This window comes from Fundulus heteroclitus, chromosome 20 (assembly GCF_011125445.2).
Source record: "Fundulus heteroclitus isolate FHET01 chromosome 20, MU-UCD_Fhet_4.1, whole genome shotgun sequence".
Classification (NCBI taxonomy): domain Eukaryota; kingdom Metazoa; phylum Chordata; class Actinopteri; order Cyprinodontiformes; family Fundulidae; genus Fundulus; species Fundulus heteroclitus.
The window spans coordinates 32,778,122-33,063,694 of record NC_046380.1 but is presented as its reverse complement, the minus strand read 5'-3'; the positions used below and the strand labels follow the sequence as shown (position 1 = coordinate 33,063,694).

At 41.6% G+C, this 285,573-nt stretch overlaps 14 protein-coding genes and 2 long non-coding RNA genes across 26 annotated transcripts; 6 read left to right on the top strand and 10 right to left on the bottom strand.

The window, feature by feature from the left end:
* Window positions 1-8,901: 8,901 nt before the first annotated feature.
* LOC118567229 (solute carrier family 2, facilitated glucose transporter member 9-like) lies at window positions 8,902-24,986 on the bottom strand. 3 transcript variants are annotated; one of them, XM_036151864.1, is made up of 12 exons: window positions 24,921-24,986; window positions 16,421-16,516; window positions 16,184-16,344; window positions 15,113-15,237; window positions 14,862-14,991; window positions 14,615-14,763; window positions 14,344-14,531; window positions 12,272-12,382; window positions 11,140-11,241; window positions 10,658-10,730; window positions 9,307-9,434; window positions 8,902-9,212 (listed from the first exon to the last, which is right to left on the bottom strand). In XM_036151864.1, exons 3-12 carry the CDS (start codon window positions 16,270-16,272, stop codon window positions 9,027-9,029), a joined length of 1,281 nt encoding a protein of 426 aa, XP_036007757.1. In that variant the 5' UTR covers window positions 16,273-16,344; window positions 16,421-16,516; window positions 24,921-24,986; the 3' UTR covers window positions 8,902-9,026. The 3 variants fall into 3 exon arrangements, with proteins under 3 accessions (XP_036007757.1, XP_036007755.1, XP_036007756.1); XM_036151862.1 differs by lacking the exon at window positions 24,921-24,986 and adding an exon at window positions 20,319-20,399; XM_036151863.1 differs by lacking the exons at window positions 11,140-11,241; window positions 24,921-24,986 and adding an exon at window positions 20,319-20,399.
* A 1,333-nt stretch (window positions 24,987-26,319) lies between these two features.
* LOC105926022 (solute carrier family 2, facilitated glucose transporter member 9) lies at window positions 26,320-44,008 on the bottom strand. The gene is made up of 12 exons (XM_012862173.3): window positions 43,958-44,008; window positions 39,753-39,848; window positions 39,511-39,671; window positions 37,474-37,598; window positions 37,223-37,352; window positions 36,975-37,123; window positions 36,704-36,891; window positions 35,919-36,029; window positions 31,554-31,655; window positions 28,552-28,624; window positions 27,349-27,476; window positions 26,320-27,249 (listed from the first exon to the last, which is right to left on the bottom strand). The coding sequence occupies exons 1-12, from the start codon at window positions 43,979-43,981 to the stop codon at window positions 27,064-27,066; spliced, it is 1,473 nt and encodes a 490-aa protein (XP_012717627.3). The 5' UTR covers window positions 43,982-44,008; the 3' UTR covers window positions 26,320-27,063.
* Window positions 44,009-50,068: 6,060 nt separating this feature from the next.
* Window positions 50,069-66,188, bottom strand: slc2a9l1 (solute carrier family 2 member 9, like 1). Its single transcript, XM_036151867.1, has 12 exons — window positions 66,138-66,188; window positions 63,485-63,580; window positions 63,243-63,403; window positions 62,422-62,546; window positions 62,169-62,298; window positions 61,922-62,070; window positions 61,651-61,838; window positions 60,699-60,809; window positions 56,297-56,398; window positions 55,794-55,866; window positions 50,784-50,911; window positions 50,069-50,689 (listed from the first exon to the last, which is right to left on the bottom strand). The coding sequence occupies exons 1-12, from the start codon at window positions 66,159-66,161 to the stop codon at window positions 50,504-50,506; spliced, it is 1,473 nt and encodes a 490-aa protein (XP_036007760.1). The 5' UTR covers window positions 66,162-66,188; the 3' UTR covers window positions 50,069-50,503.
* Window positions 66,189-71,870: 5,682 nt separating this feature from the next.
* psmd6 (proteasome 26S subunit, non-ATPase 6) lies at window positions 71,871-77,721 on the top strand. The gene is made up of 8 exons (XM_012862181.3): window positions 71,871-72,134; window positions 72,572-72,777; window positions 74,502-74,647; window positions 74,727-74,946; window positions 75,027-75,135; window positions 75,239-75,407; window positions 77,352-77,429; window positions 77,526-77,721. Exons 1-8 carry the CDS (start codon window positions 71,990-71,992, stop codon window positions 77,620-77,622), a joined length of 1,170 nt encoding a protein of 389 aa, XP_012717635.1. The 5' UTR covers window positions 71,871-71,989; the 3' UTR covers window positions 77,623-77,721.
* A 46-nt stretch (window positions 77,722-77,767) lies between these two features.
* LOC105926015 (ataxin-7) lies at window positions 77,768-126,296 on the bottom strand. 3 transcript variants are annotated; one of them, XM_012862158.3, is made up of 13 exons: window positions 126,120-126,296; window positions 120,239-120,338; window positions 111,518-111,736; window positions 111,230-111,298; window positions 100,130-100,234; window positions 95,717-95,987; window positions 94,206-94,540; window positions 93,837-93,919; window positions 90,055-90,335; window positions 89,777-89,966; window positions 89,557-89,678; window positions 84,565-85,735; window positions 77,768-81,897 (listed from the first exon to the last, which is right to left on the bottom strand). In XM_012862158.3, exons 3-13 carry the CDS (start codon window positions 111,726-111,728, stop codon window positions 81,880-81,882), a joined length of 2,856 nt encoding a protein of 951 aa, XP_012717612.2. In that variant the 5' UTR covers window positions 111,729-111,736; window positions 120,239-120,338; window positions 126,120-126,296; the 3' UTR covers window positions 77,768-81,879. The 3 variants fall into 3 exon arrangements, with proteins under 3 accessions (XP_012717612.2, XP_021171919.2, XP_021171920.2); XM_021316244.2 differs by lacking the exon at window positions 120,239-120,338; XM_021316245.2 differs by lacking the exons at window positions 120,239-120,338; window positions 126,120-126,296 and adding an exon at window positions 111,825-112,043.
* A 5,031-nt stretch (window positions 126,297-131,327) lies between these two features.
* Window positions 131,328-133,639, top strand: thoc7 (THO complex 7). The gene is made up of 8 exons (XM_012862161.3): window positions 131,328-131,437; window positions 131,704-131,824; window positions 132,270-132,397; window positions 132,499-132,585; window positions 133,030-133,087; window positions 133,169-133,235; window positions 133,314-133,383; window positions 133,475-133,639. Exons 1-8 carry the CDS (start codon window positions 131,419-131,421, stop codon window positions 133,534-133,536), a joined length of 612 nt encoding a protein of 203 aa, XP_012717615.1. The 5' UTR covers window positions 131,328-131,418; the 3' UTR covers window positions 133,537-133,639.
* Window positions 133,640-133,976: 337 nt separating this feature from the next.
* Window positions 133,977-171,748, bottom strand: LOC105926017 (interferon-induced GTP-binding protein Mx). Of its 3 annotated transcripts, XM_036151855.1 has the most exons (13): window positions 171,690-171,748; window positions 150,939-151,098; window positions 148,059-148,196; window positions 147,801-147,955; window positions 144,277-144,415; window positions 143,998-144,196; window positions 143,821-143,899; window positions 143,612-143,734; window positions 143,381-143,522; window positions 143,144-143,302; window positions 136,454-136,530; window positions 136,078-136,341; window positions 133,977-134,509 (listed from the first exon to the last, which is right to left on the bottom strand). In XM_036151855.1, exons 1-13 carry the CDS (start codon window positions 171,714-171,716, stop codon window positions 134,285-134,287), a joined length of 1,887 nt encoding a protein of 628 aa, XP_036007748.1. In that variant the 5' UTR covers window positions 171,717-171,748; the 3' UTR covers window positions 133,977-134,284. The 3 variants fall into 3 exon arrangements, with proteins under 3 accessions (XP_036007748.1, XP_012717614.2, XP_021171878.2); XM_012862160.3 differs by lacking the exon at window positions 171,690-171,748 and having other exon boundaries at window positions 150,939-151,226; XM_021316203.2 differs by lacking the exons at window positions 133,977-134,509; window positions 171,690-171,748 and adding an exon at window positions 134,859-135,260 and having other exon boundaries at window positions 150,939-151,226.
* LOC105926032 (interferon-induced GTP-binding protein Mx) lies at window positions 152,914-171,727 on the bottom strand. Its single transcript, XM_012862187.3, has 12 exons — window positions 171,530-171,727; window positions 167,370-167,510; window positions 167,119-167,273; window positions 166,766-166,904; window positions 166,484-166,682; window positions 166,315-166,393; window positions 166,104-166,226; window positions 165,873-166,014; window positions 165,567-165,725; window positions 157,541-157,617; window positions 154,681-154,887; window positions 152,914-153,521 (listed from the first exon to the last, which is right to left on the bottom strand). The coding sequence occupies exons 1-12, from the start codon at window positions 171,714-171,716 to the stop codon at window positions 153,261-153,263; spliced, it is 1,869 nt and encodes a 622-aa protein (XP_012717641.2). The 5' UTR covers window positions 171,717-171,727; the 3' UTR covers window positions 152,914-153,260.
* Window positions 171,749-173,398: 1,650 nt separating the features above from the next.
* Window positions 173,399-192,830, bottom strand: LOC105926034 (synaptoporin). The gene is made up of 6 exons (XM_012862188.3): window positions 192,678-192,830; window positions 192,489-192,554; window positions 177,276-177,400; window positions 176,883-177,081; window positions 176,563-176,754; window positions 173,399-174,838 (listed from the first exon to the last, which is right to left on the bottom strand). Exons 1-6 carry the CDS (start codon window positions 192,693-192,695, stop codon window positions 174,623-174,625), a joined length of 816 nt encoding a protein of 271 aa, XP_012717642.1. The 5' UTR covers window positions 192,696-192,830; the 3' UTR covers window positions 173,399-174,622.
* A 15,697-nt stretch (window positions 192,831-208,527) lies between these two features.
* Window positions 208,528-209,692, bottom strand: LOC118567230. The gene is made up of 4 exons (XR_004933550.1): window positions 209,340-209,692; window positions 209,118-209,168; window positions 209,003-209,029; window positions 208,528-208,589 (listed from the first exon to the last, which is right to left on the bottom strand). It is a non-coding gene; the product is annotated as an uncharacterized LOC118567230 (long non-coding RNA).
* Window positions 209,693-220,730: 11,038 nt separating this feature from the next.
* Window positions 220,731-226,646, bottom strand: zbtb49 (zinc finger and BTB domain containing 49). Of its 5 annotated transcripts, none has more exons than XM_012862227.3 (8): window positions 226,591-226,646; window positions 226,046-226,221; window positions 223,603-224,732; window positions 223,458-223,504; window positions 223,298-223,371; window positions 222,417-222,499; window positions 222,126-222,287; window positions 220,731-221,676 (listed from the first exon to the last, which is right to left on the bottom strand). In XM_012862227.3, the coding sequence occupies exons 2-8, from the start codon at window positions 226,195-226,197 to the stop codon at window positions 220,955-220,957; spliced, it is 2,370 nt and encodes a 789-aa protein (XP_012717681.2). In that variant the 5' UTR covers window positions 226,198-226,221; window positions 226,591-226,646; the 3' UTR covers window positions 220,731-220,954. The 5 variants fall into 5 exon arrangements, with proteins under 5 accessions (XP_012717681.2, XP_021171926.2, XP_036007742.1 ...); XM_021316251.2 differs by having other exon boundaries at window positions 226,046-226,216; XM_036151849.1 differs by having other exon boundaries at window positions 226,046-226,207; window positions 226,591-226,620.
* Window positions 226,647-227,863: 1,217 nt separating this feature from the next.
* Window positions 227,864-232,826, top strand: lyar (Ly1 antibody reactive homolog (mouse)). Its single transcript, XM_012862231.3, has 8 exons — window positions 227,864-228,330; window positions 229,437-229,551; window positions 229,639-229,746; window positions 229,931-230,011; window positions 231,657-231,948; window positions 232,081-232,140; window positions 232,373-232,458; window positions 232,566-232,826. Exons 1-8 carry the CDS (start codon window positions 228,209-228,211, stop codon window positions 232,701-232,703), a joined length of 1,002 nt encoding a protein of 333 aa, XP_012717685.2. The 5' UTR covers window positions 227,864-228,208; the 3' UTR covers window positions 232,704-232,826.
* Window positions 232,827-234,789: 1,963 nt separating this feature from the next.
* Window positions 234,790-250,889, top strand: tmem128 (transmembrane protein 128). Its single transcript, XM_012862127.3, has 5 exons — window positions 234,790-234,962; window positions 238,842-238,974; window positions 245,315-245,476; window positions 246,950-247,059; window positions 250,813-250,889. Exons 1-4 carry the CDS (start codon window positions 234,860-234,862, stop codon window positions 247,047-247,049), a joined length of 498 nt encoding a protein of 165 aa, XP_012717581.2. The 5' UTR covers window positions 234,790-234,859; the 3' UTR covers window positions 247,050-247,059; window positions 250,813-250,889.
* A 2,996-nt stretch (window positions 250,890-253,885) lies between these two features.
* otop1 (otopetrin 1) lies at window positions 253,886-265,470 on the top strand. The gene is made up of 6 exons (XM_012862128.3): window positions 253,886-254,471; window positions 255,792-255,928; window positions 256,281-256,339; window positions 256,567-256,697; window positions 260,980-261,881; window positions 264,229-265,470. Exons 1-6 carry the CDS (start codon window positions 254,117-254,119, stop codon window positions 264,397-264,399), a joined length of 1,755 nt encoding a protein of 584 aa, XP_012717582.1. The 5' UTR covers window positions 253,886-254,116; the 3' UTR covers window positions 264,400-265,470.
* A 4,011-nt stretch (window positions 265,471-269,481) lies between these two features.
* Window positions 269,482-274,981, bottom strand: LOC118567232. Its single transcript, XR_004933552.1, has 3 exons — window positions 274,718-274,981; window positions 272,325-272,327; window positions 269,482-269,494 (listed from the first exon to the last, which is right to left on the bottom strand). It is a non-coding gene; the product is annotated as an uncharacterized LOC118567232 (long non-coding RNA).
* drd5a (dopamine receptor D5a) lies at window positions 270,164-271,970 on the top strand. The gene has a single exon (XM_012862133.3). It carries the CDS (start codon window positions 270,492-270,494, stop codon window positions 271,869-271,871), a length of 1,380 nt encoding a protein of 459 aa, XP_012717587.1. The 5' UTR covers window positions 270,164-270,491; the 3' UTR covers window positions 271,872-271,970.
* Window positions 274,982-285,573: the final 10,592 nt, after the last annotated feature.

Genomic DNA, 285,573 nt, shown 5'->3' with positions numbered 1-285,573 from the left:
CGGTCTAATGCTTTTTTTTTTTTTAGACTTAGACAGACCTTGTCATTGAGCTGCACATTTACGGTGTATATTTGAGTTTCATTGCAAGGCACTGAGTAATACCCGAAGACAGAAGAAAAATGTTATATATGCCTTTTAATGCTTTAAATCTAATGCTTAAGCTGCCTCACACACAGGCAGTAAAGAGCTAGTCAAATGAAGCAGACAAGGAAAATAACTTGCCTATAGAATCCTAGATTAGCTGTGAATGTCCTTGTTAAGAGAAAAAAACATTTGAGGTAAAACCCAGATTTACTGGATCAACAAAATAAAACTCAAGGGCTATAATTTACTTCTGCATCGTTTAGACACAAAGACTATTATTATTATTCCAAAATTATTATTCTAAATTAGCATTAGTGCAAAAGAGATTAGTTGAGAGATAGAATCTGTAAAGCTCACAGGGTTGCAGTTGACAAAAAAATCCGTCTAGACCACCCGCAGGTATTGAAAGTTGACTTCAGTCGGGGACATTCCTGATCACAATGTAAATGTTAAAGTTATCCCTGTCTTTGTTATATGAAGACACATTTGAAGTTATTTTAAAGTGTTATGTACTTGCCTTTTAAACATTAACTTTTTCCTAATCAAGATTCTATTTTAGTCACAGTGTGATAGATTATTTTTCACCGCAGGACTCTGGTATACAGTATGCAATGCTGGGGTCCTAATTGCAATGTTGTAAAAAAGCAAAGTTGATGATAAATGTATAAGTAGCGCTTTCTGTGACTTGTGTGTTGTTCAAGAAAAATCTTAAAACAGAACTTGAAGTTGAAAAGATATGCAAACAGAATTTGAGGCACATATTAGATGAGCCTGGTTAATCCTCTTCTGTTACCTCAACTGGCCTGATCTTGCAAGTTGCTAATGTAGTCCTCCCAGAGTAATATCTCATTTAGGTTGTGTGCATCTGTTTTAAAAACAATGTGCTCAAAGGAATTGTTCAGGGTTATTGGAAGGAGGATCTGTTAATATTCTAGCAACAGTCCTTGTCTTCATTTAGCATAATCCAGATTATCTGGAGCTGAGGCTAAAGCTAACGGCTAGTCTGAGAGGGACCAAGATCAAAGGTCTCTTCTACCATTTTGAAACAACTCCAGTCTGAAAACTGCCAAATCATTTTATGTCTACAGTACTTCTTGAACCTAAACCATTTTGATTTTTTGACCAGGGCAATTATTCACACAGCAGCTGCTAACTATTTACACGGGGAAACAGAGGTAGGAGGCGATGTGCCGCTGATGGCCTTCCCGTGTGAAACACACACTGCGAACCAAACATTCCCAGTCACATTTATCACCTAATAGAAAAGCAGAGCAGTATAAATATCAAAATAAACCAATAAATAAAAAAAATTGTGTTCATCACAACCACTGTGATGTTTTTCTTTTACACTTTTAAACCAATTTACTTTTAGGTCAGGTTACATGTTAGGTTCTCAGTATATGTTTTCTACAGAAATATAAAAACTGACACGCTTCTATGTAAATGAACCACCAATGCAAGATGTGAAAAATAAATGCTTCAATGGGTCATAAAGCGGTGTTGTCATAAACTGCTATGGAGTTTTCAGATCTTTTAAAATGGATGAAGCCCACTTTCCTGTTGGCCACTCTGTGACTAGCAACTTCAGCTTTATGGGTGGAGTTAAAGCTTTTAATGAAGAGTTCAGAATAGGAACTGATTAAGAGGAAGGCGTCTGTATCACAAATGTACTTCCTTTGTGCTGGGTCATTTTTAAACATGGTTCCTAAACTGAAAATCTAAGGCATTAAAATGATGTCTAAGAAACAGAACGCCATCTTTTCATTCATTTATTTTCCACAGCTGCACAGAGGTTGGAGCGGATCCCAGTTACCACCAGGAGAAAGCTTATGGCACCCCAATGGCCAGATCGCCAGTCCTCCAGGCGACCCATATGTCTGAGGGTTAACTATTGGCGTATATTAGCTGACAGGTTGTCTTGCAAAGTGTTAAGCTGTGTCATACTGTAAATTGGATTGATTCTGACGTCCATGTGGTGAAGGGATTACTGCTGCTGGCTCCCATAATCCACCTAGATCTGCCTACCGTATTTGGAGCAAGGTGTGCAAATGATGCTCAGTTGTTTAAAGGCGCTGACTTCAGAGCGTTTACCTTACCTCAAGTTTTCATATTGACTCAGAAACATTTGGAGAACCCCTAGATGTGGAAAATGAAAACGTTAGGTACAAAATATCTAAAGGTTTAAACGCGTGAACCCCATCATGTTGGGCCGCTGATGGCTTGGTCTGTAAATCCAGACAGTTCCTACTTTATAATCACTCCTTAAATTTGGAGTGCAGAGAAGACAAAGTTGTCTTCTAAACACATGCTTCCTTTACATGATCATCACTAACCCCCATTAGTTTCTTTATTAGTCTCTCAGCAAAGTGTGTGTTTGTGTGTGGAGAGTCTCCATGTGTTTAATTAAAAGCAAATGGAGGCACCACAGTGAGGGCGGTGGGGGCCCAGATTGCTGCCATATGCTTCTCAGACTGTGCCACATCCAAGGTGGAAGACGAGGCTCAGATATTCTGAGAGGTGTGTCTGGATGCTTCCAGTTGGCACAGTCAGGACAGCCGGTGAATTACAGCCCCGAAGGTTCTGGTAGCATCTCTGCACAAAGTCAGGTGATGCTTTCAGACAGTCCAGAGGAGGAAGGGTTCTTCTCTCAGAAAATGTAAATGCAGCATTTACTCTAATGTATGTGTTCTAATAGTAAAGCAACTTTCTCATAGTGTAAACTACATTTTTATGGTTCTTGTTTACATTACAAAGAACTTTCTAAACTAATAAGAAATGTAATTTGCTACTTAGTATATTACAAAGACAAGTCAAGGAATTCTCTGCTTGTTTTTAATGACACTTTGTTTTGGCCTTTTCGGCTGTTGTTTTTGACCCTTCAACAAGCTTCTCAACAAGAGTTTGTTGCAAATTTAGGCCCGTTCCATTGGACAGAACTGCTGATACAAAGTCAGGTGTGTAGGCCGCCTTGCTCACACACACATTTTCAGCTCTGCCAAGTCCAGAATATGGGACTGAGATCTGGGCTTTGTGATGGGCCCTCCGAGACATTGACAGAGTTGTTTTTGATATTTGTCTGTATTATTAGGATTGTTGTCTTTTTTGAAGATCCATTTGAGCTTTCTTGCTGATGTATTGGGATGTTGCTTTAATTTGCTCAAATAATGTTCTGATCTCATGATGTCACCTGTCAGTCAGTAGGTCCCAATCAGGGACGGCCTTTTAGAGATTACGTTGTGGAAAGACGACCAACACGATATGGACCTACTCATCAAAATCTCAAACATCCCTCTGTCAACAAGTGTTTTTTGCTTCCAACTCATCAGTATAAGAAGCAGAGATATTACTTGCTGCAGTGTAAATATGAATGTAAAGGTAGTGATGCAAAGCCGCCTTAATTTTTTTTCTAAACAAACGGATGCAAATTATACGTAAATAGCTGGATTAAGTTATTTCTAAAAGAAGAATTTTAAATTGGGAGTTAGCACAAATGCACTCAAGCAATTCGTCTTTCAATAGCAGCAACTCACTGACTGGCCTCGCTGAATAAGGAGGCATATGACCAGGCCGAATGAGGCCTCGCTGCACTGTCTCCACCCACAGGACCATCATGTGTGTTCAATTACTGTAGCAAGAATGCACAAACACAGCAATCATCAAGCCAGAAATCACATTTACAAGGGCATATGTAGCAGTTTTTTTTAAATGTTTGCAACTTCAATGAGATATTTGTTCCCCTCTGCCAGGGCGCGCTGATCCCCACTTTCTGACATCGTATCTTAACATGCCACGTTTAATGGCTCTGTGAGCCCCCAAGTCAGTGTAAAAAAAGGGTCATGAGGGCAGAGAGATTCCCCTCTGTTTCACCTCACTGTTTAAACCCAGCGTCCTGTGAGATGGGCTCACTGCTCTCCTGAGGTGGACGTGTTAATATCCTGTGACAGCAACTCCTTTGTCCATCTGTCGCTCTTCTTTTCTTCATGCAGCTCTAAACTGGCCAAGAAAATAGTGAAAAGGGCATGAAGTTTCAAACAGTATAAATAGGATTTATGAAAAGTTGAGGCCTTAATTGGAGCTCCCCGGAAGTCTCCTTTGGAGCTCTGATTCAGCTTGTATGTTTCAAATTGTTAAATATTTACCATGTTCACCCAGTCTGACAGTTGGCTTGGGGAAGTGTTGCCAGGTTTGGGTTGATCCACAGATCGAACAGCCCAAGGGGCCCCTTGCCATGAAGGAGAGCTGCATGCTGGGCATCTTAACACCACACTGCCAGAAGGATCCATCTGGTTTAAGATGTCAGCCCCCACCACATCTCCTTACGCTTGGACTTTCTCAGTAAGCTCTGGTCTCAGGAGGGGCTCCATCTGTGCGGCACCTGTAGGCAATCATGACAGCTAATGAAGCCTAATGCAAGGCAGCATTTGTTGTAGAGATTCCATGAAGTGCGTTAATTAGCTTAAAGTTGTGCCTTTTTTCCCCCGATTTTCTTCAGGGGCCAGGCTCTTTAGCGGAGATGATGGATTGACTGATTAGTCCTCTAGCTAATCATCATTATGTCAAAGTGTTAGTTCAGATGAGGCACTCTGGGACGAGGCGTCTGCGAGTTTGACTTGGACAAATGCCTTTTACAAGAGTCTCTAATTATTATTATTGATGTGCACTGTATAGCAAAGTGTGCACATTTACAGTGCATTGCAAAAGTAGTCATGTTTCTGACGCTTTTTCCCATTTTTGTCACATGACAACCCCATGGGAAATGTGAATGCATCACCTGCATTCACAATGCATCCATTTTTACCATCAACTCTAACCAACTTCTGTCCTTGCTGAAGAAAAGCCTCCCCGTAGCATCACGCTGCCACTTCCATGTTTAATTGTGAGGTGGGTTTGTTCAAAGTGATATGCAGTATTAGTTTCCTGCAAAAAAAAAAAAAGAAAAACAGTTTTGAATGTCGGTCAAACAGATTAATTTCACTTTGTTCCAGATGCTTGCTGTGTTATCTCTTCATGGCGTGTGCCAAGCTTTGAACTGAGCTTCTCAATGCTTCCTTTCAACAATGGCAACCGTCAGTCTGTCTACTACAAAAAAATCCCAACATTGAAATCTCTGTCAAAAATAAATTGGTGCTAAAACGCTGTGACTGACTCAAAAGGACAACATAAGTTTACATAAGATAAACCTAATCAAATAAAATCTAGTGGTAATAAAAAAATATCAACCAATCAATAAAGGAGATGCAATTAGGAAAGATGCTTTTAAGATCCAGGGAAATAAAGTAAAAAGTGCAAACCATTAGACTTAATACTAATGTACATTTATATTCATGACTTTAAAAAGTATTCATACCTCTTGAACTCTACACGCACATTTTGTCCTGTTACAGCTACAACCTTCAATTACTGGGATTTGATGCCAGGAACCAGCACAAAGTAACAAACAGAAAATGTTACATGGTATTCAGATGTAAAAATCTCAGTATGGTGTACATTTGTGTTTAGCTGCCCTTCAGAGCTTTTTTAAATCACCTTTTCCTGTGGTCTCTCTGCCACCTTTGCACATCTTTGACAGACATTTTTTCCCCACTTCTTCTGGGTGACTGGGTGGAGTGTGTCTGTGAACTGAAACTTTCAAATGTTGCCACAGATTCCTGATTTTCTCATTTTCAAGCAAGACCTGTTCCAACATTAGATAAAATCATAAAAGATACATATGGAACAACAAAACAAGGGCATTTTATAATGGTGGCAAAATGTTTAAGATAACAAATAATCACAAAGCCATGGTTAATGATTAAGGACAAAAGCAGGAACCTACTACTATTTTCTCAGTATCTTTGTCCCACACATTAAATTCACACAGAGTATCAGTATCTTTTAAAGATGGATCCAGGTTGATGGTGCAGGGTAAGAGAAGACTGTCTTCCCTATTTTTCTACGGACTGAGGGAACACAGAAAGTAATGATATCCTGGGATTGGAGGTTATAACTTGTGTGTTTGGGTGACTTTAAAGAAGATCGATATGAGGGCAATAAGCCAAGAAATAATAATACTGAACTTGTACAATAAACATGACATTCTGCATAAGGAAAGAGACAGCCATTTAACTTAAGAACACAGTGCAATAATGAGTATAATGTTTATATCCAGTTATAAACCTTAGCGCTCTGCAATAAGCAGAATCTAAAAAAAGAAGAGAAAACAAAGGCCTCCATATATAAAATGTCCCCATAGTCTAAAAGAGACAGGCATGTTGCAGTCTTTGCATTTCTAGAAAAACGTGACCTGTTCCTATAGAAATAACCTGATGTTAGTCTCAGTTTAAACAAAAAAAGCTTCTTGACATGAACTTTAAAAGTTAGATTTCTATCATTCACGATGCCCAAATATTAAACTGGAATAGAGGAACCTTCTGAGGATAATTACAGAGTAGAAAAGATGGCACTTTCCCTCTGTAGGGAAACAGCATGAGCTTAGTTTGGTCTGTGTACAGTACCAGTCTGAGCAGTCAGAAATGTACCTGGATGTGATCAAATGCAGACCGCAGATGCTCAAAAGCCTTTTCAACAATGAGAGCGCAACAGTAAATAGTCATACATGTCTTATAGACGGACAGATGCATGTGTGTCTTGATCTATATTATTTTTATAAATAGTGGACAGTGTGGGTCCTAGAATTGACCCTTGAGGTACACCACCAATAACACCCAAAAGGTCAGAAGAGGATCCAATAACATTAGCACACTGCTTTCTGTTAGACAGAAAATCACTAAACCAGCTGGGAGCCCAGGCTGATATGACGCAGTTTTCAGGTTCCATAAAAGCTAGATTTTTGTTAGAGCGCTGACTACCAGTTGTCCTGTCAACAGATACTCTGAGCTGGGCTGTGAATCTCTGCAGCTCCTCCACCGTTACCACGGCCTTAGTGGCGGCTTCTGTGATTAATGCGCTCCTCGCCCCAGCCTGTTGGTAAGGTGGACAGCCGTGTGTTTTTGATCAAACAGTTCAAAGCTTGAAATATTGTTTTATAACCAAACCCAGTAAGAACCTCTCCCTTTGTCCCTGACCTGTGTTTTGTGTTCCTTGGTCTCCAGGATGCTATTTGTTCACTACTATAAATTCAGGCCACAATTGTCAGATTTTCATTTGTTAAAAAAAAAAAAAAAGTTGAAAAACATATATTGCTTTTCTTTCACTTGACAATTCGTGTTAGTCTTTCACATAAATCTGTGTAAAATACACAGAAATTGTGTCCTTTGAAAACCATTGAACTGATGTGTTCATCTGATTGACTTTTTGTAAAGTGCCTTTTAAAATGACATGTGCTGTGAATTGCCCGATAAAAAAATAAACTGAACTGAATTTGTTGTAGTCACAAAAAAATTGAAGTATGAATACGTTTTTATTTCAATTATGATCGCACATCATGCGCACAAAGAGCCACTCGAGCTTACTGCAACCATCCTTCTGAGTGAAGCCAGTTACTTGTTTCAGACAGACCTGCTGAATTCCCCTGACATCTGCTCCTCATTCTCTTCCACTTAGATCATCTTCAGACGCAGCAAGCAATGCAGTCAGGAGTTCTTTTTGTGCAGCATTTGCACAAAAAGTGACATTGTGTCATTTGGTTATCAAATTCACATGCTTACACAGAGCTGTGTGTGTGTGTGTGTGTGTGTGTGTGTGTGTGTGTGTGTGTGTGTGTGTGTGTGTGTGTGTGTGTGTGTGTGTAAGCCAATGTATTGGACACCTCATGTATTAAACAGAATAATTTAATCTCCTCCACGTCTAACTGGGTTCGCAAATTTGGCTTTACTTTTCACTGGAAGTACTTTTCACTGCTTTTTTAACTCCGCTGCGTCATATGTATAAAAAAAAGTCCTGAATTAAAGAGGCATTTGAACTTGCATTTATTACCTAATCCTCTGTCACAAACTGTTTTGCTAGCATACTTTTTCTTAGCAATGGTTTAAGAGTTTCAACATAAAATCAGAAAATCCCCTTTGCTGGAAATGGTCTTGAGATCCAGTGCTGTGCAAGTTGGGATAACCTGATGGGTCTCAGTAGAAAGGTAACACCGCCATCTACCTGTAAAAGACTACACTGCCCTTTTTAAACCTGTCAGATAAAACGCTAGGGAAATAAAACTACGGAAAATCTGCATGATTTTCCATCAACTTCACAGTTCTCCAATACTTTGTTTCACATAAACTCCCAATTAAGTACAGGGAAATTTGCAGTTGTCACATGACAAAATGTCACTGCATAACATGCATTGCTGACAGTTCTCCTCCTGGTCTGGTGCTGACTGACTGCTGAAAAAAGGCTACAGTCATGAAATTGCACCATGAGCCTTACATGCCGAGAACATGCTAACAAAAGACAATATGACCACTACCACGACTTGACCTTGGACATCTCAGCTTCATCACCAAGCTGTGAGAGACACAAAACAGTGTTACATTGGAGTGAGTCATTCTGGGACAGGTTTCACTCCGTTCAGGTGTCTGGTCAACACACAGCAGAGTCCAAAGGCAACAGTGGATGATTTATTTCTGGAAAAAGAGGAGGCGGGAGAGTCCTGACCGCTGTCCAAGTGTGGGTCCCCCTTTGTGTGAGACAACTCAGCCTAGCTGCACTGATCTGGAGATCACTGATTAAAATATAATTTATTAGAACACTTGGATAATTTAGAAAAAGAAATGTTGATTCCCAAGAATTGAGTTGCAGCCTACTATCCATGCAAATGCAATGGTGTGTGGAGTTAAATATTGTTTTTTTATTTGGTTTTTGCTCATTTTCAGATGTGGAAAAGTGGGATATGGTAAAACCCCTTTATACAAATGACTTCCTAAATGTATTCTGATGTAATCCTTCTAGAGGAAAAAAGCTTGGCAGTAGGTGAATTTTTTTGTAATTTAAAGGGTCTCTCATGATGTCCTGGCTTACAGCTTGGTCTCCACTTTGTCTTCCTCCAAGAAGGATTTCCCACAGACCGTAATGGCTTTAAACTCCTTTGAAATGTCCATTAAAGTCTTCCCTTTGGTTTCAGGAAGAAGGAAGAAGGTATAAAGGCTACCCAACAGGCACACACCAGCAAACAGCATGAAGCAGTACGAACTAAGGGCATCCTGAGGGAGAAAAGGAGACAGCAAAGCATCTTGGTTAAACTCATGTTGAGCATATGACATATATGTTGGTCATTTTTGGATGAACTGTACACACAATGATGAACGGGAGGAGTAGGCCCAGCACTGCGAAAATGAACCAACGGTGCAGTCCCATGAGAACAAAAGCTGCAAGACGATCCGACTGAATGAAGAGCTCACTGCTGAGTGTAGCTGTAGCTGCCCCTGGAAGAGGAGAGGAATCACAATTAGTGAACTCTGAAAGTTTACACTTAATTTAGTCAGATTACAACAACAAATGTCAGTATATCCTATTAGGATTTCATGTAATAAACCAGCCCAAACTGGTAAGGAAAATGATGCAAGGTTTTAGTTATTTTTAAGAAAGCATCGTGAAGAACAAGGCAAATTTCAGACAGATCAGGGAGAAAGTTGTTATAAAAAATGCCTCCAGCTTTGAACATCTCACAAACCATGAAGAAAATCTGTGGGACAACTGACCCCCTACCAAGACATGGCCGTCCACCTAAACTAACAGAGCGGGCAAGGAGAGCATTAATCAGAGAAGTGGCCAAAAGACCCGTTGTAATTCTAGAGGAGCTGCAGAGGTCCACAGCTCAGGTGGAAGAGTCTGGAAATAATATTCATAGACTTTTTATACCTGGCCTTTAGGACTTAAATATAGAACAAGGTGATCTAGTAAGCGGAAACCAATACTTAACTTTTTGGTTAACGTGTATTTGTTTTGCAGAAAAGAATGAGCATGATGTTCTGTCTCTGGGTGTGCAGAGCTGGCAGAGGCATTCCTCAGAAAACTAAGAAGATTTTACAGAGCACTGAGTCACAGGGGTTTAATACAAGTGTCCACCACATTTTAACATTTTTATTTGTTTAAATGTTTGACAACTATGCATTATTTCCCTTCCAGTTAATTATAGACAAACGTGTTTTGTTCTATCACATAAAGCCGAACTAAACATGCACATTGAAACTTGTAGCTGTCAAGTGACAATTTGTAAAGGTGTATAAATACTTTTCAAGGCACTGAATGGCATATAAAGGCAAAGGCAAATTTATTTGTACAGCACATTTCAGTACAGAGACAATGCAAAGTGCTTTACATGATTCAAATACAGGGGGGAAAAACCAGAATAAAAGCAAATAGGAATAAAATGTCAAAACAAAATAGAACATGGAAAAATAGAAACAGTTAAACATTAAAAACAGTTGGACTACAAAGTTGAACTAATGATGTTCCAGTAAAACAGTTTAACTAGAACAGTTGAAGGCAATCCTAAACAAATGTGTTTTTAATCTTGATTTAAAGGAACTCAGGCTTTCAGCACTTTTACAGTTTTCTGGAAGTTTGTTCCAGATAAGTGGAGCATAGGAATATAGATTTTTATCAAATAAACTAAAAGCTTAATGTACAGCTGTAAAGTTCATACCTGGTCCTCCACAAAAGGAGACGATGAAGAGGAAGATAAGAGTAGCAGTAAGATAGGGAACCCAGCTTAAATCCTGGAGAGATGACAATTATTCACTTTTGACAACAGTTAGACTTAAAAACGAAACTCTAAGAAAAGAAAAACAGTGCCTTGGTGTTTTCTGTGTTTGCTTTGGTGACCTTCACCCATTGATTTTACTGACTGTTGGATGCTCTGGCAGTCAGCAGATTCATGGTAGTTAAATGACGCAACCATCTGGTTCCCCTTCAAGACACGCCTCCTTACAAATCATTATTTTATGTCTTACCTGTGTACCGAATTATGTCCAGTTGGACTTTCCTTCAGGTTGCCAAATGTGGTGCACAAAGCAAGTGTAGAAAACATTAAAGTGTAGGAAATGTTAAAGAATTTCTTGTATCAATCAGCTGTTTGAGCTCTTTCTGTGTTATGTTATCCTTTTCATTCATTCTCGGCATGTTTACCTTTAGGTTGAGCGTGATTGTTACCACAATCCAGATAGCAGACATGATTGTATACCCTCCCCAGAACAACGGCCTCCTCCCCGTTTGCTCGATCAGAAGATTCTGTTGGAAAATAATTTTAAAAAATATGGATGAAAAATAGAGGAGTGGCCGGTTTTAGGTGTCGTAAAACGTGATACTGTGAGCTGTAATCTGGAGGAGTTCAACATTAAAGGGAGCCTATTGTGCCAAATTCACTTTTTGCATGTTTTTGTACTTTCATTTGGGATGGAGAAATAAAGGAAGTATCAAGACAGAAAACAGGAAACAGCAGAAAGACTGGAAGATCAAATAACTTGAAAGAGAAGAAAAAACAGAAGGAAAGAAAGCAGAAGGAGAACGGGACACAAGGAAAGACTGATAGAAGGAAAGAATGAGGGCCATAAGGAAGGACAGAAGGAATCAAGGTAGGACACACAAAAAGAAATACGGAATGACAGGAAGTAAGGAAGGAAGGAAGGAAGGAAGGAAGGAAGGAAGGAAGGAAGGAAGGAAGGAAGGAAGGAAGGAAGGAAGGAAGGAAGGAAGGAAGGAAGGAAGGAAGAACTCAAGAAAGGAAATAAGGATGGACGAAAAGGAAAGGACCCAAAAGCAAGGAATGAGGATACAAGGAAAGAGCAACTAAGGAAGAGAAGGACACAAGGACATGGGGCAGGAAGAGGGTATATTCTATGTAAATCAGGCGGGACCATTGAAAGGAAGGACGAGAGGGAAAAATGACACAAGAACAGAGGAAAGGAAGGAAGTGAACACCATGAACAAATGATGGCACAAAAGAAACAGGGAATAAAATCTGGAAATACAAATGTGTTTCCCTACCTTATTTTTCTTTTTACCCCACCTCATACCTTTAACATACTGAAATCAAATTTTATACTTCCTCAGACTGAGTAGGAACCTTGTGTCTGACAAAGAGGGGCAGCAGCTGCTCCAACCCATAATTGTGTTATAATCCTGCATTTCCACAATGTTTGCATTGCTTGTTGTAGACACACACATTGATACAGCACTGGACATCAGTGTATTGCTTTGTCTGAACCATCAAAGGGAAACAGAGTCATCTTAACAAGGGTTGAATGAGGGATTTGCTCACACAGGAGATGGAGGTGAGGATTTCAGATATTCCAAGACCAAGGGTGACGTAGCGGATCTTGTCTTTTGGAACACCAGCCTTCAGGAAGATGTCAAAGGAGAAGGTGCTGATCTGGGAAGGAGGAAGATACCCCAAGATATAAGAACCTCAATTAAGCTCCTTTTGTAATAATTATCTTAACATTATTCTGTATAGTCTCTTGCAAAAGAATTCATGACCCTTTCATTTTTCACATTCTGCTGTGTTACAACTACAAACGTCAGCATCATTTATGGGAATTTCAAGTTGTGTTTAAACCAAAATGTTTGATTTCCAGGCCATCTCACCAGATAATATTCTTTAACACGTCTTGCTGTGTCTCAGACATGTCCTGTTGCAATCTGACCCCTTGTGGTTTTTCTTGTTTGTTTGTTTTTTTTCTTGCCCCTCTTGTCTGTCTTGAAAACCAGACGGGTTCTGGTTCCGGGGGGTGTGCCGCTTTTGGTGTGGGCCGGCGCGCGCCCGGGTGTCCGCCCCTGCACGGGGGCCTCGGGTGCGCTGTGGGGCCTCGGGGCCTGTTGAGCTGGTAGGGGGGCATGGTCATTAACATCTCAGGGCAGATGCTCTTCTCCTTCATTGGATAGGCACTCTGCTAGTGGGGGGAGGGGGAAGGAGGGGGAGTAGGGACCTACCCAGCCTGGATGTCTACTGTCGAATGTATGGTGAGTTGTTTGAACGTTAGTGTTGGGGAGGGATTAAATCTACGGGTGGGGGGGGGGACCCTCTGGTCAGTGTTGGATGCGAGTGTTTTGTGGGAATGTGTGTACAGCGTCTTTTTTTTTTTTTTTTGAGTGGGGCACAAGGGAGGGATGGTGTGAATGAGTTTTATTTTTTTTTCCAGGTATGGGTGTGGTCCGCTCCCTCTCCCAAGAACATCTCAAGTCTCCGCTAGGTGCGGAGCCCTTCCCCCCACGTCCTGCCCTCCTCCGCTTCGTTGGCAGGCGCCTTGGCCCTCTGGCGCATTGGTTGGCTTCGGGTTTGGGGCGGGACCACCTCCTCTTGAGGGCGTCGGCATTGCGGTGGCTGGGGGATTTCCTCGGGGTCGTCTCTACTCTTTCCCTGGGGGGGGGGGGGGGATTGCAGATATCCTGTGTTGGCCCCTCCTGGGCGCCCTGCTTTAGGGACCCCTTTGTCCGGGGTTATGGGTCCCCTGACTCCTGCCTCTGTGCTCGGGGAAGGCGGGCCTTTGGTTCTCCACAACCACTATCAAGCTATTTCCTTCTGGATAATTTTCACCTAAACTAGTGCACTCTCACATCTCCCACAGGTGCTGGGTCCCAGGTATTAAATGTTCACTTATATACAGTAATCTTATTATTTATTTATTTATTTATTTATGTTCTTTCACTTTCTTTTTTCAAGTATCACATTACACATGTCAGCTTAAATAATAATACATATGATTTAGCAATGGCATCTAGGTGTTATTCGATTGTATCTGTTGCTTTATGTCTGTTGGTTGTGCTGTTCTTTTTGTATCCCTCTTTCCAGGTGATGGAGCAGACGGAGAAGGTTTTATCATTCTCTCCCTTTTATCTCTTCTTTCTTTCACCTCTACTCTTTTTTTTCTTTTATTTCTCTTTCACTTCTTGTTCTTCCTTTACTCTCCCATTGTAATGTCCATATAATTTGAAATTCTCCTTGCAGGAATCACAATAAAGCTATTTACAAGCATAAATCAAGTAGAGCACTATGGCGAAAGCTGTTCGCTCCACTTGTAAAAGCAAAATCTGTCGAGCTCTATCTGGCATTGAGACATCAATTCCTATTGCCACATTGCTAGATAGGACATTGGGGGGGGGGGGGGAAGAAAAGAAAACCAGATTTGTGCTAAAAATTGTCCTTTAAACAGATTCTTCAACCTGAGTTGTGAGTCTCTGCAGCTCCCCCAGAGTTACCATGGACCACTTGGCAGCTTCTCTGATAAGGCCTAATTTAAACCTCCCAGTCAGCTGGGAAACGCCCAAGAGGTATGAATACTTTTGCAAGATAAAGTATTTATTTTGAAAATATGCAATGAACATTATCCTCACAGCAGACATGCCTGACATCCTGTTGCAAAAGTAAATGATGAATATGGTGATGAGTTGCCATCGCACAGTCTGGTCCTTCAGCAGCTGCAGGGGGCTCTTTGGTGGAGATGCTTCAAGAGCCGTTTGCTCAATCAGCATCTCCTCCACTTCCTGCTTATAGTCACCTTTACCCCACAACCTCTGGAGGGCTAGAGCGAAGACAAGCAAAGAAGAACGTCAAAAGAGAAAAGGAATAAATCAGTACTGCTTGGCTGGGTCAGAAAAGGCATACCTCTTTTGCATGCTTTGTCGTCTCCTTTCTCTAAGAATAAATATCTGGGAGCCTCGGGAAGAAAAGGCAGCACCAGAACCTGGGCCACTGAGAAACACACAGGGACACATAGAAGGACATGCCATAGGTCCCGACGGCCAAGAATCTCGCTGAAAAACAAAAGGTTTGGTTGCAGCTCAGCCTCGGTCCTTGCTGATCGTTGTCTTACTAGATAAAAAGACTATGGAGATTGACAGTTGATGCATACCTTAATCCAAAAAACTGCCCACATAGTTTACCAAATGAAGTAAAAGTGGCTGAAGTCAGAGTCAGTCTGCCTCTTATCTTCCTGGGTGAAATCTCCCCCAGATACATCAAATGGAGGCTCATTCCTAAACCTGTAACACACTAAAGATTACACCACTATGCAAACAACTTTCTCATCACATGGGTGTCAAATTATTCAGAATAATCGACAGTAAGGTAGGAGAAATAAAAAAACAAAACTTCAAAGCTCACCTGATGAGTATCCATACAGCATCCTCGCCACAATAATCATTTCAAAGGATTTAGCCTCCTTGCTTGTCAGCATCATCACTGCTCCAGTTACAGAGATCATGCTGTTGCAGATTATTGCTCGTTTTCTGGAGAAGGGACACATATTACTTCAGGTCCCTTTAAGCTACATTACATGATGGAGAAGCTCATTAATCAGCTAGATTTGCAGGGGTAGCAGTAGTAGGTGCTTCCTTCAGGCAATAGAAGAGGCCGACAAGATGTAATTAAATGTTGTTGTTTTTTTAAGAATCCTTGTTCCTTTTGTGTTTAGAAATGCTCAACGAGAATGGGACAGTTACTTAAACTTGTTCTAAACAGCTTTAGTGTTTGCAGGTCTCCCCCTATTTTTATTTTTTATTCTTAAATTGCTTATCATATTTTTTATAGATATATTTGAATGACTTTTACATCCTGTGTTGAACTGTTATACTGTTAATATTTCATTGTTAAATTCCATGATTTTAACTGTATCTACTTTTAGTGCAGATTTTCTTGCCCAAAACAGATTTCCCCTGTGGAGAATTGAATTGTATTGAATTCAGTTTTCTATTATCGTTTTCCCTTCTCTGTCTTTGCAACAACAACCTGATAATGTTGGCTCGTTTCCATGGACATAAGAGACATGACAAAAGGGTCTAAATGTGGATGTGGAGCCATTTTATGAATTTTTTTTAACTTTCAGAACAGAAGTATAACGTGAGATAGTAAGGTTCCTGTTCTGTCGCACAGCTAAGTCTGCATTAGACAAGTTTAATGTGATATCAATGTGTGCACACAACATGCTTCAGAATTTAGGTCTTTTTCCCTCTCAAAGTGTTGGAAAGAGATTATCTGTTTCTTAAGAGAAATTAATGATTGTTTGAGATTAAAAACACTTGTTTGCTGCATGGTGACCACTGTGGAATCTCAAATAGGAACTTATATATATTTATATGTTTGACCTCATACAGATCTATGAGGTCAAAGGTCCCAAGATTCACATATGCCTAACCTATAAGTCATGTGACTGTGACCTATAAGCCACATACACACCTTCCCAGTTTTCGTGAGAAAAACTTCACACTGACAGCACCAAAGAGTCCCCCGATGGCGTACATAGAGACGATAAGAGACCAGATCATGGTGACTTTCTGTGGAGATGGAGGCTCATTGTACCTGTCGTTCCAGCTGCTGTTGATGAAGGACTGAATGTACTGCAGGCAGAGATTAATAAACATTGACAAAACATATAAACCTAAAATAAGGAGAAACTGAGGTTGTTTTTCTCACCGGTGAAGGAGAACTGAGCCCAGTTTTATGGTAACCAGCCTGAAAGCTTCCTCCAAAGCCCAAAATGGTGATGAGGAGCAAAGCATTGCCTTTGGTCTGGAGCGCAGAGCGAAAAACATAAATGTGACTTAAACAGACACATTAAAATGTTTTTTTTTATTTTATTTTATTTATTTTTTTGCAAAATGAACAAAAATACCATCTAGTATTTTTCATTTGGTCATTTTAATATTTGCTCTGTTCTACTGCAGTTCTGTGAGGTTCAGTCAAAGCCATGTAAAGATAATTTTGCATAAATAGCGAACACAGGGAAGAATGTCTAAAGTAAAACACCCATGTGATTGGCATTTCATCATTTTTACAAAGTAATCTTGATCGTATTTTGTTCAAATGGAGAAAAGTCAGAATATTTTTGAAGTCATGAATAAACATGAAGTAGCATTGTTGGTTAATAGAAAGGTAGGAAGGACATGATTGCACCAAAGTCTGTCTTAAACAACATAACCATCTTGTAAATGATGTATATCACAAAGACAACACAAGCCCAAAACCAGACAGCTAAGTTAAATTTGAATAATTTAATGTGCATATATCATCCTTTCTTAGAGCCAGAAAACCTATAAAATCTAGCATGCATCCTTTTTTTGTGTTGAAAGCAGAAAGTGATTTTAAAACACCCACCATATTTTTCACACTATAAAATCCTTAATTTTTCTCAAAAACGAATAGCGTGTCTTATAGTCCAGTGCACGTTATATAGGATTACTGACTGATTTTATGTGGTGCAATGTGCTCAAAAATCTGTTAATATCTGTAGGTACCACTATGGTAAGCAATGAAGCCGCTCTGCTCAATAGATATTCGGAGCATTACGGTACACTGTGTCACTCACTGAGCTATATTATACACTGGAGTGCTGATCACCCGCTGTTAGAACGAGTCGCTTTGAAGCTACCAGCCGCCATATGGGTACTCCCTATTTTCCCCCAGTAACTAGGGAATATGTGCGCTACAGCATCGAATAACGAGGATTTTCTCATGTTCAGGGGGGGCTTAAAACTTTCAAAATGTCAAATGCCATATAGTTTTATGTTATGTTCTAAAACTATCAAGTACTGAGAAAGTCATGTGCTGAAATATTTTGCATTTTATTTATTTAAATATATGTATATAACATTTATTAATATATAAATAACAACATACAAAAACATATATTTACATATATATATATATATATACACAGATATCCATATATACATATTTATACATACATATATATATATATATATTTAATATGAGTAACATGTCAAATATTTCAGCACATAATTTCCTAGTAGTCGATAGTGTTAGTACATCCACTGACTGTAGAATTACCTATGAAACGTTTTCACACAACCAGTAAACTGCTTGTTATTACAAGCAAATTCTGTGGGGTTCTGTGAGAGTAGGGAGTAGCAAGATGGCGGCCAGTGACAGTTTTTCGGCAAAATCAGCACTCCAGTGTATTATATAGCTCAGTGGTGTCACTACCTGATTGGACCCCTAAGCTGTCTACAAGACTGCCTGACTGTAATGTCGAAACTAGAAATGCATTCATGTAAAACCCGCCATATACTCAGGCGTACTTCACTCAGCAGAGCGCATATAGATACGTGCAGAGCTCAGTTTCTACGACCGCATACATTGTGTTACACAATGAACTTCTCGGCCGCAAGAAGTCTTTACATCAAACTGTTTTGTTTGTGACACTGAGCTTGATACACTGAGCTGCTCCAAGCAGGCGGTCGCAATGATGCATGGCATCACAGTACCTCTCTGTTATCACTGACAGGTGTGCAGTGGGAGCCTGACGGAAAGAAACGGCTCTAGGTGCTCAGCTAGGTAATCACACATTTTACCATCCGTTACGCCGCTTCATCCCACTGGCAGAAAGTGTGGGAACTGTAGGAATTTGCCACAATAGTACACTCGACTATGAAGGATAAAACGTGCGGAGAGTCAGCGCAGCTCCCAGTATGTGCACAGTACGCCCAAGTATGTGGGAGCCTTTATGCAGCCCACACCCAGAATACACACTATGGCAACAATAAACCTAGTAAATTAATTCAATATAAAAGTTACGTTTATTTTGGTCTTATGTTAGACCAGGACAGTGTAGTCCAACTACGCTGCCCTCCCGGCAGAGACGGATAGAGAGCTGTGTACGCAGAGAGGCGGAGTGATATTGCAAATTTGGGAAAAGTATTTAGTGCGCCTTATAATCCAGTGCACCTTATGGTCCCAAAAAATGTGGTATTTGGAAAAAAAGAGCCTGGAAAACAGGATAGTGCTTCTAAATATGGAGGATAATAGATCCAACATAATGAATAATTTTATTCTCAATGGCTCTGGAGAGAAAACTAATAATTTTCTAAGGGAAGTAGCAATTTTGCTACTGCACTAAGATCATCTATGTAGAAAACATGGGAAAGTTTCATGCAAGTAGCAGGTGAAGCAGAGCTCCTTTTACCCAGAAAAGGTCTCTATGTTAAAAACACTTTTTGCCCCAGGAATGTAATACTGCAATTGAAGTAAAGAAGGTAATAAAACTGAGGTAAGAAGACACAACACAATTCATGCCACAGCCAGGGGAGATTGCTTGAGCAGGCAGTCAACAGCCAGACCACCACTAAGAAGACTCTATCCACTAAGGTGTTTTTTGTGAGAATAATGTTTACCTGGCAGGAAAATGACTTATTTTGCTGGCAATTAACTGTAGCTTCATCATTTTCTTCTCTCAGTGTTTGAGCCACATTAGGGAGAGAATGTTTGACTCCAGATGTAATCTGAATATTGCCTTCTAACTAAACATATGTTGCATTACCATTCATGACTTTTTAGGGCCAAAAGACATATCGAAAGATAAATAACAATGGATGAACCTCCAGAGTTCAAGTGACCAACTATGTCCAAATAATGTTTAATAGCTAAATAGCCATAGTACAGCTAAAGTCACATGAGTAAAACATGAAATGATTATGTGGAGAAAAGTGAGATAACAATAAATGAAAGGGTCCTTAACATAAATTATTCTGGTGATGCAGTTGTTTGGAGGAACATGATGATTCCTACTGGAACCAGACTACCAATGCAGGTCAGAGCTAAGTCAGTAATTGAGTTTACCTGAACGTTGCCAGAATTTTAATTTCTTTTTAATTTCTATTTGTCATTGGTGGCTTTCCCCGCACTATGGTGAACTACAGGCAGGGCGTATGGCAAAGTGCTCCTATATCACTCTGGATGTGCCAATTTTGGTGCCGACACAGACAACAGCTCTCCTGTAAATGTTTGTATAAATCTTCACCCTATGAGCTCACATTTTTACATATTTCTCCAGTTCAGAAATGGAAATAAATTTTCGTATTGTGAGATGCAAACCTGAACATAGCTGAGAATGGAAAGTTAGGGAAATTGTTATATAACCTTTAAAAAATAACTCTACCTGTAAAAATTCAAATAAGATAAGAAAATACATTTATTGTTCCACAATGAATAAATGCATGACTTTGGCAAAAACACATAGACAGAGTTATACACCATATTGATTTTCATTGATCCATTAATTGTAATCATGCTAAACTAGAGGAAGTTTGAAAAATAACTGACAAAAAGGCAATCCAACATTGACTCAGCTAAAACTAAATAATTGAGTAGCAAAAAATAAGTTGTCTGTGTATTATAACATGTTAAGTTGGTCTTGTAAATTTACCCAAGTAATAAAAGCTTTTTTGAATTAAATGCTGAATAAAACATATGTATGTAAAAGTTGTCATCAGTGTAACAGATCCTTTGGGCAGTTTGAATAACAAAAACTAATTGTGACATGTGATTAATGTGTTAAAATTCTGTTAAGACCTACCAGCTGCTGAAAGAAACTTTCCATTCTCCCTGTGCTGACTTGAACGTTGCAGTACACAAATCCAAATTCCATGGACTGCTTTAGAACCTTGAGGCTGGTTATCATTAACTTCTCTGAGTAAAAATTAAGTAACACATCATTCCCCTTGGCGATTCACGGTGACATGGATTTTTACAAATCCGGTTTGAAATAAAGGACAAAATGACAACACTCACAGAGAGAAAGCAGCCTGAAATGGGCAAAGTTCCAGATACAATGGATATAGCTGTTTCATTGTTGAGATTTAAGAACGTACACAAAAACACAATCCCGTTTGATTTAACATTGGTTACCAATTACACATATAATACCACAAATTATGACACATTAGATATACTTGAAACCAGATATTTATATACATTGTATAAAAGACATGAAGAGTTTTTTTTCTGTTTGAGATGAAGTCACTATGGCCTCACGCCACTCGGACATAGGAGGCTTGGAGACATGATGGCTGTGTATGAGAACCACTGTTTGCTGATTGCAAGGCCAAATGCTGCATAGCTACTGTGCGGGATGTTGATTGTCTAGGATAGACTGTCTTTATTTTGTCTCATGCCAAGGCCACTATCGAGTATTAGGGAGAGCCGAAAGCGAGACAGGGCAGAGACAGGGCAGACTGCAGCGGGATCGTGGGTGCGATTACTTTCCATCTATGTGATCTCTGCTCTGTTTGTCAATAATAGTGCTGGAACTTCATCACATCGCCGTCTCCTTATTCAGTAACTCTGGGAGGTCAGTTATTATTGTTTAGAATTCCAACCACACATCAAACCAAAAATGTCTCAGTTTTTGATCAATTAGGATTCCCAGGATTATGTCAGAATACCAGAATAATGAGCAGGAAAATGCTTTACAATTTGATTAGTATCCAAGTCAGTTAGAAAGATCCATGTGTGAGATGTTGCCACAATATTTCCCCATAACTGTCATGATTTGGGTTTGGTTATGGTTTATGTTTGTTATTTGATTAATTACTTCACTCTCCTGCCTTAAGTTCAGTTTCTGTTTTAGGTTCTGTCTTAGTTTTTGAATAAGTTGGGTTTTATTGTGGTTTGATTTTGTTTTTATGTTATAAGTTTATCCGGCCTGCTCCGACCATTTCTGTCACCAGTCTTAATTCAGTTCACCTGCCAGCATTCTTCCACCCTGTCACTCCCCTCTTCCAGTCACCATCGTATCAGCTTCAGATTACTCCCAAGCACTTCCCTGTTCCTGATTAGCTCCACCCATGTCAGTAATTAGTTTCACTCCATTCACCTGATCACTCCCTTACTTATACCTGCCTCTGCCCCTCTGCAATCTGCCACATCATTGTTTTTTGGTGCCAAGTGGTGAGTCTAGTCCAGCTTTCTTTGCCTGTTTATCTGACCCTGTTTGCCTCTGGATTTCTAAGTTAGCCTGTCCCCTGTTTTTGTAAATAGTTTTGTCTGTGACTGCTTTTTGTTATTTTTGGGGTATTGGATGCAGTCTTCCTGTTCTTGGCTTGATGCCCTTTTTGGTTTTTGGATTTTGTTAATAAATATTCTTTTACCTAACCTCTGCTAGTCTGGCTGAATATTGGATCCATTTGTCCCTGTTCATGGCAATACTGTCCGTTCCTTATTGAGCCGTCTATTTTGAGAAGTGCACCAGTCCCTCCTGCAGAATAACTCCCCCATATCATGATGCTGCCACCCCAGTACCTCACTGCTGGAGTGATTTTCTTAGTCTTCTCCCTTTTTCCTACAAATGTAACAATGCATGGTCATTACAGCCAAACATTTTCTTTTATTTCTTCTTTTTCTTTCAGCTTTTCCCTTTCAGGGTCTCCATCTAACCCAACTGCCTGCTGCATCATCTGTCACACCACTGAGGCTCTGCTGACCAACAGTGCCCCAGTTTCCATTGGTACCCTGTCGGTCACAAGCACCTGTGGCAGCCATTGTTAACCATTCCCACACTCTGTTTTTTAGCCATGTGCACTCCAACTTTGATATTTTCCGGCAAACTTTGTGTCGCTTGAAGTAAAATTTTGGAGAAACCATAGCGGGTATCAACATACCATCTTTACTTTTGAAGAGGGGACAGATTTATCTACAAACTGAAAGTTGAACTTTGTTTCTAGGTGAACGTATGATGACACAGAGAAGTCTCAAAAATAGTGGATTTTGATTTCTTCCTCCATTGACTTCATTCCAATGGAATTTGTGGGTGTGGGTTTTTGCTAATTACATAACCTTGGTAACTCGAAATGCCAATAAAAGTAATAGCACACATCTTGGGATCGAGATACATGTTTTGATACTTAAATTGTGGGACTGCACCCTACAGTTTGGGCCAAATTATTGTCCACGGATTAATAATAAAAAGACCAGTTTAGAGGTGGAGAGTAGAGGCTCCCACATACTCGTGTGTGTACTGCGCGTATACCGTGAGCCACATGGACGTTTTACCCTTCATAGGCACCCGCACCTATTGCCAACACTGACAAAATCCTACATTTCTCATACTTTCTGCAAGCGGGACAAAGCAGGGAAGGGATTGTAACATGTTTGATTAGCTATTTGAGCATCTAGGGCTGATTATTATCCAGCAGGCACCCACGAGGGACTCCGCACGGACTGAATATGCACAGACTTCACACGCATGTCCACGCAAGTATATGGGAGCCTTAATAGGTGCCTCCATGCATTTGCAATGGCATTTTATGCTCCTTGTATTGCTATGGCAGGCCCCAATGATATTCTATGTTGATTTAGTTTCGCTCCACTCTTGTCTTGCGTGGCGCTCCAGTGAAAATGAGACCCATAGCGTTTATAGCTGGGCAACAGCAAAGAGTGAACTGTATCTACAAACAAAAAGTGGGTCTCCTGTTTAGTTATTTGCCTGTTTACCGTGAGAAGGGGTAGGCTTATGACAGCTGTCTCTCTCATAAAGCAAAGGCTTAATAATGGATCTGATTTAGATCTGGTCATCTGAGAAAATGCCGTGAAACGTGCAGGCTGCTTTGTGACGGTTTCAGATGTGGCCCCGGATAATGAGAGCCTGTGTAGGGAGAAGGGAGGTGTACCATATTTTTCAGACCATAAGGCACACCGGATTATAAAATTAATGTGTCTATGTGTATATTTGTCCATATATAAGACACACCAGATTTTGAGGCGCATTACATATTCTTCCCAAGTGTGTAATATCACACTTGCCATACAGGATAAGCTTCTGAAATTAGAACTTCAGTCTAATTTAGGCATTGTGTAGCATAAATACACACGTTGTACATGCATATTATGCTTCTAGTGTACATTCATTGATTGATTAAAATGGAACACTAACCTAAGTGTAGGACGTGCATATATGCTGCTTTGCTGCCCTTACGCACCACAAATCATCCGGTGTGTTTCCTCCTTAACACCGCTCTCTCCTGAGAGGGAGAGCTATCTGTCTCTGTCAGGAGGACAGAGTGGTTGGACTACACTGCCCTGTTTCTAACATAAGTCCAAAATGAACTTAACTTTTATATTGAATTAACTTACTTGGTTTATTGTTGCTAGCGCGTACTCTGAGCGAGGGCTGCCTTACATGAATGCACTTCTAGTTTCAACATTACAATCTGGCAGTCTTATAGACAGCTTAGGGGTCCAATCAAGTAGTAAAACAGTGTACTGTAATGCTCCGGATGTCCATTGAGTGGAGTGGCTTCATGGCTAATCAAAGCATTGTGTTATGTTTTGAGTTTCTGTCTTAGTTTAAGTTTCTGTTTTGGGTTCTTTCTTATTTCTCTTAGTTTATGTTCTGTTTCAGTCTTAGGTTCTATTCTGTCTGGATCTCGGCACTGATGCCTGGTCTGATTACCCATGCCACACACCTGCTTAGCTCTGCCCATTCCTTATCACCTTGGATCTGTTCCACCTGCTCCCACCATTCAGCCTTCAGACCAGACATCAGTGCCAGATCATTTACGAGCCATTGGTGAGTTTTGTTCCAGCGTTCTCTTTATTGATTGACCTATCGATACAAACCCGATTGCCTCTGGATTCTGAGCCAGCCTGACCCCTGTTTTTTCCAGCCTGTTTCTGACTGATAACCTGTGTACCAGACCCAGCCTGTTCTTTGGATTATCTGAGCTTGCCTGATCCCTTCCTGTGTAACCTGCCTGTCTGTATACCATTCTGGAGTGTTATATGACCACCAAGCTTGCCTGTCTGTTAACCGAACCTTGACCTGTTTCCTGACTCTGAGCCTGGATTCCTTCTCTAATTATACTTTCTTCTTCTCTGGCTGAATACTGGGTCCATCTGTCCCTGTTCATGACACACTGTACCACATAAAATTGGCCCATAAGCACAACGGTAATCTTATACAAGGCACACCGGATTATAAGGCCCACCATCAATTTTTTAGAAAATTTAAGGATTTGAAGTGTGTCTTATAGTTCAAAAATACCATAAGTATTTAATTCAGATATTTACTAATGAATTAGAAAATAATCAAATATCTGATCTTCAGCAGTAATTCGAAACATAATGTGAAACTGAGAGCAGAAGAGAGCAGACCAAGAGACCAACAGACAGAGCACCTGACCTGGATGTAGAAGATGCGGCTGGCCGGGCCATTTCTGGAGGTACAAGAGGAAGAGGATTGATGTCCTTTTAAGGGCTAAGTTTACTAAATTTTCCACAAAAAAACTGTCTTACAAGTTTATCAGAAGAAGAGGAATGCCTCAGAAGTAAAAAAAATAAAAAATAAATAAGACCAGGGTGTATTTGGTAGTTTTTTTAGGCGATACCCCTGACGACCGGGAGAGCAGGTAAGATGGTCTTACTCGTGCAGTTTTCAAAAAGGAACTTACTTACAGTCTTACTGGATCTCAGCAGAAAGGTAACAGCGCCATCTACCTCTGTTCCCATGCATAGAGATGTATGTGGCATAGGGCTGGGCGATATAGAAAAAAAGCTTATCGATCAAAAAAGAAAAGGCATATTGATCGATATCGATAATTATTGAAAATATTTAAAACCATATTTTATGTGCAGCTCTGCCTGGACATTTTATGATATTGCTAAATGATTTGATTTAAAGAACACAAACACAGAATTCCAATTAAATCTTTATTCAACCAACTTTTTTTAACCATAACAGATTTTTTTTTAACAAAAATAACTTAACTTTATATAGCGGATCAAGAGTGGCAGGTTATTGTTTGAAGCCAGCTTTTTCAGCTGCAGAGAACAGCAGACATATCCATCACTATGAAGCACGTTACTGCATGCGTTATGTCCTTATGCCGCTTGGACGCTTTGTCATTTTATCACAAAGAAGGGAGCCCAGTTTAGCTGCTGTACCTGCTTTGTTTTGGAAGAAGTTACAGAACGCGACGACGACGAGGCGCAGCTCGCGGGGCCGCGCAGCTCGCGCTGCTGCGGGTGTGAGCGGCTGAGCGGCTTACGTGATGAATACTGGTGGGTTGCGTTACCAGACTCTGCTTTTACCGGTTCCTTGCAAGTTTTACAAATCACTGTTGTTTATTTCTATCGGGCTGGCGAACTAGTAAAACCCCGTTTTGGGACCGTTTCCTCCGCCGCTACTTGCTGCTACATATTCACATGCTCTGTGTTGTGCTTTGAGAGGGCGGCGCTTAGTGACGGCGTGCCGACTGTAGCAAGGAAGTAAAACTGTCTATCGAACTTTTTATCGACCCGTTTTTTTTCCTATCACGCCCCACGTCTATCGATCGATAGATATTGTTATCCACGCTATCTATCTTCTGATTAAGAACAGGGCTGCCCGCACTGACGCGGCTAAGGGATTACGTCACACGCGTGCGCAGTGCCCTAGTGCCTGTCAATTTAATGGTCCAATGAAGGTAATTTAAAAAACAGGACATTTCCTCACTTTCTAAAAAGAACCCGGGACGCCCGGGACAGGACGTGAAATACGGACATGTCCCGGGAAATACGGACGTTTGGTCACCCTAATGTAGGGAGCATGGCAAAGATGTGGAAGAAAGTTGTCTGGTTACATGAGACCAAAATTTGATGTTTTGGCCTGAAGTTAAAACACTAGAGTGGTAAGAAACTAACACAGCAAAACACCCTGAATTAACTATTTCCTCAACGGGACACAATCTTTTCCACCAACGCGGTTCAGGGCACCAAACCGCTGTTGTGTGTCTCCACTGAACAAAAGAGGTTCCACTGTGCGTCCTGTGGTGCCCAAGTTGAACCACAGGTAGCTGATTTTTTCTTTTTTTTTTTCTTTCTTTTTTTTGTAGGGAACCATGACAGTTTCCCTTAATTTCACTTTGTGCAGGTGTCTGGTCGACACACTACAGAGTCCAAAGGCAACAGTGGAGGATTTATTTCTGGGAGACGAGGAGGCTCTCAGTGCTATCCCAATTAAGCTTAGCTGCACTGAGATTGTTGATTATAATGTAATTTATTAATATTATTTGCATTAAACACATCTCTATCATTATGTTGATTTAAATGAATTGAGTCACATTCCAAAAATTCATGACAATGATCTGTGGAGCTAAACAGTTGTTGTTCTTTGGTGGGAGTTTTTGCTCAGTTCCAAATGTGTAAAACTGGGAAATTGTAAAATCCCCCTCATACAAACGAATCCCTAAATTTAAATCCTACTTTGATCCTTTCAGGGGGCAAAATGCTTGGCTAAAGGGGAATTTCCCTCTCATCTGTTTTTGCATATCTCATGAAGTCCTGGCTTACAGCTTAGTCTCCACTTTGTCTTCTTCCAAGAAGGATTTCCCACAGACCGTAATGGCTTTAAACTCCTTTGAAATGTCCATGAAAGTCTTCCCATTGGTTTCAGGAAGAAGGAGGAAGGTATAAAGGCTACCCAGAAGGCACACACCAGCAAACAGCATGAAGCAGTACGAACTAAGAGCATCCTGAGGGAGAAAAGGAGACAGCAAAGCATCTTGGTTAAACTCATGTTGAGCATATGACATATTGTATATGTTGGTGGTTTTTGGATGAACTGTACACACAATGATGAACGGGAAGAGTAGGCCCAGCACTGCGAAAATGAACCAACGGTGCAGTCCCATGAGAACAAAAGCTGCAAGACGATCCGACTGAATGAAGAGCTCACTGCTGAGTGTAGCTGTAGCTGCCCCTGGAAGAGGAGAGGAATCACAATTAGTGAACTCTGAAAGTTTACACTTAATTTAGTCACATTACAACAATTGTCAGTATATCCTTCTTAGATATTATTGGACAAACTGAACTGTTAAAAACTAAAGGGTGGATTGAGCACCCTGGCCCTGTCGGGCCCCAGCTGGGGGGTGCCCCATACCCCCGGGCCCCAGGCCTCTTGACACCGGGTCTCTGGGCCCATTACAGGATCTGCTCTGGCGTAGCTGGCTGTTGGCTGAGCCCACAGGCTGCTGGGGAATTTCCTGGGGCTCTCCTCTGCTGTTATCTGTGCTGGTCCTTCTTGGACTCTTGTGCTCTGGGGACCCTTTCAGACATCTGGGGTTCTAGTCTTCCCAGTAGTCTGCCTCGGTGCTCTGGGGTGGTTGTCTTTGGCTCTTCACAACACTTTTATGGGGCGTTTTCATTATGAACACACCTTATATACACAAGTGCACTCTCACAAACATCTATAGGTGCTTGGATCCAGGTGCTTACAGATACACTTCTGTACAGATAAACCTTATAATTAGCTTTGGATGTCACTAAGTACATCTTGTATTAAACAATGCTGTGTATTTTTAGGTGACTTTATCAAAGGCGTTGGTTGTTTGTACAGTGATATTTTTTCATGTGGTTTCGATGATCTTTTTATATCTCTTTCTGCAGGTGTAGAGCAGAGTCTGAGGATGTTATCTTGTTCTCTCTTTTTTTCTTTTCTCCCTTTTAACATTTTGCCTAATTTTTTCTCTTCCTTTCTTTCTCTTTTACCTTTCCATTTCTGTGTCCATTGAACTTGAAATACTCCAAAAACGGTATCATGAGGGGCGCCATACAGAAAGCAGTAATGCTCCACTTGTGAAAGTAAATCTGCTGGGCTCTTTAAAGCATTAAGAAAGCAATTCTTAATGGTAGACAAGACACATAACACAGCCAGACAAGGACACGAAAAAAAAATAAATAAATAAAGGTGTATAAATACTTATCAAGGTACTGAATGACATACAGGTTTTCCTCAAATAAACTAAAAGCTTAATGTACAGCTGTAAAGTTCATACCTGGTCCTCCACAAAAGGAGACGATGAAGAAGAAGATAAGAGCAGTAGTAACATTGGGAACCCAGCTTAAATCCTGGAGAGATGACAATTATTATCAGACTTGTGACAACAATTACACTTAAAATACTTTAAGAAACCTCTAAGGTTTCCCCTCTTTTTGGAATCTTTAGAGGGGGTACAGGAGAGTGCCCCTCCTGGGGACTCCCTCGTTCTTCTGGGGGACTTCAACGCTCACGTGGGCAATGACAGTGAGACCTGGAGGGGTGTGATTGGGAGGAATGGCACATCTGATCTGAACTCGAGTGGTGTTCTGTTGTTGGACTTCTGTGCTCGTCATGGATTGTCCATAACAAACACCATGTTCAAGTATAAGGATGCCCATATGTGCTCTTGGCACCAGGACACCCAAGGCTGTAGTTCAATGATCGACTTTGTTGTTGTTTCATCTGACCTGCGGCCGCGTGTCTTGGACACTCGGGTGACCAGAGGGGCGGAGCTCTCCACTGACCCCTACCTGGTGGTGAGCTGGCTCCGATGGCGGGGGAGGAAGCCGGTCAGACCTGGCAGGCCCAAACGTACTGTGAGGGTTTGCTGGGAATGTCTGGCAGAGTCCCCTGTGATACGGAGCTTTAACTTCAGAGAGCTCTGAACACGTTCCGAGGGATGTGGGAGACATTGAGTCTGAGTGGACCATGTTCCATGCCTCTATAGTTGAGGCGGCTAATCGGAGCTGTGGCCGCAAGGTTGTCGGTGCATGTCGCAGCAGCAACCCTCGAACACACTGGTGGACACCAGCGGTGAGGGAAGCTGTCAAGCTGAAGAAGGAGTCCAATCGGGCTTTATTGGTCTGTGGGACTCTGGAAGCAGCTGATATGTACAGGCAGTCGAAGCGGCGGGCGGCTTGGCTGGTCGCTGAGGCAAAAACTCGGGCGTGGGAAGAGTTCGGAGAGGCCATGAAGTAAGACTTCCGTACAGCTTCAAAGCGATTTTGGTTCACTATCCGGTGTCTCAGGAGGGGGAACCAGTGCAGTACCAACACTGTTTATAGTGGCTGTGGTGTGCTGCTGACCTCGACTAGGGACGTTGTGTGTCGGTGGGCGGAATACTTCGAAGACCTCCTTAATCCCACCAACACGTCTTCCATTGAGGAAGCAGAGCCTGGGGACTCTGGGTCGGGTTTCCCCATCTCTGGTGCTGAGGTCACGAGGTGGGTAAAAAGCTCCTCGGTGGCAAGGCCCCGGGGGTGGATGAGAATCGCCCTGAGTACCTTAAGGCTCTGGATGTTGTGGGGCTGTGTTGGTCAACGCGACTCTGCAACATACAGAGGAATCACACTCTTAAGCCCCCCTGGTAAGCTCTATTCCGGATCTATTCCATCGGATAGTCGAATCTCGGATTCAGGAAGAGCAGTGTGGTTTTCGTCCTGGCCGTGGAACACTGGATCAGCTCTACATCCTCAGCAGGATCCTGGAGGGGGCATGGGAGTTTGCCCAACCAGTCTACATGTGTTTTGTGGATCTGGAGAAGGCTTTCGACCATGTCACTCATGGGATCCTGTGAGGGGTACTACGGGAGTATGGAGTACCTGGTCCTTTAATAAGGGCTGCTAGGTCTCTGTATGACCGGTGTCAGAGTCTGGTCTGCATTGCCGGCAGTAAGTCGGACTCGTTTCGGGTGAGAGTTGGATTCCACCAAGGTTGCCCTTTGTCACCGATTCTGTTCATAACTTTTATGGGCAGAATTTCTAGGCACAGCCATGGTGTTGAGGAGATCCATTTTGGTGACGTTAGGATCGCGTCTCTGCTATTCGCAGATGACGTGGTTCTATTGGCTTCATCAGGGCACGATCTACAGCTCTCGCTGGAGCGGTTCGCAGCCGAGTGTGAAGCGGTCAGGATGAGGATCCGTGCTTCCAAATCTGAGACAATGGTCTTGAGCCGGAATATGCAGGATATGCTGCCCCTAGTGGAGGAGCGGAGGAGTTTAAGTATCTTGGGGTCTTGTTCACGAATGAGGGGAAGATGGAGCGGGAGATCAATAGGCGGATTGGGGCGGCATCTGCTGTGAAGCGGCCGCTGTACCGGTCCGTTGTGGTGAAGAAAAAGCTGAGCCAAAAGGCGAAGCTTTCAATTTACCGGTCGATCTACGTTCCTACACTCATCTATGGTCATGAGCTTTGGGTCATGACCCAAAGAACGAGATCCCGGATACAAGCGGCGAAATTAGGTTTCTCTGTAGTGTGTCTGGGCTCTCCCTTAGAGATAGGGTGAGGAGTCATCCGGGGAGGACTCCACGTCGAGAGGAGCCAGTTGAAGTGGCTCGGGCATCTGGTTAGGATGCCTGCTGGACGCCTCCCTGGTGAGGTGTTCTGGGCACATCCCACCGGGAGGAGACCCAGAGAGAGACCCAGGACACGCTGGAGGGACTATGTTTCTCGGCTGGCCTGGGAATGCCTTGGGATTCCCCCGGAGGAGCTGGCCCAAGTGGCTAGGGAGAGGGACGTCTGGCCCTCCCTACTGAAGCTGCTACCCCCGCATCCCGACCCCGAATAAGCGGAAGAAGATGGATGGATGGATGGATGGATGGATGGATGGATGGATACTTTACGAAAGAGAAAACAAAGTGGTATTTTATGTGTTTACTTTGTTTGGTGACCTTCACCCTCTGTTTTTACTGACTGTTGGATGCTCTTGCAGCTGACCAATTTGCAGTATTTTATTCAGTTTGACGCAACCACTTGTGCCATCTGGTTCCCATTCAAGACACACCTCCTTACAAATCATTTTACGTGCTCCTCTATGTCTTGTGTGTGTACTGAATTATGTCCACTTGGACTTCCATTCAAGCTGCCAAACGTGGTGCACAAAGCGAGTGTAGAAAGCATTAAAGCATAGGAAATTATGCATATTTTTTGTAGAAATCAACTGGTTTATTTGAACAGAACCTTGAGCGATTACTCTAATAGTTTTGTTATCCTTTTCATTAATTCTTGCCATGTTTACCTTTAGGTTGAGCATGATTGTTACCACAATCCAGATGGCAGACATTACAGCATACCCTCCCCAGAACAATGGCCTCCTCCCTGTTTGCTCGATTAGAAGACTCTGTTGAAAAAGAATTTAAAGAAAATATGGGTGACAAAAGGAAGAGTGGCCAGTTGTAGGTGTTATAAAATGTGTTACTGTGAGCTATAATCAGGAGGAGTTCAACATTAAAGGGAGCCTATTATGCAGAATTCACATTTTGCTCGTTTTTGTATTTCCATTTGGGTCTCTATTCCTTCTTGAAACTTCTCTAAATATAAAAAAACATCCCTTCATTTTAGGCAATACAAAAAACTGCCGATTTTGACATCAGAGTTGGTGGGTACTGCCCCTGACCTGGCAACCACAGCTAAGCCCAGCCCCGCACCAAAGGCAAAAAACTTTGACTGAATTTCTGTCCCTACTGCTTGTTGCAAAGCTGCAGAGGACGCTAAGTACTCAAATGAGCAATAAGTGAAATTTCACCATGTTGGACTGCTGAGCATTGTCTGTTGACCAAAACAAGGTGTATGACAGGCCAAGACGCTCTCAACCTCACCTGCTGCAACCTGGCCCCCCGTTTCCACTTCCCTTGTCACCCATCAAATCCTATGCACATATTTGCAAAGGACGATCCGCTGGACGTGCTCTCTGCCATTTTGCTCCTATGCTACACTGCTCTGACAGTGGCAAATATGGGAAGGGAGGGGCTAATCCCTGAGTGGCAACTATTTACATGGAAGTACATGCACATGCAGCCAGCCTGGCTTTGTAAATAAGAGAAATATAACCTTGCCTGCAAGATGAATTATTGTGGTGGTATTTGTATATTCAGGTAAGAAAAAATAAGGAAAAAATTGAGGTAGACAACAAGGACAGATGGCTGGAAGGAAAGACCCTTTGCAAAGTTAAAGCAGCATATGTTTCATCATTAGTTGAGGAGAATAAAAATAATCATAGATTTCTCTTCAGTACAGTTGCCAAACTTACCCAGAGTCACAGCTCCATTGATCCATCCATTCCCTTAGCTCTTAGAAGTAATGACTTTATAGGATTCTTCATAAATAAAATTCGATTCCATTCAAAATAGAATAATTGGCACCCTCCCAAACATGATTACCTCGTCCTCAGTGAGTGAGGCAGTGTTGGAGGAATCTTTAGAACCTGATCGGTGTTTGAACTGTTTAGCAGCAGTAGAGCTTTCAAAACTATCTAAAATTTTAGCTTCATCTAAACCTTCTACCTGTATGTTAGACCCAATCCCAACCAAGTTGTTTAAGGAGGTATTCCCTTTGATCAGTGGCCCTATTTTAGACATGATTAATCTATCCTTAGTAAATGGATATGTACCACAGGCTTTTAAAGTAGCTGTTATTAAACCTTTACTTAAGAAACCTTCTGTTGATCAAGATGACCTAATAAATTACAGACCTATGTCTAATCTTCTTTTCCTATCTAAAATTATTGAGAAAGTAGTTGCTAATCAACTATGTGAACATTTACAAAGTAATGACCTGTTTGAAGTGTTTCAGTCAGGCTTCAGAGCTCATCATAGCACTGAAACAGTTCTGATGAAGGTCACTAATGATATTTTCATGGCCTCAAATAATGGACTTGTGTCTGTACTTGTCCTGTTAGATCTCATTGCTGCTTTTGATCCAGTTGATCACAATATTCTCCTAGAAAGACTTGAACATACTGTAGGGATTAAGGGGAACAGCATTAGGCTTGTTTAAATCTTATCCGTCTGACAGATTCCAGTTTGTTCATGTTAACAATAAATGTTCTTCAAACTCTCTGGTCACTTGTGGAGTACCTCAGGGTTCAGTCCTTGGGCCAGTTCTCTTAACTATATATATATGCTTCCGATTGGCAAAATGATCAAGCAGCATTTCCACTGTTATGCTGAGGACACTCGGCTATATTTAACCAATTTAGCGACCGATCGCTACAGCAACCCCTAGCGCCCGGAGGTAGAATCACATTGATAAGATCGGCCATTCATAAGGTTTAAATGATTTCACTGAGCAAATCAGTCTTTAGAATTTTATTTACTCAAAATAATGTTCTGGTTAACTTGGGATTTGCATTGTGAATATGTTGAAACACATGTCAAATGTTGTTCTGAATTAGTCAAGCTAATTTAACCTCAATTCACATTTTTTAAATTGAACTTTGGTTCTCTAACTTAAAAAAAAATTATTTCATCAAATAATGTTTTGTTTAACTCGGGATTTGCATTGTGAGTGGATTGAAACACATGCCAAATGTTTTTCTAAATTAGGTACACTGCAAAAACAGAACTAAAAATAAGTAAAATTTTCTTGAAATTAGTGTATTTGCCCCTGATTTGAGCAGGTAAATAAGATTATCTGCCAATGGAGAGAGTATTTTTACCCCTAAAATAAGATAATTAGATGTACTGCACTTGAAATAAGTTGATGTATATGAGTTGTTCCTATTTTAAGTGCAAAAATCTTATTCCATTGACAAATGATCTTATTTACCTGCTCAAATAAAGTACAAATACACTACTTTCAAGAAAAAATTACTTATTTTTAATTCTGTTTTTGCAGTGTAAGCTGATTTAGCTCCATTCCATGCTTTTTGGAATCAGATCTGCAGTGAACAGGATTCACTGAATTATTCTGATTATGATCAACCACTTTTGTTTTGTCTTTCGTTTACCTTTGGATGTAAATAGTTCCTTATCTTAGTTTCCTTTTTATCTTCATTTTAGTTAAGTTTCACTAGCCTAGTAGAGAGGATTTGTTAATCGAAATATAGTGGTAATTCAGATAAACAGCATTACATAATGATGTTCTCTGGATGTTCATTTTATTTCTGTTATCAAATTCTTGAACTGGAAAAGAAGTTGTCACTCCTTTATTCTATGTGCGTGCAGAGTTTGCTGTTAAAAGATCGCTAGTGCATGAATTCATCCATTTCAACCATTGTCTTGATATCAGTTTAAGAGTTGCTTATCACCAGACAATACTTAACAGACAGAGAGTTATTTATGATACATTAAATAACTTTAAACAGTGTATAATTGCACAACAAGTGGATGCTGCCTGTCAAGACTTGATGCAATCAACTGGGTTCCCAGATAGGACTTTTTTTTTTGACCAATCTGTATAATCTGACCCAATCTGTATAATCTGATTGAATTTGACTTTGGAAAGTGCCTTGTGGTGTCCCCTGAAGTTCATTTATGGGGAAGTACCACATAATTATAACCCCAATTTGAACTGTGGTAAAGTTAGTTTCAGGTTGGATATTGGATAGTTGTGCTCCACGGCTTCGACGGTGCCTCCTGTTCAAACCAATAGAGGGAGGCTGATCTGGGCCTGCTGCTCTCTTTCTGCTTGCTTGCCGTCAAAGCCGCGGACAGAGACTATCCAATTTAAAACTAACTTTACCGCAGTCCATTACGATACTGGGTTATGTTCATATGTTCAACGCATTTTACAGAAGCCGTTTCCTGAATGTGGGTGAATTCAAGTTGGGGTTTTCAAACAAACTGATTTTGAAAAATCTCCTCTACCAATGCTGGAGGTGGCGACTGCAATGCTGTCATTAGCCGTAATTTTATTTAATTTCTAAATGCTGTCTTTTCTGGTAAATGTAAGAGCTCTGCTGCCGTGGACTTCGGTCCCACTGTGTGGATGATGAATCACACCACCAGGTTAAAACCTTTGCTGTACCATTACTGTACTCAACCGTTTCACTGAGGAGGGAAATCTGGCCTGCCAAAACAACCCCCTACGAAAAGGTGACTTTTTTTTTTTTAATGAAATTCTTTGGAGAATTTACATAGGCAGCTGTATCAACTACATGAAATAGTTTACAGTGATGCCACCACCCCTTTAAATGTGGACATAAATTATGAAATGCCCAAGTCCCTTTTTGAATAACTGCGCATGCACAGGACCGTCTATTGAAAGCAAGGATGTGGGGAGTGAACAGAGAAATAGAGGAAAGAAGTAAGGAAATAAAGGAGGGAACAACAGAGAAAAATGAGGGCAGACATTATAGTTTAAAATCTGGAAATGCAAATGTGTTTCCCTCCTCTCATTTTCTTTTTTTCCATTCCAAACCTATACATTTCTGTAATCAAATTCCATACTTCTTCCAGACAGAGTAGGAACGTTGTGTCTGACACAGAGGGCCAGAAGCTGCTCCAACCCATAATTGTGTTATAATCCTGCATTTCTACAATGTTTGCATTGCTTGTTGTAAGCACACACTGAAAGAGCACTGGACATCGGTGTATTGCTTTGTCTGAACCACCGAAGGGGAACAGAGTCATCTTAACAGGGGTTGAATGAGGGATTTGCTCACACAGGAGATGGAGGTGAGGATTTCAGATATTCCAAGACCAAGGGTGACGTAGCGGATCTTGTCTTTTGGAACACCAGCCTTCAGGAAGATGTCAAAGGAGAAGGTGCTGATCTGGGAAGGAGGAAGATACCCCAAGATATAAGGACGCCTCAATTAAGTTCCTTTTGTAATAATTATTTTAAGGTTATTGTGTACAGTATCTTGCAAAATAATTCATGACCCTTTAATTTTTCACATTCTGCCGTGTTACAACCACAAACGTCAGCATAATTTATTGGCATTTCAAGTGACAGACAAGCATAAAGTTGTTCATAATTGGGAAGGTAAAGAAAAATTATACAAGGTTTTTAAAGTTTTTTGAAAATAATCTGAGGTGTGTACCCCCCTGAGTCAGTAGTTTTTATAACCACCTTACCCTGTTATAGCTGCCAGATGTAGATTATCTTTCAGGTCCGCCCTGCTCTGAGCTTTCATATCCTTCCTGAAGGAAAGCAAAGCATGATGTTGCCACCACAGCGTTCCACCGTGGGGATGATTTGTTCAGGGTCAATTTTCTGCCACATATAGTGTTTTGTGTTTAAACTAAAATGTTTCATTTACAGGCCATCTCACCGGATAATATTCTTTAACATGTGTTGCTGTGTCCCCGACATGTCCTGTTGCAGTCTGACCCCTCATGACCCTAATTCATACCTCCCAGTCAGCTGGGAAACGCCCAAGAGCTATGAATATTTTTGCAAGATACTGTATTTATTTTGAGAATATGCAGTGAATATTATCCTCACAGCAGACATGCCTGACATCTGGTTGCAAAAGTAAATGATGAATATGGTGATGAGTTGCCATCGCACAGTCTGGTCCTTCAGCAGCTGCAGGGGACTCTTTGGTGGAGATGCTTCAAGAGCCGTTTGCTCAATCAGCATCTCCTCCACTTCCTGCTTATAGTCACCTTTACCCCACAACCTCTGGAGGGCTAGAGCGAAGACAAGCAAAGAAGAACGTCAAAAGAGAAAAGGAATAAATCAGTCCTGCTTGGCTGGGTCAGAAAAGGCATACCTCTTTTGCATGCTTTGTCGTCTCCTTTCTCTAAGAATAAATATCTGGGAGCCTCGGGAAGAAAAGGCAGCACCAGAACCTGGGCCACTGAGAAACACACAGGGACACAGAGAAGGATATGCCATAGGTCCCGACGGCCAAGAATCTCGCTGAAAAACAAAAGGTTTGGGTTGCAGCTCAGCCTCGGTCCTTGCTGATCGTTGTCTTACTAGATAAAAAGACTATGGAGATTGACAGTAGATGCATACCTTAATCCAAAAAACTGTCCACAAAGTTTACCAAGGGAAGCAAAAGTGGCTGAAGTCAGAGTCAGTCTGCCTCTTATCTTCCTGGGTGAAATCTCCCCCAGATACATCGAATGGAGGCTCTGTCCTAAACCTGCAACACACTAAAGATTACACCACTATGCAAACAACTCTCTCATCACATGGGTGTCAAATTATTCAGAATAATCCACAGTTAGGTAAGATAAATAAAAAAACAAAACTTCAAAGCTCACCGGATGAGTATCCATACAGCATCCTCGCCACAATAATCATTTCAAAGGATTTAGCCTCCTTGCTTGTCAGCATCATCACTGCTCCAGTTACAGAGATCATGCTGTTGCAGATTATTGCTCGTTTTCTGGAGAAGGGACACATATTACTTCAGGTCCCTTTGAGCTACATTACACGATGGAGAAGCTCATTAATCAGCTAGATTTGCACAATGCAAAGGTTCATTAGAGCATGGTGAACCAAATGCCTAATTTATGGTGTCTTCCTTGGTGTTACTCACAATGCAAAATGTTTGTTGGCATGTCTTTATCTATAGACAGGAAGTCATTTTCAGGACACAATACTGTGCTGTTACATATTTCTTCCTTTTTGCTTTTTTATTACATGGTTGAATGTTTCACATGATGAAACAATTTCTTATGTCTAATTTGCAGTGATGATAATATTATAAATTACATAAATTGAACCACAGTACTAATTTAGGTGCTTCCATCTTCGTTCAACAGGTAGCTGCTGTCGTTATTGTAGATGTTTTCAAATATAGTGGAAGCAGTGACTCCACCCCCTAACCAATCAGAAACCGACAGCCTTCTGAGATGGCGTCTTCGGGCCAACTCGCTGCACTTGGAACAATGTCAAAGTAGGTACAAAGAACCGAGACGCTTCAAGTTGGTACTAATGGAAAAGGGTGGGACATTACACAGAACCTGTCTGACAACTTGAAGCAGGATAAAATATCTCAAGCAACATATCACCAATCTAAAGAAATTCAAGAACTGATGAGAAAAAGTGATTGACATGAGTTTTGAAGGGATCATAATACAATTTCTAAGGCTTCAGAGCAAATACATTTTCACAGCAGTAGATCTCAGCTGTCAGCTAGAGCTATAGCTATGGATGGGCCAGCTGTAGTAATAACTGTGTTGTTACGCAACATTTTGCTCAAGGTATATAAATCTTTTACTCTCTAACTTTCAGTAAGCCTTTTCTGTCAGGCTGGGAGAGAAGATATTATGCACGCCTTTGCTGTCGTTTGTTTATCTAGTGGGGTAGGAGCTGCTTCCTTCAGGCAATAGATGCAGGCTGGCAAAATGTAAATAAAATAGTTTTTAAAAATCCTTTTTCCTCTCTTCTAAATGCTTGACGAGAATGGGACAGTTATTTAAACTTGTTCTGAACAGCTTTAGTGTTTGCAGGTCTCCCCCTATTTTTATGTTTAAATCTTAAATTGCTTATCATAATTTGTATAGATATATTTTTAATGACTTTTACATCCTGTGCTGAACTGTTATACTGTTAATATTTCATTGTTAAATTCCATGATATTAACTGTATCTAATTTTAGTGCAGATTCTCTTGCCCAAAACAGATTTCCCTTGTGGGGACGATAAGAGTATATTGAATTGAATTACACTGAAATCAGTTTTCTGTTATAGTTTTCTCTTCTCTGTCTTCGCAACAACAACCTGATAATGTTGGCTCGTTTCCATGGACATAAGAGACATGACAGAAAGGTCTAAATTGGTATGTGGGGCCATTTTAGGATTTTTTTTTTTTACTTTCAGAACAGAAGTATAACGTGAGATAGTAAGGTTCCTGTTCTGTCGCACAACTAAGTCTGCATTAGACAAGTTTAATGTGATATTGATGTGTGCACACAACATGCTTCAGAATTTAGGTCATTTTCCCTCTCAAAGTGTTGGAAAGAGATTGTCTATTTCCTAAGAGAAATTAATGATTGTTTGAGATTAAAAACACCTGTTTGCTGCATGGTGAGCACTGTGGAATCTCAAATAGGAACATGTGTATATCTATCTATCTATCTGTCTGTCTGTCTGTCTGTCTATCTATCTATCTATCTGTCTATCTGTCTATCTATCTATCTATCTATCTATCTGTCTGTCTGTCTGTCTGTCTGTCTGTCTGTCTGTCTGTCTGTCTGTCTGTCTGTCTGTCTGTCTGTCTGTCTGTCTCCCTGTCTCTCTCTCTCTCTCTCTCCCAAGATTCACACATGCCTAACATATAAGCCACATACACACCTTCCCAGTCGTCTTGAGAAAAACTTGACACTGACAGCACCAAAGAGTCCCCCGATGGCGTACATGGAGACGATAAGAGACCAGATCATGGTGACTTTCTGTGGAGCTGGAGGCTCATTGTACCTGTCGTTCCAGCTGCTGTTGATGAAGCACTGAATGTACTGCAGGCAGAGATTAATAAACATTGACAAAACAAAACAAATAAACCTAAAATACGGAGAAACTGAGGTTGTTTTTCTCACCGGTGAAGGAGAACTGAGCCCAGTTATATGGTAACCAGCCTGAAAGCTTCCTCCAAAACCCAAAATGGTGATCAGGAACAGAGCATTGCCTTTGGTCTGGAGCGCAGAAAAACATAAACATAAATGTGACTTAAACCGACACATTAAAAATAACAAGAATACCATCTAGTGTTTTACATTTGGTCATTTTAATATTTGCTCTGTTCTACTGCAGTTCTGTGAGGTTCAGTCAAAGCCATGTAAAGGTAATCTTGCATATATAGCGAAAACAGGGAAGAATGCCTAAAGTAAAACACCCATGTGATTGGCATTTCATGATTTTTACAAAGTAATCTTGATCGTATTTTGTTCAAATGGAGAAAAGTCAGAATATTTTTGAAGTCATGGATAAACATGAAGTAGCATTGTTGGTTAATAGAAAGGTAGCAAGGACATGATTGCACCAAAGTCTGTCTTAAACACCATAACCGCCTTGTAAATGATGTATATCACAAAGACAACACAAGCCCAAAACCAGACAGCTGAGTTAAATATTAATAATTTAATGTGCATATATCATCCTTTCTTAGAGCCAGAAAACCTATAAAATCAAACATGCATCCTTGTTTGTGTTAAAAGCAGAAAGAATTTTTAAAACACCCACCATATTTTTCTGCCTGACTGTAATGTCGAAACTAGAAGTGCATTCATGTAAAAGCCTCTATATACTTGGGCAACTTCACTCAGCAGAGCGCATACAGATACGTGCAGAGCTCAGTTTCTACGACCGCATACACTGTGTTACACACTATGAACTTCTCGGCCGCAAGAAGTCTTTACATCAAACTGTTTTATATGTGACACTGAGCTTGATACACTGAGCTGCTCCTAGCAGGTGGTCGCAATGTTGCATGGCATCACAGTACCTCTCTGTTCTCACTGACAGGCGTGCGGTGGGAGCCTGACTCTTGTTTTTTTTTTCCCTGCAGAGCTAATTTGCAGAGGTTCTCGTTTGAGGGTTCCAGGCTGGTGATTTGTCCCCCTGGTGTGGGTCCAAGACGCCACCTCCAAGGGAGGAGCGCTCTGTCGCAGCCGTCCCGCCGTCGCAAATGCCGGCGAGCAGTTGGTCTGGCTGACGCCTTGGCTCCTGTCCCTGAGGGGATACCGCCAGCGGTCGACGAGGGGGTCCAGGAGGACCTGCCTCCGTCCAAGTCCCACGAGGGGGTCCAGGAAGACCTGCCTCCGTCCAAGTCCCACGAGGAGGTCCAGGAGGACCTGCCTCCGTCCAAGTACCACGAAGGGGTCCAGGAGTACCTGCCTCCGTCCAAGTCCCACGAAGGGGTCCAGGAGGACCCGCCCTCAATCTCAGCTCCATTGCCTCCTGTGCCGGCTCCCCGCAGCTTTAAAGCAGAGCCTCCAGTGCTGGCTCCCCGCAGCTTTAAAGCAGAGCCTCCAGTGCCGGCTCCCCGCAGCTTAAAGACTCAGCCTCCAGTGCCTGCTCCCCGCAGCTTAAAGACTCAGCCTCCAGTGCCAGCTCCCCGCAGCTTTAAAGCACTGTCTCCAGTGCCAGCTCCTCGCAGCTTTAAAGCACTGTCACCAGTGCCAGCTCCTCACAGCTTTAAAGCACTGTCTCCAGTGTCCTGTAGCCAGGCCCCATCCACAGCCTGTAGCCCGGCGCCGCCCGTAACCTGTAGCCTGGCGCCTTCCACAGCCTGTAGTCCGGCGCCTTCCCCAGCCAGTTGTCCTGCGCCTTTTTTAGCCTGTAGTCCGGCACCTCCACTAGCCTGTAGTCCGGTGCCTCCACTAGCCTGTAGTCCGGCACCTCCACTAGCCTGTAGTCCGGTGCCTCCACTAGCCTGTAGTCCGGCGCCTCCTCTTGCTTTCTCCCTCTCCAGGCATCGGGTTCCGAGGATCCTGCTCTGCCGCCAGCCTCATGTCGTCCTGCTCCGCCGCCGGTCTCCTGTCATCTTACTCTGCCGGAGCCGTCATCCGGGACGACCGCCGGACATCCTGACCCGTCGGGGCCGTTCCCCGGGACGACCGCTGGACATCCTGACCCGTCGGGGTCGTCCTCCGGGACATCCGCCGGATCACATGTCACGCCATGGCCGTCCTCCGGGACGCCCGCCAGACTTTTCTTCCGAGAGACTGTTGTTGGTTTTGGTTCACCCTGTCGGGTTGTTTTTGTTTTTGATGGGACAGTTGTGGACTTTTTACACCTGCTCGCCCAGTTCTGGGTTGTTTTGTTTTTTAATTACTCTGTACCTCCGTCCGGTAACCCCCTCCACCCACCCGGTCTAGTCTGTTTTGTTTTTCAGATCAAGGGACGTCTGGAATCCGTCCTTGAGGGAGGGGCTCTGTAATGTTCTGTTCTGGTTTATGTTATTATTTTAGTTAAAGTTAGTTTTCATGCCTTGGATTAGTTTGTATGTTACTTTAGTTCAGTATTTTGTCTAGTTCAGTTCTGTCCTGTTTCCTGCCACTTGTCCTGTCAGTGTTTCAGCCACTTCTTCTCCTTCTGATTAGTTCCACCTGTTGTGTTTAATTAGCTCTCCCTCTCTCCTTTGTTCTCCTGCCTATTTATACCTGCCTCAGTTCTCTGCTCCCTGCCAGAACGTCACATCTCTTGTCCCCATGCCACGTATGTTTTGCTTCCCCGTTCACCTGTCCTTTGGTAAGAGCTCTCCAGCATTCTGTTTTTTGCCTGTCAATCTGTTTTTCTGATTCAAGTCTGATCATCTGTTTTTTGAGTTTGCCAGTTTCCTGTTTTTGTTTTGGATCTGCTTGGATGACAGCTCGGAACCCGGCACTGGATAGTTTTTGTATACTTGCCTGATTCACCCTCACCATCTCCTTCAATAAATCCTGTTCATCTTACTTTTTGTGTCTGGCTGAATACTGGGTCCTTATTCATTGTCATTACAATGACACAGCCAGGGGAGATTGCTTGAGCAGACAGTCAACAGCCAGACCACTAAGACGACTCTGCGTGTTTTTTGTTAGCATAATGTTTATCTGGAAAGAAAATGACTTATTTTACTGGCAATTAACTGTAGCAGCATCATTTTCTTCTCTCCGTGTTAAGCCACATTAGGGAGAGAATGTTTGACTCCAAATGTAATCTGAATACTAAACATTTTTTGTATTACCATTCATGACTTTTTAGGGCCAAAAGACATATTGAAAGAGAAATAACAATGGATGGCCCTCCAGAGTTCAAATGTTGTAGCCAACCATGCCAACTATGTCCAACAGCTACATAACCATAGTACAGCTAAAGTCACATGAGTAAAATATGAAATGATTATGTGGGGAAAAGTGAGACTTACACAATAAAGTAAAGGCTCCTTAACATAAATTATACTGGTGATACAGTTGTTTGGAGGAACATGATGATTCCCACTGGAACCAGACTACCAATGCAGGTCAGAACTAAGTCAGAAATTGAGTTTACCTGAACGCTAGAAATTTTTATTTCTTTTTAATTTCTATTTGTCATAGGTGGCTTTTCCCCCCACTGTGGTGAACTACAGGCAGGGCGTATGGCAAAGTGCCCCCATATCACTCTGGATGTGCCAGTTTTGGTGCCGACACAGACAACAGCTCTCCTAAAAATGGTTGTATAAATCTTCACCCTATGAGCTCACATTCGTACATATTTCTCCAGTTCAGACATGGAAATAAATATAAGTATTGTGAGCTTCAAACCTGAACATAGCTGAAAATGGAAAGTTAGGAAAATTATTATATAACCTGTAAAATTTCAAATAAGACAAGAAAATACCTTTATTGTCCCACAATGAAAAAATGTGGGCATGACTTTGGCAAAAACACAGACAGAGTTATACACCATACACTAGCTGTACGTATAACAACAAATGTGAAACCATAATGATTTTCATTGATTCATCAATTGTAATCATGTTAAACTACAGGAAGTCTAAAAAAATAACAGAGAAAAAGACAATCCAACATTGACTCAGCTAAAACTAAAACACTGACCAGATAAAACAATGAGTAGCAAAAAATAAGTTGTCTGTGTATTATAACATGTTAAGTTGATCTTGTAAATTTGTCCAAGTAACATAAGCTTTTTTGAATTAAATGCTGAAAAAAACATATGTATATAAAAGTTGTCATCAGTGTAACAGATCCTTTGAGCAGTTTGAATAACAAAAACTAATTGTGACATGTCATAAATGTGTTAAAATTCTGTTAAGACCTACCAGCTGCTGAAAGAAACTTTCCATTCTCCCTGTGCTCACTTGAACGTTGCAGTACACAAATCCAAATTCCATGGACTGCTTTAGAACCTTGAGGCTGGTTATCATTAACTTCTTTGAGTAAAAATTAAGTAACACATCATCACCCTGCCGATTCACGGTGACATGGATTTTGAAATAAAGGACAAAATGGCAACCCTCACAGAGCGAAAGCAGTCTGAAATGTGCAAAGTTTCAGATGCAATGGATATAGCAGTTTCATTGTTGAGATTTAAGAACTTACACAAAGACAATCCTGTTTGATTTAACCTTGGTTATAAATTATATATTACCACAAATTATGACACATTAGATACACTTGAAACCAGATATGCATTGTATAAAAAGACATATGAAGAGTTTGACATGACATCAGACCAAAATTTTCCTGTTTTTGATCAATTAGGATTCCCAGGATTATGTCAGAATACCAGAATAATGAGTAGGAAAATGCTTTACAGTTTGATTAGTGTCCAAGTCAGTTTCAGAGATCCATGTGTGAGATGTTACCACAATATTTCCCCATAATGTCCTTTCCTTATTGAGCCGTCTATTTTAAGAAGTGCACCAGTCCCTCCTGCAGAATAACTCCCCCATATCATGATGCTGCCACCTCAGTACCTCACTGCTGGAGTGATTTTCTTAGTCTTCTCCCTTTATCCTACAAATGTAGCAATGTATGGTCATTAAAGCCAAACATTTTCTTTTTTTCTTCTTTTTCCAGTTTCCATTGGTACCCCGTCGGTCACAAGAACCTGTGGCAGCCATTGTTAACCATTCCCACACTCTGTTTTACAGCCATGTGCACTCCAACTTTGATATTTTCCGGCAAACTTTGTGTCGCTTGAAGTAAAATTTTGAAGAAACCATAGCAGGTATCAACATACCATCTTTACTTTTGAAGAGGGGACAGATTTATCTACAAACTGAAAATTGAACTTTGTTTCTAGGTGAACGTATGACTGCACAGAGAAGTCTCAAAAAAAGTGGATTTTGATTTCTTCCTCCCTTGACTTCCTCCCTTGACTTCATTCCAATGGAATTTGTGGGTGTGGGTTTTTGCTAATTACATAACCTTGGTAACTTGAAATGCCAATAAAAGTAATAGCACACATCTTGAGATCGAGATAAATGTTTTGATACTTAAATTGTGGGGCTGCACCCTACAGTTTGGGCCAAATTAATGTCCACGGATTAATAATAAAAAGACCAGTTTAGAGGTGGAGAGTAGAGGCTCCCACATACTCATGTGTACTGCGCGTATACCGTGAGCCATGCGGACGTTTGACTCTTCGGAGGCACCCGCACCTGTTGCCAACACTTGTGACAAATTCCTACATTTCTCATACTTTCTGCAAGCGGGACGAAGCGGGGAAGGGATTGTAAAATGTTTGATTAGCTATTTGAGCATCTAGAGCTGATTCTTTTCCAGCAGGCACCCAGCGGGGACTCTGCACGGACTGAGTATGCACAGACTTCACACGGATGTCCACGCAAGTATATGGGAGCCTTAATAGGTGCCTCCATGCATTTGCAAAGGCATTTTATGCTCCTTGTATTGCAGGCCCCATTGATATTCTATGTTGATTTTGTTTCGCTCCACTCTTGTCTTGCGTGGCGCTCCAGTGGAAATGAGACCCATAGCGTTTATAGCTGGGCAACAGCAAAGAGTGAACTGTATCTACAAGCAAAAAGTGGGTCTCCTGTTTAGTTATTTGCCTGTTTACCTGCCCTGTTTCCAATATAAGGCCAATGAACTTAACTTGATTTAACTTCCTTGGTTTATTGTTGCTAGCGCGTACTCCGAGCGAGGGCTGTCTTACATGAATGCACTTCTAGTTTCAACATTACAGTCTTGCAGTCTTATAGACAACTTAGGGGTCCAATCAAGTAGTGACACAGTGTACTGTAATGCTCTGAATGTCCATTGAGCGGAGTGGCTTTGTGGCTAACCGAAGTGTACTTACATATTTTAACAGATTTGTGAATGCATTGTACCACATGAAATCGGCCCATAAGCACAACGGTAATCTTATACAAGGCGCACCGGATTATAAAGTGCACCATACATTTTTTAGAAAATTTAAGGATTTGAAGTGCGTCTTATAGTCCAAAAATACTGTATTTAATTCAGATGTTTACTAATGAATTAAAAAATAATCAAATATCTGATCTTCAGCAGTAATTCGAAACGTAGTGTGAAACTGATAAACACTATTTATACAGATTGATGATTGATAATAAAATGGAGTGAGATGGAAAGTGTCGAGGGGAGTCCCTGAGACGCTTCGGGGACTGATCACCCACGCAACAGAGGTAAAGACAGTGGGAGATCAGAGAAAGATGGCGGGGAGAGAGGGCACACGCGGGGCAGATGCGGCGGCTGGACTTGCCTCTCTATGGAGCTCAGACAGAAGCAGCGGGAGAGAGCAGAGCAAGAGACCAACAGACAGAGCACCCGACCCGGATGTAGAAGCAGCGGCTCGCCGGGCCTTTTCTGGAGGTACAAGAGGAAGATGATTAATGTCCTTTTAAGGGCTAAGTTTACTAAATTTTCCACAAAAAAACTGTCTTACAAGTTTATGAGAAGAAGAGGAATACCTCAGAAGTAAAAAATAAATAAATAAAAAAAGACCAGGGTGTAATTGGTAGTTTTTTAGGCAATGCCCCTGACGACTGGGAGAGCAGGTAAGATGCAAAAAAGCATCTTGACTTAAGGAGGCATTTTAACTTGCATTTCTTTCCTAATCCTCCATCACAAACTGTTTTTACTAACATAATTTTTCTCAGCAATGGTTTAGATTTCCAACATAAAGTCAGAAACTCCCCTTTGATGGTACTGGTCTTGAGTTCCAGCGCTCTGCTCTTATCTGTGTTGCTCCTGAAGTTGGGATAACCTGATGGATCTCAGCAGAAAGGTAACAGCGCCATCTACCTGGAAATGGCTGTTCTGTATTTTTCTAAACATGTCAGGTAAAACACTGGATTAATAATTAATGTAAAAAAAAAAACTAAAAACAAAGGCTAATCTAAATAAGTCTGAATCCATATCATGAACTCACATTTACTATATTTTATCACAAAACTTCCTCCAAGATACCATACCCCTCATCCAAATGGTTAAAGTTTTTTTATGACTGGTTTTGTGAATTAGTTGTTTTATAAGATAAAGACTTATAAGAGGGAAAAGCAAGAAACTGGAAAATGCTTCAGATGATGATGATGATGATGATGATGATGATAGAACTTTATTGATCTCAGAAAGTGCACAAAGGAGGAAAAGGTGCATGAAATATATACAGTGCATCCAGATATATACAGTGGATGGGAAAAAAATAAAGAACAAGAGATTTAAGGTGACTTATATACAGTAAGGTATCTTATGTACAATCAAGTGGTGGCAGGTAAAAAACAGTGCGGTTTCTGGTTTGTTAAATATATAAAATAAGTGAGATAACTGAGATGGGTGAAAGCTATTACAGGATTATTGCACAGGGTATCAAACAGTTATTGCAGTGTTATTACACCAGGTAAAGGGCCTTTCAGATAGGAAGCGATTTGCGCTGCGCTGGCCGCGGGGTTCAGCGCATTTGCGCTGCGCTGCGCTGCGCCGGCTGGGTTGCCGGGTCTAGTCATTTGTTTGTTGTTCCAGCTTTTGGTCAGCAGCAAATATGTAAGAAGCAAGCGATAGCACTAGCCATGCTAGTTCGAAGAAAAAGAGCAGCAAGGAAGAAGAGGCTGTGGGTGCACGAAACCTTCAGGTCCAGAGAGCAGCTTGGGGAGTTCCGGCTTGTGAAAGAGCTCCGTTTTCACAGCGACCGGTTCCAGGTCTACTTGGGGCTGTATATTTAAAAAATATATATATATATATATATATATGATGTGTGCTACTAAAAAGCAGCAGAGGCATGTGTGTGTGTGTGAAATGTGTTTCCATGCTACTGCTTTCCTCCCGATGTCCCTGTACAGTCGCAAACTTGTGTCATATAGTTCGGGGAATTCAGACACACACAGTATAAGCTTTTCCTCCATTTTGCTTCCTGGTCTTTCCAGCCGATGGCCCGGTTTCTATTGGCCACGCGTGCATTCGTCACGGCGCGCCGCGCTGCGCTGTGCTTGCGCTTTGCTCGACGCAGCGATAAACCGCCCTGGCGCGACGCAAGCCATTGAAAAGAATGGGTTTCACAGCGCAGCAATGCGGTCGTCGCAGCCTGTCTGAAAGGCCCATTATAGTGCAGTAGCATTTTAAAGTCTGATGGCAGCAGGGCTGAATGACCTGTGGTAGAGCTCCTTTTTAAAGACAGGATGCCTAAGTCTGTCACTATAGAAACTGCTCAGCTCCTCTACAGTCTGGTGCAGGGGTGAAAGGGGCTGTCCATGATGGATGTGAGCTTGGACAACACCCTCCTCTCGGCCACTTCCTCCACCGAGTCCAAAGCGCAGTCCAGGACAGAAGTGGCCTTCCTCACCAGCTTATTCAGTCTCTTTCTGTCCCGCTCTGCGCTGCCAGGGGCCCAGCAGACGACAGCGTAGAGGAGGGCTGAGGCCACCACAGAGTCATAGAAGGTCTTAAGCAGGGGCCGGCTTACTCCAAAGGACCTCAGCCTCCTCAGGAGGTGGAGGTGGCTCTGGCCCTTCTTGTACGGGGCGTCTTGTGTTATGAGTCCAGTCCAGTTTATTATTGACGTGAACACCCAGGTATTTGAAACTCTCTACAGTTTCCATGTCCTGCCCCTGGATGATCATGGAGGAGTGAGGTGGGGGTCTTCTCCTGAAGTCAATCACCATCTCCTTGGTCTTACTGGGGTTTAAGCACAGGTGGTTCTTCTCACACCAGTCCACAAAGTTCATGATGACCGACCGGTATTCCAGCTCGTTCCCCTCGGACACACAGCCCACAATGGCTGAGTCATCAGAGAAGTTCTGAAGGTGGCAGCTGTCCATGTTGTAGGTCCAAGGTGTAGAGGGTGAAGAGAAACGGAGACAGGACGGTGCCCTGGGGAGCCCTGGTGCTGCAGACTGCCACCTCTGACTGACAGCTGTGCAGCCGCACGTACTGAGGACGGTCAGTGAGGTAGTCGATGGTCCAGTCAGCCAGATGTTTGTCCACTCCAGCGTCCTCCAGCTTCCCCATCAGTAGCGCCGATCTGATGGTGTTGAAAGCGCTGGAGAAGTCAAAGAACATGGCTCTCACAGCGCTCCCAGTGGTCTCCAGGTGGGTGAGCTCCACTGCATCCACTGGAGCAACCGATAAAGTACAAATGGACAAAGACCACTCAAGAATTTATATTCAATTTACTGTGAACTAGAGAGCGCCTTGCTTAAATCTTTAGATTCACTTTATGAACGTGATTTAAGATCGTAAATTGAATTCATCAAGGCAATTAAATATTGTAGAGACAAAATTCTTTAATAATTTATTTACATTAAAATACAAAAGCTGCGACATGCATTTGTATTCAGCCCCGATTGTCACTGATACCCTAAAATAAAATACAAGTCACCAATGTAATCTTATCAACTCAGATGTTCTGTGACGAACTCACGGGTTTGCTGGAGAACGTCAGTGAAAGAATAGCACCATTACAACCCAGGACAACAGCTGGCATGACAGGAATGTAGCTGTGGAGAAGTTGGAATTAGGGTTAAGCTCTCTGAGAAAGTTTAAGCATCTCAAAAGCACTCTTTAATCCACTACCAAAAAATGGAAAAAAAATATGCTATGACAGCATATTTTGACACAGAAATTGGCTCCTTGATTGGCAAAAGGAGGGTAAAGAAAGTTGATTATATTCCATGTAGGGAACATGGCAAAGATGTGGAAGTAAGTTGTCTGTTTACATGAGACCAAAACTTGATATTTTGGTCTGAAGTTAAAACACTAGAGTGGTAAGAAACTAACACGGCAAAACACCCTGAATGAACCATTTCCTCAACGGGACTTAACCTTTTCCACCAACGCGGTTCAGAGCACCAAACCTCTGTCGTGTGTTTTTACCGAACAAAAGAGGTTCAACTGCGCGACCTGTGATTCAACTCAGGCACCACAGAATAGCTGGGGATTTTTTTGTTTTGTTTTTTAAGTGAACCATGATAGTTTTCCATAATTTCACTTTGTGCAGGTTTCTGGTCGACACACTGCAGAGTCCAAATGCAACAGTGGAGGATTTATTTCTGGGAGAGGAGGAGGCTCTCAGTGCTGTCCCAATTAAGCTTAGCTGCACTGAGATCGTTGATTATAATGTAATTTATATATTTTTTTTAGCATTAAACACATCTTTATCACAGTGTTGACCCAGCTTGAGTTACATTCAACAATCCATGAAGAATGATGTGTTGTTTTTTTGATTGTTTTTTTACTCAGTTCCAGATGTGCAAAGTGGGAAAAATCCCCGTCATAGAACGAATCCCTAAATTTACATCCTAATTCGATCCTTTCAGGGGGCAAAATGCTTAGCTTCAGGTGAATTTTCCTCTGATCTCTTTTTGCATCTCTCATGATGTCCTGGCTTACAACTTGGTCTCCACTTTGTCTTCCTCCAAGAAGGATTTCCCATAGACCTTAATGGCTTTAAACTCCTTTGAAATGTCCATGAAAGTCTTCCCTTTGGTTTCAGGAAGAAGGAAGAAGGTATAAAGGCTACCCAGCAGGCACACACCAGCAAACAGTATGAAGCAGTATGAATTAAGAGCATCCTGAGGAAGAAAAGGAGACAGCAAAGCATCTTGGTTAAACTCATGTTGAGCATATGACATATATGTTGGTCGTTTTTGGATGAACTGTACACACAATGATGAACGGGAAGAGTAGGCCCAGCACTGCGAAAATGAACCAACGGTGCAGTCCCATGAGAACAAAAGCTGCAAGACGATCCGACTGAATGAAGAGCTCGCTGCTGAGTGTAGCTGTAGCTGCCCCTGGAAGAGGAGAGGAATCACAATTAGTGAACTCTGAAAGTTTAAACTTAATTTAGTCAGATTACAACAACAAATGTCAGTATATCATATTAGGATTTCATGTAATAAACCAACACAAATTAGTAAATAATTGTCAAGAGAAAGGAAAATGACGCAAGGTTTTAGTTATTTTTAAGAAAGCATCATGAAGATCAAGGCAAATTTCAGACAGATCAGGGAGAAAGTTGTTAGTTTATAAAACAATGTCTCTAGCTTTGAACATCTCACAAACCATCGATCAATCAATCATCTGAAAGCTAAAAAAAATCTGTTGGACAACTGAACCCCTACCAAGACATGGCCGTCCACCTAAACTGACAGAGCGGGCAAGGAGAGCATTAATCAGAGAAGTGGCCAAAAGACCCGTTGTAATTCTAGAGGAGCTGCAGAGGTCCACAGCTCAGGTGGAAGAGTCTTAATAAACTATTAATATACTTTTCACAATGGTCTTTAGGACCCCCATAAAGAAAAAAGGTGCTCTAGTCAGCAGAAGCAACACTTAACTTTTTGGGTAACCTGTTGCAAAACACTAACAATGCACATCACCATTATCACTAACATAAACACACCATCCACAAAGTGAAACATGGTGTAGTCGATGTCATGCAGTGGGGAGGCTTTCTTTAAGCCTTGTGGGAAAGATGAATGGAGTTTCTAAATCTGAAGGAGGCTCTAAGGTAAGACTTGAAAATCAATGTCCACTGATACTCTGCATCCAATCTAACTGATGTTGAACAGTTTTGCTAGAAATAATAGGCATGATTTTCAGTCTCTGGGTGTGCAAAGCTGGTAGAGGCATACCTCAGAAAATATTCTACAAAGCACTGAGTCACAGGGGATTAAGTACCCACTGCATTTTAACGTTTTATTTGTTGACATTTTTGACAAAAATGCATTATTTTCTTTCCAGTTCATAGTTATGCACATCTGGGTTTAGGTTTAGGGGTTGGGGCTGTCACGAGCTGAATTGTGAAAAGCTAAAGGGAGGATTGAGCTCCCCTGGCTCTGTCGGGGCCCTGCAGGGGGGTGCCCTGGGCCCCGGGTCTCTGGGCTCATTGAAGGATCTGCTCTGGCATAGCTGGCTGTTAGCTGAGCCCACAGGCTTGTTGCTGCAGCCCCCAGGGGCTTCGGCACTGTGGCTCCTGGGGAATTTTCTTGGGGATCTACTCTGCTCTTATCTGTGTTGGTCCTTCTTGGACTCCTGTGCCCTTGGGGCCCTTTTGGACATCTGGGGTTCTGGTCTCCCTGGTGGTCTGCCTCGGCGGGTCTTTGGCTCTTCACAACCATTATTAGGCATTTTTCTTATGGACAAACCTTACATATACAAGTGCACTCTCACAAACACTAAGTCCATCTTCCCCTCCCCTGGGATGCCACCGTATTGTGGTGGAGTCTGAGTGGACCATGTTCTGTGCCTCTATTGTCGAGGCGGCTAGTCAGAGCTGTGGCCGCAAGGTTGTCGGTGCATGTTGCGGTGGCAACCCTCGGACATGCTGGTGGACACCAGTGGTGAGTGTTTTGCAATTATACACTGTTTAAAGTTATTTAATGTTTAATAAACAACTTTCTGTCTGTTAGGTATTGTCCGGTGGATAACAGCTCTGGAGCTGATATCAGGACAATAGTTGAAACGGATGATTCGAGCACTGGTGTTCTTTTAACAGCAAACTCTGCACACACATAGAATAAAGAGTGACAACTTCTCTTCAAATTCAAGAATTTATTAACAGAGATAAAATTAACATCCAGAGAACATCACTATATAATGCTGTTTATCTGAATTAACACTATATTTCAATCAACAAACTCACTAGGCTAGTGAAACTTAACTAAAACTACTAAGCAAAATAAAGATAAAAAGGAAGCTAAGCTAAGGAACTATGTACATGCAAAAGAAACAAAAGATAAAATAAAAGTGGTGACCATCATCAGAATAATTCAGTGAATCCTGGTTCTGAGTTCTGAGTTAAAGAACCAAAGTTCAACTTAAAGAACATGGAATGGAGTTAAATTAGCTTAACTAATTTAGAACAACATTTGGCACGTGTTTCAACCCATTCACAATGCTAATCCTGAGATAAACAAAACATAATTTGACAAAATAACATATTACAGAAATCATTAACTTTAGGGACGCTTGATTTTATTAACTAATTTATAGCCCGGGAGGGTAGGGGTCACTGTAGCGATCGGTAGCTAAAATCGGCTAATCCTAAAGTTAAACAAAATGCCTTTAAATTGAGATTAATATTCCATATTAATGCAGTAATAATGCTCATAGCACTATTGAACGATGGCAAAGCGAAACGAACAAGCCTTATGCTTGTGCCTATCCGGGAAGCCGGAAATTCCCGAAGCTTATAGCAGTTACGCTAGCGGACATTGGGCGCCCCAACGGAGAACCTGCTCCGTTGGGGCCGTCCTCCGCGAAGCCTGCATCAGACTCTGCTCCGCCGGGATTGTCCTCCGCGACGCCCACATCGGACTCTGCTTCGCCGGGGCCGTCCTCCGGGACACCCATCGGATTACGTGACTCGCAGGGGCCGTCCTTCGGGATGTCCACAGGAGAACCTGTCTCGTCAGAGACGCCCGCTGGAGAACCTGCTCCATCGGGGCCATCCTCCGCGACGCCTGCATCGGACTCTGCTCCGCCGGGGTTGTCCTCCGCGACTCCCGCCACAGTTTCTGCCATGCTGGGGTCACCCGCCAGATGCTTCTCCAGGTTGGCTACCCAAACTGTTTTGTTTTTTGTTGGGTATGGACTCTAGCCCTCCGCCATGAGCCTCCCTCCGTCCGCCCTGTTTGGGTTGTTTTGTGTTTGGACTCTTGCCTTCCGTCCGGTGCCCCCTTCCACCCACCCGGGTTGGGGGATTATTGTTTTGGTTTGGGCATCTGGTATCCGCCCTGAAGGGGGGGTTATGTCACGATCCCTAAGCAGTTGTGATTATTTATGTTTGAGTTTTTTATCTTTGGGATCGTGCATTTGTTCTGTTATTGTGTTTACATTCATTGATCGTTTCTCACGTCTCTTCTTAAGTTGCCTTCCAGCTGTTCTGTTACCTTTGATTATCCCACACCTGTGTCCTGTTTAGTTCAATTATCTCCTTTGTATTTAAGTTCCGGGTTTCTGTTCAGTCTTTGCTGGATCGTTAGTCTATTTTTCATCTTTGTCTGTGTTCATTCCTGGTTAGTTAGTTTTCTCTTTGGTATTTTGTCCCAGTCTGAAGCCTGCCCTTTGTATCCTCCTTGATGTGCTTTCTGGATTAAATACCTCTTACCTGCTTACCGATGTCTCCTCACCGCTTCTTCTGCACCGTGGGTCCTCAACAAAAACCTCAATTCATGACATGTATGACCATGCTGGCAGTAAGTCGGACTTGTTTCCGGCGAGAGTTGGACAAGGTTGCCCTTTGTCGCCGATTCTGTTCATAACTTTTATAGCCAGAATGTCTAGGCCCAGACAAGGTGTTGAGGGGATCCGTTTGGGTGGCCTTAGGATCGCGTCTCTGCTTTTTAAAGATAACTTCATCAGGTCATGATCTACAGCTCTCATTGTAGCGGTTTGCAGCCGGGTGTGAAGTGGCCAGGATGAGGATCAGTGCCTCCAGGGTCTTGAGCCAGGGTCTTGAGCCTGAAAAGGGTAGAGTGCCTTCTCCGGGTTGGGGAGGATATGCTACCCCTAGTGGAGTAAGTATCTTGGGGTCTTGTTCACGAATGGGGGAAAGGTGGAGCAGGAGATCGACAGGCGGATTGGTGCTGCGTCTGCAGAGAAGTGGGTGATGTACCGGTCTGTTGTAGTGAAGAGAAAGCTGAGTCAAAAGGCAAAGCTCTCGATTTACCGGTCAATCTCCGTTCCTACCCTCATCTATGGTCAAGAGCTTTGGGTCGTGACCGAATGAATAAAATCCAGGATACAAATGGCCAAAATGAGTTTTCTCCATAGTGTGTCTGGGCTCTCCTTTAGAGATAGGGTGAGGAGCTCAGTCATCCAGGGAGGACTCAGAGTAGAGCCGCTGCTCCTCCACGTCGAGAGGAGCCAGTTGAGGAGGCTCTGGCATCTGGTTAGGATGCTTCCTGGATGCCTCCCTGGTGAGGTGTTCCGGGCACATCCCACCAGGAGAAGACCCAGGGGAAAACCCAGGACATGCTGGAGGGACTATGTTTCTCGGCTGGCCTGGGAACGCCTTGGGATTCCCCCGGAGGAGCTAGCCCAAGTGGCTGGGGAAAGAGAAGTCTGGGCCTCCTTACTGAAGCTGCTACCCCCGTGACCCGACCGGAAGAAGATGAATGGATGGATGGATGGATGGATGGATGGATGGATGGATGGATGGATGGATGGATGGATGGATGGATGGATGGATGGATGGATGGATGGATGGATGGATGGATGGATGGATGGATGGATGGATGGATGGATGGATGGATAGATGGATGGATGAGTACGTCTTGTACTTTATCAAAGGCGTTGGTATTTTGTGCCGATAATATTATTTCGTTGGTTTTGCTGATCTTTTTATATCCCTTTCTGCAGGTGTAGAAGCAGACTTCGAGAATGTTGTCTTGTTCTCTCTTTTTTTTCCTCCCTTTTAACATTTTGCCTAATATTTTCTCTTTGTTTCTTTCTCTTTTTACCTTTTGGTTTTTGTGTTCATTGAACTTGAAATAATCCCAAAAGAGTTTTTGAGGCGCACCATACAGAAAGCAGTAATGCTCCACTTGTGAAAGTAAATCTGTTGGGCTCTCTTTAGCATTAAGAAAGCAATTCTTAGTGACAGACAAGACATTACATACAGATTTTCCTCAAATGAACTAAAAGCTTAATGTACAGCTGTAAAGCTCATACCTGGTCCTCCACCAAAGGAGAAGATGAAGAAGAAGATAAGAGAAGCAGTAACATAGGGAACCCAGCTTAAATCCTGGAAAGAATATTATCACACTTGTGACAACAAATACACTTAAAATACTTTAAAAAGACATGGTATTTTATGTATTTACTTTGTTTGGTGACCTTCATCCACTGTTTTTACTGACTGTTGGATGTTCTCGCTGCTGACCAATTTATGGCATTTTAGTGATGCAACTTGTGCTATCAGGTTCCCCTTCAAGACACACCTCCTTACAAATCATTTTACATGCTCCTCTATGTCTTGTGTTTATACTAAATTATGTCCACTTGGACTTCCCTTCAAGCTGCCAAACGTGGTGCACAAAGCGAGTGTAGAAAGCATTAAAGCGTAGGAAATTATGCATATTTTTTGTATAAATCAGCTGCTTTAGTTGAACTGAACCTTGAGTGATTTCTCTAATAGTTTTGTTATCTTTTTCATTAATTCTTGCCATGTTTACCTTTAGGTTGAGCATGATTGTTACCACAATCCAGATGGCAGACATTACAGCATACCCTCCCCAGAACAACGGCCTCCTCCCTGTTTGCTCGATTAGAAGACTCTGTTGAAAAATAATTTAAAGAAAATATGGGTGACAAAAGGGGCAGTGGCCAGTTGTAGGTGCCATAAAATGTGGTATTATGAGATATAATCTGGAGTTCAGCATTAAAGGGGGCCTATTATGCAGAATTCACGTTTTTGCTCATTTATGTACTTTCATTTGGGTCTCTATTCCTTCTCGAAACTTCTCTAAAAAACATCCATCCATTTTAGGCAATACATAAATATTTTATTGGTGCCTGGAAATAAGTCATCAAAAAACTGCCGATTTTGACATCAGAGTTGGTGGGTACTGCCCCTGACCTGGCAACCACAGCTAAGCCCCATACCAAAGCCAAAAAACTTTGACTGAATTTCTGTCCCTACTGTTTGTTGCAAAGCTGCAGAGGACGATAAGTACTCAAATGAGCAATAAATGAAATTTCACCACATTGGACTGTTGAGCAATGTCTGTTGACCAAAACAAGGTGTGACAGGCCAAGACGCTCTCTACCTCTTCCCCTGCTGCAACCTGCTGCTCCTTTGCGCATATTTGCAAAGAACAAACATACAGCAGAATTGCATCAATATTTCAGAGGAACATATCTAAGTAACGCATAACTTTATATTACTGTATTGAGAAGTTTCGATCCGCTAGACGTGCTATCTGGGGGAGTGTTGGCCGAGTGGTTAGAGCAGTGTGCTTGCACTCAGAGTAGGATGAAAGTACCCGGTTTGATCCCAGTGCCTGCACTCTGGGTCCCTGAGCAAAACCCTTAACCCCTGATTGCTCCCCGGGCGCTGCACATGGCAGCCCACTGCTCCCCAAGGGTGATGGGTCAAAAGCAAAGAACATATTTTGTTGTAATGTATGTTTCAATGACAATAAAGATGATATTACTATTACATTTTGCTCTTATGCTACACTGCTCTGACAGTAGCATTTTATGGAAAGGGGCTAATCCCTGAGTGGCAACTATTCACATGGACGTACATGCATATGCAGCCAGCCTGGCTTTGTAAGCAAGAGAGATGTAAGCTCGCCGTGGAATCCCCGCCCCCGAGCGTGGGCCCCACAAAGTCGTACACCTCCAAGTTTTTCTGTCTTGGCGCAGACCACTAGCCTCGTGAGACTATCCTGATCTCGCAAGCTTTCAAGGTTTCACTCGCAGATCAGTCTGGCTACTTTCCGTTAAAGAAAATTTGGAGCAGTTCACCAAACGAACGTCCAATCAGCGTTGGCTTTGAGGCGGGTTGAGGTGTGACGCAACGAGAAGCGCGACAGTTCAGTCTAAAGAACATGACGGCTTCAGCCGATGAAACTAGTGTTAGCGTGGCTATCGAGCAAGTTTTATCGGAATTACAGAGTATTTCTTCACTGAAAGAAGAGCAAAACACTGCTCTGAAAGCTTTTCTCAGAGGAGAAGATGTTTTTGCTCTTCTCCCGACGGGTTTCGGCAAGAGCTTGTGGTTGTGTTTTCGTCGTCGCTGTTAGTACGTCATATGCTTCGTTGATCTGATTGGTTTATTTGGCCCGTCTATCACCAACATAGGCCAATCAGCTAACCAGTATTTTCGCCCCTTCCCAAAATTATTTCAACGGAAGGTTTCCAGATGGATATGCGGAGCAAATCCATCTGGCGGAGTCAGGTTAGCAGACCACATGCACAAGCCTCATTCAAAATGGGGGTTTTAAAAGTAGCCCTCGTACAGAATTTTCAAGCAGCAGAGCTTTGTTTAATGCTATGTTGTTACTCAAAACAGCATACACAAATTACTGGCATACTTTTTAGGGTGAGTTTATTAGCCAAGTTTATAGGTACAAACAATGATTTTGACTTCTGTTTTCATAATTTGCTGTGTAAATCAAGTCTAAAACAACAGCCCACACTATGTAGAGTCATCTGCATTTATTTAGTAAAACTGAGTGTTTTTTTAAGCCTTTTATTAAAAGAGATCCCTATGGGCTTTACAGACAAGCTATATTCCCCATGTTCAAGTCTTCATGTCTTTCTGTATGCAGCTGTAAAGATCTGGCTTGGAGGTGAATCCGGAGTTCAGCCAAAACACTGCTATGTTGTTTACTGGTTTATTGATGGGAGGATGAGGAGTGGTAAAACAGACAGGCAAACAGAACAAAATCCAAACGGTAGGTAAGGCAAACATCCAGGCAACACTTGACAGGGGGCAGGCGGACAGAACTGGACAAAACCGACAGAATAGGGTAAATTAAACAGAACCAAGGTGCTAGGAACTCTTACCAGGAACCAGAATACAAACAGGGAAGCGGAGGAATTGAGTGCGAGCAAGGCATGAGAGACGAACCGACAAGTAGCTGAGGAGGGGGTGAGGCTTAAATACACGGACAAACAGGTGAACGGAGTGAAAAGTAATTAACCAAAGGTGGAAGCAATTATGGAACTAACAGGAGCTGGGGAATAAACCAAAATCCAAGAAAAAGAAAAACAAATCACAGAACAAAAATCAGAACTAATACAGAAAACAGATAACGAAATAAGCCTGTTGGCAATAATCAACAGGCTAAACAGAACTCCAGAACCTAAAATATAAATAAACCAAAAGACAGGAAAAAGCTAACTTAACCAAATCATAAACAGGAACCAAGACAGAATATTACAGCAGCGGGTAAACATACGTCTTCTTCCACGTCTCTAGCCCTCTGTTTATTTCTGTTTACCTGCCATATGCACACTAACGATTCTTCATGATTGTTTACAATACCATGTGCTGCCATTTTAGAAATGTGACGTCAACCTTTTCATCTCTTTTTACAGCATTTCCACTGGGTATGTTGAGTACTGCACCCTCTTTTTTTTTGGGTGAATACTGCAACTACGGCCCTGCGACAGACTGGCGACCTGTCCAGGGTGTACCCCGCCTCTTGCCCAGTGAACGCTGGAGATAGGCACCAGCACCCCCCGCGACCCCATGAGGGATAATAGCGGTTCGGAAAATGGATGGATGGATGGACTGCAACTACGTTCATGTCAAGTAATGTCTATGGGCTCGTGCCCAGTCCGCACAGACCGGCATGGCAACCCAACACAGGGGTCATGACAACAAATTTAATTTTTCTGTGGTTTTAGGGGTATAATAGGGATCTGTTTTACACTGATGAGGCTGTGTGAATATCAAGAGCGGGTACCAAAGGACCTGGTCATGGGCGGTCAGCTTCGTTTCTTTGCTCAAATTTTTTTTCTTTTTATGTAGATTATCTTTCTGCATAATTTATATTCTCCAACTAGAGTACCCCCCCCCCCACCCCACCCCACCATCATTGATGATTCCCCCTCTACTTCTCCCCTCCTCCCACCTGCCAATACACTGGCGAGCTAGTTTAATGGCGGGAGTGGCACTAGTGTGCCTGACGTGAGCAGGTGAAGCAAAGGCACACCACACGGCGAGCGATGAAGGGCGTGAACGATGAGGAGCACAAAGAAGTGAGTGAGTAAGACGTTCTGGCAGAGATGGGTAGGCAGAGGCAGGTATAAGTAGGCTGGTGAACAGGTGAGCTGAGTAACTAATTAGTGGGAGCAGGTGCAGATAATCTAGAGTGGGGTGGTAGCTGGAGGCAGACTAAGCTGGAACGATAACTGCTGGTGGCTGAAATGGTGAGTAAATGAACAGAAAAAGTCCTCAGGAGTGTAAAGTTAAACTAAGCAGAACCATAACTATGACAGAGGGTGCTCGAAGGATGAGAGAATGAGAGTCGCTGAAGTTCATTCATGGGGAAGTAGCACACAGTTATAACCTCAATTTGAACAGTGGTGAAGTTAGTTTCAGATTGGATATTGGATAGTAATAGTAGTAATATCATCTTTATTGTCATTGAAACATACATTACAACGAAATTTGTTCTCTGCTTTTAACCCATCACCCTTGGGGAGCAGTGGGCTGCCATGCGGCACCCGGGAAGCAACCTGGGGTTAAGGGTCTTGCTCCGGGACCCAGAGTGCAGGCGCTGGGGATCGAACCGGGTACTTGCATCCTTCTCTGAGTGCAAGCACGCTGCTTTAACCACTAGGCCAGCACTTTCTTTTTTCCATTCCAGACCTTTAAAATTTCTGTAATCAAATTCCTTACTTCCCCCTAGACTAAGTAGGAACCTTGTGTCTGACACAGAGGGCCAGAAGCTGCTCCGAACCATAATTGTGTTATAATCCTGCATTTCTACAATGTTTGCATTGCTTGTTGTAGACACACACATTGATACAGCACTGGACATCAGTGTATTGCTTTGTCTGAACCACCAAAGGGCAACAGAGTCATCTTAACAAGGGTTGAATGAGGGATTTGCTCACACAGGAGATGGAGGTGAGGATTTCAGATATTCCAAGACCAAGGGTGACGTAGCGGATCTTGTCTTTTGGAACACCAGCCTTCAGGAAGATGTCAAAGGAGAAGGTGCTGATCTGGGAAGGAGGAATATACCCCAAGATATAAGGACGCCTCAATTTAGTTCCTTTTGTAATAATTATCTTAAAATTATTCTGTACAGTATCTTGCAAAAGAATTCATGACCCTTTAGTAATTGGGACGTTAAATCATTTAATTAAGAAAATTAAACGATGTTTTCAAGTTTTTTGAAAATTATCTGTGGCGAGCATTTGTGCTCTGCCCCCCTGAGTCAGTAGTTTTTATAACCACCTTACCCTGTTATAGCTGCCAAATGTTGGTTTTCTTTCATCTCACCAGATAACGTTCTTTAACATTCCAAAAAAGTTTAAAGATAAAACAACTGGACTTTTTTCAAAGTTTGAAGACGTTTCGCTTCCCATCCAGAAAGCTTTCTCAATTCAAATGTCTGGAGTAGTGTGGAGTTCCAAGCTTTATATTATGCCCAACAAAGGCCTTGTTATGGCTTAGATAACATGCAAATTGAACCGAAACAGGTCCACCCCTTAGTAATAGGGAGTTGTTAGTTCTTTAACATGTGTTGCTGTGTCCCCGACATGTCCTGTTGCAATCTGATTCTTCATAGTTTTTCTTGTTTTTTATTTTTCTTGCCCCTCTTGTCTTTCTTGAAAACCAGATTTGTGGTGTGCAAGACTAAAAATTGTCCTGTAAACAGATTCTTCAACCTGAGTTGTGAGTCTCTGCAGCTCCCCCAGAGTTACCATGGATCTCTTGGCAGCTTCTGTGATAAGGCCTAATTTAAACCTCCCAGTTAGCTGGGAAACGCCCAAGAGCTATGAATACTTTTGCAAGATACTGTATTTATTTTTGAGAATATGCAGTGAATATTATCCTCACAGCAGACATGCCTGACATCTGGTTGCAAAAGTAAATGATGAATATGGTGATGAGTTGCCATCGCACAGTCTGGTCCTTAAGCAGCTGCAGGGGGCTCTTTGGTGGAGATGCTTCAAGAGCCGTTTGCTCAATCAGCATCTCCTCCACTTCCTGCTTATAGTCACCTTTACCCCACAACCTCTGGAGGGCTAGAGCGAAGACAAGCAAAGAAGAACGTCAAAAGAGAAAAGGAATAAATCAGTACTGCTTGGCTGGGTCAGAAAAGGCATACCTCTTTTGCATGCTTTGTCGTCTCCTTTCTCTAAGAATAAATATCTGGGAGCCTCGGGAAGAAAAGGCAGCACCAGAACCTGGGCCACTGAGAAACACACAGGGACACAGAGAAGGATATGCCATAGGTCCCGACGGCCAAGAATCTCGCTGAAAAACAAAAGGTTTGGTTGCAGCTCAGCCTCGGTCCTTGCTGATCGTTGTCTTACTAGATAAAAAGACTATGGAGATTGACAGTTGATGCATACCTTAATCCCAAAAATTGTCCACATAGGTTACCAAGGGAAGCAAAAGTGGCTGAAGTCAGAGTCAGTCTGCCTCTTATCTTCCTGGGTGAAATCTCCCCTAGATACATCGAATGGAGGCTCAGTCCTAAACCTGCAACACAAACTAAAGATTACACCACTATGCAAAACATATTCTCATCACATGGGTGTCAAATTATTCAGAATAATCCACAGTAAGGTAGGAGAAATAAAAAAACAAAACTTCAAAGCTCACCTGATGAGTATCCATACAGCATCCTCGCCACTATAATCATTTCAAAGGATTTAACCTCCTTGCTTGTCAGCATCATCACTGCTCCAGTTACAGAGATCATGCTGTTGCAGATTATTGCTCGCTTTCTGGAGAAGGGACACATATTACTTCAGGTCCCTTTAAGCTACATTACATGATGGAGAAGCTCATTAATCAGCTAGATTTGCACAATGCAAAGGTTCATTAGAGCATGGTGAACCAAATGCCTAATGTATGGTGTCTTTCTTGGTGTTACTCACAATGCAAAATGTTTGTTGGCATGTCTTTATGTTGTTGTTTTTTTTTTTTTTTTTCAATTTGATTTCACCAAACATTTAAGTGATCGCCGATCACGATCATTCAAGATTTTTTTCGGCCACACTTTTTTACTCGAAGACGATTGGTCCCCACTGACCTTCCAGTTTTTTATAATATGTTGTACAGTTTTTAACCCAATTTTGATAGTTTCCGCAATCTTCTTAGATGTTTTCTCTACTCGATGCATGCCAATGATTTGACCCTTCTGAAAAAGACATCTTTTCAGCGACCACGGGATGTGTTGTTCGACATGATTGTTTAAGAAATGAGAAGTAACTCATTGCACCATTTGGGGTTAAATAACTTTATGCCAGCTGAGACATAATCACCCAGGCAGTAATGACCCGATGGGGGGCTCGTACCTAATTACTTGGTTAATCAAGGTGGCAACGTTTTTTTTGGCTAGGCAGTGTGTATTTCCACAGATTCATGAGGTCAACGGTCCCCATTGTCACAGATGTTTACCCTATGAGCCACATACACACCTTCCCAGTTTTCGTGAGAAAAACTTGACACTGACAGCACCAAAGAGTCCCCCAACGGCAAACATGGAGACGATAAGAGACCAGATCATGGTGACTTTCTGTGGAGATGGAGGCTCATTGTACCTGTCGTTCCAGCTGCTGTTGATGAAGGACTGAATGTACTGCAGGCAGAGATTAATAAACATTGACAAAACAAAACAAATAAAGCTAAAATACGGAGAAACTGAGGTTGTTTTTCTCACCTGTGAAGGAGAACTGAGCCCAGTTATATGGTAACCAGCCTGAAAGCTTCCTCCAAAGCCCAAAATGGTGATCAGGAGCAAAGCATTGCCTTTGGTCTGGAGCGCAGAGTGAAAAACATGAATAAGACTTTTGTTTTTGTAAAACAAACAAAAAAATAACAACTAGTGTTTTCATATGATCATTTCAATATTTGTTGTGTTCTCCAGTAATTCTGTAAGGTCCGGTCGAAGCCATTTAAAAGCAATTTTGCAAAAACAACGAAGGATGCTTAAAGTAAAACACCCGTGTGTTGTTTTTGAAGTTTAGTCTTAACTGTGTTTTGTTTAGGTAGAGAAAAAACTGTGTTAAACTGTGACATCATCCAAGGAAGACCAATCACCCGCTACTACCATCTAATGTAGAACAGATTACTGGATCAATGTGTGCTTCTGTGCTTTTTTGTCTCTCTTGTTGTGTCTCTGTTCTGTCTTCTGTAACCCCCAGTCGGTCGAGGCAGATGACCGTTCATACTGAGCCCGGTTCTGCTGGAGGTTTTTCCTTCTCGCTAATGGGGAGTTTTTCTTTCCACTGTCGCTTCATGCTTGCTCAGTATGAGGGATTGCTGCAAAGCCATGGACAATGCAGACGACTCTCCCTGTGGCTCTACGCTTCTCCAGGAGTGAATGCTGCTTGTCGGGACTTTGAAGCAATCAACTGGTTTCCTTATATAGGAAATTTTTGACCAATCTGTATAATCTGACTGATTTTGACTTTGTAAAGTGCCTCGAGATGACATGTTTCATGAATTGGCACTATATAAATAAAATTGAATTGAATTGAATTGAAAAGTCTGAAGATCTTTAAAGTCCTGAATAAACATGAAGTAGCATTGTTGGTAAATAGAAAGCTGGCAAGGACCCGATTGCTCCAAAGGCTAACTCAAACAACCTAACTGCCTTGTAAATTATATATATGCAAAGACAACACAAACCCTAAATCAGACAAATTAGTTAAATTTGAATGACGCAAAGTGCATCATTTCTCACAGCCAGAAAACCTATCAAATCTGATCTGTATTCCTGTTGGTGTTAAAAGCAGAATGTTTTGTTTAAAACACTCATCAGAAATAGAGCCTGTAAAACAGGAGGTACTTTTAATCTGGAGGATAATAGATGCAATATTAGGAATCATGTCATTCTCTATTACTCTGGGGAGAAAACTGATATATTTCTAAAGGACATAGCATTTTCACTACAAAGATCATCTATGCAGGAAACACAGGTAAGTCCCATGGAAGTAGCAGGTGAAGCAGAGTCCGTCCTACCTATAAAATAGTCTCTCTGTTAAAAACACTTTTGCCCCAGGATTATAAATATAACAACTGATGTAAAAAAGAAAGTAACAACCCAAAACTGGGGTAAGATGACACTACATAATTCATGCCACAGCCAGGGGAGATTGCTTGAACAGACAGTCAACAGCCAGACCACTAAGGAGACGCTGGGTGTTAGCTGTAAGAATAATGTTTATCTGGCAAGAAAATCATTTATTTCACTGCCAGTTACCAGTAGCAGCATCATTTTCTTTTCTATGTCTTAGCCAAATTAAGGAAATAATTTTTGATTCCAGATGCAATCTGAGAATTACCATCCAATTAAACATTTGTCACATTAGCATTCATTGCTTTTCTAGGCCAAAATATATATTGTTAAAGAAATAACTATGGATGAACCAACAGAGTTCAAGTGGCGTGACCAACTATGTCCAAATAATATTTAACAGTTACCTAACCATAGTACAGCTGAAATCACATAAGTAAAACATGAAATGATTATGTGGAAAAAAGTGAGACTTGCACAATAAATTAAAGGCTTCCTAACATAAATTATTCTGGTGATACAGTTGTTTGGAGGAACATGAGGTACCAATGCAGGGCAAAACTAAATCAGAAATTGAGTCTACCTGAACAATGCCAGAAATTCCCCCCCACTGTGGCAAGGCAAGGTAAGTTTATTTATTAGGCTCTTTATAGCACAAGACAATGTGAAGTGCTGCACATGAACAGAAAAAAACATTACAGAAGGAAATAATACATGGTAAAACAAAAACATTACATTAACAAAGGAATAATCTATTGATGAATAGACTTCTTTCATAGATTAACAAACATACAGAAAGCATACAATCACAATACTTAATTGTTTCTTTTCATAATGAGAAACAAACTAAGTAAACCCTTAAAGGTTTCTGATCTAACATAATTTTTTCAAACGTTTCTAAAGCTACAACTAGAATGACGTCTTTTGTTTCATTGTTTCACTGGAACAAGCTTCATCACTAACATTTTAAACCATAATTATTTCTACTCATATATTACCAAAAAAAAAAAAACTGTGCATTAAGCTAAGTAAATAATTGACTAGACTCCTTTAGTTTTACTGCAAAAAGCTTAATAACCAAAATTCAAAGCTTAATTGCTTCTATTCTTACATTTAAAAAAAAACAACCTTAAAGCTACAACTCAAGGTCTCTGTATGTATATAAAAGTTCAGATTTTGACACAAACATGTTTTTGGCATTACTGACAGTTCCTTTGAGCAGTTTGAATAAAATACATTATTGTGACATATAAATGTGTTTTGGAATAACCTGGAATCTTTTTTTAAGGCCTACCAGCTGCTGAAAGAAGGTTTCCATTCTCCCTGTGCTGACTTGAACGTTGCAGTACACAAATCCAAACTCCATGTACTGCTTTAGAACATTGAGGCTGGTTATCATTAACTTCTTTGAGTAAAAAAAAAAAAAAAGTAACATACTATCAGCCTGCCAATTGGCACTGACATGGATTTTACAATTCTGGTCAGAAGTAAGGGACAAAATGACAACCCTTACACACAGAAAAGAGTCTGAAATGTGCAAAGTTCCAGATAAAGTGGATGTAGCAGTTTTGAGGTTTAAGAACTGACACAAAAAGACAATCCGTTTTAATTTAACACTGGTGATAAATTACATAACACTACAAATTCTGACCCTTCAGATACACTTGAAACCAGATACTAGCATACTCTTTATAAAAGGATACATGCAGATTTTTTTCCTCATTGACAGATCAAAATATTCCTCTTTTTGATAGATTAGGAATACCATGATTATGTCTCTTTGCTAAATCCCAGTGCTACAAAATTTGATTAGTGTTAATGTCAGTTTGAAACACCCTTTTGGGAGATGCATCTGGAATATTTTCTCATTAGGTCACCTATTTTGAGAAGTGCACCAGTCTTTTGCTGAATAAATCCACCATATCATGTTGCTGACTCCCCAGTACTTCACGATTAGGATGGTTTTCTTGGGCATCTCCCTTTTCCTCCAAATGTAACAATGGTTATTATGACCAAACACTTTTATTTTAGTTTAGCCTCATCAGACTGTACAGTCATGGCCAAAAGTATTGAGAATGATTCAAATGTTAATATTTACAAAGTCTACTGCTTCAGTTTTTATAACGGCAATTTGCATATACTCCAGAATGTTATAAAGAGTGATCAGCGCCCAAGAAAGACCAGCAAGCGCCAGGACTGTCTCTTAAAAGTGTTTCAGCTGCGGGATCGGGCTACCAGCAGTGCAGAGCTTGCTCAGGAATGGCAGCAGGCAGGCGTGAGTGCATCTGCACGCACTGTGAGGCGGAGACTCTTGGAGCAAGGCCTGGTCTCAAGGAGGGCAGCAAAGAAGCCACTTCTCTCCAGGAAAAACATCAGGGACAGACTGATATTCTGCAAAAGGTGCAGGGAGTGGACTGCTGAGGACTGGGGTAAAGTCATTTTCTCTGATGAATCCCCTTTCCGATTGTTTGGGACATCTGGAAAACAGCTTGTTCAGAGAAGACGAGGTGAGCGCTACCACCAGTCTTGTCTCATGCCAACTGTAAAGCATCCTGAAACCATTCATGTGTGGGGTTGCTTCTCAGCCAAGGGAGTCAGCTCTCTCACAGTCTTACCTAAAAACACAGCCATGAATAAAGAATGGTACCAGAATGTCCTCCGAGGGCAACTTCTCCAAACCGTCCAAGAGCAGTTTGGTGATGAACAATGCCTTTTCCAGCATGATGGAGCACCTTGCCATAAAGTAAAGGTGATATCTAACTGGCTCAGGGAATAAAACAGAGAGATTTTGGGTCCATGGCCTGGAAACTCCCCTGATCTTAATCCCATTGAAAACTTGTGGTCAATCATCAAGAGACGGGTGGAAAAACGAAAACCTAGGAATTCTGACAAAATGCAAGCACTGATTGTGCAAGACTGGACTGCTATCAGTCAGGATTTGGTCCAGAAGTTGATTGAGAGCATGCCAAGGAGAATTGCAGAGGTCCTGAAGAAGAGAGGCCAACACTGCAAATATTGACTTGCTGCATTAACTCATTCTAACTGTCATTAAAAGCTTTTGTTACTCATAATATGATTGCAATTGTATTTCTGTACGCATGTGATGACATCTGACATACACACACAAAAACCAGAGGGCAGCAGATCATGTGAAAATATAATATTTGTGTCATTCTCAATACTTTTGGCCATGACTGTAGGTCATCTCCAAAAACATCTCCATAAATTAAGGTAATGGAGCACACAATACTAGCTCAGCTTGCAATGAGAACGGGCAAGCTTTGGAGAACACAAAGGCTTTAATGGAAGACTGTCACGACTATGCTAAACAATGGAGCAACTTTGATGATGAAAGTCTCCAGCATGGCTGAAGTTAAAGAGTTGAAAGAAAACACTGATGTCATCAGAAAGGATCTTTCACAAGCTGACACATGTCATGAATCGAGTTGCTGAGATGTAGGCCTACTACCGACGTCTGAATCTGAAGTTATGTGGTCACAGCAAGAGGCTAAATGCGGATCTTTGCCTGGTAGCTCTCAGAATCTGTCAGTCTATCATTCCTGTGGAAAGAAAAATGTTTGGGTCCAGCACTGACGTCGCCCACCACATGGGTTCCAAGACGGTGGATGAAAGCACTACTAGACCAATCACTATCAGGTTCCTTTCCTTGGGGCTACAATATGCTGTTATGCTGTTATGCAGCAAAAAAAAAACACACACACACACACAATTTCTTCACAACAACCAGCTCTGCTTCAGTGAAGACTTCTACAAGTCTGACTGCCCGAAAAGGCATCTTCTGTGGCCATCAGAAGCTGAAGCTAGGAAGAATGAAAAAAAAGGCTACTTTGTTGGAGGCTGTGCCTTCATTGAGGGTAAACAGACGAAGACTGACTAAAGATGCCGTAATTTCAAATTTTACTACCCTATCCCTGAAATCAGTTGATCAAATGTCGGATCAGGGGAGAAATGATTTCTCAGAATTACAAGCAGTTTAGATTAAATGTACAGCGTTAGAGCAGAAGGGACTTTCATTAGGTCTAGAAAAGGATGGATAGAAAAATGTGAGCAAAAACTTCTTCAGATTAGAAGAGTCGCTCTAACTCTAATATCATACACAAACTAAAATTAATGGAAATACCTGCAATGATCCTTGTGAAATTGCCTCTTTCTATGCCAAACTTTATAGATGAATATATAGCTCCTCATATGATAGTGAGTATGCTACACAATTTTTGATACTCTTCCGAATCTTAAAAAAGTGGATGATAGTAACAGACTTTACTTTGATCAGGCAATCTCTCTTCTTGATCTTTCAGAAGCTATTAAACGCCCTAGATATAATAGATTATTCAGCTTTAATTGAGGATGATAGTTTTACCTTATTTCTTGAATTAAAAAAAAAAAACTTTTAATTTTGTAAAACACAACTTCCTATTTTTAGCTTTAGAAACATTTGGATTTGGCTCCTTTTTCATCAAAGCCATTCAAATTCTTTATGGTAATGGGAACAGTGCGATTGAGTTAAAATCTGGAGCTTCTCCTAGATTTCAGTTATAGCGAGGCATCAGGCAGGAATGTCCTATGTTTCCATATCTCTTCTTTCTAGCTGGTCAACTTCTTTCTACCCATCTTAGGGTGAGCCCTCTACAAGGCATCAATAGAGCAAGCAGGAATCTTCAAATAAGTCAACTAGCAGACGATACTACGCTGTTTTGACGTAACTCAGAACAAGTTTCCTTAGCTCTTTATATTATCCAGACCTTTTATAGAGCCTCTGGCCTTGTAACTAAATGTCAATAAATGTGAGCTTTTTGCTGTTAAGACATATGTTTTATCTTCTATAAGCAAGATACTAATTAAGCAAAATATATACTTATATATACGTTATTGACAGAACCAAGAAAAAACAAACCACTGGCCGCAAAGAGATTTAACTCTAAGGGGGCGGACACTGCTTTCCAAAGCTGAAGGACTCTCTAGTTTGGCTTCTATGGCCTCTCCTCTGTTTGAACAATACCTGTAAAGGTATTGTTCTGATATTGTTCAATATTCTTTGGAAGCAAAAAATGCATTACATTAAAAAAGTCTGTTATAATGAATCCAAATTATAATGGGGGGTTACATTTCCAGGATTTCTCCACCTTAAACAATACTCTAAAAGTTGGATGGTTACACCTGTCATGTTCCACTTTGATTAGGAATTTTAATCCTAATTATGTTGTTTTTCAGTTAGGCGGTCTTGATTTCCAGTTAAGGATGGCTGTTCACTTACAGCAAATTTCTGTCTCACTTTAAATGTCCAGTAACTGCTAAATAATTCGGCCCTGTCTTTGATGCCATTCCCTCAGGCCTCATTAGGGTCATGAAAGGCATCATTGGTCGAAAAATCAGATCTCATCTCATACAAGTTAATGGATTCTTCTCTTGCTAAGATTTATTTGTTGTCTACTTCCAATAACAAGAAAATATGTTTACTTTTTCAAAATGTGTGCAGGATCAGCCTATGCACGAAATTAACCAACAATTAATGTTTTACTGCGGGTTTTTTTTTTTTTTTTTTACTGTGGGAGTGCAGTCTGGAGGGGCCAAGGTCAGTGAGATGATTCCCTTCAGGCCAGTGACAACACCAGAGCAGCATGGCTACAGCAGGCTAGCAAACACTCCCCACATGGCCCTTCCCCCACTTGGCACATTATGAGTGTGTTTTGGCTACGCTCAGGGCACACAGAACATTACAGGTTGCACTATATGTGTATAAATAATTTCTCTGCTTTATTCATTAAAATGAATGTCAATCTGCACTGGCTGACCAGGAAAAGAAAGACCTTACAGGGTCTGTGTTCAAAGGATGATATTTTAATAAATACGGGCTAGGCTACATCCTGTTTTCCTGTTGTGCTCTGTTGTTGTGTCCTTGGGCAAGACACTTTACTTACCTGCATTTGTGTTCTAACACTGTACATTTTATAATGTTAGTTATTGTTGCCGTTATTGTTATTTGTAGCCGAGGAGGGCAACTTCAGTCGTGGAACTGGTGCAGAGGGACAGAACAATACCAGTCATAGGAGTGAGGAGGAGGAGGAAGAGACAGATGAGGAGGGACAAGAGAAAGAGGATGAGAAGGTGATGGAGGTGGAGGAGCAGGGACCAATAATAACAAACAGTGCAAGGTGCATTGCTGCGTTGGTGGTAGGTGTTTGCATTGACTTATATTAAACCTCTTGAGATCCGAGGATTACAGTCCAAACCGAGGTTTTTTGAGATCTTATAGCTAATAGGCTGAATTTCAGGTCTAGCTTGATTTACAGGATATAGCTTTAGTTTTTGTTCCTTAACATTTGCTTTGACTTTTTTTATGAACTGAAAATAGTTTTTACTTCTATCATTAAATACATACGTGTCGTCTTAACTGTTGATGAAAGTGTTTTTATACTGCAAATGTCAAAAATTATGGTTCCACCTGCATCCGTGGTGCGGTCGGACGAAAGGCCTCTTAAAACCGGGCTCCCGGGCTGAATTTCAAACCCAGCCCGCCTCGGCCCACAGCACTATAGGACAACCATGTTAATGGTTTATTAGCTAAACAAAACACACACCAACATTTATTTGATTTGGAGGTGAGTTACCCTTTAATGTCAGACAGTAAGTAAAAATTGTCATTTTGCTTTTTATGCAGCATATCTAAATATCTCGTTTTAACCGTGTTTTTGAATACATTTTATTTTACAATAAGATTGATAAACGAGAGTTCATAATCTGACTGTGAATTCAGTTGAAAACATGTAGGCTGTGAAATATGACCCCGGGTTAATTACTATCAATTGGTGTGAAATTAATTAAGAACTAGTTGTAGTTACGGGTGAACTTCCGCTGCTCCAATTTACACTAACCACTGCTGGTGCGGTTAAACAGGTGTGTTGTTTGACACGGTGTCCGCCAGAGGGCAGTAATCAAAAATATTCCACGCTGTTTCTGTTTTGCTCCGCTCTTTTCTCGCGTGGCGCTCCGGCCGGAAACGAGACCGTTCAGTGTTTTCCGTAGTCATCGTCGCATAAGCGGGGCGACGGCAGAGTGGACTGCATCTACACGATAAAAAACAAATAGTCTCCTGTTTAGTCGCTTGCCTGCTTACCGAGAGACAAGATGCCGCTGGAGAACCTGGAGGAGGAGGGTCTGCCCAAGAACCCCGATCTGAGGATAGCTCAGCTCAAGTTTCTGCTCACAATGGACGGCCACCGACAGGACGAGAAAGTGAAGACCGAGCTAATGGATGCTATCAAAGCTAACAGTGAGTTAGCCTTTTTCTTTTGTAGCGCCGCGATGCCACCGAGCTCGTACCGATATGATTAAACCAAGGGTTGAAAGCAGCTCTTTAGATGGAGATGTTTGGGAATTGTTTTGACCGAAGTGTGAACGAAGTTTGTAAAATCCACGATTTAAAAAAAAAAGGATATCGAAAACATTAGCATGTTAGCTAGCACTGTTAGCGATGATGATAATAATAATTTTAAATGGAGGTTTTACTCTTCTAGCACACTAATTAGGCAGACCCCGGTGGTGATTTAGTCTAATTTGGTTGTAGACTATCTTTAGGAGGCCAAAAAGAGGAACGTGTGTGACAGCTTTCTTTCTCAAAAGCCAAATATGTAAAGCTGAGTAATGGGTCTGTTTGGGTCTGGTGGTCTGAGCCTTTAAACGAGCCCGCTGCCTCCGTGTCTGCTTCAGGCATGGCTCCGTACTACGAGGGTCTGTGCAAGGAGCTGAAGTGGCCGCTGGACTCGGAGCTGCTGAGCAAAATGAAAAAGGCCAACGAGGAGGAGCTGAAGCGCCTGGACGACGTGCTGGAGGATGCCGAGAAGAACCTGGGCGAGAGCGAGATCCGGGACGTCATGATGGCGAAAGCCGAGTATTTAATCCGAATTGGGGATAAGGTGAGAGGGGCTGAGCGAGGACAGAAAGTCTGTTCGGATGTTTACTAGTGAATCAGACATGAGATGAATATCTGATCTGCAGCAGATTCCATTTATAGTGCGAAACTGATAAATACTCATTACACAGATTGATAGATGTCCAGCATTTGTGTGTCATAATTTAGGTAATTATGGTTTTATTTTAAAAGATATTGCATAAAATATCATTATAATGTGTAAATGCCATGTTATGGCCTATAAAATCATAAGAAAGGCTTCTGACTATAGAGTAGTCTAGCAGTCTCTCACACCTTTCCAAAAAAAAAAAGAAAACAAGCCATAAAAGATCATTGCCTATGATGGTGGCTGTTCATGGAAACTCTAACCTGTCTTATTAATGAAAAGTTAAGTGGAAGGAAGACCTTTTTGTAGAAAAAGGTGCACAGCCAACCACAGCCTGGGGAGGATTGCAAAGCTCATACAAGCTAGATGCTGCTTTGTTTTACTGCGCTGATCTTAGACAAACTTTATTGTCATTTTGTATGCACAGAGTGTATAGAAAACAACATTTCGTTGCATACAGCTTACGACGGTGTAATGAGATTGCAGTTCGTTACAATATAAAGTGCAGCAGTGACAAGAATGTAACAATGAAGGAGAAAAACTTTTATACTCTGCAGTATATGACCATACTTTAAAGTAGACTGACAGAAATGAATGCTTGCACTATATTACTCAGTATGTAACAAATCTATAGAATAAATTAGTTTAACTGTTCTTTTATTCAAGCACACTTTTCCAGTGGATGTAAATCTAAGAGCTCTGGGTGAATTTGCTCCTGTGCCAGATTTGTAACCTGGTATTGACATTTTCCTCCTTCCTACCTTCATTTTATACCCACTAGGGCTGGAAGATAATTCGATAACGATATGTATCAATCGATAGACGTGTGGTTCAATAGAAGGAAAAAAAAGGGTCAGTAAAAAGTTCAACAGAAGAGAAGTTTTTCTTCCTTTAGCTTTCTAGCCCATCATGTAGGTTAATACTACAGCCGTTACATCCTCCCAACCAATCACAAATGCTGACCCTGGAACGCTCCCTCACTAAGCTCCGCCCCCTTCAAAGAGCACAGCTTTGGTTGAATAAAGGGTGGAGTTTGAATGCGGTGTTATTTATTAAAAAATATGTCGTTAAGCGGCACTTAAAACATGTTTTTAAATTTTTTTGATATCCACCAGTATGATTTCTATATAATCGCTATGCTTTTTTTCCCTGTATGGTCCCTAATACCTACGTACTTTAACCATTTAACCAACCAAACTTTACTTGTTATGCGATTTGATGGTAAGAAATATAATAAAAAAAGGGCTTAGTATTGGTTAACAGCTGGATGCTTTTACCCTAAAGATGTAATAAAACAAACCAAATAAAGAATATTTGGCATAAATTATACAATCAGATTTGGGGGGAGGAAACAGAAAATAGATTTTAAAAGTAACAAACCATTTATTAAGACATTGAAAACATGTAAATAAATTATTAAACAGTCAAAACCATCTTAAAGTTTAATTATATTAGAATAAAAAAAGGTTATAAAAATCCTATAGTATTTTACAGCCACTGTTTGTTCACATTTAGTTTCCTCTAAGATGGCGTTTTATTATTGAATTAATTTAATTCTTGTCAGAGTAGCACATAACTTGCTTGTAAGTGACCCGATCCGTACTGACCCCTCCGTGCTGCAGGAGGGCGCTCTAACAGCTTTCAGGAAGACGTACGACAAGACGGTGGCTCTGGGCCACAGGCTGGACATCGTCTTCTACCTGCTGAGGATCGGACTCTTCTACATGGACAGCGACCTCATCACGCGCAACTCTGAAAAAGCCAAGAGGTACGTCCTGCGCCGCCTCCGCCCTGAAAGCCTGTTCGGCGGCTCCTTCGTGGAGGGTAACTGTTCCCTCTGTGTGCAGCCTGATCGAGGAGGGCGGGGACTGGGACCGGAGGAACCGCCTGAAGGTGTACCAGGGCCTCTACTGCGTGGCCATCAGGGACTTCAAGCAGGCTGCAGAGCTCTTCCTGGACACCGTCTCCACCTTCACCTCGTACGAGCTCATGGACTACAAGACCTTCGTCACGTACACGGTTTACGTCTGCATGATCGCCCTGAAGAGGCCCGACCTCCGGGAAAAGGTAGGGGGAAGCTGCACGAGGAGCGCCGGCTCCTTCACGGGTCCGCGGGCAAATCCCCGACTTAACTCTGTTTTCCTCAGGTGATCAAAGGAGCGGAGATCCTGGAGGTGCTGCACAGCCTCCCGTCCGTCCGCCAGTATCTGTTCTCCCTCTACGAGTGCCGTTACTCCGTCTTCTTCCAGTCGCTGGGTGAGTTTCTCTCCTGTCGAGTTTTAAATGATCTCTTCCTGGTCCAGAGAGCGTTTTGACATTTCTGTTCCGCGTCATTCTGGTGCCAATGTTTCCTCTGCAGCCCTGGTGGAGCAGGAGATGAAGAAGGACTGGCTGTTTGCCCCGCACTACCGCTACTACGTGAGGGAGATGAGGATCCAGGCCTACAGCCAGCTGCTGGAGTCCTACCGCTCCCTCACGCTGGGATACATGGCCGAGGCCTTCGGAGTCAGCACCGAGTTCATCGACCAGTGAGTGCTGCCTTACGTCTGTCATTTTATCAGAGCTTTTTATCTCTGGCGCCGTCATCGATCCTTTTTTACTGTAGAATCTGTGAAAGGTCCTGTAGATCAGATGGTTTGGATCTGACTGGGAAAACCGCTAAAAGAACTTTATTGAGATTGTCCAGATGTGCCATCACCCCTGGAAACAATGTGTAAAAAGCGTTAAAATAAATGTAGCCTCACCAGCACTCACCTTTACTTTGACTACATTTATCCAGTGGAGGAAATCTCCCAACATCTGGACACCACTGGGTCTCCTCCGCTATTTGTAAAAGGTGTAGATCTCCACCATTTCTCCAGATTGTTCAGACTCCTGGCTTCTTTCTTCTGCTCAGACCACAGGGTTTGGGTCTGGGGACTGAGACGTCTGATGAACCGTTCGTCATGATTCTGTCAGTGTTTTTTTGGCAAAGGTCTCCAGATATTCCTCAATTCACTCTGACGTAGACAAACTAGGTCAGTGTCACAGATCCTGGTTCACACGAGGTGATTTTTTTGAATTTTTTCTCCACGTTCATCGTCCTGCTTCAGCAACAACCTGAAGTGTTTGTTGCTGGAAAAAAAAGCTCCATTTTTGATCTTGTTTGGCCGAATTCCCCAGTTTAGTAAACTCCACACATTTTACCTTTGTGTCGGCAGATCAGGAGGGGCTTTTCTTCCCTCTGCCATCACCACCAGCCTGCTTGCTGTGTATATTTATCCTCTGATTGCTGTCATGGAGCTTTACTGACACCAACATGTTGCTCTGCTGCTGTTCTCAGCCTAGCTTGCAGCATCTCCCATCCTCCTGGCTGGATGCTGACAACCAGGGTTCCTGCAGATCCTTAAAAAGTCTTAAAAGGCATTGAATTCTGTAATATAAAACTAAGGCCTTCATTTCTATTAAAATGTCCTAAATCAGTCTTTCTTAGGTCTTAAATTGTTACCAGGTCATAAATAGGATTTTATTTTTGTAATCCTTACCAAACAGTAAAATAATTGACACAATTATATTTTTTTTAAATTTACCGAATGGCTCAATGTAACCATTATTGGTTCCGTTCCGATAGCGGAACCGATGAAAACTATTGCGGCCGGACCATAGCTGTGAAAAAGAGTTGGCACTGGTTATGTTGTGGTTTTTAAAACTGATTTATAGTTTATTTTAGTAGGGAACAAAACAAAGTTTGTGAATTCAGTTCAGTAGTTGTTAAAAATATATCTGTAATTTGTGTGTGTTTTTTTTTAGCTTTCTTTCTATATGGAATGTTTTTCAAAATCTTTAACATGTCTACTGGGCCAGAAAATAATGGTTTATGTTAAAATAATCATTTGGGTGAAGTTGTCGCAACCAGGTTTATCTTGTTTATCGTGAAGTTGGTCTTAACTTTTTATTTCAAGTGGCATTAAAAGGTCTTAAGTCTTGAATTTAACTTGCCTTATGCTGTAGGAACCCTGGACAACATGGCTGCTCCTCCAGCGGCTAAAGGAAACTGACCCCTGTCATGGATCACTAATAACACTAAAGTCTGATCACTTTTAAAGGGATTTCCAAAAAAAGTAAAAAACAAAGCAACTGGACTTGTTTTTCGTAGTTGAAGACGAAAAACAAGTCCAGTTGCTTTGTTTTTTACTTTTTTTGGAATGACCATGACCGGGATGACTGAGAATCTTCACCAGCATTTTAAAGGGATTGTTAGACCCACCTACAGTCCTACCTAATTCATTTTCCTCCAGTAAATCAATGTTAAACTAGAGGATGTTTCTGTTTGCCACTTCAGCAGATGGATTCATGCGAAGGCTTGTTATTACACATCGTTACCAGGGATGACAGCCACTCTGTCCTGCTCTCTATGCGTCTTTTAGACGAACTGCTCAGAAATCAGACGTTGCTTCACGTTGACGTGAACAAATCTCGTCTTCTCTCCGTAGGGAACTGTCCCGGTTCATAGCCGCCGGACGCCTGCACTGTAAAATTGATAAAGTGAACGAGATCGTGGAAACCAACAGGTAATATTCCCACGCTTACACACCCAGACATCCTCCTGACACGGTAACCTGCGACCAGTCTATGAAACCTGCATGTTGTCCTGCTCCTGTTCACAGACCTGACAGCAAAAACTGGCAGTACCAGGAAACCATCAAAAAGGGCGACCTGCTGCTCAACAGAGTCCAGAAGCTGTCCCGGGTCATCAACATGTAGTCACGGCGACCAGCTTTCCTCTTTGGTTCATCCAAACCTGTTATTTGTCTGACAGAGTGGCTTATATTGTGTATATAATAAAACCTGTTTACCTAAAAACACGGTCGTCCAGGATGCTGTTTTGACAGACGAGGCAGAGGCAGCGTTTCATATAAATAACAGTATAAATTATTTTATTTACACAAACTTGTTACAAAACAAATATACTATACAATCTTTTTCTTTAAATATTAATTCTAGCCTATGTTTTGTTCATGAATTACATAGCAGCCAATACGTTAAGTCCAGCTGAAAATGATTCTGATCATGTATACAGAAAACAAAAACCTATACACGCTTTTACAAAGTATGAATGGTGGTGCTGGGGGGGGGAGGAGGCTTTTTGTTCGTTTTCCTCCCCTCCTTTCCACACATGAGCCGTTTTCTGTCTCACGTTAACATTCCAGGTCTGCGGTGCGGATATAAAAACAAAACATCCACAATGTTTCCATCCACAACAAAAAAAAAAAAAAGAAAAGGTGAACGTAACTAAATTTCTACGCTGTCTGAAGGAAAACAAAGTTGCTTTTTTACTGAGTAGATGAGAAGCTCGGGCTTTAAGGGTTCACAGGCTGATATTAAACCAAACTCCAATACTTTGAACATTCAAGTAGGGGTTAAAAAAAAACGACCCCAACGAATACTGTCCTCAAAGAGTCGGGGGAGAAACTAATTCAGGCACTTTCTTGATTTGATATCTCTTCCTAAAAGCTGCTGAACTCATTCTGTAGGAGCGGGGATTTAATCGACTGGACTGGTTCCAATATTTCCTCTCGCAAAGATCGCCAACTCCCTGTAGAGTCTTTTTTTTTTTTTTTTTTCTCCCCAGCCAATCAAGAAATGTTAAAGTCTACACAGCGAAGAACTGATAAGTCCCTAAAATATTTTTCTTTTTTTTGTGAGGAGATCAGGCTCAGCTAGCTCCAGGCCATGGCGTCTCAAAGTTCAGGCTAACGAGGGAAGGGGGGGGGTTACATAGAGTTGGATTTGTAGGCAACGTAAAACCGTGTGGTAAAAGCACATGTGATTCAGACCTTGGTTAGGCGAATAAAGGTATCTCTCGTACGGACGCGTGCTACAGTGGCGACATCTCCCTGGCCCTCCTTAAAGGTGGAGTACAGCGATTCATGAGATGCTTCGACGACGTACGGCTGTATTGCATTGTATAGACTTGGCAGTGAACCACTTCAAATAGTCGTGTCCGCAGACAGATTTTTTTTCTTTTTTTTTTTTTTCTTTCCTGTCTTTAATAAATAAATAATCTTCAAAACTGTACCAAAAAAAAAAATCTGCGTGTAGGAAAAGGAAGAAAAAAAAAATGCCCGTGCAAAAATACATACCTTTTACTATGTACAATTTGTTACCAAAATACGTATTTCTCAAATAGGGACACCTGTTTGATACATAGGCTACAAGAAAACAGCGTCAATTAAAGAGTCTTTCCTAAAAGAGAAGAAAAGAAAAGTTTTGACTCTATTTGACATCAGTGAGGGATTTTTTTTTTTCTTTTTTAACCAACGGGAGTGCCAAAAAGCTCCGATTTTTCGTGAAGCCATCTCCATGAATCTCGCACCATAAAACACCTGAAACCACGGTTCAGAAACAGACATTCTGATAGGATGGGCAGGTATGGCCTGTCTTAGCTATCACTTTAGATAAAGTTTACATGCATCAATCTACAATTTGATTATCCAACATTTGTTCAAAGAATTCAAACTGTGGATCTCGGACTTGGAGGGATCTATTTAAAATGTTCATTTTGATTTTACATTAGACCGATAAAGGACACAATCGCGGGGAAGACGTTTTGACAGTTGTCCAGCAGTCGCTGACACCTTCCACAGGCCACAAAGGCTCTTTGCTAAAGCAGAGTAACGACTCCAAGCATATATTAATATGAAGTATGGTTAGAAATGATGATCAAGCAACAGAAATAACTGCAGCCTTGGGAGAGATTCCCCAAATGTGGATTTCAAGAGCATCCAAACATCTCCAGGATACCAACGGCAGGTGCACTCTGCCGGGTCCTGAAAAAAAAGGGGAAAATGCAGAATCGCCCGAGTAGGGGAAGGGACAGAAGGTAGAACTTTGCTCCCTGGTCCAAAGTCTTCCTTTCAGACAAAAGCAAACGCTGCTTTTTAGTTTAAGATCAAAGTCTCGACTGCAGCGAGGAAGAGCGGAGAGGCACAGAATCCCAAGTTAACTGGGCTCCAGTGTAAAGTTTTAATTTTGGGAGACATCATCTGCTGGCGTTTCTGGTGATTATCCCAGAAACCTAACATTAGGTTTTGGTCGGCCGTAAGCCATAATATCCAGGCTGGATAGAAATAAACCTCTGAAATACAGCAATCATATAAAGGAGTTTTGCTTTTTAATTAGCTAAAATAACTTCTCAGAGATAATACCACTTTAATGAGATCTACCTGGATTAGCACAGCGCGGGGTTGTCTATGGAGATCCAAAAGTGCCTCAATTTGATAGAATAAAAATTATCAAACAAATGCATAAAGAATTTATAAATATATAATTAACCACAGAATTGGATTTTGATTATTAAAAATACTTATTACACCAATTATTTTTGGACAATTGGATGCACATCACGAACGTTTTATCAGGCGGTATCGTCTATTATCACGAGTGGGCTGAGGTCGCAGCTACTTAGGGTGATTGGTCGAAAGTCGCCTTATTGTGAAGGTTACCAATCAGATGTCAGCGTCTGATGATGTCTTTGAACGGTCTTATGTATGAATAAACACTTAATGATTTAATACTTTCTGCAGTTTTGGCACTCCATAGGGAACAGCCCTCCTTACAGCACACCGCAGCGCTGGGAAAAGTAACATCCGGACATTCGGTAGTGGTTAGACAGTGGGGGGGGGGGGACAAGTAAACCCCACAGAAGACGAGCAGACGCGCAAGTTTGTTCCAGTTAAGACGTACCGTACCCGATTCCATGTGAAGAAACTAAAACAAAACATTACAATTCACATCTGTCCCCGCGTGGCTGAGAGCTTCAGCTTCGTGGGGATAAAGTAGGAAAGTTGTGGCTATAACGATACAGCTTGGTAAGGTTTTCCTCACATCCACATTGCACTGTTACTTCTTCATGAGCCACCCCCCCGCCCTCCTTTTTTTTTTCTTTTGTTATCAAAAAGTTACAAATAAAGTAGCTGGCAAAGCTGTGGCAGCTTCTGGTGAGCTCTGTGGAAAGCTAAGCAGAGAAACGATTTAGTGCCGTTCACAGTTTTGGGAGCAGGTCTGCTGTTGCTGTGGTCATTTTTGCACGTGTATAGATTCAGGAACCTAACGGGTGTCTTCCCCCCCCCCCCCACCCCTTCAGGAACAGACCTTTTCTCTCCAACAAAAGGATCAATCCAGTGGGCACATCAGGTGTCCTTTTTCACATTTAAAAAAAAGCACAACCATCTTTCACCAAGTCTACAAAGACCCTTTGTAGTACAGTGTAAAAAGCTCATAAGAAATCAGAAAAAGGTAGCACTTGCATAATTATTCTGGATGGTTATGGAGTTGACCAGATTATCCACTTGGGGAGGGGGAGGGGGAGGTGGGGGGGTGGGGGCAAGTCACAGGCGATGGCGGGAAACCCGAGGTCGCCGAACGTATCAGACTGTAAAAGATTTTTTAAAAAGCAGTTGAATGTTGTTGTAAGGTGTTGCAATTTTCACTTTGCATCTCCTCCAGCTCTCCTTGCAAGGCTTCTGAGATCAGGCGACGGGGGTGTAATTAAGTTGGGGGGCTCCAGCAGAATCTGACATGGGGGGGAAAGAAATAAACACTCACGCATTTACTCACTTTCACACAACTTACACAGAAAAGATCGGCTTGTGTTCCCTCTACCTCCGAAACAGCTGGGAAGACCTCTCTGATTACTGGGACAGGACCCCCTCCAGGTGGGGGTGTGGGGTGTGGGGTGTGGGGGGGGTTCTACATTGCATTCTGTACCTCTGCCCCATCCACCTCTCTTCAGACACACACGCACACACACACTCGATGCACACATGGCTTTGGGAGAAATAGTAAGGACCACGTCTACTTCACTGGGCAGTCCGGATCATCTCCACCCTGAGGATTGTGGGAAGCTGAGAGTAATGTGGGTTTTATTTCACAAGGCCTCGTGCAGTCCGGAACAGTTTGCAGAGCACTCTGGACTTTCCTCCGTCTGCCCGTCTCCATCGCAGAGGCGGCGAGTCGCTGTCAGGGACGAGCTTTTGGCTGCGGAAACACAAGCGGAGAGGAGACGGCTTTATTGAGAGGTTTTACAGAAACGTAGAGCAGCTGGAGGAAGACGCGTCTCTTTGGTACTCGGAGACGTTTTCTCCCGCGTTTCTTGAGAATGAGTTATTCCGTTGTCAACTTTTACCTTTGACGTACTGAGACAGCTTGCAAAAGTATTCATAAGTCTCAGACTTTTACACATTTTTGCTCATTGCAACTAAAAACTAAAAGTCTTATTGGGGGTTTCTACGATAGATCAACACATTGTGTATAGTTGTGAGTAGGAAGGAAAAAATATTTAAATAAAACCCTGAAAAATATGCCACACATCTGTTCTTAGTCCTGCTTCGTAGAACCATCTTTTGCAGCCATGTAGCTGGAAGGCTTTGGGGGATTAGCCTCTACCTGCTTGGAACGTGTAGCAAGTGGAACTTTTACCCAGAATACCCTAATCGAAATTAGAATGGATGGCGAGTGCCTGAACATCAATTTACAAGCATGCCGCGAATTCTCAATTGGGTTTAGGTCTGGACTTTGACTGGGCTGCTAGCAGAAAACAAGGGTTGTATCACACAGCACCATGCTCCCACCAGCATGATGCTGCGTTCAAGGAGATGGACAGAGTTTGTTCTTCCTGCACAGGCAGCCATCTTTGCATGCAGGCTAGTGTTTTTGCTGGGATTCATTTAAAAAAACGACTTTCTTCTCACGACCCCCCCTTCCTTTCATGAAGGTCAAATGTGACTGGGTATGTTTACGGTTACTATGTGACTATAGTCCTCGGACAATGGACTGAACAGTCCTTAGATGTTCGAAGCTTGGGATACTGCTACATTAAATTTTCTTTCCACTCTAAAGATATGCACAACTTTGTGTTTTTTGTGTCTATCAGAAATACACCCAATACACTGAAGTTTGGGGTCATAACAAAATGTGATGATGTTCAAAGGGTGTAAATACCTATAAAGGAGAAGTCCGGTCAACAAGGAAAAAATCAGTGGATCATTAGCTATACCTAAAACTAAATATGTCCGTGGTGATTTAATGAATTTAGCGTTAATCAATAAGAAAGTAAAAGCATAAATTGTCGTCTCGATCATGGGGGTGGCCATTATTGCACAAATACGGGCAATAATGGCCGCCCGACATCACATCCTGTGACATAATGTTGCGGTTAGGCACTGCGCTCTACAAGCTAATTCAATAGGAGCTGTTGTACACAGCTGCTATCAACAACAATTATTTTGGATTTCCAGAGGACTTCACCATTGAAATTCGCGAGAGCGATTGTTAAAGCAACAATGCTCATGTGCATGGCCGTTGGATGTAACAATACATCGGGTAAAAGTGGAAAAAACATATATTTTTTCCATCTCTCAGAGTCATGATCCACCACAGGCTCTTTTGTTTGATTGCCTACTTGCCATCGAACTTCTGGCAAGAGAGAAAAAACGTCATCTGTAGCCAACATTTTGAAGAAGAATGTCTTCAAGATGACATGAGAGCGAGACTTTTCGGTAGGTTTTTCTTTTTCATGATGTAGAATTTGCGGGGACATTTGTTTACGGACCAGAGGGGCGGAGTGATACGACACATTTGGAAAGAGTGCTCATTGTTGTGAAGCTCACTTATTTTATGCAACTTTGGTCTTATTTTTTCTAAAGTCGATTGTTAATTTCATGAGTTGCGTGTTGCAGGTTTTTGTGGGCTTATTTCTGAAAGTGAAGTCGCTTGTTTTGGCTCTAAACTAAGTGCCGAAATATCCCTCCGCCTCATAACGCACTGCAGCTCATCCTGACAGGAGTAGAGAGAGTAATCTCAGAAGGAGCCACTATGCCTGTATTTTCTGCAGTTTACGGTTGCAATAACTGATGATAACTGCTGGAAGTAGATTAGGCGGTGCAGATCACCATTTTGAGCACAGATTGGTTCTAAAGATGAGTTTTATACTCATTGTATGACATTGCAGAACCCAACCTATAAACCGTACTTTAATGTTTATCTGTTGTCTTTTTATGTCTCTCAAATGTAAAATTAGTATTACTTTAAATTGAAATGCTTAATACCATGTCTATCTTTGTTTAAGAGGTTAAAAAATATTTTGGCATGAAAACTGATATTTATTTACAAAGGGACAGATAGGGCATTGGGACTTGCTCTACAGCCGATACCGCGACCTGACGTCACAAACTGGGAGGAGGCAGTACTGTTCTTCACCAAGATGGCTGCCCCCATAAAAGGAACTTCAAATCAAAATTACTCTTAATTAAAAAAGCTTATCATTTATTGAACAGTATGTAATAATTTTAAGTACTTTCAGCAGTTTGAATTCTGATTTTGACCGGACTTCTCCTTGAAAAGGCACTGTAGTGAAATATGTGGCAAATATTCTTGTTATGGAGTAATTCAGATTATATATTTATGTGAGCAGCTAATGACGGGAAACAGTGCAGAGCAGGCGTGTGCTCGGTCATATTTAAAACTTAAGTCTATAAACATAACATTTTAAAAGTCAATTTCAATCGAAATCTGCTTTTAATAGATGTTTTACCTTCTGCTGTGCCCTTGTTTAGTCAGAAAAACAATGTAGCACGTTTACTTAACACGTTAATTTGAACCAATAATACTTCGTAATGAAATACTCCCTCCATTTCTAACACCCACCTGATGTAAATGAGAGTTGTTGGGCAGACCTGGCGTCCCTGGAATGCTTCGACTATGCTTCCCGTGGATGTTGTTAAGGGCCGGGGACTTTGTCATCTTGGGTCTGCCCGGTCCGGTTCCTCCCGCCGCTCCGTCCCTTCCCAGGCCGCCGCCTCCGCTGTTAATGCCGCTGGAAGCCGAGGAGCTTTTGCGCTTCTTGGCGTCGAGGCGACCGTCTGAGGAGTGGTGACTAAAGTTGGTGTGGTGGTCTGACGAGGAGGTGGGCTGGTGATGGACAAAAGGCCCCAGAGAAAGAGTTGAGTCACTGCTGTTCATCACGACGCTCATGCGCTTTATGGACTCCGCCGGGCTGCCTGAGGGAGGGCCGCGTGTCGGCGGCCCCGAGGAGCCGCCCGCCGAGCCTCCGGAAGGCTCCGCCTTGAGGCTGAGTGAGTTGGTCCGCACGCTGGGGCCACAGTTTAGGCCCACGCTGTGAACTCCACTGTGGGAGGAGGATAACGAGGATGACGGTCCTAATGAGCTATGGTGGTAGGTGCTCCCTGAGCTGCCGACGTTTGCACAGTTCTTCTTGAACGAGGAGGATGACGACGATGATGAAGGGAAGTTGGCGTTGGAGGAGGATTCAGAAGCGCAATGGGACGAAGAAAGGACAGAGCTGTTCTTCCTCTTCTTTCCCGAGCTGAAGCCAGTGCTGCTACTGTTGAAGCTCGCTCCGGCGCCTCCCCCACTGGCCGAGTTGGGTGTGGCCGGGGTGGAGGAGCTGGAGGAGATCTCCTTGGGCTTGAAGGATGAGGAAGAGGATTTGGTAGTGGTGCTGCTGCTGCTGCTGGACGAACGCGACTTCAGCGCCCGGCCTGAGGCGAGGGGAGGAGCTGAAGAAGACGAGGATGAGGACAAGTGGGCTGAAGGCATCTGCGGCGACGAAGACACTTGTCTGGCCTGCGTGGTGCCAAAGGCCGGGTGCTCAGGCCCGCCCTGAAGGGAGCTGTGAGCGTTTAAGGTGGTCCCGTAGGAGAGCGATGACTTGCTCTCGCTCGATTGGCTATAGGGGGTTTGGGGCAAGGTTGCCGGGGGGCTCAGGAAGCCTGACGAGGGAGTGCTACTGTGGGAATTTGTGCTTGTCCTATGGGGAGGTCCAAGAGAGGAATTCTCCGAGGCCAGGGGGATTTTCCTAGAAATAAAAACAAGAATGAATATGGCTCATTAGTTTTTACTAAAAACTCAAAACTGTAGCCCCTTCCACTGAACACATTAAGGTGCGATTAAGGCGTCCTTTTTGCCGTCTGCATGTCCGTCACCCCGGCCAGCCAAGCAAGAAGTCTCAGGCCTGCATCGGCTGACTTCTCTATGAGTATATGACACCAGGCAGGATTTAAAAGCGAGAAAAAAAAACAACCACCAAGAATTAGAGATGATTTTGGACGAGAAACGTCTCTTTGCTGATGGTAAAAACTCAAATTAAGTATAAAACTAGCTTAACGTGGGTGATGGGAACAGTGAGGAATGCCTTTAGGCCCTTTTTCTATCTTTTTCTAATGTTCCTGTTAGATCAGTTCATTCAGTACCAATAATTGTTTTGGCCACTTTTACTTCTCGTTTCATTGTGTTTTTGTCTCTTATGGAAAGATTACCGAACCAAGTAATGAAAGCAAAAGTAAGGGCAGTTTCTATTCAACTGTAAAAACAAGGTCATCAACTTTTTACCCCTCAAAGTAGTTTAATTTGGGAAGAAATTGGGATCTCTGATGTGCTTTTTTGCTGACCATGTCAGTGTTTTAACTAAATCTCATCTTATTGTCGATGACAACACCCGTTCCCATTTCTTTTAAACTGTTGCCTATATCTGACTCCAGCGCTAGCGGCTCTAAACTGAGCTGCATGTGCCAAAGAACAATAGCAATGACTCCACGCTAGCACGCAGGAAACATGGAAAAGAAAAGCTTTTATGGTTTAAAGTGTCCAACGGAAGGCATTTATTGTGTCAGCGGGTGCTGTGGGGGGAAATGCACAGATAAAAAAAGCAAAACTCTGGCCTTTTACAGAGCTTTGGATGCAAAGAGGTCTATCTGGCACCCAGGAATGGTGGGGCAGGGATTTTAACAACTTCACAGAGACACGAGTTCATTCAGAACTTTAGGAAGTGGAGGGCAGCTTTTAATAATATACGTCAGCACCTGTCTTGTCTCCTAAAACAGGACAGTCATAATCTGTTGTTTCGCCTTGAAACGGGGGCAGATTACGACATGCTGCCCCCGTTAAAATGCGATACAATGGATAAGTGAAAACCTCTTCTGTATTGCAATGTCCTCCGATTTGGGCCAGTCTGGGCATTACCACTGGTCACTGGGTCTTAAAAAGCCTGGACCGGCCCCCCAGGAAGATAAAAAATTAAATGAAATCTAATTCAGGCCACATTTGCCTGCAGAGGGAACGGGGGCTTGTGCTGCTACCATGCCAGAGCAGCGTCAGCTTCTCAACCAGAACCTGCTGATGTGTTCGTAAGGCGAGGATGTGATGACAGAAGCAGAGGGAATTACGCAGAAAATTTGTAACATGATGGAAAAATACATAATGCCAATAACCACGGTTGATGGTTAAGGGTTTTGCGAGGATTATAAGTATTTCACGTCTTTTATTCTACTCAGTTTTTCTATTCAGTAACCTATAAAGCTAACAGGTCCCTGTTTTGTTTAGACATTTTTAAAATATGTCTAAGTTTAATAACGTGGTTAGGTTTAGGCTTTTGACTATATCAAATCAGGACAGCCTATTACGGTATTATAGAGGGAATTGCAGAAGTATTTACACCCCTAAAACTCATAATACAACCAAATATTTCAATTCATTTTGAGCGTATTCTATGTAACAACCAAAAATGGGGAAATGGGTTTCAATCTTTTACAAACAGAAATCGGAAAACTGTGTGCATTTCGTCTCGGGCTGCAGGGTATTACACAAGCTTTTGATAATAATATGGTACATTTTAATGACGACATCAGTAGTATGATATACGCACATTTTCTTCTTTCCTCTCTTTTCTCATCTGTGCTTGCATGACTCTGTGAACTTTAGTTTTTTTAACAACGTAATTTATGTCCGATTTGAGTATCTGCTGCAGCGATACTCTGTCCAACTGGCTAAATATCACATTAGCAGGTAAACTGCTGATTCATGACGATGGGGAATATATTTGCCAAAAATTATTGTCAAATATATTCAATATCAGCTTGTATGTAATGTACAAGCTGATATTGAGCACCTGCGTGTTGCTTAGCCAAAAAGTCAATTTTTGGTCTCATCTTTGCAGTGTCCTATTGTGGCAAGCTCCGAAGAAGACGTGCTACAGCTTTTTTTTTTTTCCCCCTTTCAAAGGCCAGATTTGTGGAGCCCAGACTGATTGTCCTTTCAACAGCATTCGCTTACTTAAGCTGTGGACCTCTGCAGATCAATTACATCCTATAAAGTCCTAACAAAACCCAACTGAATTTTCGTTTGTAACAAGTTAAAATATGGAAAGCTTTAATGGGGTTTGAATGCTTCATCTTATTAGAGATAAAATGTTTCTCTTGTACATTCATGGTGTCCCTGCACACATTCAGTATCACATTTCATATTTATTACAGATTTACACGTTCTAGATACACTGCTTTTTACGACATTCTGGGTATTAACGTACAAAGCAGTAACCTTGAACCTGCTTGTGAAGCAGTCTGGTCTAATGATTTTAAAAATAATCAAAGCACAAAATGCTGGAACTGGATAAGAGTGTGATAGAAAGCAATTTAACAGCTTTTAGAGCAGCTCCATTGAAAAACGTTTAACTCTTGTATCTCTCTAATAGAAATTATCTCAGACAAAGAAAGACCCAGTTTGGAAACTGTTGCACCTTTGTTTTTAAATACTCACAATATAGCAGTGTTAGTGCTTTGACATTTTAGACCTAATCGAGCTCTGATTCAACCTGAATTTAAGGTTGAGAGAGCAAACAAGTAGCGAAAAAGAATGTTTTTTTTTTCCCTTTTTTGGATATGCATTCAAGTCAGTAATTCAATGTGTTCATATCAAGCATATGTTACGACTAGGGCTGAACAATTAATCGCATTTTCAATATAATCGCGATTTAAAAAAACGCAATTTCCAAATTGCAGAGTCTGCAATTTTTGGCTATGTAACAATTAGTGAATTAGACACGTTCATTAGGTGTTGGTAAAATGTTTAAAGTGGGTTTGCCTCCACATGGAAGGGAAGACAGTTGCAGCAGTGAGATAATTTAATTTTATTACTTGTATTAGAGTTTATATAGTCATACATAGCATTAAGTTCTGGTCAATCAGTTTAATACATAGACTTGCTTGTTGGTTTCCCTTTATGTTCAACAAGGATTGATGTCCAAATCAATTAAAAGCTGTTCTCTTGAATAATATTCTGATTAATAGAAACATTAAAAGTTCTTGTTTTGAATAGTCCTTGTTTACAAACATCTTTATTTAGAGGCCATTTTTGTTGCTTGTGGTTAACGCAGAGAAAAGTCAAAATTGCAATTTTGGTTGAAATATATTGTAGGCAGAACGCAATAATTTCTGCTCTGAGTTTAGATGCAGTGGGTCTTTTAGCAACTAATCCGCACAAAATGATTTGTTGTTTGTATATGTTTAAAAAGACATGATAAATTAAACTGAAAAAAAAAAAAAAAAAAAAAAAAAAAAAAAAAAAAAATCGCATTAAATCACAATCTTAAAAAAAAAAAAAATCGCAAATAGATTATTTTCCAAAATCGTTCAGCCCTAGTTACGACAAAGCATATCAAATTCATATAAATCAATGTAAAAACCAATAGATTTGCTAAGCGTTTTGCTGTAGAAAATGAAGGGAAAAAAGTCTGGAAAAATCAAATATTTCACCAGACTTTTCTTTTTTCCTGGAAAATGCTAAAAACAAAGTCCAGCGTTTTCCACACCTGGTGCCAAAATGGAACAAAAACAGGAGACTTACTTCCACATCTGAGCGTTGACGTGCTTTTCCATCATCGTGGTTAGGGCACATCGCACTCTGTCCCATCGCCTATCAAAGGAGTAAAAGCCTCTCCCGATCAGTCGACTTCCAAAGGTACAGTACTGGGAAGAGAAACAGGGCTTAGGTTAACTACCATCCTTTGTACTTTCATTATTTATAGATATATAGATGTAGATATATAGAGATAGATGGCACTTACAGCTGCCGGTCGTGGGTGGTAACCTGAATAGAGACAGTCCAGTTTGTCTGCGCCATCTTCCCGCTCCTCGTTTTCTCCCTCGTCACTCGAGGGTCTGGATAAAGCGTCCGGGGCAGACTGGGGATGGTGCGGGGACTGGTGGACTACTGAAGGATCTCCAGAGGAGCCTCCAGCATGACTGTTGTTCAGTCTGGTTGACACGGAGACAAGCAAACGGTTTTAGAGAACTACATCCGTTTGAATAAAGCCCGCCTGATCAGACGCCACACCGCACTTACCGTGGAAGACCAGGACTGTGAAATTTGGGCTTTCCGAATGGCGAAGGCTTTGTGGTATCGGGGGCTGGTCCGTTGCCATGAGAAACCGGGTGGGTGTCATGGCTAGGGGCGAGCTGGGGAGAGGGGTGTGGGTCCCTGAGAGGGGCGGTTTGCTGGGAATGGGTTTGGTGCAGTTCTCGTTCCCTCTCCCGCTCTCTCGTTCTGTTCTTGTGTTCTGCCAGCAATATGTCGAAGCGCTTCCTCCGTCCAGGCACGGCCCTCCGATGGCTTAAGGAATGTGTCTGTTGGGACGTACGAAAATAAAGAGAGAGGTTTAATAGAAATACTTCACCAATTTAGACGTGAGACTTTGGGGCTTCTGGGTTGCATAACAACGATAAAAAGTCCTGAAATATTCCTTTGATTTCTTCCAAAACCTGACCTTTGTTCCACGACAGCTGGATCTCAAAACTAGAAAAATCATTTGTTTCAGTAAATGAATTCAAAAGCACAAAAAAAGAGATGATTTTCAAGTGGCCGCTTATGTTAGTGTTGATAATTGTTATGATTCTGCTATTGAAAATCAAAAATCAGACATCGGTTTTAACGGTGGTTGACCACGTCTCTGTGTGGTGGCTCTCAAAGCGCTGTGGCGACTCCTGTCTATGGCTGGCTTAATGGTTGCCATTCTGTCTCTCAGGTGAAGTGGTTTGGATTTGGACTTAGCAGCTGACAGGGAACACCTAGGGTCCAATGCTCCCGTCTATTTACACCCTGCTCATACCTGTGGCTGTCCTTATAACTTGGGTTATGTTCTGGCGTCTTTGTTTTACACAATACAACCTTTGCACATTCACCGTTTCCTAAACACCCACACCAAACAGACGACTTACTGATAATCATGTCCTATACTTTAACGCCTCTTAGTTAATTGTGTCTTTTGTCTTGATTTGATTGAAAAAATGTTTATGTCCCCTTTTTTCCACGACCTCATGAGCCAGGTGGTGACAGCATCGTCTGAAGCCACAGTCCACACCTTGTGGTTATCCCTTTTGCCTGTTCAACTCTTTCTCACCACAGGTTTTCCTTCCACTCAACTTTCCTGCAATAGGCTTGGATCACTTTAAACAGCCAGCTTCTTTAGCATTGACCTTTCGGGGATACCCACCTTGTGGAAGGTGTCAAAGACCGGCGGACCATGTAGACAATAACAGTTATTTTTGTAAAAAAAAAAAACATTTAACTGTTCTTAATATCACAATTGAGCAACAGAAATATGGGGTTCTCATTTGTCATTTGGTGCACCATGCAAACAAACACTACATGTAAAATGCATTAACGTATAATCAATTAAACGGGGCAGCCAGATTGAAAATGTTTAGCACCCTAGTTTTATCAATCTGGGAATGCTCCATTTGAATTTGTTTGGGGAAAGGAGAGACATTCAGCAGAACTCTCCGAGCTGATTGGGCGAAGCGACACCTGGGGCCCGCCTACTAAAAGCTGGTTTCAGCCAATCACGGTATCAAATTAAAACGTATGCAGCAGACATCAGGAGAAAAAACAAGAAGTTAGTCAAGGGACTTCTTGTATGGCAAGCCGTTTTAACATAAATTCGGTTTTACCGCCCTTACGTTCGAGATATCTCAAATTGTTTTATGACTAGACGTTTTAGCAATTTAAGATATCTCTAATTGTATTTTGACTAGTCAAAATACCTATTCGAGATATCTCTAATTACATTCTGACTAGTCGAAATGACATCAGATTTTCCATTGAGTTGTATGGAGACGTCAATTCAAGATATCTCGAATGAATTACTGACTATCTGAAATACCCATTTCAGATATCTACAATTAAATTACGACTAGTCAAAATTACAATTCAAGATATCTTAAATTGAGTTTTGACTAGTCATAATTCTAATTAAAGATATCTCAAATGCCACCATAATTCAAGATATCTTAAATGTATTTTTGGATAGGCGAAATGCAGTTTTGACTAGTAAAAAATAAATTTAAGATATCTTGAATTGTAATTTTGACTAGTCAAAATTCCTTTTAAGATATCTCTAAATGAATTAGAGATATCTTGAATTATTCAGCTTTTCCATTTAAGATATCTTAAATTGACATTCTGACTAGTCAAAATGACGTTACTGATATCTTGAATTACGAAACGGCTTGCCATATGTCATCACACAGGAACCGGAGGCGTGCGCTTTTGTTTTCAGAGAAGCTAAAGGAGGGTGCTGTAATGCTTTGTGCCGTCTCGCATGTGAAAATCAAGAGCTAGCTGGCTTTACCATAATTCCCAAGAGGCAGATGCTTTACCACAGTATAAAAACTGCATCTGGTTATTAACAGAACTGGTCCGGGCTGAGGAATATTCCTTATTTCCAGCTTGGACATGAGTCGACAGTAGCGCTTTCAGCTAGCCGTTTTTCAGTGCATTGTGTGCGTCGGCAGCAAGTAAATCCGAAATTCTTAGCAAATTTATTAAGCATTCTTCAAGTATACTATTTTCGCCCTCTCTGCATATCCCATACTTAAAAAGCTCTTTCTATATTGTGGCATTTTCTTACAATTTTGTCGAAAACAGCCAGCGCCATTGAATGTTCAGGCAGCTTTGGGCAGCTTACAGCCAATAAGGGGCTTACACGCAATGTCTTATTTCAGATATCTTAAATTGTAATTCTGACTAGTCATAATTACGTTCGAGATATCTTAAATTACATCTACGGATGTGTGACGCTTTCAATGACGAATCCGGTGACGTAATTTGAGATATCTTGAAAGGAATTTTGACTAGTCAAAATGTAATTGAAGATATCTTGAATTATTATTCTTCCTAGTCAGAATGTAAATAAAGATATCTTAAATTACCATTCCGGATAGTCAAAATGTAGTTTTGTCTAGTCAAAATGCATTTTAAGATATCTGGAATGTAATTACGGATAGTCAGACGAAACCGAATTTATGTTAAAACGGCTTGCCATACTTCTTGGTGTTCTTCTTTCAAACATGAAATCCTGGATTCTGACTAAACAGTGATAGCAGCAGCTACGTGTGCATCCTCCTGCACTGCCATGTTTATGTTGGTTTAGCTCTTGCTGTCGTCACAGTTGGAGTTGGTATGTCCCGCCTTAACCCACAATACTCAATAATTTGCGTCAAAATCGTCCCATTGTCATTTGCCAAAATGGTTGCATTTCCTCCGACCGCAGCAGTAAGACACTCAGCCACCCAGCAACTTTGCCTGACCATAAGGAAGTTGCTGGAAGTTTTAAACTGTGCTAACATGGCAAGTACGGCCAGAAAAAAAAAAAAGTGATCATCTATAACCGAGAAGACAAACACAAAAGCATGGTTCAGAGGTACTGTCCCCACAAGGCAGGGGGAAAAAAACGAAGTGCTGAAGGATGCCACATGCTAGCTATGCTAACGCTACAAGCTAATGTTACAAAACTGGAAAAAGTGAGGAAGGTTTGCGCTCCTGCCAACATAAGCTAACTCTGTTTGAATATTAGCGTCATGGACACAGACAGAGCAATGACAGGGTTCTGTCAGGGTCTGAGCTCCACCATCAACATTCGCTTTCTAGAGGCGAAGGTTTGCACCACGAAATGCTTGCTTCTGCAAAACAACGCAGCTAAGTTTCAATCAGCTGACACCCCAGTCAGCTATTAGTGACTAAACAAAACAAACCAACGTGTCCATTACTCCTCTGTTCTGTTTTACAGTAAAAGGAGGCTAATGTGGCTGTGAGGATAGTTCATGTGCTAAGAAAAACAGAGTGGTTACCTTGCATGTTAGTGATCTTGTGCAGGGTTTCCGACCTGTAGCATCCATAACGCCACAGTGAACGTCAGGATTGAACTCACGCTCTATAAGCACAAAAATTCGGGGGAAAAAAACATGTTAGCTCATTCATCACCGATGCTTTAACGTTTGAAAGGTTTATCAGACAGATGTTTTGTTTGATGAATAAACAAGGGATCTTACGCGTTGGTTAAATAGTGAAATTATCTTGATTGAAAAATACTTCATAAACAATATCTAGAAGAGCTGGATGCTTTAAGAACAGGCAGCTTTTAACCAATCATGTGAAAATTGATGGTAGTGAATTAAAAACGGCACGAAAAACCTAATTCTGTTCCCCTTCCAACTGACCTGACACCTTCTTGTTAACGTGGCGTTTGCTACTGGTGCCGCTGTCTTGCTTCTTGTCTGCGGGGAGGCCCTTGCCGTTGGGAATGGGACCGGATCCCAGCAGTGGAGGCTTTGGTATGGAGGGACAGTTAAGGCCTGGTTTAAGGGATGATGACGACGACGCTGAGGAGGAGGAGGACGTGGAAGTCATGGCGGCGGCAGTGCTCACAGTGGTGTTAGAGGAGGGTGTAGAAGAGGAGGAGGAGGTGGCGGCGGGGGCCGATGGAGCCTGCGCCAGCTTAGCTGACGAGTCCCCCTTTAGATGCATCTTTTCCACCTGAACAGCTGGGGTAAGGCTGTAAGAGAAGATTAGAGAGATGAAGAGGGCAGCGAGGACCAAACCTTGAGTTAGAGGCGCTGATCCACAAAGATGCACAAGGTTAGAGACGGACGTGGATGCATGGAAGGGGCTGTTTGGACAAAACATAAAACCAAAAAGTATTCATTCATTCCTGGAAGATGGCTGCTTATGCATTATGAAAGGATTGCTGCAAAGGTAACCGTCCACTTTCGACGCACGCTCATTCAGAAAGAGGGATTGCTGCAAAGTCAGACTCGATCCAACTTGATGACTTTCTTTAGATAACTTTTTTTTTTTTTTTTTTTTTTTTACCAATTGGCATAATAAACTAAACTAGCTGTTATAGAGGAGTTATAACAGAGATTGAATTGAAATGTACGTATTTGACCTTGAATCGGTCTAGAATACTGGACTAAAGTGAGTGCATATTCCTGTCTATCATGCCTCCATCCATCATATATTTGCATAACTACCCACAACGATGTTAACTGAAGAAATTAAACACAAATACCAGACCAAAAGGGCAGACGTGAAGCCAGAGGCCCGTACATTTTAGAAAGAGGTGTTTTAAAGCGGTACATAACATACAGAACATAGAGAGCCGCGCGTGCAAACACTGACATGTCCAGCTCACAGCTGAACTTTGATAAACAGAGACCATCGCCGCTCGCCTGGTTTCAAACTGAGCACAGCTGATAGTGCTCGCATGATAAATGTATCAGCTTTAAGCCAAACGCGCTTGAAAGGTGCTTTGCAGCTTGCTAAGTTTATCTGCCATACTGCAGAGAATGCCTCCTGCCGTTTTCAGGGCGCACGAGCTGTACGTGAAATAAACTGATGTGTGCGGCTGTAACATTGATGATCTAAACCGTGTGAAGGAGATTTGGATTCTTGGTTAACCAGAAATACCTAAAAGTGTTTCTAAATGAGATTTTCTTAAAAAAAATGAAGGAAGGGGGGTGACAGCAATGTGCTTCCCGGGTGGACAGGTGAGACCACCGTCCATGCATTCGTCTCTCCGCCTGCACTATGCAAGCTTTGCATCAACTTTACATTCTCACTCACTTATATATGATAAATGATGGTGTGACAGAATTCAATTCACATTTCCCAGAAAATAAAGGATCTTAACGTGCAAACTTAGCCGCACTAGTAAAAGGGTGCGACGTACACTTTGTCAGACTGGCCCGTCCTAACTTGGGGAGGTCTTCGCTGAATGCCTTGCAGTTTCTCTTTGGCTGATTTCTGAAATTTTGGGTTGGAGGATGATGATGATGAAGACGACACGCTGGAGACGGCGGCTGACGTTCGGCCGAGGATCCCTCCACTTGTCACTCCGGCCGCGGCCCCCGAGCTCAGTCCACTGCCGGCACTTCGATTCCTGCCCGACACTGGGAAGAGCGACGCGGAGGGAGGCTTGCTGGTAGAGCTGTGCCGCCTCTCTGTGATAAAAGCAACACAAAACAGAACAACCAGTAAAAATCTCTGAAAGAAACACCGCTAGACTAGACCACAAATAATTATGGGCCTTGAACGAAGAGGAGAGAGAAGAGCATCGCTCAAAAGCTGCCATGTAGACTGATAAAAGGCTGAATAGGAACAGGTTAGGATGAGTCTTTGTTGTGGAGGTCGAAAAAAAAAAAGAGGACAAAAATAGAAGAAAGAAATATCGTCACACGTCAGATCCAGAATTTACTCAGGTACGTTTTAATGGGTTTCCAGAATCAAACACACAACCACGTGTGTTCATCATCAGAGCTGTTACAGAATCCCAGGAGACGACCACAGAAACATCGGCTCTTCTAAGGGAAATCTATCCTTCTCTAAAGGAGAGCAAGAAATCTGGGGTCTGAAGACTAATTCAGCATTTACAGCGACTCAACTCTCAGTGGTGACATTATCTGCTCCAAAAACAAAAGAAACAACTGTTTTTAGAAGCGCAACAACATCACACTAAAGCTGGATATGAATTTATGTCAGACATTTCACTATTGTCAGGGACAAGAACCTGGAACACCCAGAAACTGTGAGGATGGAAGGAAAGAAACAAGGAAGATAGGACATAAGGAAGGAAAGAAAGACGAAAAAACATGAAAGAAAACCAGGTAGGAGCAAAGGAAGGAAGGAAAGGATACTGGGAGGGTAGTGGCAATGAAACTAGAAAAGAAGAGAGGACAAAAAACAGGAAGATAGGTAACGCAATGAAGGTAAGCTGGAAGGACACGAGTAAGGGAGGTAGGACAGAAGTGAGCAACAAAAGAATACAAGAAATGAATGACAAACTAGGAGACACAAGAAAGAGAGGAAGGACAAGGAAAGAAGAGAAGGCCACAAGCAAGGAAGAAGGAAATGATGTCAAGGACAAGAGAAAGGGAGGGCAAACACAAGGTAGAAAAAGGGACAGAGAAGGAAGGACAAAAGGAAGGCAGAACCTTTTAATCAGTACGACAAGGAATAACTCGTCTTTTTTTTCCATTTCCATTTTATCCAGAGCTGAAGAACACTGAAATCAAATGCCACACAAAGCGTTCACCAACATATCCTAAATATGTACAAAATATACTCAAACTGAATCTAAATTCAAGATAAAATTTCCAGAAACAATATTTATGAAAGTCTAAATGCATATGACCGGATCTGTGAGGAGCAAAGCACCTGTTCACCAAAGCCAGGAGCCTCCCATCCTGAAGATAGCGCCTCCCCTGCAGCGATCAGGCGCAGCCGGGAAGAACAAACAACCTTCCAGAAGACAGCCGGGCTCAGAGGTATGCTCACATCAAACTGAGACGATCTCTACAGTACTGAGATTAACGCCTCTGCCCTGGCGTTGATACTCCATCGGGTCTTCCCTTGACGACATCAGAGGGAAGAACATGGAGTAAAGCCCAGCAGGAGGCCTGCTAATCTTTATGGCCGTGTAAGGGTGCACTGCTGCAGAGCTGCACTTTTAGTTTGCCACTTTGTTGCTGGGCGGAAACACAAAATTAAACCTGAAATTTATCTGCAACTAACGTGATGAAGACAAAGCGCATCACGAGTCTAGAGGGAAGCGCAGTAAATGGGAGGATTTAGCTCCAGTTACTGCAAAGGGGGGAATCTTCCGCTCCTGGAGAGCTACACAAACCTGCTGCTAGTCAGATCTAAAAAACATTTAAAAAAAACAATACAAGCACAGAATTTATCAATGCACACCAGAAAAACGGTGCAAATCATTCGAACTGATTTTGAGTCTGTATGACAAAGTGGCCATGATCTTTCTGCCTGGCAGTCACCCGCTGGGATGCTGCCAGTACTGCTTGGATTTACAGGCAGGCTACGACCCACCAGTTTTTCCACTGCGTCTCAATGAGAACTCGCCCTAACAGGACTGACCGCCAATCACAACGTTGAAGTGTATAAGACCAGCCTGGGGATATTGTTTAACCATATGGGAGGCGTTCACCTGGCAAACACAATCGTAACGGCAATTCCTGCAAAGGCAGCGCCGCTATGTCTCCCCCTTGTGGCTGACCTTGACACGACTTACTGCTGTGACACTTCGGAGAGGATAAAAGGTACTGAGGAGTATCTACTGGCAAATTATAACACTGCAATGGTACATTCATTAAATATTAATAAGATAAAGGAACACATAGCGGGTAAAACTCTGAGGTGGTGATTGATCTCCGGTCCTGAAACTCTCCTTTGGTCCGTTATTGCGACTTTAGATTTTTGTCTGTCCCAATTTCATCTGTAATGTTCTTCACACACCTTTAAAAACCATCCGGCTACCAAGCGATGTTCTCCTTCCCGTTAATGGGACAACCCTAAAGCCGTTAGGGTTAGCGGTAAATATCTCCACCGCTCGAACTGCAGACTATTTTAAATATCTGCTAAAACTCATTTATTGTGGCTTTTATTGGACCCTAACACCATAAATAGGTCTTATTAATGCTAATTTATGTTTTGCCATTTTACTATAACTTTCTCATTTCCTTTTTTGCCTTTCCACTATTGTTTGTGCAAAGTATGAAGCACTTTAGTCCCTTGAAAGGTACGTGTAATAAAAATTCTCATTGGCTGGAAACCCTGTGTACAGTCATGCAGTCCTAACAATCTCAACTCCAGCACCAAACAATCAAAAGAAGAGCATTTCCCAATTTCAAGTAATCTCCTACCAGAATCTTTCTGCCAAAACAAAGCATTGGTTCGTACCCACCTTGGTAAAGCTTAGTCGACTTGATCAGGAAACATCAAGAGAAGCAGGAGGGATAAAAGTTTCACTCCAAAGCTTCTCAGTTTTTAATCGTAACTTTTATGGAACATGCTGGATCTGGAAGCGTTAGCTTTTTTGGAAAATGGAAAGTTAATGTAAGGATCAGCACTCTGCAGGAAATACACTGTTCACTCTAAGTAATGCTGACGCACAGTGTTACGTTGCCTCGCTTTCTAATTTAAATAATTACTGCTCAAAGCTAGACAAAGAAATAAAAAATGTAATCGTGTCAATAATAACATTGTTCTTGGGAGATCAAAGCTTCACTAAAAACCTCAAACTGGCCAGAAAACTGATGGGCGCTTTCAAAATAAAAAATTCAAGTAAAGAATTGGACACCTGGTCTACAATGCCACAAATGCCGCCAAACCTCCGATGTGTGCATTTTAAATTAGCCGTCAGTGTGACGGCTGGAGAGAAGTCCAGCTTTCAGTTTACATGTGAACAAGTCGCTAATATAAAGCAGATCTTTGAAAAAAAGCAATCTCTACAATACCAATATAATGAACTCTTGCTGTTGTGAGTTTTTATTAAAACGGGACAGATATGTGATGTATTCTGTTCTATTTCTAGTCCGTGTCTCTTGCTGGCTTCCATGTTTACAGGCTGCTGCTCTTTTGCCAAAATAAAATACCAAATGCTGCGCTCCGTCTTGGGAACCCTGGGAACTCGCATATGATTGGCTGAGGAACCAGGAAGTAAACACAGGCTACACTCTGAACCGAAGTAGTTCCACACATGTGGCTAAGACATTATTGATGGAGAGCACTGATTGTTTAGAGGGAAAGTTACTTCCATCCCAGGTGATAAATGACAATGATTTAGGTTAATTTTACAGTAAATAGCTTACCTATAGCTCCTCTAAAAAACATCTATATTTGTTGAAGTGCATCTCCCTGTATTAAGTTATGCACATCAATAAAGGTAGACTGAAGATCCAGAGGAACTACTTTCTAGCCCCAATCAAAGCTAAATCACGCTAAACTTTAACATCCAAGGAGCACCAACTCAGGATCTAGGTAAGACCTCAGGAAAACAAAAACGGCACATTCATATTGTAACTATTACTTTAGAACTGACAATCAATTTTTAGTTTATTAAATAACAATAAAAGTAACACCTAATGTATGTATGTAGTGTTGCAGGTTAAACCTTTACATCAGAAAATACACCAAAAACATCAACCAAGAGCTTTGATTTGAACTGTAACATAAAAAAAAAAACAAACACTGATTAAAAATCCTCAGAAGCAACTCGATGAGCCACATGACTCACAGGCGGCACGTCTGCAGCATTCACAGCAACCTGAATTTTTTGAGGAGCGCTTACCGTAGTGTGCTTGGAAGGCTTGTGGCTTGACCACATGACCGCAGTGGCTGCACATCACCAAGTAGAAGTCGTCCTGCGCGGGACACTGACCGAATATGGGCATGTCTGTAAACAGCGGCGGAGCCAAGCAGAGAAACAGAGAGCACAAGTTAGGGGAGGGGGGAAATAACTTGGACCCGCGTTCACCTGGTGGCCCGGCTGGAAGACTCGGCCAACTGTGGGTCATCCATCACACCCATTCAACTCTCAAGACAGCCGTCATCTGTTGTAATTAACTTTATGATGGCTCAACATAGGCCAATTTCAGCAGAATGTACATCTCTATGAATAAAAAGCACACTAGACCACAAACAAATTGTTAGCAGCTGAGTCTTAAAAAGCTAATACAGAGGAGTGCTGCGTAGCCAACAAGACGACATGTTTCTTTAGTACATTAAAGAGTTACGGGCTACCTTGTGACAAACAGCCGAGTAAATTCTACACATGGGACTGAGCTGGAAACACAGATCAGTAATAAGTCTCTGTACACCAAGGAGAACATTGGTAAGATAGTAAAAAAAGAGAAATACTGAGATGAAAGGAACAAGAATCAACAATAGGGTAGCCACTGATTGTCTTCAGGTCTAAATAAAAACTAACTTGGATGGAAGTTTTGCCCATTTTGCTAACTGAGCCGCTTTACAGACACCAAGATAAATCGGTGGTGACAGAAAGCTGGATTTTGTAATGTTTTGAACAAAACTGTTCAAACATTTATAACTCAATACGATTCGTACCATTAACATAACAATTGCGACCCTTTTCTTTACTAAATCAGCTGCTTAACGCAAAAGTTTGGAACGTGGAATTACTGCACATCAGACCCCAAACTTATTGAAAAAAAGACCCAATTTAGCGCTGTTTGCAAGAATCATTGTAATTTTTATTAGCAATTTGCCTCCCTCTCCCCCCCCCAAAAAATGAACCTTTACTACAAAACAGCAAAGGTGAAGTACTCTAAATGCTGTCATGTTCAGAGGTTCTCAGATAACTCTGCAATAGTCTGTTAGAGGATGAACGATACTTGTGTTTCTTCCTGTCGATACGTGCCTCCGTTCGCCGATCCATTGACTGAAAACTCACGTCTGATCTCCAGCTGGCGAGCTGCTGCCGCTGTGCGTGTGTTCGTTTCCATAGAGAATGAACCAACCACTACGCGTACAGCTTATAACTTTACATAAAATACTGTCCGGACACTGCTGCGGTTGTCTTGTGTTTTTTCTACTCCGCTGAACTAAAGGCCGGACAGTCATCGCGGCTTCAGCCTGATTGGTCCACTTAACGGTATTTTTAAAGGTCGTTTTCATTTTTTCAGGAAGACTCCAACCCAAACAACAGTGTTTGGCCGATCTTCTGAAGAAACACGCCGCGGGGACTGGTGGGAGGGACTAACGTTCTGATCATGTTCGCCTCGCTTACGTTCATCAACACTGTTGTCAACTATTTCCCAACTTTTCAGACCGCTCTAGTGAAATTATTGAAACGCGACAAGCAATGGAGCTAGCAATTTTTTCTGTCTTGTTTGAGACTTTGGCAACAAGTAAAAACACCGACCGCTCAGAGTTTACCGTCTCTTCAGATAACGAGTGCAGCTGTGAGCCCCTCCCACATTGACAGTCAGTCAGTCAGCGTCGCCGTGCTGAAGTCAAGAGAGACGAGACCGACTCGTCTGTTTCCTCATTGAAAATGAGTCACGCATGAGCAAAGCTTCCACTAGATTACAAAGCGGGATGTAAATATATTATAAACATAATCTTTAATGGGTAACGAGACTCTGGAGACTGCTGCACTTAAACAGATCCCTCCCTGTAACTCATTTATTCACCTCATCCACTGTGGGTGCCTCTGCTATCTTTTGGTTAAAATTGATAAAAATAAAGTATGTATAAATGTAGATTGGATTCAGGTAAAATATTTAATACTTGAAATTATTTCATATAGTTATTGTTGTTTCTTTTGAGCATATAAGGATGGTTTTAATCATTTTTGTACCCGTCCCTAGACAAGAGTTGCGATGCGGGTTTTGTCGGTGTACCTTTCAAACTGAAGCTGAAGCTGTTAATATTAGCTGGTGTAAATGCAAGTTTTGAGACTTGTGTAACATTTGTCATCACTGTGTCATTTTTATCTTGTAAATGGAGGAAGAAAAAGCAACATCGGCTTCAAGAATCAGCCCTACAAATCGGCAGCACATATCAGACTAATTTCAAAATAATTTGTATCGGCATCAGCCTTAATAAAACCCGTATCAGTCGATCTCTAGTCAGAGTACAGACAGTGGACACAGGACTTTGTGGACTGGTACCAGCAGAACCATCTCCTGATCAACATGGAGAAAACCAAGGACTGCGGGGGGACTTCTGGAGGCGCAGCCAAGCCACACACACCAGTGAACATCCAGGGAACTGACACCGAGATGGTGGACCCGGTACCTGGATGCTCACAGAACAACAAAATGGACTGAAGTCACAATACACATGTTTTTTACAGGGAATTGGACTTGCTCACATTTTCTCATGTTTCAAGACACAAGCTTCAAAGCATTTGATTTAGGTTCATAGACAAAGGAGGACAGATTTTCAACAAAAAAGTCACTAAACTGATAAACTGCGTACAATTTAACCTCAGTATAAATGTGAAGGGCCAGGCTCTGCCTCTAGCGGAGGAGTTTAAGGATCTTCAGGGTTTCGTCTACATGGCAAAATAAAAGCTGCCACACCTTCAGAACGAAGGTTAAATATCGCGAAATGTTAGAATTTACTTTATTTTGACAAACCAATACTGCCGGCTCCTGCCTGTCTGACTGCGATGGACGGTCAACATGTGCTAAAGACGACAGTCCGAAACAGGGGGAGAGAGAGGGCGAATGAAAGGTACCCAAAGAAGGTTAGGTGGCATGCATTCTTAGTTCAAGCCTGTGAAAAGGACCCTAATGTTAGCACATGCTGCATCTGGATGACAATAACGTAGTTTATTGCTATAGCTTGGCTTTCACGCATAGCGTTCCAGCACAACAAACCATGTTGTTCTATATTTGTGTCACTACGCCCATACTGTGGGGACTGTATATCCCGTCTGACCTGGGAACACTGTGGGATCCCCCAGAATGAGCTGGAGGACGCTGCCCCAGGGGAGAGAGGGATGTCTGGGTTTCCCTTCTGGACCTGTGGCTCCCGCGACCTGATCTCAGCTAAGTTTTAGACTATGGATGGATGAGTGAACAAAGAGCAGCATTAAGACCAAGGGACACAGCGGACAGGTCTGTGAGAAAGCTGTGAAGGACGTCAACGAAACCTTTGGTCGGAATTAAAACTGCACACCCCATTCCAATGTGAAACAATGTGGTGACAGTAAGAGGATGTGGGACGGCTTTATCCAGCTGGGACAGGAAAGCTGGTCAGAGTTGTTGAAAGATGCATGGCATGATATACGGATCAAGAGACCTGAAACTGTGCAGGAGCTGAAATGACGCGCGATTTAGAAACATTGACGGTCTCAATTGGGACCTAAATCCAATCGAACGCTCCAATTAACCTCTGGTCTCTAGACGTACCAAGCCGGTGGTGCAACTGCAGAAAAAGTCAATGTGTGTGGGGGCTAGGGCTGAACAATTAATCGCATTTTCAATACAATCGCGATTTAAAAAAAACGCAATTTCCAAATCGCAGAGTCTGCAATTTTTGGCTATGTAACAATTAGTGAATTAGACACGTCCATTAGGTGTTGGTAATATGTTTAAAGTGGGTTTGCCTCCACATGGAAGGGAAGACAGTTGCAGCAGTGAGATAATCTAATTTTATTAGTTGTTTTAGAGTTTATATAATCATACATAGCATTAAGTACAGGTCAATCAGTTTAATACATAGACTTGCTTGTTGGCTTCCCTTTATGTTCAACAAGGATTGATGTCCAAATCAACTAAAAGCTGTTCTCTTGAATAATATTCTGATTAATAGAAACATTAAAAGTTCTTGTTTTGAATAGTCCTTGCTTACAAACGTCTTTATTTAGACGCCATTTTTGTTGCTTGTGGTTATCGCAGAGAAAAGTCAAATTTGCAATTTTGGTTGAAATATATTGTAGGCAGAACGCAATAATTTCTGCTCTGAGTTTAGATGCAGTGGGTCTTTTAGCACCTGATCTGCACAAAATGATTTGTTGTTTGTATACGTTTAAAAAAACATGATAAATTAAACTGAAAAAAATCGCATTAAATCGTAATATTGAGAAAAAAAGATATCGCAATTACATTATTTTCCAAAATCGTACAGCCCTAGTGGGGGCTTCTTTTCACGGGCAGGGTGAATAGCTGAGAACAAATACACACCAGTCTCAAGATATTCTTAAAAGGGTACGCACCACTTGGTGACAAACTACCACACACACTCCCAGCAAATTACACTGAGGTTTAATTTAAATTCAAAAGAACCAAAAAGGTGAGTCTATCCGCCCACTAACCCCACCTCACACCTTAAAAGCTCCTCTCATGCAAATCAGGAGACAGCGATGCTCTACCCTGAGAATCAGACAGCGCCTCATTAAGGAGGCTAATTAAGAGATTGCCTGGGGCGCCGTGATGAGACGAGGAGAGGATTTCAAGAGAAGCCAAGTGGAGCCTTTCTCTCCCCGCCCCTCTCCAGCACCTACTCGCCCAGGGTTGTCAAGGGTTCTCCAAACATCACTGGCTGAGCCTGGAAGGGCTGAGGGCCATTGAACAAAGACCGTATAAAAGCGTCTACCTGCTGGGCTCCCACTCAGAGAGGTCAGCGGCAGACTTGTGTGGAGAAGTTGACAAGCCTGATTCTTCTTAATATGTCAATTGGCTCGATCGTGTTTGCCAAGAGTCTCTTTCAGCAGCAGCGGTGTGGAAGGGCTTCTCGTACAACGTCTGCCGTGTGCCATAAATCAAAGATACCGAAGGCGAGGATTTTCTTCCTAAAAGTTAAGCGCACATTTTATAAATTTCTGAAGCATTGTTTAATAAAACATCAGATTTTTTGTTGTTGCTTCAAATAGCCAAAGCCTGAGTTTATAGGCTAAGTGTTCAAGTGAGAGGAGTTTTCACCGGCTGCACACAACAGAGAGCCCCTTCCCAACCTGTTGCTGCGTGCCGAAAAAAAGCACTCCCACTTTACCTTAGAAATAAGCAACGACACATCAAGCTGCTTGAAAATACCTCAATCGCTAAAGAGCAGACAGCCATGCCGCGGACACTTTAACAGCGTCGGCTTTTCTTGTTTTTCCACTTGTTATACCTTTTTTTATTGCGGATTGCTCCGTTTGAGATGTAAACCCAACCCACAACCCAAGGTGGAAACTCTGATCCTAAGAGTGCCTTAAAAAATCTGTAATTTTTGAATGAGTATGCGTTTGTCAAAGCTCATCAGTTTGACGGTAAACCGATGTAAGCTAAATAAAAATCAAAGAGCCATTTTTTTTTTTTACAGAAATTCAGGTTTTTATCTTAGATAATAGAAAGCACTTTAAGTGCGTGGGCGTCGAAGGCTGTGAAAGTCTATCCAACGAGCCTAAAAATACTGTTTGCGTGATTGGCACAGGACAATACTGCATCCAAGCGGTCCTTTGTAACCGTGATATTGTGCACACTGACACCGACGATGACGACGGCTCTGGAAGGAAACCCTGCAAGGTTATCCTACTGTAAGAACCCTCGCAGCAAGCAGCCTGAGCGCATCTAGCACACTGACTCCCTTCTGGACAAGCCCGATACGACGGCTCGACCTGAAAGGTAGCCATCATGGCTTTAAACTTCATTTTTACCCATCTCACGATGGCGAGGTGAAGAAGAAGAAAAGGGCACAAAGAACGTAGAAAACCCTAAAAAGCAAACCACAAGCTGAGAAGCAGGCCGAGGCCTTGGCGACAACACGGAGGCAGAGAGAAAAGGTGGCTCGGCTCGACGAGGGGAAAGTCTTAGACAGAGGAGCACAATGAGAGTCTAGTTAATTTCAGCGTCCTCAGCCATGGCAGTGATGGATGATCTGGGTGTGATTGTAGCAGCTCTAACAGCCTCTGAGCGCCACACATGCCGGCTCGGTCTGACCCGTGGCTGACGGCGGCGCTACGTCTCCCAGCTTGGGCGAACTGTGACAGAGCCACTGGAAAATTCAGAAAGAAAAAAAAAAAAAAAAAAACCCACAACAGGCGGGCTGAATTCAGAAACCATTAATTGGCGTTTCTTCCTACGACGTGTGCGGTACGTTGATGATCTGCGTAGAAAATGCGGCTATGCCACAGGAGGCATCTACCGGTGAGTCATAATGGAGAGGTGTAGTCATCCACTTTTGGTACTCACACACACACACACACACACACACACACACACACACACACACACACCACAGAGACAGCTTGTGTGAAGGCAAACTTCTGGCACGGGCGGCGTGAATTGATCAGACTCCATGACACAGACAACAGCCGCCGACAGACGCTGCTACATAACAAAGACGCGCTTCAAGCTGGCTCTGCAGGTTTACTCATCTAGCAGCCCTGAAACATCAAAATGACCGCTCCGCCCGTCAGCCTTCATCTGACCAGGAGAGCCGACATGCCCCGTCCTCGCCGCCATCCCGAGGAATCCCTCTCAAAGCCGGTCACAAAAAGATGCAGTGACTGTGTTAGCTTTCTCCTCAAAGACACGTGATAACAGGGCTGTTCGCTTGACGCTTTTAGGAACAGTGTACTGGTCTTGGGGTACGCACACAGCACACCTTGTTGACACATGTGAATTTAATATTAGATACGGCACCAAACGCAAGGCCTGCAGTTAACCCGTAACTTTCTGAGAACAGTGAAACGTAAATAAGGACCGCACAACAACTGGAAGACATGAGACAAGCTACAACGTTTTCGACGGCTACGATTTAGATTTAAATGAATCCATGATGCAGACAGTGGAAGAAGAAATGTGCATCTTTGAAATCCTAACTAGAGCTTTATAATATAGCGAATAGCTTATGCAATATCAGCGTATGAAATATCACTAACACAAATGACTACGACACATCCGGCCTCTTAAATGGACAAATAACGTCCCTGAATGTACGTTTCTTTAGTTGATGAGATGCTAAAGCTCCTGGAGAAAGGTGGGGCCATAACCCGATGCTAGAGACTGAAAAGTGTCTGAAAAGTGAAGGTCAACTGGAAATGGATTTCAGGATTGGCGTTTACAGCAACAGTGCTGCCTTGTTTTCCCGAAATCACGCAGCTCCCCTCCTCCCGTAATTTCAATAAAATTTTTTACCTGCTGTTTTGCCGATGTCAAGAATTAGGTTTCCTGGCGACAAGCAAAACGTCTTCATATCCCTCTAGCTCTAAAGAAAAGCATCACTACATATTATTGGCATACAGCACATAATTACCTAATAATAGAGACGCACCCATCAGACTTGTGCATGATATAGATTTATGGTTTTATCAGAGGTCTAATCTGTCGATAGAGAAAACTGGCACGTTTTGCACCACTGCCTCATTTTAACAGTCCAAGCTGTTCTATGCGTTGCTGATAAAGCAATGTTGCTTTTCTTCGAAGACAAACGAAAGGAGAACATCTCTACAGGACGACCAAGAATCAGAAACAACAGAGTTCAACGTGAGCCTCCAAAACACTTGTTACGGCGACCTGTGAGAGATCCTGCAGCAGTGCGTGTGTTGAGGTAGAAAGCAATGTCCAACGCCTTCGCCACAGAGCAGGGGACAAGTGCGCAGGGGTTCCAGACGTGCCAAAGTTTGCCGCTGGTTGCTAGAAAACAAAAGGAGTAGAGCCAGAGAGGGCTCCAAACGTTCAGCTTGAATGAAGCGTGGAGCTCCATAAAGCACTTGCTCCATATTTCCAGATGAAGAGGACAAGAAAACTCCATCTGCAGCTTCCGTCTTTGGTTTCAGGGACTACATCTGCAGGCATGAGAACTCGACACGAGAACCTGCACAATCTTAACCTGCACAGACTTCTGGTCTGTACAGGTTAAGATTTAAAATTCCTGCTGCTGGAGCTCCGAAAAGAAATCCAAACATAGGCTACGTTCACACTGCAGGTCTTAATGGTTAATTCCGATTTTTTTGTGAAATCTGATTTTTTTGCATGGTCGTTCACATTTCCAAATCTATGCGACTTGTATGTGATCTCCTGTGTGAACTGAATGCGTTCAACCTAAGTGTCCCGCATGCGCACTCGAGGACGTGATGACGTCACACATAGCAAGCGTCCTCAGTGTTTGTGGAAGTCAACATGGATTATAATGTTGGCGCAAATTTTGTGGTCATTAATTTATTTTCTAACCGGAGCTTTCCCTCCATTGACTGCTCTCCTAGTTGTTGTCCGCCATGGGTGTCATCTTTCTTCCCGCTTCTGCATAGCAGGGCGCAGAATAGTGACGTTTGTCGAGTATCAATGACGTACAGGTCGGATAAATGCGACCCGGCCGTACAGACACAGGTCGCATTTGAAAAGATCAGATACGTATCAGATTCAGGACCACATATCCAAGTGGCCTGGGTCGCATTTGAAAAAATCCGATCTGTGTTGTTCAGACTGTCATAAAAAGATCAGACACAGGTCGCATAGGGGCAAAAAAAAGAAAAAAAAATCGGAATTGGGTCACTTCAGGCTGCAGTGTGAACGTAGCCATAATGTTCATTCACTTGGAACTCTTGGGAGAGAGATTGTTTGGGGTTGGTATAAATGTTCCTGCAGATGCTTCGGCCAAAGAGCCTCTGAAGCTGCGTCGGGACAGTTGAGCAATAACCCGACGTGAACGGGTCGCTCTGATGCGATCTAGCCTCATCTCGGGGCGACGCTTTCAGGCGATCGAACGTTCAGAGCATGCGTAGGTCCCGGGCGCAAACTAAGAACTGAAGGGAGGCTTGGGCAAACGGCTCCCAACGACCAGAGGACTGAACGTGCGCAAACTCCGTCCGTCTCACTGGATGCGCGGAGATATCGCCACTGCAAGCTGTCCCCAGGTTCAAACGTCGTCACCACGGGCGCACAGCGGAGGCTATCAGGCTCAGAACACTGCTTATCTCGCAACACCATAGGCTCTACCCATCATTCTCCAACTCGTGTGCTGGACCATCACGTTTAGTTGAGTTTGAAAAACATTCTGGCTTTACTCAACCAAACAGACAACCTGAAGTGTGGATGTGAGAGAACCCCAAGAAGCTGACTGCAGTCGTTCAGTACGACAATCTCGCCACTAAAGGTAACCGACACCAAACTCGTGCAGCGTCGGGTATTTTCTGGTGAAAACCAAGCGGTGTGACCAGGTTGTCAGAATAACCTTAAACTCTGACCGCCCCTTACTTGGGTTAGCAATCCGCCCCTCTTTGTCACCCGCTACATTCAAAGTCTTTCCCCGCACCAGGACAGAAATCACTACAGGAGACGGTACAAATAAAAGAGCCGTGATAAACCGCCGTGAAGCGTCACTCTGTGGGGGGTAGACCAAACACACGATTTTCAGTTTTAAAGTACAGGTGGGCAAATGACCAGCAGTCTGATCAAATACTGAGACACTGGATCTAACACTACGAGTCCTAGTGTCCTCCTTAGAGTAAAAACATTTTGTGAATAAGTATTCTGTGCCACAACCAGGTTTTCAAATACGTAACGGTCTGATTTTTGCCGTGTTTTAATTTGTTTTGTCTTACTGTTGATATTTCTTTCTGTAGCCTTGTGTTTCCAACTGTATGTTATAATTAAGACATTTCTGTCCCTCACCTTGACCACAAATCTGTGGTAGAAGATAAATTGCTTTCATCAAGAAAAAAAAATAAAATACAGCTTCAGGTTTTCACAATGAACGTAATCGTAACATTTCACTAATGTGAGTAGAAGCCTCTTTCTAACTACCACCTTTTTATAATTATGTTGACACGATGACTTCTGAGATGTTTGTATTTTGGGGTATAATATTGTGAGTCATTTGACAATTATTGATGTGTCTGCAAATAAATTGTAGAGGTGATAATTTGAAATTATTAAAGCAAAATTAAACCGCTTTTTTTGCAATGTAAAAAAACAGTACAAAGGGGGATGCTAAACAATGAAATTAGCTATGCAGCTATCTGTCTCCGGCTGCCATTAAGGATCTAGTTGCTTGATCAGCGGTTAATGGCAGCCCCTCAAAAACAGCTTTTATTTGCTACTACAAACTGCAGTTTGAAAAAATTTCTGTTGAGAACATAAACATAAACACCCAGGACATTGTTTGTTTTTCCCCATGAGCGATATTGTCAGAGGAGGTTTGCTGAACTTTTGGATCAGCCAGCAACTTTCACTTTAAATCAACCAAACAGTCTGTGATGTTAAAACTCCTTAACTGATGAGACATGAGCGCATGCCTGAATGCTTGAATTTCAGGATTCAACTGCAATATTTAATTTGACAATCAACACAAACTGAACGTTTCTTTGTTTCAAGTCAGGATAATTTTCATTGAATAGTGACAATATATTCTACAGTGGTGAATTTGGCTTTATAGCTTAATAACACAAGGTTAAAGTCCAAGTCAATCAACTGACATCTATTCTAATCAATACAAATTATTCATCCTTTGTTGAAATTGTTAAGGCGATATCTAAATCGTTTTAGAAGTGAGGCAATTTTTGCGATTTCCGGGACATACGTTTAATTTCAGCTTTTTAAAAGCTGTAACTATCCTAATATTAGCCGGCATATATCAGGTTATTCACTGTTCATTCAAGGTGAAATACTTTGACATACAACTCTTTAAGACGTGCATTAAATTCGCCTTCCTGAATGACAACAATAAGCTATGCCCTTAACTCAACTACCGATTCTTGTTTCTGTGGACAGATGCAAAGGTGAAACCAAAGTGGAACAAAAACACGTTTCAGACCCACAACCAGTTGTTTACTTTGTTGTTACGCGCACGACCTACAGTAAGTTCAGTCTCAACCGAGCGTGTAAACTGTTTTCAGCCGGTGTGTGTGTGTTGTATGTGCAAAGCCCCAGAACCAAAATACACCTTTGGCCCTACAGCGAAGAAGAAGAAGAAGAAGAAAAAAAAAAACACTCACCTTCTCTGTACAAACGCATGGCTTCTCGATTTTTCCCCAAGTCTTTGAAACTTTCCTCCGATTCAGCACCTGGAAACAAGGCGATCCGACACAGGGACAGATAAATAGTTGCACTTGCTCGCCTGGCCGTGCTGCCGCTACCAGTAGCGTTTCTTCATATCCAGCCTAAAAAAAACTGCATGCAATCGGCCAAATAAAAAAAAAAAAAAAAAAAAAAAAGGACGGGACTGGGAAGTGTCGCGCTTCCCCTCGCTTCCTCTCGCACGTTCGGGCCGCCGAGGAACTCACCGTCGTGTCCGTGGAGTTTGGCGGCGTCGACCCAGCTGCTCCAAGGCTGTCCCAGCATTATTTCAGGACTAGGCAGCGATCTCCGCTCCGTAACAGTCGCCATTGCTGTGGAGCCTTCTCCCCGCTGGATCTGCTGCTGCTGCTGCTTCAGCTGCTGCCTGGCCGCTCGGCGCTGCTCCCCCCTGACGTCATCCTCGGCCCTTTCCGACATTCTTTCCGCTACAATGTAACAACAGAGAGAGTCAGCCGTGGGCGCGCTCGGGATAGGACGACTTTTCACCCACTGGTTATTCGAAGTCGCCGATACCTGGGATGTTTTGGTTCGCAGACGCCTCTTTTAAATTAAACGAACCGAATAAACCGATTAACGCGTGAGCTGCTTCATATATGCGCAGTATACGGCCACTTCGGATGGAGGTCCGGGTCCACAATCCAGTTAGCGCCGACACTGGTGTGTCACCTCGCTCATGTTCACAAACCCCGGCTTCCTCCACTATGCATAACCTATACTACTATAGCAGGGCTAATTCAATATCAATATATATATTGACCGAAAGACTTAAATTGATGATTAAAAAAAGTCAACAAAAGGTTCAATAGAATAAGTTGTTCTTTCTTTTGCGTTCTAGCCATGCAGGTTAATATTACAGTCGTTACATTCTCCCAGCCAATCACAAACGCAGATCCAGGAGCCAAGCTCCGCCCCTTTCAAATAGTTCAGAGCACGCGTTCTTTTTTCTTTTTTTTTAAAAAAAAACTTGCAGTTTGGGTAAAAAGTTGGTTGAATAATTGGTTGAGTTTGAATTCAGTGTTTGTGTGTTATGTATCTAAAAAACGGTCGCTTAGTAACAGCATAAAACGGCCAGGGCAGCACATTAAATATGTATGTTTGGAATTTGTTGATAATTAATGGATCAATATGACTTCTATTTTAATCGATATACTTTTTTTCTATATTGTCCAGCCCTATGCTATAGTAACTTTATAATGGCATCGTGTGTCTAATGAAAATTATTTTACAAATATACCCTCAAGGGCCCCTTTTATTATTCATGTTTGTCTCCCCCGCATGCTTTCAGAACTGCCTCCCTATTCTGGCTCTAGTCAAGAGCCAGAATAGGGTGTCAGGAACTTTTCTGCGGTCGTAAAAGGATGTAGACAGTCAGCAACAACACTGAAATAGGCTGTGGAGGTAAAATTAAGTTTATGGGCCCAAGGTGTGCCGAGAACATGTGTCCCAAACCATTACACTGCCACCAGCTGCCTTAGCTGATGATACAAAGTAGGATAGACCTCATGTTTTCATGTTGTTACAGAAAATTCTCATATTTTTCAACCTTTCTTTGTAAACTTGAGTGAAAACTGGGTTGCATGTGAAATGCCTAGCAGATCAGTAGTTTTTGAAAGACCCGCAGATCAACCCCGATTGATTCACTGACGGTTATATTCCACACAACTGGATGACTAAATGCACAGAGTTGCTGCCGCGTAACTGGGTGACTTGACCACTTGTTTGAACAAGCAATTAAAACAGACCTACCTGGTAAAGTGGTCAATAAGTACACAAACAAAAAATGCCTTTGAACAAAACTGATGACAGCACAATGTTTGTCAGCAATGAAATACTGCACAAGTTATCCATGTTAGGTAAAATTAAGAATTTTCTGGAAATTGCCTTTTGTTGGCTATACTAAAAAGCTGTTGTTCACTAATGCTCTTTGAACCAACCTTTAAAGTCTTTAAAACACGGCGGTTTCTCTCCTGTTAAATTATACACAGGTACACTGGTAGTTCAGTGAGTTGTGAAGGCAACTGGAGGAATCAGAGTAAAGGAGGCTAAAAAAAAACGGCAGATTTGTTTAAAAAAAATAAAACATTTGAAAACCATATGTCGTTTCTATTCAGCTTTGCAATTTTTAACCACTACGCATTGATCTACTAAAAAAAAAATCCCACTAAAGTCCATTTTGTGGTTTAATATGAAAATAAAACTAAATCACGGGTTATGAATAATTATGCGCAGCACTGTTGAAAAAAAAAAAAACTGGAAGCGTAACAGACAGGACACAAAAACTTTGTAGACAGAATGGTAACTGTACTGTGATACCTTATGAAAGAGTACAATGGTGACACCTTTTCAGGGTAAGCAGAAGAACTGCACACAAAAGGAGAGATAAAAAAAAAGAAACATAAACTGAGTAGATCTAACATCCCAATTCTTAAGAAGCACTGTTGGATCTCAGCTCTTATAACAACTATGTGCACAAAGTCGGTGTACATGCCTTGTGTTTTGCAATCTATGTCCACAGATTTGAAATTGCTTCTTCCTGCAAAGAACAGGGAAGTGGGCCAATGTTTGCAGGGCTTCAGGGCAGCAAGTGGGACACGGAGGTTTTGCCCGAAGGTGAGGATTGTCTTTGACGATTCAGCGCTCAGCATTGTTTAAAGAAGAAGGCGTACAAAAAACAAAGCCAAAAAAAAAATACATTTAACTCAATTGTCCTCCTTTCACTTTAAGAAAACCACTATGTTTTTCTTTGTACATGTCATTACAAAGTAAAATAAAAATGTAGTTTAACTTTACTTTCACTTTCTAAATGACTTCGCCTAACCCAACACCAAGAAATAAACAAGACTTAATAATAGTGAGAATTGAAAGAAATAACACACTGCCTGACATGTTTTAAATAAAAAATATAAACCGGTAAATAAGTCCCTTGCAGTTTTATTAAACAATGTGATGCTTAATTCTTTGTAACCTTTTACATTGTCATGTCTTAAGGAACAGCACGCTGTCAGTAGGGCAAGACAAGGTGATTTCCTAATGTACACAAACCAGGTAAAACAAAATTAAGAGACATGTTGGGAATGTCTACTTCATTTTGCACCTTTTAGTTATAAAGGGAAACCAAATCAGAACTGACCACTTCAATCTGAATATAGTGTCAGTGTTTAGCAGAGAAAAAGTAAACGTTCATTTCCTTTTGTCCAATCGATGCTAATCCAGGTAACATTTCCGTCAAATATAGATTCCTTGTCCTCAACTGGTAACAATCCTCTGTGCTTGTGAACTGTGAGTAAGAACCCCGGGCATAGTAGTACAGTTTTCAAATAAAGATGTAATTTATTTAGCATTTCTCTATCAGCCTTCCAGACCACGCAGATCTTCTGGTTCTGGTCAACTCTGCAAACCCAGAACTAAACACGGAGAAGCAGCTTTCAGTTCCTATGCTCCACAAATCTGGAACAAACTTCCAGAAAACTGCAAAACAGCCGAAACACTATCAAGACTGAAAACCCACCCGTTCAGAGTTGATTCTACCCATAATAACAGACCAACATATTCGATGTGTGTATTGATGTTTTCACCTGATACAATTTAATGTTTGTTGTCTCACAACCAGTGACCGTTTCAACACACTAAGAGCCATTATCCACAAAGGGAAAAAAGAAAAAACCTGGAAGCCAGGAAGTGGCACTGGCCTACCAAAATTACTCCAAGAGTACATAGGAGGGGTCAAAAGAACCAAGAACGATCTCTAAAGGTCCACAGGCTTCACTTGGCTCCCATTAGGTCTGATTTCATGAGTCAAAACTAAAGAGCCTGGGCAAAAATGCCAGAAGTGGGAAAGTTTAATGGCAAAAACCACTGCTGACCAAAAAGAACACAAACGCTGGCTTTTTAATTGCCAAAAACATCTTTGTGTTCCCCAAGACTTTGGGTAAAATATTTGTAGGACTGACAAAATAAATATTTTTGGAAGGTGTGCGTTGGTTACATCTGGTAAAACCAACACATCATCAGACAAATAACCTCATGCTGACAGTCAAACATGGAGGTGTTGGTGAGATGGTCTGGGGCTGTGTGGCTACTTTATGAGCTGGACAACTTTCCATAATCCATGAATTATGCTCTCCTGAAGGAAAATGTCCAGTCATCGGTTTATGACCTTAAGCTTACTTGGGTTAGGCAGCAGAACAATGATCCGAAGTCAACCAGCAAGTCCACCTCTGAATTGCCAAAAAAGAAAAAGGAAGGTTTTGGAGTGGGTGGATCAAAGTTTGGCCTTAAATGTGCTTTGGCATAACTCAAAGAAGAAATGTATGCTAGAAAACCATCAAATGTGCCTGAACTGAAACAATCCCTGAAACGTGTGGGCCAATATTTCTGTGCAGCCATGTACAAAAGTCACTGCCAGCTATCGCTGATGCTTGATAGCAGTTGTCGCTGCCATATATGGCACAAGCAGTTAAGGGAGCAATTACATTTTCACCAAGGGCCAGGTTGGTCTTGATAGCTTTTTAACCCCTAATAAATCAGGTTGCAATTAGAAAGCTATTCTTGTTTTTCGAAATTTGATTATCTGATACATTTAAGTGAAGAAAAACAAAAACAGAAGAATGCCTTTAGGGGCTAAATACTTTTCCATGCTTCATGTTGTACCAGCGTGAAAGCCGTTTTTATTTCCACTTTACCAACCAACCAATTCAAGTGTATTTCTGATAATAGTCGGCTGTGAGGGAATGTGGTTCTACGATTTTAAATTATTTATATTATATCAGCAGGTCACTTAGCAGTCATTTTGTTGTTTATAATCTTTCATATTTTATAAGGTTGGACTTGCCAAGATAGGGATCAAAACAAAGACAAATGCCAATATATTTTCATATGTAGGGAAAGCAAAATTAAATCAGATTAGATGGGAGATTTGACAATTTTTACGACCATTTATCTTAATTATGCATGAAATTACCTAACAATTTAAAATTAAGGTGATACAGCACAGCTTAAATCATGAATTCAAAATAGCTTTCTTTATAGGTCCAAAATGGAAGCTAGAAGAGATGAAAGGGCAAAGTGTAATTATAGTTTAGGGGTAGGACTCAGCAAAGGGGTGAGCTGACCCGGGCGAGAACGTAGCAGTTCTTCTAAATATCTTGTTGAATAAGATCAAATCTTGGTGGGTATGTCATTACAGCAGCACAAAGATTTTTCTCAATTCAACTATGAGCTTGGCTGGAATTGCAATCATTCTTGTGATTAAAACAATTATCCAGCTCCATTTCGACTGTATGAACTAGGTTCTGATGAAAGTTCTGGTGAAGATATTTGACCCAGCTGCGACTGAGATGATACTTCAGAGATTACTCATAACTATACTGGTGGGGTTTGCAGTCATTACTCATCAGTCGGGCGTTCTCATCGTCGTATTTACATTTCTTGATCTTAGTCAGCCCCCACTTCATTTCCTTCTGAGCTCATAAGATACCTCAACGGTACGCTGTGCCCCGAGAATAGTAAGGTACAGCATGCAGCAAGGGAGGAACGAGGAGAAGAGGCAGTGATCGCTACATCAGGCCAATAAAACATTAATACCTGGTTGTTTAAAAGTACTAAGAGGCACAATACTAATAACATAACAATATAGAAATTAGTCCCACAACCATTTCTACGAGTGAACAAAGCTGACGAGCATTACAGTTCGACAGCACTCTGACACAAAAGCAAAGATGGACGATATTTTTAAAATCACGCATTGCCAAATGCACATTTTACACCACAGTTATACTAAAAAAAAGACAAAGAATCAAAGCACTCGTCTAGCTCCTTAAATAAAGTAGGGCAAAACACTTACCTGCCTGTCCCTGCACCAGCCTGTTACACCCGCACACAAACTGAATAGAGTCCTGTGAAAAAGGATTTGCCCCCCCCCCCCTCAGATTTCTTGTTTCTGTCGCACTTAAATCTTTCCGATCGTCAATTTATTCTTAATATCAGAAAACAATTATCTGACTAAGAAAGGTCCAATGAAAGTAGAAAACTGTCCTGTGGTCTGACAACATGAAAGTGTGAAAGTGTTTATGGAAATCATGGACAGCACATATTCCAGGCTAAAGGCAACAGTCACCATCTTACTTTAAAAATCAAAAACACGATTCACTGTAAGGATCCACGAGGGTACAAGTGTGAATTCACACACATTTATTGGTAGCTTGCACATCTGTGAACACGTTATTAATGGAGCTAAATGGATTGTAGAAAGAAAACAAAACAAAGCTTCACTTCTTTTTCACAAACAAAAATCTGAAAGGTGCGGCATGCATTTCTATCCGGCCTTTAATCCGACGACCTTACATAAACCCAAGGGCAACTATTTGAATTCAGAAGTCCCCTCGCTGGTGAACTAGAGTCCATCTGTGAGTGCTTTGATCTCAAGATAACTCCAGCTGTTCTGTGAAGGCCTAGGAGGTTTGTTAGAGAACATCAGTGAACAAACAGCAACCAGAAGACCAAAGACCAGAGCAAACAGGCCAGGCTTAAAGTTTAAAGTTGAGTTAGCTTCTAAAACAATATCACAAGCTTTTAAAATTTCATGGAGCACTTTCCAGTGTGTTGACCATAAATGGAAAAAGTATGTCAAAACTGCTAGAACACTAAGACGTTAGGTGTAGGGATCGTAAATAATATTACGATTCAGGAAGCGATGCTGCAATTATAAACCATCAGATGACACAGTAACATTGATCCTAGTAATGTTATTTAACACTTAGAGCTTTAGTAGCTTTCAAAGATGGTTCCATAAAGTATTAACTCAAGAGGGCTTAATGAAATGTCAAGTATATTTCATTAGATGTTTACTTATTTCTCCCACTTGACACTTATGTGTTAAATTTTGTTGGTTTGTCGCATAACATCTCGATTAAACACAACTTGTTTGTAGTTGTGAATAGGGTCAGAAATTACATTTCATTGTTGGAGGGATGATAAACAGAGATTACCCAAGATACATTTTTGGGTGACACAAAAAGGTAAAGACATTTTAGCCCCTTTTCCATTATTGATGGACCTGAGATTTAAACACCTGGGATTTTTCTTTTTTTATCCAGGTAAAAGGAACCCTGGGTAATCTGTGCGCTTTCTGTTTCCACTGCTCTGAACGGCTGCAGAAATTTCTTTAAAAATCAGCTTGATGACATACAGAGAATTTGTGAAGCTCCACCACCTCCAGTCCAGCAGGTGGCGGTAACACGAAACGTTAAACCTTAAAGTGCAACTCATTCCAAAAAAACAATTTTTTTTGCAGATAAACAGTATACACTGGGCCGAAGGGGGATACTTTAATATTACTCTGTTGCCTAGCAACCGTGACAGCATTAAGCACATAGCTGTCATAGCTGTGAAGCCCTAAAAATGAAGCCCGGACTTATGCTCCGTTTTGTTATTTTGTTTATTCAATCCTTGTAGAACTCCAGCAGTTGTTCCAGCATCACAGGCATGCATTTAAGATAGAAAGAAAAAGCGCTTTTCTGTGCTTTTGATATTTTTCACTCTCTCTGCTCTCTCAGTCTCATCTCTCTCACACACACCAGGTGGTACTAGGGTGACCAGATGTCCCGATTTGTGGGGACTGTGTTGCATTTTTACGCCGTGTCCGAAAAACTGAAGCAATGTTCTGCATTTGATTGGATCAAATTCTGAAAAGTAAAAAAATGATTTGACAGGCGATGAAATGTAGAGAAAGCAGAGGTGCTGCCGTCGTCACAGAGCCGCGTCGGCTGTCGATCAAAATATGCAGCTGCGCGCCACAATGCTCGCAACGTAAGGTATTTTCATGCATACAGAATATTAAGGAAACTACATCAAAGAAAAGAAAATGCAGCTGCAACTAACACTGTGGAACGGTTTCTAACTGGGTGAGGCCGGTGAAAGGCGACTCTCCAAGAGCTTCCAGTGAAGTTTGCTAAAAAGTTAGTTTTCTCTTTTACACGGAGGGGAGCACGATGTGAAGCGGTACTGTAAAAAAAAAAAAAAAAAAAAAGAGTCGCACAAGAAACGCACAGCTAACAAATCTGTCTGCAGATCCATGGACTCGTTTTAACACCAACCCAAAGATGCCTGGCAGACAGACAGCAACAGCAGCCAAGATGAACATAAACAATTATTAACTTTAAAGATGAATCTATATTAACTTCCTGGCATTGAGTTAAATATCTGGAAACACTACTAAATACAATAGACAAAATAAACTATTAACAGAAGAACGATAAAAGGATGCTTTTTTTGTTAGTAAATATGTTTTATGCAGGAACCCAACATTTATGGAAGTGCAGTTGTACTAAAGAGTAACCTGGAGTTCATGAAGTAACACGAAACTCAGAATTGCATCGAAAGGGACTCACTAAACCTCAAACTAGGGCTGGATGATATAGAAAAAAAAACATTGATAAAATAGAAATCATATTGATGGATATTGATAATTATCAAACAAATTCAAAACATACATTTTAAGTGCAGCCCTGACCATTTTATGCTGTTGCTTAATTACCTATTTTTAAATAAATGGATTGAAACAGGCCTTTATTCAACCAACTTTTTACGAAAACTGTAAGTTTTATAAAAAGAAAGAAAATAACGCGTGGTATCTGAACTCTTTGAAGGCTGACGGAGCTTTCCTGGGTCTGCGTCTGGGTTTGGTTGTAAGAATTAACAACTGAAGTTTTAACCTGCATCATTGGATAGAATGCACTGTTATTTTATTGAACTTTTCATTGACCCCTTTTTTTTCTCTATTGAACCACACGGCTATCCATCGATATATATTGCTATTGAATTATCGTCCAGCCGTACCTCAACGCACGTGCATTATTAAGTGTGACCGCTACTGTGTAAACATCTGGAACTAAAACTACCTGCTGCATTAACGTGCTGTGAGATCTTACCTTGACACAAGAAAGGAACAAGAAGCTTATTTTTAGCTTGATCAGCCAATCCTCATCAGTTTGGGTGTCTACAAGCTGGCACACACACTGGAGAGGCTATCTGGAGACAAACAAAACAACACAACCAACATAGACAGTTACGAAGGGTAAATTAGTCAAACATGGCTCTGGGTTAATTTGCCCCTTTGCCAACTCACACAGTACCTCCATCTCGTGAAAAATAAAAACTACAACAACAACAAACAATAAAACAAGCAACAACAGGTTTTAAATGTTCATGTAAAGCAGCATCTTGAACCACTGTCTTGTTTATTGTTTTATACTAACTATGGTGCTGGAGACTAAAGATGGATATTAGCCAATATGGTCAAAACTGCTACATTTACATGATGGACTGGAGCGCCCGTGTTGATAAATGTGGATTGTTCTCTATAATTAAAGTGTAACTACAATGGACGGCTAACCGCTAAGCTAACCTAGCCGCTAAGCTAATCGGATACACAAACACTAGAAGTGTGCATGCGAAAGCAGAAACTAACAAGGAACGCTCTTTGGTGCGCACGGCAGGGATTGGTTACAGTTTTTACAGGCCTGCAGTTCCCCCAGAGATTTTATTTAATCTCCTTTTCTAAATACATTGACTACTATCAGGATGGAAGGACTATTTCACCCAGTATAAGAAAAAGTGTTTCTGAACAGGATTACCAATTATAACTTTAAGTTTAAAGCACATTTTAAATCTGCAAAGAGTTCCTTTTTCAGCCATTCAAGGCCTTTTCTTCATACAAAGAGTGTTTTCACTAACAAAGTGTCTGTGGCTGGCTTTGAATTCTGTCTAAACCCGGCACACTAGTACTACTTCTCCTTCCTAGTGAAAAAAAGAGCTAGGATCAGGACCGTGTTCTAATTTTAAACAATTAATATCTACTCGTAAGCATAACAACTTTTGATCATCCAGCTATCATTATTGGATTACGTCATTCTGCATAGATCAAGATTTTTTAAATATTAAAATGTGCAAGTCAGTGGCCAATTTCTACTCATATTTTAAATGTATCCCCTTATTTTCAATTTCAGACAGGTTATCTATACATCTGCATTCAGGGTTATTGGTTGTAGGGCTTTTTTATACAAATCAAAAATGGACCTGCCGGACAATTGTCGTCTAGCATGGCTCAGCTTTACCTTTAAGATCCTCTTCAGATCTGGTAGAGAACATTCCCAACAGAGTTAATGTACCATAATGTCAACATACTGCTAACGGAGGTTTGAACAACTATTTGCCCCCTCACAGATGATTTGTTCTTGTTTTTTTTATTTTATTTTATTTTTTTGCCAAACTAAGATGTTTCTGATATTGAAAAAATGTATATCAGACAAAGATCATCTTAGTAAATACAAAGGCAAGTTTTCAAATGATTACATCATTTCCCCTAATAAATGAAATAAAGTAAAGTTTGGCCCCCTAAAACTAATAATTGCTTGTGCTGCTCTTGGAAGATACACTGCCGTGCAGAGTTTACAGTAAGAGAAAACAAATCTTTAACTTTGTGTGAATTCTGCCCACTTTTCTATGTAGAATTTTTTTAATTGATCCATACTGCATGGTATTTAAGCATGAACAGCTTTTTTTTTTTTTTTTTTTTTTTTTTTTTTTAAAAAAGGTCATACCACAGCATCTCAATTAAGTTTAAGTCTGGACTTTGGCTAAGCCATTACAAAACCTTCATTTTGCTTTGGTTTTTTTGTTTAGCCACTCAGCGGCGGGCTTGTTGATGCATTTCGAATCAATGTTCTGCTGCATCTCCCAAGAGTGAAATTATGGGTCTATCTATCACAGCAAGTGATCCAGACGTACCATCACACTACTCCTACTGTGTCTGACTGTTAAAGTGATGTTTGTTTTCTGAAATGCTGTGCTGGTTTGACAACAGACCTTACAGGAAGCACAACTTCCAAAAAGTTCCACTTTTGTCTCGTCAGTCCACAGGATATTTGTGCATTTCGCATCATTTATTTTGCACTGCCAACGTCGCTGGACTTTAATAATCGATTTAAATTTGAATGTACACAACTGAGCGTTTACTGCATTTTTGCACCGTTATTATTTTGCAATGCCAACGTTGAACTTTTCAAATTAATTGCTTTTTTGCACCATTATCTTGCACTATAAACATGGTTGAACATTCTTCTGCACACTTTTAAAAAACAGCTTTTCTCCTGCACTGTTACATCCTTATCACTGCTGCCCTCTATATTGTAATGTTATTTTTATTTCAATTACAATCTCATTACATTGTCGTAAGCTGTATGCAACAAAATTTAATTTGTATGCAGTACAATGTTTCTCTGGGTTAATAAGTGGTGGGTGTTTGTGATTTCTTTTTTGATTTTTCTTTTGCTCAATAGTTGTTTTTGCCCTTGGATCTCATGGATGGGGTTTTTGCACTCTTTTATTTTTTAACTTTAAACTAGTGTTGCACCGATACCGATACCAGTATCAGACGGGGCCCTGATCCAGCACTAAAATGTTGGTATCGGTATCGGTGAGTACCAACAAATAGGGCACCGATACCATTTTGATGTTTGTATGTCACTTGAACGCAGCCTTCTCTCTCCCGACTAGTAGTATACATGTTATATAAGTTCTTAAAAGTTGCACTATTTTGGCATTTGAGAGCCAAAACCCAGGTTTTAAAAGAGATTATTCAATTATTAATGTAATTTTACTGTCTTACTGTTGCACTACTATTATACATGTTATTATTTCACAAATGTTGCACTATTTTGGCCTTTGAGAGCCAAAAGTTTATTCAACTATTGTCACCCATTCCAGGTAGGCAATAAAAAGTTCTACTACCCTAAGTAGTATGCAGTTCTTCATATATACACACACATCAATTTCAAACAGATGGTATCGGTATCGGCCAATACTGCACAGCCAGGTATCGGTATCGGGGCCAAATATGGCATCGGCGCAACACTACTTTAAAGGTGTCATAACCTCGTATTTACATATACTACCCTTCTGAAAATGTCTTTAAATTCATGTTTAGTACTTTTTAGGAGAAAAATGTTTTAAATAGAGCTAATTCTGGCCCTTTTTCATACCTCTTTATTTCTTGCGAGGGTAAGCGCGAGAATTTGACTTGTGTTCATGCGCCATGGTTTGTTTACCATCGTTTCCGAGTGTCGCCGCTGGCGTGAATGTCTGTGTGTCTCTCTCTCTCTCTCACACACAGACACAGAGACACTGCAGCTGGCCGTCATAAAAGCTCTGGGCTTGCAGTCACAGCACAGCGAACAGAGAATAGAGAAGCCCGGTATAAAGTTTCTCAAGGAACAACGCTTACCGAGTTCACTGCAGATGAGTCCCTGATTGATGGAATTGCCCCTTTGTCCAAACGCAGTTTTGATGCCATCTTCGCCTGGTAGTTTCCCAAGTTAACAAAACACTGCAAAACGTGACGTGCCTACTGGAAGAGTTGTATGGTCGATGGAGAGTCGGTAGACGAGAGGCGGGCGTGGCTTCTGTTAGCGTCCTTCTACGAGTGGCGTAAATCTAGGAGGAGCACCAATATCCCGCTTGGTAGGGAGCGCGCTCTTGTGGGTTTTTAATGGTTTGTACAAAGAGCCCACACACACCAAAAAAACAAGTCACTTTCACACTCCTGATTCTCTGGAAGGTTTTAGCTTGGGCCCAACGCACAAGTTTTAACATGAAAAGTCCAAATCCCAGGTGATGACTCCTTTAAGGTGTAGTGGACAATCTTTTTCGGCTTCATGTTCCGAGGAAGTCACCTTATCAATGGTTGTCCCACATGCCAATCAGCGTGACGCGCTCACCTAACGCCAATGTGCGAGCATGTTCCCTGTTAGTTTCCGCTTGCCGCGCGTGCGCACTTCTAGCGTTTATGTGTCCAGCTAGCTTCGGTTTTCAGCCGCTCGGTGTAGCCGCCGCTCTCACCGTAAACTTTAAAAAATGGCTGAAAGTCGCAAGGAGCAAACTGCCTGACAAGTTTCTGAGAAGAAGAGGAAGGCCTCAGAAGACAGACCAGAGAGTGTTAGGGACACGTTGACCCTGTAGAGCAGAAGAGCAGGTAAGATGGATTTGCACAAGCGCAGTTATTCAAAAACAGACTTGGGGGTTTCTTATCCACGTGTCGAGAAAAATGGGCCGCTCTACCTTTAACGGAGGCAAACGAAGCCTGTAAAGCTTTAGATTTAGTTTTCTTCTATGGCGTCTTGGATGGGTCAGCAGTGCCAACCTAAATTCATTTAAGTAGGCTGGCCCCTCCTGGAAAGCTTTACGGCTGCTCCATTCTTTCTCCGTTTGTAAGCAATAGCTCTCCCTGTAGCTTTGATTATTTCTCATCTGTTCCGTTATGCTGTAACAGGGCAGGATGTGTAGCTTTTCAGGTCTTCAAGTCTACTTCATCTTGTCTGGCAGTTTCTATTTGAAAAGATTTCTAGATTGTTTAGGTCTGGCAGTAATCACGCCTGGGTGTAGCTCATGAACTAACTATAAAAGTGTTAATCCCAGTTGACTCTTAATACAACAACAAAGAAGCCAGTGACTATTTCACTTGGGGCCAGGAAGGTTAGACAAACTGTGTGTCCCCCCTTAATAACTACGACCATCATCATCAGGTTATTTCTGTCTGACATTAACATTTGTTTGATCTTTTCAAACATTTAAGAGCGACAAAAGGGAAAAATTGGAAATCTTTTAAGCGGCAAACCGATTACTAAAAAAAGGCCTTTGCCCCAAAATGCAGTCGTCAAAGATGTTCCGACTTTTAGTGAGCAATGTGCTACAGCTCACAGAGAGCGGTGGGAATGTGGCGACGACGGAAAGAGAAGAACGAATTGAATGCGGGTTAATCACAGCCATTAGCGTATTCGCAATATTTACGAACGATTTTGCAATTACCCGTTTTCCCTATCTAGCTCCACCTTACAGAGTAAACCTAATTTCAATACACATGTCCAGAATGCCAAATGATCCCAAACATGCCCGACATTAGATAAAGAAAAGGTGGCATAACCAGGTCGCCTACTGCTTACCAATAATAATAATAATAATAATACAACTAAACGAAACTGTGAAAAAAAACCTGATTGTTTTAAAGGTGTGCTGTAGTGAAGTTTATAGAGTGATTCATTTAGAAGCAGTCCGTCATTTGATCTCCAGTCCTCACCATCCACATGGCAGGTTGGACATGAGGACCTGTGGCTGGAAGTGAAAGCCTTTCCCCTCTGCGGTCAGGAACGGCGTCATAAACAACACGATCAAAAGGTCGCCATCTAAACCAGGGCAAAATCCGTGTGAAGGCGACGCGTAAAACGGATGAGCATTTACATTTATAATCACATCCGCCACCCCACCAAAGTCATTTTACACCCGTTCTGGTTTAAAATGGGTTGTTGCGCCTTCGTGTATCAATAAAAATGAAACCAAACGCTTTTGTTGCACTTGAGCGGAGAAATGTCTTGGCACAAAGCAGGTGCAACTGGGACAACTAGCGGGCAGCAGCTAGAGGACAACAAACAAGAGCCAGCATTTTTTTTTAGCTAACGCTGCTCCTCTACTTTGTACTACATTTTGTACAACACAAACTACGCTATCTACATACAGGCCCCCCCTTAAAGCCAAACAGCCCCTAACACACAGTGTCTGGCCGGGTCATAACAGGCAAATCGGATATATGTTTGAGTAGTTTTGCCCTGGGAAGAGGCTTGATTGAGAGTGGCACCGGGGCTTGGTGGCTAACAGTTGCATTAGCTTGAAGCCAGCCATGGCCAGCGTTAGCGAGGAAGCTGCCAGAAAAAGCCTGACAGCAGAGCGGCGGCCGCGGAGCGACGGCAGCTGGGAACTTACCGAGCCTCCGGATGCTGGAGCTCTAACTGAGTCCCCGGGCCGGTGAACAGCGACTGGATGCGCCGGGCGAACGGCAAACAGGGACGGCGTGAGAGGAACGGAGGCAGCGTTCAGCTTCTGAGGAGGTCTTCACCTGGTGCTTCCATGTCTGTTTACCAGATTGCATTCTGGGACAGTTGGACGTCACCGGGGATGTGTCGGTCGCGACCGAGTCGGCTCACTGTGCCGACTCATCTCGGTGCGAGTGGGAAGCCTGAGTGAAGATGTTGTTTGGTGGAATGTGTGTACAGTAAACTGTCTTGTTGTTTTCCGCAGGAGGCTGCCATAGCAGGCGTACAGCTTATAAAGCAGTTTATTTGACCTGAGAAGTATGGCGGGTCTTGCCCTCCTTCTGCGCGCGCCCCATCTAAACTCTAAGTAAATAATCTGTTATCAGTGCAGGGCAGGTTTGACCACTTTACATATTGCTGGTTTTACGCTTTTGTCTATGTCTGGAGTTATCTGGGTGTCAAAATAAGCATTGTATGTGCTATTCTTTGTTTTTATGCAATAAATACAGATTTAATCTTAACTCAAACTTTGTTGTGAAGAATCTATCTTTTCTTATTCTGTATTGAATAAGGCTCAGTAGGTTTTGGTTAAAAGGTGATCCCTCCCAGATGTCTTAAAAATTGTTCAATAGCCATTTTATTTAGCTGTAAATGGGAATTTTGATATTATTTCATTTAATCAGGAAAGACCCATTGAGATTTACAAGGGTGATCTACTGGAACATTGAAGCAGAAGCCATCTTCATCGTTATTATGCCATTTTCTATGGCACTCAACACAACATAGCAGAGGAGCTTAATGTCCACTGGCTTACCATGAATTCATTCAGGTTTATTTATACAACGCCTATTCAAAACACGTCACTTCACTTTACAAAGTCAATTTAATCAAACATAATGACAGATTGGTCGTAAAGTTTCCTATCTAAAGAAACCCAGTAGATTGCATCGAGTTTTGGCAAATTACATTCACTCCTCCTGAAGGAGCGTGGAGCCAGTGTGGGCAGTGGTCTGCATTGCAGCAATCCCTAACAAGCATGCATGTAGCGAGGGTGGAGAGGAAAACATCCCTTTAACGGGAAGAAACCTCAAACAGAACCAAGCACAGTTGAAAAGCCATCGGCCACGACCGACTGGGTGTTGGGAAGACAGAGCTGAGACACAAAAAAGCACAGAAACACACAAAGATCCAGTAATATTTTCAATGTTAGAGGGTAGTGGCAAATGACCTGCCTCCATGGATGGTTTCACTGCTAACAGAACGCCAGACCAGATGTACCTACTATGAAAAGAAAAATGACAGAGAGAACATAAAGTGAAAAGTTGAGATAGCAACCAATAATGCCAAACTGGAGAACAGTAGGAGAACTCAGCAGAGTGAGGGAAACAGATCTTTATGACCTCCAGCAGTCTAAGCCTAAAGTATCATAACTACAGAGATAGCTCTGTAACCAAAGCCTCTCTAACTATAAGCTTTGTAAAAAAGGAATGTTTTAAGCCTAGTCGTAAAAGTAGACAGGGTCTCCACCTCACAGATTAAAACTGGGAGTTAGTTCTGTAGGAGAGGGTAACTAAAAGATCTGCCTCTAATTCTAAGTCTAGGCACCACCAGTAGACCTGCAGTCTGAGAGCGAAGTGCTCTGTTAGGAACATACGGGGTAATCAGAGCTCTGATATATGATGGAGCTTGATTGTTAAGGGCTTTTTATGTGAGTTAAATTTTAAATTCTAATTTTGTTTCAACAGGGAGCCAATGAAGGAAAGCTAAAATAGTGGAAATATGATCTCTCTTTTTGGATCAGCTGAAGGCTTTGAACTGCATTTGTGGACTTCCTGATAATAAATAATTACAATAGTCCAGCCTTTAAGCAACAAATGCATGAAAAAGTTTTTCAACGTCACTCAAGGACAGGATATTTTTAATATTAGCAATATTTCGGAGGTGGAAAAAGGAAACCATAGAAACCTGTCTAATATGGGATTCAAATTACATGTACTGGACAAAAATAACACCATGTTTTTTTACTTTATTACCAGAGGCCAATTTAATGTCATCTAGATTAAGCGATTGATTAAAAAGTCTATTTTTTTAAGGACTTAGGTCCAAAGATGACAACTTCTTTCTTGTCAGAATTTATAGTTATCCAAGTTTTAATATCATCAAGACATGCCTGTAGTCTAAGTAATTGATCTGATTTGTCAGTATTTATGGATAAATGTAGCTGAGTGTAATTAGCATACTAGTGGAAATCAATCCCATGCTGTTTGATAATTTTACCAGTCTGAAGCATGGTAGAGAACAGTCAGTAAAGTTCCTGTCTGGAATAAAACCTCCCGCTCAACTAACCTAACACACTGTTATTAGCTAAGTGCGAGGAGCTAGCTTCCTGACGCACCTTCCGCGAGCCACAAGACCACTAATGCCAGGACTGACTCATTTTCTGTGGGAAACCCTGGCAAGATTTAACCCCTCAATACACTGAGGAAATGAGAAGGTAGGGGTGAGCGGACACCGATGCACTGTGCTGAAAACATTTTACTATTCCGTGTCAGAGAGAGGAGATGGAAACACAGTGGGAAATAAGCAAGCATGCCTATGTAAATTATTGTGCTTATTTTAAATTAATCATGTGATTAAAATTTGCTGTGTGATTAATTAATTTATTGATTATCGCGATAGGCCTACTCCCAGCCAGTACTCAGCACCGGATCAGCTCCACCTGCTGCTACTAATTAGTCCCAACTCTGCTCACCTGTCACCCTGCCTTTAAATACCTGCCTCACTCATCGTGTTTTACTCCAGTGGCTTTCCTGGGTCTTCTTCTGTGTTATCTGCTCTGGTTACACTGGATGAAGATCAAGTGCCTTCAGATTAAGTTTTCAGTCTATGGCTTTTGGTCTGTTTGGTTCTACCTATAAGTTCCTGTTGTTCTGCTCATCTGCCATCACCCATCATTGCAATAAACTTTTTAAAACTTAACTCTGTTTGACTGTATATCGGGTTCGCCAGCTCAAGCGTTACATGATTAGCACAACTGACATAACTTTTTCTTTTTGTGCAGACTCTTACTCCCTGACACTGTTCAGAAGATACAATTTTTGAGTTCCAGGTGGCTAAAATCAACGTGAACTCCTCTCCTGTCAGAATCCCAATTTGAGGGGAACTTTTGCACCATTCTTGTCGGTGCCTTAGGTATCTATTGGGATAACAACATCTTGTCCTACTCAACAGATCTAAAGCTGATGTCACAAGATGGCATAGATACAAGCTCAGCCATTTCAGCCAGTCGCTTCATTGAGCCAGTGTCACAGAACCAGTGGGTGTACAGTATAATGACATTGTTTCAGCCTCTTTTGAATTCACATGAGTCCTTACAGAAGACATCAATAGGAAGGGGCAGCCCACTGTGACACTCTAAAGCAAATCAAATAATTTTAAAATGAATTTGAAACTTAAATGGAAGCCAGTGGAGGGATGCTAAAACTGTAGTTATGTGCTCACGTTTACTTTTACCTGTTAAAAATCGTGCTGCAGCATTCTGTACTAGCAATAGCCATGAAACAGTGGCTTGGCTGAGACCAATCAAAAAAGAATCACAACAGTCCAGGCGTGAGCATGGACCACGATTTCAAGATAATGTCTAGATGTGGCTTGGTCTATGACAGCCGTCTCAACTGAAAAGAAGAGGATTTGATCATAGGATTTACATGAGCATTGTGTTTGAGGCTGGGGTACATCTTTACTCCTGAAGTACAAATGTTGGGACCAAAGAGAGAAGATCAAAAGAAGGAACATTGTTTGGACTGCTGGATTTAAAAATCATAACCTCTGTCTTTTTTCATTAACACTAATGAAATTTAGAGCTATCCATTTCCTGATGTCAGACAATCAAGTAGAGGTTGAACAGAACCATTATGTTTTAGAGAAAAATAGACTTGGCAGTCATCAGCATATGAATGAAATGGTACGGAATGCTTCCTTAATAATGAACATGACAGTAATCCATTTAAACATTGAAATGCAGTTAATACCTCTACATTGGCACCATGGGAGGAATTTATAATGCTATTAAAATCAGAGATGGATGCAAAGCAATAAACACTACTATCTGTCTGCCAAGAAGAAATGAGACTGATGAAATCACTCACTGCTTATGCTTTCTATCCAATAACAGATAAGATTGCTGTATACAAAAGTAATAGATTGCTCAACATGATAACTTTAAAGGCTAGTAATATTATCAATAGATTTAGTTAGATTAGAGAATAATGAATGACAAGTTTTAAAAAATTCCGAAAGCTATAGAAGAACGATTAAAGTCAGTTGAAAGCCAAATGGTTCCTGGTAGTGAGCTAAGCCAATTATTTGAATCCTAGAATGTAATACTAAGGCCCATCACTAGATGACATAAAGTGCATGCACATTATCGGCTGGTCTTTTTTGTCTACAATAAAAATACAGAGGCGTATGCCTCTCAATAGGATACAATGAACAAGATGAAGAGGAAGCGAAATTGCAGATTAAAATCCATACAGACTCATGCAATGATGTAAAAAAATGGCACCTTTTACTTCTATCTATCTATCTATCTATCTATCTATCTATCTATCTATCTATCTATCTATCTATCTCTATATATATATATATATATATATATATATATATATATATATATATATATATATATATATATATATATATATATATGTACACACACACACACTTGTTTTCCCGATTAAATCCAGTAAACCCAGTGAAAAGGTTTTTCATCAACATTGCTTCACATACAAAACAATGTTTTGCAGGTTTTTAAGCATCTGTAGCCTACTCTACACAATCATAGTAAAACTGATATATATATATATATATATATATATATATATATATATATATATATATATATATATATATATATATATATATTAATGAGAAAGCAATACATAACCATGCACGTATATTGCTTTGATAAACATGTTTACAAACAGCTCATATTTATTTAAAAGATAATACTTTAAAGTAACACTTTCATAGATTTGTATCTCCTAAATTCCAAGTTTTCTGTAGAATGCACTCTTTCATAGTGAAATTTGTTTTAAACTCAACAAAAAGCAAATGGGAGCCGACCTCTTGGACCTTTAGAGCGCTAATCTCAAACGTCCCAGGTAGCAGTTCCTAGTTAACACCAGGGGAGGCAGTGTTGGTTGGAAATGTGCCTGTAAAGTAAGAAGAAGAAGTAGAAGAACAACATCATGGGGGCCGTTACTGATGGTAAGTCGTTTTGCGATTTACTCCTTTATTTATACTCCTCTTTATCACTTTTATTGATGTCTTCCGAGCCCCATATATAATTATCAGCAAACTAATGTTTGGTTTAACCGCGAACAGCCGTAAAACTTTACACAAAGAATTTGACTTTAGTGAGAACAGCTAAGATGCTAACCGTTAGCCTAGTCAGGAGCTTGCTAGTAGCCTGCCTGTTAGTGAGTTTGGTGACTGTCCTGGGGGAAAAACGACCTTCCTGCTGTGTGTCTCAGATGAAGTTATAAGAAAGCGTCTTCTCATTGACGGCGACGGAGCTGGAGATGACCGCAGAATCAACCTGCTGTTAAAAAGCTTTACCAAATGGTGCCACTCTCCTGGGATCCCAGAGGAAGGGTGAGCTACACTGACCTGTACCTCTGTGTGTGTGTGTTGGATTATTTAAATACATCTTCGATGCTTAGCATAGGTGAGTTCTAATAGTACTCTTCTTGTATTTCCAAGCGTCCTGCGCAGACATGAAACGTGTATAAGTGCAAAGAAAAGGAGATAGAATGTGGAAAGTTATATTTTCAGAGCTCATTCCCTGTCCCATCGAATAGGCTTTATGTATTCAGCTTTCAATCAATTTAAATCTATCGGCCATAAATCCATTCTACCCAAAGTAGGAATATATTATACATACATTTGTTGTAAGGTTATGTATTAAAGCTTTTAAAACAGACCAAGAGGGACAGGCTTGTTTGAAATTTTCATCCCGGATAATGATGGGATTTTAAAATGGGAAAATTGCACAGGAACCCTGTTCTTATAGTTGGAACTATTTTCTGTCTGTGTGTAGATTTACACAGTATCAGAGGATGCTGGGCACTCTGGCTCAGTGCGAGTTTTCCATGGGGAAGACGTTGATGGTTTACGACATGAACCTTCGGGAGATGGAGAATTACGAGAAGATTTACTCAAACATAGGTAGGAACTGATTCAATCTACCTCAATCTATAATGTCCGGATCATTTGGCAAATAGTTTTGTTGTTGATTTATTTAATGTTTTTTTTTTTTTTCATTGAAGAACAAAGCATCACATCTGCTCATGACAAGATTGCAGAATGCAAGAAAGAAATACAGAGGGCGAAGAGAATACGAAAAAATCGGCAAGGTAAAGTTCTTTAATCTTTCTTTCATTTACAGTACCTTGCAATGTATAATAAGCTGTTTAATGTCATATCCACAAACCTCCAAGTATTTTACCGGGATCATACATGGTAGGGTAACATGAAGTTGGGTATAAGTGACGTGTGGAAGGAAACTTATCCATGGTTTTAAAAAAAAAAAAAGTATAATAAAAGTGCAGGATGCATTTGCATCAGCCCCCATGGGGGAAAACTTTGCAGAGCCAATTTTCTCTGCAAGCGTTTGCCGCGCTTTTTCCTTTTTAGGAGAGAAAAATATTTTCTTTTGGTCTCATCTGACCCAAGCAAACTGTTTCACAAGGCTCTGTGTTCTGTTATAGGGATTTAGTTTTGCTTCTTATGTTTATGAGTGTTGGGTTACCCAAATATTGTAAAAATTTTGCATGCTTAAATGTATTGTTCTCTTGCAGAATATGATGCTTTAGCAAAGGTAATCCAGCAGCATCCGGACCGGCACGAAACCCTCAAGTAGGTTGGCCTTTTATAATCCACATCTTTATATATTTAGCTTTTTTATGTCATGTTTAATTTTACTTTGTTTACTTACAGGCAGCTGGAGGCATTAGACAAAGAACTCCAGCAACTGTCTCACATTAAGGAGAATGTGGATGCGAAGGTAAGAGGAAATGTGTGCGTTATCTCTTCTGTTTAGATGTATGTTGCTTTCTTTTTCTGACACCTGTGTTTTGCTTAGTTGGAGTTGAGGAAGAAGCAGTTCCACGTTCTTCTCACCACCATCCAGGAGCTACAGCAGACACTTGAGAGTAAGTACTTTTTCTTTTATTTGCACCTAAAATTTAAACTGCAATCTAAGAAAAGTAAAGTCCCCTGTACATTACTTATTACCTTTTGTAGATGACGAGAAGTCAGACAATGATGACCACAGTCAGGGGAGCCCTGCAGAGAATGGAGAATGAATACGCACAGAGCCTGGCTGAAATGGATCTAGATTTTAAGCAGAACTGGCTTTAAGAGTCCTTTTTTTTGTATGTTCTTTGGAATAAAGTTGACTTGTCTGTATGTGTTTGTCTGTGTAATTCATGCGTTTGAGTTAATGTATAGTTTTATATAAACTCTGTGCCAAACACAGATCAGCAAACAATGAACTGGTTTGTTTTTGATATTTAAGGTCAAAGATCACATGTGTTTTCAACATCATTAAGGAGGAAAGTATATATTGAGCTGCTTGCTCAAACATTTGCGAACATTTGTTTAAATGTAAGTTAAATCTCCACAAGGGTGCGCTGCAGTTCATTTTTTAGGTCACTGCTGTTTGGTAAGATTTCTACATTTACTTTTCTTTAAGTTCACCAAGATCGATGGAAGGTCTATCACATCTACAGTAAGACAAAAGGACTTGATTTGCTTAAAATTTTATTGAAATTATCCCTTCCTATAATAAACTACAATACTGAAAAAGATACATTGAAGCAAATCTATACTACACCAGAAAAAAAAAACAAAGCTGCTGTATGATGTTTTTCTTATGACAATAGTTGTGATACCTACTCACATCTTTTGCAATATATTGAGCTCTAAATTACCAATTACAATACATTTAGGTCCTTCAGTGGACATTATGGAGTGCAGAGTAGAAATGTTAAAGTTTATAAAGGAGCGTCATGTTTACAGCAATAGCTGTGCTTGTGAAAAGCCCCATGACTTCTAGAACTCCACCAGGTATGCACGGGCCTGCATGAGGCGCTTCATGCGACTCTGCAAAGCAGCCCTCTTGCTGCCAATGTCATAGTCCTCCTTCAGCAACAAGTCCATGTTTTCCTTGTCCTGAAGCATCTGCAGCATTTCCCTCTGAAGCTGGATGGCAGACTCCTGCAGCATCTCATAGCGGATCACCAGGGGGATCTGGTCGGCCAGACGCATCCCCGCAATCTGCCAGGAAAAAGGAGCATATTGGTTTAAAACTTACAAAAAAATAAAATAAAAAAATCGACAACAATCCAACCCCTGGGGATCTCATTTTGAATTAATAAATCAGTCAAATGATGTGAAGAATGATTTTTTTCCCCCACCCCTCCAATCAACTGAGCCATTTAGGATACACCAAGGATAATTACACTTTAAAATTTATAGGAAAATCCATTGAAAAGCTTTTAATGTGATCAAGAAATGTAAAAATTTAACATCTATTTATTAAAAATTTAAGTAAGCTAAAAAAGTTAATCTATAGAACAGCATGCTTATTTTAGTCAGGAAACTAGAGGACAGGGACAGCTTATGGCTAGAGAACTGATTAAAAGAGAACTGGTTAAAAGATCCGATGTTCAGCTTTTCACAGCAATTTCACAGCTCTCAGAAGTTTGAGAAATGGTTTACTGGCTAATCATGATTTGTAATGTCTAATGTGAATCAGGTAGTGAAAGTACGAAACAAACGGATGAGGAATTAACTCTGAATTTCATGTTTAAAATCTGAAAGCAGGATAAATTAATAGGAAAAGAGTGTCTGACGTAGTCCGAAATAGAGTTGGCTCCCTCCAGGTGTTTGTCCTGTTTCACAGCTCAGCTGTCGAGGAAATTAGCCAAAAATATCTGTTGTTCCAGGCAGAAGTTCACTTGGATGAGAAAGTTATGGGTTTCCACCTGGGGTTGTTGAATTACTTGATGGTTCCTCACTTTGGATTCTGAATTTCATATGACAAAGATAATCTCTTGGAAAAATGTTCTAAGTGAGTTGAACACATTTTAGAGCTGTTGAGGGGGAAAAAAACAACTTTACTGCAACTTCACTCAAAATTAAGACGAACCTAGCGAAGTAAGCAATGAAAACAAAACATTTATCGTAACTGAATGTGACAGGAGGATCGGGCTTGACCCTGTTCTGGTGTGGCAAAGCTTCTCAGTCGGCCCGGTGTTTTGTTTTTCTCTCTAACTAAAGATCACAGGGAATTCGTCACAAAAGGGTTGCTCAACTAATCCCAGGCGGTTTTGGGAAAACACGAAAGCAATGTTATGTTGTACAGCCAAGGAAAAATAGATTCTACCTTATTTTTCTAAAGCACATTCTATAGAGTCAGGGAGACCAAAAAGGGTGAGCAGTTTTATCAGCCATAGCAATTATCTCTTAACTGGAGCTGCTTTACACTTTTCAAGGTGTGAAATGTGTAAACATACAGATTAATACCACAGATCCTGTTCAAGCTCAAGATATTAACCAACAGTTAGAGCTATTAATGGATGATTTCAAAGGCTTTCTGTAGAAGCAAAAATAAAGTAATTTACTTTTTTTTTTACTTTTTATTTTATTGACAGGTATTCAGACAAAGTGCCTTCTGAGCATGGCAATTGTCAAGGTAAAACAAAAAGATGTAACATTTTGGGGATTCAGGAACATCAGTTGCATGTGAGATTCTGTTGTGACTAAATAAGAAAGGCCTAGCACTGGTATTTAAAGTTGTCTGGAGATAAGCAGTTAAAAGAAAGCTGCAAATGAAATCTTACTTTGTAATATGATTTAAGATGCACCATCAGTTCTTGAAGAGTTGCATGGTTATCCATGCAAAACACAGAGCTCCTTCTTGAAAGGGAGATGCTTGGTAACTCGAATTGGGGCTTCTCCTCCCTCTCCTCCTCCTTCTTGCTTTCACTCAGATTGTGGCTGTAGGTCTTGTCCTGGGAATAAACGAGCAGCTCCATCTTGAACTGGGTCCTCAGCAGCAGTTCGGCAGAAGATTCTTTTTGCTGCTTAATGGCCTCAATCTTTGCCTGGAAAATCCACATCTCAATTAGAATTTTACCAAAGATAATGATTTAGACAATGCAAACAATGGAGTGAGCTGTAAAGAGGTCTTTAAAGAACTCAACTAAACTGCCCTACCTTGGCTGTTTTCAAAAGATTGGGAAATCCTGTGAAGCTGTTTTGCGCCAGCTGAATGAAGGTTTTCCTGACAGCATCTAGAAGAAACAAACAAATAAGAAATAGCTGTTTTGTTTTAATTCCTCCATGATTGTATTTGAAATATAAACCCAAGAAATACAAAAAAGAACCCTATGATGAAAATATGTATCCATATAGATAGAGGTTCGTCTTCATTCTGTCTCTACATTCAACTTCAGTTTCTTGAATATTTTAAGATTTTTAGGAATCAGACCGAAGCACAGAGAGGAGTTCAGGGGTCAGATGTTGAATAGTGAAGATTTATTAATTTAAGGCAAACAAGGCTCACAGGATGGCTGTGAACCAGGAACATGGCACAGATGACCAGGACTGAGTAGATAGACGGAGGACCTGACCACTGGGAGACGGAAGGAACAACAGGTGGCGTAAATACACAGGTGAGATGAGTGAGGCAGTAGGGCAGTAGGGGAGACTGACTGATAAAAATATCACATGACAATAGAAATCTTAACTAATGACAATGGATCTAAGGATAAACAGTGCTAAAATGTGCCGACCTAAAAGAATCATTGGGTCTTTTGTAGCCTAACCCTAAATGATAAACAGAAAACGACTGAGACAGAATACTGAAATTAACAGACTAAAGAGAAGGTGGGAAAATATAAACTAAAACGAAAGTTACGACTGTAACTACGGTTCTATGAATCCCGGATGACCGGCAGAGGCGGTACATAAAGCACTGAATGATCACTCTTGCGCATGCACAAGTTGAGAATCTTATACCAACATAGTCACTTGTGACCCTCGGTGACACCGGTAAGTCCATATAGTCACGTGACAACGACAGCTCAGTCCCTTAATCTTCTCGCGAACAATACGATGATTCTGAGGGACCGAGCGCTCTGGCGGTCATTTGGGATTCATAGAACCGTAGTTACAGTCGTAACTTCCATTCTATTTCATCCCTACTGACCGCCAGAGGGGGTGCTTAAAGCACTGGATGACGATTACCAACAGAGTCCTGAGGAATCACACAGAAAGAAACAACCCCGAAAGCACGCCCACCACACTGGGATGAGGATGCGTGCTGGGATAGGATCCCCACCAAAGGGTGAAAATCAGCCAAGTTAACCCTTTAAAACCTAGCAAAGGTATTCGTAGAATGTATGCTTGTTTCACCACGTCCACAATCCAACGTGCAAGACGCTGTTTAGAAGGGGCCTGCCCCTTGCAGGGCCCTGAGTAGCAAACAAACAGATTATCAGACTGCCGCAAAGAAGCTGTGAGTCTGACATATGCCTTCGGTGCCCGAACAGGGCAGAAAGGCTCAAGCCCATCCGTATAAAGGCAAGCAAGCTGGAGGGGCACAGTGTGGCTCGCAGATGAGGCCACAATAGGAAGAAACACAACATCAGGCCAGAGAATAACGACAGAACCAGCTGGATTCCCACGGCAACAGGGCTTGTGAACAGACAACACATATAGCTTACCCACCCGCTTCGCCGAAGCCATGGCAAGGAGAAAGTCTTTTGACCCATACTCAAGGCTCGCCTCTGCCAACAGTTCAAACGAAGGAGTTCACAGGGCAGCGAGGATGTGAGAGAGGTCTCACACAGGCACAACAGGGCATGTGGGAGGGTGCAAACATTGGGCACCTCTCAGGAACAAAGAAACATCTTTGTTATGGCCTATCGTTTCTCCACTCACCACCGAATGCCAGCAAAAGATGGCAGCAACATAAACTTTCAGAGTGGATGGAGACCGACCTTGAGAAAGCTGTGCTTGAAGGAAAGTTAAAATAAGAGAAACAGGACAGTGTACAGGATCCTCATGTCTTACATGACACCAGCTGCTAAACCTTCCACATATGGGTATACACCAGTCGTGTGGAAGGGGCCCAGGCATTAGTCATTATATGTCCGATGTTTCCGTCATACTCTGAGAAGGAAACGCCGGGCCTGTAGCGGCCAGACCCAGAGTTGGAGGCCCCTAGGATCTGACCCCCCTGCTGTGACAGAAGGTCCTTCCTGTGGGGAAGAGGCATTGGAGAGCTGTAACAGAGCCTGTGCAGCAATGGAAACCAGATTCTCCCTGGCATCCGGGGGCCACTATAAAGACCTAATGCCCCCCCCTGAAGGACCCTCAGGAGTGTTGGGCCTATCAGGGGAAGCGGCGGAGTGCAGAGCAGCACTCTTGGCCAGTCGAGTGTCATTGCGTCTTGACCCAGGGGACTGGCATTGTCTGCCAGGGAGAACTAAAGTGGGCAATGTGTCGTCTCTTCGGACGCAAATAGATCTACAACTGCTTTGCCGTACCTCTCCCAAATGACCCCCACTACCTCCGGGTGGAGTCTCCACTCCCCCGTGGTGGGCGTCCCAGAGACAGAATATCGACCGGAACATCTGCACCCCTGGAATGTGGGCTGCTCTCAGGCTGTCGAAAAGAGGGGCTGCCCAGGTCAAGAGCTTCTGGGTCAGCCTCAGCAATGTTAACGACTGTGTCCCCCCCTTGATGGTTGATATGAAAAACCACTTAAGTATTGTCCGACCACACCAGGACATGCCTTCCGCGCAGGTCTGGAAGGAAGTGTTGCAACGCCCGCTGCACAGACTCCAACTCGCGTTGATGTGCTGCAGTTTTTCCCGTGGAGAACATGTCCCCTGGGCGATCTGTTGCTGCCACGACACGCATGCTGTTGAACCACATCTGCAGTGGTCGCAGAGACAACAGTCCCAGGGGTTTTACTGTACAGTAATCCCTCGTTTATCGCGGGGGTTACGTTCCGAAAATGACCCGCGATAAGTGAAATCCGCGAAATAGAAAACTTTTTTTTTTTTTACAATTAGCAACTATTACATGTATACAAATACAGTGACTCACGTGTAGGCCGTTTCACTGCTCTTCAGACTGGGCCGCTGCATCCTGACTGCGCTCTGCAGTGTTCTCTTCTTCTGAAGCCCGCGGTGCAGGTGTGTTTGTTCGGGAGAAGAACATAGTGATAGGCAGCTGTTGTCGCTCTTTTTTCTTCTTTGCAAAAAGATCCTTGTACACCGACATGCCACCATCGATTACGTTGGAGAACTGTAATGAACGGCTCATCAAAGGGTCCCATTCCTCAGCTACTCGCTTAAGTTCAGTGGCCATTCGCACCATGGTTGCTAAGCGACCAAGCGTTAGTCCTTCCTCCTCATCTCTGGTGTCCTCTTCTCCCTCTTCTGTTTCATCGTCGCTTTGTGGCTTTGTCATTTGTGCCAGCTCTGCATCGGTCAGCGGCTGTGCGTCTCCATCAATCAGGCCGTTTATGTCATCCGGACTCATGTCATTAAAACCGTCTCCTCCAATCTGTTTAGCCAGATTCACAGCTGTTTCTATGGCAGAGTGGTGGACCTCGTCAAGCGAGCCTCCGGTTGCGCTTTGCACTGCCTCTGGCCATAGTTTTTTCCAGCAGGCCTTCAGAGTTTCCGTTTTCATTTCATACAAGAAGCGGGAGTGAGTTTTTAGCGAATCAGAATGCAGAGCACAATGCACCAAAAAAAAAAAAAAAAATGCATTATGAAAATCCGCGAAATAGCGAATCCGCGATAAGTGAACCGCAAAGTGGCGAGGGATCACTGTAGTGGCAGGAGCCAGCTTGCCCAACAGACGAAGATAAGCAATAAAGGGGAAGCACGGCCGGGCAGAAAGTCGGGCAGTATTTGCAGAATGCCCTCGACACGCTGAGGCAATGGGCGAACAGTTACAGTGAGGGAGACCATTGTGATTCCAAGAAACGTGACCTCTTGAGATGGAACTAAGTTGCTCTTCTGCCAGTTCACACGTAGACCCAATAGGTCTATATGATTGAGTAATGTGCTCATGTCTGCAGCGGCTTGAGCTTCTGTGGGCGCACTGATGAGCCAATTGTCCAAGTAGGGACAGGATCTTTAACCCCTTGGCTTGCAGAGGGCACAGAGTTGCAGCAACGCACCTAGCGACATACGTGGGGACAGAGAGACCGAATGGGAGCAATGCATCCATCTCGTGGCTCAGAGTCTGAGCCTTTACCTGGTCGCGAATTACCGTCATCCTGACTTGACCAGGAACAGGAGGGCGGTGGCGGAACTGTAGCGTGTAACCCTGGGTAAGTGTAGACACCACCCATGGATCAGAAACTGAGCTGGTCCTGGGTAAAGTGTCCCACCGCCAGCTCAGTGATGCACTGGCCATGAGCAGGCCGTGGTCACCATGACCAGGCTGTGGTTGCCCCACGGATGGTGTAGCTGGGGCAGGACGAGTGCGTGAAAGAGACGCAGAGGCACTCCCAGCAGGACGCTGCAATCGTCTGCGATGCAGGTCGGCTAGCTGCTGCCTGGTACGCGACGCCTGTGTTGACCGCTCCAAGGCTTTAAGTGCAGCAGAGCCAAATAACTCCCCAGGAACCACTGGAAGGCTCATCAGGGTCCCTCTACAGGCTTTGGTTAGAGGAGACCGAGCCAGCACCTTGGCTGCCTGCTTGAACAAAGGTAGACAGGACACGGCCAATTTCCCTTGACAAACGAGAAAATGCATGAAGAGGTGCGTCCATCAACCCCTGAGTAGGCGCATCAATCACAAAGCCTCCAGAGAGGCTGAGAGACCCAGTAATAATTGCGACAATGAGTTACCAAGTCGCCCCAATGAGACCCCGAGTCATAGACTCTACAGAGCAGATCATGAGTCACATGGCACTGAGGACGAGGACTACTGGCATTAGCTCTCAAATCCTGCGCCGGCACCACAGTGAGGGATGCTATGGCATGACAGAAGGCATATGGCCCAAGCCAAACTTGGGTACGTCTTGCATGGCCGCCAGGGCCCTGCTATCAGAGGTCAGCAGCGAAAAGCCCTTGGTGTCTGCACAACAGGCATGAACCACCTTCACATATTTAGCAGATGGGGAAACAAAGGACGTCCTAGTAGGAAGTCGAAAGATAGCACTGGAAGCCGCAGATCGGTTTGGTGGAGCATCCAGCTGCAACCGGGCAAGAGCAGTTCTCAAAGCGCCCACTATCAAACCGTCCTCTTCCGACTGATAGCCGGAAGAGATATGTGAACTGGCTGCCGACAGATGCGAGCCAGAGTCAAACTGATCTTGAAAATCAGTGCCAGATGCTGCCAGGAATATAGCATAGTATTCTCAGTCAAGGCTTCTCTTTAGTGATCTGGTCCCAAAAAAGAGGGACACAGATCATGCCCATCCTTCGACTGGAGAGGGGCCAAACACGCTCTGGAGTATGGCTTGTCCAGCATCTCACGCTCACAGGACTAGGTCGGATTGAGCTGAAATCGCCAACCTTGACACTTAAACCGACGAACGAATAGGCCAGGAGACCCGGTTGAGCAGAAAACGCTACCACGGGTTCCTCACGCAGCATAAAAGTCTGCAAGGAGCACTACCGAAAACGGTTGCACAATGAATGAAAAAGCAATCCCGAAAATGGCTGCTATGTAATAAAATATAGGCAGCCGAACATGGCTGCACAATAAATGAAAAGCAAGCCCAAAAAATGGCTGCACAGTAATAAAATATAGGCAGCTGAACATGGCTGCACAGTAAATGAAAAGCAAGCCGAGCACGACTGCTATGTAATAAAATATAGGCAGCAATAAACTAATCCAGGCAGCCAAACACAGCTGCGATTAACAAATATAGGCAGCCAAACGCGGTGGCAATAAACAGGACAAAAAGCAAATAAGCTGGTCAAAATCGGCTAACGTCTTACCACCAGCAATAGTGAAATCGACGCAGGAGCGAACGCGTCCCCGCTCCCCCCGATCAAAGGGAAACAACTTACCAAAGGAAGAATAAAGTTGTATCAAGAGGAGCTTGTGCTGCCTCTGGAGGGCGAGATGATTCTCGCAGCTCCGACCGTAGTCTCGAGGCTACCAGCGACAAGCAAATCAGTGACTTACCACATGTTCAACCTGCATGCGAGAAGATGAAAAGGGACTGAGCTCTCGTTGTCACGTGACTATATGGACTTACCGGTGTCACCGGGGGTCACATGTGACCATGTTGGTATAAGATTCTCGACCTGTGCATGCGCAAGAGTGATCATTCAGTGCTTTAAGAACCGCCTCTGCCGGTCAGTAGGGATGAAATCGAACTGCAGGATCCCCGGGAACCTAACAGAATAATCAAAGTCCCAGTGATCCTGACAAAAAGTCTTAGCACTTAATTTGAACCTAGTAACAACACTACCTATCAAAAATGTCTAGTGTGGCCTTTCAATATTTGTTAATTTGGTCATGTTACAACTACAGACTTTAATGTATAGTATTATGAATTTTGTGCGATAGCCAAAGACAATGTAGAGCATGATTGTGAAGTGAAAGGAATACAGCGATGCTGCTGTTCTCTAACAATCCTCTGAGCTCTTCACAGAACAGCTGTGTTTATACTGGGATTACACAACACGAGTGGACAATATTTAATCATTAGGTCATTTCTAAAGACAAACGGTTCCACTGGGGTTTTATTTAGGGGCATTAGAGAAAAAGGAGCCGAATCCATATGCTTGCCTTTCTTTCCCCCCACTCCACCCTTATGCATTACTATATGTGTCGTCCTATCACATAGAATCCCAATAAAGCTGCGGGAATGGTTCTGCAAGCCAAAGTAACCAAGCTGAAAGAAGTAACTCCGTTCACCTCCGACATCCTTTAGCTTCCTGATCGCTGGTTCTTCCAGCAGTCTGATCTGCTCCTTGACCATCACCTCAAAGGTCTTGTAGTTGATGAAGCCTGGTAGTTCTCTTCCACGATACCTTTCCTCATATTCTTCCACCTCTCTTTCAATTTTCCGGTTAACTGCATCACAAAGAACGTGTCACGGTGGTGTCGAGGTTCAGCTGCAGGCATGCTTAACAAAAGGTAGAAAAAACTCACAGTTTTCTCCCGAGTGTTCCAGGTGGGCCTTCCATTTCCCAAACTCTCTTCTAAGCACAGAGAAGACATTCAGTCTCTCTCCACACTTCAGCTCCTCCCCTGTGGTCAGACTGATGGCATCCTGGGTGAAGGCTGTCACTTTCTGCAGTGCACACGTGTTACAGGTGTTTAATGCTGGTTGGCGGTATAATGCGGAACCAAGTGAGAGTTAGTCACAGCGTGGGAGCTCACGTCGATCAGGAAGACGAGTCTCTCTGCCGCATCAGATGGGGGTCCATTACCGTAACGGTCCAGCTCCGCCTGAGTTTGCTTCAGCTTTTCCTCTATCTGCTCTTCCAGTCTTGGGAGGGATTTCTGAAAATCCCAAATCAAGAGTCATACAACCGACCGTTAGACACTAAATAATTCATTCAGTGGTTGAAGCGAAGGTAACAACTCACCTCAATGTGATGCACCAGCTCAAGAGTGAGTTTCTCAGCCAGTTTGGGAACAGTTGCATGGCCTTCGTTGTACAGAGTACTGCAGCAGAAAAAAAGTAACATAAATAATCAAATCCAAAAGCGTTCTGCATCGTACAATGTTTCACATGGTGGCACAAAAATGAAGCGTGAACCTACTGGAAGTAGGCGTGATCTTTAAAGAAGTCTTTCTCTCTCTCCATGGCTTCCATGAGAGACACCTTCTCCGTGATCTCCTTCTGACCTCTGCATTTGACGATCATGTAGCCCTTTTTCAGCTGGATGACCTCGTTGTGGACTATTTCCACCACAGTCTCTTCTGTGCCTTTGTCCACCAAGTCAGGCTTGGTCAAAATACCTGAGATCAAGGGAATGTCTAAGTTTCCAATTACTTAACCGAGAGCCATTTGGCCATTTTACAGAAGGATTTCTATTTACCCAGCGTCCTCTCTCCTTCAGGATCTACCTGCTGAGCCATCTTCAGCGCCTCCGTCGTTGCGATGTCCACATTGGACGGAACCACCACCAGGCTGATGGTTTCTTGTTTCCGAATAAACTTGTCGATGAGTCGCTTTATCTGAAATTTTCCCATTTATATTATGATAATTAATGAAACATGGCAAAACACTTGCAGTTGATGAAGCCTGGTAGTGGCTTTTGCCATCTCATTTCTGCACCCTGGAGACCAGGTCAGCTTTAAGTAAACCTTTTAGTTTGTATCCAGAAACCCTGCTCTCTACCAGCATCTCCTTTTATTCAATGTTCTAACAAACTATTCACACTACACAAATGTTTCTAGATTGTGTAACATTATAACCACAGTGTTTAATGTATCTTACAAGAGGTAGTATTGTAAAAGGAAGAAAGAAATGATAAATGGTCAGTGACATTTTGTTTTTAAATGCAAATCTGAAAAGTGTGGTCTGCCTTTCTATTCTGCCCCTTTGACTCTGATACCCCTTAAATACAACCCAGTACAACTTACAGCCTTTAGAAGCCACTTCATCGTTAAAACGAGTGCACCTCTGTGTAATGAAATTCAGTATGAATAGAGATGTTCTGATTTGGTGGTGTCACGTTCTGTTCTGGTTTATGTTTATTATTTGGTTAAAGTAGCTCTTTTCGCCCTTGGATTTATTTCCGTTTTTGGATTCTAGTTTAGCCCCTTTATTGTGTTAGTTATCTGGTCCCTGTTTTAGCTCTGCTTTTATTTCTGTGCTTGGTTTTGTCTTAGGGTTATTTTCTAGTGTCCTGTCTGCTCCCTTAATCACTCCCGCCTGTCCTTGATTAGTTTCCCTCCGCTCACCTGTTCTATCCGCCTATTTAAACCTGCCTTAGTTCTCTGCTCCCCGTCGGTTCGTCACACTTGTCACCCATGCGTCCGTTGCCTCAGTTTGGTAAGAGCTCCCAGCACATTGATCCTGTCTGTAACCTGATCTGTTTTGTTCTGCCCAGTTCTGTTGCCGGTTCCCTGTCAAGTTGTCTGGATGTCTGCCTTACCCTTTTTGGACCCTGTTCTGTTTGACTGTTTTGATTCCCTCTCCTCACCTTCCCTCCATTAAAACACTGTCAAAAGCATTTCTACAGTGTTTGGCTGAATTCTGGGTTCTTCACCACATCATTCATTACAGTACGAACCGACCAAAAATGAAGAATCTGTCGCCAACACTCCCTCTCCGCTCAGGAGTAGCCATGCTTTTTGAGACGGGGGTTATGGCCAGCATGCAGACCCCCTCGGCAAAGCAACGGGCGGCCGAGTTGCTCTACTCTGCGGTGGAAGCAGGGGCGTATATAAGACGTCTGAGGATGGTGTCCAGGCCCCAGCAGCAGCCTGTGTTCAGCCAGTTTTCGGCGGATTGTTTGGATGAAACGTCTCCAGTGCCGGCACCCCGCAGCTTTAAAGCCCAGCCTCCAGTGCCGGCTCCCCGCAGCTTTAAAGCACCGTCATCCACAGCCTGTAGCCCGGGGCCTCCTGAAGCCTGTAGCCCGGGGCCTCCTGAAGCCTGTAGCCCGGGGCCTCCTGAAGCCTGTAGCCCGGGGCCTCCAGTCGCCTGTAGTCAGGCCCCCGCACAAGTCGCCTGTAGCCAGGCTCTCCCGTCAGACGCCTGTAGCCCGGCTCCCACCTTAGCAGCCTGTAGCCAGGCTTCCCCTCTAGCCGCCTGTGGCCAGGCTTCCCCTGGCTAGCCGCCTGTAGCCAGGCTTCCCCTCTAGCCGCCTGTGGCCAGGCTTCCCCTCTAGCCGCCTGTGGCCAGGCTTCCCCTCTAGCCGCCTGTGGCCAGGCTTCCCCTCTAGCCGCCTGTGGCCAGGCTTCCCCTGGCTAGCCGCCTGTAGCCAGGCTTCCCCTCTAGCCGCCTGTAGCCAGGCTTCCCCTCTAGCCGCCTGTGGCCAGGCTTCCCCTCTAGCCGCCTGTGGCCAGGCTTCCCCTCTAGCCGCCTGTGGCCAGGCTTCCCCTCTAGCCGCCTGTGGCCAGGCTTCCCCTGGCTAGCCGCCTGTAGCCAGGCTTCCCCTCTAGCCGCCTGTAGCCAGGCTTCCCCTCTAGCCGCCTGTAGCCAGGCTTCCCTAGTTTGCAGTCCGGTGCCGCCTTCCCTAGCCTGTAGCCTGCCGTCTCCGGCCCTTAGCCCGGTGCCGTTCTTCGCTTTTTCTCTCTCCAGGCCTCAGGTGCTGAGGGTCCCGCTCCGCCGACGGTCTCTGAGGGTCCCGCTCCGCCGACGTCTCCCACCGCAACGCTCGTCTCGGACTCTGGTTCGCCGGGGTCGCCCTCTGGGACGTCCGCCTGACTTCCAGAGACGCCGGGGCCGTCCCCCGAGACGTCCGCCTGACTTCCAGAGACGCCGCGGCCGTCCTCCGAGACGACCGCCTGACTTCCAGAGACGCCGCGGCCGTCCTCCGAGACGACCGCCAGAGCTTCTGAATCTTGGGGGTCATCCTCCGGGCCGCCCACCAGACTTTTGTTTCTAAAACACTTTTTCTTGAGACTTTTCGCTTAGTTAGTTCACCCTGTCTGGGTTGTTTTTGGTTCAGGATTTGATTGGTCATTTTTGGATTTTGTATCTGTTCGCCGTGTCGGGTTGTTTTGTTTTGTATGGACTGTGTCCCTCCGTCCTGTAACCCCCTCCACCCACCCGGTCTAATCTGTTTTATTTTCGGTTCGAAGGACGTCTGGAATCCGTCCTTGAGGGAGGGGCTCTGTCACGTTCTGTTCTGGTTTATGTTTATTATTTGGTTAAAGTAGCTCTTTTCGCCCTTGGATTTATTTCCGTTTTTGGATTCTAGTTTAGCCCCTTTATTGTGTTAGTTATCTGGTCCCTGTTTTAGCTCTGCTTTTATTTCTGTGCTTGGTTTTGTCTTAGGGTTATTTTCTAGTGTCCTGTCTGCTCCCTTAATCACTCCCACCTGTCCTTGATTAGTTTCCCTCCGCTCACCTGTTCTATCCGCCTATTTAAACCTGCCTTAGTTCTCTGCTCCCCGTCGGTTCGTCACACTTGTCACCCATGCGTCCGCTGCCTCAGTTTGGTAAGAGCTCCCAGCACATTGATCCTGTCTGTAACCTGATCTGTTTTGTTCTGCCCAGTTCTGTTGCCGGTTCCCTGTCAAGTTGTCTGGATGTCTGCCTTACCCTTTTTGGACCCTGTTCTGTTTGACTGTTTTGATTCCCTCTCCTCACCTTCCCTCCATTAAAACACCGTCAAAAGCATTTCTACAGTGTTTGGCTGAATTCTGGGTTCTTCACCACATCATTCATTACAGGTGGTGAAAATTTGTGATCAAACAGCTCTATACAGACAATGGAACACACCAGACAAGCCTGTTTCCAATTAAATATGTTTAGGTTTGTGATTAGAACCTCATAAAATGTCAGATGTTTCAAGGCCTGACTATGAAGCCTTTACTTCCCACTCTAAATGCTCCTTTGAGCAACTTCTTAGGAAAGATGCTGACTCCGAGGAAGAGAAGAGACCGACCTGATCACCGATGTTCTCCGGTTGTCCCTTTACAGCCACCCTGGCAATGCCAGGAAGGTCGATGAGAGTCAGGTCTGGTACGTCGGGGGAAGCAATTTCCAGAGTGATGAGGTCATCGCTAATCCCTACCCCAACTCCGGCCATTTCATCCTGTGCTGGATAGGAGGAACAAAGGAGGATGTTCTGGTCAGTAAAGCCTACGAGATAAAGAGAATCTTTCAATACTTTTACCGATATATGAAAGATCCAGTGTTGTACCTTCGCGGATTTTTTTCTCCACAGTTACAGGATCATCCAGCTCCTCCTCATGTTCTTGGTAACTGATCTTTCCGTACCACTCCTGACCTTCTTTCCTTCTCTTCATCTTCAGCTCGAGAGGACATCTCGTGACAATGCCTGGATTGAAGATGAGTCAACACCAAGAGAATGGGATAAATATGAAGTGAGTTCCAGTGAGGTTGGTGAACGTTTAGCTTGCCTTTATCTCTTAAAAAATTAACAAAACTTCAGGGGTAGGAACTAGATCAACATTACATTCTGGCAACCGCTTTCAAAGTCCGTCTGCCATTATCTTAGGTTCCTCTATTAATTCGATTTTTTTTAATTTATTGATATTTATTGATGCTCTCAATAAACCAACAGTGAAGAAAATAGCAAAAATAACAATCCTGACAATACTGGTAGTTTTGGGCGTTTTCAGACACCACTAGTTGGATTGTATCGTTGTGAAGATAAATCCAAAGTCTTATCACGATACGGAATTTTTCAAGATAACAAAAAACAATAAACTGCTGGGTTCCCTTATATAGGAAATCTTTGACCAATCTGTATAATCTGACCCAATCTGTATAATATGATTGGCTCAGGATCCAGGAAGTAAACAAGGACTACACCTGGCACAGAAGTAGTTCCGCACTGTATCTCTAGATTTGAAAAGGTGATAGAGAGGACTGATTGTTTAGGAGATGTTACTTCCCTCCCAGGTGACAAATTACAATAATTTCGATTAGTTTTGCAGTAAATTTCTTATTTATTGCTCGTGTAAAAAGCCTTAGAGTTCCAATCTATGAACATTGAATGGCCTTAAAACGGAGGAAGGCAGACCTACAGTCTACACCCCGTAGATCTAATAATATTCATTTCTACACAAAAAGCAGCCAGTGTACATGTCATACATGCTAATCTAACTTGCAGGGATGTGCGAGGGAGGGGAGGGGGCTTGAGCACCTGCCCCTTTGCCCCTTGGTGCCCAAAGTGCCCTTTTGTCAGTATTATTATTATTATTATTATTATTATTATTATTATCATTATTATTATTAGTGTGTGTGTGTGTGTGTGCGTGCATGTCCAAATAAATAGCAGGTGATATTTCTTTTACATTATATACAGCACAACAACACTAGATGCTGCCTAAACAATTGCTATATTTTGTTTAGACTTTTGCTTATTTATAATGGCGTAATTAGGATTTCACAAAATGATAGTGCTATTTATTTCACTATTTCTACTTCTAGAATTACGACAAATACAACTGAGGAACACCATTTACACCATTTAATTTGGTACAACAAAAAAGTAAAAATTATTTAATCTGTTGCTCTGGTCGCAAATTAATTTAATATAGGCCTTAACATATCTTAAAGTTTTATCTGCTGTCTTACTAGTATATACCAATAGTATATTGTTCTCATTTGAATGATGAAATGGACAACCACTCATGAAACAATTCAGTTTTGGTGTCACCAATCTTACTCAAAGTACAGTATTGGGTCCTCCATGCTCCTTATGTATTAAGATTTACTGCACATTTAAACATTGAAATCTCACTATTGTTAGGGAAATAATTAGTTGTCTGAGAGGATGTTGGTAAGGAGAGGCTGTTATCTACACTTCAGATATATGATGTAAGAAATGTGTTTGGAATGTTAAGATCAATTACATGAAATGGGCTAAAGAGAGTAACTACAGCCCAGTTATACATTTGTTGAAGTTTGATTTTAATATTTGAAATGCTGTCAGTGGCAGTGACACTTCTACTTCCAGTGCAAAGTAAATACAATACATTTATTTGCAGTCCCTTGAATGTATAATTTAGCTGTTTTATGATGCAGACAGAGTATCTTTGATACAAAAAAAAAAAAAAATAGTTTTAGTAAGGGTGGGGTTTATCTCTCCACATTTCCACATCTTCTAAAGAAAATACAGGATAAATCTAGACAACAGACATACTTTGAATATATTTGGTTTAATTGATACGTTTTTACCATCTGTCTCTGTTGCTGGTAAGTTCAAATGCAAACTTTTTCAAAGTGGGAAAAAAGTCCCAATTCAACGTTCATCAGAACGGGCGCTGCTTTATAATTTAGAATAATAATTGAACTTTATTGATCTAACAATGGAGAAATTCACTTCTGCATCTTTACCCATGCCCTCGGGGAGCAGTGGGCTGCCACTGTGCGGGGCCTGGGGAGCAATCGGAGGTTAAGTGTCTTGCTCAGGGACCCACAGTGGCAGTCTGTGGGAGTTGAACTCAGAACCTCTGGGACCCAAGCTCAATGCTCTAACCACTAGGCCACCAGATTAACAAAAAGCATCTAGTGTGTGTCGTGCTTATAACATTTGTATAAATGTAGCAAGAAATACTGCTTTTCTCTTTAGACAGAAGAAACGCGCCCTGACGCTCAAGTCAAGCATAAAGAAATAGGAGCATGCATACTGCGTAGGACCAATGATGTCAGAGCAATAAAGTGTCCCTAGGGTTAAACTTCAAATCAAAGTTCAAATCAAACCTACGCCCTTGATTCCATGTTACACTCTTTATAGTATGGGTTGGTACATTTCAGCCGGTTGTATAGCAAGGTATGTTTCTGTATCGTGTTTTAAATCCGTGCCCCATGTGCCCTCTTTTAACTTTGAGCACCTGCCCCTCCAACGGTCTCTGCACGTCCCTGCTAACTAATGAATTGAACCCAAAAACATTTACAGATTAAAAAAAACATTTTAACAAGCTGTGATATTGTCGTGAAGAATTTGTATAAAATAATCCTAGACTAACTTTTCACAATGTTTCATAACGCCAAAATCGGGCTACCGTTTTGGGCGATAAGGCATTTAAAGTAACTTTTAATCATCACTCACCACTTCCTCTCGGCAGTGCCACTCCTGACAACGCCTCCAGCACCGAGCTCTTCCCGGAGCTCTGGTCTCCTATCACGGCTATGGCAGGCAGCGCCAGGTCCTTCTCCACTCCCAGGGAGCGGAGGGAGTCGATCAGGTCGATGCAGGGACGCACCTTCTCCTCATACTGCTGGTTCAGGGAGTTCATAGCGTCAGATTTGTCGTTTGCAATAAGATGGATGCGACCAGAAAAGGCAGAGATGCAGAGAGCTGTGCTGTTCGCCGGCCGTCCGAACCACTGAGCTGCTGGACAGCGAAGTAGGAAAAGCCCATCTCCGGAGATTGAAGTTAGGTTTCGTTTCTCAGCAAACCGAACCTTGACGGAGTTTCTCTCAGTCTCATTTCTACCGCAGAAGGGCAGATCAACGCAACTTGGTCACCCCGGTACATTTTTTATCAATTTCAATTTTACCAACTTTTTTTTTTTTTAAGTCTGATGCAGCAATTCGCTATCTGTACCCTCAACTTGGGGTTGACTGTCAGTATTTATGTTGGAAAATAACAAAAAAGTGGAAAAAATACTTATCGTAATACCAGCAAAAATAAATAAACAAATAAATAAAATAAAATAAAAAGTAGTAGGAGGACCTCAATTGTTGTCCTTTGCTGGCTGTGTCATAGAAAAGAAAAGAAAGAAATTGTTACAAGTTAAAATTTTCAGGTTTTACCCTTGAAAAAAATCAATAAAATGTCGCTAGAAGTCGGAATTTGGAGTGGAGTCAGAGGTTTCTCACCAACCCTGACATCAAAACCCAATAAGGCTGTGTAGCTTAAACAGCAGCAGTAGGGAAAACATCTTATTTTCATTTCTGAGGATTTCTTTCTCACTAGCTCTTTCCTCTGTGTAGAACACACACACTTCTATATATTTTCCTTTAGTGAACACAACAGGACTTCAGTGGTGAATATAAACACATAATGAGTAAGGAAGTAACGCTTGTTCCTGTGTAACTGTCATCCACTCCTTTGGAGTTAATTTGTTTATATTAGCTTTGCCAATATCTGGTACCAGCATTTCATTTTAATGCCATTCCTGGCTTGTTCGTATGGCTTAATTCATTAATGGACTAAAAAGAATGAATACAGAAAGATAATTTTAAGTATATGTTCCACTACAGTATGCCCATTTTAAGTTGTATAAAAAGTGGGTACCATTTTACAATAAGGCCAACTAATGGTTTATAGATACATTATTAACTAATTAATCTGTAAACACTTTAATTCATTCTTGTGTGTTTATTAGGCATTTATTAAGTGTGAGCAAGAGACAAACCTTAGTGGTATCTGATGTTCACCATGCTCAGATTAAAAAAAATAAATAATAATTTTAACAAACATCTGATGTACAAGTAGGTTTAACAAAGAGTTGCTCTATCGCTGTCCCATTGGTCTAGTAATTTCATCAGCATGTCCTTCATAGGACTCCCTGGTCGTAACAGATGTCCTTGATTAATCAGAACCCCCCTGAAAATGGTAGTACTTAATGAGCTTGATTGTGGGAATGACAATAGGTGTTTTTATATATATATATATATATATATATATATATATATATATATATATATATATATATATATATATATATATATATATATATATATATATATATACACCTGTTTTTGACTGTTTTTGACTATACATTTTGACATTATGACTGCATTCGTTCAATGGTTTATGTTTTATTATGTACCTTTCACAATTCCATGTGTAAACATGGAATAGACATTTTTAAAAGTTTCTGTTTGATATTTCTCTTTTTTATTTGTAAAAATATTTTGTACTGTCTCATGAAGGGAAGGACCTTTTTACAATTCAGAATTAACCACAAAATTAACTGCAAAACGTCAGGAGACCACGCTGGGACAGTGAGTCTGCAAGCTCCTGAAGGAATAGATTAAAATCCTGAAGTGGTATAGAAAAAAATGAATGACACGTGTAAGATTTCAGCCCTCCTTCCTTTGCTTTATTAAATGTTATGCATTCATTGCAACAAAAGGCAAATATAAGTGGTTAAACAGAAAATACAAGAAAATAAAAAGTAGGAGATGCATTGAAAACAATCCCCACTTTTACGAGAATAAAGCACTATTTGACACACAGGCTTACTGAGAAAAAAAAACACCTAGAAATATGGCTAGCAACATTCTGTTAAATAAAAATAATGAAAAAAACTTAACTCTATATAGAAGACATCTTAAATGAACAAGCTTTTTCAGATTACTTTTTGTAGACAGACTTTTCCTAAAAATCCATCAAGTGAAACTTCTGATTTCATGCAACACGCTAAACCTGTGTGGAGTTGAAGTCATATATGTTCATGCTGAATTCACTCAGCAGAATGCGGGCCTTGGAGAGGCGTTTGATGGAGCCGTGCAGGTGGATCCTGTGGTCTTTTATGCCTCCGTCCTCTTGCAGCAGCAGCTCCATTTTCTCCTTGTCTTGAAGCATCTGCAGCATGTCTCTCTGCAGCTGGATGGCAGACTCCTGTAGCATCTGGTACTGGATCACCAGGGGGATCTGGTCGGCCAGACGCTGACCAGCAATCTGTGGCATACAGAGAAACAAGCAGCGGTTTATTCTAGGAGTCAGTGTTGCATCCTGCTTCTTGGTCTGGGAGCTTGACCTTGCATCTGCTCCTCTTTGGAATGGTAAAGAGTTTTATGATCACAACTACTCCATGGCTGTCACGATTTGGGTTTGGTTATATTTTCTTGGACTGTTTGAACTGATTACTTTCCTCTCATCTCTGTCATCTTCTAGCCACCACCCAGCTAGTTTTTTTAAGCTGCTTCTACTTTTGACACATTGTCCAATCATGCAGTTAAACCAGATATTTACATGTACCGTATAAAAAAAAGACACACAACCATTTTTTTTCTCATTGTCTGACATTAAATCAGACTAAGCTTTTCCTGATTATTTAAGTTTAGATTACTTAAAATAGGCACATTTCCTAACTGCCAGAATAATGGGGGAGTACATTCTTCAAACTCACTAGTATACATACACTTAGAAGACTGTGTCTTTAAATAATTTGAGAAAGCTCAAACTACAATCACACTGATTTCTGATTGGTTCATTTAGTTACAGTTAAGTTATAATGAGTCCCACCTGTGGGTTTACTTTAAAGCCACGCCTTAAAGCTGTCTCTTCCTTTTGTGACATCATAGAAAAATCGATAGACGGCAATCAAGATGTCAGGAAGAGAATTGTGAGCCTCCACAAGGCTGGTTTACCCTTGTGTAGGATTTCTAGAAGCCTGACGTGTTTTTGTGTGAAAAGTGTAGATCGACCCCAGAACAATTTGTGTGAGCAAGGTTGCTCACAAACCTGACGCAGTTCTGTCAGGAGGAGCGGGTCAACATTTCAGCAAACTAGTGTTAGATCTCTGTGGTAGGATACCCAGAACATTTGACTCAAGTCATACAGTTTAAATGACTGCTCTACCACACAGGAAATGACGATGGCAACTTTTGAATTCTAAAAAAGGTTTGTTTTTCCTCTTTAATCTGGCATTTAGCAAATAGAAATAATCCGGGTAACCCTAACTGACCTAAACAGGAAACGTTCAGCGTGATTTAATGTCAGACAATGAGAAAAGGTCTAATAGTTGGTCTATGCAGCGTGTGTCAACGTCTGGTTTCAACAGTGTATTATGGTTTGATTACCCATTAAAGGAGCTGCAGTCTTACGTAAACCTTACTTGGTAATAGGATTTCAGGTGTCTCATCATCTCCTTCAGGTTGGCTCCAGCATCACAATTAACGGCGCCATCTTCTCTCTTCCTCTTCCCCAACTTCTTGCTGTATCTGCAGTCCTGAGTGTAAACGATCAGCTCCATCCTAAACTGGGTCCGCAGCATGGACTCTGCCAAGGCTTCCTTGTCGTTACTGATGGCTTCGATCTTCATCTGAAACACATGAAAGGTTTTTCTGTTGACATGTGGTTCACTTATCGATATGGTAAAACAAAACTATTCTGACTTATTTGGTACCTCTGAACAACCACGTGGAGAATTTACAGTGCTAAAAAATATTGCATTCAATGCAAATTGCTGTCAAACTTCATTCAACTTGAGGCGTGGGAAAAACACAAAGGGAACTCCAACTGCTACTGGTAGTCAATAATAGAACTAATCCCCATATCGCCCCCACCCTGCATCTTTAAAAGTAATGTAAAGTTAATTACATAACCACACCTAAAGTAACCCGTCCCTGTTCAAAGTGGAAACAAAAGGCACAGTAAACTGTTTTGTACATAGCAACAGGAACAAAAACAAAACAAATAAACAAAAAAACTTTTTATGTGGCCCCATTCTCCATTTTCAACTTTACAAATGACAAATTTTCTTATATTTATATAAGAATTATGTTGTTTATTAGGTCTATATGAGGCAGTTACTGTTACTAGAGTACGCCTCCCTTGATACTGTCCTTTTCCTTTTTAAACAAATTTTTGTATTTTATTTACCATTTTATAATCAGCTAAAACCCACTGAGACCAGGGTCTCTTTTTACAAAGGTACAAGAGCAGCCGCTGCAGAAACACTTAAAATAAAACGGTACCGGTAATTTACATGTAAAGTGTAAATCTATTATAAGCAGTAATTTTAAAAAGCAGTACAGTTTTGGACAGTAAAAGAAGATAAAGTGCAATAACTGTCTACAATATAATAACAAATACAGTTTGAAATTGACCAAAAGGTAAAGGTTTTCACTGTAACATCACTGGCACTGATTTGGGGGTGCCTTTTTCCTTTTACATCGGAAAGAACTGAAAGTTTTAAATGAGACAAGTTCAGACATTTTTAATTCAGTTTTTCTAGCACAAGGGGCAGAGTAACTAAAAGCTTGCTCTACTATCTCTGTACCAACCCGAGGAACGTGCAGGTGGATAAAATCGTTAAAGCCTAGAGCATAATGGCTGGTGGTTCTTTTCAGAAATACACAAAGAAAGAATGGGGCCAAGCCAAGTAGTAAACACTACTTTGTTTTTTTTATTAAGGAAAAGTAGTTGGAAAAAGTATCGCGAGTGGCAATGGCTTAAGCATTTGGTGAAATGAAACTCTTGCTATCTTCGTTACCGAAGGTAACAGCATTTCCACACACACATACAGTGAGAAGGTAACTCAACGGACTGGGACTATAACCAACTGTGTAGTCTTAAAAAACCCAGTGATCAGTGAGGCCAGTCAGAAAAAAAATACATTCGTTTTCTAGGGAGCATGATGATTGAGCTCCGAAAGACTTGAAGAAGGCCATGTGGTCTGATGAGTCCAGATTTACCTTGTTCCAGAGGTATGGGCGCATCAGATTATAAAGAGATGCACATGAAGAGATGCACCCATCATGCCTAGTGCCTAATCTGCAGCCTGTGGGGGGAGTGTTATGGGCTGGGGTTTGTAGAGTTGGTCAGGTCTTAGGTTCAGCTACATTCTGTTCCCAAAGGATGAGATCAGCTGACTAAATATACTGAATGACCTGATGTCTCATTTATAAAACATAATTTATAGGATGTATAAATTGGCGTACGCCAAAAAGACCCTGATCTATAAAACCATGCACATGCACGCCAGCAAGCAACTTTGCTTTATAAATCACAGCTGCATCTGAACGTTTGCGTACCGGGTTCCACCTCATGTTTTGCCTTCTACATGCCCAGATGCAGCCATAAATGGTCAATGCAAAGCACCTCATAAATGGTTATGTGTATTTAAATGAGTCATTGTTATTTCGTGGTTAACAAAGCCAACCACGGAACACATCCATTGTCTCTACAAAATCTTCGCAAAAAAAATTAATGCATCTCTGGATGGAAATAAATGTGCCATCGCAGGTGTTTATTGAAATGATTACATAGCAAATGCATGTTTTAATCAAAGCAAAAAGAGGTCCAATTTTGGGAGGGTGTGGACAGGTACCTTAATAAGCAAAAATACATAAATGAATTGTAAATGTGGCATCTGGTGACCCTAGAAACAAGAGAAGAACTATGCAGAGGTGTCTGGATTGCTTGTGATTTATTTACTGCTTTACCATTATACCAGCTTTTTTAAATGAACTTAAAGCAACACAAGTAACAAGTAACATTTTTACCTTAATGTATCATCTTCGAAGTCCCTGTGATGGTAATCTAAGTGTTTATGAGACGATGGGGGAGTCTGTTATATCTTGTAAATTTTGTGAGTAGCAGGTTGTTGATTATTGGGCTTGTTTTTGACCGTGAAGTCACTTATTTAGGCTGCAAAATAAGCAAGACCTATTCAGAGTAATGGTCACGCTGCTGCACGTGGGCAGGCCTAAACTATCCATCTGTATACAGACATTCCTCTCTCTATCTTTCTCTCCAGCTGTTTTGAGAGTGACAGTGAGCTGTAGCAGCGGAGGGCAGCCTGTATTTAAGACAGTGCTAGTTTCAAAAGGTCCTGTAGGGGGAGCACTACCTGAAATTACTTAGTGCCGCTTTAATCTATCAAATAAAATTGTTTATTTGCAATAATGTCTGAAGGTACTCTGAACTTTGATCTACAACACACAAAAAAAAATCACGATGTATGACAATACCTTAGCTGTTCTGATCAGGTTAGGCAGGCCAACCAAGCTCCTGTGGGCCAGTCCAAGTAGCTCCTTCTTCACAAGTTCTAGCGATACACAAACATAAAAGAATAACAAACAATAAGTTTTAGATTATTAATACAGTTTTTATTGGTTGCTTTGACGCAGCAGTCAACTCAAAACCCACATTTTTCAAAACCTTTAACGCAGAGGCCTAAACAGTGGCACCAATGGTCAAAATTAAACATTTTGTTTGCTAAAGGCTCCAACTCTGCCAAAACATTTAACATATGATCCAAAAGCACATTTTACCCTCAAACAACACAACTTGCACACAAATGTTTGAGCCCTTCCAATCATTCGTAACACAAGGGGCAACAAAATACAAAACACCACACTCAATGTGAATCAGTGTACCATTGCTGGTTCATTGTATCCAAAGACTGTACGCAGCTTACATGTCAGTGTCATTTGTAATCAAATTTGCCTTTTTGCAAAAAATGGATCCAGAAGCAAATATGTTGTGATGCAAATTTTATTGATTCTTCATTCTTTTTTTCCAGATAAACAAATGAAATATTCAAAAAAATTACAGATTCCAACAGAAAATACTAGAGCTGTTTGTTCCTTCTAGTCCATTCTGTCCTGACGAATAGGCCACATGGCCTCATCTACGTCACATTCAATATTTTCCCTTGTGATGCACCTTGGGAAAAATCTTCTTGCATGCCTGATCCATCCTTGACATGCCTCTGCATCTACATCATGGGCAGCAGCAGTCATTGCATTGAGCAAGGGCATCTGCTCATAGGGGCAGTGATCATATACCTTCCATCTCCATGCACTGAAGAATTCCTCTATAGGAATAGATAGTGATGTATATACTGTATAGCAGCAATACCTGCTGTCCCGTTGAAAAACTCTTACAATGGATGCAACCTTGTTTCTATTGAGAAAAGTTTGGACTTTTTCTAAGTGAAAGGCCATGATTTACCACATGATCAATCATAGTTGCCCAAATGTCATCTGTAACTTCAGCCCTTCCAGCTAGACCTCCACCTCACACATGGATTCCTCTTCCTCATAATCTTCTTCCCCTGACCCATCTACCTCTTACTCTGACTCTGATCTGCCTTAGACCATCTAAGCTTGCAAAGAGCAACACACAACATGGCACCTTTTACGTAAAGCCTGCAAACTGATTGCAAATTGAAAAATTGTGTAAAGAGGTGTCAATCAGGTGCTCCAGTGATTTAATTCTGATCAAGAAGTTTCTAAGAGCTTGGAACATATGGTTTCTGTTTTGCTACCACAGCTAAAGCAATGGAGTTTGGACTGCATGAATGACATCTGTGTTAACTGTTTTGCAAAATGGTGGGGAAAATGTGTTAAACCAATGAAAATGGGTTAACTCATTTGCAGGCGGTGTCTTTTGCTCTGCTGAGATGGTGATGAAGAAAATTGAGAGGTTGCCAGTTTCTTCAAACAGGTCAAAGCAATCTATAAAAACTGTAATATCAGATAAATGATGTGCACTAAATCAGACCATTACAACAATACCAATTTGAAAAATGTGTTTATATCTGAGTTTCTGCTAGCTTTGTAAGTTAAATTACAGACTTTTCAATGAATTTTAAAAAAGAATAAAAAAACATATAAAGTCATGTGACTTGAGTCATTTTAACTTAAACAACTTCTGTAGACAGTAGGCTTAGTCAACATTAATGACAAGAGGTTTTAGCCAACTACTGAAATACTTGAAATACAAGTCCATCTCGCTATACTGTAAACACTTTTCTTACGATGAAAGAGCTGGTAGCAACAACGTGCTAAACACACTAAGCCAGTGTTAAGAGCAGAATCCTTCACATGAAAGCTGATTGTTGGATAATTGCTTGTTGCTCTGCATCATGGGGCTTGTAGGCTTGTCACAGCATAGTAACGTCAGAATTACCCCACTGAGACTACAATTCATGGTACAAAGGAATGCCTCAGGTGCATTTCTCAAAGAACAAAAACTGTTAAATGAAGTGTCAGGGATCTGGGTGGTGCCATGTTTGTGTGGAGTTTTTTTCTCCCTCTAAACTGCAGGTTTCCCTGGAGGGCGGGGTTAGAACGCTGTGCTCCTCCACGCTTACTTTTAATCAAGCTCATCTGGTGCAATTTAAAGGGGAACTGGCTGGGAGCTGGGAGTGTCAACCTATGGGGTACCTGTTGCCCTCTATAGTATTTATTGTGTTGACCTCCTAGTGATTACCTGACTTTATGCTAACCTCGCTTTCTCTCCGTCTTCCCAAGGTTACCTCTTGAGTTATCGCCTCAATCCTTTGCTGAGTGAAACTTCCTGAATTGGCTGTTCAAATCTCCCGGAGTTATAATCTCACGTACAGCTTCTTTCCAAGACCAGAAACATCAAATTCCTCTCTATTGAAACTTTCAAACCTAACCTGCCTGTCGTCAAACGGTCCAACAATACTCAATACTGAGGCCGAGCTCACCTGGATCCAGTCATTCTACAACAGACCAGGGAGATGGACGCTCTAATTTTACTTGCCAAGATTTTCACTCATTTATCCGTTCAGCTTGTCTTTCGTCTTTTTTCTGTGACACACCATTCCCTTGTACTTCAATAAACCTGTAAAACTTTGATCACTGTCTCTTGATAGTTTTCCAGCATGCATGTGAGCGAGAAGTTTGCCTCAAATCATGGCAGGGAGATGAAACAATAAATGATTAAATAAATGTAAAAGTTAACAAACTATAATTTAGGATGAAAATGTGAGTGTTGTTAGGTATTTCTAAGGGCCTAAGGTTAACAATATAACATTTTAAGACCTCATATAAGCTTATTCGCGAGCATGCTTTATACGCCATACTTGTTAATAATTCACAAATAGTACAGACACGTTGTTGCCTTGTTTGAGACAGAGCTATTGATGTACGTTTCTCGCAGATTGTACCAGATAATAGGACTAAATGATATAGAAAAAAAGCATATAGATAAAATAGAACCCCTCCCTGGGCTGCCACCTTACCGTGGTGGAGGGGTTTGAGTGTCCCAATGATCCTAGGAGCTATGCTGTCAGGGGCTTTAAGCCCCTAGTAGGGTCACCCAAGGCAGACAGGTCCTAGGTGAGGGACCAGACAAAGTGCAGCCCAAAATGCCTCTTATGATGAATACAATTATTGGACCTCGTGTTCCCTCGCCCGGACGCGGGTCACCGGGGCCCCACTCTGGAGCCAGGCCTGGAGGTGGGGCACGTTGGCGAGCGTCTGGTGGCCGGGCTTTTGCCCATGGAGCCCGGCCGGGCTCAGCCCGAAGAGGCGACATGGGTCCCCCTTCCGATGGGCTCACCAACTGTCGGAGGGGCCAAAGGGGTCGGGTGCAATGTGTAACGGGTAGCAGTGGAGGGCGGGGACCTTGGCGTTCCGATCCTCGGCTGCAGAAGCTGGCTCTTGGGACGTGGAATGTCACCTCTCTGGTGGGGAAGGAGCCTGAGCTTGTGCGCGAGGTTGAGAGGTTCCGACTAGAGATAGTCGGACTCACCTCGACGCGCCGCTCTGGCTCCGGAACCAGTCTCCTTGAGAGGGGCTGGACATTCTTCCACTCTGGAGTTGCCCATGGTGAGAGGCGCCGAGCTGGGGTTGGCATACTTGTTGCCCCCCATCTCGGTGCCTGCACGTTGGGGTTTTCCCCGGTGAACGAGAGGGTGGCCTCCCTCCGCATCCGTGTGGGGGGACGGGTTCTGACTGTTGTTTGCGCTTATGCGCCAAACAGCAGTTCAGATTACCCACCCTTTTTGGAGTCCTTGGAAGGGGTACTGGAGAGTGCCCCTCCTGGGGACTCCCTCGTTTTGCTGGGGGACTTCAACGCTCACGTGGGCAATGACAGTGGGACCTGGAGGGGCGTGGTTGGGAGGAATGGCCCACCTGATCTGAACTCGAGTGGTGTTTTGTTGTTGGACTTCTGTGCTCGTCATGGATTGTCCATCACAAACACCATGTTCAAGCATAAGGGTGTCCATATGTGCTCTTGGCACCAGGACACCCTAGGTCGCAGTTCAATGATCGACTTTGTTGTCGTTTCATCTGACCTGCGGCCGCATGTCTTGGACACTCGGGTGAAGAGAGGGGCGGAGCTCTCCACCGACCACTACCTGGTGGTGAGTTGGCTCCGATGGCGGGGGAGGAAGCCGGTCCGACCGGGCAGGCCCAAACGCACTGTGAGGGTTTGCTGGGAACATCTGGCGGAGTCCCCTGTGAGGCGGAGCTTTAACTCCCACCTCCGGGAGAACTTTAAACACGTCCCGAGGGAGGCGGGGGACATTGAGTCTGAATGGACCATGTTCCACGCCTCTATTGCTGAGGCGGCTAGTCGGAGCTGTGGCCGCAAGGTTGTCGGTGCATGTCGTGGCGGCAACCCTCGAACCCGCTGGTGGACACCAGCGGTGAGGGAAGCCGTCAAGCTGAAGAAGGAGTCCTATCGGGCTTTTTTTGGCCTGTGGGACTCCGGAAGCAGCTGATGTGTACCGGCAGTCGAAGCGGCAGGCGGCTCGGCTGGTCGCCGAGGCAAAAACTCGGGCGTGGGAAGAGTTCGGAGAGGCCATGGAGAAAGACTTCCGTACGGCTTCGAAGCGATTCTGGTCCACCATCCGGCGTCTCAGGAGGGGGAAGCAGTGCAGTACCAACACTGTTTACAGTGGGGGTGGTGTGCTGCTGACCTCGACTCGGGACGTCGTGCGTCGGTGGGCGGAATACTTCGAAGACCTCCTTAATCCCACCAACACGTCTTCCACTGAGGAAGCAGAGCCTGAGGACTCTGGGTCGGGTTCTCCCATCTCTGGTGCTGAGGTTGCCGAGGTTGTTAAAAAGCTCCTCGGTGGCAAGGCTCCGGGGGTGGATGAGATTCGCCCTGAGTACCTTAAGGCTCTGGATGTTGTGGGGCTGTGTTGGTTAACGCGGCTCTGCAACATTGCGTGGACATCGGGGGCAGTTCCCCTGGATTGGCAGACTGGGGTGGTGGTCCCCCTATTTAAAAAGGGGGACCGGAGGGTGTGTTCCAACTACAGAGGAATCACACTCTTAAGCCTCCCTGGTAAGGTCTATTCAGGGGTTCTGGAAAGGAGGGTCCGTCGGATAGTCGAATCTCGGATTCAGGAAGAGCAGTGTGGTTTTCGTCCTGGCCGTGGAACACTGGACCAGCTCTATACCCTCAGCAGGATTCTTGAGGGGGCATGGGAGTTTGCCCAACCAGTCTACATGTGTTTTGTGGATCTGGAGAAGGCATTCGACCGTGTCCCCCGGGGGATCCTGTGGGGGGTACTCCGGGAGTATGGAGTACCGGACCCTTTAATAAGGGCTGTCAGGTCTCTGTACGACCGGTGTCAGAGTCTGGTCCGCATTGCCGGCAGTAAGTCGGACTCGTTTCCGGTGAGAGTTGGACTCCGCCAAGGCTGCCCTTTGTCACCGATTCTGTTCATAACTTTTATGGACAGAATTTCTAGGCGCAGCCAAGGTGTTGAGGGGATCCGCTTTGGTGGCCTTAGGATTGCGTCTCTGCTATTCGCGGATGACGTGGTCCTATTGGCTTCATCAGGGCGTGATCTACAGCTCTCACTGGAGCGGTTCGCAGCCGAGTGCGAAGCGGCCGGGATGAAAATCAGTGCCTCCAAATCCGAGACCATGGTCTTGAACCGGAAAAGGGTAGAGTGCCTTCTCCGGGTTGGGGAGGATGTCCTGCCCCTAGTGGAGGAGTTCAAGTATCTTGGGGTCTTGTTCACGAATGAGGGGAAGATGGAGCGGGAGATCGACAGGCGGATTGGTGCAGCGTCTGCTGTGAAGCGGGCGCTGTACCGATCCGTTGTGGTGAAGAGAGAGCTGAGCCAAAAGGCGAAGCTCTCGATTTACCGGTCGATCTACGTTCCTACCCTCATCTATGGTCACGAGCTTTGGGTCGTGACCGAAAGAACGAGATCCCGGATACAAGCGGCTGAAATGAGTTTTCTCCGTAGTGTGTCTGGGCTCTCCCTTAGAGATAGGGTGAGGAGCTCAGTCATCCGGGGAGGACTCAGAGTAGAGCCGCTGCTCCTCCACGTCGAGAGGAGCCAGTTGAGGTGGCTCGGGCATCTGGTCAGGATGCCTCCTGGACGCCTCCCTGGAGAGGTGTTCCGGGCACGTCCCACCGGGAGGAGGCCCAGGGGAAGACCCAGGACACGCTGGAGGGACTATGTCTCCCGGCTGGCCTGGGAACGCCTTGGGGTTCCTCCTGAGGAGCTGGCCCAAGTGGCTGGGGAGAGGGACGTCTGGGCCTCCCTACTAAAGCTGCTACCCCCGCGACCCGACCCCGGATAAGCGGAAGACGACGGACGGACGGACGGAGATAAAATAGAAATGATATTGATCGTTATCGATAATTATAAACAAATTCAAAAAACATCATTTAAGTTCAGCCCTGGCCATTTTATGCTGACCTATATTTAGATACAGAACACACAAACACTGAATTCAAACTCAATCCCTTATTCAACCAACTTTTTAACAAAACTACAAGTTTTTAAAAAAGAAAATAGAATGTGTGCTCTCTGAACTCTTTGAAGGGGGCGGAGCTTGGTGAATGTGCGGTCCTGGGTCTGTGTTTGTGATTGGTTAGGAAGATTTAAATGACAGTAATATTAACCTACATAGGTAGAACGCAAAAGGAAGGAAAACTGTTATTCTGTTGAACTTTTTACTGACCTTTTCGATATACGTCTATCGATATATATTGTTATTGAATTATTGGCCAGTCCTACCAGATAATATAACATATCAGCCTATGAACAGATGCTCTTACATCATTTATGCAAATACTGCATCCAAATACTTCATTATGTCTTATCTTACGTATTGTGGACTAAAAATACCTTCGATTATTTGAATGCATGTGCTTTTCCATGTAAAGGGGAGTGTGTTAATGTACTGGAGAGTCAAATGCTTCCCAGTGACAGGACCTGGCGACACTCACTGTTCAACTCAATAGAACAAACTGTAGCTGTTTTGCCAAGATCTTAACAGTCACGAAGCAGTCATTAAAACTGACCAACGTCATTATAGTGTTGGTCTCATTGTGTATGACGATGGCTGGAGATGAACAATTCAGAATCTCCTGGCCAATTTCCATTTTACTACTTTAGTGGAGCTTAGAGCTGTTGATCACGATTTTATTTTGTTGACCAATTCTGATTCCTCTTTAAGAACCGTCATATAAAAGATAAAACCAACACTCAAACATATATTTTTTGTCATGCTGTCATGACCAACCATTAATTATCTGTATGAGAATTAGAGATGATAGTATGCCACATGTGTAAAGAGCAGTGTAATGCCACATTACGTAATACTGCCGCACTTTGTCATAGTGTAATAAATTCAGACGTCAAAATGTAATAAAACGTCCCTAAAACTGAACCGTCTTTCACTAAGCTGAGTGAAAGACTGTGTGTAAGCTACACATTCATGGGGTTTTAACTTTGTTCTCTCTCTCTCTCTCTCTCTCTCTCTCTCTCTCTCTCTCTCTCTCTCTCTCTCTCTCTATATATATATATATATATATATATATATATATATATATATATATATATATATATATATATATATACACTCTGGTGTCAATTAGGCTGGGTTTAGGTAGGTATAAACCTGTAAAGTTTAGGGTTAGCGTCAGGGTCAGGGCTAGGCCATAGTCTTGAAGATGAATCGAAGTCTATGGGAGACAGTGCACAGTCCTCGCTAGTCCACTTAACAAGGATGTGTGTGTGTGTGTGTGTGTGTGGCGGAGAGACCATCTGTTCTCTTAATCACATGTCTCCTCTCAATTGAAATAGGAAAGTGTAATTTGCATTACATTTGCATTAGTTACATCGAATGCTTCTGAGAAACATTCAGCTTGGTTTTTTTGTTGTTTTGTTTTCACAGCATGGCTCGCCATTGTTCTGATGCGCCAATTCCTCTGTGCATCTCCATTGATGACCTGGAACATCACAAATAGACGGCATACCTGCCACCTCCTTGAGTTTTATGACCGCAGGCTCTTCCAGCTGTTTGATCTGCTCCTGCACCATGGCCTCGAACGTCTTATAGTTGATGAAGCCTGGCAACTCTTTCCCGCGGTACTTGCGTTCATACAGGGCCACCTCCTTCTGAATATTCCAGTTGACTGCAAGAAAGTTTAGAATAAAACGTCACCGTGTATTATCTGGAGCTGTAAAATCAGCGACAGCAAGACAAAAGGCTTAAAACTAGCCATACTATATCTTAAAAACCTTTGAAAAACTTGTAATGAAGTTTGAAAAACTTCACTTACATGTGGTTCCAGAATTGTCAATAATTGTTTTCCAAACTTGAAACTGTTGTCTGAGTGTGGAGAACATCTTGGACTTGTATCCACATCTTATGTCCTCCCCTTTGCTAAGATAAATAGCATCCTGTGTGAATGCCGTCACCCTCTACGATGAGACAACGGGATGGGAAAACTCAGTTTTTGTCACTTTCATACTTCCAACATGTAAGTAACTCTGCCAGGCAACACACTGACATCGATAAGGAAACCAAGTCTCTCAGTGGAATCAGATGGTGGTCCAAAGCCCAATTTATCCAACTTTGCCTGAGTCTCTTTCAGCTTAGTTTCCATCTGCTCTTCCAGTTTAGGCAGAGATCTCTGGAGAAAAGATTGTGTGAAACTAAGGGTTAAAATGTGTAAAGTAGTCCAACGGTAGGTATATACTTATCTAAGGAGAAATAGTGACCTGGATGTGATTCACCAGCTCAAGGGTGAGTTTCTCTGCTAGTTTGGGGACAGTGGCCAGACCTTCATACAACAGAGGCCTACAGGACGTACAAGAAAAGTAAACAACACATTTTCCTGCAGCCCTTCCTCATGTTGCTTTGTATAATTCTCAAAATGGATGTACTTACTGGAAATATGCATGATCATTAAAGAAGGCGTTCTCTCTCTCGAGTGCCTCTGCAAGAGAAAGATTCTCTAAAATCTCCTTCTGGCCCCTGCACTTGACGATCATGTAGCCCTTCTTCAGAGGGATGACTTCATTGTGGACGGTATTCAACACCGTCTCCTCCGTGCCTTTGTCCACCAAGTCGGGCTTAGTCAGGACACCTGAGCGACAGGGGAGTGCCTAAGTGCTGAAGTAGCTTTTTTAATGAGCTGTTGAGAAATGTTGCAAAAATATCTCTTTTTACCCAAAGTCCTCTCTCCAAATGGATCAACCTGCTTAGCCATCTGTAAAGCTTCTGTGGTCGCTATGTCCACATTCGATGGAACCACCACCAGACTGATGGTTTCTTGCTTCTTAATGAACTTCTCGATGAGTTTCTTGATCTGTAATTTCCAGTTTAAAGAAATTGAATATCTTAAATGGTGACTACAAGGCGTGACAAGTGTCTTGACGTGCCTGCACCAATGGAAACCCAGCTAATTATTACGCATCTAGCATGTATGCGGGAGCCATATACTGCCAACAATCTAAACACCTTGTCTTTAGACTAACTTTCTGCAAAGACACTGCGGATGAGGAAACACAGAAGAGACCGACCTGATCACCGATTCTCTCATGTTGTCCTTTCACGGCTACCCTGGCAATACCAGGAAGGTCGATCAGAGTCAAGTCCGGGACATTCGGGGAGGCAATTTCCAGAGTGATGAGTTCGTCACTGATCCCACAACCCTCTCCAGCCAATTCTGTCTGTGCTGAAGAGTGAGACAACAGGTGGATGTTCTCGTCGGTAAAGCCTATAAGATCTCAGCATCTCACATTCAACAAATAATTTGTGAACTGTGTTGTACCTTCTCGAATTTTTTCCTCCACAGTTGCAGGATCATCCAGCTCCTCCTTGTCGTTGTCTCTGTAGCTGATCTTTCCATACCACTCCTGACCTTCTTTCCTTCTCTTCATCTTCAGCTCGAGAGGACATCTCGTGACAATTCCTGGATAAATAATGAGTCGGCAACAAGAGAATGGTCACATTCACAAAACAAACAAAATGGTCCTAAATTACTGGATAGATATTTTGTAATGTATTTGATTCTAAGATGCGTTATTCATTTTTATGTTTTATGTTATTTTTTCCCAGATTGCAGTTTGTATTATATAATTTTTAAATGCTGTTATAAACACCTTTGCTCTCACTTGTCTGTATATAGTTTTGCTCCTATGTAGATCAGTGCTGTTGTCTGTAGATCGGTGTCTATGTATGTATGTATGTGTATATATATATATATATATGTATATATATATGTATATATATATTCCAATATATATATATATTGGAAGAAAGAGAGAGAGATTTATGTGTGTATATTTTGTGTGTATATTAGATTAATATGTAACTGCAAAATATGTAAGTGCGTGTACATTTTTCATCCAGTTTGATTTTAATTCAAGTAGTTTTGGCTCTGAATAAATATGTGTAATCTGTCTGAAAGGTCACGAGCATTGTGAACATATGATTAAAATGAGATCTGAGCTGCCTCCTATTCATTTTGACAGCAGCTGTCTGATCTGTGGTCTGACCCAAGATGGCCGCCCTGTAGGCACGTCAGCCTAGCGGCCGGCAGCGTCCAATGGGGCGTCTACGTATATGATGTATATGCCAGTGGGAGACCTAAGAAATCTCTGATTGGACTACAGCTCGTTTTTACTTTTGAACCAGAAGTTATTCTGGCTTTACTGTGTTTTTTAAAAACATGAATGTTCTCGGTGATCCAAACCGTAAGATGCAGTCTAAAACGCCACTTAGTCTGTTTATAAGTTTCGTTTTTATTAATTCTGCTTTTTTTTTTTTTTAACTACGTGCGCTGTGTTTCTGTGCCTCAACGCTCTAACTGGTCTGCTCCTCTCCCCTCCCTTCCCTCGGACCCAGGACTGCGGTAAAGTGAGCTCTCACTTGATTTTATTGGTCTCGCAAACACTAAGGATTACGGCACAGACGCCTGAGACTACTTTTCAAAATAAAAGCAGTATGTTCGCGGTGTATCGACTACGTCTTTTCACACATATTTACATCATTTATGATATATTTATATTCATGCTTCATGTGTCATTTTTTCCATTATTCTGGCCTGCTGGTGAAAGTGGAAATATATACTTTGGTCACACTCTTGAGCCTCAAACAACTTATTTTTTTCCAGGTGACTACCTTCACTTACAGATGACAGATGATGATCTCCAGAAGTCCATCTACATGATTTGTGATTTAAAAATAAAAACATTTAAAAACCCTTACATTGACTGAAGTTGACCAGTTTTGACAATATAAAACCTCCTAATATTGCTTAACAACTTACATCTGAATGTGATGTAGAATGAAAAAACAAGAGCCACTTGAAATCAGTATATATTAAGTAATTTTTAACAAAGTTGCTGTAGCTCTAGCGACTAAACCGTAGATAATCAATCGATGCAACCACTTCAGCATGACAGGAAAACACCCCCAGATGTGGCTCAATAAGTTTCAGCCAATTCTGATGTGGCATTTCAAAATATGAGCCATTTAAAATCAGTATATATTAAGTAATTATTAACAAAGTTGCTGTCGCTCTAGCAACTAAACCGTAGATAATCAATCGATCCTTCCACTTCAGCATGATGGTAGAACACCCCCAGATGTTGCTCAACAAGTTTCAGTGGATGTGCAATTTCAAAATAAGAGCTTTTTGAAATAATTTGTTTCATTCATCATAAGGGGTCTTTGGGCTGCTCTTTGTCTGGTCCCTCATCTAGGACCTGTCTGCCTGGGTGACCCTACTAGGGTCATTAAGCCCCTGACAGCATAGCTCCTAGGATCATTGGGACACTCATACCCCTCCACCATGATAAGGTGGCTGTCCAGGGGAGGGGTAGTGCAATACAGTTACTCTTAATAACAAAATTAGTAGTTGTCATGGTTTAGTTTTGGTCTGACTTTGTTCCCGGTTATTTTCCAGTTCCTCCTCATCTCACTCAGCTCACCGTCCACTCCCTCAGCAAACAGTCATACCTGTTAGACTTTAATTAGTCAGAACTCACTCCACCTGCCAGCCTCACTACATTAGTCTCCTTCAGTCTCAGTTCCTGCCACCTCTGTGTCTCAAGTGAAGCCTCTGCTAGCTGCTGGATTTCAGGCTACCACTCTGCTTTAAGTAAGGCCTCTGCTAACTGGACTGCCTGCTACCCCTGTGCTCCAGCAGCCCTACATCTCAAGAACTCTCTCTGGTCATCCAGCTCCTGCTCCCATCTACACCCCAGTACAGCCTCTCTGGTTTGCTCATCCGCTACTCATCTTTATTTCAATAAACTCTCAGAAATAAGCTCCGCGAGTGTGTGTGTGCTCTGTCTAGGTTCATCAAGACAAATCCCGACAATAGTGGTTGCCACAAAAGATAACTTACCCGAAAAAATAAATTTTTTAATTCAATTCAATTCAATTCAATTCAATTTTCAATTGAATTGAGCCACATCTGGGGCTGTTCTACTATCAAGCTGAAGTGGAAGGATCGATTGATTATCTACGGTTTAGTTGCTGCAGTGGCAGCAACCTTGGTCAAAATGAGTTAATATATACAGATATCAAGTAGCTCTTATTTTGAAATTCCACATCAGAACTGTCTGACACTTGTTGAGCGACATCAGGAGGTTTTCTATTGTCATGCTTGTGTAATAGTATTCACAGAAAACATCCAATTTTGTAGCAACATTTACAACAAAACAGGTCAAATTGAGTCAATGTAGAGATATTTAAATGCCTTTATTTTTAAATCCCAAATGATGTAGATTGACTTCTGGAGATCATGATCTGACATCTGTAAGTGAAAGTAGTCACCTGACAAAAAAAGGTTGTTTGAGTAGTTTTTGAGGCTAAAGAGTGTGACCAAAGTATATATTTCCATTTTCACCAGCAGACCAGAATAATAGAAAAAAATGACACATAAAGCACAAAAAACATGTCATATAACTGATGTAAATGTGTAAAAACACTTGGTCTGTACACGGCTAACATGCTGCTTTTATTTTGAAAAGTAGTCTCAGCCGTCTGTGCCGTAATCCTTAGTGTTTGCGAGACCAACAAAATCAAGTGAGGGCTCACTTTACCGCAGTGACCCACGGGCTTTTATCAGCGGCCAGCCTTATCACTACGCTTAATGTCTTTCCACTTCCACCAAAATGTCTCAATTAAAACCAATAGTAGAGTCAGTAGCTGTGTTTCATGCTCTTTTCTTTTTAACGATACAGAACCAGTGGCGCTTCGCTTCGGTGGGCGTGCTGCCTTGGCTTGAATTCAGGTGCGCAAAAATTACGTTACATGCAATTAATGTGCGCACTTTTAAGGGTTATTTCAATAAGCTTGTAACATCAGCGGTTTTAGCTCAGACCCATCATTCATTCTCTTCCCTCTAAAGGAGCCCTTTACAGTCTTTATTTATGCATTTTGCCCACTGTTGAGCAGCTGGATCATGCGTAAAGACGTTCTGTATGTAATTTATTTATAAGCATTCTGGCAACAAAGTTAGTCTTTCTATTTAAAAAAAAAAAAATACATTTAGTTCTTTATTTTCTACGGAATGTATTTCAAATGTACGGACTTGTTTTTTGTTTTGTTTTTCTATTTAGAGTTCGTAAAATACCTTTATTGTTCCTAATGTGGGACAATAACAAGTATTTCCATCCCATTCTATTCTATTGTAAAACTGCTAACATGCATGTCCAATGGCCAAGTTTATCTAAGCATACCTTTACTTCTGTTTAAAACTGTAAATAAATAAAGAAATAAATACAGCAAGGGTGTACCATAATTTAGAATACATGCCGTTCCAAATGTCCCACATCCTCATTTTATCTCTTCATTCCCATCCCATTTTGTCCAATCAGAGCCGCTGTTTCTCTAAAACTATTTAAAAGCCCACCTAGCTGTGCCACTTGAACCTGTTATTTTCACCCACACAGAATGAAGCATCTTCTAATCACTCACCACTTCCTCTCGGCAGTGCCACTCCTGACAACGCCTCCAGCACCGAGCTCTTCCCGGAGCTCTGGTCTCCTATCACGGCTATGGCAGGCAGATCCAGGTCCTTCTCCACTCCCAGGGAGCGGAGGGAGTCGATCAGGTCGATGCAGGGACGCACCTTCTCCTCATACTGCTGGTTCAGGGAGTTCATTATCTGCGCCTTTGTCCTCCCAACGTATAGATGTAAAGGTGGCGATGGGGAAGTTGTTGCTCGCTGTCACACAGACGGACACCGCTGGTTTATAAGGAAAGACGAGCGCAAATTGGAAGGTATAGGCAGCCCTTAGGTTTCGCTTTCTCGGGCGGGTTTCGTTTCAGTGCAGGTTTTGTTTCCTGTCGCCAATTGCTGCATGGTTCTAAAGCCAGAGGACAAATTGCATTACTGTTCAGACAATTTTAGAGTCAATGGTGCAAAAAACAGCAGTCGAAAATTCTTTAAACTCTTAATTAATTGAAAAGTCTTTGCTGGCATTTTGCTTATGGATCTTATCAATCCACAATTTTAGGAAACATGACATTTCTTCTTTTTTTTGGTGAAATTATTACATTATCCCCCCCCCCCCTCTCCCCCAACTCCAACCCACTCCCACGCATGTCCTCCAGCAGCCAGCTTTAACATCTTAGCCTCAAGACCATCTTCAGGTCAGGTGTAATATTGAGCTTGCATATGGCATCCCACATCTTGTGGCTTTCCAAATATTGCTTCCAAGCAGCCCATTGAAAATACAATACTGATATTGTGAAATTACACACGCTGATATTAAGACTATGCTTCAGCACATTGTGAAGCTCTTAAAAAAGTTTTTTTTTTTTTTAGTTGATTGGACTTTTCACAGAAGGCATTGGAAGGAGAGGTGTCTTTTATGCAAGAACCATCCCTTTGTCCTATATAAGTTTTATTATATCAATCACATGCCTGGTCTAACTGTCTTAGACTTACGCTTCCTTATTACAATTCAAATAGTTCAGAATTTTTTTTTTTCAGCAGCTTTTTATTTGTGTTGAGGACTTCACCTACTGGTCACACACAGTACTGTCGCCATATTCTTCAGTTCCAGTGTGATGCTTAAGATACAGTTTTGCACATTTGAAACTTTCCAGTCATGGACATATGTTTATTTTTTATCTTTTATTTATTTTTGCTGCAAACTATCAGTTCTTGATCATTCTCCTACTTATGTAGTAATAGAAATCTTATTGTCAAATTTTGTGACAAAGTAATCAAAAATAATGATTCCAGATTTATTTCAACCACGTCAACTCAACCGTTGCAGCTTTAATGTCACGCGTACACCTCTTACTATGAAAAATCATCTATGTAAAATCTTTCTGCTGGAAGATCTTGTGTAATTTCTTTTATATTGATGGTTATTGAGTGTTCAGATAAAAAACAACAACTTGTAAATGTGTTCTTTGATGGTGCGAAGAAAACCATTTCTGAAAGAAGGTTGCAAACTGTCCTGTCTGTAGTTTGTCATAAGTCATGCAGTGGACACAGCAAGCACGAGGAAGACGGCGCTCTGGTTAGATAAGACCAAATTTGAACTTTCTGGCCTACGTACAAACATTACGCTTCACCCTAAACACGGCGTCTTCTTGGTGAAACATGGTGGTGACAGCATCGCTTTGGGAATACGGCACAAGGAAGCTGATGGGGTAAGATAGGGAGCAAAATACAACAATATTTGTGGTTATCGCATAAGAAAATCAGAAAAATGTTTTAAAGAATTTAAACACTACAGATGTTGCACCAGAAGTTTCATGTAAAACCCAGGTCAGAGATCACAAGCCGAGCAAACAACTTGTTCTAAAAAGAGAGACAAAGACCACCAATGGAAGAAATTTGTGCCTCTTTATTTAATGAGTCATGGGTTTGTGTTTGTTAGATACGAGTGGCAGACTGTGTTCACTTTTTAATATCAGTGCAAGTCACATGCGCAGACGGTCAAAACACAGGGCTGGAAATATAATATGAAATAGACAGGAAACCAATATTCCATTTAATGGTCATGACTTTACAACACATGAACAGAACTGATCTGGTTTGTACAAAACTTCATAGCATTACCCAGAAACACATAAACCCACTTATTCACATTTATTTGGTAAAACTATGGCATTTACCTGTGTTTTTTTTTTTTTTTTGCAGGGCTTTAAAAGTGTATTTGAGTGTTGTGAACATGCTTTTGAAATGTGTTCTTTTATTTATTATTCGTATAAAGGAGGCATGGAAAGTTGCCGCAGTAATTTTGTATGAGGAGTGGCTTGCTTTAAAAATACGTGACAATATCTTTAAAAGATTAAAAGATTAAAAACAAAAATGCGTGGTGGCGTCTGTGCCAGAGAAAAGAAAACCATTGGAGCAAAAGCGCACACTGCACAAGTTGCATATATATTTTAGCTCTCGTCAAGGATTTTGCAGAATGCATTTGAGTTTTTTACTTAATGGCAGTGTCAGAACAGTTTAACCTTTGCATCTGTAGAAAATTAATAATAAAAAAACAGAAGTGACACTAAATTATAAATCTCTTTAGAATTAGAAACACCTGTTATCAAAATATATTCCTGGTTACATTAAAAACACGACAGAATACCTGATTAGCTATCAGTGATGTGTCAGAGCAGAGTAAGTTTTGTAAACTTTTACACTTAAAATGAATGTTTTATCTTTTGTTTCTGGTTTCACAGAGAACCTTACAATAGCACACAACATCATGCACTTTCAAACTTTTACAAAGAGCACTTTTTTTTCCCTCCAACACAGAGTGCAAACTACTGGAACAGAGAAAACAGAGTATGTCAATAATCGAAGACGGAGAAACCGTCACTACTGTGTTTCAAACAACTAGAGGAACACCATTCATCTAAAACAAGCTGTGAGAGAGAAGGGGTGAAGGACTACATTTAATGTTTGTTTTACAATACCCAACTACTTGCTTTTTAAAAAAAATCTACAACAGGTGCACTCTGACTCTTTATGACCACCTTGCTTTTCAAGCCCCTGATTGCCTTCGTTTGAAGATGCGGTGGCGCCACGTTGGGATAGAGGAGGCACGGCTACATCTGATTGGAGTAGGAGGTGGGCCCTCCCACCTGGCTGTACTCGGACGGCTGGTCAAAGCTCCCCTGGCTGTAGGGCTGCTGGTCGAAGGTGCCCGCCTGTTTGTCGGGCGCGCTGCCTGCCAACCTGGAGCCACCCTTGTGCCAGCTGGTCTCCTTGAAGACGAACCAGATGTTTCCAGCCCACAGAACAAAGTTGAGATATCCAAACACCTGAGGAGAAGGACAAAGACAAAATGTTTTATTTCGAGGGGACAATTCATGAACTTTTGCTTCTATTAAGTAAATACAGTAAATGCACCCCCCCCCCCCAGGAAACCATATGGGCACGCCTTATTGTAGAAAAAAAGGGGCAAATTAATAAACTATGTGATTTAAAAATTCCCAAAACACATACAATTAAGCCCACAGAAACTAATTATCTGGCTGAATAAAAATTATTTTGAATCTAATTCTGCCAAGGGCAGGAGTAATTTTGAGAATTTAAAAAAACAACATTTATAGTTTAAGTACTGCATGTTTTACAGGATTTTCTTTTTTTTAAAAGGCATAATTCTGTAGAATAAAATATCAAATATAGAAGAGTACATACAGTATAATTCAAAACTAAATAAAACAAACGAAATAAATAGAACAATCAAACCTCTGATCACCTGCTTTTGAAACCATCAGCAGCGCAAAGGCAGCATAAATAGAAGGAGAGAACGCTCCACAGTCTGGATAACTTGGTGACTTACAGGGAAGTTTTGGCTCTAGTAACACCTGACCTGCTTACCTCAGTCTGTGGGTCAGGCTTTAACAGACAGGAGATATAAGGAACAGCTTGAGCATGTAAGGCTCCAAGGAGGTTTTGAAATATTTCCACAGGTATTTTGATGACGAGCTCCAAGTTTTGCAGGTTAGAAGGCCCCCTTGCCATCACCCTAATCTTTAATCCCTCCCACAGATTCCCTATCAGATTCAAGTTGGGTCACTGGCCGGGCCACAATTAAGCATTAATATCACTTCCAGGAACATTTTGGCTGTTATTACAACTGCAAGTGTTTTAGGGTCTGTCTCCACCAGTTGGGAACACTCACAGCATGATGCTACTTCTACCGTGGTGGTAGTATGCTGGATGTGGCATGTTGCCAAAAGGTTTTCATATTTGGAAACCTCTGTCAGATTTGTGGAGTCCTCAACTAAAAGTTGCCCTAACGATAAATTCTCCTACCTAAGGTGTGGATCTGTTTCTCCATCTACATCTACCACGGAGCTCTTGGTTGGCTCTCTGATAGACGCTCTCCTTGGCCAACCTGTCCGCTCAGATGGACAGCCATTTCTTGGTAGGTTAATAGTTGAACGATACTTCTTTCCATTTTCCTATTAACGATTTAACATTTCTCCGTGCCATGTCCACACGTATGCCTGATACGTTCGGTGTGTTCCTCAATCTCCATGATGCTGTTTGTTCACAAATGTTCTTTTTTTCTATTCATAATGGGCTGAATTCTTATGGCAGTGTGGTTTCACTGATTATATTTAGGGGTATCAGAATAAAGGGGCCTGAATACTAATGAGCGCTACACGAAAAAGGATTTTGAGACCCATCTATAGTTTTCTTTCAGCTTCATAATAATGCTCTATTTTATTTTGGTCTATCATATAAAATAAAAGTAAAATATATTGGAATTAGCTCCTTTCTGAGTTTGTATCTTTCCAGTTTTCCTTTTTTTTGGACCCAACTTTCTTGGGTACGAAATGATACCATCCACCACTGGACCTTTACTGAGTACACTTACATCCTACATTTTAAAACCTTTTTATAGCTTTAAATAGTTTTTATTAGTGTTGCTTTTTAAACTATTTATCTGTGACATTTAAATTATTCTTTTCCCATTTTGTTTGTTTCTTTTCTTCCTTCTTAGCACTAAAGCAGAATCATCTTTTCAACTTACCACCGAGGTGTTGAGCCCAGACCACCGAGGCCCGAGCACAGAGCCGCACCTGTTGGTCGGGTCTTTGCAGGCCGGGATGAGGAGCTGCACCTCGTCTGGATCAGTGGCCACCTTCACATCCGACAGGGCCTTGGCCCAAGCAGAGGAGCTGACCAGCCACATGAAGGAAAACACCACCGTCACCACAAAGTCCTGAAAGAAACAAAGAAACATTCGCTTTTCCGCCCAGAAGAGACATCTTAAACGGCGCTTCTATTCATTCAGACAACGGCTGAGTTAAAGATATCAGTGAATGATGAGTAAGAGTCCATCACACTCACAATGAGCGGCCTTTGGCTGTTTTCACGGTACTTATTCAGGAAGAAAATGTAGGCAACAGTGGCCACGAGAGAATAGAGGAAGGAGAAAACCGCAATGGTGACAAAGAACTCAGCAGAGGAAGAATAGTCTCCGGCGAGGAACACGCGCTCCCTCCTCATGGCCTCACACATGGGCGCTTCAAACGCCACCTGGTGCAACCTGCCGCACACAAAGCGGGACACTGCTTACTGACCGAACTCCCGTTCATCCTTAGAATCAGTCGCACGAGTATTTAAACCGCTGTGCAAGGTTGGGAACACTGTGAGCTTTAAACAGTGAATAAAACGCTCCCATTCAAAACATAAGTAGGAATGACTGGGATCAAACTACGATCGTAGGCGTGTCCCACTCACCTGAAAGGATAACCAAAGTCGATGCCGATGCTCAGGTTGCTGCTGGCCTTCTCCATGCAGTCCACGCTGACCCTCAGCTGGCCTGAGTAGCCACCACATGTTGCAAAAGCGAAAATGGCAAAGAGCTGCAGAGACAGATCCACACATAAGGAACTCTGACCCTAGGCAACAGATGAACGGCATGCAGTCACAGGGTCTAGGCTTACGCCATCATGTATTGCCTTTTTGATGCCATATTGTTAGACTCAAAACTCAGTGTCAGAATTTAGCTCCAGGAGCCTGCATAAGTATTCTGCCCCCTTTCATCTTACGCTCCAAATCAAATCGATTGCAATTAGTTTTCTTCAGAAGTCACCCAATTGGTGAAAAGATCACCACTGCACAAAAATAGTGTTTATGGAAGAAGGATAAAAAGAACGGCATTGTTGAAAAAGGTTCACAAGAGATCCCACCTCCAGTTTGCCCTTTGCCACATAGGGGACACATTAAAACAGGTATGAGAAGGTGCTCTGGTCAGATCAGACTAAAGTTAAACGTTTTGACCGATATCCACTTGTCTCGCTGAAAGTTAACACTACTTATCACCTTGAAGACACCATTTGCACATAAAACACAGTGGTGCCCCCATTATGTTGAGCGGTTGGTGGATGATAATAACTTCAGTCCTCATTTTTGTTATTTGCATGAATAAAAAAGATATATGTATCATATTCTTACCATTTCACAATTGTGCACTACTTTGTGTTGGCTTATCACATCAAATCCCAATAAAACGCATGAACGTTATGGCCAATGACACAAAAGCTGGAGGTGCATGTATATTTTTCAAAGGCACCGTACACAATAAAAATGATAATACAATGTTGAAACATCTGTGCATACAATAAATGTATCGTATGAGAGACAAGAAGCTGATGTTTTCGGCATTTCAGGAAATGTTCTGCAAAAAAAAGAAAACTTTCTATAAAGATTTTTAAATCGACAGCCCTCAGAAAGTTCTTATAGGAATCAGAGTGCTCCCCCTGCTTTGGATGAGACGTGGCGGATTAAAATTAATGATTGGGAGTGACAGGGGAACAAGCCGAGACCGATTTTCGTTCCTCTGAACAGAGACTTCGGATCAGCTTCAATCTGGTAAGACTGATGGACGAAGGGTAATCGTCAAAGTCAGTAAAATGAACGTTGTTCTCATCAGAATCAACAAACATGGGCATGTAAAACTGTAAAACACACACACACACACACACACACACACACACACACACACACACACACACACACACACACACACACACACACACACACACACATGCCCTCGGTTTGCTCTTTTAGCCCAGTTGCCAGTATAAACCTCCCACTGCCTCAAGGGCTCTCAGAACCATAATCACCATAATCAGAGCCGATTCCTAGTTAGCATGAACTGCTCCTTTCCCATATTGCCGGCAGCTGGACATGAAGCTTGCCAGCAGCTGGCAACGCTTCTTATCGTTCAGCCAGAGCAAACCTCCGCCACTGGAGGGCACCGTCAGAACACCGAGACCAGGTAGCCAGACTCAAATGGGGCATGCGAGCCTGCAATCTAACAGACAAACGCTGAGTTGAATGTTTATTGCTTGATTGCTCTGCAAGTGCACCAGGTCCAAGACGGAGACACCAAGAACCACAGCATGACAATAAACAAACTTGGGCAGCACACCTTCAACAAGTAATGGTCAATCCTGACACAGCTCAATATCAACAAGGGGAAAATAGTGAAGTGAGCAGACTGAGTGCCGAATCGTGCCTCGAATAACTTGCGCAATGACATTTACCTATCATGGCCTTTCATCAAAATTAAATCCTTCACATTTTTTAGAACCAGCTAGTGAGTGTAACCACCATCATGCCACGGTGCTCTCAAATCCATCTCATCTGCCTTTAAAATAGGTAAACAGAGGAGCGAAGGAGTATCTGCCCCCTTCCCCATGAGCTTGTTTGCTCTACCCTAATGTCCTTTGAATTAGAATTCCTCATAACGGCATCGCCTTCGTCCAATGCCGTAAATAAGTGTTTTGCCTCCTTACAGTGTGGGTGTCTCACTTTTGCCTAATTTTGTCTTTGAAAATGCATATTTTGGCCCATCAAACACATTTTAACATTAAAGATACCTTAAGTAAATCTAAAAATGATTTTTTTTAACGTAGCCTTTGATTTATTAAGAAACAAATCTGTCTAAACCAAGTCGCTTGATGTTAAAAACCTAATTACTGGTTGTGCCATCCTTGAACGACTGCAGAGAGTCCCATGATGTGTTTGTGGAGGAATGTTTAACCCCCCTCCTGCCACCAAAATCTCACACCAAACTCCCCCCTTTTTTTGTTTTGCTTTTCAGAATTTCTTTAATTCAGCAACATTTGAGAGTTTTCAAGCAGAACCCGCCCGTTTAGGATTGTGCCACAACATTTCAATCAAACCATGCAGAAGTAGACATGTTGGTGTTATGCAGACCATAGTCCAGCTGCATAAGCCAAGTGTGCTTGAGCTATTTGTCATGAGCGGGCTGCCAGACATCCTCATTCAGGATTTTCTGGTGCAGAGCAACGTTCATGGTTTGATCCTTTCCAGCAACTCCTCCATACTGCAGCGAAACAGCCCCAGGCCATCACACTGCCACCACCATGTTTGACAGAAGGTACGAAGGTTTCTCTAAAATGTTGCAGCGACCGTAAACATGATGTGAAGTGTTGCAAACCTTCTGCATTGTTCAGCTTTTGTCTTTTGAGTCCGTAGAAGGTTTCTCCAGCAGTCTTTTGGATGAACGTGATTTTTCAAAGAGAGCACAGAAAGGTCAGGGCTCTCTTTGATCAGCAGAGTTTTACACTGTGATACTCTATCAATGATGCCATTTTTGCTAAGCCCCTCTCTTATTGTCTAATCATGACTGCTGCCCTTAACTGAGATAGCTTTGGCCTGAGGTCTGAGTGCTTTAGATGATGATTTGGGTTTTTTATGATCTTCTGCATGAGTTACTGATGTATTCTGTTCCATGTTTTCTCTATTTGTAGATAATCGCTCACTGCACTGTAGTTTGCTGTGAGAGCAATTGTCCCAAAGCCTTTAAACCATCTTTAGACTTGTAAATGTTTCTCATCTGTTATTGAACTTCTTCAGATACGGCCAGGGTAGTGTGTTGCTTTTCACACCGTTTAGCCTACAGGGTCCACTAAAGTGAAATCTGGGTTCTACAGCTTTGATTTCATTTAGGACAAGATTTGGCTACTGAAACTGAACCAAAACAATCCGTATCTGAAAGATTTTGTGACAGAAATCTCAACAGAACAAAACAGACCCCACCCCCTAAAAAAATAAATAAAAAAAATCTGGTTTCTTTGGACTCAGTTCGTCTTGTATCTCTTCATCAAGTCCCAGATTAACCCTCTGTCATTAGACGTAAAGGCTCTGTAGAGGCTAAACCATCTTTTAAAAGCTAGCGGTGAAGCAATCATCCTTTTACCGGCCAACGTTGATTTTTTTTTTCACCTGATCTGCCATTTCTGACTTTGGGTAATTCAGATTCTCCCCAAGAACGTTAATAAATGCTAACTTTTGATTTTATTTACAAAGTTAAAGGTAACAAACACTTGCTATAAAAGGAAAAAAAGAGAGATGCAGTCCTCTGTACAGAGTTTGTGGAGACGAAGAGATAACAAGTGTGCCCCATAAGTATATGTTCCTAACCTTTATCTGATTTTTATTCACTTCAAAACAAATTTCATCGAAGGACATGGTGGTTGTTGTTAGGATCAGGATCAAGAGAAAATTGGTTGATTTTAATCCCAGGCTGATTTAATACATACTAGCTGTTTGTGTCACTGAGGAGAGTTGTCTGTGATGTTCTTTATTCTGTATGATAAATAAGCCTCTCTGATTGTGTCATCAATAAATGTGGTAAATGATTTTAAAAGATATCCTAAAACCATTCATTTTATTTACCTATTCATCCGTGGAGACTTTAAACATAGCATTAATTCTACAGCAAAATGTACAAAGACTAATGACATTATCTTTTATCCTTAGCTAAAAAAGCAGGGTATGAGAAATCGTTTGTGGCACCTGCAGTGGATACCCTGAACCAGAGTATCTTTAAGTGAGCTCTGCTGCTGCTCTATGATATTCTATTCTATTGTTTGTATTGTGATTATTTATTAATTGTATTTAGCGTCTGTTTTATGTGCTGGCTGACTGTCAAGATGTCAAAGGCAAATTTCCATTGTGTTTTAAACCACTGGACAATAAAGTCTTCTTATCTGATCTTATTATTTGAACTCATGGCATATTAAGGAAAACAGATTTCCTTGTGACAAAGTGAGATTGGTCCCGATTAAATCTGTGGAACAGAAAATATATCACTCATAGAAGAAGAAGGGCTATCACACTAATCTCTCACATCACCATATGTTTCTTTTAGCACCTTTTAGCAGAATTAGAATTTTCCACTCAGTGGTTTTGCCATACAGAGAGAGGTTTTTTTTACCTTTTCTTTTTGCACAAACCAGGACATCTCTCATCTCTTTTCTTTAGCAATGCCAAAGTCTTTCATTGGAAGTATCAGAACTGAACCAGCCTTTGAACAAGGCTGACTTTGTGACTGTTAGCTTACAGAGGAGGAAACCATGACTGTGCGGTGTTGATGCTGTGTAGGCCTAATCTCTGATTAAAACAGGCCAGATTAAAGCCAGAATCTTAATGATACACAACACGCCCTTATTGAATTTTGTGTCCTGCAGCTTTGGGCCCCAGGTGGAGCGTGGATGCTGCTCACATAGACCACAGCTGGAACGGATGGTTTAAAAAAAAAAACTCGGTGATAAGTCAATAGAACCATAAGAGGAATCACAGAGAGATGAAAGAGAAAGATGATGCCCATGCAGACAAACCAAATAAAGAAAAGTGACCAGAAGAACGAGAGAATAAACGCTACAGTTCAACACAAAAAGATGGCAGATAAGCATCTTTGTCACCCAACGCCTGTTCACTCTTTCTTGCAGCTGCCTCCTTCTAGCCGGGATTTCTCAGCTCGGGTTTTAGCCCCTCTCGTTTCTAGCCGGGGCTTTTGAACAAGAGAGCGTGGCATTGTGGAAGGAGGATGGATGCTAAGCCTCGCGCCCCCATGTGTTTATCTGCCTCTCCCAGCTGGTCTCCTCAGGGAACAAGAGATAGAAAGGGGGGGTGCTAAGGGGGAGAAATAGAGGCAGGGGGAGGGAAGAGTAAAGCAGGAGCGCAGGAATTAAACCCGTATGCAGTGTAAACAAAACTATGAAACATCTCAGTCATCACTCGTCTCGACTGACCTACATGGCACAAAAATGCACCACTCTAATGTGGAAGCTATTATTTGCTTTGAAGGCAAGGTAACAACTTAGAAAATAGAAAAAAAACACAACTGGGTGTTTTTATCTACAGATTTTGATGAGGGTACAAAGATTCTCTCTCATATCTGAGTTCAAACGAGTTGGAAAGCACCGACACAGTCTCTGCGGTCAGTGACTGGAGATTTTGAAAATGAGGCATCAGCTTCAGAGTTGGCCACCGGTGGTCAGCCCATGTTTTTTTAGCGCCCCAAACCGTTACCAAGAGGAACAGAAGTGAGCGTAGCAGCATGAGATGAATGAGGAATGTAAAAACTATGTAAAACAGATTTCTCTCTGACGTGAAATATCGTAGTGCTTTAACATTGGGAGATCTTATGCCACGAGAGCTCGTCATAGTCCTGCATTATAAGCAGGAGGTTGTGGCAGTGATAGCCTGGTGTGTTATTAAAACCAACTCTGAGCTGGGCCAAAGGGAAGAACTGTTGTCAGGAAGTAGAGACGGGTTTGCAGCTATACTAAGATGAAAAAAAAAAAATTACAGAGTTAAGCCGGTTCCCTGGTTAATGATAAACTAAAATGTGTAATGGTACACAGTTTAGGTTTTTTTCATCCTCTTTTGAGGCAATGACGGGTCATCCAGCTGGCTCTGTGGCTGTGGAAACCCAAGTCAGTTTTTCCACAGACTTGGCTTTAGCACCAGCCCAGCTTAAAAACTAGATCCACTGTCTAATCATAGTCAAAGTTTTTGTCTTTTTGATAACCTATAATGCAACTAATGGATCCTGCTTTAAATATTTTAAGCAATGCTTTATTGGTTATTTTCCTCCCCCATCTCAGGTGTTTTTCAGCACCAACAAAGTTCCGTTTAATGCTTTCATCTGTATGACACCAAGAGGACAAATTGGCGATATGACACACCATATTTAAAATATATTTATGATGAACATTTCCCTCTTATTGCAGCTTTCTTACAAGAAAGAATGATCTATGGACACCAGATTTATTTTTGCTCTTGCTTCTGTACATAATGTCTGGACACCAGTGTGCCTCAAGGAAAGAACAGGTAACCTTTTATTGTCTGACTTAAAGAGGAAGTAGCATCATCCGTGGGTCAAAGGACCTAATGTGTCAGGAAAAAGAACATCACATTCAGGAGCTCATCTGTTACTTCAACATTCAACTCCCCTGAGCTTATTTAAGGTCCCATTCGCAGTAGAAAGAAGAAGTGTAAATGGGTAGACCAATAAGATGATAAGACAATTATGACACAGGTATTTGGGAGTTTGGTTACTTGAACATACAGTTGAAACCAAGAACCTTCAGTATTTAACAAGACATAGCCTTGTTTTTCTTGCTTTCTGACAATGAATAGCTGTTTACTGTTTTAATTCAGTCAAGATTACAAAAAAATATATATATTCTATTATCTAAATACCAGAAATAATAAGTTAAATAATGTATTATTACTTTATTCAAAGTCAGAATTTAAAATACCTTTGAAATTTTGGAAAAGCCTTGATGAAAATGTTAGTTCAGAACCTTTGTTAAACGGAGTCATGAAATTTGGCATACTTTAAGGCACACCTCAAACAATCTGCTGAAGAAAATAAACTCCTCAAATCAGGCTTCTATTTAGCTACAGAGTGTATCAAAAGGTACCATGTTCATCTGTTCCACTATTTATGTGCAAGTATAAAAAACATGGGAATACCCGGCCGTCATTCTGATCTGACTTTTGGAGATCAGATTTTGGCCATAAAGGCCACCGTTACTCTGGGAGGAAAAGGGAGGACGTTCGCAAGACTGAGAACATCATCACAACCTCATGTTTCACAACGTATTTAGCAGCAGGAGTGACTGGTGCTGTCCCCAAAATACTGAAGCAATATCTCAAGACTTTTGTCAGGAATTCAAAGCATCAGAACAAGTTGGTCTCAAAAAGGATAACGACTCTAGACATACTGCCAAGTAAGTGGGGAAAAAAGTCAACATTTTGAAGGGCTCTGATTTCAGCCCTATAGTTTGTGCGCAGGGTTGAAAAAGTATGTGAGGAAACTTAAGTTACCCTCATTCACACAGACGTCGTCATCCGTGCGTCACAGATAAAAGCCATTCTAAGAAACTTCCCACATGCTCTGTGGCCGGGGTGTGTTTGTATGGTGTTTTTCTCTACAACAGTAAAAGAGTAAAGATCAATGTCATTCAGTCTTTGAACAAACCTCAGTTTACATAGGCTAAAACAAAAGAAATACGGATCCAAAGTTGGGCTTTATTTTTCTCAGTAATTTGAATGATATTAAAAAAATGAAACTGGTGAAACAAGTACCTTGTTTAGGTTGAGTGTGGACAACATAAAATGCTTGATTTAAAAGAGCATTATGCTGATTATAAAGACGGCATCGTGTGAGTTTTGTCATCCACAGCTTTCATTGCTGTACTGAATTCTCCTGCAGTCAGCCAAGTTCAAATATTTGTAAATTTAGACTTTTTTTCCTTTGCTAAATATGCATTTCAGTTTACTTTACCGTAAAACTGTTATTACAACCAAAATGTAAAATTTCGCAAACTTTGTTAGAGCATTACCAAGCGGTAACTAACAAGGAACAAACACACACATCGGCGTTATGTGAGCGCGTCAGAACGAGTAGCAGATATGGTGATACCCCAAGAACCAGGACCAGAACTCTGACCAATCCCTGCGCTTCGCACCAAACAGCAGGGATTGGTCAGTTTTTACATGGTTACAGCTCCCACAGAGATTGATTCTTTGTCCTTTTTCTGAATACGTGATGTATTGACAAATGTCAGGATAGGAGGATCATTTCACCAAGTATAACAAAAAGTGTTTCTGAACAGGTTTACCAACTATAGCTTTAAATGTAACAAGCACTGAACATAAAAAAAAATCACACCCGGAATATCCCTGAGAGAGTCAATTCTTTTGAATCCAACAAAATACCTTGTTTATTCCTATCTTTGCATATAAAGATGTCTTTAATTTTTATCTGATTTTAATAAATTAAAGAAAAAAGTCTCTCAAAGAACATGCTGTTTTAACAAGGTGTTTTTAAAGATCACTTAAGTTTTTAAACAGTAGCTTAAGGACCTTTTGTCACGGTCATAAGAGATGTCTTCATCTACCAAACCTATTTATAAAACAATACCCAAAGAGACAGGAAGGACATTACTCAACTTCACATTAATAATAATGTGCTGCTTCTGAACGTAAGCCATAGTGTTATTCACAGCCTTGAACCCAGTGGGTACTGAGATATTTGCTTAAATAGATAATACACATCATCTCCCTCAACGTTTTAAACGGCTATGTTCTCGTCCAGCGCTGTGTCTCCCTGTCAAAAGGAGTAGTTATTTTAGTAGTGACAAACAGATCTCTGACCTGGGAAGTCTCTTGCGATATCTGTCAACAGCTGTCGCAAATCTCGCAGTATCTCCCTTTTGCTTGTTTTTTGTTCTGTGTGTGTGTGTGTGTGTGTGTGTGTGTGCACTGATAGTTGTGCAAAAATGCTTATCACATCTACATGGCACCTCTTGGTGAAAGGTTAGATTGACAGATCAAAGAAAGTGGCAGGGCAATAAAGAAACAACAGGAATTGTGACATCTCAAGTCGGATACGGATGCAAGAGATGAATCCTCCATAGTCTGTGCTGCTGTATCAGAATTGGTTTATCCTGGTGTTTCTTTACTTGGTTTTTATTTCATCTGGAGCTCCACCAAAAGAGTGTGTTTCAATTTTAGTGTTAAACAATAAGGACTAGCTTTGGCAGCTTGTTCTACGCTTAATGAAGATTGTGTGGATGCGCCATGTCTTTTGATGCGAGCACTTAAACTGGTGTTCAACGGTATTCGTACCATTTGAGCTTTTTCACATTTTCTCAGGTTACAACCGCTAAATGTCAATTTATATTATTGGGACTTTGTGTAACAGACCACCACAAAGCAGTAAATTCGGAGGTGGGAAGAAAGGTATTCAAGATATTCTACATTTAATACAAAGAAAAATGGGAACGGTATAGCATGGATTTGCATTTCTGCGTCAACACTTTGTAGAACACATCTGAACTGCAATTACAGCTGCAAGTCTTTTTACGCATGTCTCAACAAGCTTGAGAACATATAGAGACATAATTTCTGCATAATCTCCTTCGCTCAAGCTTGGTCACATTAGATGAAGAGCATCTGTGAGCATCAGTTTTCAAATTTTGCCACAGTATCTCTGAATATTGACAGGGCTATAATAACACCTGAGTATGTTGTCCTGCTGGAAAGTATACTTTGAAGTCAGCCTCAGGTTATTAGGTCCATTAATCCTTCCATTAATTATGATGCTGCCAACTGATTTTTGGATCTCTGCAGCTCCTCCAGAGTTGCCATGGCTGTCTGGGATGCTTTTCTAATTAATGTTCCCCTTTTCCTGGCCACGTCATGACTTTATCCCCAACCTGTCTGGTCTTTCTCTTGACATTTATGATGCTGTTGGATCTTTAAAGTATGCTGACAAACAGATAAGGCCCTCAGAAAACAGCTTTGTTTATACTGAGATGAAACTTCTGAAAGCGGTCGTTTCCACTGGATTTTATCTAGGAGCATCATAGTAAATGGGGTTTATTACAATTTGTTTTTATTTCCAATTATAAAGAGTCACAAAAATACCTCAATGATATATATTGAAGTTTGTAGGTATAACATAAAAAATGTGTAAAGAGTATGAATACTTTACTACGCCATTGCGTCAAAGACTAAAAAACATTTATTTAGCCTGTCACTTAGTTCGTGCTTGATGGAATCTGAAAGTACTTCAGCAGTCAGCCCTAGAAGTCACAAAAAAATGGACAATAAATGACACTAAGAAGCATGCCTTTCAAACATTCTGTTGAATCTAGCTCAATGTGAATATAAGGTGTGAAAACACAGAACAGATGCACTGCGTATGCCACTACAAAAGTGAGAAGGACCCTTTAATTTGTGCACACAAGCTTCTCCGGCCACCCAGAGGGAAACCAAGCTGGTCTACAGTAAGGAAACCAGGATGACATCATATAATATTTGGCCAGATGAAGGTTTGGATGAGAGGACCACCATTACTCATAATGAGTCACTAGGTCTCATGTACTGTACTTGTAGAGCTGCTCCGTGTGACGTGCTTCAGCAGCATGTTCATCGTTTGCAATCATGTGCTCAAGCAACTGTACAATCCTTCCCTCCCCCCCCCCCTCTCCCCGCTTCTTTTCTTTCTCCTCCTCAGTCGAGCACACATAAGCATGAAGCTGGAAACGGTGAAGAGTTTGGGCACATCTCAAAGGACAGCTTCTGCATGAGTTGGTCAACGGGGGAGACAAGGGGACCTTACAGCTGTTTGGAGCAGAATATAACAGCCACTGATGGTGTGCCGTGCAGAACTAGAGCTGCACACACATACACAATGTTTTTCCATATTTAAAAGGGCCCAATATTGATATGATAGATGCCAAAACCTAGAATTAAAATGCTAACCCTTAAAACTTAATTTCCCAACCCTCAATAATTAGGTCTATTTTAAGCTGCAGAGCCTCACATATAATAGTGTGTTCACAACTTTGTGTGTTTGGAGATATGGTAAAACTAATGTATGCCTATGTGTTTGCCTGCAGGCTTGACTAATTATGAATTCACATTATGCTTGTGTGGATCCAGCGCTGACTATTAATGCAGCAAACCAAGCCATACAGCATCCTACAAGGACATGTCCACTATAGTTACCGTAACCTTTACACAGCCCTCTGCTTGTCCCCATTACCAATCAGACCGACAGCCCAAGATTCATTATCGACAAGCTAAATCTGCTGCCTTTACAAAAGCCTTGTGTCTGAACTCAAATAGACAGAGCAAACCAGCAAACATGCTTTTGCCGGTCGGTTACTGTTTGTGGAAACCTACCACAGGGATTAGGATTGTAACACAAGTTCATAGTAAACAGGAAGTCTTAGTGGCGCTACTCGTGCTTCCAGAAGTGTCATGTCAGACTAACATCAAGCAATCATTTGAAAAACAATCTGAAAATCTCTCGTGTTAACAGCGCCCATATTCACAGAGAATCCTGAGACTAAAAGTAGCTCTTAGTCCCGTCATTTTAGGAAAAATCTTCCTTTTACCTGTCAACAAAGATCTCTTAGTTTTGCTGACAGAACCAAGTTACAACCTAGCTAGGGAGTCAAGGGAATCTCTCGACAAAAAAACAGACAGAGGCTTCAAAACAGTGGCCAGTTAAATAAATATGTTTAATGGAGTTAATGTGATAACCAGGGTTGCAGATCAGGTCCATGCATCAGCCAAACCTCTAATTACCCTCAGGTCTATTTATACTCCAGTCTCCTGTTTAGCATTGTTCCCTCTCCCAGCGTCCTCCCTCATTATCGGTATGTCCTTCATTCCTTATTCCTACCTCTGCCAGGGCTGAGCGACGTTAATAGTGATGTCAACTGTGACCATCTGGCTACACTTTAAAATCTATCTACAGCTTAAAATTTCTAACAGTGGCATCTATTTGCCCCTCTGCATCAACAGCTGGATATATGACATCCATGAGCTACTTATGAGCCGCAGTAAACAAAGCTATATAAACGTGTGCAGCTTCGTCTGTTATGGTAAAGGAAGAACTGAGCCAAAAACCAAAGTGCTCAGTGTATTAGCACATCTGTTTTCTGACCCTCATCTGTGGTCATAAGCTGTGGCCCATGGATCAAAGGCGAGTGAGGCAGATCCAAGATCCGTCAATGAGGCTCCTCTTTGTGAAGGTTTACCGGGTATGTCCCATGGCGGAGGAAATCCCAGAGCAGAACCGTAAACTCTGCAGGGACTATATGATCTCTCTTGGTTTGGGAACGTCGTGGTATCCCCCATAATGAGAAAGAGCGTTTTTCTGGGGAGATGGTGGTCTGTCTGGGTTTCCCTCTTCGATCTGTCATCTTCATGACTTGATCCCAAATCAGGAGAAAATAACAAATGGACCGAACCTTGCTTGTATTTCAAATAATGAATGTATTTGGACAGTAGATCCTTTAGGGATAGGGGAAATGTGCAAAAAAAAATTCTGCATAGTACTTATGCCAGATACATAGACCCTGAAAATAATCTGAGAGGACTGTCCTTGCAGGTTCCTCAAATCACACCACGTGCAAATGCAATTTTGGGTCGATTGAGGGTAAACGGCACTAAACTCTAAATTATTGGAGAAAATGAGTCTTAAAAAACAGATATCTTTTCTCTTTTTGTCATTCGAGCAGCTTCAACAAATAGCTGTTTGGAGCCACAGGCCAAAGGAGACGCTCTTTCTGGGGAAGACAGACTGTAAGAAGTAAAGGTGAAGCAGGGAAAAGGTCACTTGTAGTGCCAGAAATGTGAAGACTGGAGATGGTGTGTGCAGGGGGAGGCAGTGAAGCTCACATAATAACTCACACTTCCCTGCACACATGCACATGAAGAGTAACAAGAACATAGACATGTGAGCTATGAAAGCGTATTGTCTTTATCGCACAACTGATGATTAGGATCTTCTGCTTGTTCCTTCCTTTGGTCTGACAAGGAATACTAGACGCAATCCCCCAGGAGGCACCACATGTACACACCACCACACCTTTCACCGCAGAGGAGAAATGGCTCTACTCTGAACTCCCTCCAGATGAGGGAGCTCCTCCTCACATCTTCACAGTTGGGCCAAGCCATCGTGTGGCGTCAGCTCATTTTATGTCGTCCTTTTGGTCGTGAACCTAAATCACTGCAGATGAATCATCTCCAACTCCATCCTAAAACCATCCCGGTTGCTGTGCATTTTAGTGGGAACCGCCCCAGTCTATGCTGATGGCCTTGGCCTGAAACTGCTAACAGTACATCATCCACAAAAAGCAAAAATGTGTCCCTGATGTACCGAGATTTAAAAAATGTACTGTTCAAATACTGTAAAAAGTATATATTATATATGATTACCTAGGTTTTAAACTCCAGAGAAAATGCCAGAGTGACCAGAGTTTTCTCCGGCTGTTTGAACTCATGTTGCTTTTCAACGCAACTCAACTGGTTGAAAGAAGCTCTCTTAACTTTTTTCGTCACTTCCATAAATATAAATACGGCTGTTGGAAAATAGTTTTTGTCGTTAAAAACATGGGCATAGTGTGTAAACTAAGGGTTTCCTTAAAGGAAAATCCCACGAATTTCACATGAAACCGTGTAACCGTAAGGACCAAATGTGAAATTCCCATCAATCAGATCAAATTGTTTAACTTTCCAACTAATATGAGCTTGTGGTACTGCTTTTACTCTAGACGACAGCGTGACAAAAATGATTATGTATTGCACAATGAGAAAACTGTGCGCAGATATAAGGGCCAAATTTAAACATACAGTATGTCATAAAACTGAGTACACCATCACTTTTTTTTGTAAATACACTGTTAAAAAAAAATTACATTAAAACATCGAAAACATCAGATCTCAGTTGGAAAAAAGAAACCATGCAGGACTTCCATACTAATCTGAAGTGGGTAATGTGTTAAGAGCAAAAGGTGATGATGCTGGACAACTGTAGGCAATAAGTGGGACCCATACGGAGCCTCCATTTGTTGTGTTGGGCATCTTGAGCTGATTTTCTTAATCATTTGAGACCCATTTCAGACCTACATAGAGTACCCCACTGGATTTTTCAGATAAGGGCATTTAGTCAACCCAAATGGATCCTACAGTATACAAGAAACCCATTGTGAGCCTAAGCCTAGGCCCACCTAGTACCCGTCCATACAGAGAAAAATCCATATGGGGCCCACATACAAGTGTCGGCTTGTATAAATGTTTCACTTTGTATCATCATACATCATACATCATCATAAATAGGTGCATTTTCCAACCAGTCATGTATGAATTCAAGTTCTCTTGGTGGCCCAGAGGCTAGCAGGGAGCCCCAAACAGCATCCATGTGTGCTTACACCACAGGGTAGTCCCAGCTGATGAACCTGTGTCATCTCACCTTAATGGTTTGGCACGTTAAAAGAGACGATCATCAGTTCATTTCATGCAACTGTAACAAAATTCCATCATTCTTCAGCTAATGAGGACCATGATTCTCTTCACACTTGCAAAGAATCGCACACAAGCACAATAAAACACACACACACACACACACACACACATTATCTGTGCAAATGCTGAACACCCTGGTGGCTACAGCAATTTCTCTAAACTCACATCAAAGAAACTCCTTATCCATTCTCTCTCTCTCTCTCTCTCTCTCTCTCTCTCTCTCTCTCTCTCTCTCTCTCTCTCTCTCTCTCTCTCTCTCTCTCTCTCTCTCTCTACTGTACAATAACTACAGAGGCAACACGACGCACAACCAGACAGACAGACAGAGGGGTAGCTGTAGTAAAGCTTTGATTCAGTCACAGCGAGGAAGCCCAGTGCCCATTGGTGACTCCGGTTATATCATTTCGCTCGGGGTGAAATTGGGCTTTTCTTGCGGACTGGCGCAAACAAACAAATAAACAAACAAATAAATAAATAAATTTAAAAAAAAAAACGCTCGAGGTTTGCACACGCAGGCATATTCGGAGAAGGCACTTAATTGAATAAGCATCAAGCATTAATTGATCACCGTGAAACGGATTAAAAGAAAATGTTTGCTTGGATAGTTTCACCATCCAAATGCACCAAATTCAACTAAAAATAATCATGTTTTATCTATGCAAAAAAAGAAAAAAATATATATCTTCAGTAGCAGCACTAAGGTAAATTTGGCGTTTCGAATCCATCTCGTATTTACTTTGCACCATGAACTTACTGCACGCTAAAAAAATAAATAAAAATGAAATGACAACTCACCCATTCCAAAACACGGATAAATCCCAGAGGTAATTTGAGCACCTGAAACATCCCCACGGATGCAAGCTGCACGGAGACAAAGGAAGAAGATTCATCAATTAATGGACTCAGCCAATTGAGTTGTAATTAACCCTACGGGCGATCGAGTAACGCGTTTATCTGTTAAGTCCTTCAGCGTGTTCACCTCACCTGGTTAGCGGTGTCCATGTGAGCAAAAAGGAAACTGAATTTTATCCTTGTTGGAAATGACGCGCCAATCTTAAAACCGCAAAGAAAAACAAACAAAAACCAAGAGACCCGATTGATGTATCTGCCGCGTAAACACGCAGGGGCTCTGAGTCCGACTACAAGCGGAAAAGCCCGAACATCATCGACCTAACTTCTTTTTTTTTTTTTTTAATGGAGACAGAAGCGGCTGTTTGCCATGGAAACGCGCAAAGAGAGAGAAAAGAGAAAGAGGCGATCGACATATATTTTGTCATCGGAAAGAACCCGTGTGAAGTATATCTGTTTACTTTGTCACAGTGTCCAACTTTGTATTTATTTTATAGATTATTCTAAGCTTTTCGCTTTGTATCCTGGGATGCTGAAGGCAAATTAAAATCAAATTTCAAATTCTAATAAAAAAACTCAAGGCATATTTAAAACGTCACATTCAATTAATATCTTCACTATAACTGGTCGCTCGAAATATATGGAGCTCCAAATGTGTAAAAAAAAAATTATGACTGAATTAACCATTAAATACTTGTTTATCCCCTTCATAAAAAATAAATGTGGGTTGAACACCACCTCATATTATACTAATGATCTTAAACTGACCATAACCAATGGTGGCTCAGATGAATGGACCCCAGCCCTGGGGGCCCCCAATTCCTACTACAGCGCAGTTTGTGAAAACATAATTTTTGTCAACTTTCCTGGTTGGACTTGGTTAGGGTTATAAGAAAACACTTGGTAACTTGTGCCTGATTAACAGTAAACACAGCCTAATCTATTTTCCCCAGCAACAAGCAGAGGCGCCTACTCTACAGTAAAGTTGCCCGCACACACATAAAAGCAAAATTAAACTAGTTTAGGGCGCACATGAGAAACGGGTTATTTTCTTGGTCTATCTGGTTCTCACGCGCCCCCTCTTCCAGCGCTGCCCCGGGCAACTAAACATATCATACTGCTTATAACATCTCAAAGTCATTCTGACTCATTTGTTTTTCCAACGTTCAGTTAAAGCGACCCGACTTCTGATCCAGCATCATAACCCCATAACCTTGATATTTTTGCATTCAGAAACACACAAGAATCCAACTTGTAGCGCTCCAGCTTCAACCCTTTCTGTGTGATCCAAAAAAAAAAAAAAAAAAAAAAAACGGTTTGGGCCAATCACGTTGCAGTATTGTAGTTTAAGGCGGGACAAACTGCCAAACCAACACAAAGTGGCAGCGTAGGACGCACACACAGCCACAGCTGTCACATCTGTTTTGTGAGAATCCATGATTTCATCTTTGAAAGAAGAACAACAAGACGTGCCTTGACTAGTTTAACCTGTTGTGGTTTCTCATGATGCCTGCTGCTTGTGTTTTCATCTGATACCATGATTGGCTAAAACCAACCTTTGGTAGGCAGACACTAGGCGGACACTATCAGCTCGGAGAGTTGTGCTGAGTGTCCCTCCTTTTCCCAAACAGATTCGATGGGAGCAGTCCCAGACTGATAATGTGCAGAACGTAGAGTGCTACATGTTATCAGACAGGTTGATAACCCCAGCATGGATTAAAGAAATTATCTTTCAGCTTTTAAAAATACTGTAAGTGAGGCAGACTCATTTGGTTTTTCATAAATTTTAAATAAAATTGTTCAGAAGCAAAACACGATACAATCTCATTCCTTACCCATAGCAACATGACTTAGTGTTGGGGCAGAACACATTCTATGCCAGCATAAACCAGCACACCATTTTTTTAATCTGTGGGTGCGCACACGCACAAGGATTATTTTTTACCATGACGGTCAGCTTTCTGAATGGCACTCATGCCCAGGTCCACAACGAGCTGGCTCGGTTTGTTATCTAATGAGCTTGCCGAAAGATCAAAACAGAACAAGCCCGAGTTTCACTGCAGGCAAAAACACAGAGAGAGAGAGTGAAAGGAGAGAGCGGAGAGGGCTTCCCTTAGTCTGCTCCGCTGGTGACAATGCCTTTAAAGCAGAGCGCAAACTGCTCTGACAGCATAGCTAATTTTACAGCATCCCTCCGATTGTCCCACACGAGCACGCTCGCGATTTCACGCTGCCTTCAGGGCTCTGTCCTCGCGATTAGAAAAACCGTTGTATCTGATTGGCTGCTACTTTCACCACATGGAATCAAAATGATGTGAACGCGAGAAACAGAGTCCCCTGCTTTCTTCGTTCCTTTAGCTCTGAAATGTTCCATGTAATTAGGTGAGTTTATCTACTGGCTCCCATACGACTCAGCAGCTGTAAAATAGGGACGTAGACGAATGAAATGCCTGGGCTAATTCTCGGTCATCCAGGTTATGGCGACCACAAACAGTCTTTGTGAATTCTAGCGGCTCACGCTTGAGCAACCTGCTGTTGGAGCGCTGCTGTTTTTTTAAACACATTGAGGCGCATTCCTGGTCAGATACAGACGTATGGCCCACCCGTCGCTCCCCTGGGTCGTTGGAGTCTACTGTTTGTGTACTTGGTCACCTGAATCCTGTTGAGACTGCTAATGTCATTTCTTTGGAATGAGTTTTAGGACCGGGTTGTATATCCTTGCGAGCTGGTTACACAATCCTACCCCTCTTTTCAGTGCTGGCTTTTCTCTTTTGACAAAGATGGCTTTCTTCACTCTTTCAAACCATCTTTTCTTCCTGTCCAAAATCTGGACATCATTGACGTCAAAAGCATGTCCTTTGTTCTTGAGTTGAAGGTGGACTGCTCAATCTTGTCCTGAGCTCCTGGCCCCCCAGTGCTGTCTTTGGGATAAACGGGTTTTTGTTTGAGACTGTTGTTCTTGGCCACCAAAACTAGCAGAAAAAATTCCAGCACTGCGTCTAACATAAAGGAGAGCTGCTAAAACATTGTCATTCTCTATGTCAGTTTTTGGTTTTTAATTTGCTTTGCTGTAATGTTTGCGTTTGCGTGTTTGGTTTAGATATTCAGAATGTCGAATAAAAAGAATGCTAAAAAATAAATGAACCAATGGAAAGTTAAAAAAGAGGAAAATTAGGACATTAAGAGGTTTTCTCATTCAAGTTGTCATTGTGTATTTCTACGTTCTCTCTGTGTATTCTGACTTTCTCCCATCATTGGAAAACAAGAATGCTGACCAGCCACTGTAATTTGCCTTCAGGTGTGATTGTATATGTGCATGGTTATTTGTGTTTGTGTTACCCTTTAGAGGACACCTCCTCTTGTCCACTGAACACTGGAGATGAGCGCTAGGTATAAGGCGTCTGGTGCTAGTACATAAAACAGATGGATAAATACAAATTATTTTAACTGAAATGTTTAATAATTCTGGTTTGGGGTTATTCTTTTTAACTCTATTAGCCCAAATGATGGACATTGATACTGCCACACATTTTTAGGGTTAGAATCCTAACCAGCATGCTTAGTGAAACCCATCACTGGCATGTTGTATAACATCAACCCAGGGATGGATCGGTCCAAATTTGACCCCTGACAAGATTAGCAAAATAACCCAATTTGGATTGCTTTATCCTAGCAGTTTTTAAGGTGTGGGATTCAATGCTTTCAAAGCTAGTTTCGGATACACGTTGTTTTCATGTCTTTAAACACTTTGAGACATTCCAATCTGAAAATGCTTTCTAGGGCGATTTGGTTTTATTTTAGCCAACTGTCTTACTGTAAACGATCAAAAAACTGCTATAATCTCACTGGCTGATGGCAAACAATAGCCAACTTGCCATATTGGGCCAAAAAATAAAAAAGTAAAAGTGGAAGCAGAAATACAACATATAGCTACAAAGCAAACTGTATTTGTCTTCCAGAGTCTTGCTTTGAGTGCGTAACAAGGCATTTTTGTTTGATGTGACACAAACATTTTTTGTGCTCGAGGAAGAATTACCTGTCACACACGGTGACGGGTGTCCAAACACATCTGAGGAAACTGGAAATGCACTGCAGAAGCAGGCACAAAGCACACCTGGGTACAGTAGCTAAAGGCCAGCCATTGTGTGTGTGTGTGTGTGTGTGTGTGTGTGTGTGTGTGTGTGTGTGTGTGTGAGAGTGCTATAAGTAGGTTAGTGAGTAGAGCAGCAAAAAGGTAGCTATATTTAAATACATGTATATTCGTATCGACGGGGTTCATGCCTAATTCATATGATTTTGATGACCAGACTAAAAAATCAATGCAGAAAAAGCAACACCCGTAAAAAAAGTATTTAAACCTTTATGGATTTCTTCTAAGTTTGCTTTGTTTTAACTCTCACATGTTTCATTAACATTATTTTTTATGCATACATCAAATAAAAATACCACAATTATATACAAAAATAATTTCATTTATTAGGGAAAAAAGTTCTTTTTAACCAATCAGGGCTTTTGTGGAAAATAGTAATTGCTTCCTAAACCTAATAACCGCTTCTGCCACCTTCGGCAGTAATTACCACCAAAAAGTATTTTCTGTGACAGTAGGACACACTAATAGGGTATATGTTCTGTCACTTTTTAATTGACGGGTGATTAATGACCCTAATCATTTCCGGTCTCCTTTGATTTCCGGTCTCCCCCTTTGATTTCCGGCCCCCCTCCCCCATTTCCGGTCCCCTCCCCCACTTCCGGAATCCATACCCCTCCCCCATTTCCGGTCCCCTCCCCCACTTCCGGAATCCATACCCCTCCCCCATTTCCGGTCCCTTCCCCCACTTCCGGAATCCATACCCCTCCCCCCATTTCCGGTCCCCTCCCCCACTTTAGGAATTCGAAACTGACACAGATTCAACAAATAGGATCTTCTCACCAACATGACAATCAAAGACGGGGGGTTACCGCGCAACTCCGAGACAGGCTCAATATAAAACAACTCCGGTTATTTTTCTGCTTAACGCATGGTGTGACAAGATGATAGCAGACCGGATGTCAACGCTGTTCTGCAACTGTTGCGACTGGAGAGACGTTTTGAGGATCAAGAAAGTGGTTGCTTTTTAGACCCGCCCTCCTCACAACACCCGATAACGCCCCCCTTCAACGTTAACCACACCCCTTCTCAGTATAAAAAAAACAACCGGGCAGACTGATCGGGACCTCCATGCAACTTCACTGACCAGACTTTTAGCATCTGAAACCATGAACAACTACGCGGTTGAAAGAACTACTCCAACATCACCGCAGCATGGCTCTCTGGACAGCGACAAATTCTTTCCGGGCCCGCACCACCCTCCTTCACCCTCGCCAACCCCTGAATCATCTCACGAAAGCGACAGCGAGAGTCTCCTCGCATCGCTGCAGAGGCATACCGTCTACTGGTCCAGGCCCCCTGGAGGTGTGAAACTACGGCCCGAGTACTTTGTTTTACGGGATGAGAATTCCATGCTTCCAACCACACTTCCAGCCAGGCTTCCAGCCATGCCGTCTCTGTCAGAGACCCAGGAGGAAGATTCACAAGTGCTGAATCTTCCACCCTCCCCGGACCCTTCTCAGTCTGAGTACTCACAGCTCCAGGACTCGCAACTTCCCTCCGGCCAAGGAGAACCAGCCTTCCCGGACCCTTCTCAACCCGAGGATACGCAGCTTCCATCCGGGGAGCCAGACGCTGACACCGGCGCTGTTGAATACGACGGGTGGATTCGCTACGGCTTCATCAAAGATGTGAAAACTGTGGTGTATCATCTTTTGAGCACCGCCATCGAAAAGTACATGCATGATAAGTGGAACAGATGTAGCACGGGCCGTCCTAGTTTGAGTGACCCTGAACGTTGGGAGCATTTTGAGGACGGGTTCTTTGAAAGAAATTACCATCGTATAATGCCTGTGCTTTGTAACGAGCGTTTTACCGATGCCATTCAACAGTTTTTAGCCGCTCGCAACATCCATCAAGACAACGACACAGTCAATGCCGTCGCACAGGTATATCTGTATGAATTGACGCTATCCAAGCGGGTGCATGACCACATCAGCGAGGTGTATAATCAGCTGGTTCAAGAAAACTATGACTTAAAAGATCAACTTGAAACCATCACGCAGTTGAAGAAAGCTCCGAATATAGAGATCAGCTTCTAGCCGCCTTTGATTACTGGGGAGGGTCTTGAAACCAATGCATACATGTTTTCTCATATCTTTCTTTGATATATATTATATGAGTCTTTTCTACAATTAGCTTGTGATATATGAAAATGGGGTTGTTTACAATGAGTTTGTGATATATTAAAGTAGTATTTCCTACAATTAGCTTGTGATATATGAAATGATTGTCGTTTACAATGAGTTTGTGATATAATAAACAAATGTAATTTCTTTCCTCACTCCTTATGTTAATAAAAAATATATAAAACCCAACTACATTCTTTCTACACGTTTCTTTCAACTAGAAAAAAAAAATCTGTTACAGCCATGGCGTGGGAAGCAAAATGGCACCACTCGTCATTCTTGTAAATGTAACAGTGTTTTGAAACTCCAAATGGCTAGGAGCACCATGTATTTGTTATATGTTAAGCAGCAAACTTGCAGGCTGTACCCTGTCTTTCTGAGTTACCACCCTTAGATTGGTGGTGTCTAAACTTTTTCACCCCACCAGTCAAAACGATCAAGTGGAAATTACTCACGGGCTGGTGAACAAGAAAACTAAGTTGTAAGTAATCTGTGTCCATCTACCTCTAGTTTTGAGTTTCAAGCTAAATTTGTGCCATTCTTGAATTGAGGTAGAAGAGAAATTCTTTTTAATAAATGGCCCCTGGAAATAGTTTAGGCACTCCTGCTTTGGGCCGTTGCCTACTAGGCAATCCCGTGGAGGCGTTGTGTACAACTAAGATAACATCCGCAGGTATTATAATCACAACACATGTCCTCAGCCGCGCTTCTCCCCTTGCGCCTGTTCTCCGTCTCACTCAGCGGAGTTACAAAAGAGAAGCCGGCATGCACCTATGTAAAACCCAGTAAAATAAATTAATAACAGCTTTTATCTGCAGCTCATTTTTCCATTGTCTCCCTAGAGAGCTTATCTCTAAAAATTCAAAAAATCCCTGAGCCCATCGTTCCACTTCCAGCGTTACTCTACAAAGAGCAGAATAACTTAAGGGAATATTGTTTTGCAAAACATGATATCTAGTGAAAACTTCAGTTTTAAAAGAAGAAATAACTTAATATAAGCAGGTCTGGAAATCAGTGAAGAGCCTGGTGCAAAGTCTTAAAATCAACATCTCTACATGTGTGACAGCTATCCCGTCCCACAAGCACATAAGGGTATCAGATATTAATTGAAGCACAACTTCTCTTTTACCAGAGACATTAAAAGTGCGGTGGAGAACATGACAGGACATCTGTGTTTTTAATGTTGATTTCAGAAGTCTTGCTGTTGCAAAACATTACCGTTGTTAATTATGAATATAGGCTAAATATATTTTCCTTTCATTACTTAAAGTCTGAAAACATTACATATCTTTTTTTTCTAATACCGACTACTTTTTATGCAAATATGATAATTTTGTTAGTAGTTTATAAGATAAAACCAATCAAGCAAATATTTCTAAGTAGTGTATAAACATGTTGAAGAACTTTTGCAACAGTATATTTCTTTTCTAAAATGAAAATTGGTAGAAACTGTCATGGTTTAGTTTTTTTTGGTCCGGCTTTTTTTTTTTTTTTTTTTTTAGTTCCTCCCCTAACTCAGCTCAGCCTCCAGATTCGTGCGGGTAATTATATTTCTGATAAATTTTTAGTTTTAGTCCAATACTATTTTCTATTATGATAAACCTGACATAGGAAAATCCCTTTTTGCAGATGACGGGGCAATTTGGAAAAGAGAAAGGAATATGTTGTAAAGAAAGTTCAGGATGCTATTGATTGTAGTGGAAGATTGGTCTTTGAAATGGGGATTTAAGTTATCTGTTGAGAAATCTCAATGTTTTTCACGAGAAAGAAAGTCAAATTTGTCTGAAATTGTATAAACAAAGATTAGAAAGGGTAAACATTTTTAAAGTCTTGGGGTTTGATAGTTTGCTTACGTGGAAACTATTCAATACTAAGAAAGTATTGAATATTATGAGGTGTTTAACAGGAAGTGTATGGGGAGCTGATCGTATAGTGTTGAAAAATGTATATATTGCATTAGTTAGATCAGTTCTAGATTACGGTTGTATTGTTTTTGATTCGGTTCATCTTTAAAAAGGTTGGACATAATTCAGGCTCAAGCAATGAGCATAAGTTGTGGAGCAGTAAAATTCGAGGTTAGAGAAATGCCATTAAGTCTTAGAAGGAAACAGTTGAGGGCAAATTATTGGGCTCATTTACAAAGTCAAAAAGAAACACATCTAACAATAAAAATACTAATTGAAAGTTGGGAAAGTAGTAAAATTAAAATGGAGGTATTTAGTAAGGGAATTATTCAGATAATTGAGGAGTTAGGAATCAATAATTGGGCCGTTAGTCTACCTTAATGCCGGCTATACCATCATGGTTACTACCTCAACCTAACGTTGATCTTTCTTTATTAAAAAAGATTAGTTTAAGCAATAACGTGTTAAGTATACAAGCTTATGTGAACACTTTGATACATGAGAGATATGGGTATTATGTACATGTATTCACGGATGGGTAAAAAAATCCAGAGAATGGGAAAAACAAGCTGTGCTTTTGACATTCCTGAATTAAAAGTTAAGGTGTAAACTGATAATAATAAACTGATTATTTGTAGGTTTTTGCAGCATATTATTGGGATCAGCATTCCAGAAACTGTGGAACATGTGTTGTTTGAGTGTATTAAATACTCAAATCAAAGAATGGATCTAAGGACTGGAACAAGAAGGAATCAAACAACTGAACATTACAAATATCTTCTCAAATAAATACAGAAAGATGGTGCTTAAGATCATGTCATCTTATCTACAACAAACTGGACTAAAACTAACGATTTAAGGAAAAGTAACTAAAGATCAAGTAGGCGGTGATAATGCACTATTTGATGGCAAGACACCGGTAAAAAAAGAAGAAGAAGCTCACCCTCCACTCCCTCAGCAATCTGTCACACCGGTTGGGCACTAATTAGTCAGAACTCCAAGTAAAAGTATAGCTACCTCTCCAAAATATGACTTTGGTAAAAGTCCAAGTCACTGACTGAAATGTTACTTGAGTAAAAGTATCTGAAATGTCTTGTACTTACGTATGAATATTACTGTAAAATAGATGTACTCAAGTAATGTAATAAAAAGTATAAGTAAAACAAAGAAAATGCAGTTTGAATGACATTTTTAGACTTTAGTAAACTTTAAAAGTCAAATTCACTTGAAATAATATAAACAGCCAAGTGCGGGAGAAATTACACAGAAAACTGTCTGAACTTTCTTCAAGTAAGGTCAGTGCTATATACTTTAAAATTGTACACAACCAAGTGCAGGTAAAATTTAGACCAGGGGGTGTATACTAAGAACATAGTTAATTGATAAACCAGTTCCAGCCAACCTACAGGAAGTGGTAAACTTGTTAATAGATACACCTGCAGGTTATCATTGAGTTAAGAAAACTCTCTGCTATTAGATGCTTTACCTATACCACAAAGTTAATTTAACCTGCTTTACCACTGAACCAGCTTCTTATCCTGTTGTTGGTGATGAACAAGCCCAGGCAAGTCCCAACTTTGTCGCAGTCAATCAGTAGGTGGGGTCAAAACACTTGCGAGTCTGCCTGTGATTCCGAACGGGAATCACCGGCGAGTCTCTCTTTTTGTAACGAGTAACTAAACCAAACATTGAAAATGTATTGGAGTAAAAGTATGCAATTAAGTTCAGAAATATAGTGAAGTAAAAGTTATCAAAAAATTAGACCCGAGAAAAGTATAAAGTTCTCCAAAATATACTTAAGTACAGTAGTGAAGTATTTTTACTTCGTTACTATACAACACTGCTGGTTTGTTCCCTGTTTTAGCCGCTGGGTTTCCTGCTGCCCCTGTACTACAGCAACCCTTCGTCTCATCTACATTTCTCTTCTCATTCTGATTTCCTCATCCACCAATCATCTCTCTTTTTGTGTGTACATTCATCCAAAGTTAAATTTATAACAGAAACAAGTTTGGCTTTAGTACGGTGAAAATATTTTAATTTTATGTTGTCAGTGCCTAACGGATAAAATAACGAGTAAGGTGGGACAAGAGAAGGTGAAAAAATATCCCTGCCATTTTTAACACCAGAAGTAATCATATATTAGTCATCGATATTCTTTTTTTTGAAAACTAAACTCCGTCGCTTTAACAAAAGCATTTCTAAGATTTACCACAGCATAATTTGTTGTTTTAATCTTACTGCTGACTGGATTTTTCCTTTTTATGCAATGTAACTACAAATACATGCACTACAAAGGGGGGTTGTGGCCTAGTGGTTAGAGCAGCGCGCTTGCAGTCAGCGAAGGATGCAAGTACTCGGTTCAATTCCCACTGCCTGGACTCTGGGTCCCTGAGCAAGACCCTTAACCCCAGATTGCTCCCCGGGCGCCGCACATGGCAGCCCACTGCTCCCCAAGGGTAATGGGTTAAAAGCAGAGAACAAATTTTGTTTTAATGTATGTTTCAACGACAATAAAGATGATCTTACTATTATTTACAAATACGCACAGTTTGCTAGGTTAACAAATGACTGTTAAACCACAATGTTGTTGTTTGTTTACCTGGGCATAGCCACCTATGGAGCTGGTCTGCCACTACCATCTCTGGCATAGAAAGTTCAGTTTGTCTGCGTTTTTTCTGTGTCTCTGCTCTGTCTTCTCTAACCCCCAGTCAGTCGAGGCAGATGGCTGTTTACGCTGAGCCTGGTTCTGCTGGAGGTTTTTCTTCCTGTTAAAGGGGAGTTTTCCTCTCCACTGCTGCTACATGCTGCAAAGTCAATGACACAATGCAAGCGGTTGTCCACTGTAGCAAAATCTTAAATCCCTTTGAGATGCTATTGCATCACATTAAATAGAACATTCATGCTCGAAAACCTGCCAATGTGGCTGAATTAAACAATTCTGCCAAGAAAAGCTGGCCATAATTATTACAAAATGATGTAAAAAACTCATTGCCCGTTATCACAAACGCTTAATGGCAGGAAACGGAGGAACAACCCTTTGTCAGGTTCAGAAGGCAATTTCTTTTTCACATAGGCTCAAGCTGGTATGTATAGCTTTTTTTTTAAAATAAGTGAAATCATCATCTCAAGAAGGCAGACTGTCACACATTTGAGTTTGTCCTACGTTAACTAAGACCAACAAGCACATCACAAAGGTTTAAAGTTAAATAAAAGAAACTTGACACTTATGAGCAGTAGTCTATGCTGTATCTTTATATATCCCTCAATACATGAAATCATCATTTAAAAACAGCATTTTGTATTTACTCTGGTTATCATTGTCTAATATTCAACTTTGTTTAACGACAGACAGTTAAGTGTGGAAAAAAAGAAAAGAAAGGGGGGTTATCGGGGCAAATATTTTTCACAGGACTGACTTTAAAAGTCTGTTAGAATATAAAAAGTGCGACAGCCAACTCCAGTATACTTAAACCAACAATATCTGAATAAGTTTCTACTGTTTAGGCTGCTAAGAATGTACTTCTGGTAACTCTGAACCCTGAGACTTCACAGAGTACAACAATGTATGTACCAGCGTTTATAGGGTAAAATTCAATTAGGTTTAGATAACAACATCAGATGCTTCTTTAACCCCAACTGAAGTAGAATAATTTAGTTACTTGGAAAAACCAAGAACACTAAACATGCTTCACACTTTGAGAAGTAGACAAGGTTGTGATAGTATAGCCTGGAGCATGAATACTTTTACTGAATAAATGAACAGACGGACTGGGACTGCACTATTCACACATCTTGTTAGTTTCTGAAAGAAAAAAAAAAACTACCAAAGAGTTTATCCTCATTATGCATCATTATATGTTTTTTGTGATCGATTTGAAACTTTAAAGACAAATTTGTATCAGTTTTGTTGATTTTTCTTACCAGGAAAAAAACTTGTGAATGTAAAAATATAAATTTTTTGAGACTCAGTAGAATTAGACTTTCTCCTGAAGCTCCCTTTTTCATTTAGACAAAAAAAAACACAGATTGTTTCAAAATTCAAGGAAAACAATGGTGAGGGCCAAAGATGGCACCTAGAATATGGATGGACACAGAAATGGTTTTAAATTCTTTCTGGAGACTATTGTTATGTTGTGGCTAAAAGTTTACAACACTACTCTCTCAATATGGTGAGGGTCTGCCTATGTGAATTAATTACAATCGACTAAAAGATCATGTATGAGGTCTGACATTAGTGCTGGACGAGAAGTCCTGGCTCACATTCTCTGCTCCATTTAATCTGTGCCCTCCAGAGGTCAGAACCGACCATGTAGGCCAGTACAATTCGTCCCACCAAAACCTGCTCTGGCTTTGCTTTGTGCACTGGTGTGCCATCCTTTTGAAACAGGAAGGTGTCATTCCTAAATTGGTCCCACAAAGTTTGGAGCATGAAATTATCCAAAGATTTCTTGGTTTGCTGCAGCATTATGAGTTCCTTAAAGGAGCAATTAGCGATTTCTCGCCAGGACGAAGCTGCCTCCTCTGCTCTGCCCCACATGATAATTGGAGGTACTAGTAGACTGTATATAAAACATTAACATTTTTATATCCGGATGGTGATGCAGTTGTTCAGTAAAGGAAATAATGGCGTTAAAGCAAACATAACTTATTCTTCAGACCACCCAAGAAAAGGAGGTGGTGTAGCTTTATTTGTTAGATCCTGCCTTAAAGTCTAGATTCTTGTTTCTAAATCTCTTCCTAAGCAGTTTGAACTTTCAGCTTTGAAGATTGACTTGTGTGGCGGATAGCTTACAGCTGTTGTTTCTTGTTACAGAACTCCTTCAGCCATTGTTGACAGTTTCTCCTAATTTTCCTAATGTTTGTCTGATTAAAATGTTCAAGAACTCATCCTGGCATGTGATTTTAATTGAGACTGGTTTACTGTTTCCCTGTTAGAGGGTTTTAAGACACACCATCTTGCTTTTAATGTTTCCCAAATTATTGACGGTGCTACTAAACCTAAATCCAAATATCCTGACAAATAATTTCCATCTTTTCATCCTCAATGCAATTTTTGTAAATGATCTAAGTGGTCATTGTCGAGTTGGTGCAGTTAGAAACACTAAAATCCTCCATTTTGAGCTTGTTCTTGTCTAAAAAAGAACTATGAAGCATTTTAGAGAACAGGCTTTTCTTCATGGTATATTTCATTACAATTGGAAGTGCATTTATCTGCTTGATGACATACATTTTTCCTGGGACTATTTGCTTGATATTTTTAACAATTATATAGACAAATGTGCTCTGTTTCATCAGCTGAGAGTTAAGGGTTGAGTCATATTCTGGTTCAACACTGAATTAGCAGGTCTCCTGGAAAGGAGAAATCAGCTCCGGGAAGTGACAAAGGAAAATGATTCTGAAGTTGATGGGTTACATTTCCATCAATTAAAAAATCTGCTGGCTGCTACCTTAACGAAAGTAAAAAAAAGATTATTGTGAAATGCGTAAATAACCTAAAGAAATTATACCAAGCTGTTAAGGCTCTCATTGTTCAGGGTTTCCCCTGTCATTAACTAAATAATATAATTTACTTCAGTGCAAGGCCAGCATCCTGTCTCAGTGACCTAGATTACTGTCATGTTTCTTATAATGCACCTGCCACCTCTCTGCATTAGACTGCATTAGTCTATCATGGAGAATTACGGTTCATACCGGCGTCTCTCACACCTCACTGTACTTTATATTCCTTTAAATTTCAACCGGCCATCATCATCAATCCATAAACTCATGCATTGGTACATTTTCATTTTTAAAGCTGTCTGTTCCTGTGTTATTTATCCTGTTATATGTCATTTAGTCCAGCAAAAGACTTAGTTCCCAGGACTTTTTCACTTTCAGTGCTCCATTAGTACAAACAGGACTTGGAAAAGAGGCATTTTCTTACTCTGTCCCATCAACTTGGAGCATTCTACAACAGGATATGAAAATATCCATGTTGATTCCTCCGGGAGAATTTAAGCTTATATTCAGAAATATAAAAAAAATCTTGCCATGAAACTTGCTGTTGTTTTTAGGTTATATTTTGTCTCATTTAATATGTGTTTGTTTCTTATTGTGTTTGTAAATATGTTTTTGTTTTGTTTTACCAAAACCGGTCTCCTGTAAATTATATCTTCCCAGATAGCAAAAGATGTTAATTCAATGTGGAATTAGGGTAAAAAAGATTAACTTTTGGTTAAGGTCGACGATTGATGGTGGATCAACCAATCATCCAGTTCTAGCCAATGTTGAAAAGATGTCATTGAATGTTGTTTTGAAGACAAATTTTAATGATCGAAAAGCCAACGTCGCTGTGTGTTTGCTGTGTGTTGCACCCCTTCCTCCTCCTGAGAGCATTTTGTCATTGAGCCAGGGTTTGTCACATTTTAAATTAAATAACATATGTTGAGGACAGTGAGTTGTAATTTTTTTCTGTACATTTTACTTGTCTGGAAATGTTTGTGCATAATGTGAAAACATGTCAAAGAGCAAACAAAACATTTACAAACGAAAAATACCTTAAACACGCTCCAATTATTTAAAGATTTGCATTACCAGAATGAACGGCGAGTTGATCCAAGCCCACACCACAATGTGGAAAATGTGTATGGAATCGCAGAATTAGACGTGTAAAAATGGAATATGGTAAAACTTTTTAGATTTTGCCCGTGAAATACAAAAACATTTACAGAGGAAGGGCAGAAAGCCTGTCCGAGCTTACTCAAAGCTGCATGCTGCTGCATGCTGCTGTAACACTAATATCCATGAGGTCTAAAGCAAAACGTTTTATTCATAAAGAGGACAATAAACCTTTCTGCAGGTTATGCAGACATATGAAATACTGGAACAGCAGACTACGCTATAGAATTAAGAAATGGGGCATTTTAGTAATTTGTCCCTTTTAGTTGGACAGAGCACTAAAACTTTAGGTTTGAAAAACAAGGTGTACTAAACTTTACAAACTGTGTTTCAAAGATAAATCCAACTGTAAAAGCTTTTGAAACTGCACCAGTTTTATCTTTGTCTTGTTTTAGAATTTATGGACATATCGATAATAAGACCCAACTTGTGTTCAGCCAAGTTCCGGGGTTAACTCAAATGCCAAAAATGTTGTAAAAATTCAGAAATAATATTTGATTATGTTAAACAAGAAAACTGTGTTTTAGTATGTGAAGTGTTATATGAATCAACAGTGAGGTAAAATGAGAAGCCCCTGATATCTGCAGCAGATAACTAAGTTAAACTTCATGGAAGTTTGACATAATCAACATCTTGTATTATGTCTTTTAAATTGTGACGTTTACAGCAGACCTTGTTAAAACATTTAGCTTTTTGATGATGATAGCTTGTGTTAAGTTTTCATATTTAATGCAGTTTCTTCATTAAACTCCACAACTGTTTTTCAGCCATTCCTCATAAATTACTTTCTTCCATATAACCTTTTTCTCTCAGTTTAGTTCTTTTTTTAAACCCATGTGAGGCAGAACTGAAAAGTGCTTTACAAATAAAGTTTATTTGGCTGATACTGCAGGCCAGTGACTAACTTGTAATAACAGAAATCCACTTCCAAAATCTTGAGCCACCCTTTTAATGTATAGTTTATTGAGAAATAGGATATTTGTGCAAATTTGAATGAAGAACAAGAAACAGCAGTAAGCCCCAAAAAGTTCAATCATTTTTCATTTTTACAATGGTTAATTTTATACTGATTGTGAGCCTTGAAATTATCTAAAAAGGGGAGACAAACAATTCAAACTAAATGTCTTTGTCCTTTTCACAATGTGCTGAATAGGATACTTTTCCTTATTGCACATCTCCTTGTAGCCTTCTGTCTGGGTTAGACCGCTTGCTGTTTTTTGGGGGCAAAAACACAAGAATAAAATCATGATTTAAGAAAAATTATTATTCCGATAAACATTAGTAAATATTTTACCGTCATTTGGGTTGTAGAGGAGGCAGTATTCATGGGAAGGGTTCCATTCATGGATTTTGTGGTAGAAATAGCCTTTGAAAACAAACAGTATGCACATTTAAAAGAAAAATGTTGTAAAACGTTTCAATGTAGAAAAGCAAACCAATCTTAATTTTGCAAAAAGGATTTTGCAGCCGTCGGGCGAAAGAAAAAACTGATTTCTGTAACTTTTCCCCGACTCATTATCTAAGGAACCAAACAAGAAACCCCACAGAAAGAACACACAAACCACTTATTTTTCATAAGCTATTCATTACAAGGATAATATTGCTAGCTCAGTCTTTCCTCACCTTATAGAACGTTCCCATCAAAAAAACCTAAAATAATAAAAATAAAATGGTTAAAACAACGTATTAGTATCTTTAAATACTTTAGATACTTTATCTTTATGAAAGCAAATCCTACCGTAGTTGAACGGTGTTAAAAGTATATTTTCTTGCTCCACACCTGTGAGGTCTGAAAAATAATTAAACATATATTGTTACACAGCCGAAAAGCATAAGGGGGGATTCCCCAAGTGACATTACTACGGTATCACATGATCAGTGGCGTCATAGGGGGGATTCCCCCACCGTATATTCAACGTATAACTTAAAACATCGTTAGAATATATTCATTAGAACTTACCAAAGAAGCGCATGCCATGTTGTGGGTTGGAGCTTGCGTTCTGACCCTCGGCATGGATCTGAGCGTTAGTGAGGAGCGAAGCTGAAGAGGTTTCTTGCATGGTCCTGAGTGATGACTACCTTGCACCGAATGAGCATCTTTATACATTTCTGGTACTGAGAGGATGCATTTACCGAGAGAGTCGTGACTTCCAGCGGTATACTAAGTTTTACCGAGGCCCGGATACCTCGACCTGCGCGGAGCAGTGTCTTATTCAGATAAGTTGAAACGCTTTCCTGTTCTGCTAACTAACAATGGCCTGGTGTGTGGCGCACTGAGCGGCGATGGTCACTGGTTTATTGAGATAACAGGGAGGTTTCCTGCTCGGCTCCCTAGCTGACCAGGAAGTGTAGTGTCCATCCACTGATCTGCGCTGAGCAGACACTCTGTTGATGAAGATAACAGAGAGGCTCGGTGTTTTTGTTTATTAACTAACAATGAAAGGATGTCATGCTCGTTGAAAGGAAGGTTTTGCTGTTGTGTGAAAATGATAAGATAACGCCCTGCACGAATTTGCTGACTGCAAATGCCGGATCGATATTGTCTCCCCTTCCTGCTGCATGCAAACGCAGCACATGTGTTTGAGACAGCTCCTCCCCTCCTCTACAGAACTCGTGAAACTCGGGGGTCGTGATCAGTAAGAGAGTGAGCTGCTGCACTGTTAAGACGCTTTTTGTCGTGCTTCCAAACTGAATTGAGCTTTATAGCAGGATTAAAGATTAAGGATTCTCTATTTCAGCGCAATCACAACGGTGCGGGAAGGAGGTTTTTTCCACGTAGAGTGTGGCTGGTCTGCTGCTGAGCGTTAGATTGAGTGCGTATAAGATACATTAATTGCGTGTGTGCAACCGAAATAAATAGATATAATTATAAAGTGAATTGTATTATAATTAATATCATCATTTAATATGGGTGGTATGCTGCTGCTAAGCATCAGATTGAGCGTGTATAAAAATTAAATAACTGAATGTGGATAAAATTAAATCATTGGATGTGTATAAGATAAATTAAATAACTGGATGTGGATAAACTGAATTAAGTAGCTGGATGTGTATTAAAGGAATCATTAGACATACTTAAATAATCACGATAATAAAGTTAATAACTATATTAATAATAATATCGTATTAATGACAATAATATAATATGGGTAAGGCAGGAAATCAAAGGGAGGCCGGATATCAAGAGGGGCCAGAAATCGAGGGAGGCCGGAAGTCAAGGGAGGCCGGAAATGGGGAGGGGGGCCGGAAATCAAAGGGGGAGACCGGAAATCAAAGGAGACCGGAAATGATTAGGGTCATTAATCACCCGTCAATTAAAAAGTGACAGAACATATACCCTATTAGTGTGTAGTAGGGACGTTTTGGATGCTGTTTCTATGCAGAATTACTCTCATTCTTCACCACTTGAGCATGAACAGTCTGGTTTGGTTAAAATTAATGCCACAGAATCTCACTTAGATTCTTAGCAATTCAGAGATGGAACAGTTCATGTTCCTCAGATCATTTTGCTGCTGCATGAACCGAGTGCACTTCAATCTAAAGGTCAAAATCAAAAATTCTCCCTCAGCATTTTCTGGAAGAGGGCAGTATTCATGGTTTCATAATGTACAGCAAATACAGAAGAAGCAAATCAGCACCATTCCACTACCACCACCATGTGCAGGGGTTGATTTGATGTTATTGTGTTAAAACACTGCTAGTTTTACACCTTCCAGCCTATATGATGATTAATCTTGGCTTTGTTGTAATTTTTGCTCAGCAGAGGTTTCCAGATGCTGGTCATTTTTGGCATGTCCCTTTATTTTATTGTTGAATCATGAAGATGCCTCAGAACTTCACTAAGGCACGTGAGGGTCGCGGCGTTTTACATATTGTTCTCTGTTCTTTTGGAACCTCCTGGATGAGTTGTCGGTGGCTTCTTGGAGTAATTATGGTCGGCTGACCAATACTGGAAAGTTTATCACTGTTCAATGTTTTAGTTTTTGGTGGAAAACCTCTCTGACTCGTGACCCAAATCCTTTAATCGGCTTTCCAGACTGAACGGCGTTGGTGACTTTCTTTCTCGATTCTTCTTAAAGATCTGGTCAGGATATGGCATTTTGCTTTCTGGGATGCGTTGGCCTACTTCATGCTGTCAGACAGGTATTATTTAGCAGAATTCTTGATTCTACAGGTCTGGAAGTATTCAGGTATGGGGTGTGGCTAAAGAAATGTAACCAAAAAAGTGTATCTAATCACAGTAAATTAATGATTTAACAAAATGGGGCAATTATATTTTTACATTGGGCCAAGTTGGTATGGATTGTTTTTTTTTCTTTCCATCATAGATATTTGTATTTACTCTGGTTATTTTTGCATCACCTGAAACAAATAATCTTCACCATCAAGTGTTGTAAAAGCTGGTAATGTCTGGGATAAAGAGTAAAAGACCAAGAAACCCAGCGACACAGCAACCGTAGGAACAATCACCATTCGTCTCTTCTGCTTAAGCCTCCTTTATAATGTGACACACAGAGGAATTACAGCATAGAGACTAGGTCAGCCACTTATCCATCGCTACACAGCAACAAGCCACAGCTTCACAGCAATTACTGCTGGACTGCAGCCGCTGCCAGAACACGTCCACATCTTCTGGTGCTGATGCTACGCTGCTGAATCTTTTTTCTTTTTTTTTTTTTACAGTAACTGCTGAGTTGTAAGCGAAACAGGTGATTATTTAAGTAAGAATAGATACAGGGACAAATACCGTCCAAAACAAAAGCTTCATGTACAATAATGGGAAACATTCCCTCGAGGTCAAACCTGATGGCTGTTTTTTTTTCTGCAGCATCATATTTTCTACAGAGACATATTTGGATGGATTCATATATTTCACACTCGCTTGGTAATTAAACCTATTCTCGTATGACTGTGACGACACAAAGCGACGAAAACGTGATTAGATATTAGAACAAAGGGGCGGTTTCTTGAAACGTTTCTGCGGAAAATGGCATCAGGCTGGGTCTCCTTTTGCACACATAATCAGGATTAACTCCAGCGTGATGAGAGGAGAAAAGGAGCAACGGTGAGGAGAGGGGTGCGTGGAGAGAATGGGATCCACCAACAAAGGCACTCGTCGTGTTGAGAGTAAAACCGGTGCAGCTCCTTGTCGAATATAAACACAAGATTATATATATTTTTTTACGAGTATAAACAGTCAATATTTGTTGAAGATTTTGTGGTACACATTTACATGTTTTTGAAAAACTGCTGCAGATTTCAAATTCAAAGCAATTTAAATTAAACAAAAAAAAGGCAACATAATTTAATGAATCTGATTAGAAGTGACAACAGCCAAGATGTAAGAGGTCTGGTTTATTTTTAACCACACGCCTTATCGTGAACACAGTAAACACGCGTAAGAAGGTGTTCCTGTCAGATGAGACCACCATTTTTCTTTTGGAGGTCTTTTGAATATATCAGTTTAATCCTTCATGTTAGTCACCTGTTGTCATGTCATCTTTTTTTCTTAATAAGTCATATTGTCAACATAGCTGCTCATTTTTTTCAGTGGTTTCAGACTATCCTCTTGAGTGGAAAAGGTGTTTTTTTTTTTAAAGTTAAAGGACATGAACCTGCTTTCAGGCATGTGGGTCAGTGTCCAGGTTGTTGGCAGTTGTGCATTCTCACCTTTCTCCAGCAGGGTGTGACAGGTGGACTGCCGCACAGGTGTTTGTCATCTTCACCTGATTATAGGAGCATTTGAGGAGCCAGAGGAAGGCAGCAGAGCATTAGCTCACCCAGAGTGGTACCTGACTGAAGCGTTGCTCCTTGTCTCTCCTGGTTCCCCTCTAACCTCCATTGTCTCCTCTCCAGTTACCCCTGCCATCCGAAACCCGTCCTGGGTCATTCTCACTATCACCTCTGGAGAAGAGCCTCCATTTGTGCTCCTGTTCCAAATCCCAAGAGCCTTTCTGGCACCCTCTGGCGTTCCGTGACCATCACCAGATCACAGTAACCTGTCCATCCTCAGACCTTCACTCACTCCGCTACTCAACCTGTCCATAAGTCAGCCTCTGCTTCACCGTCTAACCACCCTGTTTGCTGTTGGTACTCACCACCCGGTCCCCAGTTCCAGAAGCCCCGCATCATATTACAACCCAAATTCTCAATAAAGAACTCTTCCTTCACTGCTTGTCTCCGTGTTTGCTGCTTCAGGGACGAAATGGGAGACACAAACATGGCACCTTTTGGTTGTGTCCCTGAGCACAATTTCACTTGTAAAAAAAGGCATTCCAGTAATTTCAGACAAACACATACACACAAACATGTACTTTCAGGTCAACACGTTATATCACAGGATGTTGGTTTTTGTCAGTAATAGCAGCAGTGAGACCGTGGGACAAGAAGTCATCATTATAAATGTCTGCCATTCTAAATTCACTTGGGCTGTAGAATCATCACAGTTGTTTTATCTTTCGATTCTTACAGCCAAGTAAAATAACAGGTTACACCCACAGTTAAACATATTGCCCGAGTTTTGTCACATTGGCCATCTTTAATGGTAAATTGTAAATTACCTGTCCTTTCATAGCGCTTTACCAAGTCCGACGACCCCAAAGTGCTTTACAGTACATTCAGTCATTCACTCGCACATTCTCATGCTGACGGTGGAGAGCTATGCCTTTAACTCTAACAAAAATAAGAATAAAATTAAACTTTGATATTTATGACACGTTTTAAAAAGAAAAAGGGCTAATGACAAAGCAAATCATTAAATGAAAACATACATTTTTTTCTAACACGTTTCAAGAAACCCAAGTGCAATTAACGTGTAATAATGATAAAATGGAATAAAAACAACCAGTCAATACTGTGAAAAATCAGACATAAAATGCAAATATTGGGACATCCCTACTGGACCCAGGCAGACTCTCCTTTAGGCGCACTACTAGCTCAGGGTTAGGCAGAGATTCCCCATCATGCCAAAGATTCCCCTGTCTCTTCCATCATAATGTAGAGGACTGATGTAAAGGATTATGGGAGAGAACGGACACTGTGATAACAGACTTATCCTACGGGTTGCTAGGCAACCAGTCCAGCAGACACGGGCAAACCCGGCCTGTATGTTGTGACAGTGATGGCCAATCACTGGAAGCCTCGCAAACGATGCTCACTCGGTGCAGCGTTTCCATGCCTGACATTAGGCAACGGCGCTACACAATGACTACTGGTGCATGGCGTTTACTGGATGTGTGCTGGATGTGTCCCTTGTTTCAGACAGCTTCACTTCATTAACGCCATCCATAAAACCATGTAACGCTCGTGAGCAATGTTCATACCTTAAGGCATAGTGAGTGAGTGAGTGCACAGACACTACTTGTTTGCAACATTATACACCATTTGCTGTTCTGCGTTGACCCGATTTTGTGTGATCTGCAAGAGATGCGCTCAGTTAGCCAATCAGAAGAACATCTGTCACATCTGGTACACCTCTGTGGCTTTTTGCTGGCTGTAGATATTTAGTCATAAACCGCATAGCTTCTAGCTCCCTCTGTAGGCTTTTAAGCAGCATTGCATTAACTTCACAAGTGGGGGTATTGCTCCTTGCAGCTGCTAAAAGTGGATGAGGTTGCATGTTTGGTAATAGATACATGCATTTTACCTTTAAGGTCAGCAGCACAAAACAAACGCAGTGTGGAACAAAGCTGGGCTGTTCTGTTTTAAGTAATTTTTCTTCCCACAAAACGTGCGTTTTAGATCATCATTCTGTTAAAAGACCCAGTGGTGAGCAATTTTCAGAGTAAATGACAGAGAACACCAGAGTCTCATTAATTTTTATCTTCATGATACTACCCACTCTAACACGGCTTCCAGGCTCTTTGGAAAAGCAACATGGTCACAGATCCTCTGCTGCACCTTGCAGTGAGCAAGAGGAGATTTTCCTCATATTCATCCTTTATTTCCCCCCCAAACCCACCCAGACTTATTTTTACCCCCCACCACCATGCTGCTCACTGTGTGTGGTTTCAGCCAGGTGACTAGAAGAAATGGGCCTCTGTAAGGTAAGGAAAGGCAATGCAAATCTATTTGTATACACATTTCAGTACAAGGACAACGCAAAGTGCTTTGCATGATGAAAACATAAACAGAATAAAAGCACGTTGGAATAAAATGTAGACAAATTTAAACAAAATAAGCCTGGGAAAGTGGGAACTAAAAGCAAATACTAATGATTTTTAAAAGTTGGACGACAAACGTGAACTAATAATGTTTCAGTAAAACAGTTCAACTAGAACAGCCGAAGGCAATCCTAAACAAATGTGTTTTTAATCTTGATTTAAAAGAACTCAGGCTTTCAGCACTTTTAAAGTTTTCTGAAAGTTTGTTTCAGATAAGTGGAGCATAGGAACTAAATGCTGCTTCTTCGTGTTTGGTTCGTGTTCTAGGTATGCAGAGCAGGCTGGAGCCAGAAGACCTTAATGATCTGGAGGGTTGATACACTGATAACAAGTCTGTGATGTATTTAGGTGCTAGTTCAGAAGCCACAGTCACAGGAGGACTGTCGACTGTGGCAAATAAGGCAAGTTTTATTAATGTTTTTGTTGATAATCTCAGAGAGGAAAGATTCCCTTGCATTTTTCAGTTTTAAGTAATATCTGTAAAGTCTGTCTTTACAGATGTCATAGTAACCCTGGAGTTTAGTCTTTCTCCATCTGCGTTCAGCTTTTCGATCCTCCTAACTGCTGGAGCATTTCCCAAGGAGATTTTTTTCTTCCCAGAAACAACCTTTGTTTAATTGTAGAGATGCCGTCAATGATATCTAAGACTTTAGACTGAAGGTTATCTACTAGTTCCTATACTGAGTTACAGCAATATTTTGAGGTAGAAAAGTAAGCTTGGATAAATGTTTCTGTGACATCGTCCTCAAAGATGCATTTTCTTATGACGTCCCTTTGGCTAAATGAGTCAATGGAAATGATGCTTTCAAAGGTAACAGAAATATGATCAGATAGGGCAACATCAGTTACATTGACATTCAGGGAAGTCAGCACGAAAGCTGAAATCTCCCACAATAACTAAACAGTCATTATCAACACATATCACAGATAGGAGGTCGTTAAGATCATTAAAAAAGTTTGTTTTGGACATAGGGGCCCTGTAATAATTCAGAAACATAGTTCGTACCGGGCTCTTTACCTGGAGAGCCAAATATTAAAAGGAGTCGAAATTTCCCAGAAATACTTTTTTTAACACTTTAGTGAATCACAAAACAATGTTGTCACTCCACCTTTCCTTTGTTGTTTGCTCTCACGAAGAGAATTGTGGTTTGGAGGAGTTGACTTTATCAGAGAGGGGAAATTTGTGCCTGCATTCAACCAATTACTTGGGCTGGGCTGCCCCGCCATGAGGTTGAGAGTTTTGCTCATGATTGGTGGTAGTCTGTGGTAATTGAGCTGGATTCTAGCAACAGTCAGTCTCCTATTTGAGCACTAACCAAGACTGAGCTCCAGAGGTCAGATGAATTCAGGTGGAGTGGAGTGGCCGTAAAACTCCTTTTCCCCGACTGGAAATTGAACCCGGGCCGCAGCGATGAGAGCGCCGAATACTAACCACCAGACCACCAGGGACTCTATTAAGATGAAAAGGGATCAGGTGACTTCCTACAGATAGGATTCTGTGTGGGTGGCTCAATTAGTGTAGGAGTGTAAAATGTCTAACATCAATGTAACTTTTCTTGCAGTTGCATAATCTCATACAAAAAAAATCAACCAAAACCCCAGTAAAATGTTTTCAAGCTATTTTTTTAAAACTTCATACAAATAAATCTTTTCCTAATCTTCAGACATGTTTTCCTTTCCATTCAGAGCCAACAGAATTACTGCTTTCACTGCTAGGCTGTAGAGACGCCTTTTACTTGCGTACTATTGCATATTAGCTTATTATATTGGGTATCACTGAACACCCAGGTTTAGGGCAACTCTCAAAACCCACATCCATCTTAAAATCCCTACTAATTTTACACACTTTGCTTGAACTCAGCCTGTCGTGGCTACGAAGCTGAAGTGCTGGTGTAAAGTTTCTATTCAGTCATCAAGGGGGCACAATTACACAAACTGTCCCCATGGGAAGTTGGCTAGGATGTTCAAGAAGAACTCTGGCAAACCAGTGTGACTGTCCACAGTGAAGCTGGAATGAGACGGTGACAGGAAGCCATGTAGGGGACACGGCAAACACTTGGAAGAAGGTGCTCTGGTCAGCTGGGTCCAAATGTGAAGTACTGCAAACAAAATCGTCCCCTACGGGTTTGAGCAGCAGATTCTCAGCTGCTCACCTGAACAGCTAATGTGTTCAGGAGGTCAGGTCAGATGAGACAAAGATTCAGCCTTTCAACTTATGAATACAGAAGTGACGTGACTATCATGGTGGCTGTAGTAGTATAATGCTGAAGGTCTACGTCTTGCCAGCAGCACTGGTCCATTTCACAGAGTGGACGGTATGATGATCATAAAGGTTTACAGCGACATTTTTCAACCTAACCTCAAGTCAAAAACTGAGTCACTCAAACTTGGGACATTTAGATCTTCCAGCAGGACAATGATCCCAAACAGACATCATAGAGAAGGGATGCCATTAATCTGCTGGAATGACCCTGTTTAACCATGTTACAAATGTATTGACCATGAGTGGTGAAACATTGAACCTACCAGAAGCTTGTTGTTGGCTATTAAAAACCCATAGTTTCTCTCCAGCGTACTAAGAGACAAATATCCAAATATTAGAGGGGTCTACAAACAGTAGACCTCAACACTTCTAGGAAGACCTTCCCACAAGGCTTAGGAGTGTGTTAATCAAGAATATTTGACCATTCTCCTGAATTGCATTTACCTAGGACACATTCTATAAAACCTAATCTGACAACCACATGATGTTTGTAGGCCTGTACAGACTCTGCAGAAAGTGTTCAACCGGGAATCAAACCTGGGCCGCGGCAGTAAGAGCACCGAATCCTGACCACCAGGGATATCTGTGGCGTGCTTAGGGAACAGTTCACGAGTTACATATCAGGGCCTGTATGTATCAGTTTTGACCCATAACAATTCCTCATTATTTCAAACGTGTGAACCCAAATATTTTTTTCATTTATTGAATTCAAGTTACTTGTATGATTATACCAGCCTGAAAGAAGACGGATGGTTAAGAAAAAAAAAAAAAAACACACGAAATGAGAAAAATTCATGCAAATTGGAACGTATGCTAACTTCTGACCAGCACTGTGTCCTAGGTGTGCCTCAAACTTCTCTCCTGAACTATTCCCCTCTAATAAACAACACAATGTCATCATCCTAGCCCTCAAATGCTGATTACCTTCACCCAGTGCTCGTGTTTCCAATTAGTCTTTGTGTTCAACTGGGAAAAACTGTGGTTAGGAATGAAGTTTTCCTTGCTGCTCACAAGTAAGCAACATTTCCCTAAACTCCACCCATGTAAAGGAACTCGTTTGACCAATCAGAGAAAGAGGTGCACAATTTAGAAGCCAGTTCTGTTAATTTCTTTACATTTAAATGTTTCTTTTGATGTTTTTCCACCCTATCTGTAGTTTATGTCAATTCTAGGACCTCTCTGTCAGGAGGGGAGGTTGAATAAATCTACATATGCAATGAAGTCAGAGGTATGATAAGATTTGAAACATCCATCCATCCATCCATCCATCCATCCATCCTCTTCCGCTTATCCGGGGTTGAGTCGGGGGTAGCAGCTTCAGTAGAGAGGCCCAGACGTCCCTCTCCCCGGCCACCTGGCCAGCTCCTCCGGGGGAATCCCAAGGCGTTCCCAGGCCAGCCGGGAGACATAGTCCCTCCAGCGTGTCCTGAGTCTCCCTCTGGGCCTCCTCCTGGTGGGACGTGCCCGGAACACCTCACCAGGGAGGCGTCCAGGAGGCATCCTAACCACATGGCAGAGCCACTTCAACTGGCTCCTCTCGACATGGAGGAGCAGCGACTCTACTCTTAGTCCTCCTTGGATGACTGAGCTCCTCACCCTATCTCTAAGGGAGAGCCCAGACACCCTTTGGAGAAAACTCATTTCAGCCGCTTGTATCCGGGATCTTGTTCTTTCGGTCACGACCCAAAGCTCGTGACCATAGATGAGGGTAGGAACGTAGATCGACCGGTAAATCGAGAGCTTCGCCTTTTGGCTCAGCTCTCTCTTCACCACAACGGATCGGTACAGCGCCAGCTTCACAGCAGACGCTGCACCAATCCGCCTGTCGATCTCCCGCTCCATCCTCCCCTCATTCGTGAACAAGACCCCAAGATACTTGAACTCCTCCACTAGGGGCAGTACATCCTCCCCAACCCGGAGAAGGCACTCTACCCTTTTCCGGTTCAAGACCATGGTCTCGGATCTGGAGGCACTGATTTTCATCCCGGCCGCTTCGCACTCGGCTGCGAACCCCTCCAGTGAGAGCTGTAGATCACGCCCTGATGAAGCCAATAGGACCACGTCGTCCGCGAATAGCAGAGACGCAATCCTAAGGCCACCAAAACGGATCCCCTCAACACCTTGGCTGCACCTAGAAATTCTGTCCATAAAAGTTATGAACAGAATCGGTGACAAAGGGCAACCTTGGCGGAGTCCAACTCTCACCGGAAACGAGTCCGACTTACTGCCGGCAATGCAGACCAGACTCTGACACCGGTCGTACAGAGACCTGACAGCCCTTATTAAAGGGTCCGGTACTCCATACTCCCGGAGTACCCCCCCACAGGATCCCCCGGGGGACACGGTCGAATGCCTTCTCCAGATCCACAAAGCACATGTAGACTGGTTGGGCAAACTCCCATGCCCCCTCCAGAATCCTGCTGAGGGTATAGAGCTGGTCCAGTGTTCCACGGCCAGTACGAAAACCACACTGCTCTTCCTGAATCCGAGATTCGACTATCCGACGGACCCTCCTTTCCAGAACCCCTGAATAGACCTTACCAGGGAGGTTTAAGAGTGTTATTTGAGATTTTAAACAATATTTAATATTTGAAATCATTGAGAAAACAGTGCTGAGAACTGCTTTTTAACAAAAAAACCCTCAGACTTAAATAAAGCAGAACTGGTTTATTGCTACCTGAATATAATTCAAAAAATAGATCTGTGCTTTAAGCAAGGATTTAAAGTGCAATGCTGTATATAAAAATAAACAATTGTGGTTTGTTGCAGGCTGTCATACTAACAGAAGAGTAATTTATCCTAACGTAAATGTCTAAAATGTTCAATGTTTGTGCCATACCCTAAAGACAAGCGGGCCTCCGGTATGAGCTGTCACAGGCTAAACATCCGCCGTTTCATCATTCAGAGCCTGGGCCAGAACACCATCACCCATTTGTTTAAAGAGCTGGATCACTTTAATGTTTTAATTTCAAGTTTTTATCATAACTCTCAGATGTCTAGAAGGTTAAACTTCTTTTTAGTCCAGTGACGTATTTTAGCACTATTATAAACTCCCCTTGAGGTAAAAGCAGCCGCTCACGTGATAAAAACCTATTTCAAATGACTTTTAGTTGTGGCGAAGTTGTTCCTCGCTGAAACGGATGCGATAATTTACTGCTCCAAGTCATTATCGTTCTCATTCTGCAGCGTCTTCATGGCCAGGCCCCAAAGAGTCACGCTGGAGATAAACTGGCCTTCACCCGACCTGTAGGGCCTGCTGGATCCTGGGAAGGAACTGCAGTGATTGTCCGAGGGAGGCAGGTAGGGTCTCCCTGCAGGGTCCCTGTCAATACACGTATTGCCGTTCTCCACATATGGGCCGTACACAGCCTCCTCAGTCGGTTTGTTCTGCTTCATGCGGTCTGCGGGGAGCAGAGCTAAGCCTCTCTCCTGGTGGCTGGATGTAAGGAGGTGATGGGGAACCAGGGAGCGCAGCTCTGGGAGGGAGGTCAGCGCCGGGCTAAGCTGCATGCTGGGACCTGCAGTCTCTATGGGTTGCATTGCTTGTGGTGGCGGAGGACTACATGAAGAGGGTTTCCCTAGGTCTGTGTCAGGCATCAGGGCAGAGAAGTGCTGCTCAGTGGCTGCCGCCGAGGGTTTAGTCTGGCTGAGCGGGTTTGCAGATTCAACCGGTCCGTTTGAGTTTTGGGTCTGCTCAGAGCTGGCCGTGGCGGGGCTGGAGACGGGGGGGCCCTTGCAGTGCATGTTGCTGTGTCTCCTCAGCATGGCCGAGCGGGTAAAGCTCTTTCCGCAGGTCTCACAGATATAGGGTTTCTCGCCAGTGTGTGATCGTATATGACGCTGCAGGTCTCCTGAGCCAATGAAGCACTTCCCTGGGTGAAAAAAAACAAGAAAACATAGCAAAGTGAATGTAAAACACTGCACACGTGTTAGATTATCCCAGATAAGGAGAGAAAGAAAGAAAGAAAGAAAGAAAGAAAGAAAGAAAAGTTTTCAATGGCTTCATTAAACAGCAACAGAACCAAACACAAAGGCTCTAAACAACCTTACATACCATCTTCAATCTCAAAGTTTTTTTTTTTGAAAAAGTGAATTTTCACCTGTCACCTTCACCACAACCATTTTATCTCATATTCAATAATTATCCTTGTATTAATAAGCCATGATTCCAGCAACATTTCAAATTGTACTTTACGTAGTGTTTCTTCGGTAACGGCGGCACAAAGAAAATTCATGTAATTGAAGAAAAAAGAAAAAGACCCCCAGAAAAGGACAACTGCTATTCTATCACTAATTGCTGACCAGACAGATGGTGCCTTACCACAGGTGGCACAGCTGTGGGGTTTTTCTCCAGCGTGGCGGGCCTTGTGCTTCAGCAGCTTTCTGTGCGTGTTGAAGGACTTTCCACACTGGTCACAGGTGAACGTCCTGTCTGTTGCATGAGTCCTCTTGTGCTCCTTGAGATTACTCAAATTGTTGAATCCTAAGAAAGAGACATAAAAAGACAAAAAAATAAATAAAAAATAAATTTCTCATATGCAGCCAGCCATTTTCCGGCCGAGCCTTTGAAGAAACACGGGATGAACGGAAACTGCTGTTTACGCAACGTTACCTCGGCCGCATATATCACACAGGTGCGGCTTCTCTCCTGTGTGAACTACTTTGTGACGCTGAACGTCCCCCGACGCAGTGAAGCTGGCAAACAAAGATTTGGGTTAACATTTAAATCAAATGTCTATTTGTTTAAATAAGTTTAGAGGGATGATTAAGGCTATCAGGGTACAATTACAATTTGATGGCACGACTTGTACAGAAGTGTAAAAAGCCTTAACATAGATTTAACTTTTTATGCAGTTGCATATCACACAAAAAACAATCATGTATTCATTTTATTTAAGGCCGTACAATGAAGAAAAAGTATCCCATTTTAAGTAATAGTTATTATGAACTAAATCACCACTGGCATAATTTTCAGCACCTCTACTTTTCAATACAATACAATATATGCTCCTTTAATATAAAGGCTGGAGCAAAATCCCTTTAGCTCGTCCAGTAACTTTGTGTATATTTATTATAACAGGATTCTTAGAGGTGCCAACATTTGGGCCACTGGTTATTTAAAACAATAAGTTGTTCTGAATATGTTGTTTTTTCTTCACTATATATATTGTACTTAAATCAAGGTTGGATTTGTTTAAGAATTAGATTTTGTTACAGCAACTGAAAAAAACTATTGATTTTAATGCTTTTTACAAACCTCTACCTGGGGTGGCAACAGATTTTTTGGGGAAAATTTAGAGAAAACCCCACCCTTGTATGTAAACTCGATGCAGAAAGACTCCAGGTCAGGATTTGAACCCACGACCTGCTTGCTGCTAGGCCACAGTGCTACCACCTTAAATAACAATCTCTAAATTGATATTTCTGAGCTCATTTAGAATAACAAGCTTGTTAAATGTACACATTTTTCTTCCACTGTGAAAGTAAAATTACCTTTTACCACAAAGCTCGCAGATGTACGGCTTCTCTCCGGAATGCCGCCGCAGATGGGTTTGCAGATTCCCTGCCTGTAAGAAAAAAAACCCGTGATGCCCCACGTAGCCCGACTATTAAAAGAACGCGCGCGAATCGAGACAAGGCAAGCGGGAAATACCTGAGAAAAGTTTTTGCCACAAACGTTGCACTGAAACGGCTTCTCGCCTGGAACAGAAAAAATTTCCGTTTGTGTTTGTGAATCGTTTAAGATGAATGCCGTTACCGGGTGTCAAGTGTGTACTTAAAAAAAAAGCAGGTAATACCAGTATGAGAGCGCTTGTGCAGCTCCAGGTTGCTCGGGTGCTTGAAGATCTTCCCGCACACGTCGCAGCAGTACTGCTTGTGCCCTGCTTGGTGAGGAGGCTCTGGCTGAGGCTTCAAGTTTTCCTCCTCTTGGTTCCCAGGGGGGGGACTGGGAAGCTGGGCGTCTGCCGCCTCCGAAGACTCCTCTCTACCGAGGGGGCTGCCGCCTGCCGGGGCTGCGGGAGCTTCGCCTGGAGCTCCCGCCTGGGCAACAGGCTCCCCTTGACGGCTCTCCTTGGGGCAGCTGAGGATGGGCTCGGCGACCGACTCGGAGCACATCTCCTCCAAGGCTTTCTGAGAGCGGAGGTAGTTGTATTTCTTCAGGTAAACCGCCTTCTTGGGCCGGACTGGCTTGTTGATTGCGGAGTCGGCCGGGTCGCAGGCAGGGGCGTTTAAATTACTCGACGGTGTCAAAGAGGAGGCGGCACTTTTCTCCGCCGTCACAGCTGTGCAAGGGGGGCTCGGCTGAACCGTGTTGCCTAAACCGACGGGCGCGCTGTTGGCGCCCTGGCTCATTGCGAGCTGACATTGCTGCTCGTCCACCATAGCCAAAGGCCCCGGGCCTTGATTTGAGGACGCGTTGTTATACTGGATCGCACTTTGTTTAAAGTACTGCTTGCTGTAGAAATTACGGAGTTTGTAACCGTGAACAAGCTGCTTCTCTGCAGGTGCGTGGGAGCCGCTTTGCATGTCACACGCCGAGCTGTTGTTAGACGCGGTCACCGGCATCCTCCGTGCGTGATCCATGTCGCTATAGAAGCTGGACCTCGGAGGATCGGACGGGCAGTGGAGGTCGACGTCATGAGGCAGGTTACTCCCCAAAAGGCAGTCGTGCTCTGAGCTGAGCATGCCTGGGAGGGCAAAGGAAGGCATCTCCACTGGAGGCGGGCAAGGTTTGAGGAAAGCGTTGCACATGGCCTGCAAATTTGGGACCTGCAGACTCTGAGCGATGTCCAGGAGCGCTTGCACGTTATCCTGATTAATGTCGATGTGGGAGGTGTACATGTAGTCCAGTACTTGGCCGATGCCGCCGACATCCTGGATCGCTAGGTTGAACACGTCGCTCTTCTGAGAGTTTTGGAACAAAGACCTGAAAAGATCAAGTCTCAGATCAAGTAAAACACGTAGAGGTAGCTCAATAAATGTGATTAGCATTGAACATTTATTTCAGTAATTCTCTTCCAAAAAATGAGGATCATATAGATATTCTTAATGGAATTATTTATTTTATTTGGGATGATTATGACTTAGTGGTAATGGAAATTTTAACAATATACAAGACCAATAAAAAAGGATGTTTACAACAGAAATGTCAGCCTACTGTAATGTAAATGGCCTGTACTTGTGTAGCGCCTTATCAAGTCCAGAGGACCCCAAAGTGCTTTACGCTACCTTCAGTCATTCACATCCTGACGGTGGTGAGCTACATTATGGCCACAGCTGCCCTGGGGCAGACGGACAGAAGCAGGGCTGACACACAATCTGCGCCACCGGGCCCTCTGACCACCGACAGCTGGCAAAGCGAGCTGTAGTGTCTTGCTCAAGGACACATCGACTGAGATGGTTCGAACCGGCACCCCATCGGTTACAGGACAAACTCCTAGCTCCTTCCGTTGTCACCCCAAGTTAAAAGCAAAGTTATGCCTACCCGTGAAAAAATTGATGTATTCTTACTTTCGTTGAACTTAGAAGTTTGTTTCTGAAGGGAAATGTGTCAAAAGATAATCAATGGATCATTTGTTTGCTTGTGTCTACTAGTATTCCAATAATTTGTCTTTGATGATGAGCATAAGTCTTTGAGGCTGGAAAGCCTCCTTACCATTACCCTAATCTTTAGCTCCCGTTCACCTTTTTTATATATTTTATATTTTTATTTATCTATATGGGATTTTGTCTGTCTTTACCTTCCTACAATGCAAATGGACTGGGTAGCTGTAAAGAAATTGCCCTTTAAGGAATTAATAAAGATCAAATAATATGTTTGGAGAGCGGCAAACATATGTAACCTTAGTGTAATTTTGGTGAGACACTGGCTCCTTGTGGAGGGAGCTCTGGACATCCAGGCAGCTCCATAACCTACGAATGTGTAGGCCCTAACATAGATGTTTATATTTAAAAATATTTTTGTATTAGATTGGTATATTTTTTTCCTTAAAAAATTGATTGTATGATTTCATTAGCTGTATTAATTTCAAACACCAAAATTAATGCTTGAAATAACTATTCGGAAATGAAACAAACCTGTGACATTATTTCTCTCTAATATGAGTTTCAAGTTGAACTGAATGACTAAAATGAATGAACTTTTTTGATGACACTCAAGTTTGTTTGAGATGGACCTGTACACAGGGATTCAAAAGTAAGTCGCAAACAAAGATGGATCAAATGAAGACGTCAATGCACCTGAAATAGGAGCTGAAAGCAGCGAGGACATTTTTGTGGGCTTTGAAGCAGACACCTTTGACCACCAGCATGCAGTCACAGAGAAGCCCTTGAATCCTCTGCTCCTGGAGCTGCTGGAGGAGGTAGGAGCTGTGGCTGGACAGGGTGTCCATGGTGATCCAGCTGCTGTAACTACTCTATGAAAACAAAACAAAAAACACAAGAGCCAAGCGTCAAAACAACTAATGGCTAAACAGGATATTTACATCTCAGGTCAGATAGCATCCTATTAGCTTGTAAAAAAAAAAAAAAAAAATCACAATATAATTGCACATAGTTCAACAACAGCGCGGAATACGCAGAGCCTGAGTTCACGAGACCACCCATGCAAAAATTGGACGGAGCAGGCGATGTAGCGTCAAGGCCATAGAAAGTGACGTAAACCTTTTATGGCGCACTTCTTTGTGGGAATCTACTGTTTCCACAGATATGTATTTGTAATGATCAGCCGTTTAGCAAAAATGCATCTGCAGTCAGTCCGGATAGTAAAAAAATATTTCCCCCACCTTTTATTGGGATGATCGGTCACTTTTCTACAGTAGCAATTCTACGTCACTTCCTGGTGCAACACTTATTTTGAACTTCCTTAAACGTGAGACAGACCGTACCGGGTAGTTTGTTCAGGATAGTTTTTTTTTCTACATGAGGTAATTTGCTGCTTAAAACTTAATTGGGGAAAATGTTTTTTAAAGCTTTGTATATTTTGGTGAACATTGCTCTCGTCACAGGCACGAGGGCTTTGACGCATTCCTTGCCCTGTAGAAACGATACGTAGACGATCCGGCCATATTGTAACAGGCACGTCCGCGAGTTCTATGAAAGCAACTTTGCAAAAGGTATTCCGAAGTATAGAAACACTAAAGTTTATACTTTATTAATTTAGATGTGCTGTTATATACACAGTTATGCACTTCTATTTAATGCCTAAAAAGAGATAAGTTAAAAAAGAGAAGCTCACACGGTCTTCTTGCTTACTCATTTAATTTACTTCAGAAATGACCAAACCTATTTATTTGTTTTTGTTAATAATATAAGTCTTGGTATTGTACCCATTTTGCCTAAAGTTTTTATCTAAGGAAAAAATATTATTATTCTAAGATTATATAATAAAATGCTAATAAAATATAATAATACTAATACTACTACTACTACTACTACTACTACTACTACTACTACTACTACTAATAATAATAATATGTTGCTATTGTTAAGCAATAGATCCTGGTTCTTTGGAATAATGGAACTTGTGTACGCTTGGTTTTTTGGTCATGTTTTGGTAGCTTTATAGCGGTTGTCTTTGAGCTGATAAAGGACATGCCCACTTATAGCAGATTGTTATTTCAAGTTTCATGCTTTTGTTGTTGGAATTCAATCTGCAGCATTTATTACGTAGGCCTATATATAATTAGATGTTAACCCTATAATTATCCCCACCAGCTTCCTTACTGGTGAGTTTGCCAAGTTGCAAAATCCGTCTGCACAGAAAGTTCTCCCTGGCTCTGATGAACACAACCCCACAGCCTGTTGTGAAACAAAACAAGTAAATTTGCACACAAACACATGACCTCCTGTTTTCTTTATATTACCAAAAAAACACGTACATACTATTTATTGTTTTATTTATGTTGTCGAGGGCGTCAGGTTGCAATGTCTTTGCGCTGTGAAGGTGTACCGATTCTTGCCTTTGCACTTTAAGTACACGCCACTCACAACATGGCGGCAACATTGCTGGAGCAGCCTACTTGCCAGGAACTAATATTTTGGGGTTGCGTTTGAACACGGAACGCTAATCACGTGGTTCCTGGTCGCGGACGTTGTTGGTCGCGTGTGTTTTGAAAAGTTGATATGAAAGGAACTGGTGCGTTCGTCCTCACGTGTGCTTTCCACGCTGTCTTCAAGCCAGAGGTTTACTTTATCTATCCGCGTTCAGACATTCCTTCCTGCATCGCTGCTGCTCGTTAGATCAGCCGACCGACTTTAGTTTGACCGAGCGCTGCGGTCCCCCTGGTCCTATCTGAGCCTGAGGGTTTCTCATCGATCCCGGTTGGTTTTTACCGGGGTGCGCATGCTGGCTGCATAAGGGGCGTTTACGACAAGTAACTCCCGAACAGAACCGTATCGGCCATGGTGTTCTTCACCTGCAACGCGTGCGGCGAGTCCCTGAAAAAAGCCCAGGTCGATAAACACGTGATGAAGTGCCGCGGGTGCCAAGTTCTGTCCTGTATCGACTGCGGAAAGGACTTCTGGTAAGAACTGCTTCCTTTCCCCCGGTGGCTTCTAGATTTACAGTGCCTTCTGGCAGGGATCCTGATCCATGAGTACAACTGAGAAAAGGTGGATTGATGTTCTGCTTAGTGCCATTGTCCTGTTGGAAGATGAACCTCTGCCCCGTCCCAAACCAGCCACTGAAAGGTTTCTTCCTCAGTTAAGCTTCATTCTTCTCCCTAGACTAAACTTACCAGCTTCCCTGTCTGCACTAAAGAAACCATCCTGAAACCATAATGCTGAATGAATAAATTACACATGGGCAGGGCCCTACTTAACAATTAAGATTCCTTTCAATATACCTAAGTTATGGGGGTTCTTGACCAAACTTTGCAGGAGGGGTGGGGGCAGTGTTTTTTCAAAGGTGCACAGAACAAAAGATTTTTTTGGGGGGGGAAAACTTGGTCAACATTTTATCGTTTAATGTATTAAGTAAGCCAAAGAGCCTGCAAAGTGGCTCTGGAACTGCAGGTTGCAGACCCCTGATCTTCTTTTCAATACAGCTGGAGCTTAACGTGAAACAGCTTAATTTTTTATTATTATTACTTATTTATTTTTATATTTACTTTTGAATTATTTTCTTATTTTATTATTGGGTAAAAACATAAACAAAAAAAAAATACAACTGATCCAAATGACCAGGCAGTCACGGTATCTTTGTCAGCATTTATCATCCTAAGAAATTTAATATAATGTTTTTAGTACAGGGGTCATAACAGGGGCCAGGAACAGTTCTACAGGGGCACAGGCCCCTGTTGGCCCCTGTCTAGAACCGCCCCTGGTTGCACATGATTATATTTTGAGATGTCAGGGTAAAAAGGGGCTGAAATATAAATGCAAACTACTCTTGGAAGTTGGAAGACCATGAGTCATTTTCCTTCCAGATCATAATTAGGCAGTACGCACTATATTTTGTAGTTCCATCACATAGCATCCCAGTAAGCCTATTGTAACATGTGGGTGTAACGTGACATTACAAAAAGTCAACGAGTTCCAGGGGTTTGGGACCCTTTTTTTTTTTTATGCGCCGAAAGTCACTTTAGAACCACGTTTAAGACGGCTCCTGTCTTGTTTGTGTGTCACGCAGGGGCGAGGACTACAAAAACCACGTGAAGTGCATCAGCGAGGATCAGAAGTATGGCGGAAAAGGTTACGAGGCCAAGGCAAATAAGGGAGACGTGAAACAGCAGCAGTGGTTGCAGGTAAGCGGTCCGCATTTGACCACCGGTGGGTGCACGGGTGAGGAGGTTGGCTCTTCTTTACGCTGCCTTGTTTTTGTTTTTTTACAGAGAATCAATGAGGCCATGAGCAAACCTGGGGTCAGTGCCAAGCTGAGAGATGTGCTCCACCAAGTCAGTGCTTATGAAAACGTACCGAGGAAGAAGGCAAAGTTTCAGGTCAGTGTTACATGATTTTATTGTTAATGGAAAGCCTCCTTGATAATCAGAAGAAGAGATTGGCAGTGACATGTTATCTGAAGTACTTTAATTGAGGGGGAAAGGTATGGGGGAATGAATTCTGGTTAAATGAAGCAATGGGATCAGTCATAATTTTATTTTGTTTTTTGTTTCCCTTTTTCAGAACTGGATGAGAAACAGTTTAAAAATAGCAAACCCTGGGCTGCAGGAAGAAGTGTGGGACATAATTGCTGCTGCAGACAGTGTAAGTAATTTTAGCGTATAGGCTCTTTTAGATAACCATCTAACTACATTCCTTCATTTACAAGCACAAATTTCTTTGTTTTAGATTTTATACTCTCACCCAACACAAAATTTAAGTCAATTAAGATTATGTATTCATTCCAAAGGGAGCCTGGATATAAAAATTGAATAGACAGTAGTGAATAATTGTAAAACTATTGAAAGATTTTACAATGTTTTCAAAACCTTTTAATAGTAAATATCTGAAAACTATTCAGTTCCCTTTAACCCGGTATGTTGTTGAAATTGTTCTTTTTTTAACACCTATAGATTAATATATTCTATTAATGTTCTGTGTTACCAGATTGCTGAAGCTCAGTTAGATCTAATGCATAAAATCTACGAATATAATTTTTTATCACATGATCATGTCTGCACCTTGACTGGAGACTGGGGTCTCCAGTTAACACAGGAATATCCTATAATATATATTTAACTCAGTTTATTTGTGTAGCACCAAGCACGTTGTGCCAGTGGGCAGTCGCTTGTGTCGTTGACTTTGCAGCAATCCCTCATACCAACCATGCATGTGGTGACAGTGGAGAGGAAAACTCCCCTTTAGCAGGAAGAAACCTCCAGTAGAACCAGGCTCAGTGTGAACAGCAATCTGCCATGACCGACTGGGGGTTTGAGAACACATAGCGTACACACAAAATGCACATTAAGCACTGATCCAGGAGTACTTTCTAGGTGAAAGAAAAGTAAAAGGGTAATGGCAGTATTAGCTCCTTTAGAGGCTTCATGTAGGAGAGAAACGCAGATTAGCTCTGAGCCCTTTATCAAGCCTGGAGGATGAAAGAGAGCAGATAATAAATAAAAAAAAATCAACTTTGTTGATCTCACAATGAAGAAATTCACTTCTGCATCTTAACCCATTCCCTTGGGGAGCAGTGGGCTGCCACTGTGCGGCACCTGGGGAGCAATCGGGGGTTAAGGGTCTTGCTCAGAGACCCAGAGTGCCGGCATTGGGATTGAACCGGGTACTTGCATCCTTCTCTGAGTGCAAGCGTGCTGCTCTAACCACTCGGCCACGAACCCCCCAAGTACAGTCAGTAAAAGCTCAGTCAGCAGCTATTAAAAGAAATATATTAGCTGCATAAATATTTGATGTTACCACCCTTTGCCTTCAAACCAGCATTGCTTCTTGTAGGTATATTTGGAGAAGGTCGTGGATTCTGTAGGGCTGCAGTCAGCTGTATGCTGCACCAGTGACACCAAACAGGTTCTGGTGCTCATCAGTGTCACAGGTCGGTTGAAACGGTCATTAGCAGAAACCGCTGTGGAGGAGGCTGAAAGCTGGGAGAGGAGCAGACAAACTGTGATCAGACCGGTGTTTCAGGATGTGCTGTTCAAGCTTCTGTTGAAGAAGCACAAAGAAACTGGCAGCGTTGAGGACTGTAGACACAGCAGTGGGCCAAGCAGAAAAAAAAACACCAAGATTATTTCCCTTTGAAAGACGCCGTCCAGCAGAACCATCAGCTCAGCACTGGCAGAAACGGATAACTGGATAAAGTAGACCGTTGGCTTGTTTTGTTAATGGATGTAAAGGAAAGTGTCGAGAAAACAAAGAAAGTATCTTAATTTTAATCCCCCATCTATCATCCTAGGCTCCTCCGACCGCACAGCCAACCAAAGAACCTGCAGTCCGCATGGACACCAACGGGACCGAGAACCACGCAGACCAATCAAATACCGATGCGAAGAAGAAGCTGAACAAACGCGAGCGAAAAGAGGCCCGTCAGCAAAAGAATGGAAAAGCTTCCAAACGGGACGAAAAAAGAACCGCAGAAGAAGAACCAGAGAAATGCAAAAAGAACAAGAAGGATAGGAAGAGAAAACACGAAGAAGATGATCAGACAGAGGATGGGGTTGACAATGAGGATGTCAAGAAAACAAAATGTAATTAAAACTGCTTCTTTACATTCACATGGTTTATTTGAAAAAGCATGCTTTTCATAATTATGCCATTAACTAATTTAAGGTGTGTATCTGTTTGCATCAGCTTTTATATTAACTCTTGTTCTTTTGCAGTTGATGAAACGGCAGATGATCTCATGTCAGAGGAAACCGAAGATCAGGCTGTTCCTCAGGGTAACACCACTTTAGATTGACTTTAGATAAAAGTTCTGCCACGTCTCGTTATCCCATTTCAATCATTATGTGTCACTTAGTTATTTAAACAGCAATAAATGAGAAACTACTATTTAGCATTAACAAAGCCAGCAGAGGTCAGTGTCGGCTCTCTGTTTACACAGAGGAGATGACCCTCATTAACCGTGTGGTGCACCGAAAAGCCTAAATATGTTTCCCATCACTCATGCAGGCAAATTCAACTGGAAGGGGAACATCAAGGCGGTGCTGAGAGAGTCATCAGACCAGGAGCTGTCCGTGAAGAAACTTAGAAAGAAGGTGAGACGCCTGACACACTTTAGTTCAGTCCTCTATCCTGAATGTGGTAGTCTTTAAATGCTACCGACTTAACATTTGCTAAACCAAATATTTTCCGTCCCTTGCAGGTTTTGGCAGCCTACTACTCCTTCACCGGTGGCAGTAATTTTAAAACCGAAGAGGAGGTGTTGGCACTTTTCAACAAGAAAATCACCAAAAATCCCAAGTTTAGAGTTTTAAAAGACAAAGTAAAACTTGTGCAGTAGCCTCCTCCTGTTGTTCACGTATTGTTTTTTTTGGTTTAAATGAACGTTATTGTTGTTGTTCTCCCTGGTGGCTTTTTATACAAACGAACAATCTCGAGGATTAAATGGATTTTACGCAAGTGAGCCTGCTCTGTGTAATCAATACACGCTTGCTTAGAACGCGTCAGTGCTGTTTAATGTATAAAATGACGGGACCAATGGAAGGTCTGCTTTGTTGCGCATTCCAAGCTCACGGTAAGGCCGGGAAATGGCACCTTATCTGCGGGATTGGATGTTGAGGTGGAAAGGAAGAGACGCGGGGAGAGGTGCACCTGAGCTGAATCCGACTCTCACACGGCACGCAGCTAATGCACATTCCTCCGCACTGCGAACGGGGTTCACTTGGCTGGGGACACAGAAGCTCCATAGAAGCAAAACGCCTGGTGTCAGCCTCAGGTGAAGTTTTAATGCTTTCTGATTTTCCGCGACTAGAATAAGCAGTTTCTTTACCCTGTACGCGCACACACCCACCCACCCACACGGTGGATGAGTAAACCTGCCCAGCTTTATGAAGCTCCTCTAATCCCAGGAGGTTTAACACTGATGCTCATTCATCACGCTGCTTACCTGTAACACTATATTGCATACTCAGGGTTGTAGTTGAGCTGTTACTCTCCAGTTTGCTAGTATTAAAATTGTTCTCTCGTCCAGCGTACGTCAATTGGATTTAAGTCCTGTAGGTTGATCCAGACCACACAGGATATTGAGTTAATTGTAAGGGGGGGGGGGGGGGTCTAAAACCACTGCATTCTTTTAGCTAATATAGGTTCTCATTAAACTCCAGCAATGTCGTAAATTGCTAGGATCAGAAGGACCTAGCAATCGTTTGACCAGTTACTGCTCATAAGTTAGTTCTAGTAAAAGTTGAATGGTGCTATATTTATCAGAACAACATTTTTTGGTATATTTGTGTGCCGTTCCACCTGTTGGTTAGATTGCCTTAACTTTGGGTGTACAAGAATGTAAACAGAAGGTCAGTGATTTTCAGGAAGAATAAAACTGGACCATACAATTTAAAAAAAAAAAAAAAAAAAATCAGTGTACATGGATTAGTTTTTTGCTTCAGAGTTCAGAAGTAGGAGATCAGTGTCAAATTCTTGCTTTTATGCTAAATACAGCCTGGCACGTAGAAATCTACTATGTATTCTGTAAAGTCGATGACAGGCAGAACATAGATAGGTTACATGTTTTTTTTTTTTATCTTAGTTTACAGTTAGACTGAGGAGTCAGGTTAATTGATCCTTTCTAGATAAAATGTTTTGTCACCTTTGAATGTTGCAGAGAATAAATAAATAAACAGAAGTGGTACACCATCAAAAAGCTGAAATTGTGTAGGAATGAGTTTTCAGAGGATAAAGAATATATTGATGGAACAAAAGAAGAACATGCATAAAGCAGATGGGGGGAAGCCCATTTCACAATTCATTACAAAATCTCATGATTTGGTTATGAGGTATTGTTGGTATTGTTGCTCAAATTTGTACTGTATCGCAAATTGAAAATTATATTGTATATCAGACTTATGAGATTTGAATTATGAACTCTAACTATATTGCATAAGGTAGCCAGGCTAAAAGGGTTAGCTAGCTAAATTGCGAATCAATAATATTTACTATCAATACGGAGCCATGATTCAGTTTTGGTTAGAAATTGGCTCTGAATGCACACAGGCAGAAATCAGAAACACATGGAAAACTGAGCATTCCCAGAGAAGACACTGAGAAATGCTAAAACCCAACTTGGAGGGAGGGGAAGCCAAATGTAAGGTTAAGCTGTACAATAGAGGAGAAACACTATGCAATTAGTAATATATAATAAGGCATATTCAGGTGATGATAGATGAGATGTTCCTAGATAAAAATAATAGAGAAGTTTATCTTCAGAAACATGAAATGGTTTTCATAATTCTGAATATGTAGACCGCACTCAATTAGGTACTTATTTTCCTATTGTTAACGCATCATGTGCAATAACTTGGTTATATTCTGTCAGTCATTAAAACAATGCAAAACAATCTACAACTGTCCCCTCATATTGCGTCATAGACAAGCGACGCGCCGTCCCAACAGGAAGTGCCTTCCGCTATTCGGGCTAATGTGAGCCGAGGAGCAGCAAACATGTTTAATGACAGCGAGTTGGCGACGCTGAGGAACAGATTTAAAAGAGATGCAGAGCTGCTCATGCAGACGACGACGTCGGCGGCCGTGGACGGCGAAAAGAGTAAGCGTCAGCATCCAATGGCGACTGACACGGTTAGATTACGGTTAGATTACTGTTGCGCTCCGAGCTGCGAACGTTGGACGAGAGCAAACAGCGGTTCACACCGCAGCCCGTTGTCTGTTTGTTTATTCCGTCACGAGCGAAGGAGTAGACGCAAGACTATAAGAGCTATTAACAAGAGAGAAGAAAAATAGATCTAACAGGTACATGCATGCAGGGATATAAAGAAAAAAAAACTATTGTAGGTCATTTAATTTACTGCCTCTATTAATGGACATCTAAAAGCAAGTCATTTCATGAGTGTATGGCAGTCAGGTGCTTACACACCATTAGCGTTCAGGGTAATAAATCAAGTTAGACTGTACTCAGTACAGTGGGGCAGTACAGTGTACTGTATCTAAAATAAACAATCCTTTGGCAGCTCTTGCATACTCTTTATCTATTTGTCACAAAGCATGCAAATGTTTGGCTTAAAAGAACAACAGGCAGGATTCCAGGAAGTTTTCGATACATCTTTTAAACTGGCTGTCCGGATTGCGTTGGTAAAGCTACGGTAAACGTCTCTGATCATGTTGGGATCGCTATATTTGCAAGCAGTGCGATGGATCACGTCTACAGTGCCTTATAAACAAGCTTTGGCACTTGTTGAACCTTTTCAGATTGTGCCGCCCCCTAACCACTACACATTTCTGTGTATTTTATTGGGAGTTGACATGATAGAGCGACCCAAAGTACTGGTAGTATATATTTACAAAGCAGATGGAAAACCATTCGGCGACATTGAATCACTTTGTACTTTGCTGAGCCACATTTCGCTAGATCAGTCTGCCCATTCTTTTTCTTTAAGTAGCTCAGCTTCAGTTTGATTGGATAAGGGGCATCTGTGAACTTTAATTTTCGAGCCTTCCTCCCCCTTTACCTGTGGATTTAGGTCTGAACTGTGTCTGGGCCACTGTAACAAATTGTTGATTGTGCTTTGATGTCATCTCTTCCAATGTAACCATGACTGTATGTTTAGCATGTTGTCCTGGAGGAAGGTAAACCTCTGCCTCAGTACCAAACCTTTTTGCAGCCCTGGTTTCCCTTCAGGATCACTTTCTATTTATTTCGTTTTGATTTAATCTTCACATAAACTGACAAGCTTCACTGTCCGTGGTGAAGAAAAACATCCCTACAGCATGATACTGCCTCCACCATGCTTCGCAGTGGACACCGTGTGTTCAGAGTGACGTCCAGGGTTACACGCAGTGTTTTGCATGTTAGGACAAACTCTTTGGTTTTGGTCTGGTCTGACCAGGGGAGCTTTTCCACATGTTTCAGATTTACGGAGTCTATAACTAATGGTTGTCCTATGAGGTGGATGGGCATTTTACATTTGCCCTACGGTCATTCTGTTTTTGGGTGAGGGATTGTACAGAGCTGAGTGAGGAGTTCAACATTTTAGGGAATTTCTTTTCCTGTTTTAAACTTGTCCACAGCTGTATCTCCCTCTTTTCTCTCTTTGGTCTCCACCATCACCATGCTGGTTGTTTACTACTTCTCTTTACCAAACCTCGGGGGATTCATAGAACCGTTTCTATACATTACACACTGGTTGAAGCTATGCAGGCACTAGGTTGCAAGGGACTTTATTTAAAGGTAACAAAGTAAAAGAGTCCTTGTACTCTTACACACTAGTTTTTCTTTTATTTTATTTTATTCTTAAAAATGTTCTGCTTGAATTATGAGGTAACTCTGTGTTGGTCTATGATATAGAAGGTTGTGGTTGACAAAATGTGAAAACATCTAAGTGGAAGGAATACTTTAGCAAGGCAGTACATAAACGGACATTTCACCTTTGATCTGATTCCCGCATTTGTAATCTCACATTATTTGCCTTGTAGCAACTTAGTGCTTGTGACCATTTTTCACATGGTTTTTTAACTCATTATTCTTTTAAAAGCTGTTGCCAATTCAACGCTAACCCTTAACTATATTGCTAAACAGATGGCATTACTTGATGTACCTAATTTATTTTCCTAATAGTATCTCTTTTTCAAGAAAGCACAGTTGTCCATGTTTGAAGCTATTGCTTGCATAAACCCAGCAAGTCATAATTGTTTTGACTGCGATCAAAAGCCTTGTAAGCTCGGATGCATGGTAGGGAAACGACTCTCGTACATTCCTGGGCTTCAGGGTTATATTCAGTGTCTATGCAAGTATGATTTAAATGCAAAGATTTTAAAAATTATTCTGTTTTTCTTTGACACTAAATATTATTGCAGCATCTTGTCTAGGCCAGCGAGTGCATTAGGAACTGTGCACAGAGGAGTCAAGCATGCCTAACCACTTCAGCAGCCAAAAACAGGCTCAGAGACGTTTAATCAGCCAGAAAATTATAGAGATTAATAGCTTTCCGAAAGGCAAGATTATCTCAAAGAAACCTATCGGTTTCACCTCAAAGCTGCTTAAATCAGAAAGGAGATTTGCACATTCTGCCAAGGCAAGATAGAGCTCATATTCACTTGTAAAAGCGATACTCTGTTCCTCATAGTTTTCCAGTATTTCCTTTTGAGTTTTCCTTGATGGTAACAGATCAATGGATGCAACACTGATACTTCTCATAAAATACATTTGTTTTTTGAAAATTTCAAGCAGCTATAAATCTGTTAAATGTTGTCACTATACGGCTCTGGTTGGAAGTTTACATCATATCATCAGTCTGAATGTCATATCATGGGCTTTTAATTGTTTATTATCGTATTGTTACATTTATGACTGTTGTTTTTTGGTGCGGCATGGTTGTACAACTAGAATTAGGCGCACAGGTTAAACTTCAGGCTCCTTTGTAGCCACCAATAAGCTTCTGGCATAATGCTGGCCTTATATTTGACCACTCTTTTGGAAAATGGTCCGTGTTCATTAAAATTGGTGTGTTTCCTGGTACATACTTGGCTTTTAAAGGATAGTCTATAGATTTTCAATTGGGTTGAGCTAGAAGCCACTCCAGAAACTGAATGTTAGCCTTATGTACCCTATTTGACACCTCCCAAAAAACAGTTTTGGTGTGTATTTGGTATTATTGTCCTAATGTTTAAAACTTGGACCAAACTCATTTATAGCTGCAGCGTTTTCCCCTACCACTATCTAAGCTGGTGCCCCCCACCCTCGCCAATGAGACCGCCTACAACCACTGTGTGCGATGGCGGACAGCGTTTTTAGGTTTGAAAACCTCAACACGACTCTTCCAAACATTCTTTTTGTTTGTGAGGGTGGCAGTTTGGCTCAGAAACTTTGACACAATCATATGTACCCACAAAACAATCGTTCTAAAAAGGTTATACAACTAATTTTGTAATAGATAAAGCAGGCTAAAAAGAATTATCTGGAGGGGGCCTGATCTCAGAAGCTTTCAAAATGTTGGATCGTGCTTTCAAGTCAAGTCCGTGCCTGGAAACAACCACTCTAAATAGATTCTGTCAATTCTGACAGGAACACTGGTCAAATAACCAGCTAGGATTATAACAGAAGCTACAAAAATCAGTGTTTTTTTCCACTTCCTAACAGACATTCAAGCAAATATTATAGTGGTTTGTATGAATATGATTGTTTCTGTATGTATAGTTGTGACCCTAGGTGGATTAGATCCACAAGGAGTCAAAATCCGCAATAAGTTAAAACTTGTGCATACTGTTTGTGTTTTTAAAGATAGCTGAAGAAGTTAGTCTTTTCGTTCTGCTCTGGAAAGAAATGGCATAAAATGCACGATTGAAGACAAAAGTTTGTAACAGTACTTAATGCTGTATTCCATAGAATTCTTGGTGCGACATAATTACTCTTGAATGTGTAAGTTGCCACACTTTTCAAACCTCTGACGTGTGTGTGTGTGTTTCCTTTCAGGTCAGGATGAAAAAGATCTGAAACCCCTCCCTCGCATCAACAGACACTCCGTTTTCTGGATCGTGGCATCGGCAGCTGTGACCTACTATGCAGATTTTCTGCATGTCATTATGGAGAGTGATGATGTCAAAAGGTAAACCAGATTTTCACTAACTAAAGGTTAACTGTAGTAAAAGTCAAATAAAATTATATTGAGTGAACATAACATTTCAGTCAGTATTATCGTGGACTCTATAGGTGACCTATTATGCTAAATTTCAAACATTTAGGAGAGGTCTATACAAAACATGTTAATTAATTTTTTTTTATGAATTTTTTTTTTCGGATAATGATATTTCACCTCTCCAATTCCACCTATTAAGAGCTCCTTTCAGAATGAGGTAATGTTGTTAGGTGAATGGTTGGGCTCAGCTGTGGTTGCCGATTGTGACATAATAATTGGGAGTTTTTTTTAAATGGCTTGTTTCCTAGACACCAACAAAACATTTATTTCCTGTCCGAAAAACAGCTGAATGTTTTATGTAGCCTTTGGAGTATTTCTACAAGTAATAGAGACCAAAATAGAAGTACAAGAATGTTGCAAAAAGTGAATATTTCATGTCACCTTTAAGATAATGTTGTTATAAACATAGTATAATGTGAAGCCAGTTAGTTGTATAGCATGAGGCCGATATGCTATTGTAACGAAAGTGAACAGATAGTTGTGTAGTCATATAACAACAAAAACAAATCTTCTTAAACATGTACTATTAGTAGCATAAGTAAAAGCTCTCTTTGGACGTATATTTACTATGCAACTGTAGCACTAAAGGGATGCAATAATAAGTCAGAGAGGTGATTTGTTCCCTATAATTAATCAGAACATGAGAATCACACCTAAAAAGGTAAACATTTACACATCATGATCAGAACTAATCTGTTAAACAAGATAATTAACCTTTTCCGGATACATTCATGTGCCGCCTGTCAGAGGTGGCACATGAATGTATAGTAGAGACAATTCTGTATGCTTTGTGTTCTGTGATTTCCCTATACCTCTTCAGCTTTACAGTTCAAAACATAATAGAATGAGCAGAATGCTTTTGTCATCATCATACATTGCTGTACAACAAAACGCATTCAGCTGCCCTGTTTTAATTATTAGATTTCATTGTTATGGTATGACAGAAATATTGTCTTTACCGGTTCCTGAAATCGGTTCAGATTTCCAGATGTAGATAGGTTGACCAGAGCGCAGATGACAAAATGTGGGTCAGCAGAATGCTTGTTAGGGACAATGGGGAACACATAACCAACACTATGACGACGTCATACATTTTAATTTAACATATCAAACATCGCATGAATTAGTCTCTGCTTTGCCTGTTAGTGCACAGCAATGAATAGAGTTCATAAAAAGATTTTTTTTTAAAGTTGCTTAAAGGTTAAAGGAGAAGTCCGGTCAAAATCAGAATTCAAACTGCTGAAAGTACTTTAAATATAAAACTACTACATACTGTGCAAAAAATTATACGTTTTTTTAATTATGAATAATTTTCATTTAATCATGTTTATGTGGAGGAATCCATCTTGGTCAAGAATATTACTGTCACCTCCCATTTTTTGACGTCACTCGGCGGACCCGCAGTTGAGCAAGTTTCAACGCTCTGTTTGTCACGGCGCACTATTTTCCAACATGGTGACGACTGGTGCTCTGTACGAAGCAGAGAGTGATGAAGTACTTAGTGACAGTGATGAGAGTTCCGTGGAGCTATCATCATCTGATAGCAATATGGATTTTTTTAGAAGAGTTTCTTGACAGAAACCGGACTTTTGACGGAATCCAGCGTACCTAATTCCAGTGCAAACTCAGTCGGGTCCTACAGTATATATGTATACACGCGTGTGTGTGTGTGTGTGTGTGTGTGTGTGCGCGCTCCGCCGCAGCTTTGCCGGCGCTGCAGCGGAGCGCACACCAGTGTTGTAGTACTCGAGTCCGAGACTCGAACTCGAGTCCGAGTCATTAGCTAAATTTAAAGACTCGTGACTTGACTTGGACTTGAGCACTGATGACTCGAACTTGGACTCGGACTCCTACATTCAGATCATTCTGACTCGGAGATTGAGAAAAAGACTCGACTTTTTTTATATCATTAGGCTATAATTTTAATATGTCATTAGAATATTATTTGATGTATGATTTTAATATCTAAATGTCGTACCGCGCACGTGACGTCACCATCTCATGAGCAATGCCCCTTGCCGCTAAGGTTGGGCAAACAGTGTGAGAGCGCACGTAGCAGCCAGCCATTACACATGCAACAGATACAACGATATGACCGACTTTACAGCTGTTAAACTTTCACAAAAGAATGTCCAGGCGCCCATTTTACTGGTAGAACTGTGGAACAACATACCAACGTTCAGCTCAAACGATGGCTTGAGTGTCGAGGGCTTAGAAAGACTGGGAAACGGGCCGAGTTGATAGGAAGGTAAGTCGATGTTTTTCTTCTGCTCGGCATTCATTGCGTCATCGGACGTTTTTTTTTTTTTCTGTTTGTAGTCACCGTCCAGGAATCGGTATAAATTTTCCGGCCCGCCGAACAATTTAGTCCGGCCCGGTGGCCAAATGCATTATCATTATCCAACGGCTGTATCTCCTCGCTGCATCGACCGATCCACACCAGATTTGTTGCGAGTAAAGGGGGAACGCTGCCGAACGCGTTTGTGGGAATCGCCCGGTGGACGGGCGAGGGAAATGCGTGACAGCATCTGCGGTGGCGGGCGGCCGGCGGTGCGCGAACCCCAAACGTCGGCCGGCACCGCGGCGGTGGCCAATAGGCCGGAGTGCGCTTGGCTGCGAGGGCCGATCGACGCCGCTTGCGGCTTTAACATCCTTCATATGCGGCCTATCAGCGTACCTCGAGTCGCTGTTGCACGTTCCATAACAACAATATTTAAAGGCATACTATGCAACATTTTTCAGTTAATTAATGTGTTCCATACCGTTTTGGATGATTAAATGAGTCATTTCAGGTCGAACAAAGGTTTTCTCGGCCGCACTGGGGGTCTGTGGGGGAAATACCGCACTTGCAATTGCAAGAGCTCACGGCCCGCACACAGAGAAGTCTCGCTTTACAGCGAGAACTCCATGTATTTTTGCCCTGCCATTCACTATATGCACGCGCGAAAGCAACAACAAAGAACCGCGTGTTAACGTCAAATAAACATGCAAGCATATCGAGTTTTATTATTATTATTATTATTATTTTTTATTTTTTTCTATTTATTTTTTTTATGTTGGCGAGACGCTACCGCGGCGGCCGCGGAGAGGCGGCGGCGGCTTGGCGAGGCGGTGGCGGTAGCGTCTCGCCAACATAAAAAAAATAAAAATAATAATAATAATAATAAAACTGGCGAGGCGGCGGCGGCGGCTTGGCGAGGCGGCGACGGCGGCCGCCTCACCAAGATAGCGCTGCGGGAAGCTTGATGTTCATACCTTCACTGTGTTAGTCATTGTTTGTACTGCCGTTTTTTCCACTTTTCGTTGCGTTCGCCTGTCTGCTAAGCTCAAAACAACCGCGCCTGGCTTGATGGAGAAACCAGAACAGCTGAGCATCTTTACGACAGTGCACTTTTACTTTCGCCCTCTGGGGGGAGCCTCGCTGGAAAATCAACCCCGGTTGCATAGTATACCTTTAAAAACCATGGTTAGGAGACGTCTTAGACTTGGAAAAAGCAGTAGTTTTACCGAGTAAAACCAGGGTAACTACAGCGAAAGAGTTATTAGTGCAATGGAATGTTACTGATTCATGTCATACATCACACGTCACGGCATGTTCCTACAACGAACTTGGATCAATAAGTGACTCGACTCGGACTCGACTCGGATGAGTAGTGGACTCGACACGGACTCGACTCGGATTTTTTTTTTAATGACTTGGACTTGACTCGGACTTGAACACTGGTGACTCGAACCTGGACTCGGACTCGAGGCATAGTGACTTGACTACAACACTGGCGCACACACACACACACAGCGGAGGAGAGATCACTGAAGTGACTTAAGTTATATATTTGCCCTCTAGTAAAAAGGGCAGGTGGTCATTATTGTATAAATATTAAAATATAAGAGCGTTCCAGCACATGCTGGGGCGGAGGGATACCACATCACATGTGGTATCCCTCCGCCCCTCTGCTCGGTGACCATCCCCGCAAATTCTAAATAAAAATTCTAAAATAAAAAATAACTTACCGAAAATCCTCGCTCTCATGTCATGTTCAAAATATTCTTTTTAAAAATGGTCGCTGCATATGACGTGTATTCTCTCTGGCCAGAAGTTAGATGGCAAATCCGCTCTCCTCAAGTTGGCAATCCAGCAATGAGCCCGGTGGCTCATGAATCGGGAAGTTGAAATAAGCAATGTTTTATCCACTTTTACCAGTTGTGTTGGAACATCCGATGGCCATGTACGTGGGCATTGTTGCTTCAGCAAAAGCTCTTGGGAATGTCAGCGGTGAAGTCCTCTGGAAATCCGAAAAAATGATTGATGATCGCAGCTATATAGAACGGCTCCTATTGACTTTGCATGGAAAGCGGAGAGAAATGCTGTCGCCGCTTCCGCTTTTCCACGCCCCAGGATGTGATGTCAAACGCCCCTCACTGCCCAAATATGGGCAGTAATGTCAGCCCCCATACACAGTGATTCAGACGACAATTTATGTTTTTATTTTCTTATTGATTAAAGATAAGTTCATTAAATAACCACAAACGTATTAGTTTTAGTTATAGCTAATGATACCCTGATTTTTCCTTGTTGACCGGACTTCCCCTTTAATAAAACTATTAATATTTTAAAAATGTAAAGAAAATCATTATGGGTGTATTAGAAAAATGTTTACTAGCTTTTAAACATCAACACTTTTTTTAAAGCTTATTAGAAAATGTTATTAAACGTTTGGGTAAAGTCACTGACAGGTATTTTTGGGTTCGAGTGAAAATGAGTTAATAGCTCGGCAAGAGGCCTTTTCAGCTCTACGTTCTTGTGCGACTTCCTCCTATAATGTCGCTTCACATCGTGCTCCCCTCCGTGTGACTTCAGGAAACTTCCCACAAAGCTCTCTGAGAAACACCGTATTCTGGTCTCACCCAGTTATAAACTGTTCCTCAGACAGTCATAACCCGGGGTTAGAAAAACACCCTTTTTGTTAAAAGTTGTACTTGCTAATTTGGGTAACTACATCTAATCTCAAAAATGTACACACCTCTGTCAAACTGCAAGGTTTTTGTGAAAAAATAGAACATGATAAATAATGACTTATAAAACCTGTTTTCTACCTTCATTGTGCCATCCTGTGGAGAAATATTGAAAAAAAACCTGTTTGGTTAGATGTGGGCACTGTTCAACTTTTTAATTTCATTTCAGCGTTCAGTCTTTGCAGGTCCCCTTTTCAATCTCGTACAGTGAATCTTCTTATTTTGAAATAAATATAAGTGGACCTTGTGTAGTGTTTATTCTGTATTTCCAGATGTACATCCTTTAGCTAAAGCCATAGTTTGCTAAGAGGTTACATAGAATCTCATTGTCCGAATGTGTCAGTCGGTAACACACAGCATTATGTATACTGCATTGGCACAAAGGAGACAGTTATTAAAGGAGATAGCTACAAGTTTAACTCCGCCCAGCTAGTAGATGGCACACTGGAGATCGCCCGCTCTCGTTGGTTGCCAGGTCTGGCCTGCACTGAGCCCTAAACATTACCTGATTGCCCTGATTGAACATGTTTGGGATGAGTTAAAGGGGAGACTGTGATCCAGGCCATCCTGTCCAACATCAGTGTCTGACCTCATAGATGTGCTTCTGGGAGACGGATCTTGTTTAATTTGCAGAAACACACTCCTAAACCCTGTGGAAGGCCATGGTCTCAGATTTGGAGGCACTGATCTTCATCCCAGCCGCTTCGCACTCCGCTGCGAACCGCTCCAGTGAGAGCTGTAGATCACGCCCTGATGAAGCCGACAGGACCACGTCATCCGCGAATAGCAGAGACGCAATCCTAAGGCCACCAAAACGGATCCCCTCAACACCTTAGCTGCGCCTAGAAATTCTGTCCATCAAGCTCCTACATTTTTCAAACAATAAGGAGATATATTAGTTTTCCAGTTGAATTGTGCAGGATAAAGGTAATGGCACATTTTGAATCTGTGCCTTCTGTTGTGATTATAGAACTGAGAGAATGCGGTGGATTTGTATACTGTGTGTTGTGGGTTAAAATTGACATTTAGACATTGTTTAATTGTAAGAAAGAACCTCTGTGTTCAAAGGTGCTCAGTCATTGTCTAACAGTTTTTTTTTTTCCAGTTTTCATACAAAGGAAACCACTGATACATGAGCCCACTTGTAGACTGTGATTTGACACCCTATTATTTTCCTATTATACCTCCACAGCTGATGGAATAAACACACCTTTACTTGTTTTTTTTTTTTTTTCAGCTGGTGGTTTAACATCGGTCTGATACTCCTTGGGATCTGCCTCTCTCTCGCCATGTTCTGCATTGTGTACCTGGAGTGGTTCAAAGGCATTCAGCATTATGACCAAGAGTACCCTGCCATTCCTCCCATTACCACTGCAGCCTTTATTGCTGCGTCATGCAGGTAAAACACACCCAAAAAACAGAAATACAAAATAGCAACACAAGTGTATGTTTAACGTAATCCTTATTATTGCAAAAGCGTCTAACGTTCAAGGGCCAATTTCGGATGTTACCATACAAAAGCATTTTCCAGGAAAAAAATAGATTTCCTCTTTAAATTGTTATGCATTTTAGAACCCAGGGTGGTGCAATGGTTAAAAAGCAGTTTAATATAATAAGGATGCCAATGTATTCTCTTAATTGTAGTAACTTGCTGTTTTCTCTGCAATTATTGTAATCTTTACAAACATTTATTAGTGGCAAGGGGCTCCACTGGGGTTTATTACCTGATCATCACCTCAAGAGCTTTTAAAGGTACATCTCAATAAATTAAGATGTCTTTCCACTGCAGGAACCTTTTTCAGGAACCAAGGTAGTTTTCTGTGGCCATTTCCCCCCCCTTACCATTGTTTCCACAGCACAACCCTCAAACTAAATCAGATAACCAGGATAGAAATTTAAAAAATAAAGAAAGAATAGGTAGTACTTTGTGGATGGACTCAGAACTAATGATGGAGGTTCGCTAAGCATTTTTTGCTGATTGAATTTCCCTCAGCATTTTGTTTCCTTCATCTCTGAGCTTTTGCTCCTCTGCATTTCATGTTTTTTGCTAACTTTTACATACCCAACAGGAGTCTGTTGTTTTTGTTTGCAAGTACCACATTTAATATTTAATCTTATTTATATACCAACCTTTGTGGGAATATTTAATTTATAAGTAATTTATTACTTATAGCTCCTTCAGTGCTGGGAAAAGTCAAAATTGAATCGCAACTGAAATTATGGTTGAAATATATCGCAATTTTGATTTTTGGAAAAATCGTACAGCCCGTTTTGGAACGGATTTAAATTCAGTTTCAGATCTTGTAATCAAAAAAATTTTAATAAATTATGCCTTTAGACAGTAGTTTTTAATCCAGATCAAAACTTTTCTCACCTTTTATCTATTTTGTACAGAGTCAAGATTGGTGCAGTTCCTTTAAATATCCTTTCTAATTCCACGTTTCTAAAAAAGTTTGGATTGGCACTATGTGACCTTTAAACCGTATCGACCATGGAAAAACTTTTTGAATTGGAAAACCTAAATAAATAAACTTTGTCCTAATTTACTGAGATGCACCAGTAATTTTATACTTAGTGGCTAGATTCTTTTCAAAGCTCAATTTATTGATCATATAGTTAAATAAATTATTGGTATGGTAATTCATTATACCTTGTTTAACCCTTGATATTTTAATCTAAATTGAAATAATTAGATGCCTACATTAATAGGTTAAATGGCTAACTATAATAAATGTAGTATTTTTGTCTGTTTTTAGAGTTTATAGGTTCCTTTAAACCTATAAGTTCCTTTTTATAGCCTGTCAAAAGTTTGAAAGCCAATTAATGGCAGATCTGTTAATTTTGATTACAATTGTTTTTGTTTTTCTTGCAGCTTTAATATTGCACTGTGGCCAGTTTGGTCCTTCTTCACTCCACTAATCCTCTTCACACAGTTCATGGGCGTCGTCATGTTCATCTCTTTGCTTGGCTGAATGATAAAAGGTGGGGATGATCTGGCTTTTTGATCATTCTTGATTTTGTTTTTATGTTTACCCATTAGATCAACATTGTTTATATTATGTTTGCTTTAATTTGTTGAAGATAAAAAAAAAAGTACTGCTGAAATGTTTATAGATAAAACGCCTTTCACAGTTCTGCTTTAGTGTTTTTCTCCAGACCCAAAGGTAAGATACTGACAGCTTGTTAGGACTATATAGAACCCCAGTTAAGTCTTTGGTACTCGTGATTTTATATGTCTTGTAAAAACAAAGAATGAACAAAACTTAAACCAATGTTAAATATTGACCTAAATTAGCTTCATGGGTTCTAGATACAGACGGGGTGGATTTGTTGGCACCACTTTTGAATGTGTGTAAAACCTTTATTGCAGTTGCATCATCTCACAAAAAGTATTTAAAAACGGCAACCATTAATATAAATCTGTACAGCGGGGAAATATTCCAAGGCAAGAAATAATTATGTTTAAGAAATTACTGATTGAAGGTTAGGGTGTTGGTACAATGTTTTTTATTATTATTATTTACATAAGAATAAAAAAAAGTCCCATCGACAAAGAGGCGATGGGTCTTTTTTTTGCTTTTAGTCTTCTCTGAGATTTGACACGTGTGGTTCTTATTGAAAGAACCTGGAACTTTGTACTCTAGATTGTACAAAATCCTGGGTCCTCTTTGCTGCTCTTGTCTGTTCAAACCGCTTGAAGTTTTTGTTTTTACACTTGAAGAAGGTTAATGTTGTGACTGAGAAACCATTTCTGTGTGTATCTGGGCGTATGTTTAGTCTATTATCCAGCTGATTGTCTCAGTACCTTTTTCCAGTGATGACCCATTTTTCAGTTTAGTGGTCAAATCAGCGGCAGTAAGGCACTTTTCCATACTCGTATCCTTATTTTTCACAAGGTTTCCTCCGGAAAACTTGATATTTGCTGAATCTGACCAAAGCACATGGCTCCAGTTAAAGTCCCACTAGACTTTAGCAACATCCTCATGGCTACGTTTATGATTTTCTTTTTTCCTGGTATCGATCCACAAAAACTAGTTGACACACAGAAATTACTTTAATTCCTATGCTAATCATTAATTCCTTCTTATTCTTTGTGCTGCCACTTTTAACGGCCTTAATATTTTTTAACATATGCTTTGTAAATTTTTGCTGTCTACCTCTAATATCTCCTCATCAGCATTAACACAACCGTCTCCTTAGTCCTTCTTACCATCCCCACTGTTAACTTCACACTTTCGCTAAATTTGTTCATTCTTTTTCCACGCTTAGCCTTATTTAAATACTTGCTACTTTTCATCCTTTTTGGGTTGGCCTCATTGTGCATGAAAAGGGCTGTGTAAATAAAGACTAAATATGGAGACTTGGGGACCCCCTGACACTTTGCTGCAGTTCTCTAAAGGCCTGTGTACACTAAACTTTTTTTAACCGAGCCGAGACCAGTCCGAGCTCGGTAACCGAGATAACTCTTGTGTGTAAATGGTCAGCAGACTGAACCGGACCGCGCTAAACGTAACCGGACCGTGCTAACTGCAGACCAGTTCCTGAGTAGGTCTCGGCCTGTTTTTTTTCTGGCCCGGTTATCTGATAAAGAGCTCATGAGCAGACCGCGTCATCCCCTTACAGTCAGCTGACTGTCCGCGGTTTTACTGCCGTGTCTGGCTGCACGTCCCGATTCACACTCCATTCAGACAAATTTCAGACATTCATAATAATACTAGCTTCCTTACCATGCCACACGATTTCCAGAGATGATTCTGCTTAGCAGTGTGATGAACCTCAGTGTCTGTTGTTTCCTGCGTCTGTAAATCCTTATTAGACGTTTGTTTGTCTTATCCACGTCCCAAAAGCCGACTCTGTCTAATCATAACATCCTGAATGTTACGGGCGCAGCCGTTTTGTTTTACTGCTTCTGCCTTCAATCCCAGAGAGCGGTAATACCGCAGATCGCCACTAGGAGGCGAGGAGCGACCAAGGAACCGGGATAGCGTGATGTGTAAACGGTCGTCTTGGCTTGGTTAACTGATCCAAGCTCAGACTGGTCTCGGCTCGGTTAAAAAAGTGTAGTGTAAACAGGCCTTAAAGGTGCGTTCACACCTTACGCAAACAAGGCGAGTGGAGCGAGTGATTTATATGTTATTCCTGTGAAAAGGCGCATTTAGGAACGAATTCATGGTCACGAAGTGAAGGATACGTTTAGAGCAATGTGAACGGCACGCATTGGGCGAATAGAGCTAAGCAAAACTGCGTTAAGGGGGGCTCATCACCCATTTATTTAAGCACAAAAATGCTTTTTATTTTGTGCGTTACATATTTAGACAGTACAATTAGGCTATATTTCTGTTGAGCAATGATGGATTTACTCAGTGAAGACCGCTGTAGTTCGTGTCCTGGGGGGGGGTTGATCTGTCCCCTGACGCGGGGCAGCAGCTTCTACCAAATTGGGTACATCTCTGGTGGACCCAGGGGCGCCGACGCCGTTGTTCTGCTTTCCACATTACATACAGCACCGTGACTCTCTCGGTAAAATCCATCTCTGCCACGGCGAGTTGACCAGACAAGAGGGACCAGTAAGCGATGACGCTCCCCCCATGACACTGTGAAGGGAGCTGGGGGAAAATTGGCTATGTTGTTAGCACGGATTGTTTGAGAGAGAGGCGAAATGTCAGGCGACCAACGGAAGGCAGTCAATGGGTTTTATCCAAGGTCGCGTGAAAGGTACCTTAACATTGATGGCTTAGAAATTGACTTCTCTTGTACATCATGTTTATACAACGAGGAAACAGAAAGTCATAGATTAATAATCAGATGTTGCTATAAACTCTGATCATGTTAAAGAATGTTTACGTTACAGTTATTTAAAGATTATAGTTTGGTGTAATCATCATTTGTAAAATCTGTACATGTGTCCTTGTCTGCATTTATGCATTGTTTCCATCCTAAATGATGCAGAGAACAGTTCAACTTTACCTACTTAAGATATTTATTAAACTCGGCACATTTAGAGGCGATCTGTAGTTTGTTCATTTGTTTGAATCTTTATTTAAACTAAAAGCAGCAATAGTATACATTTTCAGAGCCTTGAAAAAATTCAATTTTGAAAATTTCAAAAAGAGAATCAGGAAAATACCAAAAATTTTAAGTAGTTCTCTGTTGGAAACTGATAAATTATCTGTTTAATAATGATGTTTCAGTCGGTCATGTTGGGAAAGCTGTGTCCGCTGAAGGCCTGTTTTTCCAAGTTTAGTTGAAAAAGAGGTTAAATCACTTAGTATCTAGAAAGCAAAGCGCCGTGAAACAAGTTGAGTCCTGCGTGTGGCTCTCGGTTTGTCCGGACCTAGGCCAGAAAGCTATGTAGGACAATCATTTTGGCTCGTAACTAGAAAGCAAACCAGGCCATGTCTCAGCTTTCTTTTTGGAAATAACAGACACACTTTAGCTGCCTGGTGGCAAACGTGCAAAACTCTAGCCTCTGATGGCATGTGGGTGCATGTATCAATGCGGACAAAGGGTTATACGTGTTTTCACGTGCATATTAGAGTAACGTCTGGTGAAATATGACAATTCTTGATGTTGCTGTCTCCAGTTCCTGTGGGGTTTCTGTTGAAGGTGGTGCTAAACGCGGCCAGGGTCAGATGTCGATAACTGCAGACTGTTCTGCTGCTCTTGTTCTCCAGTTCTCTGTGAACCTTTTTCACCTACATAGTCAGATGTAATCCTTTTGTTCTATCTTTTTAGGGCAGAACAGCTGAAAGGAGGTGAGCAAGGCGTCCTCCCTGTGGTTCTCTGCTTCTCACTAAGACTCTACATCCACGGATCTAAGCTCACAGTTTTAAAGTGCTATTATTGTAATATTTTACCCTTCTGCTTTTTTTTGTTTGCAACTCAAGCTTGTAGAGGTGTTGTGAGTGTCTGAACATGCAAAAATGACAAGATATTTAATGCTAGAGAATCAAAGGTGTTTGTTTTTTTGTTTTTTTCTAAGGCTTATACTTTATTTTTTCTATTGTTTTAATGTTTGTTTGTTTTCTAATAAACTCTTCTAACCATTTTCAAAGAATGTGTGAACTTATTGACTCAGCTTTCAATGGACACGGCTCCAAAAAGGCCAGTAAGAGAAACCAGTAACAGAAATGTGCTAACTGGATGATTTCTGTGGGATGCATATTGTCAAACGACAAAACATTTCTGTCAGCTCTGAAAGGATTTCGGACCTCACGCTGGTTGAAACATCTATTCTGTCTTAGCCTTTGAATACAGTTTTCATAAAGATTTCCTATAGTGCACCCACTTATCACTATCATCACAGCAAATGCAGCCTCTGAAATGTTACTGAAAAGAGATGTGCTTTCTTCCGATCTTTGAGTGGATCTCAGATGTGAAAAGGGTTCATAGGTTCTCAGTGGGATGGCAGTAGAACACAGCAAGGCATTTTATGCAGTCCTATTCTGACCAGTCAACTGAATTTCATTTTGGCCTCATGGTATGTTTTTTTTTTTTTTTCTTTTCTTTCTTGGCTGTGCCTTCAAGCGCTTGACACTTTGCACTTCTGGACACTCTTGGAGGAGCATACAGAGGATAATGAGGTCCTAGTGGCTTTTCAGGTCAGCCCTTCTCGGTGCTTGCAACAAAATCAGGCACTTTGGATGACTCTCTTTTCCCCCAGAATCTCCCCAAACAGATTATTTTTCTATATCTCTTGAGTCTTAAAGAGTCGCACTGAACATCTGAAGGGCTTATGTTAAGATTACAGGCCTTTGCTAAAGTATTTATATACCGGTAGTGTCATTGTGCGATCACATCCAACACCCCATCAGTCAGAGCTGCATGCTGTATATGAGGCATGTCTACCCATCTACAGAAAGGAAGTTTGCACATTCATATTTTCACAATAGCCCAATCAGATTGGATGAAGTGTCTGTTGACAACAATGGTCAAACATTTGCACCGGGTGTAAATACTTTGGTTTGGCACCATTGTGCTCGCAGAATTTTAACTTTAGTCAGCAAAAGCCATCAAGAAAAACTCCAGAATTGCGTCTAAACCGTATGACCTAAGCATCGCTGAGCTGTTTGCTCGGTTGTCCTCACGGGTCCCTCAGATTTAATCAGCGTTTGAACGCAATCTGCCGCTCTCCACAGCCTGCTGCTGATAATGGACGGCTTTCTGTTGTCATGTTGATCACCTGTGATCAAAAAGTCAATAGACAAACGGAGGGAGCTGGAGTGGAGCGCTGACTCGGATGTTTTCCTCCCTTCCCAGTGGATATTTTGGGGGAAGCGTTTTGCCACCAGGAAACAAATTAATTTACTAAAATCTTGCTTCTTTTTCCTGGACTGGAGACTCCTTCCTATCAAACGGAAACGGAAGCTTATCTTCACCGATGGACCGTCAGAGACGGAAGCGGGACCTTTGATGTCGTCAGTTGTAACAGATTAGCGCGGAAGTTGTTGTCGCGTGAGTCGCGTGGGCGACCAATCAGATGCCAGCGGGCCCCGTGATTGACCCATTGATGTAAAACAGGCTATCGGTGATATTCAGCGAGGAGCGGCTCATTCGGGCATCATTTCGCCAACCTTTTTGTATAATTATGTAGATTTAAAATATGACCCCATCCTTAAGATTTATTTCAAATGTTGATCTTTCTTTTTGTTCACTTTTTCTTAGCATGAAAAGCACATATATTTGTTCTCTTGTCAAAAATAGTTCGTCATTGGCACTTTTCAGACACCGTATTTTCTACCATTTTAACATGTTCAAACTGAATATTTTAATTATTTTCAGTTTTAACCTATAGTTAACTAATTAATGGTTTTATTTTTATTTTTTACCATCCCAATCCTTTTAACCCGATAAAGTCTTGTTATTTCCGACGATGGGTAAACTTAATGCTCTTTTGATTTTTACAAGTTTGTAGATTTTACGATTGGTTTTAGTATTTATTTACCTCTGTACTTTACTGTATTTTTTTACTACTGGTTTAACAATATGCCCAAGTTTCCTTTGTATTCTTCATTGCTGTTTGTTAAGACCATATTAATACAATTGTGTCTATTATATTTGTCAATAAATAGGAAATTGAATTTAAAAAACTGGACAGGGTAAGTCCGCCTTTCTGACAACTCCCACCAGCTTTTACACTTCAATTTTATTTACCTTCTACAGAGTGAAAAGAGATTCCCATTTATTGCTTATATTTATTGCTTATATTAAACATCCAATTCCCATCTATCGCCCATCCGACCTCTCAGTTTTTGTGGGCAGTCCCACCGTTGTTATTCAAATTACTCACAGAGACAACAGCCCTAAAAAAACTGCCTGCGCTTCAATCATCTCTCAGTCTGGGTCTTCTCCGTGACCTTCTCTTGTGCGCAACAAGCCATTGTGAATTAGACGACATACGTTTCAAGTTTTCAGTCTTTAGGATTTTATAACAGTCTGCAGACTGAATTCTCTACCATCAGGAAAAATAGGACGAATTTATCATCTTATCTTTCAGATTAACTCCTGGAAGGCTGCCAGCAAAGTTACCGAGAAAAGGTGTCTGCCAGTTGGACTGAGACGCAGGATCTGGGCGAAGATTTGATTTACTGTTGTGTGGGTTTACTCTGCGCCGTTGGCTCATACTTTTTAGACAATGGACCCTTGGGATGGCTGTTACACGGAGATCAACTAATTTCTTAGAAATACATGGGCGTTTTTACAGGGCGGGCGGCTGGGATCACCTGGCTGTAATATAATCCCTCATTTGTTGTGACTCAGAGGGTTTATTGGACGGGCACATATTTGCGTTTCGGGGTAAGGCCCGCGGGGTGACACTGGCATCTATCAAGTCCATCCTCGTCGGGGCTGGACACTGGAGCTTGTGCGTAACTACTGGGCCGGACCTCGAAGATCGAGTTCATGCTTGGCACTCTTTGAATCCGTCGGAGTCAGTCAGCGCCCTGCGGAGACCCACCTGGCCTCCCTCCGATGCACTTATAGCGCACCCAACTTTTGCACATTAAACTCGCCAACAGTGGAGCCAGGCGGCCTGAACATCATGTCATTGAACAAGTACTGCCAAAGCTCCTCTTCCTCCTCTTCCTCTAGCTCCATACAGGACAAGAAGGTATTCGCCAAGCTAAAGCTCAGCCTGTCCGGGGACTACCCGAGGAAGAACGCGGAGCTGCTCAGCGCTCAGTATGGGATCAACCTGCTGCTGGTCGGGGTGGCGCTGATGCTGGCCATTGCGCACCACGGAGACCCCTCCGTCGAGGAGAAGGACCTGCTGTCCTTCACCACGGCGCTCATGATACTGCAGCTGATCTGGATGATGTGGTACATCCTGGTGCGGCACAGCCAGAGGAACACGCGAACCGAGAGGGACGTCAATGCCACTACCTGCTGGATACGAGGTGAGCTCGGAAAAGGAGGCGAAGTTGGGTGCGTTAAAAAACAAAAACAAAAAAACTTGCAGTTATAAGATCTGTAGCTGAGGAAGTTGTGGACATCCAAATATATTTTTAATTTTAGCCTCGTAAGGCGACAAACATGATTTTATTTTAAAATAGTGGTACTGACACCGATTGGATCTTTTCCCTGTTTGTCTGGTGTGTTTAATTCGGGATTAATGTGACAGACCAACAGGGCACAACTGTTTTCAAAAGTGTTTACAACCCAAAATCTGAAAAGTGCGGCCTGCGTATGTATTCAGCCCCTTTTACTGCAATATCCCTAGATAATATCCAAGGTGACCTGAAGATGGCTTATAAATGGTAAACAGGACCAAAAAAGGTTGTCCACGTTATGTTAATGTTTCATTTCCAGTTAACATAAAAAATGTTTTTGTCTGGGATAAAAACAAACCATTGTGTAATGTTTACCAGAACAAAAGCTCAATTTAACCCGAAAAACATCTTTTTTATGTGTTAACTGGAAAGAAATGTTACCATGAAGTGGACAACTGCCTTGGTACACTATTTTGCGTGCGTATTCCCCTGTGTGTAATTTATCTCAGCATAAGCATATTAGTGAGCAAACAGCATCTTAAAGCCTAGAGACCCCTACGTTCAAACTAAATCCCAGGAGCTGACACGTGGAAGAAGGTACTGCGGTCGGATTAGACCAGAAATCCTACATTTTTGAGAACCTTGATCGCGCCATCCCACATGGTGAAACAGGGTTCTGGCTGCGTCATACTGTGGGGAAGCTGGTCACAGGATGGGAAAATGAATGAAATACAACAACCTTCAAAATATAGACAATTCTACAAGGAAATGGTTCAGATCAAAGTATATTTGTGTGTTCTAAAAGGCCTAGTCAAAGTCTCGTCCGAAATCTGATTAGGAATCAGCGGTGAGACTCAAAAGGGCTCTTCATATAATCTGATTGAGATTGAGCTATACTGCAAAGAAGAATAGGGGAAAGATGTCAGTCTCTAGATGTAAAAATCTGTCAGAGACTTAATTTAAAATAATTTCTGCTAAAAAGTTAACCACAGGTGTCTCTGCAAAGTATTGACTTGACTGGGGAGGGTGGTGGTGGACTGAATGCAAATTCTTGCCGCGCTTTGATTCATTAAAAAAAAAGAAATTAATAGAAATCCACTTCATATGTGCAACGTCGTGTCCAATCAAATTCCAGTTAGAAACGCTGGAAAGTTCAAGGGGTACAACAGCTGGTGGAAGGCACTGCAAATGATAAACTTGGTGGGATTTGTTCCTTCTTCTTGGTAGGTGGCGTAACTCTTCTCGCTGTGCTTTCATTGATCATGGATGCCTTGAAGATCGGATACTTTGTCGGATATCGGTCCTGCCTGTCAGCTGTGCTCGCCGTATATCCTGTCATCCATGCAACTCACACCATAGCACAGGTAAGTTTACAGACCAACTTTAATCTCATTGAAGTGATAAGCTTTCATCAGCGTTTTACCAGTTGGGGCCCTTATTATGTGTGTGCCACCAGGAAACTCTGAATAATGTGCCCTTTGTTGTAGTAACACTATAATCCTCTCGTTTTCCATGTTATTTAAGTGTAACCTCATATGGCAAAGCAAATCTGTGTGGTAAAGAGACTTTAACACTCAACCAAAGATTAGTATCGGTTTGGTACATATAACAGTAGCATTTGTGCCACATGATGAAACTCTCAGAACATGTTTTGAATTCGTTTTTTTAATAAGCATTTCAAGCTGTGGTTACTGTTGTTGTTTTTGGACTTTTTAGGTACATTTCATTTGGTTCCACATCAAGGATGTGATCAAGAGCTTTGAGACATTTGAAAGGTATTTAAAACATGGTGTTTTGTGTTATTTCACTGTCACATATCAAAAGAATGCAAATGCACGCCATATTTCTTTTGCCACTTATGACTAGGCAATGTAGCTAAAATGTATTTGTTCTCCTTTACTGTTAAATATTGAACGTAAACAGAATACCTCAACGTTGCAGCGTAAAACCAGCAAATCTGTCCGCAGGCAGTTAGATGACCACCTCATCACTGTCTCCTCAGGTTCGGTGTCATTCACGCAGTCTTCACCAACCTCCTGCTGTGGTGTAACAGCGTGATGTCAGAGACCGAGCACTTCATGGAAAATCACTTCAGAAGAGGCTCCACCCTGGAATTAGAAAATTTCACCCAAGGTAAGGGCCAATGGGTCGATTGCTGCCTTGTACCTCAGAAGAAAAGTCCACTTGTCCACTTGAGAGCTCGCATCAATGGATGAAAGAGACCTGAAAGAGGGTCTGAAAGGGGAAGGGAGGGAAGCTTAGCCTCCCAGTAGGTCTTGTTTGTGTCGAACGACTCTCTATTAAGTTTCACAGCGAGACACAGATTTGCTGGTCGTGTGTCTCCCCCCTCCCCCCCCCCCTTCCTGGCCCTTTCTGCACACTTCAGCCACCACTGCCCTCCTTGGCAACCCCCAGCTTGACCCTAGACGTCTTTATCCCAAGGCTGCTTAGTCCCAAGGGTGCTGCAATTACAGTAACTGATACATCTAAGCCTGGGGTTGGGGGGTTCAGTTGCTCCTCCTCATATCCGGCTGGCTGTGAGGGTGGCTGCACCCTGACTGTTCCCCTTTTAATTAAAAGGTGCAGCTCTACGGCGGTGGCCCCTCGTGGGCTGTGGGGCGGTAGGTGGGGGCACACGGTAGGGTTTTGTTAAGGTGTGCCCCTGGGGGCAACCAATAACCGCAGTGGGCTTTACAGGCGGTGGGTGAGCATAAACCATACATTCAGCTGCAGGTGTGTTCAGATAACGGGCTAAATTTCAAATCCGTAAAAAATGTTACCCGCTATGACTGAACACTGAAAAGTAATTTAAAAAAACTAACAAAAAACAGTACAGATGAAACTTTGATTGTATGGGGAGTAACAAAAACATTTAATAGCATATTTTAGAATGAGTCCAATTCCTTGGGCAAGTTAAATTACAACGCTGAAAATAATTCATGGAAAGCAAAAGTACAGTAAATGAATAAATAAATGAATAATATAAAAATTGTCATAAAGTCAGACGACTATATATATATGTTTCCGAAGAATTTAGTGGCATTTCAATTCAAATTTTAACTTGGGTCAAATATTTTGAGTTTCTTGCCACACAAAAAAAAGTGATCCATTCCTCTTGACCAAACAGATTTGTAGGCCGCACAAGCCTTTTAGCTCTCTGACAAACTTTCTGGCTTTTTGATGATCACTCCAAAACACTGACTTTGTTGACTTTAAGCCACCACCGTCAGCGTGTGAATGTGTGCGTGTACGGATGAATGACCGAATGTAGTTTGAAACACTTCGGAGTCCTATGGACTTGATAAAGCGCTACATAAGTGCAGGCCATTTACCATTTACCACTTTGTCAATAATCTGGCATCATGATTAGGGTCATTGTCCATTGGTGCCCAAGCTTAAACTTACTGGCAAATCTCTTGAAATGTTGCTTTGACGTTTTTTTCCACATCATCATCCTTGCTCAAGACGGCGTCTATTTTGTGAAGTGCACCTGCTTTTCTTGCAGGGTAACATCCACACAACATAATACTGCTGCCTCTGTACTTCACAGTTGGGATGATTTTCTCAGGCCTGCAAGCTTCCCCCTTTTTCCCCACTAAATGTAATGATGCTCATTATGGCCAAACACTTTAAATGTTGTTTCATCAGACCACGGGACATGTCTCACAAAACGGAAGATCTTTAGATTTTTCCATTATTTCACATAAGGAAACTACGAAATGGCATTTTTGAGGTGCTGCCTTAAAATGCAACCACACACAGTTACATAAATATCTAATTTTATCAGTTTTTTTTTTAGCTTTAAACCCTAAATTAAAAAATACATACAGTATTTGCCCCATTTAACTCATCATGTACCATGTAAGACTTTTTAAGGGTATTAATTCGAATGCTTTAGTAATTAAACAGGCTTTATCTTGTTTCTAGAGGCAGAGCTAATGCAACTTCTGATGCATGTGTGTGTTTTTTATGTTGTAATCAAATGTACTTAAACAGTGATGGGAGCTGTTGGCAAGTTAAAGCCTGCAGAAATCATACGGACTATGAATGGCTTTCATAAAACAAACGATACAGTGATTTGTCTGGTTAGACCGGATTATTGGTTAACAGAATTTTCCTTCTATTCATTTATGCAAAATAATTACAGTGAAATGGTGATCTTTTTTCATCTTTAATGTTAAAAGGAAATCCGAGCACAATTCTCGGAGCCTGTCTGATTTAGGCAAAATTTGTAACCGCTAAGGAATTCCTGCTGGCCTGGGGGCCCCCACATGAAGGGAAATATGTTTAAAGCTATAACAATTAGTTTAATTCATAAAAAAGCAGATATTTCACATATTTACTCCAATATCAATTAGATAATCATCCCAAATATCTTAGGTAAATTCAAACGTCCCTTTTCTCTGTAACCCAACTTTAATTGCTTTTTACTAGTATTTAGCACAGATTTCTAACCCTTGCTGCCAGTTCGGCAGTTATCAATTAATTAAAAAAATTTGACATGCAAATGAAACATTAATGGTAGCTGTTGTGGGAAAAAAAAGAACAGTTAAGTCACCAATGTGGTTCATATTACAGTTGTCTTAAGTTGGAACACATAAAGAAATACCAACAAAAATGTTCAAATAAAGAATTTTCATTGGAACAATTTAAACAGCAAAGGTTTGCAGTGTAGCGGTGCCAAAGCTCTTTGATACCTTTCCCTTATTTTCTAGATTATAAGAGGTAAATGTTGCATAAACAGTTATGAGAGCATTATTAACTACAACTCCTAATCCTCTTGATATTAAAAAAACTGTAAAGTATATTAAATTTACAGTAATCAGCAGCACAGTTAAGCAGTAGCACACATCTCACTATTTTCACATGACATGGTGCAAATGGGGAATGTAATTAGCACATAAAAGAGCAGCAAATGTACCGCAAAGAAAACTACTGTTTAAATTTAAAATTCTCAGCAAAAGATGATTCATTTCCTTCCACTGAAATCCCAACATGTATTTAACTAACTAAATCCCTACAGGCTTTAATTAGTTAAAAAGTAAACATGGGTATGGTTAAGATTATAAATGGCTATATGTTTTTTTCATACAAATGTACAGCATGTTGCAGATAGATCTCTCTTAAAACCAAAATGTATGTCAAAAAATGAAGATGACGCTTGACATATTCTCACATGTCAAGCGTTTCACATTTTTTCATTGTGTAATTTCGCATATTAAATTACCCAGAGCTGCAGCTCTGTAATTATCTGGTGACTACAGTGATTTATTTCCTTTCTGTGGAATATGACTCATTATTACATTGAGTTGCAATTGGACTGGATCCATAAACCAACAAATTACAATACATGTCATGTCAAGTTTTACAAACTGGTCCGATTCATATCCGTTATATAGAATATTACATATTAGAATTATATAGAATATTATCCCATCTGAATTTAGCTGAGATTATTCCAATTAATTATAGTACCACTGAAACATAATGCACATTCAGGTGAGCTATACCTTTTTTATTAACTTTTCTTTATGTTTAGAATGTTTCAATAACGATTATGTTCAAAATAAAAAAATAAAAAAATAGATAGCAAGGTGACCGTAAGTTGCCTTTTTGATGAACTAAGAGGATTTTACATAACCTGATGGATAATATACAGATTTATGTTCCGTTTTAAAAAGAAAACTTTATTTGTAAATTAAAGTAAAAGTAAAATTTACAAAAAGACTGTGTGGAGTGAATGAGTAGAGACTTAAAAGATGCCTTAAAAGAAAAGAAAACGGACACAAGTACACAACTAATTACTCTACATGTCACTGTATGTTAAAAGCTGGGCAACAAAAAATGCCCTTAACAAAAAAATAAAATGTTCAAGATTTTCTTATTATTTAATCATTATTTGGCTCTTTGAACTCTTTGCGAAGGCACAAAGAGAATATTTACGTTATTTATGTTTCCAAGGTTCATGACATGACGGTTGCTTTCACAGGCCCGTCTTTGTGTCTGTGTTAATCAAACCAGAATTCTGTCCACGTATGTTTCTGTCTTTTATACCATCAGAGTAATATTGCAGTTTTATGTTAGATGCTACATTACTCTTTGACCTGTATCCACATTGCCACATTCTTATTTATCAGTCTCTTTTGTTTTAGACTTTACATTATGCGATTGTTGGCGTCATTACAGGTGTTTCCAGCCCTCCACTTTACTCACAGTACTTTAAGCTTTGAAAGGAATCCTGACACATATTTTAAGCCTTCTGGTTTCTTATTGTTTCTGTCAACATCATGTCTCTATGGGGGAATTAATAACTGTTGTTTTAATAACGTTGACATAACGACTGGATTTTTGTTGCGTTACTCATGAATTGTCTCTCACGCCTTTGTAACCCGTTCCTGTTTTACCTGTTTTCCAGGAGAGCCAGAGTCGCCTTGCAACTGCACAACCAGCACATGCTCCGTGTTCTCCCAAAGCTTCACGTATCTCTTCCCGTTCAACATCGAGTACCACATCTTTGTCTCCGCGCTGCTTTTCGTCATGTGGAAGAACATCGGACGCACCATTGATGTGTCCAACAAAAAAAGCCTGGTCACCAAGACGCGGGGATTGAGCCTGGGCCCCATCCTTGGTCTCCTCGCATTGGGCGGCACCATTGGCGTGCTGGTGCTCTACATTACACGTTTAGAGGGCTCCGTGGACGTACGCCAGTCAGCCATTTCTATGTTCTACATTTATGGCATCGTCATGCTGGCGGCCATGTGTTCTGCCGGCGCTATAGGTTTGCTCATATACCGAGCCGACCACATGCCGCTTGACGCATCAAAGAACCCTTCGAGAAAGCTGGACACAGAGCTGCTGTTTGGGTCCTCTCTGAGTTCCTGGTTCATGTCCTGGTGCAGCATTGTGTCAGTATTTAGCAGCCACGACGACCCTCCTCACCGCTGGACGAACCTGATCTACTCCCTCTTAATTGTTCTGGAGAAGTACATCCAGAACCTCTTCATTATCGAGTCCCTGTATCGCCAGCAGGAGAGCGTAGAGAGGGCGGACCCAGAGTTGCCCGCTGCTCCAGAAGTGTTCTCAGTGACTTCGTCTCTGCCCCCCTTTAACGGGATCATCAACCAGGCATATGAGTCTCCAGGCGGGGGCTGCAGTTCCATGGAGAACGAGCAGGAGGAGAACGGACAGGTGTACGGATGTCAGCGGAAGCAGTCGGATGTGCCGCTGCCTGTGCACACTGAGGCTGTGGAACCCCACAATATGAAGAGGCTGGTCCTGAAGAACCTTTCTATTATGCTGTTATTGTGCAATATTTCGGTAGGTTTTATTTTATAACATTACGGTTACAAGCACGTGACTCAAATTCAAACGACAGATTGGAAGGTCACTCAAACAACTGTGCAAATTGTAGTTCTGAACACAATTTCTATTTGAATCAAATATTGCCTCTAACATGAATCAAGTCACTCTTCCATCCATCCATCCATCCATCCATCCATCCATCCATCCATCCATCCATCCATCCATCCATCCATCCATCCATCCATCCATCCATCCATCCATCCATCCATCCATCCATCCATCCATCCATCCATCCATCCATCCATCCATCTTCTGACACGCTTAATCCCTGATGCAAAGAGCTTTTGTGACAGTCTCCCTCAATTCTTCTTCTTATTCTTTTTTAAAAGTGTCCTGTCTGGCAATGTGGCATCAAGAATTGTTGTCTTAATGCCAAAAAGAACCCAACAGAGTTTACTTTCACAAGTGGAGCTGTACGGCTTTCGCCATAGTGCTCCGCTTGATTTATTCATGTAAATAGTTTTATTATAATTCATGCGGGGAGTATTTCAAATTATATGGACACTGCAATGGGAAAGTAGAAGAGGAAGGGAAAAAACAAGAAAAAGAAGTAGAAAAGGTGAAAGAAAGAGGAGATAAAAGGGAGAGAATGATAAAACGTCTTCAGTCTGCTTCATCACCTGCAAAGAGAGATGTAAAAAGAATAGCACAACCATCGGACATAGTATAACAGATACAATAGAGTAACACCTTGATACCATTGCTGAAGTCTCCCTCACTTTAAAGAAGCGTTGTATAGATGTTGCTGTTTCCAGTTTTGGTTCAGTCTCATACATTTTATTTTTAAAACAGCTTTGGAAACTGTAAAACCCTAAATTTACACAAAACATCATGGGCATGTAACCACACAGCAGAGTCACTACTTGAATAGCATGTATTTTTTTTAAACAAGCATTTGCAAAATATAGTTTCTTCTATCTACTTAGTTTTACATTTTGTTATGGTACAGCCACAAACCTCAGTGCATTTCTATATATATATATATTTATATGTGAAGTGGATCAAAAATGATACACTGATTTCACTTTTTTAATTTTTTATAGCTTAAAAAATATAGATTTTGATTGTGTGACAGGGCATTTGTATTGTGTCCCCAAAGTACATGCATTGCAGTGAAAGGTTGTTTAACAATTACAGCTTCTGTTGCTTTGGGGACTCTCTTTACCATCTTTCCACAACTAGAAGATGTTCATTCGTTCTTTTCCGCAAAAAAAGATCAAACCCATGTAGACTGGATAGAAAGCATCCATGAACAGCAACAGCAACTAATATTGTGACAAACATTATCAATCTGTGCTCTAACTTGGTCCTCCTGCTTTGATCTAACCATTCATTTGGATCTATGGCTGTACGTTTAGGTTTTTGTTCTGCGTGAACGTGAACCTCAGCCTCATTGTCAAGTCTATTGTGACTGCAAGATCTCCCTGTGTCTAGCTCCATCTGTCTTTCCATCAGCTCTGTCCAACTACCCTCCCTTTGCTGAAGAAAGATATCCCCACAGCATGATGGTGCCACTACCATGCTGTTTGGGCTGGTGTGCAATGCTGGTTTTCTCACACACACCACTTTGCAAGTAGGACATAAAGGCTCATTTTGGTCTCATCTGGCCACAGGCTCTTCTTGCACATGTTTCCTGTTTCCTACATATAGCTTTCTTGTGGCCTTCTTTCTACAGTGCCTTTCCTACTACCAGTGTTTCCAAGAGCAGAACTAATAGTTGTCCTGTTGATATAATTGTCCCACCTGAGCTTTTGATCTCTGCAGTTTCCCAAGCCTTACCATGGGCCTTGTGGCGGCTGCTCTGATTAATACTCCTGTTAGCTCAGTTTGTTAGTGCAGGCAGATGGCAAACTCTTTGTGGATATTCAGTTATGCCACTCTCTTTTCACTTTCAGGTGAAGGGTTGCACTGTGCTCTGTGAAATGTTCAAAGCTTGGGATATTTATTCATACCCTAAATCTGTCCCCAAATTTCTACCTTGGCTGTTTGCTGTGTTCCTTGGTCTTGGTCCAGTGCTGGGGTTGCAGTGGCTTCTGTTTAGGAGTATCAGGGCAAAGGGGAATTAATACATCTATTCATACCACATTTTAAACTTTTAAAATGATCTATCATTTTCTTCTACTTCCTAATAATATAATACTTTGAGTTTGTCCATCACATGAATTCACCATGATATATACTGAAATGTGTAGGTCTGATAACAAAATGTGGAAATATAATTCCATAAATAGTGAGTGTATTTTATCATCCCAGTGACAGAGACGCAAATGTTTTTCTTTAAAATCATCTTTTCCTCTTTCAGCTGTGGATCCTTCCCGCCTTTGGCTGCAGGCCACAGTACGACAACGGGTTGGAAGAAGAGACGTTCGGCTTCACCACATGGACCACAATTCTCAATTTTGCCATTCCTCTGAACCTTTTCTACCGCATGCACTCTGTGGCTTCCCTGTTCGAGGTGTTCCGCCGAGTCTGACCGAAGAGTTGGTGAATGGTGCTGACAAGATGCAAAGGAACCCATGACAGCACAAACTCCCGCGGTTGCATCACAGCACAGGTCAACTGTTCAGGAGGCCATCAGGGTCACATCTGCGGCAGACCTGAAGGAAAACCACTGAGACAAACTAAACTTTGGAGAGACGAACCATATAGCCTGTGCTCCTTGAAAAATAACAGAAAGCTTCTTTATACATGTTTATGGGGAGAACATAGACACTTTGTTAATTTTAGAGGGACCATTTTGTACTTTGTATCAGGTTCTCCTGACTGTTTTAACTGGGGTATCATTTTGAATGTAGAACTGAATGATTCACCTGAAATGCACATTATATATTCTCATAATCGTGACTAAATATACCTTATTGACTGAATCACAATACCTAAAAGTTAACAGTGTAGCCACTGTTTATAATGTACGTGGAAAAAGTTCTCACTTATCCATCCTTAAAGTTTTTATATAGCAGAAAAGAATGCATAGTAGAACTGCAAGTCCTTAATTACAATCTCATCACTATATTTTTATATTTTGTTGTTAGTTGTACTTTAGTTCTCAGTAGTAGCTCTTTTGTCTCTTAGCCAATGATCAGAGCCATTGTCCGCTCTGATCGTTTGAGCGGATGGAAAGACATATTTTTAAAAAGTTTCCCATTGTGACCCAGATAACATTTATAATGTTATCTTGCATCAGGTCGGGCACTTCTTTAATTTCATACTAGAGAATAATATTGTTACTGCCATAATGAATCACCAGAGATGGAGGGTTACCCTTGATGGAAATGCAATAAAAACAATCACAGCCTTGGACAAAAAAATTGCACTAAAGACATGTTTTTAATGAAATTTGCCGAAAGTTTTATTCAGGTGTCCAGTTATGTTCTCAACCTGGTGCTATCCTCTCTCTGGGTTCTCTATGTGCCAAGTTGTGGGAAACAATCTTTTTTGGGGGTATCTACTGCTACTCTAATCAAAAATCTTTGATCTACTGTGATATAATTTTGTGCATATTTGATTAAATTGTGCTTACAAAAAAATTACGTGTACAAATATTCTGTGCCTATTATAATTAAAAGCTATCTCTTTTTCAAACTTTAGGCGTAAACATTTCTTATGTTTTGTTATATGTAGTGCCTTACAAAGTATTAATGCCCCATGTTGAAAGTTTCCACGTGTCACTTTACAACCACGAACATGAATGTCATAATTATGAAGGGAAATGATGCTTGTGTTATCATTTTACCCCTGGTAAAATTCCAAAATAGGGTGCTCGTTTTTGTTTAGCCCAATTCTCAGTCACACCCCTAAATAAAAGAACACAACCAATTTGTTTCGGAACTAAATATAGCCCACTTGTGTGTAATATAATTTAGGTTTGATTTCAGATCTTCTGTAAATGCCTCAGAAGTTTTTGTTTTTAAAGAACATTGCTAAATCATCATCATGAAACACCAAAGAACACAGCAGACAGGTGAAAGCGAAAGATCTGGAAATGTTTAAAGCAGGGTAGGTTATTAAATAATACTCCAATCTTTGGACGTTTCACAGAGATGTTTACTCCATCATCTGAAAATGGAAAGAGTACGAAACAACTGCAAAGCTACCAACACATCACCATCCTTCTATGCCGACTGGCCACGCAAGAAAAAGCCCTAATCTGAGAGCCTGCCAAAAGGCTCATGGTAAAATATAGGGAGGAGAATGCTCTGTGCAGATGAGAACAAAACTGAGCTTTCCTGCCTCTACGTGCAAAATGTTGTGTGGCAGAAACTAAAACTTCATGTAACACTGAGCACACTATCCCCACATTGAAACATGATGGTGGCAGCATCATGCTGTGGCTAATGCTTCTCTTCAGCAGGTAAAAGGAAGTTCGGAAGAGTCGAAGGTGAGGTGAATGGTGCTAAAAACAGTGATCCTTGAAGAAATCCTACCAGAGACTGCAAAGGTCCTGAGTCGATGGCCCCCGTCCAACAGGAAAATGATCCTGAACATACAGACTGAGCTAAAACAGACAGGTTTACATCAGAGCATACTAATGTGTTAGATTAGCCCTGTAAAGGTCCAGATCTTATTGCATGGTGAGATTACTTCTCCATCACAATTATGTGTTATCTTGTAAGGAACCGAGATGTTGGACACCAGGTGCAGCATCCATTTACACCACTGGATGGAGCCAGACATGTTTCAAGCAGACTCTCCCCTTTTATTTATTGTGTGTGTGCATTTACAAAAAGCTTCTAATAAACAAAGGGAACAGATAGAATCACAAACAAACGGCTTTCTCCCAAATCAATTATAAACAACATCTAAAGGGCAAAAAGAAAGCTTAAAACGCCTGTTTCTGTTTTTATGTGGATTTTTTTTAATTCTGGTATTTCTGACTTTGTTTTTTATTATATACACAATAAATGAGTCCACTTCAACATTAGCAATAAAAAACAACGGTTGACCCACAAGAAATTTAGATTTGTACATAATGCTTTGTGACGTTTGTAAGTGAAGAGGTGTCCTAAATGCTGTGTGGGACACCGTCATGCCTCCTGAGGCGGGCTGATCCTACAGATTATGGGTCAGGCTACTCCAGAGAATTTGGAACCGGGTGTCAAGGGGATTATTCCAGCGTAGTGTCTGAACGATTTGACAGGCACGCAGACACGTCTAAAAATAACCGTGACGTTTCAAAGGCGGAAGCTGCTGCTGCTGCGCTATAACACACGGCAACGCGGAGCTCCTCGCTTTACATGCCCGATGAGTGTGAGAGTGACTCACTCGTTCTGAAAAGTCCCTGAAGTGGGTGAGCTTTGACCTCTAGTCGGGGATTATTAGATGGGAGAAACAAGCACTTTTGATCAGCAACAGTCCCAGAAATATGTTCAAGCACACTGAAATGTAAAAATTACAACACATAATAATAGAAAAAAATCACGTATTGTGTTAAAAATTGAGACACTTAAATGTTTAAGAACGTTTATTGTTCTGTTCTTTAGATAAAAGTAGTTGATGACCTGTTACTCAGGTCTTTACGCTCCCAAACTACATCATGATCTGCTTTGCTACAGATGATCAGTGTTTCAGCACTATGGACAGTTCTCTCTTTCTCTCTCTCTCTCTCTCTCTCTCTCTCTCTCTCTCTCTATCTATCTATTTTTTTCTTCTTTTTTTTTCTTTTTTCTTTTTGGCTTGGTAAACTGTATGTCAATCAGATAGTACAGCGCCTATTCCACACATTTGAACACATTTGGTCAATAAAAATAGGCATATGTGGGTTTATTTTTTTTATCTTTACAAAATATAAAAAGGTGTTAAATCCCTTTGTCTTCAACTCCGTTGAGTCAATGCTTTACAAAATCAGCCTTTGCTTCGTATTCAGCTGTAAGTCTGTCTCTGCCAGCTTTGGACATCCAGAGACTTAAATTTTAGCTCAACTGTTTTTGGCAATTAGTTACAGTTTAGTGACATTGGATGAAGTGTATGTGGTAACTTTCTTTTCCAGGTTTTGCCACAGGTTGTCCTCTAGATCAGGGTCTGGACTTTGACTGGACCATTCTATCACATGTTTTAAATGAATGTTTGTATCTTGGATGGTTTGCAGTAGTGCCATGCGCTTTCCATTTTCAGAGGATGAGTTTGAAGAGGGTTTTGCGACAAGTTTAAAGCTTTTTTACAATCTAACCCTTCTTTAAACATCTCCACAACTTTGTCCTGTTTAGTATGTTCCTTTGTCCTCATGAGGTTTTATGCTTACTAATGTTCTCTAACAAACATCTGATGTCTTCACATAAGACACAGAATTTTACTCCAGTGACATGACACAAGATGATTCTGCTTAGTACTTAGTGGCCTCTGAAGACAATTGCTTGCACTGTCATTATGTATGGGTGTCAGAATAATAAGTTGCTGCCACGTTTCTAGATTGATTTGAATCATTATTATCATGTAAAAAAATATCTAACTGTACATCATATACCTCCCACTACAACTATGTGCTACTTTGTGCCGTTCAATCACATACAATCCCAGTAAAGTGCATTGAACTTTGAGGATGTAAGTAGCAACACATTATAGGTGATTTTTTTTTCTCGCTTCTCGTATTCAAACTGAAAGTGGTAAGAAAGCTTTCAGTTTTCCTGCTCCCTCTGCTTGGAAAGCTCTCCAATCTGAACTGAAACTGTCAGAACTGGTTTCGTTGAAATCCTTCTGCTCTATCTTGAGAAACTGACAATGGAAATCCTTCTAACAGTGAATGTTTTAAATCTTTATTTTTATTTATTTATTTTTTAGATTTTAAATAGTTGTTGTAACAACGACTCCTGCAGTTCATGTGGCAAATTGGTTGCATTTCATACTCTTCGTGTTTGTTTGTTTTTAATTTAAAAAATTTTTTTTTGGAGTTTTTTTTTTGGGAGTTATGAGAATAAGGTCATAACATTTGTAGCATTTTTTAAGAACTCTTACAAAAAGTGCATTTCCTCTGCGTTAAAATGAGGAATGTTGAACAGCTTGTAAAGTTGTACTTTTGTATCAGTTTCACTAATAGGAGATACTAAATATTTTTAGCACATCAGAAACAAATTATCTCAGGACCCCCAATAGGGGTCTTGCGACCACCCGGGGGATCCAAGCCCCCACTTTGGGAACCCCTACCCTGGACAGTCTATCCAAAGGGCAACACACAGTGACACATAGGACAAACTATCCACACATATACATTAAATCTAACACTCATTGAATTTGGACAGTGGGAGGAAGTTGGAGTACCCAAAGAGAATTTCTCTCTCTCTCTCTCTCTCTCTCTCTCTCTCTCTCTCTCTCTCTCTCTCTCTCTCTCTCTCTCTCTCTCTCTCTCACACACACACACACACACAGAGATATGAGGGGGCAGGCAGAGATATTAAGGGGATGTCATTATGCAATCACATTATGCTTCAACAAATTTACGTAGTTGGTGATTTGTGTTTTCTTCGTGGAGATAGAGTAAGCTGTGTCCAACATCCAAGAGACGGTTTGCACTTTAGTTAGACCTCTACCCCAATATCTGCTCAGCTTGGGTGTTCCATCTGAAGCCAAAACTTCTGCTGGTATGGCTTTTAGGATCACTGAGGCACACAAACCCCCTGACCACACTAAGGTGGCTTTTCCACAATAGGAAACAAAAAATAATTTTAAATAATGAATAAATAAGAAAAATAAGAAAGACATCAAATCAACGTAACCCTAATGATAATCTCAAATTCTCAAAGCTGCTTTTTTGGCAGATTTGATTGAGGGGCAGAGGAACTTGTTTGGGCGTGGGAATGGGGGACGGGGACGGGGTGGGAGCGGGGGGCAATGCCCCCTCTCACCCCAGTGTAGAACCGGCCAGGCTGCCTTGATGCTTTTCCAAAAACAATATTTTTGGTCATTGCCGAATCATGAATTCGTAATTCATGATGTTAAACACACAGTAGGAATAGAACATGGAGGTTTGGATGAAAACTTTTTTATTTTATTTTGGAGCTTTTTAACACGCATTTTGGAGTATCCTAAATAGACCAATTGTTGGTTTCCCCAGTGCGCAGTGGTGCGTTAATATCATGCACAAAGAAGGTGTAATAGTGCGTAATAGCGCGCGCGCGCCTCTCTCTCTCTCTCTCTCTCTCTCTCTCTCTGTGTGTGTGTGTGTGTGTGTGTGTGTGTGTGTGTTTGTGTGTGTGTGTGTGTGTGTGTGTGTGTGTGTGTGTGTGAGCAACAGTGAGAGGGAGAGAGTTAGATAGATAGAGAGGGAAGCTGTAGGGACTCCCTTCTCATCCACACCGTGCTCAGAATCCACAGGGGCAGCCTGGTCACACGACCGGACTGCCTGGGCTTTCAATATGCTTTCTCCGCTGCTTGCTTCGTTTGGATTCCTGAGCGTGCATGGTACGTCGTTTGGTTTAATTCTAAAGCTCACTGCTCTTTCTTCCTCTCCGCTTTGCGCTGCGCCTCAAGGTGGCTGTCCAGCGGGTTATCGAGGACAGTTCGGCAACTGGCTGAAAGCTGAGCCCGCCCGCTCACACGGACAAACGGACTGCAGTTTTACCTGAAGAGGGAGAAATGGAGAACCCGGCCAAGTATCTCTCTGCCGTGCAGGGGATCGATTCCGTGCCGGCGCCCCTCGGAGAGATCATGTGGAACAGCACTGAAACGGAGGCGACGAACGACGGGAGGAAGGATATGGTGGTGCGCACGGTGACGGGCTGCCTCCTGTCCCTGCTCATCCTGTGGACTTTGTTGGGGAACATCTTGGTGTGCTCCGCGGTGCTGCGCTTTCGACACCTGCGGACCAAAGTCACCAACATCTTCATAGTGTCCTTGGCTCTGTCGGATTTATTCGTGGCCGTGCTGGTGATGCCATGGAAAGCTGTGGCAGAGGTGGCAGGGTACTGGCCATTTGGCACTTTTTGCAACGTCTGGGTCGCCTTTGACATCATGTGCTCCACAGCATCCATTCTCAACCTCTGCATCATTAGCGTGGATAGGTACTGGGCCATCTCCAGCCCCTTTCGCTACGAGAGGAAAATGACCCAGCGAGTCGCCTTTGTTATGATAAGCGTCACCTGGACGCTGTCTGTACTCATTTCATTCATACCGGTCCAGTTGAACTGGCACAAAGCCACCGCTGACAGTTTGGCCGGAGCGCGCAACTCCACAAATCGGCAACTGGAGGAAAACTGCGACTCCAGTCTGAGCAGAGAATACGCGATCTCCTCGTCGCTCATAAGTTTCTATATTCCCGTGGCGATCATGATTGTAACATACACCAGGATATATCGGATTGCTCAGATCCAGATCAGAAGGATAGCGTCCCTGGAGAGAGCGGCGGAACACGCGCAAAGCTGCAGGAGCAACAGGATAGAGTGCCAACATCACAACACGCTGAAAACTTCAATTAAACGGGAAACCAAAGTGTTTAAAACTCTTTCAGTGATCATGGGCGTGTTCGTGTGCTGTTGGTTGCCCTTTTTCATATTAAACTGCATGGTACCGTTTTGTAACCGGCCGGCTGCGGACCGGGAAGCGGGCCTGCCGTGCGTCAGCGAGACGACCTTTGACGTCTTCGTGTGGTTTGGCTGGGCCAACTCCTCCCTCAACCCCATCATCTACGCCTTCAACAACGAGTTCAGGAAGGCATTCGCCAGCCTCTTGGGCTGTCGCTACTTCTGCTCGAGCACACCCGTGGAGACTGTGAACATCAGCAACGAACTGGTCTCCTATAACCAGGACACGATCATCCACAAGGAGATCGCGAACGCCTACGTCAACATGATACCCAACGTGGTCGAATGTATGGAGCACGAAGAGACCTTCGACAGGATTTCACAGTTTTCTCACAACAACGACAATGCCACGGACTCCGTTTGCGACCTGGAGGACTGCGAGGCGGACATCAGTCTGGACAGGTTGTCACCGTTCACCCCAAACGGATTACACTGACTCCACACGGTGCGTCACGGGATGTAGTGATGATTCTCAGAGCCGGCCCCAAGTTTTACAGAGCCCTGGGCAGAATTTGATATCATCATCGTCATCATCATATATATATATATATATATATATATATATATATATATATATATATATATATATATATATATATATATATATATATATATATATATATATATATAGCGGCGGGGTACACCCTGGACAGGTTGCCAGTCTAAAGCCCACTTCTGATTGAACTCCAAGTCCAACAACAACAAAAGCACCACATGTCTATTTTATGTTGTCCACATTCAATCATTATTTCATTCTGGATTTATTACAATTTGTTTTACAATTAAACAGTCATCCAGAGCAGACAAACAAACAAACAAATTGAATAAGTAATGCTTTTACCAGGAGGCTGATTGATCACAGCTGGTCCAAGAGCATCTGGAACAGGACTAACTTTATGGGAACACTAATGTATGAACCTTCAAACTGCTGTCATGTTCGTATTTAATTTAGGAAAAAAAAAAAAAACAACAAAAAACCAATTGGTATTTCCACAGGGCGTGATCTGTCACTATTGCATTTAATGTTAAACGTATTGAGGGACAAGTTGTGTTCTGCCAATATGGTCACAATTTCAGTGCCTTGCAAAACCACTAACCAGTCCTGAACTATTTTTTTCTTAACATTTTGTCACATTAGAGACAGAAATGTGTTTCATTTGTATTTTATGTGACTGACCAACACAAAAATGTAATTCAGATGCAAAAAAATATAATAATAATATTAATAATAATTCAAAAGTCCCTACATTTGTAACAAAAAGGGCCAAGTTATTCGTAATTTTATCTCAGTATAAATCCAGGCTTTCTGTGAAAGCCACAGATGATTGTTAGTGAACATTAGTGTACAATATGCCTGTCTATGCCTGTCTATCAACAATACTTTGATCATCATATGGTATAAAATTGTGTGGAAGTTTAAAGCAGGGTAAGAGTTAAACAATATGCTATGCTTTGAACATATCAGAGTGCACTGTTGCATTCTGAAAATTGAAAAAAGTATATGGCACAACCAAAAACCCACAAATACATGGTGGTTCACTTAAAAAAAAGCAATTTTCAACCTGTGATTTGGTTCTTTAGCCACCCAAAAGTGGTTCTAAACAGGTTTTACCAAAAAATTAACAGAAATTAGCAGCGTTTTTTAAGTGCAAGGACAATGTTCCTCTGTTTGTTTTATGCTGTGTCTGCGCATAGGTTTCACAACAGAATGAGATTACTGCAACAAAGGACACCTTTTTAGATAAGTCTGTTTAATTTTAATATGTAATCTGACTGAAAACTATGTCCTTATTTTTTTTAATTGGTGCTACCTAATCAAAACAACTCAATAGGACCTTTTTCAACTCAATGAAGGACATTTCTTCCAGTCATAATCCAACAAAGTCTATATATGACATATTTACAAAACTAAAAAAGTCAAATTGGTTTGACAGCGCTAGACACATTTTGTTAAGTAGGAACGAGGGTAAAATTGGACTGTAATGATGTCTGACGCCTAACCTACCTTTACAGGCTGGGTGAGGAGAGCATTAATCAGAGAATCGTCCAAAGGGACCACGGAAACTTTGGAGCAGCAACGGAGATCCGCGGCTCAGGTGGGAGGATGTGTCAAGCGCAGAACTGTTAGTCAGATTTGAAGCTGAAAACAAATCCTCACATCTATATATTTTAGATGTCAATTTATAAAAATAATTCAAAGCAATTCTAACACAGGCCTGTCACATAAAATCCCAATGAATAACATTGAAGAGGGTGGTTTTGATGTGATAAAATGCAAAAAGGTTTAAGAAGTACTTTTGCAGAAAAGCAAGGCAATGTACATTTCTTTTTACAACATCCATATCTGTCAACTTGTCCCATGGTCCTAAGTGTTATTGTGAACCCCCAGCCCTCCGTGGGGTGGTGGGGGTTCACCTAAGTCACAGTATTTCATCCCTTGGGCCGGCTCTGATAATTCCATCATCATTCATTTGCCCAGAAACCCCTCTCCATGGGGGTGGGACACAAGATTGAGGGTCGCTGAGCTACTGAGCACCAATCCTGGGTAGTGGTGGGGTCTGATGACCTTCCCATACACAAGACCCCTCCCTGCTATGGCTTTACATCATATATAAAACGTGATGTTGTTGTCCTGTTCTAAAAAAAAAAAAAAGTGACGTGTAAGTGTTTATTTACTTGACAATTAAAGTCTTTGTTCCTTTGTTCAAAGGTTCAGTGTTGCAGAAACTGTTGCTAACTCAAAGGCTTTACTTTATATTATAGACGCACCGGCGTCTTTAATGTCTGAGGATTCATGAAGGAGACTCTCTGCCTCTTAATTAACCATGAAGTGTACCCAGTGCCCACCTTTCCATTGAGCGTGAAAACTGAGGGCAGCCTTACAGACAGTGTGACTAAAACAGTTCAATGCAGTCATTTCAGCGCCTTACAGCCTGGTGAGCAAAGAGATTTGAGACATGCAAGGAATGTGTCCTGTAGAGTTTAAGTTACATGATGCCAAAATGCATTATTGAAGTGTTTCGCCACACCAACCTCCTAGGTGACTCCTTTTTAGCACAGGTGCTCAGCACTTGTGGACACTTTGATCTGAGCTGAGCTGCCACAGGCTTTTTGATTTGATAGACAGGCAAAAGCACATGATCTGATGTTAGGGATCCATAAAGGCAGCCTGTTTGTACTTAAATCTCTAATCCACATCTTAAAACAGAAATCATTTTAAAACTTTACTATCATTATTATACTTCTTTTCTAAGATCTTTCATTTCACATAGAGGCCAAAACTTCTTCAGCTATCACACACCAAAAAAATTACCCCAACTTACCTGAGACCAATCGGATAAAACAACTGGATGTCATGTCACCTCTTACACATCTTTGTACTGTGAAGATGACCTGATCTGAATGTACTTACTGTCCTTTTCAATGGTGAAGTGTGTCATAATTTGTCTAATAAAAGGCTGTCATGCAGAGATAAGCACATTGTAAGAGTATCTCCTTGAAGCTGTTGTTTTATTAGACTCAGACAGACTCTATCGTCATCTAACTGCACATTCACAATGCACATTTGAGCGAAGTTTTGTTCCAAGGCTCCAAGTAAGCACATAAGACAAAAGAGATACATTATAATTATATGTATTTGTCATTTATCAGGAATGTAGTGGCAAACCAAAAATACATTCAATATGTAAAGAAATGTTATGTGTAAGACCATACGAGTAGTGTAAGCATATGCAGCAGCAGCATGCATTGCAACAATGAGGGGACCATATGATGGCGCACAACATACATAACACAAAGTACATATTGATTTTCAAATAGACAAACCTGTGGGCTTACAAAAAAAAAAAAAAAAAACATGTCTCTTTGCAGTGTTCAGCTCTGAAGTTGACATAAACATAACATTGGCGTAAATGTCGGTTTTTGATATGAGCAGTTGCCCAAGACAGACATGCACCATCCATCCATCATCTATACCCACCTAGGCATGCAGGGAGAGGCAGAGTACACCTTGGACAGACCACCGGTCCATCACAGGGCAGAACAGAGACTCACAGGAGAAACAACCAGGTACACACTCACCACCTAAAGGCAATTTAGAGAAACCGGTTAACCTAACAGTGATGTGTTAGACTGTGGAAGGAAGCCAGAGGTACCTGGTAAGAACCTGCGTATGCACGTGGAAAACATGCAAACTCTCTGCAGATAAATGCCAGGCCTAGTATTCAAACCCGGGACTTTCTTGCTGCAAGGCAACAGTGCTACCAATTGCACTGGCGCTTGTATGGAGTTACACACAAGCACCAGATAAAAAAAACAACATATTTGTCTGACTTCACCATGTCACAATTTAATTATTATTGAGGTTGTTTCCTCTTTCTGATCTTTTTGTCCAATTTGCTTGAATAGCTGCTCCTCAGGACTCTTCTCTGGTCTGGACTCTTTTCCACAGATTTACAAATCAGCTTTTTATTGTGTTTTGATAAGTTATAACAGTTGTTGAATTCTCAAAGCAAAGCAGACCCTGAAACAGAAGCGTTGTTCCTCACTGTGGTGTTTTGTGGAGCTTGCTACAACCAATCAGTAATAATAATCCAACTACTTAAAAAGTTGTTGTTTCTCAACACATAATCTAGCAAACCGTCGTCTTTGTGACAGCACACGGTCTGAAAAGCCACGGTGACAATGTCTGTCAGATGTCTAATTTATGGCCAAATGTTGTTGTTTTTTTTTGGCTTTTTTCGCAGCTCGCTTTTGTTTATGAAAGTAGGCTGACAGGAAGGGGGGAGAGACATGCGGCAAAGGACCTTAGGTCGGATTCGAACCCGGGTCGACCGCGTCGAGGACTAAGGCCTACGCTACCTGCTGCGCCACGAGCTCGCCCCATGGCCAAATGTTTTTTAATGGTCATATTGATAGTAATAATTTTAACAATTCACCAGTTGAGAAAACACATGTCACCAGCGGGTAATTATTATCAACAGTTGTTAAATATCCAGTAATTCAGCCATAGTCAAAAAGTCAACCTTTTAATGTGATTTTGCTGTTTTCGCTGTCTTTCTTTGTCTATCTGGTGCCACTTGCTCTTGTGTATGCTTCAATGTTGACTTGTTGTAATACGGCCCATATTTTAACAAAATTTGCTCTTTACCCTCAATAACAACACAAGAACCGATGCTGCCAAATCTGCGTATTATGAATGACTTTGGGCTTATTTTTTCTAAAGTCAGTTGTAAATTTTGTTATTGGCGGGTTTCAGTTTCTAGGGCTCATTGTTGAGCGTGAAGTCTCTTTGTGGGCTTGGCTTGGCTTCCCCCCTAACAAAGCTAAGCTATCGCTATCACGCCACGCAGCAAGAGCTATTGACCTTGGGCTCACATTGACTACGGTGCGGGTTATGGACCAGTGTGGCTTGTTCGCAACCCTCCACTTACACTGCTCCAAGGGAAACACGGCCAGCTGCCGTCTCGGCTTTGGAAACGACAATTACGAGAACAGAAGTTCACGTGGTCCTTTCCGTTTCTATCCCTTATAAATGATTAAAAAATAGCTATCGTTTTTGTTTTCTTGGGCAAAAATCGTTATCCTTTTGCATAAATATCACACTTAATCCTCCAAAATCCCCTATTTTTATTTGTGTTTCTGTGTTGCCATTTTTTTTACACTAGTCAAGTTGGCCTAAGACTTTTTTTCTCAAATTCACTGGAACTTACTCGTGTCTTGCTCCTGACTTTTCCTGTTTGGCTCGTGACATTCAGGATCTTGATCTGGGGGCCGCTGCGGCATCTGGCTAAACTTCCTTCTTGCGGATTTTTTTGCACCGCCGCACGGCCTTGGTAACCGGACCCGCATCCGTACGTAGCTGATGTGAGTTTACACATTCACTTTAATAACTTGGGTTCCTTGCGGCACCCGCACCATATCTGCACCGTGTTCAGTGTGAGCCCGTGCTGCTGCTGCTTTACAGACAGCACGACCTGGCCAAAATATCTGTCCGCATACATCTCGTCTCGCGCCGAAATGTTTCTGAATTGTCTGACTGTGCTGTGATTTTGTGCCCCAGTGCGCTTTGCCCTGCTTCTCTCAGCTCCCCGCAGAGCCCAAAGCTATTGCCAGTGGCCAGCTTTCAGAACGTGTACTCTGCCTTTAATTGTCTTCCTGCATGTTGCGAAAGGTCTCAAATAAGCTCAATAGAAGAGTAGCTGTGTCATGTTTTGCAGTGTTTGCGGCTGCAGCTGGATATACTTACATCATTTCGGAACAGATGTGGCACGCATTTACAGTAGAAACCAGAAGTTTACATACACTAAAGAGACACATTATCTTTGTTTCCCCTCACTGTCATACATGAAATTGAATAACCTTTTCTATTTTAGGTCTGTTAGAAATTAGAATTACCAAAATTACTTCTATTTGCTAAATAGCAGAACAATGAGAGAAGGATTATTTTGACAATAATTTATTACTTTCTTCATATTCAGAAGTTTACATACATTAATATCACTATGCCTTTAAACAATTCAGGAATGACAAGATGATATCATGTCTTCAGAAGCTTCTAATTTATTCTTCTGGTTTATTGACAACATTTGAGCTGATTTAAGACACACCTGTGGATGTTTTAAATGGAAACCTAAAACACCCTGGCTCAGTCCGAATACCCTTATAAAGTAAGGACTTTATAAGGGTGCGTCAGCGGTCACCATGATAAGTGCTGGTCGATTAGTGCAGTCAGTAAGGAAGGACGTAGGAAAGGAGGCTATATGCTCCCTCCAATGGCTATTTTTTGCCTAGGAACCCTGCAACGTCCCTTGCCGGCACTAAGAAGCCTTAAGGTATTCCACAATCCTTTGTGTGACATGACATATCAGCACTAACCTGACTCTCGCCAGACGTATGTCGCTCTGCCTAGCTTCACTCACATACATCTGGGACATCGCCCATAGAGAGTGATTTTTCCAACCAATTTTATTGTCTAGCCAATCAGGACGCAGGGCTGGCATTTCATAGATGTGACGTAGTGGAGAAGCGACCGTGACGTGGACTGTTTTGATAGCAATGGCGGCTCGCATCGAGGAAGCAAGCGTTAACCTTGATGCTGCTATTTCTTCCGTGTTGTCCAATCTACCTAATATTGTTTCATTAAAAGAACATCAGAGAACGGCTCTGAAGGCTTTTGTTGGTGGAAACCATGTTTTCGCCCTTCTCCCGACCAGATTTGGCAAGTTTTGTTTTCCGGGGCGCGCCCATGGCGGAGCGGTTAGCGCGAACCATGTTAGGAGGCCTTTAGTCCTCGACGCGGTCGGCCCGGGATCGACTCCGACCCGCGGCGCTTTGCCGCCTGTCTTCCCCCCTCTTCCTGTCAGCTCACTGTCAATAAAACGCGTGCCACTAGAGCCGCAAACACATAAAAAGCCACGGGTTAGCTTCGGTGTGAGTGGTTGAAATAGCACGTCGATAAAGATGACAGACAAGTGGCTTATCCAATCATATGCAAGGATTTTTGATAAGGCCCAGCCTTCAAAAAAGGCGATTCCTATGGAGAGGTCCCAGATGGATGTGAGTGGAGCTAGGCGGAACGACATACATCTGGCGAGAGTCAGGTTATATCAGCACAGCCCCCTAACGGAAATCAACAAAAATGTCCGGAGAGATAAGATTGTGCACTTTGTAGTTCATTTAGTGTATGTAAAGTTTTGGTTTCAACTGTACACATGGAAACACAAAACTGCCGTTTTCAAATTTATCCACTCTGGAACCCGCTTTCAAAAATGATTATTTATGGTCTCCCAAAACGGCAGATCCATGTGGCTTCACAGCCTAAACGACAAAATACCTTTGCGGATACACCTAATCTGGTTTATGGTGTGGATGGGGCTTTAAGCCAGGCGTACACTGTATGATTTTTTTTGCCCTTTTTGGGCCGATTATTCAGTCGTGCAAGAATTTTTTGGATCGGGCCAAGTTTCAGCTGCATCGTGCGTCCCGCATCATGTAGAATACAGGGGGTAACGAGGGGCGATTAGCCTCTCATGACCACTTCCCTATCAGGAATTGGACGGTCGGATGAAAATCAAACATGTTTGAAATTCAGTTGGCCCTCGTGAGCAGAGCTATGAGCGTCTATGAGCCGATTTCCACCAAACCCTGCGCACTGAGCATGTGCAAACAAGGGAATTCTTCTTCTCCCCAGACGATAGGAGTGGAGAGAAGTATGGCGGTGGTACGTGTGACATGGAGGCAAACTACGGAGGATCAACTCGTAGAACTGCCAAGGGAGCGCATTTCATTCTAGTGAGCCTTATATTTAACAGTGAGCATCGACACTTCCATCTTTTTCATCTTATGCTGTCTACGTTTTGCTTCCGGATAGACGAGTCCGACAAGCGCCATCTCTCTACGGGGCTGAGTACGACGTGTGGTTTTTGGATTTTGGATGTACAGTGTGAGCAGTCAGATCGCATCAGAGCATCAGGCTGTGTCTCTCGTTTACCGTGTCACAACAACATCCAGTCCCTGATGGGTTGACATGATGCGAAGTGACAGGAAACTTCAGATTTTTGAACTCCAGCAAAAGTCATTGTGGGTTCTGCTTTGCTCTATTCGCCCTAAATGTGCCGTTCGCTTCACTAGAATCGTGTCCTTTGTGTTGCTTCTCATGGCTTTGCTCCTGACTGAGCCTCTACATAGAGATAACATGTAAATCACTAGCTCAGGTCGCCTCATTCGTGTTTGGTGTGAACGGACCTCGATTAAGGCTGCTTTCTATGACTTCTATACATTAATCTCAGAATCCAATACATTTCTTATAAATCAAACGTTATGTAATTTCGAAGTGTTTTTTAAGGACGGAAAGCTTAAGACAACCTGAATTTAGATGTATTTAAAGTTTTAGCAAAGCAGCTTGTCAAGTCCACTTTGGTAGAACTTCTGAGAATCCTAATTTTATCACTCAAATGCAATATTGAATGATTAATGTGATTTAGACTCTGAAGAGTAAATGGACCTTGACTTGATGACAATAGGTAAAATGACATTAAGAGGATAACGTGTTCACTGAGACTCCAAGAAGGCTCTTCACTCTTTTTACCCTGATTCATTTACCAATCAGTGCTCCTCTAGGACAGAAAGCGATGATGGGGGCTGGGGAGCGTTCGGCTGAGCCTGTTGTAACTGTCAGACCTGGCAAGGGGGTGAATTCTCAGCGAAGGTAAATTGGAGAGTGGCTAGCAGAACACTGGAAAATGGTTTTCACTTTGGAGCTAGGTTTTTCTAGCGTATAGCTGTGCAGTACTTTGCAAATGAGTTCCCATCTCTCAGATCTTTTACGTTTTGTCAGGTTACCGTAATATATTTTGATGCAGTTTGTTGAGATTGTTTGTGATACAATGTAGTGCACTGCGGTGCAGGTAAATGATACATGAGTTTCAGATTTGTAAACATATACGAAATAAATGAAAATCTCAAAACTCAGTCCTCTAAATAATACTATGTAGAACCAGCTTTTACTGACTGGCGTGGTGCCTGCTGAAGAAAATCCCCCCACAGCGTGATGCAGCTATGAGCGTGTTTCAACAGAAGAGATGTGAAAAAAAAAACAAGGGTGTGAAAACATTTGCAGGAACTGCATTTCCTTTTCTATGGCAACATTAATCCAAAGGTGTCCCTTGAATTTTTTTAAATTTCAAGGAAATTTTTAAATTTAAAGGAAGTTTTTATTTTTGCATAATTTTGCATAATTTATTCTTCCTCTTTTTGTTTTGCAAACTGCATACAATTTTAGATGTTTATGTATTATGGGGACCTTTATCTTAAATTTTTCAATCAAATTTGTTCACACTTTTTTTTTCTTGTTACTGAAATCTCTTTAAGATCCAATCGTTTTTTGCACATCCTGAAACCACCAGATACCAGAATTAGTGCTGCTACCAGTTTTTTACACTCCCATTCTCAGACAATAACCTTCACCCTTCAAACTAAATAAATAAATAAATAATGAATTTGCATTTATGAGATAAGAAAAATATCAGCTTTTTTACTTTCAGCGCTTAAATTAGCATTTAATTGGGAAAATATTCCCCAAATTAATACATGTTTCTCAGTCTATCATGCATGTAACGAATACATAAAAATAAATAAATTAGAAAATGTATTTGAAAATGGCAAACTTTAAAAGAACATTTATTTGTCCAAGGAATACAAGTGGAGTATTTCTTTACAAACAACTTACGGTAATCAGAAAAATTATTTTGACCAGTTTTTGACAGTCCCAGGTTCATATCATAGTGCACCGAAATTTGTAATTAAGTAATATCTTTCGTATGCTGTTTGTTAAGGAGTTAATAAAGGCCTTTATGAGAAAAAAAAAAGTGCTTTCCTCTGCAACACATATTTTATGTGCAAAGGTTACAGGTGAAGGAATTTATTTTAAAATGACTGCAAAAAAAAGAGAAAATTATTCAGACTCAATGTTGCTTCAAATGTTAGAAACTCAGGCTCAGATATTACCCATTGAAAAATCCCATTTGCACTCACAGGACAGGAATTAATTCCCTTTTTGTGTTAAGGGACAATATTTTGCTGATATTTATTGTGCACAAATTGCTCTTGTTTTTAAAAAACAAGAGCAATTTGTGTTTCTAGAACAGACCTTTAAGAGGTTAAAAGTCATGGATAATTGGTGAAGGCAGACATTGTTTCTATGGCTGATGATTTCTGTATCCAAGGGGCCCAGTTTGAGCACAAAAATAAGGAAACCCAGAAGGTTTAGCGAACAGAAGCCTTGTTTTATCAGTATGTTGCTCCAAATGAAGCTGACACGGGAAAGAGAGCAGTATACTTCTCATTTGTAATTTTCATGTTCTACTACCTCTTTTTTTGAAAACCGATTGACTGACTGACTGAATATAGCAAAACAGCAGCCCTCCCTGTGGGCACGCCATTGACAGCTATGAGAGGTGGTCTGACCTCCACGTCCGGCCATGACAGGAGAGCTGAAGAGGATCGGGAGGAAGGCTTAGGGGGGTTACACCATCCGTCAAGACACATTCATCAAAATCATTCCTTTCCTTTTGCTTAACACACACACACACACACACACACACACACACACACACACACACACACACACACACACACACACACACACACACACACACACACACACACACACACACACACACACACACACAGGGAGAGAGAGAGAGAGAGAGAGAGAGAGAGAGAGAGAGAGAGAGAGAGAGAGAGAGAGAGAGAGAGAGAGAGAGAGAGGGAGCATTATGTATTCACTGAGATTGGAAACCAATTAAATATTTAGCTATTAGCATGAAATTTATCTTAAAAGCATCTGCCATTATATGAAACAAATGCCACCATTTAAAATTTAGGTTTCTTTCACTTATTTAAATGTACCAATCATTTAACAGTAATAAAAGATGCTGTTAAAAGTAAAGGTGCATCTCATGTTACTTTAATACACTCCAGAAACATGTGAAAGTTTAGCTTTACTCAAAACTCCTCCAGTTTCACAGAATAAAATAATTCTGCAAAGAAGAGTGAGAAAAGTTGAAATTAATCAATGAGCTAACGACAATTCTACAAAGTGTTGACTCAGAGGGCAGAATCACTCCTCCTCATCACACCTCCCATAATTTAGTTAAAAAATGTGAAACCTGTGCATTGTTTATCTTCCACCCTCTTAATATGTGCTGCATTGTGTTGGTCTATCATGTAAATCCAATTAAAATACAATGACGCTTGTGGTTGTAATGTGACAAAATGTGAAGCAGTTCAAATGGGTGTAAGGATTTTTTCAGGCTACTGTGGTATACTCATCATTTTTTAACTATTTACTGTGCAATGTTGTTCATTAGCTCCACACCTACTTTGCTATATTGATTCATCACACAACTCCAGGGGTGCTAATGAAATATCAGGAGCTAACTGCTTCTCCTATGGGGAAAATGAGTAAACACATCTGTTGTTACACGTTAATCCATTTTCTGCTCTCATTTGGTCAGTAGAAAGAGGCAGCAAGGATTGACCTCCAGAGATGAGAGTCACCGTGTGTTAATTTATCTAATGATCAAATAAATGTAAAAAACAAAATCCTGAAAGAAGTGTGTACATGTTTTTGCTTAACCGGTGTAATCTGCTTTCCGGTATCGCTCTGGGGTGATCAGACCATGACACAAAACAACAAGAAACACTTTATTTTGGACCTCACTGATCGCAGTGATGATTGTATTTTATGAACGCTTGCCACCTTTCTGCTCTTCTCATTTTAAACCGCTTCTAAAATCACCAGCATTTTTTATTATTTCATTTTTCACTTTGAAGGAATCAAGCTAGGTCACTCACTTTACGAATTTAACTGAGAATGTGTGGCTTCATTTACAGAAATGTGCAATTCGATATTCCTGAGAGTAAGAGTGCGCAAACAGGCATTAACAGCAGTGTGATTGTAACATACGATGAACCACAAACTTATCAGCAGGGGGCGATAGCCCTCACAGCTCTTGGAAAGAAGCTGCTTCTGAGTTTATCAGTTTTGGATTTGATGCTTCTGAAACGTTTACCTGATGGAAATGGGTCAAACTAAAAACATGCCATCCACACCGCGTGGGTGGGATCAGAGGAAATGCGGCTGGCCCTTCTCTGGACTCGTGCTGCATAAACTGAGTCCAAATCCTGTAGACAGCATCCCACAATCTCCTGCGCTGTTTTCACCACCCGTGCTAAATCATTCCTCTCCTGTACTGTTCAGCTCCTATTCTACACAGTTATGCTGAGACACAAAATGCTTTCTATGGTAGCTCTGTAAAAAGTTTTTTTAGCAGCTTGAGCAGGTAAATAAGATTATCTGCCAATGGAGTATTTTGACCTCTAATATAAGATAATTAGATATACTGCACTATAAATGAGATGATAGAGATCAGTTGTTCCTATTTAATTTAATTGGCAGATCATTTAAACTTGCCTGTTCAAATCAAGGACAAATACACTAATTTCAAGAAACATTTAGTTGCTTTTAGTTCCCTTTTTGCAGTGCAAGCTTTAGCTGCTGAGATGGGAGAGAGTGGGAGAGACCGGGATTCTTCACAGGTCAGAGCTTCATGAGAGAGTGACAAGGAGAAAGCCACTGTTGAAGAAAAGTTATAATAGATCTTGACGAATGTTCACCAAAAGGCATGCGATAGACTCCCTTGTCAGATCATAGAAGATTATTTGGTCTGATGAGACCAAAATTAAGCTTTTTGGCCGTCAGAAAATATGTTATGTTTGGTGTAAACCAAAGACTGCACATGACCAAAAACATCCCATCCCAACTGTGAAGCATGGTGGTGGCAGCATCATGCTGTGGGGATGTTTCTCAGTAGCCAGCCCCCGTTGAAACTTGTAAAGATAGAGGGAATGAATTATGCAAAATACATCAAAATCCTGGGGGACACTGTTATTCATTCTGCATGAGAACTACTGCTTATGGAGAAGGTTTATTTTCCAGCAAGGCAATGATCCAAAGCATACTGCAAAAGCTACACAGGAATGGTTTAAAAAGAACTAGGTAAGTGTTCTGGAGTGGCCAAGTCAAAGTCAGACCTCCACCTATAGAGAATTTGTAGCTGGATTTGAAAAGGGTTGTTCATGTCCAATATCTGCACAACCTGACAGAGCTTGAGCAGTTTTGCAAAGAAGAATGGAGCAAATTGCAGTGTGCAGATGTACAAGACTAATTGAGACCCATCCACACAGACTCAGTGCTCTGATTGCCGCCAAAGTTGCACCTATTAAATACTGACTTGAAGGAGGTGAATAATTATGCAAACACATATATTCTTTATATATTTCTGTTTTATTGACATTATTTTGTATAAATGTATTTTACAAAAACACTAAAAAAGACCAACAGGTCCAATTATTTCTATATAGAAGATAAGGTCTTGGTAAGAGTCCTATCTTTCATGGTTAGCTGTCTTTATTAGCACTGAGTCTCTCTTTCAACTTTTGGGAGTTGCAAGGTTTCTAGCTCATAAACCCTGAATAGGATAAAGGAGGTAACTAAATGGAGGATGTATAATGTAAAAGGAAACACACAATCTGATTAAACTGATGTACAGAATTATCAAAGAGTCTCTTTATAA

Excerpts from the sequence above, each read along its gene's own strand:
- LOC118567229 (XM_036151862.1), bottom strand. The coding sequence starts at position 20,390 with ATGGAATTTGGATTTGTGTACTGCAACGTTCAAGTCAGCACAGGGAGA. Across the intron at positions 16,345-16,420 it reads GGCTCAGTTCTCCTTCACCG|TACATTCAGTCCTTCATCAA; the intron begins GTGAGAAAAACA and ends CTCTGCCTGCAG. Across the intron at positions 14,992-15,112 it reads GCTGTATGGATACTCATCAG|GTTTAGGAATGAGCCTCCAT; the intron begins GTGAGCTTTGAA and ends AGTGTGTTACAG.
- LOC105926022 (XM_012862173.3), bottom strand. The coding sequence starts at position 43,981 with ATGGAAAGTTTCTTTCAGCAGCTG. Across the intron at positions 37,353-37,473 it reads GCTGTATGGATACTCATCCG|GTTTAGGACAGAGCCTCCAT; the intron begins GTGAGCTTTGAA and ends AGTGTGTTGCAG. Across the intron at positions 28,625-31,553 it reads CAATCATGCTCAACCTAAAG|GATTTAAGCTGGGTTCCCAA; the intron begins GTAAACATGGCA and ends TCATCTCTCCAG.
- slc2a9l1 (XM_036151867.1), bottom strand. The coding sequence starts at position 66,161 with ATGGAAACCTTCTTTCAGCAGCTG. Across the intron at positions 63,581-66,137 it reads AAACCTTCTTTCAGCAGCTG|ACCAAAGGCAATGCTTTGCT; the intron begins GTAGGCCTTAAA and ends TCTGCGCTCCAG. Across the intron at positions 62,547-63,242 it reads TTCTCACGAAAACTGGGAAG|AAAGCGAGCAATAATCTGCA; the intron begins GTGTGTATGTGG and ends TCCCTTCTCCAG.
- psmd6 (XM_012862181.3), top strand. The coding sequence starts at position 71,990 with ATGCCGCTGGAGAACCTGGAGGAGGAGGGTCTGCCCAAGAACCCCGAT. Across the intron at positions 75,408-77,351 it reads AGCACCGAGTTCATCGACCA|GGAACTGTCCCGGTTCATAG; the intron begins GTGAGTGCTGCC and ends TTCTCTCCGTAG. Across the intron at positions 77,430-77,525 it reads GAGATCGTGGAAACCAACAG|ACCTGACAGCAAAAACTGGC; the intron begins GTAATATTCCCA and ends TCCTGTTCACAG.
- LOC105926015 (XM_012862158.3), bottom strand. The coding sequence starts at position 111,728 with ATGTCGGAAAGGGCCGAGGATGACGTCAGGGGGGAGCAGCGCCGAGCG. Across the intron at positions 95,988-100,129 it reads AGCCTTCCAAGCACACTACG|AGAGGCGGCACAGCTCTACC; the intron begins GTAAGCGCTCCT and ends CTTTTATCACAG. Across the intron at positions 93,920-94,205 it reads CGTTAACAAGAAGGTGTCAG|AGCGTGAGTTCAATCCTGAC; the intron begins GTCAGTTGGAAG and ends TTGTGCTTATAG.
- thoc7 (XM_012862161.3), top strand. Across the intron at positions 132,398-132,498 it reads GAAGATTTACTCAAACATAG|AACAAAGCATCACATCTGCT; the intron begins GTAGGAACTGAT and ends TTTTCATTGAAG. Across the intron at positions 132,586-133,029 it reads AATACGAAAAAATCGGCAAG|AATATGATGCTTTAGCAAAG; the intron begins GTAAAGTTCTTT and ends GTTCTCTTGCAG.
- LOC105926017 (XM_036151855.1), bottom strand. The coding sequence starts at position 171,716 with ATGAACTCCCTGAACCAGCAGTATGAG. Across the intron at positions 144,197-144,276 it reads TGAAGGAGAGAGGACGCTGG|GTATTTTGACCAAGCCTGAC; the intron begins GTAAATAGAAAT and ends CCTTGATCTCAG. Across the intron at positions 136,342-136,453 it reads ATCTTTTGAAAACAGCCAAG|GCAAAGATTGAGGCCATTAA; the intron begins GTAGGGCAGTTT and ends TGGATTTTCCAG.
- LOC105926032 (XM_012862187.3), bottom strand. The coding sequence starts at position 171,716 with ATGAACTCCCTGAACCAGCAGTATGAGGAGAAGGTGCGTCCCTGCATC. Across the intron at positions 167,511-171,529 it reads GGCACTGCCGAGAGGAAGTG|GAATTGTCACGAGATGTCCT; the intron begins GTGAGTGATTAG and ends TTATTTATCCAG. Across the intron at positions 165,726-165,872 it reads TGACAATTCTGGAACCACAT|TCAACTGGAATATTCAGAAG; the intron begins GTAAGTGAAGTT and ends ACTTTCTTGCAG.
- LOC105926034 (XM_012862188.3), bottom strand. Across the intron at positions 177,401-192,488 it reads TTATCCGTGTTTTGGAATGG|CTCTTTGCCATTTTCGCTTT; the intron begins GTGAGTTGTCAT and ends CTGTCTCTGCAG. Across the intron at positions 177,082-177,275 it reads GACTTTGGTTATCCTTTCAG|GTTGCACCAGGTGGCGTTTG; the intron begins GTGAGTGGGACA and ends TGTGTGCGGCAG.
- zbtb49 (XM_012862227.3), bottom strand. The coding sequence starts at position 226,197 with ATGGACACCCTGTCCAGCCACAGCTCCTACCTCCTCCAGCAGCTCCAG. Across the intron at positions 222,288-222,416 it reads GTGTGATATATGCGGCCGAG|GATTCAACAATTTGAGTAAT; the intron begins GTAACGTTGCGT and ends TCTCTTTCTTAG. Across the intron at positions 221,677-222,125 it reads CCACAGCTGTGCCACCTGTG|GGAAGTGCTTCATTGGCTCA; the intron begins GTAAGGCACCAT and ends TTTTTCACCCAG.
- lyar (XM_012862231.3), top strand. The coding sequence starts at position 228,209 with ATGGTGTTCTTCACCTGCAACGCGTGCGGCGAGTCCCTGAAAAAAGCC. Across the intron at positions 229,747-229,930 it reads GGAAGAAGGCAAAGTTTCAG|AACTGGATGAGAAACAGTTT; the intron begins GTCAGTGTTACA and ends TCCCTTTTTCAG. Across the intron at positions 232,459-232,565 it reads TGAAGAAACTTAGAAAGAAG|GTTTTGGCAGCCTACTACTC; the intron begins GTGAGACGCCTG and ends CGTCCCTTGCAG.
- tmem128 (XM_012862127.3), top strand. The coding sequence starts at position 234,860 with ATGTTTAATGACAGCGAGTTGGCGACGCTGAGGAACAGATTTAAAAGA. Across the intron at positions 234,963-238,841 it reads GGCCGTGGACGGCGAAAAGA|GTCAGGATGAAAAAGATCTG; the intron begins GTAAGCGTCAGC and ends GTTTCCTTTCAG. Across the intron at positions 238,975-245,314 it reads GAGAGTGATGATGTCAAAAG|CTGGTGGTTTAACATCGGTC; the intron begins GTAAACCAGATT and ends TTTTTTTTTCAG.
- otop1 (XM_012862128.3), top strand. The coding sequence starts at position 254,117 with ATGTCATTGAACAAGTACTGCCAAAGCTCCTCTTCCTCCTCTTCCTCT. Across the intron at positions 255,929-256,280 it reads CAACTCACACCATAGCACAG|GTACATTTCATTTGGTTCCA; the intron begins GTAAGTTTACAG and ends TGGACTTTTTAG. Across the intron at positions 261,882-264,228 it reads TGTTATTGTGCAATATTTCG|CTGTGGATCCTTCCCGCCTT; the intron begins GTAGGTTTTATT and ends TTCCTCTTTCAG.
- drd5a (XM_012862133.3), top strand. The coding sequence starts at position 270,492 with ATGGAGAACCCGGCCAAGTATCTCTCTGCCGTGCAGGGGATCGATTCC.